Raw genomic sequence first — 278597 nt, 5'->3', positions numbered from 1 at the left:
CCCAGACCTAGGCTGGGAGAAGGGAAGGGGGATTCTTGGCTCCAAGAACGGGCCTCGGAGGAACTACACAGAGGAAGGACCGCTGGACACGGCACCTAAGAAACCCAGCCTCTAAACGCCGACAGGCTGTAAGTTTAGGTCATTGGTCACTACTGGCGGTTCTGTCGGGGCTTCGCCCTGCCGAGAGCCCGGTCCTGAAGTGGTGACTCCTTCCTACCCCAATCTGGCCCAGCCCGAGCTGGATCCCCCCACTGGCCTTGGGGCAGAAACCAACCATCCTCAAAGCTTTTCCCATCTCCCGGAGGTGGAGGCTGCATGGGCCGGGAAAGGGAAGCAAGAAGGGCCGCCTCCCAATTTCTTCTCCGAACCAGCAAATTATGATCAGAGCGAAGGTAAAAATTCCATCTGAAAATGATACAAAAATAAGAAAAACAGCTTGCTCTCTGTAAAAAATAGAATCTGTATCTTCAAAAAGCAATTCTCACAAACACCCGGGGAGGAAGGATGAGCCGGAAGGGCTGGGGTCTGGCTGGAGCGGTGCGGACGTAAAGCTCATGATGCTTCTTGCTCTGCCCTGGTGGTTCCCTACACTCCTGGTCTGTCTACCATGATGACTGTTTCCCAAGATCCCTGGGCTGAGGGCGACTTCCGAAGAACATCTCTTGCACGGTCCTCACTTGGAGCAGAAGACGGGGCCGTGCCCTTGGGTTCTGAAGCCTTCAGACCGTCTCTGAGTTCTGGTTAAGGAACAAATAAGCCGGGACCTCTCATTCTGAGCGCGGGCCCAGCCCTTGGCCCGGGTTCTCACTGCTCAAAGTGGGGGGGGGAGGGGGTTCTGGTCATCTGGGCTTTTTTCCATCCCCACTTTCTAATCCTCTACAGGACAAACATGTTTCCTCCAGAATGGATCGGAGAAGAGGGATCAAGATGGGGGGTCCGGACAAGTTTGCTCCAGCTCTCCTGGGTAGCAGTCAGGGGGTCTCGTCACACACTACTCCAACACTGCAAACATGACCTAGAAATACTGTGCGGATGAAAGGGCACTGCCTGGCTCCAAGCCACCTTTCTCACAGTATGTGGGTCCTCGGAGGCTTGACTGGCAAGGCGGGGGTAGTGCCAGGCTTGTGTGGAGAAGAGCTCCGGATTGTCTCGGAGCCGGCCAGCCGCCTCAGCTCGGAGAACAAGCTGTTGTCAGACACATTTTAACTACCTTACATTGCCAAGCCCTTTCAGTGTCGCCATAGGAACCAAGAAGCCCAGAAGGCCGGCCAGCCCTCCGTAGCACCTTCTGGATGGCTCGCTACAGAGCGGTGCGAGGGCACCGGCGACTCCCAGGGACCGCCGGTCCCCGCTCTGACTTGGGAAGATTCCATTTGCTCAGGTCTCATGCCAGGCTTCCTGGGGCACCAAAGAGAAAGCAAACATGGAGCTGGGGTAAAGGAGAGGAGGCCATTTTGGTAAAGGGCCGGAAAAGGGGGCACTTCTCAGGGCTCATAGGGCCTTCCACGGGATGCCCCTTTAAAGCATCCAGGGAAGTCAGGAGGAAATGTTCCCAGGGTCTCCTGGGCTGGAGGCCATGGAGTTGGAGGCACAGTTTCCCTCGTCCCCATTCTCCTCCAATCCCAACTCTTCCAGTTCTTCTCCGTCAACCTCAGCGAAGAACCCAAAACGGCTGCACCCGATCAGGGCCTGAAGGGATGGGTCGGCGTCCCCGAGGGCAGCGGCCAGGGCCCGCGGGCCTCCGGATGCTCTGCGACGGTGGGCCCTGACGGAGCCGGACACGACGATCAGGACGCTGGGACCTCCCCTCCGGCTCACACCCCGCGAGCTGACATGAACAGCGTTCCGTGTGCGAGGTCGGCCCACGGCCTCTCACCGCCTCTCTCGCAGATGCTGCAGACCAACGACGGGACCGAGGGTCGGGACGTGGGATGGGGCCCCGGGGCCGGGGGCGTTATTGCCAAGGAGATCATGAGATGACTGGTCACTTTCACTGCCAGAGTCATTTAAAAGAGGAGGGTCCCGGCGGCCCCGGGGTCACCACTAGCTGTCGCTACCGGACGCTGCCGCGGACGTGATCTTCACGTACTGCCCGAAGATGGTCTCAAACGCTTCATCCCTGTGGACCATGGCACCGAACACGAGGGGCTGCGAGGAAAGCAACAGGTCAGGGTCGGAGCCACCGAGGGCCGCCACTGTCCCGGGAAAGGAGCCGCTCCGGAAGCCAGGCCCCGCTCCCATCCCTGTTCCCAGACCGGGAGAACGGGGGCGCAGAATCTGCTTCCATTTGGGCCAACTGGGCAGAGGGCCGCGGCCCACCCTCATTCAAATGCTCCTTTGGAGCCAGAGCCTCCATCGTAAACCGCGGAAAGCGGAGACCTGGGGATCCCGCTGGGTCACAGAGGCTGGGCCAGAGGGGACATCGAGTCCTGGTGCCCGACATCTCAGCTGCCCAGGAGCGGCGCCGAGACCTCCACGGTATCTGGGAGTGGGCAAAGCACCTACCAAAGGGGATCTCCCACAACAACCCTGGGGGCATTACCCTCCCCATCCCTCAGATAGGTAAACTGAGGCAGACAGGTAAAGGGACTTGGCTCCTCTGAGCTCTGTCCCCAAGATCCTTATTCTAAGCCCTTCCCAGCCCAGATGTTGTTCTCAGGCCCCTCCCTCTCTGACACCCCCTGTTCTCAGGCCCCTCCTTCTCTGACACCCCCTGTTCTCAGGCCCCTCCCTCTCTGACACCCCCTGTTCTCAGGCCCCTCCCCCTCTGACACTCCCTGTTCTCAGGCCCCTCCCCCTCTGACACCCCCTGTTCTCAGGCCCCTCCCCCTCTGACACCCCCTGTTCTCAGGCCCCTCCCAGCTCTGACACCCCCTGTTCTCAGGCCCCTCCCTCTCTGACACCCCCTGTTCTCAGGCCCCTCCCTCTCTGACACCCCCTGTTCTCAGGCCCCTCTTTCTCTGACACCCCCTGTTCTCAGGCCCCTCCCCCTCTGACACCCCCTGTTCTCAGGCCCCTCCCCCTCTGACACCCCCTGTTCTCAGGCCCCTCCCAGCTTTGACACCCCCTGTTCTCAGGCCCCTCCCTCTCTGACACCCCCTGTTCTCAGGCCCCTCCCTCTCTGACACCCCCTGTTCTCAGGCCCCTCCCAGCTCTGACACCCCCTGTTCTCAGGCCCCTCCCCCTCTGACACCCCCTGTTCTCAGGCCCCTCCCTCTCTGACACCCCCTGTTCTCAGGCCCCTCCCCCTCTGACACCCCCTGTTCTCAGGCCCCTCCCAGCTCTGACACCCCCTGTTCTCAGGCCCCTCCCAGCTTTGACACCCCCTGTTCTCAGGCCCCTCCCCCTCTGACACCCCCTGTTCTCAGGCCCCTCCCTCTCTGACACCCCCTGTTCTCAGGCCCCTCCCTCTCTGACACCCCCTGTTCTCAGGCCCCTCTTTCTCTGACACCCCCTGTTCTCAGGCCCCTCCCCCTCTGACACCCCCTGTTCTCAGGCCCCTCCCCCTCTGACACCCCCTGTTCTCAGGCCCCTCCCAGCTCTGACACCCCCTGTTCTCAGGCCCCTCCCAGCTTTGACACCCCCTGTTCTCAGGCCCCTCCCCCTCTGACACCCCCTGTTCTCAGGCCCCTCCCTCTCTGACACCCCCTGTTCTCAGGCCCCTCCCTCTCTGACACCCCCTGTTCTCAGGCCCCTCTTTCTCTGACACCCCCTGTTCTCAGGCCCCTCCCCCTCTGACACCCCCTGTTCTCAGGCCCCTCCCCCTCTGACACCCCCTGTTCTCAGGCCCCTCCCAGCTTTGACACCCCCTGTTCTCAGGCCCCTCCCTCTCTGACACCCCCTGTTCTCAGGCCCCTCCCTCTCTGACACCCCCTGTTCTCAGGCCCCTCCCAGCTCTGACACCCCCTGTTCTCAGGCCCCTCCCCCTCTGACACCCCCTGTTCTCAGGCCCCTCCCAGCTCTGACACCCCCTGTTCTCAGGCCCCTCCCTCTCTGACACCCCCTGTTCTCAGGCCCCTCCCTCTCTGACACCCCCTGTTCTCAGGCCCCTCTTTCTCTGACACCCCCTGTTCTCAGGCCCCTCCCCCTCTGACACCCCCTGTTCTCAGGCCCCTCCCCCTCTGACACCCCCTGTTCTCAGGCCCCTCCCAGCTTTGACACCCCCTGTTCTCAGGCCCCTCCCTCTCTGACACCCCCTGTTCTCAGGCCCCTCCCTCTCTGACACCCCCTGTTCTCAGGCCCCTCCCAGCTCTGACACCCCCTGTTCTCAGGCCCCTCCCCCTCTGACACCCCCTGTTCTCAGGCCCCTCCCTCTCTGACACCCCCTGTTCTCAGGCCCCTCCCCCTCTGACACCCCCTGTTCTCAGGCCCCTCCCAGCTCTGACACCCCCTATTCTCAGGCCCCTCCCAGCTTTGACACCCCCTGTTCTCAGGCCCCTCCCCCTCTGACACCCCCTGTTCTCAGGCCCCTCCCTCTCTGACACCCCCTGTTCTCAGGCCCCTCCCTCTCTGACACCCCCTGTTCTCAGGCCCCTCTTTCTCTGACACCCCCTGTTCTCAGGCCCCTCCCCCTCTGACACCCCCTGTTCTCAGGCCCCTCCCCCTCTGACACCCCCTGTTCTCAGGCCCCTCCCAGCTCTGACACCCCCTGTTCTCAGGCCCCTCCCAGCTTTGACACCCCCTGTTCTCAGGCCCCTCCCCCTCTGACACCCCCTGTTCTCAGGCCCCTCCCTCTCTGACACCCCCTGTTCTCAGGCCCCTCCCTCTCTGACACCCCCTGTTCTCAGGCCCCTCTTTCTCTGACACCCCCTGTTCTCAGGCCCCTCCCCCTCTGACACCCCCTGTTCTCAGGCCCCTCCCCCTCTGACACCCCCTGTTCTCAGGCCCCTCCCAGCTTTGACACCCCCTGTTCTCAGGCCCCTCCCTCTCTGACACTCCCTGTTCTCAGGCCCCTCCCCCTCTGACACCCCCTGTTCTCAGGCCCCTCCCCCTCTGACACCCCCTGTTCTCAGGCCCCTCCCAGCTCTGACACCCCCTGTTCTCAGGCCCCTCCCAGCTCTGACACCCCCTGTTCTCAGGCCCCTCCCTCTCTGACACCCCCTGTTCTCAGGCCCCTCCCTCTCTGACACCCCCTGTTCTCAGGCCCCTCTTTCTCTGACACCCCCTGTTCTCAGGCCCCTCCCCCTCTGACACCCCCTGTTCTCAGGCCCCTCCCCCTCTGACACCCCCTGTTCTCAGGCCCCTCCCAGCTTTGACACCCCCTGTTCTCAGGCCCCTCCCTCTCTGACACCCCCTGTTCTCAGGCCCCTCCCTCTCTGACACCCCCTGTTCTCAGGCCCCTCCCAGCTCTGACACCCCCTGTTCTCAGGCCCCTCCCCCTCTGACACCCCCTGTTCTCAGGCCCCTCCCTCTCTGACACCCCCTGTTCTCAGGCCCCTCCCCCTCTGACACCCCCTGTTCTCAGGCCCCTCCCAGCTCTGACACCCCCTGTTCTCAGGCCCCTCCCAGCTTTGACACCCCCTGTTCTCAGGCCCCTCCCCCTCTGACACCCCCTGTTCTCAGGCCCCTCCCCCTCTGACACCCCCTGTTCTCAGGCCCCTCCCTCTCTGACACCCCCTGTTCTCAGGCCCCTCCCTCTCTGACACCCCCTGTTCTCAGGCCCCTCTTTCTCTGACACCCCCTGTTCTCAGGCCCCTCCCCCTCTGACACCCCCTGTTCTCAGGCCCCTCCCCCTCTGACACCCCCTGTTCTCAGGCCCCTCCCAGCTCTGACACCCCCTGTTCTCAGGCCCCTCCCAGCTTTGACACCCCCTGTTCTCAGGCCCCTCCCCCTCTGACACCCCCTGTTCTCAGGCCCCTCCCTCTCTGACACCCCCTGTTCTCAGGCCCCTCCCTCTCTGACACCCCCTGTTCTCAGGCCCCTCTTTCTCTGACACCCCCTGTTCTCAGGCCCCTCCCCCTCTGACACCCCCTGTTCTCAGGCCCCTCCCCCTCTGACACCCCCTGTTCTCAGGCCCCTCCCAGCTTTGACACCCCCTGTTCTCAGGCCCCTCCCCCTCTGACACCCCCTGTTCTCAGGCCCCTCCCTCTCTGACACCCCCTGTTCTCAGGCCCCTCCCTCTCTGACACCCCCTGTTCTCAGGCCCCTCCCAGCTCTGACACCCCCTGTTCTCAGGCCCCTCCCCCTCTGACACCCCCTGTTCTCAGGCCCCTCCCCCTCTGACACCCCCTGTTCTCAGGCCCCTCCCTCTCTGACATCCCCTGTTCTCAGGCCCCTCCCAGCTCTGACACCCCCTGTTCTCAGGCCCCTCCCCCTCTGACACCCCCTGTTCTCAGGCCCCTCCCAGCTTTGACACCCCCTGTTCTCAGGCCCCTCCCCCTCTGACACCCCCTGTTCTCAGGCCCCTCCCTCTCTGACACCCCCTGTTCTCAGGCCCCTCCCAGCTTTGACACCCCCTGTTCTCAGGCCCCTCCCAGCTCTGACACCCCCTGTTCTCAGGCCCCTCCTTCTCTGACACCCCCTGTTCTCAGGCCCCTCCCTCTCTGACACCCCCTGTTCTCAGGCCCCTCCCAGCTTTGACACCCCCTGTTCTCAGGCCCCTCCCTCTCTGACACCCCCTGTTCTCAGGCCCCTCCCCCTCTGACACCCCCTGTTCTCAGGCCCCTCCCTCTCTGACACCCCCTGTTCTCAGGCCCCTCCCCCTCTGACACCCCCTGTTCTCAGGCCCCTCCCCCTCTGACACTCCCTGTTCTCAGGCCCCTCCCAGCTTTGACACCCCCTGTTCTCAGGCCCCTCCCTCTCTGACACCCCCTGTTCTCAGGCCCCTCCCCCTCTGACACTCCCTGTTCTCAGGCCCCTCCCCCTCTGACACCCCCTGTTCTCAGGCCCCTCCCTCTCTGACACCCCCTGTTCTCAGGCCCCTCCCCCTCTGACACCCCCTGTTCTCAGGCCCCTCCCCCTCTGACACTCCCTGTTCTCAGGCCCCTCCCAGCTTTGACACCCCCTGTTCTCAGGCCCCTCCCTCTCTGACACCCCCTGTTCTCAGGCCCCTCCCCCTCTGACACCCCCTGTTCTCAGGCCCCTCCCCCTCTGACACCCCCTGTTCTCAGGCCCCTCCCTCTCTGACACCCCCTGTTCTCAGGCCCCTCCCCCTCTGACACCCCCTGTTCTCAGGCCCCTCCCCCTCTGACACTCCCTGTTCTCAGGCCCCTCCCAGCTTTGACACCCCCTGTTCTCAGGCCCCTCCCTCTCTGACACCCCCTGTTCTCAGGCCCCTCCCCCTCTGACACTCCCTGTTCTCAGGCCCCTCCCCCTCTGACACCCCCTGTTCTCAGGCCCCTCCCTCTCTGACACCCCCTGTTCTCAGGCCCCTCCCCCTCTGACACCCCCTGTTCTCAGGCCCCTCCCCCTCTGACACTCCCTGTTCTCAGGCCCCTCCCAGCTTTGACACCCCCTGTTCTCAGGCCCCCTCCCTCTCTGACACCCCCTGTTCTCAGGCCCCTCCCCCTCTGACACTCCCTGTTCTCAGGCCCCTCCCTCTCTGACACCTCTCTTCTAGGCTCCCCTGAAGCTCTACTCTTCTGGGAGTCTAGGGCTGGGGGCTGAGCATGTTGGGGCATGGTAGCGTAAGCTTTTGGACTGAGACAGCAATAGTGCTGGGGCCCCTTGTGGTCCAAGAAACGCAGACACGGGACGAAGGAGGGCTGGAGCCACCCCCTCCCCGCAGCAGGGGGGAGCGAGAGGGAGCAGCGGGCCTGGGAGGGGGAAGCCGGGCGCCCAGATGGGCTGTCCCTCAGCCCTCCCCCAGCCATGCCGGTCCCTGGGGCCGCGCTGACCCCCCCAGGGCTCCAGAAGGGGCCTCTCACCTTCTGGGTGGACGGTGTGGACACCGCGATTCCCATGCCGGATCCCGGGAGGACAGAGAGGACCTTGTACTGGAAGACAAAGCGCCCTGTGACTGGGCCCGGACCCCCCAGCCGGGAACCCAACCCACCCTCCAGGGCCCAGTGAGGGGCCGGGGCTTGGGGAGCTGCCCGCCCCCAGGGCCGGAGGAACCCCCAATCATCCGGGAATTATAACAACGGTGGCAGCCTTTTGGGGCCCACGGGGAGAGGGCCTTGGAGCCACATGGGCCGGGAAATAAAAGGATGATGACCCTGAATCCTGGGAGCAGCCCCTGCCCCCCGCCGTGCACACCGACCCCCCTGTTAAAGCACAAGCTTGAGGCAGGAACAGCAGGGCCAGGGGCCGCCCCAGCAGAGAGCCTGGGAGAAGGAGCCGGCGCCGTGGGACTGGGACGGCCCGGGGAGCCGAGGGTAGGACAGTGTGGGACGCAAAGGGGCCCAGGGGCCCGAGAGGGCCTGGGGGGAGGCCAGGAGAGGCAGGCGGGAGGAGGGAGACAGGGCCGCAGGGCTGGCCACAGGCAGACAGGCTGCTCGGGAGAGAAAGGCTGGGCACAGGAGGGGACACAGAGAAGGGGGCGGCAGGAGAAGTGGAGGCAAGGAGGCTGTTCGGCCCAGTGTGGCTGGGATGGAAAAGGGAGCAATGGAGGCGGGCCAGAGGTGCCTTTGGGGAAGGAGCCCTGGATGGACAGGGTTGGGGGTAAAGACTAGGGGACACGGCCAGGACCAGCCCCCTCCTTCCCTGCCCCGGCCTGGGGAACTTGGCAAAGAATCTTTTCAGGAGAGAGATGGAGGCCAGCAGGAAGGGGAGGACTGACAGGGATGCCCGAGCCAAGAAGGGCCCTGCCCCCACTAATGGCCCAGCCCCTAGGGCCCATGACACCCCGCCAGGGCCGCACCTTCTGAATATCTGTGATGTCCGTCAGCCTGATGACCTTGTTCCTCTTAGAGGAGCCAGACTTGGAGCTCTCAAAGCATAAATAACTGAAAGGGAAGAAAGAAGGTGGAGGAGACCCCCAGAGGAAGGGGGGGAGCTCCTCCGCTCCGAGTGGGCCAAAGCGGGCGACTCCCAGCCTCTGCCCGCTGAAGGCCTGGTTGTTCCCTCAGACACCAGCCCCCGCCCCCAGCGAGTGAGCACGGGCTGGAGGCCCCGACCCCCCAGCGCAGGCCCCCCCACCCCCCCACCCCCCACCGACGGGAGCCCAGGCTCACTTCTCGGTCACGTAGAGCACCCCGTTGCGGATGTAGTCTGTGGGCATCTTGCGGTCCCTGTTGATCAGGCAGCACCGCCAGCCATTTTCACACACTACAGGGGAAGCAGCGGGGCTCAATCCTTCAGGCCCCCCTCTCCCCTGTGTGCCCAGCACCCCCTCAGCTTCAGGGCTGGGCAGGCAGGCAGGAGCAGAACGCGAGACCCCGGCCTTTCTCTGGCCTTGGTGTGGTCATCTGCCTGGTGAGGGCGCCGGCCTGGGTAACTCGGGGCGTGGGGCCCGAGGTCAGGCTATGGCTGCCCGTTCCCCTAAGGGCCTCCCAGGCGTGAGGAAGGGCACAATAAGGGCATGGGCAGCATGGGGAGGACGTGTGACTGGTGCGAGAGAAGCAGCCAAGTCCCCAGACAGGCCTCCTCCCCGCACTCTCATCACTCCCTGCCCCTCAGGGTGACTTTAGGAAGTACCTGCCAGCGGCCGCTCGTTTTCTGTCAAGTTAAAGATCTCGTGGAAGTTGCCCTTTTTGGTCCCATGGAAGCGCCCGGTGTCTTCATCTCTGCTCAGGCCCGCTGGGGCACTGGCGCCCACGTAGCTCCTGGAGGACGTGGTCTGCAGCTGCAAAGGCAGGCAGTCCGTCCGTCAGAGGCGGGCGCCCCCCCACCCAGTGTCTCCCCCTGTGTGCTCCTCTGGGGGCCCTGGAGGCCTGAGAGCCCGCCGGGATGGCCAGGGACAGATCCTCGTATGGCCGGGGGCCTCTCCAAAGGGACTGGCCACAGGCCCCGGATCTCTGCTGTGGCTCAGAGTGGCCACGGCGTCCCTGGTGGGGTCCTCCCTCCCCCGGCCACCCCAGCAGGGGGCTACCCGCCGTCTGCCACGTGCTCGTGAGCCATGGCCCCGGGGAGGCCCGAGCTGGCCGACTCACGCACCCTCCTGGCCACGGTGGCGGCTGAGCGCTCCTTGAGCTGGGGGTCCGTGGGCAGGCTGGTCCAGATTATGTAGGGGGTGTCGTACTTGGCTCGGAGACGGGGGCAGCGTTTGAAGATGAAGTCGATCAGGAAAAACTTGATGCCCGCATAAAGGCCTGCAAAGGCACGGGAGGGGCGTCAGCCATGGCCCAGAGCAGGGTCGCTCCCCCCACCCCCACGGCCTCAGAAGAATGGAGGGCGCTGGCTCCAGTCCTGCCCGGCCAAGGCCGCCGGGCACACGCTTTACAAACCTCTAGGACTGATTTACCCCGAGGGAAAGGAGCAAACCCCCCCCAGGGACAGGCCGGGTCAGCCAGGGCCGATGAAGGGGCGGCCGTCCACCTGCTGCTGTCCCGCTGGGGACAGGGAACCCCAGAGCCCCCTCACGGCCCAGCCACGGGCGCCCACTCTGCAGCGAAGGAGGCCAGCGCCTCAGAGGGAGGCCCGGCCCGGCCCCAGGCACAGACAGTGAGAGCCAGCCTGGCTCTGCCGCCCCGGACCCGCCTCCGTCCAAGCCCCGGCTGGCAAGAGGGAGCCGCGGAGTTACCCATCATGAGCCCCACGATCCTGTAGGGGAAGAAGCAGGAGGCCAGGAACGCCGCCCACAGTGCGATGTAGAGCTTCTGGGTGATCTCTGGCTGGACCCACATGAACAAGCTGGAGGGACGAGGAGGGTGTGAAGTAGTGGGGCAGCCCTCCTCCCCCAGGCCTCCCTCTTCCCTTCCATCCATGATCCTCCTTCCTGCTCCCTCCTCCTTCATCCTTGGTCCTCCCTCCTCCATCTCTCCTCCCCCCAGGGCCTTCTTCTTCCCTCTTCCTTAATCCTTCCTCCACCCACAGGGCCCTCCCTCTCTCTCTGTCCTCCCTCCCTCTGTCCTCTCTCCTCAGTCCTCTCTTCCCCATCCTACTCACTTCTTAATCTTCTCCAAGATGTCAGCCATCTTCCCAAACAGATTCTAAAACCAAGAATAGAAGGAGTCCCATTGGGCGACCTCCAAAACACGAGAGTGCTGGGGGACGGAGCGCGAGCGCGCACCTCCCCGGGGACGGCTGTCTCCAAACTTCCCCCAGATTCTCCCCCAGGTTCAGGGTTAGCCAGGGTGACCAGCCAATGCCCCCGGCCTCCTGGCCGAGGGCGGTGCCCTGGGAGCCTTTAGGGACATAAGGGAGGCCCAGAGGCCTTTCCTGCGCGGGTCAGAAAGGGGGTTCCAGGAGCACAGAGGACCCTCACCAGGGAGCCTCGGGCAGGGCGCCTCCACTTGGGACTCTACACCCCCGCACCCAGAACGTGGGCCTGAGTAACGATGGCGGCATATCCACCGCTCCCATGCATTTCCCCACGCCGGCCCAGGGCTGACCGGGATCTCCGCACGGGTTAGATACGGCTCAGAAACTCGCTCAGGGTCACCTGGTGACCAGGCGGCCGAGCCCGGGGGGGGGTTCGGGGCTTCTTGATGGCAGGGGCCAAGCGCCAGTCCCCGTGCCGCCTGGCTGCCCTGAGCCACGCCGGCTGGCTGGTAATGGGATTCATTTGGCTTCTCCCTCCTGAAAAGCAGTGCCTGTGCGGACCCCCCCCACTGGGAATGACCAGCACTGGAGGGTAGGGCTGCCTGGCTAGCATGTGCAGGGGAGGCCGGCATGGGCCGGGGTGGGCAGCATGGGCTGAGGCCTCAGGGGCAGCCCCAGCCCCCACCTGCCCTCCGCAGCAGAGACAAAGCAAGAGGCCTACCTGGGCCTTCTGGGCCACGTCCAGCACCAGCTGGAACTTTTCTGACACTGTCAGGTCTTCCTTGGGAGGTTCCTGGAGGTGCAGGGGGAGGAGGAGAAAGGGAACGCGGGGGTGAGTCAGCACGGCCTGCCTAGCTCCCCGAAAGCAGCTCGAGTTACTCTGCCGCTCAGAGACCGTCAGGGGCTCCTTACTGGCCCCGGGAAGGGTTCGGCTTGACCTCCCGTGTTCTAGGCCGGCCCCCTCCCTGCCCACAGCCACAGAGGTGGGACTCTCAGGACATGGGGGAGACCCCGCACTGAAGGACACCAGAAGGAAGAAAGCCCCATTCCTACGAGGCCGGGCAGGGAACTCACCACGACCTCGGACACTTCAGGCACGATGCTCCACTGGATCCGCCAGCCCCTTTCAAGACACAAAGGGAGAAAGGCCCGTGAGGCCGGGGTCGGTGAGAGCCGCCGGCCTGAAAGGCCCAGTCCCCCTCTGGAAGCCCGGACACCCTAAGGGGGCCCTGCCGGCCGAGTTCCACCCAGCCTCAGTCCCCTGCTCTGTACAGTGGGCCTTCGAGGTCGCCCCTGCTCTAAATGGGGGATCGCGGGCAGTCTCTCGGCCCCCTCCCAGCACCGACACTCCAGGTTCCCAGCCTCTTCCAGCCCCGAGGGTCTCATCTCTCACACGCTCTATTCAAAGGCCCTGCCTGGCCCTGACATGCGAGGTTCCTCAGAATCCACGAACCCGAGCAAGGGCCAAGCTTCCCTTCTGGATTCTACACTCCCGCCGAGCTGGGGGCTCCCCCACGGGGCGGCAGGCGGGGTGAGGTGACCTGGGACGTCCCTCTCAGCCCCCATATGCTGACTTTCTGTTCTCAGATCCCTAGCCACAGGCCGCCCAGGTCGCTCCTGGTCTGCAGAGCCCCCCCCAGCCGCAGCTCCAAGGTCCCGGGAAGGGCCCGGCCTAAACCTCGTCCCCCAGCCCGGGAGGCCGCTCCGGGTGACCAGGAAAGGAGCCGACATCCAGGACCCTCGAGCAGGGCTCCCGCTGCCACCCGAAGGGACCCGCAGCCTCTGAGCCCGGGGAGGGCCAGCCCGGCGGCTCCCGCCGCGGGACCCGAAGGAGGAGCCCAGCTCCGGCCCTGGCAGCGAGCCCCGTCGCAGAAGGAGTGCACACTCAGTGCGGGGACGACCAGTGGGAGCCTTCTGGGAGAGCCACGGTCCCGCCAGGGGCGCCCCAGGAGGCCCGAGGCCCGGCACCGGTTTCTGGGCTGTGCAGTTCAGTTGCTTAGGCGAGCGCTAACACAAGTCCCTGGCTTAAAGTGACGGGGCCGGGGGTCCGAGGGGTTGTGGAAAACCCGGGCAACGAGCCCACGTGTACCTGGCAATGAGGTAATTGAGTGACAGGCGCAGGATGGCTAAAAATAAGAACATGGGGATGGCCCAGCCGTGCCAAACGGCATTCATGTAGACCTGCGGAGGAAGCACAGACATGGGGGCTTAGAACAGAGAAGGTCAGAGAACAGGGGGGTGAGAGGGGGAGGGGGCTTAGAACAGGGGGTGAGAGGGGGAGGGGGCTTAGAACAGGGGGTGAGAGGGGGAGGGGGCTTAGAACAGGGGGTGAGAGGGGGAGGGGGCTTAGAAGAGGGGGTGAGAGGGGGAGGGGGCTTAGAAGAGGGGGTGAGAGGGGGAGGGGGCTTAGAACAGGGGGTGAGAGGGGGAGGGGGCTTAGAAGAGGGGGGGAGAGGGGGAGGGGGCTTAGAACAGGGGGGTGAGGAGGGGGAGGGGGCTTAGAACAGGGGGGGGAGGGGGAGGGGAGGGGAGGGGCTTAGAACAGGGGGTGAGAGGGGGGGAGGGGGCTTAGAACAGGGGGTGAGAGGGGGAGGGGGCTTAGAACAGGGGGTGAGAGGGGGAGGGGGCTTAGAACAGGGGGTGAGAGGGGGAGGGGGCTTAGAACAGGGGTGTCGGGAGCCCTGGCCAGGAGGGGCCTCGTGGGCTGAGGGTCAGTGCTGGAGAAGAGCGAGCAGATTTTCTGGCTTGGCTGGTGCTCGGGCCAGGGCCCAGCTGGCGCATAAGAACACCAGGGAGGGCGCTGCTCAGTCCCTGGGATGTCTCCTGACCACAGTGGTGACGGTCCCCGTGCTCCAGGGGCAGCCCCTGATCCCCACTGTGTCCCTGGGCCTTCCCAGGTGGCGATAGAGGCCTATCAGATCATTAAAATTTAATCCGCCTCCTCCCATGTCTCATCGAGGGGCATCTTCAAATCTTCCCCAAACACAGACCAGGCGGCTCCCAGCCGGGGCAGAAGGGGCAGGGCCTCGGTGGGTGTGCACCCCAGCGCCCCGTCACCCAGGGCTATCACCCCCCTGCTGGGAACGGCTCTGGGGGCCTGGAGACGGAGCGACCCCATCGGTGAAAAACCCTGGGGACGACTTCTCTCCAGCGCTGCGGGCCTGCAGCTGGAGGCAGGAGAGGGGCTTCCTCTGGAAACGTCCCTCAAATGGGGGTCTCTCAAGGAGGCCCCCGGACTCTGCGCTGGCCTGTCGGACAGGAAGCTGGCTGGGGGCCACCTCGTCTTCCGACTTAGGCCCCAGGATCAGACTCTCAGCTGGCAAAAAGGAGGGACAGTAACCAGGGGGAGTCTCACTTTGGGTCAAAGAACGAAAGCCAGGATGGAGAGGCTGGGCCGGGCTCGGCTGCTCGCCTGCCTCGGAGGCCCCTGCAACTCCGGGCTTCTGCTTCCAAGCACGGTTTGGGCCCCCCGGAAGATAAGCCGGAGAGCTGATCAGTGGTGGGCACCCACTCACTAAGTGCTTTTTAAATGGCAGGAGGGAGGGATGGAGGGACGGAAGAAGGGGGGGATGGAGGAATGGAAGGATGAAGGGATGGATGGAGGGAGGAATGGAGAGATAGATATAGGAATGGACAGATAGGTGAACAGATGGACAGACAGAACAATACGTGGATGATTCGATGGACGAACAGGCAGGAATAAAACAATAGACAACAGAGCTCTTGCTCCCCACCAAAGGGCCCCAAGTGTGCCCGGATGGAGCCAGACCGGGCCTATTTCAGGGACGGAGAAGTCCCTTGAGCGCCCCGCCCCAAGAGCCCACTTACAATGAAGGCAATGGCAGAGGTGTAGACGGAATACCAGTCGGATAAGGCAGAGAGATTCTTCACGAAGCTCGTGACGGGCCTGGCACCGCGTTCTGGGAAGAGAGCACAAGTGCCCGCCCAGTCAGGCCCGGCGCCTCCGGCCGCCCCTTCCCGCTGAAGCTTTTCAAAGGACGCGGTCAGCTGATTGAGCAGCCGGGGCTGGGCCAAGTCCGGGACGGACAAGCGAGCCGGGTTGGGCCCCAACGGGGCCTTTGTCCGCTCCTCCCCCTTCCCCTATATGTGTGGAGCCAGGGGCTCCGCAAGGGAGAGCAAAGCTGGCCATGCCAGCTTCCCTGAATAATCAATAACCCGCACTGGCCAGAGCCCGGCACTGAGGATCAGAGTCCTAGGGTCTAGTCCAGGTGCTGGCTCTCCATGATTGGCACTGGGAAAGTCATAAACATGTTTCTGTGCCTCAGTTTCCCTCCCTGTAAGGGGTGGAGATGGCACTCCCAACCTCCCAGAGAAGCTGGCGGGAAAGTGCCCGCTTGCTTCACATGTGGGGGTCCTTCCTGGTGCCCCTCAGGCAGTGGGGCCACATCTCAGCAGGTGGGCAGGGCCCCCGGCCGAGCGCTCCCCATCCATGGGGCCGGGGCCCAGGGAGCCGCTCTTTCTCAGAAGCTACAAGGGGCGTCTCGGCTCCGTTCAGGGACTTACTCAGCCTCCTCATGTTCTCGGTGAGCCTAGGAGAGAGAGAAAACGCCATTCAGACCAGCTGCCCACGAACCCGGCCCTGAGCTCCCAAACCCGCCAGGGCCAAGGCCAGCGGCTCCGGGGGCTCCACAGGAGCACCCCTGGGGGAAGGCAGCCATCGCATGAAGGGAGCAGGAGGACCGACACTCGAGTCCCATGTCTGACCTGTCCTGGCTGGCTGAGGGGCCCGGCCAGACTAAGCTGCAGGGGAGGGGAGGGCACCGGCTGCCCCTGGGCAACCCCCGCCCCGCCCCCGGTACCCTGCAGAACGTCCTAGGAGGTGAAGCCGTTCCCATCGCTCCGGTGGGCCCCGGCTCTGGGACGAGAGCCCCGTGGATGCTGGGGCAGGCCGGCTGACCTCCTCGGGGGGAGCGCCTCTAGGCTCAAGCCCAGGCTTGTGCTCACCCTCGCTGGGCCTCTGTTTCCTCACCTGTAAAAGGTCTCTGCTAGCCCTTCCCTGTCATCCCTTAAGAGAAAAAAGACCCAGGATCCCTCCTCCGGCACGGGGGGCTCCGGCAACCCTCTGCTAAAGAGGCCGCCTGCCGCCGGCGCACGGGGCAGGACTCCGGGGGGGCCTACCTTCTGGCGCTCAGCGGCTCCTCGGTCTCCACCGTGCTCTCCTCAGGCTGAAACCGGAAATCTTCCACGTATTCCCCAAATCTGTCATAGAACCACTTCTGCAGTCGAGAGCACATCATCTGGCTGCGCTTGTCTGGGAGCAAGATGGGGGAGTGATGAGGGATACACTGCCTGGCAACGGGGGGGACAAGTATGTGCTGGGGAGAGGGAGTGTGTGTGAGAGAGAGAGAGACAGACACAGTCAGAGACAGAGACAAAGAGAGAGAGAAAGAGAGAGAGAGAGAGAGGGGAGAGAGACAGAGACAGAGACAGAGAGAGAAAGAGAAAGAGAGAGAGAGGGGAGAGAGACAGAGACAGAGAGAGAAAGAGAAAGAGAGAGAGAGGGGAGAGAGACAGAGACAGAGAGAGAAAGAGAAAGAGAGAGAGAGGGGAGAGAGACAGAGACAGAGAGAGAAAGAGAAAGAGAGAGAGAGGGGAGAGACAGAGACAGAGACAGAAAGAGAAAGAGAGAGAGAGGGGAGAGAGAGAGAGACACACAGTGACAGAGACAGAGAGAGAGAGAGACAGAGAAAGACCGAGAGAGAGAGGAGAGAGACAGAGAGACAGAGAGAGAGACAGAGAGAGAAAGAGAAAGAGAGAGAGAGGGGAGAGACAGAGACAGAGACAGAAAGAGAAAGAGAGAGAGAGGGGAGAGAGAGAGACACACAGTGACAGAGACAGAGAGAGAGAGAGACAGAGAAAGACCGAGAGAGAGAGGAGAGAGACAGAGAGAGACCAGAGAGAGAGACAGAGAGAGAGAGAGAGAGAGAGAGAGAGAGAGAGAGAGAGAGAGAGAGAGAGACAGAGAGAGAGACAGAGAGAGAGAGAGAGAGAGAGAGAGAGAGAGGAGAGACAGAGACAGAGAGAGACAGAGAGAGAAAGAGAAAGAGAGAGAGAGGGGAGAGAGAGAGAGAGAGACAGAGAAAGACCGAGAGAGAGAGGAGAGAGACAGAGAGGCACAGTCACAGAGACAGAGACAGAGAGAGAAAGAGAGAGAGACACAGTGATAGAGACAAACAGAGAGAGACAGAGAAACAAAGAAAGAGACAGAGAGAGAAAGAGAGACGCAATGACAGAGATAGAGACACAGAGAGAGAAAGGAGAGAGAGACACAGTCACAGAGAGAGAGAGAGAGACACAGTCACAGAGACAAAGAGACAGAGAGAGAAAGAGAGAGAGAGAGTCACAGAGAGAGACAGAGAGAGGACACAGTGACAGAGATAGAGACACAGAGAGAAGAGAGACACACAGTGACAGAGACAGAGATGAGAGAGAGACAAAGAGACAGAGAGAGAGAGACAGAGACAGACAGAGAGAGAGAGAGGAGAAAGGAGGGGGGAGAGCTTGCAGGACGGTATTTGGGGCACTGCCACCTCTGCTGGCTGAGCCTCCTGGGGCGGCCTTCCTGAGGCAGAGCCTCTCAGAATCCAGAAGGCGCTCTTAATGGCCTCCCCAGCGATGCTCAGACTCAGGGGAACAGATGCTTGCTAATTGGACTCACGAGATGAGATAAGTCAGAACAGAGAGACATTTATTTGGGGAGCAGCTCCCTCTGTACACACTAGATGTGTGGCTTCTGAGCTCTCCTATCTTTCTTGTCCAGCTCTGTTCTCAGGCCCCTCCCCCTGACACCCCTGTTCTCAGGCCCCTCCTGAAGCTGCTGCCCCCCACAGGCCGGCATGCTGAGCACTGGCACAAGCAGACCCATCTGCTGGGGGAAAGGCCACCCACCCATCCCCACTGACCCGCACCTGAGCCGTGGTTGGCCTGGGTCGCCGCAGCGGCCGGTCCCTTGGGGGGCTGCTGGGGGGCTGGCTCCTCGGCCCTGGAGGGAGAGAAGGTTCATTGGGAGGGTGGTCCGGTGGAGGCCGGTTGCAAGGCCGCTCCCTTCCCAAGGCACCCGGTGATTCTCCTGTTGGAATGTCTCCACCAGGAACGCCGGAACCCCAGCCCCAACATGGTGACCGGGCCCCACCCTGGAGGTGAACTCCCTTCCCTGTGCGGAGGATTTGTTGCGCAGGGATTTTTGCCACTTCCTCCGAGGATTCAGCATTCAGGGCCTGAACGGAGAGGGCCCCGGGTGCCGGGCACCGCGCTGGGCACAAGGCGAGCGCACGACTGGGATCGAGGGCCTGGGCCTCATCAGAGAGCCAGCTGGGCCCGAACCTCCCGGGGCCTGAGCTCTCCAAAGCACTTACAAACAAGGGGATCAATCCCCCTTGCCCTGCCTCCGAGATGGAAAGACCCTCCCCTACCCCCCATCTCCCCCCGCCCTCCAGCCCAGCTTTGTGTTTGGCCCCAGAGGCCCCGGGAGTGTGTTCAGAGCAGGGCTTTAAGAAGGCCCTTTTGGAGGCTCTTTGCCCTGTCCTTTCCCAGCTCATTTTACAGACGGGGAAATCGAGGCAAGCAGGGAGAAGTGACAGTGCAGCGCTCATCTGCACCACCTGGAGCTGATTCCCCGGAGGAGGGACCGCTAGGAGACCGAGGCAGAAGCAGGAGAAGCAGCCGGCCTGGCAGACACTGGGCCGGGGGCTCTGCTGTCCCGTCCCAGCCCCGTCCAGGCCCGGTGGGCCGGCCTCCCTTCCTCATCCCTTCCTCCGGAGCCGAGCGGGAGCCTGGCTCCCCCAGGAGGGGCCCCAGCAGCACACCCACTCCCGCCTGCTTCCTCCTCTCAGGGACACGGTGCCAGCCTTCCCGGCCTGGCCCACGAGGACTGGGAGACCGTCTGGACAGCACTCCCAGAGACCCCGAGGGCAGGAGCACAGCTCCCAGGGCCGCGGCTGCACGCCGGGTCAGGGCTCCCAGGGCCTCGGCAGCGATCCTGCCAATGTGGGGGACGAAGGGGCAGAGCTCACAGATGCAGCACATGTCCATCAGGGACTGTCAGCTAAAGAAGGCCTCGGTTGTGGAATCATGGGCGTTTAGCTAAGGCCTGGTCTCCGTTCTATTGGGGGGAAAGTCACACATCTACGGCACTCCACTGAGCAAAGGGGGGGACAAAGTCTATGTGACCAGTCACACCGTACAGAGGGGGGTTTGGGGTCCTTTGTCTGAAAAGTGTAAAAATTGTAAAGACTCTCTAGGGAACGACTGCCCCTGTGGGCACCTCTGCTGTCCCGTGGAGCCCATGGGCCAGGACGTTGCTTCTCGAGATTCTAATGAGTTCTTTCTGTGCGTCATTTGGAGCGACTCCTGAGTAGTCACTTTGGGTGGGGGCAAGTGTCCGGAACACCAAGGGGCAGGCCCGGCTGCCCGGCGCTTCCTTTGGTGCCCTCCTCCCCCTCCCCAACCCCCCCACAAGGCCACAGGGGAAGCCCGCGCATCAGCCCCGGCAGCGGCCCTCTGTCCTAAGTCCCTCGCCCAGCCTGAGGGGGCCCCACAGCCGATGCCGTTGGGGACAAAGAGGGGCCTGTTTCCGGGCCCTCGGGAGGGGGCGCTCGGCTTACATCAAGCAGGAGCGGGGCCTCCAGGGAGGCAGATTTTCTCCTTAAAGGATTCTGGGAAAACTGGGGCTGGGAGGCCACCAGCATGTTTAGGTCCCAGGCTGGGGGCTGCTTGGGGAGCTCTTGTGCGACTCCCCCTCCCCAAGTCACTCAGAACGTGCCCAGAGCAGGGGCAGGAGCCCACGGCCACCCGGTCTGGCCAGCCGGGGGCACTGCCCGCTAGTGGGGGCTCCCGCATCAGCAAGGCGGGACCTCCCTGCTCCATACCTGCTCTATACCCCGCCCCCTCATTGTACTCCATGCCCCGCCCCGCATTTACACCCCGCCCCCTGCAGAGCACACCCCCTCCTCCGCCGGAGGGGGAGGGGCGGGTGCGAGTTCGAATCCCTTGCCTGGTTTTCAGGATCTCCTGGAACTTCTGCTCCAGCTCCAGTCTCCGCTGCCGCTCCTTCTCCAGCTCCTGCTTCAGCATCTCGGCGTTGGTCTCCTCCCTCAGCTTCCGCAGCTCCTCTTCTGTGGGGGGAGAGCCAGGGTGAGCTCCCGCTGCCGGCGGGGCTGCCACGGGGCGGGGCCCCAGGAGCACTTGCGAGGCGCAGCCCCGGCTCCAGGGACCCCGGGGTCCGTACAGCACAGCCGAGGGGCGGGCCCCTCCTCCGCAGCCCGAGCACACTGACCGCGGGCCTCCCCCTGTGTCCAACGGGCGGGCCTTCCGGAGCCCCTCCGCCGGGGCGCGCTCACCCACAGCGAGCTGGCGGACAGGGCGGAGCCCCACCCGGGGGTGCCCGCTCCCCAGGAGGCCAGAGGGCCGGCCCGGGGGTAAGCGGAAGCTGGGGGCAGGCCTGGGTCCCAGGCTCACCCTTTCCTTCCTGAACCTCAGTTTCCTCCTCTGTTAAAAGAGGGGGAGGGACTCAGTGTCTGTGCATTCAGGCCGAGGGGAGCCAGCGAGATAGGAGGGGTGAGGGGGAGGCACCTCCGGAGCCCAGCGGGAAGCGGTGGGATCGGAACCGCCCCTCTGGCTTCTGGGTCCTAGGGCAGAGTCCCCGGAGCCCAAGCCGCCATCAGCCAAACGAGCAGCGGGGCAGGGCGGGAAGGGAGCGGCTTCCACAGCCCCCCCAGCCCCAGGGCCCACACGGCCCGAGGGGGTGGGGGCAGGGCCCCGGGCAGCAGCCTCCGGGTGACCTGAGGAGCCCTCTGCCAGAGGAGGCTCCGCTGGGGGCCGAGGTGAGGAAGATGGAGGAGATGATATGTGAGGCGTAAAACGGGAGCAGGGCGCCCAGGGCAGCTCCCACTACCTCCCGGGGAGTTCCGCTCTTCTGAAGTCCTCCTTCAGCACACCCTAGGGCCTGGGACCTCCTCCCCACCCCGTGCCTCAGTTTCCCCATCTGTAACGTTCCTGGTGAGGAAGTGGAGAGCTGGCGCAATGGTGGGGGATGGGCCGTCCCAGCTTTCCTCCTTCCTCATCATCACAAGATGAAACGGTCCCGGGCTCCTCGAGGGTCCCCACAGAGATGATTTCCAGAGCATCCAGCCCCCCTCCCGGGGCGCGGCCACTGGGGCCTGCCGGGACCCCCCTCCCCCCAAGCCATCCTGCTCGAGCCCCAGGCACCCCGCGGTGAGGCCGCGGCCAGATGAACTCATCAGCAGCGGACAAGCCCAGGCTGAGAAAATAAAGCGGGGAGGGCCGCAGAGGCCCAGGCCCACAGTCCTCCTCCCTGGGGAGCTACGGTCCCTCTTCTCTAACTCAGGGCCCTTGCCTGCATCCCCCACTGAAAGGCCCCAGCGGCCCCCTCCCTGCCCCCCTCCTCTGCCGGGTCTCCTCCCCGGGGCCGGCCCCCAGCCTCCCTCCACCTGTGACCTCTGGGGGCCCCGCCAGGCTCCAGGCCGCCCACGAGGGCTTGGGGCCTAAATTCCGCACCCCAGGACTTCCGGTCGGCTCCAGGCTCGGGGCCCCTTCCCTGCCACTCCCAGGGATGCCAGGGGGCCCAACTCCTGCCTCTGGTCCTGGCAGCGGCTTTAAACCTGGGCTCTCATCGGCTTCTCTGGGGTGGGCGCCCCCCAGTCACACCCAGCTCTGGCAGCTGCTCTCCTCCTGCAGCCCCCCAGGTGAGCTGGGGGGGGCAGAAGCCGGCCCAAGCCCACCCGCTCCCCAGCACCGGGGCTCTCTCCCGGCTCCGGAGCCCCCTCCCCCATGACAGATCTAGGCCAGTCCCAGCACTGAAGGCAGCCCTGCTCTGCACAGGACAGAGGCCGCCAGGGCCCGCCGGCTTCTCCCACCCGGGAGCCGGGCCGCCAATTCTCACACAATCCCAGAGCGCACAAGTGCCGTTTCCCGGGAAACCTGTTTCTCCCAGGCCGGAGCCGCCAGAACGGAGGACGCCCTCAGCATGCAGAGCACTCGGAAGGGGGAGCGTCCCGCACCCCTCCCCGCTCCTCGGCGCTGGGGGTCCTCCCGGCCCAGCGACCCCAGCGCCCCCTGCCGGCCCCTCAGCGCCCCCCTCCTGTGCACCCAGCGCCCCCTCCCGGCCGCCCAGCACCCCCTCCTGCGCACCCAGCGCCCCCTGCCGGCCGCCCAGCGCCCCCTCCTGCGCACCCAGCGCCCCCTGCCGGCCGCCCAGCGCCCCCTCCTGCGCACCCAGCGCCCCCTGCCGGCCGCCCAGCGCCCCCTCCTGCGCACCCAGCGCCCTCCCAATCTGCCCTGTTCCCCCGGGGGCCCCGGCAGCGCGGCGGCTGCTTTCACCTCGCGCCTGTGCCGTCAGCGGTCTCCCCCGCTCCGCAGCCAGCAGTGACGGCGCTGGGGGGAGGGAGCTCTGAGCGCCCTCCCAGGCGGTGCTCGGGGTCAATGATAACAGCGGCGAGACCGCCCGGTTGTGTCCGCGGCGCCCGCGGGCCCACAGGCGTCGCACCTTCTCCGCCCGCTCCGGTCCCGCCCCCGGGGAAGGCGCGGACTCTGGGACGCTAGCCGCCGGTGTCCGCCGAAGGTTGGCGCCGGCTCCCCCGTCATGCCCCGCGCCCAGCTGGCCGCAGGCCGTCCGCTCCGTCCAGCCTCGGAGCCTTCTCTGTGCAGCTTCTCGGGGACGGCTCCGGAGCCTCTGCGGGCCGGGCTCTTCAGCGAGCCCTCCCCGGTGTGCGGGCCAGCCGGCGAGCCGAGACACCGGGAGGCGGCTTCCTCCGGCTCGGGGAGCCTGGGGACCCCTGACAGCGCCTCCCTCCCAGACCCCTCCTCAGCCCCGTGGCGCGGCCTCCCACCGTCCGCAGGTCTCATGCACGGTGCTGGGGCAGTGTCCTGGTGCCGGACGGGAGGGTCACCCCCAAGGCCCGTGGAGGTCCCGGGCAGCGCCAGGATGCAGCTCCATCACCTGCTCCGTCCTGGAACTGCCCCCAGGCTGGCCCTGCAATGGTGCTCCCCCCCCAGGCTGGCCCTGCAATGGTGCTCCCCCCCCAGCCTGGCCCTGCAATAGTGCCCCCCCCAGGCTGGCCCTGCAATGGTGCTCCCCCCCCAGCCTGGCCCTGCAATGGTGCTCCCCCCCCAGGCTGGCCCTGCAATGGTGCTCCCCCCCAGGCTGGCCCTGCAATGGTGCTCCCCCCCAGGCTGGCCCTGCAATGGTGCCCCCCCCCAGGCTGGCCCTGCAATGGTGCTCCCCCCCCAGGCTGGCCCTGCAATGGTGCTCCCCCCAGTCTGGCCTTGCAATGGTGCTCCCTAAGCTCCAGGCCTGGGGCCCTGTTTCCCTCCTCCCCTCCCTCCAATACTGCCTTGAGAGGAGACAGAGCCGGCTTGCAGCTATTTTTAAAACGTTAACGGCAAGCTCTTCCGGAGGAACCCTCTGGCCGGGATTCGCCAGCCCAGCTCTGGCCCAAAATAAAACTCAAGTGAGAATTCTTCCAGAAAATGCCTTTCTTCCAGGCCAGCGGTGGGGGCTGGGGCCTCCATGGTCCAAGGGCACGTCCTGAGAGAGGGTGGCCTGGGTCACCCCCGCCATGAGCACCGCCAGGGTTCTCTGCTGACTCTAGCAGAAAGAAGGCGGGTTTTCTCCTCCCGCCCAATCCCCGCTGTCCCCCCTCTACGTTCTCATGAAGGCCCGTCCCACGTGCCCCCTCCCCGAGAGTCCCAAGCTGGCGAGGCGAGCTCTGCAGGGCCCAGAAAACAGAGACTCCGTCCTCACTGGACCCGAGCTCCCTGAATGGGAGGCCCCCTCACACGGCTGGCTGCTGCTCCCCGGCATCGACTCTCAGCCCTCAGTCGACCCTGCGCCTACACGTCCAGGCCGAACTCCAGCGCCCCTCGCCCACCGCCCGCTGGGCTCGCCTCTGTCGGAATCTCAGCGGGTCCCAAACAGAATTCGTTATCGTTCCTCCAAAACCCTCCCGCGTTCCCAACGTTCCTGGCGTCACTTTTTCACTGCCCCCCCCCCAGCAAATCTGTCCCCGAGGTAAATTCTCCCATCTGCAGACCCCGGCCCTGCCCAGGTGACCCTCACATCTGGATCAAAGAGCTGCCACCCAAGTCCACTCAGAGCTACTTCCCTGCTCCCTCCTCATCCGCAGGATCCACTCCAAAACCCCCACTCTGGCCTGGACGCTGCAGGCTCCAGGTCCACTCTGAACTGTGACTCTCTCTCCCAGAGATACCGTTTCAGCTCAGTGGGCTGGCCTGCCCTCTCTCCCACCAGCATCAGCTATAAATCCGGCTCCCCATCAACCTTTCTAAGCGGTGGGCAGGGGCAGGGGCATCAAGAACACCGGGTTTTCTGGGAAGACACATGATCAGACGCAAAGTGGAGTGGAACCGGGACACGGGACAGTCAGCAACACCGTACGAGGATCGGCTACGAAGGCCTCGGCTGGAGACGACCATCCGAGGCACTTCCCAAGGGCCCGCCCTGACAAAGGCTACCCCTCCAGAGAGAACCGACGGCCTCTGAGCGTGGATGGGAGCAGACTTTTTTCCTTTATTTTTCCAGGCTGGGGCTTCCTGCCTTTTCTCTTTCACTAGATAGCTAATAAAATGTCTTGTGTGATTGCTTGTATCAAGCTGTTTGCCTTTTCAAGAGGAGGCGGCCAGAAGGGGACGGACAGAATTTGGATCTTAAAATTTTAAAATAAAATTAAAATAAATTTAAAAATTTTTACATGTGATTAAGAGAAGCTAAATCAAAAAAAAAAATTTCAGAGAACACTAGGTTTTGAATCCTAGGAGTTAAGAGACTGATGTTTATTATCTACACAAGCACAGTTAAGCCCCTTTGGACCTCAGTTTCCTCATCTGCAAGGTCCCTTCTTGCCCAATGGCCGGCTGGGGACCTAAATCCCAAGGACGTGGCGTCCACCCTGACGCCCCTGAAAGTGGCCAAGAATTGTCCCTGCTTTAGAACCCTAAAGAGCCACACACTAAATACAGAGGCGATTCAAAGGGTGATCTCAGCATTCCTGCCCTCCAGCACACATTGTCCCCGACAGACAAGGGTGCGCAGATTACAGCCGCCACCGAGCCTGCCCCCAGCCTTCTTCAGAGCTGGGGCAGATAGCCTGCTCTTCCGCCAGATATGAAGAGGGGTGAGATACTGAATGACCTTCCCTGATCTCAGGCCCTTTAGCCCTGACATCCCCTGTTCTAGGATCCCTCCCGCCTCTGACATCCCCTGTTCTAGGCTCCCTCCCAGCTCTGACATCCTCTGTTCTAGGCTCCCTCCTGACTGACATCCCCTGTTCTAGGCTCCCTCCCAGCTCTGACACCCCCGTTCTAGGCTCCCTCCCAGCCCTGACCTCCCCTGTTCTAGGCTCCCTCCCAGCTCTGACATCCCCTGTTCTAGGCTCCCTCCCAGCCCTGACATCCCCTGTTCTAGGCTCCCTCCTGACTGACATCCCCTGTTCTAGGCTCCCTCCCAGCTCTGACACCCCCTGTTCTAAGCTCCCTCCCAGACTCATCTATCCTGTGGTGCGCCCCATTCTCTCTTCCCCCATCACTCACACAAATTTTCTACCTCCAGTCTGTCCAACCTTGTGGATAATATTATTGATTGGTTTCATGGTTTCAGTTCTGGTGAAGTTCTAGACTTTCTGCATCTCCCCTGCACCCTCTCCCCACTTCTCTCATCCTCGGGAGTCGTTATTTCTTCCTATTTTGTTCAACTGGGGCTGCTGGGTAGCAGCAATAAACAGACTGACTAATGCCCAAGTCCCCGAGCTCCCTGAGAGAACTAGGTCAGGAGCAGAGGGCAGATGGGGCGCAGTGAACACTGCCCGAGTTCAAATCTGTCCTCAGGCACTTGCTAGCTGTGTGACTCTGAGAAGTCAATTTGCTTCCATCTGTAAAGTGGGGACGATCACAGCACGCCCCTCCCAAGGTCTTTATAAGGCTCAAATGAGGTCCCACATGTAGCTAAGGCGCCCCAGGACTGTGAGCTCCCTAACCCCTACACCAAGGCTGCTTCTTGAGGATATTTATCAGCCCGCAGCAGCAGGACCCCTGCTGGGCTGGCCCAGGAAGAGGGACCGGACTCAGGGCTTGCCCAAGCAGCTCGGTGTGGGTCAGATGGAGCCGGCTCCTCCTCAGGACGGCCCTTGGGACCAGCAGCAGTACCCATAGGGGCCAGACCTTTGGGGAGGGGACGGGGCCTCCCGCTGGAGGTCAAGCCCACAGTGTCTGCTGGGAAGGTTGTTCATGCTCGGGTCGTGCTGGCCACTGAGCTGCCGCTCTCACAGGCCTGAGATGCCGAAGATGCTGCCCTTAGATCCTTGGGAAGCCCACGGTCCGGGGGCTGTGCAAGAAGGCCATGGACTGTTCGGGGCGGGGGGGGCACCTGCGGACTGTTCATGAGAGGTTCCATGTACTGTTCAGGGGGGCCTGTACGGTTCGGGGGGGCCCGCAGACTGTTCGGGGGGGGGGGTCTGTGGAGCTCACTGAGCATGGCTCAGACAGGGACAGCCCTGCACTGTAGTTGGGAGCCAACTGTTGTTGGGAGGATGGACCCAGAGGGAGGCCCCAGGACCAGATCACCCAGAAAGACACAGAGGTGAGGGGCACGGACCCACGCTTTCCTAGCTGTGTGCAGAGGGGTGGTCCCCTGGGAGAGGCAGGGGTCACTCATTCCCCACTGCTTTAGGATCACAGGGGCTCACATGGAAGGAGGTGCCGGGCCAAACCCAGGGTGAGAGCACGGCAGGATTCGGGGGAGAGGGTGATCAGCGGGTCTGGGACAGACTCTGCCTGCCAAGATTAGACCCCACGCTGGAAGCCCCACCCCGAGCCTACATGGTCCCATGGCCCGGCCCCCCAGGCCCGTGGCTGTGGCCCGACCGAGGGCAGGGAGGGCCTCCAGACAAACCAGGACAGGGACACGGCCTCCTGGCCCGGGGAGGGGGGAGCCTTCACTGGGATATTCTTGAGCCCACAGTCACCTGCTTGGGGAACCATTTGTACTCTTGAATATTTCATAAGTGAAGAAAAAGCCCGGCCTGCAGGCCATTATCTCTTCTCCCAAAAGGATAATGAGCTAATGGACTTCCTGAAGGAGGGGTGGGGGAGAGCATGGAAGAGAACATCAGAGCCAGGAGGGGCCTGAGGAACATGGAATATCAAGAATGGACAGAGAGAACCTTAGAACAGGGGATGTCAGAGCTGGGAGGGAGCTTAGAACAGGGGGTGTCAGAGGTGAGAGGGAGCCTAGAACAGGGGGATGTCAGAGCTGGGAGGGAGGTTAGAACAGGGGGTGTCAGAGCTGGGAGGGAGCTTAGAACAAGGGATGTCAGTGCTGGGAGGGAGCTTAGAACAGGGGGTGTCAGAGGTGAGAGGGAGCCTAGAACAGGGGGATGTCAGAGCTGGGAGGGAGGTTAGAACAGGGGGTGTCAGAGCTGGGAGGGAGCTTAGAACAGGGGGTGTCAGAGGTGAGAGGGAGCCTAGAACAGGGGGATGTCAGAGCTGGGAGGGAGGTTAGAACAGGGGGTGTCAGAGCTGGGAGGGAGCTTAGAACAAGGGATGTCAGTGCTGGGAGGGAGCTTAGAACAGGGGGTGTCAGAGCTGGGAGGGAGCCTAGAACAGGGGACGTCAGAGCTGGGAGGGAGCTTAGAACAGGGGGTGTCAGAGCTGGGAGGGAGCTTAGAACAAGGGACGTCAGTGCTGGGAGGGAGCTTAGAACAGGGGGTGTCAGAGCTGGGAGGGAGCCTAGAACAGGGGACGTCAGAGCTGGGAGGGAGCTTAGAACAGGGGGTGTCAGAGCTGGGAGGGAGCTTAGAACAGGGGGATGTCAGGGCGGGGAGGGAGCTTAGAACAAGGGATGTCAGGGCTGGTAAGAGCCTTAGAACAGGGGGTGTCAGAGGTGAGAGGAAGCTTAGAACAGGGGATGTCAGAGCTGGGAGGGAGCTTAGAACAGGGGGTATCAGGGCTGGTAAGAGCCTTAGAACAGGGGGTGTCAGAGGTGAGAGGAAGCTTAGAACAGGGGATGTCAGAGCTGGGAGGGAGCTTAGAACAGGAGATGTCAGGGCGGGGAGGGAGCTTAGAACAGGGGGTATCAGGGCTGGTAAGAGCCTTAGAACAGGGGGTGTCAGAGCTGAGAGAGAGCTTAGAACAGGGGTTGTCAGCTGGGAAGGGGCTCCCCACAGGCCCTGCCACTCTCGGCTACACCCACCTGAGAGAGATCTCTCTCCCACTCTAGAAGGATCAGTGGCTCCCTACTGCCTTGATGGGAAGCCCTCCTCCTGGTGCTCAACAGCCTCCTGGCCGGTTCCCCACCTCTGCAGACACGTCCCCCTCTCCCCACAGCTGCGGCCCCAGAGCCTGTCCTCCTCCCGCCGGCCGGCATCTCAGAGACCAGGTGGGGCAAAAGGAAGCTAGGACTTCTGGCCGGCGCCCTTCCTGTAGGCAGGGCCCAGCTTCCCCCACAAGGGCCAGGCGGCTCTCAGAAATCTACCTCCGTGGACAGGGGACAAAGAGAAGGCGTCGTCTGCACGGTCCAGAGCCGCTCTGCCAAAGACCAGGCAGAAAGAGGCCGAGGGGCCCCGGGGTAGAGGGGCCTTTGAGCCCGGCCTTTTCCTTAGAAAGCTGCCACCCTGATTCACTATGCCTGCTGGGGCCAAGCCAGGGAGGTGGGACCCGCCTTCCTCAGAAACGCCCTTGTAAGCCCCTCGCCTCGTGGTGTTCCTCCATCAGCATGGGGCAGACAAGGGTGGTCCCCGGAGGAGATTGGGCTGGGCTTTTGTTTTTCTAGCCAGAATGGCTGGAGGCGGCCTTCTCCAAGTGTCCTGAGGGCCGGCCTGCAAGGCCAATCAGAGCACGCCCTGTGGGCTCCCTAGGGGTCATCAGCAGAGGCCTGTGACCCCATATCGGTCTCATCAGTCAGACGGACTGACTGTGCTCGGTTCTGCCTCATAATTTCCATCACGAGCGCATCCTTTACTATCAGGTTCTCTGCCTGTGTTAATAAACTGCCTCAGCTTACCCTTTGGTGAGGTTTCAGTCACTCCCGTCTCCGCGGCCCATCCCCTCCAACCCTGCTGGGTGCCCTGTGAGTTGGCGAGCTCCCCCTTCCCAGAAGTAGGCCCGAGTGGGTAGGGCCCTTGTGGAGATGGTTCTCCCTTCTGGGAGCAGGTCATCCTGATGACTGGTGGGGGGTCCCCAACCTCTGGGTCTACAGTTGGACCACGATGTTGCCAGGGGGACCATCCCCCTCTTCCATGCCCAGACCTGGCATCTATAGGGCCCTTGGCAGGCCGAGCCCCGGGCTCAGCTCCCCAGTGAGGTCTGAGGCCACGGGGCCGCCCTGGCAGGCCTGGCCCTTTGGCCCAGCCTGGTCCTAGATGATGCCCGTCTTTGGCCAGAGAAGCTGGGGAAGGAGGCTTTGCTCACAGCCTTGGCCTCCCAGAGCTCCAGACCCTGATGTCAGCACCCCTAAATAGTGCAGCCCCAGCTTTGGGGCTGCTCCTACCCACCCGAAACCTCTCCCAGAGCCTGCTTCTCTAGGCTCCCTGCTTGCCAACTTCCTTGAGCTACCTCAACAGCACCAGAAGCTTTCTCCTTAGAGACCCAACAGCAAGGCTCGCCGCCCTCCCCCTCCCCACCGCTGGGCTGCAGCCCTAACCCGGGGCTCCCCCAGCTCCTTTCCAGCTGTGGGATCCTCGAGGCCACCTGGAGGGGCCCCCGGCCAGAGTCCCTGTTCACCCCCCCCCCCCGGGCCCTTTTCTGTGACTTACGCAAAAAGTGTTTTTCCAATAAGGCGATTTCCAGGTGCCCTTTAATTTCATTGAGTCGGTCGAATTCTGTCCGGTTATAATCCTGGACTCCGGCAGCCATGATGAGAGTGCCCGGACCAGCCTGAAGGAATGACAGAGTGCAGAGCTTGAGGGGGAACCTGGACCACAGTCCTCTAGAGTCCCCCTCCCAAGCTGGGCTGAGATCACTAGCCAGGCCGCCAGGCTCCTCCCGACACCTCTGCCGCCCTCACTCTCCCAGGATGCTCTGGGGCTCCAGCAGAGGGAGGAACCAGCTGAAGCCCCCCTGGCCAGCCCTTTCATCCGCCCTAGTGTGAAGCAGCAAGCTCCTCCCAGCACTCTTGGGTGCTGACAGGCAGGCCGAGGCCGGCCCCAGGACGGTACTTCCTGAGCATCTCATCACGTGTCCCCCCGGGGAAGGCCCGAGGAGAATCCCTAGTGTTGCCCCCTCCCAAAGCACAAGGCAGCCTGTAGGAAGGGCTGGAGCAGCTGAGGAAGGACAAGGCCCTGTGATCCCAGGAGACAGAGCCTTGCAGATGGCCCCTGCTGTCAGGGCCACCCAAGGGGCCTGCCGAGGTGGGGGCGCCCTACTTTCTGTGGGCTGGGCCAGGGGAAAAAGTGCCTAGTACCACATCCAGGCGTTTCTAAAGACCATGACAAGTCAGACCTCAACATGAGGGGCAGGCCTGTGGCCCGCAGACATCCAACCCTGCGTGGCCCTCTGTGAGGCTGGGGGGACAGGGGGCTTCCTGTGAAGGACAGAGGGAGCCCCCACCCTCATAGGTTTATACATGGGGGGGAGAAAAGGCCTTCCCAGGGAGGACAGAGGGAGACCCCACCTTCACGGGGATTATACTGGGGGGAGAAGGAGCCCTTCCTAGGGAGGACAGTGAGTGATCTCACTTGTACTGGGTGGGGAGGCAGGGCAGGGAACGTCCCAGGGAAGACAGAGGGTGGGGTTACACTCCGTAGGGGTGGGGCAAGGCCTTCCTCCCAGCAGGTTTCACTGACAGCTGGGAACTGGGCTACAATAAGGATCAAACTCCATGTGGCATCCCCTTCCTCCTGCTCACAAAGTTTTGGGGCCCGGACTTGGCATCAAAGGCCTTCCCAAGTCCCCTGTTACTCTCCTGCACCAGTCCTGAGGCCTGGCCTGCTAAAGCTTGTAAAGCCTAACTCCAAAAAGAAACCGCCTCCTTGCTAAAACTGTCCCTGACTTCCACCGCACTCCCTCCTTATAGGGCTTTCTCCAGGGTCTCTGCCTCACCTCTCCACACGGCAGCCAAACCAAATGCCCTCATCACTGCCATCCCAGTTCTAAAGCCATCAAGGGCTCATTGTTGCCTCCAGTCACAAACCTGTCTCTGCCCACAAATCTCTAAGGATGTCCCTGTACCCACTTTCCATTCCAGAGATCCTGGCCTACTCCCTATTTCTCACCCATGTTTGCCTCTCTGTCTCTGTCTTCTTCCCTTCTCCTGACATCGGACAGATGGTGCTCTATTTTACCAGCACTTATCAGGTACTTGACACAGGGACCAAAACAAAAAAAGGCCCTCCCTTGGGGTGGGGAGGGAGAGGGGGGAGAGACACAAAATAAACCATCCTAAGGACAAAGTCCTATCAGTGGGGAGAGGCCCTGTGTTGTGCTGCAAAGTCAGCCTCACATTATGTGGAAGGTCATGGAAAACAGAAGCACTATATTACTGAAGGCCATCTCTTAAAAAAGGAAACACAGCCTGCAAAGGGGAGGCCGTGAGTCTGCCTTCGATGTTCGAGGCCCGCCTTCACATGAATGTGCCCTCATTCCCCAGAGCCTGCCTGGTTACAGCAAGCACAGGCTAAGCCCGTATTTGCAGCCAGGATGACTGGGTGCCCTCATCCCCAGAGCCTGTCTGGTTGCAGCAAGCACAGGCTAGGCCTCTCTAACCTGGCCGTCTTCAGGCCCAGGATGACTGGGTGCCCTCATCCCCAGAGCCTGCCTGGTTGCAGCAAGCACAGGCTAGGCCTCTCTAACCTGGCCGTCTTCAGGCCCAGGATGACAGGGTTAACATGGGGGGAACTATGCAAACACAGTTTATCTACATCTCAGCCCAGCTTTTAATGAAGTGTCTCCTACAAGTCTTGTGGAAAAGGTGGCAACAGCTGGACTAGATGAGAATGTAGTCTAACAGAACTGCCTTGTGAATGATTTATCATCACAGTGGAAGGCTCCAAGGATCTGTGTCTAGCTTGGGGCTGTTAACCACTTTTATCCTTTAAATAACATGTTTTCCCTCAACAGGTAAACACCTATCTATGCTTCTTTTGAGTCCTGTGTTTATAGATTAAATTTTCTGTTTAGCTTTGGGGTTTGTTTTTTTTCCAATAGAAATGATGGAAAGTCAATTACTTCACTGAAGTTCCATCTTCTCCTCTGAAAGATGATCCTGAATCTTACTGGGTAGTTGATTCTTGGTTGTACCACACATCCTTGATCTTCTGGAATATGGTCTTCCAGGCCCTCTGATCCTTTATTTTAGAAGCTGCCAAAGTCCTGGGTAATCCCAACTATCACTCCGGGAAGCTTGCAATATTGTTTCCTTGAGATTGTAGTTCTAGAGTTTTGCAACAGTGTTCCTTGGGGTTTTTCTTGTGGAATCTCTTTCTGAAGATGATCAATGGACTCTTTCAATGTGTATTTTCCACTCTGTTTCTAGAATATCGGGGGAGTTTTCCTTAATGATCTCTTGAAGAATGCTATCCAGGCTTTTTTTTTTTTTTTTTGGTCATGGCCTTTCAATAGACCAGTAATTTTAAACTGTCTCTGCTGGATCTATTTTCCAGTTCAGCTGTTTTTCCAATGACGTATTTCACATTTTCTTCCATTTTTTTCCATTCTTTTAAGTTTGTTTGACTGATTCTTGCTGACTCATAGAGTCATTAGCTTCCATTTGCCCCATTCATTTTTAATTAATTTAACAGGTGATTTTCCTGTTAGCTTTTGTATCTCTTTTTCTATTTGGTTAATTCTACTTCTGAAGGTGTCATTTTTTTCAATAGATTTTTTTAATTTTTTTTTTTTTTTGCATTTGACCAATTGAATTTTTAAGGAGCTGTTTTCCTCATTTTTTTTTCCTTCCTTTTCCAAACTGTTGACTCTCTCTTACATACCTCTAATTTCTTTTCTCATTTTCTTCTTCTACCTCTCTTATTTGCCTTTTAAAGTCTTTTCTAAGCATTTCCAAGAAGCCTCCTTGAGTTTGAGACCAATTCATAACATTCTTTGAGATTTTCTCTGTGGATATTTTGTCTTCTGAGTTAGTGTTTTGGCCTACCCTCTCACCATAGTACCTTTCTATGGTCAAAGTTCTTTTCAGTTTCTTGCTCATTTTCTTTCCTTTTCTTTTAGTATTTCCTCTATTTTTTTTTTTTTTTTTTTACTTTTATAGTTGATCTCTGCTCCCAACATACAGGTGGTGCTGTCCCAAGCTTCCTGTGTACCTCTGAGCCTTGGTTTTGAGCACAAGGACCCCTTGTATTTGTAGGCAGTAGCTTTGCCTGCTCTTTTCAGAAAACAGCCTGGTTTCCCAGGTTTTGCCGTCTGAGCTGGGACTAAAGACTGCCCCAGTGGTCTTCTACTGAGCCAGTGTCTTAGTTGCTGATGTGTTATATTTAAGACCCTCTCATCAGCTTTTTGAGCTGTTGGAACTGCTCTGAACACCCTTTTCACCCCAGGGGGATTGAACTTTCTTGAAGTTTTTTCAGTCTAATCTTCAACTGAAGAGTGATTTCATTCTGTCAGACTTTGATGAGGCTTAGCTTCATGAGGTTTTTGAGGGAGACTGGGAGAGTTTCGGCAGCTACCTGGCTTCACTCTGCCATTTTGGCTCCACCCCTAGAAGTCTCTGTTTACCACTTTTATCAATGACTTGGGTAAGACTAAAATTCTACAGATAACAACGCAGGAAGGAAGAACTAAAAAATTAAAATTTAAAAGAATCTTCACCAAAAAAAATCTCAAGAAATATATTGGGGATTTATGGTAAGTCTGGGTTCATAAAAATCAACTTCCAGAAGGTGGGGGATAGAGAACTGGAGAGATGAAGATTGAAGAGCTTAGTGGTCCACAAGCAAAACGAGTAGCAAATGGGGCAGTCTGAAACATCATTCCATCTTGGACTTCATAAATAGGGGCAGAGCTTCTAAGAACTGAGAGCTGCCGCTCTTGCTGGATTTGCCCTTGGTAGATCTCAGTCGGAGCACCTCAAATCCATGGCTCAGGAGGATGGACTGTTCATTCTGGAGAAAACAGGGCTCCGAGGGGACACACGAATCTGAAGGGTTGTCTCAGAAAGAGGGGCCAGCCCTATTCTGTTTGGCTCCAGATGGCAGAACCAAGTGCACTGAGGGGAGGTACAAAGCAAACTAGGGTTGGAAGTCGGGAAAACTGGCAGTTCACCAAAGCAGAAAGGCAGATTTGCCCTTCCCTGGAGGGTACCTCGTAAACTTGGTTTGTTACAGTTGGAATTCCTTTTAAGTCGGTAAGTACTTAGTGCGCTGGGTATCAGACTGGGAGCTGGGGACACATGGCTGCACAGGATCCCTGAGATCCTGAGATTCCAGGATCCTGAGTTCGAGTTCCTCAAGTCAGACACATACGGCCGGGTAACCTCAGTGCCCTGGGCGTCTCTCATTGTCTCGTGTTGACTCCCGGGACACCCTGCAGCCAATGGAACCACAGGTCTGGTCCAAAGGACTCTTTTTTCACCCAGGCTGAGGGAGTGTTGCCGGGAAGAAAGATGGCTTCTACTCTGGTGGGGCTACTCAGCAGGTCAAACCTTGGCCTCCTCATCTTATATCCTACTGAAAAAGGGGAAAGGCAGGGAAGGTTCGGGTCAGAGGCCGCTGGGGCCTTTCCAATGGAATCTATGGCCCTCAAGGCCAGCTCACTGGGAGAGCTCATCCCTATACCAGGAGCCACTCAAGGGCCCTGAGGCTTCATCCCCCAAACATGAGCAGAGCCCCCTCAGAAGCACCGTTCTTGCTTCAGGCCGCATTTCGGGGGAGATGGTGTGTTCAAAGCACTGCTGCCTCGTGAGGGCCACCCTGCCAGCACCAGAAGGAGCGATGGGGGCCAACAGCCCCAACCAGCCTCCGACTGTCACCTGGAGACGCTGACAAATCATGCCAGAGAGGCACTGTGGGCACAGAAGCATGATCAAAGCAAATGGGCCGAGGAGTCCACTCCCGAGGAAAAGTCCTCGATCTCACGGGCCCAGAGTGCCCTCTGTCCTGTCCTTGAACCTCCCTCAAAGTCCGGTCCCTGAGAGGGACAATCCTCCCTCCCTCTTGCAGTGACTTTGTACATCCCCAAAAAGGTCTGGTACACTCTTTGTGCTTACAGGTGTGTGCACACTTTCCAAAGAAAGGCAGGGGAGCCCCGGAGGCATATGGGAAGCTGTCGGTTGGAGCAGACCTTCCCTGTGTCAGGTCAGGAAAGCCACGAGAGGGGAAAGGCATTTATTAATTGCCTATTGCATGCCAGGCACTCTCCTTGAAGCGGCTCTGGGCATGTATTATTCCATTTCCCAAATGAGGAGACTGATGCTCTGAGTCCCCACATGGGATGACTTTCCATCCAACCAATACTCGCTCTCCAGGTTCAATTCGGCCTTCTCCAATCCCGTCAAACTGGATTCCTGGGTTCCTCTGCTACCTCCGTGATTTGGCCCTGCTCATGCCCTCATGCCCAGAATACACTCCCTCCTCTCTCTACCTCACAGATTCTCCCTCTCCTTCAAGTCTCTGATAAGGCGCCATCTTTGCATAAAGCCTTTCCTGACCCCCCCCCTTACCCACCCTCATAACACACACACACACACACACACACACACACACACACACACACACACACTCACCCCTAGCCTCCCAGATTGGGCGTGGGGGCCTCCTCAGGGGCCGAAAGCAGTAGCATTCCTCCCCCCAGTCTCTCCCGCTCTCTTCCCCTGAGATTAATGGGTTGATGGACTAGAGCCAACAAGCTGAGGCGACGGCTAGCTTTTACTAAAAATCCCAAGTAAATTATTAATTACAGCCAGAAGCAAAAGTACAGACGCTGCCCTATTGTAAGATTAATATTACAAAAAAAATGCTCCTAGAAAATTTCCAGTGCCCCGTGGAGCCTGCTTGGGGCACCCCCTCGTGGGGCACACCCGCCTTGGGGGAATGAGAGCAGACGCTGGATGGGGCGTCCAGCGGCCACCCTGCTACCTCTAGGAGCGTGGTTAACGCCCGCCCTCCCGTGGGCTTCTGCCCGGCTAGCGCAGAAGCCTGGCCTCCAATGTGACACAGAGGCAGCCCATGGGCCTGCGGGGCATCCAAGCCCAACCTTGGGCCTCCTTAGACTGGGAGCTCAGGATCCTGTTTCCCAGGTCACTTAGGCCACCGCGCCCTGGGTGAGCCGAGGTTGGACACGTCAGCCATAGCTGTTATCTGGACTTGTTTTATTTCACAGTGATTGATTTCAGTTGGGTATCTTGGCAGAAGTCAGGCTAGAGGGCAGCCTGGGGCCTTGGTTTCCCTATCTATAAAATGGAACTGCCAGCTGTCCTGCTGCCTACTTACTAGGAAATGCTTTGGGATGCAGGATAGCGGGGTAACTCACACTCTGGAGCCCAGTCACTGTGCCTGGGAGTCTGTCTGCAGAGAAGGAGAGGGAGGAACAGCTCAAAAGAGAAGATGGCGGCTGCTGCTTGGGAAACCAGAGGTCTGACCTCTGCCTGTGGTGCTGTAGCAGGTAGAGCCCAGCCCAGAAGAGTGGGATTGTGGGAATGGAGCCCCTCGTTTGAGAAGGCAGAACCTGCTGGCCACCAGCCTGGGGGCTGCCCGTGGTCACAGGGCTCGGGAGCCCCAGGGCTGGGCCACCTTCCTGCCATGTGGACCCATTATGGCCAATGGTGAAAATCCCCACGCTCTCCCCACTCTGTGCCGGGGGGATGAAAACCCAGGGGGAGATCTAAGCGGGCTGGAACCCAGATCAACAACAGGAGAAATCCCAGGAGATCTGGCCCTCGAGCAGCAAGCTGCGGCCATCGGATGGGGAAAGGAGCCCGGCCCCCCATTCTCAGCCAGGCTGGCCCTTCCATGTGAAGCTGACCCGACCCCCCCCACGCACTCACGGGGTCTCGCAGCTCCTCGCCGTCTCGGGCGGACGTCCGAGGGATCTTCACGGGGATCTCATCGCCACACTCGGTGTCGGATGCGTTGGGGGACTCGGCTAAATCGAGGAACTCATCTCTCTTGTGACCTCTGAACCTGATTTTGTCGAACCTTTTGAGCATGTTCAGCACAGAACTTCGAGGCTTCACCTTAACATGACGGTCGGAGTCCCTGGGAGAGAAGGAACAGGGGGAAGGCAGAGGTTACTTCCACTGTCCCGGCCCAGCGGCGGCACCTCTCTCAGCTGGGAGCTGTCATCTCCCACGCAGCACGTGTGAAGGACCACGGGGTGGGAAAGCAGTGACCCGACAGACCCCGAGCCCCCGGCTGCGGGCCAGGAGACCCTGGCTGGGCCCCGCTCCCGGAGAGCCGAGCTGTGCGCGGTCCACGCTTGGAAGCCCCCGTTACCAGGCACCCGGCGAGGGATGGGCCGATTGAACCCAGCGGCCCTGAGCTGCAGGAGGCTCCCTGACGGGAGTCCATGCCCAGTTCTATACCGAGATGGCGGCTTTCCAGAGGTGGGGGCTCCAAAAGTTATCAAACTGTGCCTACCCTTTGATCCAGCAGTGCTACTACTGGGCTTATATCCCAAGGAAATACTAAAGAAGGGAAAGGGACCGGTATGTGCCAAAATGTTTGGGGCAGCCCTTTTCTTTTTTTTTTTTTTTTTTTTTTTTTTTTTTTTTTTTTTTTTTTTAATTTTTTATTTTATTTTATAATTATAACATTTTTTGATAGTACATATGCATGGGTAATTTTTTACAACATTATCCCTTGCACTTACTTCTATTCAGATTTTTTCCCTTCCTCCCCCAACCCCCTCCCCCAGATGGCAAGCAGTCTTATATATATTAAATATATTACAGTATAATTTAGATACAATATATGTGTGTAGAACCGAATTTTTTGTTGCACAGGAAGAATTGGATTCAGAAGGTAAAAATAACAGTTTACATTCATTTCCCAGTGTTCCTTTTCTGGATGTAGCTGGTTCTGTCCATCATTAATCAATTGGAATTGGATTAGCTCTTCTCTATGTTGAAGAAATCCACTTCCATCAGCATACATCCTCGTACAGTATCATTGTTGAAGTGTATAATGATCTTCTGGTTCTGCTCGTTTCACTCAGCATCAGTTGATGTAAGTCTCTCCAGGCCTCTCTGTATTCCTCCTGTTGGTCATTTCTTATAGAACAATAATATTCCATAACATTCATATACCATAGTTTACCCAACCATTCTCCAATTGATGGGCATCCATTCATCTTCCAGCTTCTAGCCACTATGAAAAGGGCTGCCACAAACATTTTGGCACATACAAGACCCTTTCCCTTCTCTAGTAGTTCCTTGGGGTATAAGCCCAGTAGTAGTATGGCTGCGTCAAAGGGTATGCACATTTTGATAACTTTTTGGGCATAATTCCAGATTGCTCTCCAGAATGGTTGGATTCTTTCACAACTCCACCAACAATGCATCAGTGTCCCAGTTTTCCCACAGCCCCTCCAACATTCATCGTTATTTGTTCCTGTCATCTTAGTCAATCTGACAGGTGTGTAATGATACCTCAGAGTTGTCTTAATTTGCATTTCTCTGATCAATAGTGATTTGGAGCACTCTTTCATATGAGTGGAAATAGTTTTAATTTCATCATCTGAAAATTGTCTGTTCATATCCTTTGACCATTTATCAATTGGAGAATGGCTTGATTTCTTATAAATTAAAGTCAATTCTCTGTATATTTTGGAGATGAGGCCTTTATCAGAACCTTTAACTGTAAAAATGTTTTCCCAATTTGTTACTTCCCTTCTAATCTTGTTTGCATTAGTTTTGTTTGTGCAGAAACTTTTTAATTTGGTGTAATCAAAATGTTCTATTTTGTGATCAATAATGGTCTCTAGTTCTCCCTTGGACACAAACTCCTTCCTCCTCCACAAGTCTGAGAGGTAAACCATCCCCTGTTCCTCCAACTTATTTATGATTTCGTTCTTTATGCCTAAATCTTGGACCCATTTTGATCTAATCTTAGTATGTGGTGTTAAATGTGGGTCCATGCCTAGTTTCTGCCATACTAATTTCCAGTTTTCCCAGCAGTTTTTGTCAAATAATGAATTCTTATCCCAAAATTTGGGATCTTTGGGTTTGTCAAAGATTAGATTGCTATTTTTATTCACTATCTTGTCCTGTGAACCTAACCTATGCCACTGATCAACTAGTCTATTTCTTAGCCAATACCAAATGGTTTTGGTGACTGTTGCTTTATAATATAGCTTTAAATCAGGTACACTTAGACCACCTTCCTCTGACTTTTTTTTCATTAGTTCCCTTGCAATTCTCGACCTTTTATTCTTCCATATGAATTTTGTTGTTATTTTTTCTAGGTCATTAAAATAGTTTCTTGGGAGTCTGATTGGTATAGCACTAAATAAATAGATTAGTTTGGGGAGTATTGTCATCTTTATTATATTCGCTCGGCCTATCCAAGAACATTGAATGTCTTTCCAATTATTTAAATCTGACTTTATTTTTGTGGCAAGTGTTTTGTAATTTTGCTCATATAATTCCTGACTCTCCTTTGGTAGATATATTCCCAAATATTTGATACTATCGACTGTTATTTTGAATGGAATTTCTCTTTGTATCTCTTGCTGTTGGATTGTGTTGTTAATGTATAAAAATCCTGAGGATTTATGTGGATTTATTTTGTATCCTGCGACTTTGCTAAAATTCTGAATTATTTCTAATAGCTTTTTAGCAGAGTCTTTGGGGTTCTCTAAGTATACCATCATGTCATCTGCGAAAAGTGACAATTTGATTTCTTCATTTCCTACTCTAATTCCTTGGATCTCTTTCTCGGCTCTTATTGCCAAGGCTAGAGTTTCTAGTACTATATTGAATAGTAATGGTGATAGTGGGCAACCTTGTTTCACTCCTGATCTTACAGGGAAAGGTTCTAGTTTATCACCATTACATATGATGTTTACTGAAGGTTTTAAATATATGCTCATTATTATTTTAAGGAATAGTCCATTTATTCCTATACTCTCAAGCGTTTTTAGTAGGAATGGATGTTGGATTTTATCAAATGGGGGGCAGCCCTTTTCAAAGTGGCTAGAAGCTGGAAGTTGAATGGATGTCCATCAGTTGGAGAATGGTTGGGTAAACTATGGTATATGAATGTTATGGAATATTATTGCTCTGTAAGAAATGACCAGCAGGAGGAATACAGAGAGGCTTGGAGAGACTTACATCAACTGATGCTGAGTGAAATGAGCAGAACCAGAAGATCATTATACACTTCAGCAATGATATTGTACGAGGATGTATGCTGATGGAAGTGGATATCTTCAACATAGAGAAGAGCTAATCCAATTCCAATGGATCAATGATGGACAGAATCAGCTACATCCAGAAAAGGAACACTGGGAAATGAATGTCAACTGTTTGTATTTTTTGTTTTTCTTCCCAGGTTATTTTTACCTTCTGAATCCAATTCTTCCTTTTCAACAACAACAACAAAAAATTCGGTTCTGCACATATATATTGTATCTATTATATATATAAGATATTTAATATGTATGGGAATGTCTGCCATCTAGGGGAGGGGAAAAATTCAGAACAGAAGGGAGTGCAAGGGATAATGTTGTAAAAAATTACCTATGCAGATGTACTGTCAAAAATGTTATAATTATAAAATTAATTAAAAAAATTAAAAAAAAAAAAAAAAGAGGTGGGGGCTCCAAGAGGCCCAAGGAAAGCGCGGGCCAAACTCCCCTGCCAGCCAGCAGAGGGATCGGGCCGTGAGTGACCACCACCCTTCTAATCAAGGTGCCAAAAAATCCGACTGACCGCCTTAGTACAGAGTGGGTGGCAAGGCCAGGCTGGAGCAGGTGTGGAAAACAATCTGGGGGTCACAGCGGGGATGAGACCCAGGGTAATACAGGAATCAAAATTCATGAACGAGATCTTTGGTAGCACCAAGAGACAATGTATCCATATTTGGCCGGGACCTCCGGGACCATCTGGGCCAACCCCCTCATTATAGCAGAAGCTGAGACCCAGGGAATCGGAGTGACGGGCAATGAGCCTCAGGGGCAGGATCGGGTTAATGCTCTTCCCCACCGGACGCCGCGTCTGCTCCGTCCCTCTGTCCTCTGCCCGACTCGGACCCTGAGAGTCCCGTGCTCAGTTCTGGAAGCCGTGTGCGGGGAAGGTACTCGGGGCCCAGAAGATGTGGCCCGAGAGTCGAGAAGGCGCAGACGGTCCCCCGAGAACGAGGGAAGCGTATTCTAAGGCCATCGAGGGGCCTCTGGTCTGCCTAGCCCTCAGGGTCAGAGCGAGCAGCAGCAGCAGGGAGGAGGTGATGGAAAAAACCGCACGGGCTGGCCCCTAACAACAGGGCCCCCACAGAGAGCCAAGGCCTGCTTCAGGAGGAGGGGAGAGCTCCTCCTCGGAGCCCCGCCCCCCGGGAGACCACCCCCCCCAGCCCCAGCCTCCTGCCAACTCCGAGATTGGGTGCCCCACTACCTGGAAGCGGGGCTTAGCTTCATGCCCACATCCCCACATCCTCCGCTTGGCCACACTGGCGGCACCCCAGAAAGCAGAACTAACGGCCCCTAGCCTGGGAGTGCAGGCGGAGGCTGGAGCTGAAGCCTCCAGCCCCGGGGGCTTCTCCTCACAAACACCTGCCCCCCCAGCACCCACCCAAGGGCCACCTCCTGGGCCAGGCCCTCCCACGCTGGCCAAGGGTCCGCACGAGAATCCTTCCCCCGGTGCCGCGGGCTGCCCCAGGAGAGGCGGCTCTGAGGCAGGAGGGAACGCCCGGAGCCCCACCTCTGACCCCCGCCGGCTAGGTGACCTTAGCCAAGTCCCCTCTCCGCATCTACAAAGCGGGGATGGCAGCACCTGCCCGTCTGACTTAAGCCACCATGGAAACGTTTCCAGCGCCGAGGCGCACAGGATCCCTGGGAGGAAGCCCTTCGTCACCCCCCTCCACCCCCACCCCCTGGCGGGGTGGCTCAGAAGTTGCCCCCAGGTGGGCAGGCCCTCCCAGCCAGCTGTTCCTCTGCGTTCTGGGGACTTCCTCCCCCCGTGCCCCGCTGCTCAGGGACCGGGCACCACAAGGGAAAGTTGGCGTCACACCCACAGCAGGCGCTGACAGACGCTGTTCGTGGGCAGGATGGCGTGATGGAGCTAGGGAGGAGGCAATGGAAAAGGGCCAGGGGCGGGGGGGGGGGGCCGGGGGCACTCCGCCTGGGGGCCGAGGGGAGCCAGCATAGGCCCGGGCACACAGTAGGGGCTGTGACCCCAGCAGCTGCAGAGCTGTCTCACGGGAGAGGGGTCAGCTAGACACGGATGGGCCGTCCTCAGAACACAGGAGCAGCGGGAGGGGGCCCCAAAACACAGGGCTGGGACGGCGCCAGGGCAGGCGGTGCCTAGGTCTATTCCAGCAGAGGCCGGTGACCAATTTGGGTGGGATGTCGGAATAAGGACTCTCGCTGATACGCAGGGAGGTCTGGCTGAGAAGAGAGGCAGGGGGCGGCTGGGTGGTGCAGCGGAGAGGCTCCTGGACGCAAGTTCAAGTTCAGCCTCAGATGTCTACTAGCTGAATGGTCCTGGGAAGTCACTGAACTGCTAGGAGGAAGGAAGGAGAGAGGGAGAGACAGAGACAGAGAGAGACAGGGAGACAGAGACAAAGACAGACACAGAGATAGAAACAGATGTAGAGAGAGACAGAGACAAGATAGAAACAGACAGGGAGACAGAGACAGGGAAAAACAGACAGAAGCAGACAGGCAGTGTGGACCAGTTTTTGGAAGGCGGGGCTGGAAGCAGACCCGGGTCCCCATCTGAGCCCCTTGCTCCTTGCCCGTTCTGCTTCCCGGGGCCTCCAGGGAAGGCTGCAGACCAGACCCCCACATTTCCCTCTGCCTCTGGTCTTTGGGCTCCACGTACCACAGGGACCACAAATGAGGAGCTGTAATGGCCATGGCCAGAATCACGAGGAGGCGATGGCCACGGGGTCCCAAGCCCTGGGCCCTTCCACCCCCTGTTTGGCCACAGGTCAGCTGCAGGGCCAGGGCCTTCGGCTGGGCCTCAGTGGTCCCCTTGGGCCCCTCAAACTCAAAACCTGAGGACGTGGATGGCCCAATTCCTCCCCAGCTCCCAACTGGCCTCTCCTTAGCCCCTCCCCAGATAAGAGATGGTGAGGAGGGTCTGTCTGCCCCCCAGCATCCAGCGGCTCTTGGCACCCAGCCCCATGAAAACCACTGGGGCTCAATCAGTGGTCACTGGGTTTAATGAATTGCTTTGTGGAAAGCTGGCGTCCTGTCCCCTGCCCCCGTTTCTGTGCTACTGTACAGGGGCTCTCCTTCCTCTGACCCTTAGGGGGGACATCGGAGTATTACACCCACTTTCCAGATGGGAAAACGGGAGGCCTCTGAGGGAGTATTGGGCCTGCCTGGGTGGCCACCACCCAGATGGAGTAAAGAAGCAGAGCCCCATCTTCCAGGATGGTTTCCCTGTGGCAGCTGGGAGGGAGTGTTTAAGCAGACCCAGGAGCTCGGTGGAGGGAGGCCCTGTTTAAGCAGACCCAGGAGCTCGGCGGCCGGGAGGCCGTGTTTAAGCAGACCCAGGAGCTCGGGCGGCCGGGAGGCCGTGTTTAAGCAGACCCAGGAGCTCAGCGGCAGGGAGGGAGTGTTTAAGCAGACCCAGGAGCTCGGCGGCTGGGAGGGAGTGTTTAAGCAGACCCAGGAGCTCGGCGGCTGGGAGGCAGTGTTTAAGCAGACCCAGGAGCTCGGTGGAGGGAGGCCCTGTTTAAGCAGACCCAGGAGCTCGGCGGCCGGGAGGCCGTGTTTAAGCAGACCCAGGAGCTCGGGCGGCAGGGAGGCCGTGTTTAAGCAGACCCAGGAGCTTGGGCGGCAGGGAGGCAGTGTTTAAGCAGACCCAGGAGCTCGGCGGCTGGGAGGGAGTGTTTAAGCAGACCCAGGAGCTCGGGCGGCCGGGAGGCCCTGTTTAAGCAGACCCAGGAGCTCGGCGGCCGGGAGGCCCTGTTTAAGCAGACCCAGGAGCTTGGCAGCTGGGAGGCCCTGTTTAAGCAGACCCAGGAGCTCGGCGGCCGGGAGGCCCTGTTTAAGCAGACCCAGGAGCTCGGGCGGCAGGGAGGCCGTGTTTAAGCAGACCCAGGAGCTCGGGCGGCAGGGAGGCAGTGTTTAAGCAGACCCAGGAGCTCGGCGGCTGGGAGGGAGTGTTTAAGCAGACCCAGGAGCTCGGGCGGCCGGGAGGCCCTGTTTAAGCAGACCCAGGAGCTCGGCGGCCGGGAGGCCCTGTTTAAGCAGACCCAGGAGCTTGGCAGCTGGGAGGCCCTGTTTAAGCAGACCCAGGAGCTCGGCGGCCGGGAGGCCCTGTTTAAGCAGACCCAGGAGCTCGGCGGCCGGGAGGCCCTGTTTAAGCAGACCCAGGAGCTTGGCAGCTGGGAGGCCCTGTTTAAGCAGACCCAGGAGCTCGGCGGCCGGGAGGCCCTGTTTAAGCAGACCCAGGAGCTCGGCGGCCGGGAGGCCCTGTTTAAGCAGACCCAGGAGCTTGGCAGCTGGGAGGCCCTGTTTAAGCAGACCCAGGAGCTCGGCGGCTGGGAGGCAGTGTTTAAGCAGACCCAGGAGCTCGGCGGCTGGGAGGGAGGCCCTGTTTAAGCAGACCCAGGTCTCAGCTCGGCCTCAGCCTCCCTTGGCAGCCCCTGGCTTGGGCCGCCACCTTGCTCTTGCTCATATCCCACCCCTGTGCCCTTGCACAGGCGGAGCTTCCCACTGGCACACAGTCCCTGCTCACCTTGCTCACCTCCTTTTCCGTGGGGGCCATTCACATGTCTGGAGGAGCCTGATGGGAGGTTCCCTCCTTGGAGCCCCGCCCCGATCAATCATTTACTGAGTCTGGAGTCCCTCTGTCTCCATCTGGGAGCAAACAGGGATCCACACCCAGAAAGTGAGAACATTCCCAAGAGGTTCTATTTATTTTGTGTCTGCGCCAGGCTGTGTGCTCCAGGAGAAGGTCAGTGGGGGGGGGGGGGGAGTTGCCAGGGGGAGAAAAGGCAAGTCCTTTTCTCTTCGCCTACAGGGACGGGCGCACAGTAGATGCTGGGCGGTGAGCGAAGCTTTAAGGCAGCACATGCCGACTTGAAGGACCGCTCCACAGTGCTTTTCCTTTCGATGAGGGCGTTTTTTACATGTTTCACTGAACTCTACTGCCCGCCCTCTTTCTTGTCACCGATTGCCACCCTCACCGTCCCACTCTCTCCTAGCCTCTGAATCACCCAGGGGGGAAGGGCCTGTCCCCTCAGGGAAGGAGGAGCCCAACCCTGCAGCCCGTCGAGTCAGGATGGGCATCCCGGGCTGCCCCACAAGGACGCCCCGTGCCCGCCTCGCCACCCGCTGGCACGGCCCCGAGCGCGCCCCCTTCCTCCACCCGACTCCGAGATGACGTGGGTGCTTGGGCTCAGGGGTTTGCAAACAGCTGGGGGTGTTTACAAATACTGGTGACGGGGCGCGGCTCCCGGGGTGGCCCGGAGTTCCGGCAGACCTCCGGGTGAGGCTCTCCCAGCCCGCGTGGGGCAGGCCTTCCTGCCCCCCAAACCACCTGGCGTTTCTGCCCCCAGCCTGGGCTGTCTCACCCCGGAATCTTTCTCACCTCCGTGGGTAGCCCAGGGCTGGGCTCTGCTACTGGTGACGTGCACGCCCTCCTTCTCCACCTCCTGACGTGCCCCCGAGACAGAGCCCAGGGCAGGGCATGGGCTGTCATGAGACCGGACAAGAAAGTGCACTCTGTGTGAGTGAGCGTGGAATAGTCAGAGAGAGTCAGAGAGAGATAAAAAGAGGGGGAGAGAGAGAGACAGAGAGAGTCAGAGACAGAGACAGAGAAAGAGAGAGAGAAAGAGAGAGAGACAGAGAGAGAGAGAGAGAGAGACAGAGACAGAGATAGAGAGACAGAGAGACAGACAGAGAGAGACAGAGAGAGAGAGACAGAGAGAGAGAGAGAGAGAGAGAGAGAGAGAGACACAGAGAGAGAGAGAGAGAGAGAGACAGAGACAGAGACAGAGATAGAGAGACAGAGAGACAGACAGAGAGAGAGAGACAGAGAGAGAAAGAGACAGAGAGACAGAGAGACAGAGAGAGACAGAGAGAGAGAGACAGTAGGGGCAGAGATAGAAAACAAGGTGAAGGAAAAAGGAGAGAAGAGTAGGAATGGAAGAGCAAGGGGAGGTGGGGGATAGCGCCGGTGCCGCCTGGGGCAGCTCGGCCCAGGAAATCGAGCCGTCCCTCTCGGAGGGTTCTGAGCGGGCTCGTGTCTGCTCTGGCAAGTTAGGCCGGGACACCAGCCCCCGCCTCATCCTGAAGCTCCTTCTTCCTCTTTCTCTTCCTCCTCGGTGCCAGGAAGGACCCCTGCCCACCCTCCCTTCCCTCCCATCACTTTCTCCTTGGATGTTTCTGAGCCAGAAAGCTGGCATCAGCGGGCCGGACACTGGCCATAGTGGGCTGGGCATGGGCTGCAGGGTCAGAAGGCCGGCGTCCATGCCCCACTCAGATATCTCCTACTTGTAAGAGCGGGGTAAGTCTCAGTTTCCCTCCCTGCAAACTAAGGACCAGCTCCCCCGGCCTGTTCAGTCCTCCCTGACTCTCCATCGAGGGCCTGGGCCTTCTTCTCATTCCCCGATTCAGGCCACAGCTGCTCTGCCGGCCTGGTCCAGACTCTGAAGGCCGGAGTCGACAGCGTGGCCTCCTCTGGGGCAGTGCCAGGGCGGAAGCCGGAAGCAGCAGAGCTGGCACCGCAGGCACCAGCACCCACCGCCTGCCCTGACCCTCTTCCCAGCCTCCTTGACCCCAGCATGACGAGCCCTGAGACCAGAGGGACTGCGGGCATCGGGCCGGCTGTGGGGCCCATCGGGATGCAGGCAGAGCTTGCTGGCTGCGAGCACAAGGCCGTGCCCATTTCCAGGCCGTCGGAACCTTGGGGTTTTGCAGCAAACCACCGCTGTGGCTACAAACTGCAGACGAGCGGGGAGCTCTAGGGGTCCGGGGTTCTTGATCTCGGGCTGAGATGGGATCCCATGGAAGCCCTGAGAGTCTTCCGGACCCCAGACTCAGCGGCTTCAAGAGGCTACAGCTTGGCTCTCAGGGCACCTTCTGACTCCCATTTACAGATGGGGAAACTGAGGCTCACAAGGGAAGGCCCCAAAAGGATCCGGGGCACCTTCTCTGCCACTGGTCTCGGTTGTAAAGGGGGCGGGCTCGATAATCTCGGGGTCCTTCCCAGCTCAGAATCCTTGACTCCTCCCAACTGGACATGGCAGGGTTCGGGGAGATAGCGGGCCGCAGACCCTGGCTCCCCTTACTCCTCACTTCCTGCTGCTTCGGCTGGGACGCGGCTCCCAGACCCTGGCTCTCCAGAGGGCTCCGGGGGACCACCAGCTCCCAGATGGTGGGGCGGGCGGCATGGAAGGGGACGGGAAGCCAAGCCTGAGGCCCTGGAGGAAACATCTCCTGGCTCTCATGGGGATGGCAGCCTTCCTACCTCCACTCCAGAAAGCTACCGAGTGCGGGGGCTGAGTGGGTGAGAACAGAGACCCCGGGGAAGTCGCCGGGCCCAGCTGGCAAGCCCGCTGGCTCCGGCATTCCATGTGGGGCCAGTTCCAGGAGGGGCCTGCCCTCGGTATCCCCCCCGGGGCTCCACGAGGCACCAGATGGGCCCCCCGGGAGGCAAGCCAGGCCGGGAGGCAGGGAAGGAGCTTCCGGACTGAGCCTGGGGGGTAAGCTCTGAAACCACAGCAACGCAAAGCCTAGTGGCTTCCTGCCAGCGGGCCCGCCCCCACCCCCAGCCTGGGCCTGCTGGCTCTCTAAACAAGGGAGAGAAATGTTCTACATGGGCCCCTGCCTCCCCTCATTCTCCAGTTACTGCCATGGTCACCGAGCACTTATTAAGCACCAGCTGTGTGCCAAGCACTATGATTCCCACTCTACTAGGAAATGTGCTCCAAGAACGGCAAGACTGGAGCCATCTTTCCCCTCGGGGGGTTTTGCTCCTTAGGAGAAAGTATGTACAGGGATGTGTCCCCGGACGTACACAGGAGTTGTGTCTCTGTGTGTACATCTGCAGCCTAATTACAGGGCAGCAGGAATGCCGTCTTGAGGAGGCGCCCGGAGGGCTCATCACTGAAGCCCCAATCGGCAGGCTCTGCCCTGCTCTGCTCACAGGTCCCCTCAGGGCTCCGGGGACAGAGCGAGCCACCTACAAGCAGGCCCTCCTGTGGCGGGCGGCCCCCAAACAGACCCTCCCATGGCAGATGGCCCATCACCTGGGAGAAGATCCTTCCGTGGCGGGCGGCCCATCACCCACGGCCAGACCCTTGCGTGGCGGGCGGCCCATCACCCACAGCCAGACCCTCCCATGACAGATAGCCCATCACCCACAGGCAGACCCTTCCGTGGCGGGCGGCCCATCACCCACAGGCAGACCCTTCCGTGGCGGGCGGCCCATCACCCACAGGCAGACCCTTCCGTGGCGGGCGGCCCATCACCCACAGGCAGACCCTTCCGTGGCGGGCGGCCCATCACCCACAGGCAGACCCTTCCGTGGCGGGCGGCCCATCACCCACAGGCAGACCCTTCCGTGGCCGGCGGCCCATCACCCACAGGCAGACCCTCCCATGACAGATAGCCCATCACCCACAGGCAGACCCTTCCATGGCCGGCGGCCCATCACCCACAGGCAGACCCTTCCGTGGCGGGCGGCCCATCACCCACAGGCAGACCCTTCCGTGGCGGGCGGCCCATCACCCACAGGCAGACCCTTCCGTGGCGGGCGGCCCATCACCCACAGGCAGACCCTTCCGTGGCGGGCGGCCCATCACCCACAGGCAGACCCTTCCGTGGCGGGCGGCCCATCACCCACAGGCAGACCCTTCCGTGGCGGGCGGCCCATCACCCACAGGCAGACCCTTCCGTGGCGGGCGGCCCATCACCCACAGGCAGACCCTTCCGTGGCGGGCGGCCCATCACCCACAGGCAGACCCTTCCATGGCGGGCGGCCCATCACCTGGGAGAAGACCCATCATCTGATCACAGCCCTTTCTTGTCTTGCCCAACGCCCTCACTCCACCAAACCAACAGCAGTGAGCTCATGAAACAGTCGTGTCTCATCAAAGCCATGGCATCCTCCACATGAGACAGGGCTCCCTGCTCCTACCCACTCATAAATGAAGGAGGACAACAGGGATCAGTGCAAAGAAGCACCTGGCGGGAGCCTGGGATCCCAAGAGCAGGCAGGGACTCAGCCTCCATCCGTCCCATAGAAACTGGGCTTGTGGCGTCACAAGCTTCTGCTGTCCCCCAAACCAAACCTCCTGTTTTAGGGACAGGACTACTTGGGGGACCTTGGGTCCAGAGAGAATGACTGGATCCCGCAGGGACCTTCCTTGAGTCTCCTCCCTCCTCTTCCCTATGGGGAAACAGAGGCCCAGAGGGAATCTAAGATTGAGAATACACCAGGACCGGGGGGGAGGGCATCTGGGAAACCTAAGGCCCAGGGAGGCTCACGGGATTTAGAGCAGTTAGGAGCCTTAGAGTCTACCCCCTTCATCTCATGTAATGGGGGCAGCTAGGTGGTACAGTGGAGGGAGGCCAGACATGAAGACAAATCTGGCCCCCAGCACTTATAGCTGTGTGATCCTGTGTGTGCCTCGGTCTCCCCTTCTGTCAAATGCAGATATGAGAATGTTGAATGCTGTGAGAATCAATGAAACAATGACTGTAAGATACGGGGCCCAGGGCTCAGTAGACACTTAGTAAAGTAAAGCATTATGTTCCATGAAGACCGCCTCCAGTGGTTCCGAGCTGACTCAGCCAGAAAAGGAATCCCATAACCACTGCTAGCACCCCAAAGCAGAACCCCTCTCCCACTCAGGAGCTCACACATGTGTCAAGAGAGAATCATCATGTCCAGGTCACCGACCTACTCAAGAAGCTCCCATGGCTCTCTCTTATCTCTGGAGCCAACAATTAATTCTTTTTTGGCATTCAAAGCCCCCCCCCCCCCATCTAGTTCTGCAAGCACACAAGCATTGCCCGGTCCATCCGAACTAGCCTGATCCATCTCTCCGCTCTTAATCTTTACCCCTTTCTCACCTCCCTAGCTTCCCCAAAAACTCAAGAGAAAGAAAACTATGGGCCAATTTCCCTAATGAAAATTGATGTAAAAATGTTAAATAAAACCCTAGCAAGGAAATTACAGTGATATAGCACAAAGGTCATATATCATGACCAGGTGGGATTTATATCAGGGAGGCAGGGCTGGTTCAATATTAGGAAAACCGTGAGTGACCATAATTGACTAAAACAACAAAAATCATACAATCTCAATCAATATAGAAAAAGCTTTTGACAAAATACAACACTCATTCCTATTAAAAAAAATAATAATAACTGACCAGAAAGCAAAGGAATAAATGAAGCTTTCCTTAAAATAAGCAATATCTATTTAAAACCATCAGCAAGCATTTTCTGTAATAGAGATGAGCTAGACATCTTGCCAGGATGATCAGGAGTGAAGCAAGGAAGCCTATTATTATCACTATCTTTCAATATTGTACTAAAAATGCTAGCTATAGCAATAAGAGAAGAAAAATTATTGAAAGAATTAGAAAAAGCATTGAATTAACAAAACTATCACTTAGCATACAACATGATGGAAAATCCTAGTGAATTCTCAACTTAAAAATCTAGCTGAAATAATTAACCACTTTGGCAAAATTGCAAGATATAAAATAAACCCACATGAATCATCTGTATTTCTACATATTACCAACAAAGTCCAGTAGGGAAAGACAGAAAGAAATTCTATTTGAAATAACTGTAGACAATATAAAATATCTGGGAGTCTGCCTGTCAAGGTAAACCTAGGAGCTATACAATGAGAAAACACTTTTCATAAAAAATACAGAGAAATGTTCATTGCTCATAGTTACACCAAGTCAATACAATAAAAAGGACAATTATACCTAAATTAATTTACTTATTCAATGCCATGCCAATAAAAATGTCCCCCCACCAAAGTTTTATAGAACTAGGAAAAATAGGGACAAAATTCTCCTAGAAGAACAAAAGGTCAAGAATATCAGAGGAATTAATGGGGGAAAAACGTAAAGGAAGGTGGCTTAACAATGCCAGTTTTCAAACTTTATTACAAAGTGGTACTCATTAAAACAAACTGGTACTGGCAAAAAGACAAAAAGACTCATCTGTTTAATGAATTAAGTACACAGTACATAGTAGTAAATGATGATAATAATCTAGTGTTTGATAAACCCAAAGATCTAAGATTTTTGGAACAAGACCTCAATATTTGACAAAAATTGTTGGGGAACCTAGAAATCTTTCTGGCAGAAACTAGGTATAGAACAACATCTCGTACCAAATAAGAAGATATGGTTAAAATTTGTATGAGATTTAGACAAAGGTTGATATTATAAGCAAATTATGTGGGAGCATGGAAATTTTTACTTGTCAGATCTATAGATAAGGAAGGATTTATGACCAAATAAAAGATAAGATCATGGGAATTAGAATGGATAATTTTGATTACATTAAAATAAAAATAAAAATCAATGCAGCCAAGAATAGAAGGAAAGCAGGCTTGGAAAGAGTTTTTACAGCTCTGACAAAGTTTGCTCAAATATAGAGAGAACTAAGTCAAATTTATAAAAATATGAATCATTTCCCAATTGATACATAGTCAAAGGACATGAAAGAGCAGTTTTCAGAAGAAGAAATCAGTTATCTATAATCATATGAAAAAATGCTCTAAATCACTACTGATTAGAGAAATTGAAATTAAAAGGGAAATACCATCTCACACTTATCAGATTGCCAAATGAGAGGAAAGGGAAATGATAAATGTTGGAGGAGACATGGGAAATTGGGACACTGCTCTCCTACCGTGGAGTTGTGAACTGATTTAACCATACTGGAGAACAATTTGGGATGATGTCTACAAGGCTATAAAACCATTCACATCCATTGAGCCAACAATATCATTAGTAGGTCTTTATCCCGAAGAAATCAAAGAAAAAGGAAAAAGACCTCTATGTATTTATAGCAGTTCTTTTTGCTATATTAAATTAGAAAAGTGGAACTGAAGGGATGCCCATCAAGTGGAGAATGGCTGGACAAGTTATGGTATATGATTGTGATGGAATACTATTGTGCTACAAGAAATGATGAGCAGGATATCTCCAGAAAAACCTAGAAAGAACTGATTTAAAGGGAAGTGAGCAGAAACAGGAGAACATGTACCCAGTAACAGCAATATCATATGATGATCAGCGATGGTAGACTTAGCTCTTCCACAACAATCCAAGACAATTCCAAAGCGTTGTGACAAAAAAATGTTATTGGCCTCCAGAGAGAGAGAGAATTACAGCATATTTTTCCTCTTTACTTTTCTTGCTTTTTTCTTACATGGCTATTGAGGAAAAAATGTATATTGTATGATTTCACATGTGTAATTGATATAATTGATAAATGATGAATAATATAATTGCCTTCCCAATGGGTGGGGGAAGGTTAGGAGAGAATTCAGATCTCAAAATTTTAAAGAAATGAATGTTAATTAAATTTAAAAGATTCTGCACAAAGAAAGCCAACAGAAACAAGATTAAAAGCAAAGTACAAAGCTGGAAAAAAAATTTTGCAGCCAGTGTTTCTGTTAAAGGTCTCAATTCTAAAATACATAAAGAACTATGTCAAATTTATAAGACTACAAGTCATTTCTCAACTGATAAATTGTCAAAGGATATGAACAGACAAATTTCAGATGATGAAATTAAAACCATTTCTAGTTATATGAAAAAATGCTCTAAATCACTATTGATTAGAAAAAAGCAAATTAAACAACTCTGAAGTATGACCTCATACTTCTCAGATTGGCTAAGTTGACAGAAAAAGATAATGATAAATGTTGGAAGGGATGTGGGAAAACTGGGGCACTACTACATTGTTGGTGGAGCTGTGAAATCATCCAAGCATTCTGGAGAGCAATTTGGAGCTATGACCAAAAGGCTATAAAATTTGCATATCCTTTGACCCAGCAGTGTCATTACTGGGTCTGTATCCCAAGGAAATCATAAAGGAGGGAAAAGGAAATGTTTGTAACAGATGTTTGTGATGGCAAAGAATCGGAAAATGAATAGACGTCCATCAATTGGGGAATGGCTGAACAAGTTGTGGTATATGAAAGTAATGAAATATTGTTATTCTATAAAAATGATAAACAAGCCGATTTTAGAAAGGCCTGGAAAGATTTCCATGAACTGATGCTGAGCAAACAAGAAGAACCAGGAATACATTGTGCACAGTAACAGCCACAATGTGCGATGATCAGCTATGAAAGACTTGCTTTTGATCAGTGGTTCAGTAATTCAAAGCAATCCCAATGAACTCTGGATAAAAAACTCCATCTGCATCCAAAGACAGCACTATGGAGATAGAATGTAAATCAACACATGCTATGTTTACTTTTTTTTTCCTCTCCCGTGGTTTTTTCCTTTTGTTCTGATTTTTCTCTCCCAACATGATTCATAAAGAAATGTGTAAAAAAAAAAAAAAAAAAAAAACAAAAAAAAACAAATTAGGATTAAAAATGAATTAAAATAACAGCAAATCTGAACTCCATTGTCCTTTTCCAGATTGGTTATATCCAACTGAAGTGCTATGGGATGTTCTCAGAAGACATGTGGCAGAGGCCAAGCCAGGGTCACTGCCCTTAGTTCCCTCTCACACTGGCCTAATTATCAGGTTTTGCTCCCCTTTATGCCTGTTAACAGCCTCTGGTTTTTAGAGGCCCAAAGCTGGACAAGATCTTTGAAGTACTCTAATAAGTCCTACCTTTTACAGCTGTGAAAAGCAAAGGAGGCTCAGAGTGGAGAAGCATCAGAGCCAGGACCCCCAAGTCCTTCTTTCCATAGGCACCCAGCCCAGCCATTGTGGGACGAGGAAAGAGGCTCAGATGAAACTCAGGTAGGCAACTTACCGAAGATCCCACAGGGAGGATTGTGGGGAGGAAGACTTCCAGCCCACCTCATCTAACCTCAGTTCCAAGGTCTTCTGTATCAGATTCCACACATCCTCCATCAAATTGATGGGGAAATAGAGGCTCCAAAGGAACAAGGCTGAAAGTCTGGGGCAAAAAGTGCAGAATCCCCGGGTTTTCCACAGCTGGCCCTTCTGGAACGTGTCCCACACAGACCTGTCCCAAGGGGAAATGATTCTCTGCCCCCTTGACCGTTGATCCTGACACAGGAACAGTTGTCCTTCCAAAGTCCAACCCTCATTTCCCTGAGATAAAACTAGCAGTCCTGTGGCTGCCTGGGAGCAAAACACTGCCATGGTTGGGATCTGCTGCCTACAAGGCTTCCAAAAAACAGACTGGGCATGCACTGGCGTGCCCCCTTCTGCACCCGCCCATTCATCTTGGCCTGACCGTGCCCTCTTCTGCACCCGCCCATTCATCTTGGCCTGACCGTGCCCCCTTCTGCACCCGCCCATTCATCTTGGCCTGACCGTGCCCTCTTCTGCACCTGCCCATTCATCTTGGCCTGACCGTGCCCTCTTCTGCACCCACCCATTCATCTTGGCCTGACCGTGTCCCCTTCTGCACCCACCCATTCATCTTGGCCTGACCGTGCCCCCTTCTGCACCCGCCCATTCATCTTGGCCTGACCGTGCCCTCTTCTGCACCTGCCCATTCATCTTGGCCTGACGTGCCCTCTTCTTCAGGGTCCTGCAGGGGCACGATGCTCCTGGCACCCCAATAGCTCCTGTTGGCTGGAGTCACTTAACTCAGCACCTCATCCCCTGGACGCTGCTCATTCTGACTTGGTGCTTCCTGGGCCCTTTGGGAATCAAAGAGAAAGGGACTGCTCAGTCCATTCCAGGCACACACACTGGGGCAGAGTACCAGCGGCAAGCTCGCCGGTGGGACCCAAGCAGGCGGCACGAGGTTAAATGTGGGCCCAGCCTTCGGTGTTTCCTTCCCCAGTTCCCTGGCAGGAAGTAGAGCAGGGATGGGGCTGGGGAGGGAGAAGGGAGCACAGAGCCAGCATGAACCAGCCCAACACAACTACAAACGCACACACCACAGCGATCCCACCATCCCAACATCATGGCTGCCTGCTCCTCTCAGCCTCCCCTCTCTCCACCAAAAGTTCAGGGGAACTCAGTTTCCTCTTCTATAAAATGGGGCTTCACTTATTCATTCCACAAACACTGGTTGCATGCTATGGTGCATGGAGTCCTGTATTAGGGACAAAGTGCAGCTGGATCCTCCCTGGGGATCACAGTGTCAGGGAGGATACAATCGGTTCACCCCAAGTGATAGCCTTCCCTGGCGCTCTGTGATGAATAACAATAATAGCTAACCATAACAAGGACAGGTAGCACTGATATCATGCTGTAAGCTTTGCAAAGAGCTTTAGAAATAGTTTCATTTGATCCTCACAACAACTGGGGGAGGCGGGGGCTCCTATTATCCCCATTTCACAAATGAGAAAATTAAGGCGCAGAGGTAACTCTTGTGCCGAGGTCACACCGCTCAGAGATGTCTGAAGGCTAATTTGGACACGGGCCTTGCTCTCTGTCTGACTGACGAGCCCCTAACTTTACTTAGAATATCCGATAAAATAAAAAAAAAAAAAAAAAAAAAAAAAAAAATCCGATTTGAGGGGCATCCTGCATGGGGAAACTTTGTCCAGGAGGTTTGGGGATCTGGCCCGGGCATAGAACAAGCAAGTGCCCAAGGTGGCATTCGTGCCCATCTCCAACCCTTGCTTCTCCTGGGAGGACTGCCCACTTTTCATTTACTCAAACACTTGTTAAATACCCACTATACACACACCTCTAATATTCTGTGAGGTGCCCCCTCAGGCCCCTCCTAGCCTTGACATCCATCCCTTATTCTAAGCTCCCTCCCAGCCCTGACATTCTGTGTTCTCTGTTCTAAGGCCTTTCTCCCCCCCCCCCCCTTTCCCCGCCCTGATATTGGGTCAGAGAGTTGACTCAATGACCTCCAAGTTGCCTTCCAGCTCCAGGAGCCCAGCAGCCCCAAGCCCGGGTTTCACTGTTACAGCTAACCCAGAGTGATGAAAAGAGCCCTGGTTAAAACAACAACAACAATAATAACAGCTAACACTCCCATAGGGCCTGCCTGTGTCCGGCACTGCTGAGCACGTTCGGATCCTGAATCTCATCTGACAGCAGCACAAGCAGTAGCAGGCCCTCCACAGAACTCTCCGCTGTGCTTTATTCCCTGGGCCTGGGGGGCAGGGACGGGGGAGTCCCTTGTCCTCCCTTAGGACAGGAGGGAATGGTCTGGGAGCTCTCCAAGGTCCTCAAGCTTGAAATGCTCTAGCCCTCCCCCACATCTGCTCAGGTGCCAAGTGACCTCCTACCTGGACATCTGCTTCACCCCTCTCTCCCCTTCAGAGCCCTGCTGCTGGGCAGATGGGGGCACCCCTGGGCCCCTGGGCCCTTTGTCACGGGCAGCAGCTTCTCCTTTGCCATTACCTGCACACCTCCACCTGGCAGGCCGACGGGGTTCTGTGCTAGGGTGAGCTCATCGCGAGCCAGGCAAGGTTTGCTTCTCGAGTGGGCCCCCCTTCCTCTCACGTCCCCCAGGTCCCCAGAGCCACCTCCATGGCTCATTCCAGGCCGAGATTTAGTGTGAAAATTAAATGGGACTGCTTCTCCGCTCCAGACTGCGCTCCCTCCTGGCTCTCCCCCTCATTGGTCTGTCCGATGGTACCTGAAGGCTTGCTTTTCAGCAGGGACTCTTGTTTCTAATAGCAGGTGTGCACACACACACACACACACACACACACACACACACACACACACACGTTCTCTCTCTCTCTCTCTGTCTCTCTCTCTGTCTCTCTCTCTCTCTCACACACACACACACACACACACACACACACACACACACACACACAAACACACACACTCACATACAGCTCCTATGGGCTGGGCAGGATGAGGGCCCTGGGGTCAGCTCCTTTCACTGGACTGAGGGGCAGAGTTCACCTTGATCTGTCAGGCTCTCTTTGTCTTTGTCTCTTGTCTATCTCTGCCTGTTCTCTCTCGGTCTCTCCCTGTCCTTCCTTCCCTCTCTCCCTTCACCTGCCCCCCTCCTTCTCTCATCCCTCCCTCTCTCTGGCCGGCCTTGATCTTCCACTCCCCTTACTTCTAGAAACAGCCAGCCTGGAAGCAGAGAGCGTCCCCTCACCACGCCGGCACCTGAAGGTCTCCAGCAGGGCAGCAGTTTGCTACAGTGAAGAAGACCTTGATTTAAAGTCAGTTTAAATCCCTGCTGCGCCCCTCAAAAGGGAGGGCCGTGAACAAGTCTTGGCTTTCTTTGTCTGCCAGACCAGGCTGTTGGCCTAGATGGTGTCCGAGGGCCCCCGGAATGGGTCCCGTGCTCTCTGGACCTTAGAGACAAGCCGTGTTCAAAGCTCTTTAGAAACATGGAGGGGATTCGAATACAAGTCCCTCGGCTACCAACTCAAAGCCCTTTCCACTGCACCATCCTGCCAGCAGAACCTTTGTCTACACCTTCTACTACAATTCTACACAATGAAACCTGAGACTTAGCCTGATGATTGGAGAAAAACAAAGGCCACACTCCCGGGCAGATTATGTTTTAAGGAAGGGAAAAGCTATTTTCTTAGACTGGCCCAAAGAGGGCCCCATCCCATCCCTACTTTGCAGATGAGGAAGGCGAGGTTCAGGCAGGGGAGAGGGCAGTGGCAGGGGCAGGGTCTGGGCCTGGCGCTCCTGGTCTCCAGAATCAGCAATGTCCACGAGATTGGACAGACTTACGACTGAAGCGAAGCAGGCTCTCTTTGCCAAGGGCTGAACTTCCCCTCAGCCAAGTGGGAGAGAAACAGCCCATCTACACCTCCCCTCGGTCCGTTCTCCCGGAACCCGCGGGGGCTTCCGAAGGCTGCTCCGAAGCCCCTCAGAGGCAGTGAAGGCCTCCAAGGCCGTACCTTGCACACAAACCCCAAGCCAAGCCAAGCAAGAAGGGTTCCATCTCACCAGACCCTGAATATCTAAACACTGTTTTTAAAAAAGCTCCAGAGAGGATCCCTTCAACATGGGTTCTTCCTGCGGAAGCAAATAAAGCTCCACTCACCACATCCTCTCTCCACGTCGGCCACGACGGTCTCAGCTCCCAGTGACAGCCGAGTCTTTTAAACATTAAACTAAGGCAAACTTGGGAGAAACGGCCACACCGGTCAGTGCGAGCTGATTGAGCAACGGCTGCTCAGAGGGACAAAGGCCGGACCCCGGGCAGCCCGTCAGGGCCCTGACCTCCCACATCAAAGGAACTCTCGGCGGGCCCTCCCGGAGCCAGGCACCAAAATAGAGCCAAAGAACAGGCTGGGGCCAACCTCCCGGCCTACCTGGCCCAACCAGACTAACAGGTCGGTGGCAGAGGGAAGGGAGGCTCCTGATCCTCCTTCCACATGGATGCTGGGCCTTGTCCTGGCAACCAGGATCTAGGGAAGGGAGAGGGCGTTCCCTGGCTGACCAGGAGGCCACGGAATTGTCTATGAGTGGCACATTCTCCAAATAACTAAAAGAAATGAAAATTTCTGCACCTGGGCCCCAAAATCAGGGCTCCCCCAGGGCCAAAGTGTCTGCATCAGGCGATTTCTACTCCATTCATGGGGTGAGGAGCATGATGATCTCAACCGCCTCTTCAAAGCATTCCTCCCACTCATGGGCTACCGCTCTGGCTCAGGCCTTCACCCCCCTTCTCCTGGACTTCTGTCTCTAGCACATCCTCCACTCCACTCCCCAAATAGCCTACACTGTGGCCCCCTCACTCTCCATACTCACAATAGTCTGTGGCTTTCTAGCCCACGCAGGATGAAAGACAAGCTTCTTCAGCCTCCCCTGAAGGCCTGCCACTGAGTGGGAGACACCCTCTGATCTAGGTCCGCCCTCCCCTCTTATCCCCAGGTACAGAAATCCTTCCACTGAGGGCAGCCCCGCCTAGGAGAGGGCCTTCCCTCATTCACCAAGTCCCTCCCCATGTTCTAGAGCCTTTGATCTGTCCAGGGCCTCTCCACAGCATGGCACCCACCATAGCCTCCCTTTCAGACCATAAGCCCCTTGGGGTAGGGGGATGTTTTTCATTTTTGTGCCCAGCCCCCACACCAGCAGTAGCCCAGTCTCTCAGGAGGCATATTTGGTGGATTATCCCTCTTACGGTGCCTTTAATTCAATGACACACACACAGAGAAGATAGGATGTGAGACATTGTGCTCTCAGGATATAGCCATGACCCATAGAGTGGAGCCCTCCCCACTCCCAAGGTACTGGTAGAAGCTCACAAAGCCCTGTCCCTTTCACAGCTCAGGGAGGCTGGCAGCGCCAGCCCAGGCACAGAGCTAGTAAACATGATGGCCTACAGCCTCCAAGGGGGGCCCTTTTCACTCAGGTAGAGAGATCTTGTTCACGTGAAATCACCAGGTGAGATTCTGGCGGATCCAGCAAGCACTTACTGAGTGCCCATTACTTACGTTCCAGCCCCTGTGCTGGATGCTGAGCACAAGACTAAAAGGACAAAGACAAAGAATAAATAAGAAATAAACAAGTCACCTCAAAGGGAGAGGGAGAAAAGAGTTTGCCAACGAGCATCCGAAAGTTATTCAAAATACATTTACAAAACATCTTGCGTCGGGCAGAGCAAGAGAGCATTAGGAGGAGACGAAGAACTGGGAAGAGCTACAATGACCCAAGTCAATGCCCATTTCTTGACGCGCACACTGGGATTCTTATTCCATTGCTGTCTAATTGCCATTTGGTGGCCAATTTCAGTGAGGTTACTTTGTTTTCTAATTTTTTTAATCTAAGTATCTGTTTTCTCTTCTGAGAAAAGGAAACTCCTTGGGGGCAGGGAAATTGTTTCAATTTTGCCTTTTTTTTCTCCAACCCAAGGCACATAGTAGGCCCCCTCAAATGCCTGTTGATTGACTGATGAATGAACATATGCATGAGAAAGCTCATTCTGGAAACAATGTGAGGAACAGATTGGAAGCCAGACCTGTGAGGAGTCAGTTGGACTAGCTAGGTGGGCGGCAGAGGGCTGGTGAGAAGGTGGTAGCTGCAGGAAGAAAGAGGAGGGGACTGGAAAAACATTTCAAAGGTACAATAATGGGCCTTGGTGACTCATCAGAGGTGGCGGATGAGACTTTATTAGATATGAGAGGTGAGAGTCAAAGGTTCTAAAGAGAGGGAGGCTGAAGGAACAGGGAGATGGTGACTGGGGAAAGAGGGTCAGGGCTGGGCTGGGGGGCAGGAGATGAGGAGGCTCGTTTGGGATGTGCCCCAGGTTACCGTGGCACTCCCAGCCCTAGTAGGTGGAACAAATTAACCATGTAAACAGTCTTTCAATAAGAGGGTTCCTAATTTCAGAATGCTTCAGGCTGTTTTCCTGGCACTTTAGATACAATGAAAAAAAAAAATCAATGGGGTTGTATTGTTGCTGTGTTTACATCATGTTTTGTTTTAAATAAGTTAAAAAAAAAATCCCTAAATCAAAACTGTCTGAATTTCTATGTTTATTACAATTACATCAGAGACTGGATCCTTTTTCTCAATTCTATCACCCAAGGGACTGTCTGCCTGTATAGAACTCTTTGAAGGGTGGTAATCAACATGTCCTAAACACTGCCAAGCCACAGTCTGATCCCTGAGATAGAATGGGATTTGGGGGCAGATCCCGAGTCCCAACCCCAGCTCTGCCTCTTACTCCCAGTCTGGCTTTCAATAAGTCTTTTGCCCTCTCCTGCTCTCAGAATCATGGGATAGAATCAGGAAAGCTTGCCTTTCTTCTGCAGCGAGTGGATAAACAGGAAGAACAATTGAGTGGGTAGCTAGCTGCCAGACTACCTTCTATGATGACCAGGTTATAAGAGCAGAGAGTTCAGAGACGCAGAGGCCTTCTTCAAAGACAATCTGGTCTAACCGCCTGATTTTATAGGAAATAAGGCTAGGGGCTAGGAGGGGCCGGGCAGGAAACAACACACAGCCAATAACAACTGTGATCTGAACCCAGGTGTCAGGACTCCACAGTGCACATTTATTTACAGAGTGCCTTGGAACTTGCAGTGTTTCACATAAATCATCTCATATGATGGGACCAGGAGCAGGGGAACAAACGTATTTGTGTATGAGAGAAAACTGCCAAGTTCAGGTGGTGTGATGCTTGAGGTAGAAGGGAGCAGGGACGGCACTACTGGCAGGGGGGAGCTTGGGCAAAGACAGGGAGATAGGAGATGAAGCATCATTACAAGAAACAACAAATAGGGCAGTTTGGCTCCATCACATGATGTGTGAAGGAGGTTAATTAGCACATTAAGACTGGAACAGTAAGCTATCCCCATACTGGGAAGGGTAGATATTTGTAGATGAGTGTAGAAGTACTAGGGAGCCAGAGGCTTCTGAAGCAGGGAGGATCAAGTTGTACTTTAGGAATAACTGTCAGATAACCATGTGGAAGATGGGCTAGAGCAAGGGGAAAGGAAAACGGGGACCCAGTGAGTCCAATTCTTTTAGCACCATCTTTCAATATTCTAACACAAATCGTCCTTCCTTCTGGATGAGAGTATATCCAAAAGCCGCCTCCGGAGGAGACATTGAAGGACCTGCAAACCCACAACCAGTGCTCCATCAGGGCAGTGACTGAAAAGTTTAAGAACGTCACTTCTTCAGCACCACCCTCTGAGGCAGACTTGTGGCAGATTAGGAATTTGGCCTTCTGCCAGTTAAGAATCACAGACATTTCCTTGCCCAGTCACTCCCTGAGTCAACATGGAGGGCTTGAAAGATGACGCTGGCTGTGCACGGCCCACGCTGTGTCTCTCACTCAATGCTCGTCACCCAGAGAGGGAGGCAAGATGGCTGGGCACAGTTTGTAGTTCCACTGTATAAAAGTAAAAACCCAGGTTCAGGGAGGGCGTGATTGGCCTAAGATCACTCAGCTGGAAAGAAACAGACAGGATTTTTGACTCCAAGACCAGAGTTTTTTCCACTACACCCTTTACTTGGGTGTGAAGGAGCTAACTATCTTTCATAGATCCCAAGACAATTCTCTGCCAGTAAAAAACTGGCAAACAACCGAGCTACAGCAGAGGATAACCTGGGGTCACACAGAAGTGTTCCCTCCCAGCTCTGACATTCCCTCTTCTAAAGGCCTTCTTAGCTCTGACATCCCTGTGCTAGGTTCCCTCCCAGCTTCCCTGTTCCTCAGGCATCACTGACAACCTGTTTTTAAGGTCTTCTTCTATGCTGTAAGATACTCCTCTCTGACATCCTCTGTTCAGTCTCAATAAACATTTATTTTTAAGTTTTATCTGTTTAGGCAATTGGGGTTAAGTGACTTGTTCAGGGTCACACAGTGTTGAATGCTGAGTGTCTGAAGCCAGATTTGAACTCAGATCCTCCTGACTTCAGGGCTGGTGCTCTATGCACTTAGCTGCTCCTTCAATAAACATTTATTAGGCACCCTGGATGTGCCAGGCACAATGTTAGGCATTAGGGATACAAAGAAGCAAAAGATAGTTCCTGCCCTCAAGAAGCTCACTATCTAATAGGAAAGATAACAAGCAAACAAAAATATAATAACAAACAGGATAAATGGGGAATAATTCGCAGGGGGATAGGCACTAGAATTAAGAGGGGTTGGGGAAGGCTTCCTGTGGAGGATGGGATTTGAGCTGGGACTTGAAGGAAGCCAAAGAAGCCAGGAGGTGGGAGAGCATTCCAGCCATGGGGGACTATCAGAGAAAATGCCCTGACAAATAAAGGGGCTTGGTGGAACAGCCAGGAGCTGCATCAGGGGATGTAACAGGATGTCAGGTGTAAGAACATGGGAAAGATGAGAGGGAGCAGGTTATAAATGAATGCCTAACATTGATCTGGGAGGCGATAGGGAGCCACTGCAGTTTATGGAGAAGTATGTGACATGAATGGACCTACAATTTAGGAGATTCACTTTGGTGACCGAATGGAGGATGAAGGGGAGTAGGGAGAGATCTGAAGCAGGCAAACTGCTTCTCCCCGTCCACAGGTGGTAGTAGTCCAGGGTTTGGTGAGGTGATGAGGGTCTGCACCAGAGTTAGCAAAGAAAAGGCATACTAGAGAGATACAGCAGAAGTGAAACAAGAGATGTTGTGGAAGTGAAACTGACAAGAGATACTGAGGAAGTGAAATGGACAAGAGATGATGAGGAAGTGAAATGAACAAGAGATGCTGTGAAAGTGAAATTGACAAGAGATGCTGTCAGAAATGTTGCAGAGGTGAAATCAACAAGAGATGTTGCAGAGGTGAAATTGACAAGCCATTCTGCAGAGGTGAAATCCACAAACCTTGGCCACAACTTGAATATTGGGAAGGGGGGGAATACCCTGAGAGATAGTGAGGACTCCAGGATGGCACTTAGTAAGTGAGTCTGAAGGACTGGGAATATGATGACGATGCCCTCAACAATTGTGAGGAAGGCAAGAGGGCTTACAGAGAAAAATAATGAATTCAGTTTGGGACATGTTGGGACATGTTGAGCTGGAGCTGTCTTCTGGACATCTCAACACCTAGGTGGCGATGTGGAGAGTCAGAAGGAGCTGAATTCAAATCCTGCCTCAGACACTTGTTGTATGACCTGGACAAGTCTAACCCTGTTTGCCTCAGTTTCCTCCTCTGTGAAATAAACTGGAGGAAATAGCAAACCACCCCAGAATCTTTACCAAGAAAACCCCAAGTGGGGGTCACAGAGAGTTAGACTCACTGACTGGACAACTGGACATCCAGTTGGAGATGCAGCAGACTGATCTTCAGCAGACTCGAGTCTGGAACTGGAAAGGAAGATTTGAGAATTGTCATCATTGAGATGATATTAAGTCCACAGGAGCTGATAAGATCACCCAATGAAGTAGACTACAGGAGAAGGGCAGAGAGCCCCGGACAGAGCCCTGGGGGCACCTCTGGATGGAGGGAATGACCTAGAGCATGCTGCAGCTAAGGAGAAAGAGCCATCAGAGAGCTAGGAGGAGAGGTTGTTTGTCCTTCCTTCCCAAAGAGGAACAGGACATCAGGGAAGTGACGCCATGACATGCAAGTGAATTGGATTTAAGTGAGATGCAGTTGTGCAAAGTCACCCGCCTCACTTTCCCCTCCAGAGCCTCTGGGTCTGGTGGCCAGATATAGATCAGGATGACTGGAGATGGCCCTGGATGCAGTGGAAGTCCCTGGCTTTTTTAATCCAAGGTCTTCAACAGATCTCAGTCTGACTAAGGCCACATCTATTTAGTGATAAAGGCTAGGTAGCCATTGAAGCAAAAATCTCCTCTTCCACTGAGTTCAAAAACTAAATGAATGAATACATGGATCTGAGAGGGGGAAACCCTCAGTGTTTGTGGCCAAAGCAGAAATGATTGCTATTTACATTCAATCTGACCTAATTCAATCATTCACCCCATTCAATCAGGACCCAAACAATAACCAAAGGCTGCGTATTCTGCAATCTAGACAATTAGAATCAGATTGGTTTTGGTTTAAGGCCGGGTCCTTAAGAAAGAAATCTAGCCAGGGAGGAGAACTAGAAGGATGGCCTGAAAACCCAGAGAGTAGAAATTATGCAGAAGAGAAGTAATATGGAAGATTGTAAGAGATATCAAGGAGAATGAACACTGAGAAAGGACCACTGGATCATTGATCATTTTGGAGAGAATGGTTCTGGTGGCATGATAAAGCCGGAAGCCAGATGCAAGGGATCAAAAAGGGAAGAAGAAGAGGCACCGATTGTAGTTCAGCTGTATTAGGCAGAAAAGATCGAGGGCAATACTTAGTGGGGATGGATGGATCAAGCGAGGGTTGTTTGAAAATGGCTGAGACACGGGCACATCTCAGGACAGTGTCTGGCACCTACTAGGCACTTAAATGTTTATTTATTATTGATGTTTATAGGCAGTAGACATTTCCTCCTGGGGGGGGGGGGAGAGAGAGAGAGAGAGAGAGAGAGAGAGAGAGAGAGAGAGAGAGAGAGAGAGAGAGAGAGAGAGAGAGAGAGAGAGAGAGAGATATTAAAAATAAAGACACAGAGTAGGGAAGTCGTGGAGTGGGCGATCTGGCGGAGATGAGATAGAATGGGATATTTCCAAGTCCCTTGTCAGCTCTGACATTCCGAGCGTTAAGGCCCCTCCAGATGAAATATTCTAAGCTTCTCAGTACAGCACAGCATTCTCACTTTTTCTGTTGTTTGCTTGCATTTTGTTTTCTTTCCCAGTTTTTTTTCCCTTCTTGATTCGATTTTTCTTGTGCAGCAAGGTAACTGTGTAAATATGTATACATATGTTGGATTTAACATATATTTTAACATATTTAACATGTATTGGAATACCTGCCATCTAGGGGAGGGGGTGGGGGGAAGGAGGGGATAATTTGGAACAGAAGCCTTTGCAGGGTCAATGTTGAAAAATTACCCATCCATGTGTCTTTTAAATAAAAAGCTTTAATAAAAAATAAATAAATAAAACATTGTAAGCTTCTCTAAACACACCCCTATAACGCACTAGGAAAAAACTCTCTCAAGCTCAAGGACAGGATGGGATCTCAGAGACCATTTTGTCCAAGCCCCTCCTTTTCCAGGGGAGGCAAATGAAGTCGGGAAATCAAGCTGTTTAAGGTTACCCAGATAGGAAATAGCAAAGCCAAGACTGAACCCACACCCTCTGGATCCAAACCCAAAGCTCTTTGATCATCTGCCTCATGCTGCTTCCCCTCTTCACTCTCCACCCTCCTCCCTATGTCTCCTTCTGTGGATGTGTCTCTCTCTGCCTCTTTCCCCTTCTCCCTCTCATCCATCTCTCTCTCTGCTCTCTCCCTACCCCATCCTCTCTCTCCCCCCACATATGTTTCCTTGGCAAGAGAAGTTCAACTTCTCAAGCCTGGTATCCCCAAATCTCACAGTTTCAAGGGATCTCAGAAATACTTAGTCCAATCCACATCTAAGCTGGGATTCTCTCTCACTCAAGTCTTCTTTTTTAAACCCTCCTTAAAGATCTGAGCTGATGGGGACTTCACTATCTCCTGTTGTAGTTCCCTCTTCTTTGGAACAGTAATAAATAAAATCCTAACCAGGACTGCTGAAAGAAGTTCCCCTGAGTCATTTTTGTCTAGAATTCTAACTCACTGGAAGAGCCTGAAGGAGGGGGCCATCACCCAAGCTTCCTGGATCTCAGTTTACTTCTCTGTAACATGAAGGGGTTGTAACAGTAGACCTTCAAAGTCCCCTCCCACTCTAAAAGGCCTGGGTCCCAAATAAGAGGAGCTGCGTCAGGTCACTGACAGCTCCATCACACATCCTGCCCCACCACCCATGCGGCAGAGCTTGGACATGCCAGCCAAGGGGGCACACTGAGGTCTTCACTGATGAGGAATGGGAGCGCAGAAGAACTCAGGGCCCGCACCTATGCTGGTTACATGCCATGATAGCACCAACCATCAAACTTGCAAAGTTGGAGAGCCAGAGTCCTAGACCCTCAGAGGTGGACATGACCTCAAAGCTGCCTTGGGAACCCCCCCAATCACACGTACCACTGACATTATTCTACTAGAGGTCAATCAGCTTCTTCTTGAAGGCCTTGAATGACTGAAAAATCACTACCTCTATCCTAGGCATTTCTAGTTTGGGACTGCTTCTATGTTCAGGAAGCTTTTCCTTCATGAAGCCAAAATCTGCCTCTCTTCCCGTTCTTCTTCCCCCTGCCATCTAAGAACAGTGGAAATTCAACCCCTGTTCCACAAGAGGCCTTGCAATATTTGGAGGTAATACTATCCATGCATTTGCTGAACTGGGAATGGTCCCTAGTCCCCTCCCTCGCCCTGTGGTGACACTTGGAATGACGGGAAGTTGCAATATCCACATTTATTTTATTTTTTCAAGAATCAAATCACCCATAAATACTACTCTATTATCACAACAGAAGTAAAATCTGTCCATTTCTGTAGTATTTTCTACCTGATATCTACATGACGCAAGCATTTTTATTTTCATTTCATAGGGGAGCAAGAGGAGGCCCAGGAGAGTGCAAGCCCTTTCAGGGCGGGGATTACTAGCTTCTGGTCTAGTGACCTCAGATTCTGTGGCTATTATCCCTCTGTGATTGCTGCCCGAGATCCCAGAGTTCTGTGATTTAGGAGCGACTGGAGGTTCCTACAGATTAGCCCAAGCTCACAAGCTAGCGAGTCTCACAGGCAAGCCTTGAACCCGGGTCTTTGGGACTCCAGGAAGAGTGAGAGGTCTGACTCCAAAAGCAGTGATTTCCCCAGGTACCAAAGTGGTTCAGGAGCCAGACTGTGGCTGAGCCTCGCTGAGGGAGAAAGTTTTGCAGATTCCTGGATAGAGGTCCCTTTCAGTCGGGTGTCCAGTCTGTCCATGAGCATTTATTAAGCACCTGTTGTGACCTTATCCTCTAACAAATAGATAGATCATGAACCTATGGCTATGTGCCAGAAGTGAGCTGACAAGGTGCTAGGGGATGGGAGTCTGCTGCAGGAGACACAGCAAGGCCGGGCCAGGGAAACACAACCAAGAGGGGCAGGCCTTTGTCTTTCAAGACAAGCCCCGCTCTCCTCCTCCCCCCTCCACCCTGTTTTCCTCTCCTGCTGCCGGGTCTCTGGAGCAGATAAGCGGGCAGATCCAGTGACCGGCCTCGGCCTTGGCTGCCCTTGGAATTGGATCTCCTAGCTTCTGTGTCCCAGCTCAGCAGGCCCAGGGCAGGCCAGGACATTGGCCTGGTCTCCAGCAAGGAGCCTGCTGAGTCACAGGAGACAGAGCTCACCTGGCAACACCTTCTGGTCTCGGATGCCTCCTGAGGCAGGAGATGCCTTTCCGAGGTCTGGGGGCCCAGCCCGGGAGGTGTGCCAAGTGTCTACTGCCAGTCTCTCTCCTAGGAAATAGAATACCTTCACACTCTCAGAGGGGGATGTGTGTGTGGGAGGCACCAAGCTGGGGGGAGGCAGCCCGCACAAACCAGGGTGTCAAAGCTCGAAGACTGGGCCTAGCAGAGGCAGCTGAAACCTCCCCAGGCCAGGCAGCGGGTCTCCCCTCTGCACCAGAGGCTCTCAGCAAGGACCAGCAAGTTCCACCCAAGGTATAGCAGCTCCCTGGTGTTTTATAGGAGCAAAGAAGAGAGGAGGAAGGGACCTTCTGGAAGGCTGAATCTCAGGCCCTCATGTAAAAGAGGAAAAACCCGAGGTTCAGAAAGATCAAGTCTCTTGGCCAGAGTCACGCAGGGATCCCGTTCTGTGTACTTCCCATTGCTGTGAGTGAGGATGATTTCCTAACCAAATAAGGGATAGAGGCAATTACAAAAGATTAAATAGATAATTTTGATTACATAAAATTGGAAAGCTTTTATACAAACAAAATGAATACATCTGGCATCAGAAGGGAAATAATAAACAAGGGGATCATCTTGGTGTCCAGAGTCTCTAATAAAAATCTGGGCCTTCAAGTTACATAAAGGTCAATGAGACCTGATGTGTTCCCCAAAAGAGATGGGCTCTATCAATATAAACAACCAAATGCCAACCTTGTGACGGAATGCTCCAAATCAACAACAGGAGAAATTCACAGCAAAACCAGCTTTAGGTTTCACTTCCCACCAGAAAACTGGTACCAGTGACAAAAGACAGGAGACTCAGTGTTGATGGGGTTGGAGGAAGCTAGACATACTACTATATTGATCAAGAAACCCTGGACTGATAAAACAAAAACAAAAATAAAACATTGTGGGGAAATGGCAGTCAAGTAGCTAAAATTTACATATCCTGTGACTCCAAAATCCCAGTCCTCACCACAAGGAAGTCACTGACCAAAAGAAAGGTTTCCTAGACATCAAAATATTGACAGCACCACTTTTTGGAACGGTAAAGAATTGGAAACAAAGTAGATGTTGCTCAGTTGGAGAATGGCTAACAAATCATGGTCCACAAATGTAATGGAATATCCCCGTGGTGTAAGAAATGATCAACATGATGAATATAGAAAAGCACAAAAAGTCATGAACTGATGCCAAGTGAAGTCAGCAGAGTTGGGAAAGCAATATATGAGTAACTATAATAATATAAATAGGGGAGGGACAAAGGGAAGTAATCATCACCACCATAAAGCAATCCAAATTTAATGTTGTGAAATATATTGGCCAAGCTTGGCCCCCCATAAAAGGGATACAAGAAGACCTCATTCCACTGTCCTTGAAGAAGACAGTCATACAGAAATATATTAACAATAAATATACACATATAACCTATATCAGATTGCTTGCTAGTAAGGAGAGGGAAGATAAGGGAAGAAAAAATTTGGAACTAAAACTGGTATAGAAATTTGTATTACCCTATAAGGTAATAGGAGAGGAAAGGAGAAAGGACAGGGGAAAGCTAATAGGGAGGGTAGAAGTAGGAGAAAGGGGGAACTGAAAAAAAAGAGCAAATTGAAGGAAGTGATCAGAAGCAAAACAAAAGTGAGGAGGGAAAGGACGAAAGGAGAGAGAAAAGTATAACTTGGGAAATGCAGAGTTAGTAATCTTAACTGTGAATGTGAATGGGATGAATTCTCCCAATAAAATAGAAGCAGATAGCAGAGTGAATTAAAAGCCAGAATCCTACAATATGTACAATGTACACATTGAAGCAGAGAACTACATAAAAAGTAAAGGTAAAAGGCAAAGCAGAATTTATTATGAAGTTAAAAAAAAAAAAAAAAAAAAAAAAAAAGGATCCCAGATCAAGCAAAAGCAAAAATAGACCTAATTAAAAGAGATAAAGAAGAAATCTACATCTGGCTAAAGGATTTTGAAGTGATATCAATACTAAACATATATGCCAAAACTCTGAATATTTTAATCTTTGTATTTATATCTCTAGAACCTAAAATGGAACATTGCTTAATAAATGCTCTTTAGTTGATTAAAAAAAGTTGGAGTCCAGGAAACTGGAACATATAAAGCCAGATGGTTTTCAGGGTGTTAATTGTTTTTTTTTCTTCTCTTCTTCCTCTTTTTATTTACCTCTTCTTCCTCTTAAAAAATGATTTGTCATAATGGAAGGGAAGGAGAATGGAATCAATGTTAAAAACAATACAAATCCACCAGGAAGCTTCAGAGCCAGCCGGGTCCTCGACAAATGGGATCATGGGGAATCTTCACATATGCTCATGGGGCGGCCCATGTCCAAGAGAAGCTGGATCTCAGCTTCCTCCTCCATAGAATGCCAGCCCCATGCTCGAGCTCTCTCCCTGGGAGCTGATGAGTTCTTCCTCTGACTCTTCACTGAGACTTCGGTCCAGACCCTTCTGCATCTGTAGCTGAGGATAGTGACACCGAACTCCAGATGTCGCCGGGCCGGGGGACTGAAGGGCACTGTAGACCTCGATACTGCGATGATGGCCATCAATAACAAGGGCTTGCAGAGCTCAGCTAGGCTGAGTATTAAAAGCTGATGAGAGCGGCCGTCCGGCCCTCCCCCATGTCTGAAATAGATGCTCTATCGATATCATTATGAACTCGCCCTTGGCCCTGGCCCTCCAGGGACCTGCTGTAAACCAGTGTTTCTCCATCGTGTAAATATAGTGCATGGATTAAAATTGATGAGGCCCTCGCTTTCATCTACTTCAAGTCCTGGGAGCAGGCTTCCCATATGCCGGGACTGCACTGCCTCAAGGCTCTTGGGTTTAATGTCTAATTAGGAGAGAGATTCCTTGACCATCTTTAACAACCAAACCGAAGCCCCGTGAGCATGAAAACAGCACAGGATGAGGATCTCACCTCCAAAATGACTGAAAGGGATGGCCCAGACTTCTCCACCCTCCCTCGGCCGCTTGCAGCCCCAGTTTCCCCCTCTGTAATATAGATGGGTCAAATTGGAGATTTCCAAGGCTGGCCCCGGGGTCTAAATCCTGAGATGGCCAAGTGCTCTAGGTCCCACAGGGAATGACTCATTAAGGAAGCCAATTCGACTGGGAAGCATGAAAGGTTTTTTTGGTTTCATTACATGTGGCAGCTCAGCATAACAGAAAGAGACTGAATTTACCACTCTGTTCCTCAATTTCCCTTACTATAACCCGAAGGAAAGGAGGTAGTCTCTCAGCTCCAAAGCTATGGACCCATAAACCACTTAATCACTCCATACCTCGGTTTCCTTATCTGGAAAGTGAAGGGGAGTAGACCAGCCAATCTCTGAGGTGCCTCCTCTCTGAGTCTACAGCCTAACTCATCGGAGGCCCTGGAAAATTTTGAAATTAGGGAAATTTTGAAACATTGGGTAAGAGCTCTGAATTCTCAAATGAGGATCATAAACACTGATGCAATCTCCCTTGCAAAAGCTGCTGCACCCTGCACCCTTGACTGTGCGAGGAGGACAAAGGTTGGCTTTGGGTGGGCATGTGGACCAGCCCTCTGCATTGACCAAGGGTTTTCCCAGCTCTCAAAGTAGCTCGGCCCCTTCCCTATCAGAATTAAATACCTGGAACACAGACCAGGTAGAGGTGCATCCAGAGTCCCGGGACCAGAATGAGCCGAGCAGAAGGGACCCTGGCCCTAGGTCTCCTGGACTCTGAGGCCAGCCTCCTCACTGCCTCTCTAACCATGAGCATTGCTGTCAAACTTGAAACCTCAGCTTTCCAAGAAATTCCTACAGCTCGCCTCTTCTTGTCCATATCAGTGGAGACAAGAATCAAAGTGTCTGGCACACAGAGGCACTTAATAAATGCCTGAAGCCTTCAGACCCTGGGGCTAAATGGAGCTAAAGGTTTCCAGATTTTCGAGTTCTCGTGTCTGCATTATTTATAGTTTTCTGTGTCCCATCATGACAAATGTTCACTTTACAATATGGTAGCTTGAGGCAACCCACCTTTTAATTTCTGACTGACTGGGAGCTAAGTTCCAGAGATTCTGCTTCTGCAAAAACCGGAGGAGGCCAGGAGGATCGACAAACAAGCCTGGTACAACTGTGTATGGAGCTAAAGATACGAGGCCCTGAGCAAGGCCGAAGAATTGCAGGCCCTGCCCAGAGACCTGTTCTGCCATACTCTGTTGGCAGAGGGAAAGACCCAGAACAGAAGGGAGCCTCTAGAACTATTCTTTGCCAAACTAAAATCCCTTGGCCAGATTCAAGATAACAATACAGATGTGGCACCGGGTCCAAATCCCCAAGTCCAAGAGTCACCAGCCCAGGAGCACAGGGAGCTCCTAATGTGGAACGAGTCCTTCTTCCATTTGGGGCGGCCCTTCGGTGGTCCTTCACTTCCTCCCAGCCAGGGCCACAGTGGTGGTCTCATCCTCCCCCTCAAACCTCCCCCAGAGGTATGTTCCTTCTGGGAAGGAACATTTTGGGCCCTTCTCCTGGCTCTGCTCCTGCCTCTCCTGCTCCCCACGCTGGGTCTCTGCTCATGTACCGCCTTAACGGCCCTTCCTTTTCGGTTCCCTTCCCTCATCGGAACAGAAGCGTCATGAGGGCAGAGATGGACTCTGTAATTAAATGCCCGGATCTTAGCACAATCTGGCACATAGGAAGTGCTTAATAAATGCTTCTTTCCTTGCCTATTCATGGAAGCTGGAAGAGGCCTGAGAGGTCATCTAGGAAGACATGACTTGTCCAGAGTCATGCAGCTAAGTGTCAGGGCTGAGATTCCAATCCGGAGCCATGGCTCTAGACCGGAGGCTCTTGCCCCTGCATCATGCTGCCTCCTACCTGGACCATCCCATGAAGGGGGAAGCTGTCCAACCTTTGCTTGAAGACTTCTAATGATGGGGAGCTTACTACTTCTCAAGACATGCCTGCTACAAAGCTTCTGCTGGCACCCAGCCTAGCTGGTCCCTGGGCACCTGCCCCCTGGCTTCAGCCTGTCTTGGGACCAAGTAGGAGGCCACCCTGCCCATCCTCAAAGGGGCCACCAGTGATCTCAGACTGGGATGGAAACTTGCTCCCTCTTAACATCCCCTCGGTTTGTAAGCTGCGATTTCTCTTTGGTCTACAAAGCACCCCAAACCCTTCAGCTCTAAATCTCTTGGCAAGGAAGCCTTCCCAGGCTCCTTGTTTGTCTGTCTGTCTGTCTGTCTGTCTGTCTCTCTCTGTCTCTTTGTCTCTGTCTCTCTCTGTCTCTCTGTCTCTCTCTCTCTTTCTGTCTCTTTGTCTCTGTCTTTCTCTCTGTCTCTTTGTCTCTGTCTCTGTGACACTCTTTCTTTCTCTCTCTCACTTTCTGTCTCTTTGTCTCTGTCTTTCTCTCTGTCTCTTTGTCTCTGTCTCTGTGACACTCTTTCTTTCTCTCTCCCCCTCCCTCCCTCTCTCTCTCTCCCTCTCTTTCCCTCTCTCTACCTCTCTCTCTCTCTCTACCTCTCTCTCTACCTCTCTCTCTACCTCCCTCTCTACCTCCCTCTCTACCTCCCTCTCTACCTCCCTCCCTCCCTCTCTCTCTCTCTCTCTCTCTCTCTCTCTCTCTCTCTCTCTCTCTCTCTCTCTCTCTCTCTCTCTCTCTCTCTCTCTCTCTCTTTCTTTCTCATCCCTGGAAGCATTTTCTCCCTTCTCCCTCCCTCTGGGACCATGGCTTATGGTGCAGGAAGGCTGGGGCCTCGGTGTCCCCTCCCCCCCGTACCGGCCCTGAGCCTGGACCACACTAGGCTCTGAGTGGACGCCCCTGAGCCATGTGGAAAGGAAGGAGGGCAAGGGTGGGATGGAATACTCCTTGGTCCCCTGTTTCTGCTCCTTGCCAGGCTGGGCCCTGGGCCTCCAAGGCCCATATCTGGATGAGATGAAGGCTGACGGGGCCAGGAGCCCCAATTCTGCCCCAATAGCCCCTGTGGAGTCATGTCCCTTCAGTGTTTTGCCTTCAAGGCCTGGGCCCTGCAAGAACCCGGGAGGGGCACGTGGAGGGATGGGCAGACACAGGTTCAGTGCCTGGCTCTACCGACTACCGTGTGACCCCGGGCCTGAAAAATGGGGCCTGTAGAGTGTATGTTCAGGGTCCAAAAACTCTGCACGCATGGTGTGAGAGTGTGTGTGTGTGGTGGGTGCCATACATGCGTGGTATGAAGCTTACTACTGTGTGGAATGGGGTAAGTCAGATCGTGACCCTGGGCCTCAGTTTCCCTCAATGCAAAATGAAGAGCTCAGGAACAATGGCACGGAGGCCCCCTCTGGCCTATTGTCCGTGAGGTTCCCCTCACGCAGCTTTCGTCCCTGAGCCCCAGGACAGGCAATCTCCTGGGCTGAGATGCCAGCATGCCTGCCATCAGGGGTAGCCTAACAATGGCACTGAGGTGCCAGCCCCTCCCTGATACAGAGAAGGCAGGTGGGAAGGGAGGGACTGTCTGTGTCCCAGGGGTGCACCGAGTGAACCCCCCCCCCAGCATTTCCTGAGGCTGCCCTGCCCCAAGGGCTCACCCCGACTGGCACTGATTCTCACAACGATTCCCAAGAAAGGCATTAAGGAATTGTCTGCCCTCCCTTTCAAAACAAAGAAACCAATTCAGAGTGGGTAAGCAGCTTTCCCAGGGCCACGCAGCCAGGAACTGGCAGAAGCAGGACTGCCCCCAAAGCTCCAGGGTCAGTGCCCTACCCACTGGACAACACTGCCTTTCGCAACAACCCTGAGAAATAGAGGGAAAAAATCTTCCCCCCATTTTCCAAACAAACAAACTGTCAGAAATATCCCTGGGACAGGCCCTGCCCCAGGCGCCCATGGCCCATAAAGGGACGGACCACTGTGTCCCTCCAGATAATGACAAGGAGGCTACGGCAACGTTGGGGCAGCAGCCTGGAGGGCGAGCCCACCCACACCTTCCCTTCTCCCAGTCTCAGAGTTACCCCAGCACTCGGAGTGGGCTCCGTTCCCCCATGCCACGCTGCCCTGGCCAAAAGGAGGCCGCTGTACCCCATCCTCACTGCGGCCGGAAATCCACGGTACGTTCTCCTCTCAAACGTCCTCTCCGGACCCCAGGCAAGCACAACGTGGGGAGAACGCGAGCTTCCAGCCAGCAGCACGGGAGGCTTCGATGCGCCAACCTAAGGCCACACGCCCCGAGATGGATGCGGCAGACGCCAAGCTCCCCTCCCCGGATCTCCGTCCGCCCCTTTCACACAACAGGGCATTCCTCAGAGAAACTCCCGGCGCTGGGAAAGAAAGGGGTCTCACCATCCACAGTGCACACACAAAGGGGATGAGAAACCCTCAGGGCCCAGACTAATAAGAACTGCTCCATGGAGAAGCCCCGGGGCAAGCCCTGCGTCACAGGGCGCAGATCCTGCGGACTAACACCAGACATTCTGGGCCCGAGGAAGGAGGCAACGGAGCTGAGGCTAAGGGAGAGAACTCTAGGAGGAGGGCTGGGGAGGGCCTTCGGAGCCGGCTCAACGGCCCATGACACAGGGAGGCCCCTTTCCTCACTGTATAAAAGGGGAGCTAAGGGAGGGAATGTGGCAGAAGCTGGGGAAGGCATTAAGGAATTGCGTTTTCTCCTGCAGGCAGCGGGAGCCACGGCGCGCCAGGTCCCGCGCCAAGTGCCCGGGATACAAATATTAAAGAGAGTCCCTGCCCTCCGCGAGCTTGTGATCTAATGTGCAAAAACACCAGAAAAGGGGGAAGGGGGAAGTCCCAGGGCAGTTAGTGCTTGTGATGGGAATGCAGCGAGGGGCCAGCTTTAGAGAAACAGAGGGAAGAGTCCGTGGGACTCCCGGGGAGTGGCGGGAACTATACCAGGGGAACCTTTTAGAACCCAACAAGGACTCTCACTGCGCCCCAATCCCGGCGGGCTCAACCCGGGCGGACTTCCGGACAAAGGGCTGATGGGTCTGACCTGGGCTTGCTTTGCCCGGGGGCATTTATGCCAAGGTCTGCCTTCTTTCCGGGGTGAGGAGTGGAACAGGGAAAGCCAATTTTTGCTCACTGAGACGCGTACCGAACGCCGACTTTATGGAGGCCGCTTGTGGCGGAGAGGCGGGCAGCTCTGCTGGACGATGGGCGGCGTCCCAGGCCCCAAGGAGAAGGCCCCCGCCGGGCAAGGGGCCGGAAAGCAGGGAGCGGAACTTCTCAGGGGGAGGGGGCTGCCCCAGCCCGCCCCAGGAGGAGGAAGGGGAACGAGGAGAGCTGTCCAACAGTCCGTGCTGCCTCCAGATGAGGGGGGAGCAGACGCTCTCAGGGACCGGAGTCCCGCCTCAGCCTCCTCCCCCTCTCCACCCACCCCCACCCGCCCTCCCCTTGCCCCCCAAAGTCCCGGGGAAAGTCCGGCGGATGTTGGAGCACTTCGGAAGGGAGGCCGGATCATGACTAAAAGTGGGTGAGCCCAAGCCGGGGCCCACATGCTCCCCGTTTGGCCCTCTCCCATGGCCCGTCGGGGCCTCAGTTTGCTCATCTGTAACTAGGAGCGTTGGACCATTTGACCTTGAGGGTGCTTTCTGATCTCCCAGCCCGTGGGCACGGGCCCCTGGAAGGCCCTCCGGGCCGGGGCTCCTCAGAGCCTCCTCGGCCGCCTCCCTCCCCCTCGGCCTGACCTCGTTTCCCCGGGGAGCCTCCCGGCCCCTGGACTCCGGACGGGGGACAGCTCGGGCCTGGCTCTGCCCCCAGCTCCCTGGGAGGCCGGCCTCCGCCTCTGGAACCGTCCCCCCCCCCAGCTCTGTGGTCAGGCTCCCCCCTAGAGAGGGCAGGGGAGGGGGAGGGAGGCAGAGGCTGGGAGCCGTCCTTGCCCCGCACCTCGGCCCCAGGCTGCGCTCCAAGCCCGGGGACTTTTCTGGGAATGACTCGGATGAGTGGGAGAACAGGCCGCCTCTTCCTCGTGGTGCCCCCCCCCCAAAAAAAAATCCCAGCTCCTCGGCTCTGGGCTCCTGCCCGCCCCGCCAAAGGCCGCCTCTTTCGGGAAGCCTGCCCGGACTCCTTTGTGTGACAGGACTTCCCCGCGCCTCTCACACAGGAGGGAACCAGGACACGAATGCAAAGGCAGCAGAGCCAGGGGCCGTGGGGCCTGGGCTCCTCCGCCTGCCCTCCCGCCTGCTGCCTCCGGCCTAACGAGTGCCCACCGACCATGGGGGCTGCCCCCCAAGCCCCCAGGCCTCCGCGCCAGGCCCTGCCTCGGGGCTGCCCCTCGAGCTCCGGAGAATCCTCCCCCACCGCCCCAAGCCCTACATTCCCCAAGGCAAAGCCCGCCACCAGGAGGAAGCCCGCCCCTCAGCCCCTGCCCCGAGGCAGTTCGGGAAACAGCAGGCGCCTACTCATTGCTGGCCACTGGTCACTGGTCCCTGGCCTGACCTGCGGACGGCAGACTGGACCAGACCTCTCTGGGGTGCCTCCGGGCCCCTCTCTGGTCCCGGCCCGGGCTGGGGAGCCCAAGGGTCCTGCCTCCCCACCGCCGCGCAGGTGCTCCCTCTCCCTCCCCCCGCAGGTGCTCTCCCACCCCCCGCAGGTGCTCCCCCCCGCAGGTGCTGCCCCACCCCTCCCCGCTGAGGAAGGGACGCGAGTGGGGGCGTCCCCAGACTCCGAGGCCCGCTCCGGGGCGCTGCCGGGCCGTGTGTGCGCCCGCGTGGGAGGGGCCGGGAGAGAGGGCCCGGCGTGGGGCGGCGCGCACTTACCCAGCGCAGAGATCGGAGCCAACTTTCATTCACGCGCGGCGGCGGCGGCGGCGGCGGCGGCGGCGGGCGGGGGGTGGGGGGGCAGAGGAGGCGGGGTGGGGGCCCCCGAGCCGAGCCTCCCGCCGCCCGCACGGCCCCGCGCCCCCCGCCGCCGCCCGCAGCCGCACAGCAGCAGCAGCAGCCGCCGAGGCAGCAGCCGCGCCCGCGCCGCCCTCCGCGCTCTTGCCCAGGCCGGCCCCGGCCCGGCGTGCCAGCGGGGTCTGAGCGGGCTGGTCGATGAGCCTGGCCCGTCCGCCCGCCCCGCGGCCTCCAGCTCCGGCCCCGGCCCGGCCCTCGCCGCGCAGCCGCCGCCCCGCCCTCGCTCCGCCCCCGTCGCCGCTCCTTAAAGGGGCCGCGAGCCTCGCAGGGGGTGAAGGGAGGAGCAGGAGGCGGGGGGGGGGGAGGGGGGGGCGCAGTGTGTGTGGGGGGAACCGCTCCAGCCCCGGACCGCCCCGCGCCCAACTCCACCTCCCGGATCCGGGCCTGGAGGGAGAGTGACAGCGCAGGCGCGTTGGGCGGAGAGCGCGCCCCCGCCCGCATCAATGTTCATTCTCAAAGAAGGTGGGCGCGCGCGTACCCACATACACACACACACACACACACACACACACACACACACACACACACACACACACACACACACACACACACACACACACGCGCGCGTGCACGCATGCCCGCCCCCCACCCCGTCACCCTCACCTTGCGCGGCCACCTGCTCCCGAGGTCCCCCCCCCAGCGCAGGCCGACCCCCGGGGAGAGGGGGGACTGCCCCCAGACCCAGGCCCTCACGCGCCCCTGGGCCACCTGAGAACACCCCCTCCCGGGACCCAGTTTCTCCTTTTGGCTCCTCAGAGGCCCCTTCCCTGGGGATCAGGACCCGGAGCTGAGGTCCCAGGGAGCCCTCCCAGCACTTAACGAGCGGCTGGCGTGGGGGCCCCCAGACACCCCAAAGCCGCCAGAAGCTGGGGGAGCAACAGAGACAGAAGAGACCTTGCCCGAGATCCCGACCTGCCCTTCGGCTGGACAGAGGCTTTCTGACCGCCCCCTGCCCACCGTCTCCAAGAGAAGCCCCTCCCTCTCCATCCCTCACCAAAGGGGGGCGCCCCAGGACCCTCCCCGGCCTCGGCGGCCATCCTGGGGCTGGGCCTTTCAGGGAGGGGCGGTCGTGCTCTCGGCTCCCCCCCCCCCCCAGCCTCCTCATCTTCAGTCCTCCTGGCCTTCCTGAGCTTTGGGCTGAGCCTGGCAGGCGGCAGCCTGACCCTCCCCCTACCCCCCCCCCCTCCCCGCCGCCGTCCTCCCATCCCCCCATCCTGCCCTCATAGAAGTAACTGAGCTCAAAGGCGGACTTGGCGGTTCATTCTCTGCGGCGACCTTTGAGAATGCGGGCTCCCCGCCCCAGCGGCAGCCAGACCTCCAGGCCCTGCCGGCCCCTCCCGGAGGGACGGAGCCCCGGCGCCCGGCACTGCGCCGTTACTCACTCCCCGGGGGGTTCTGCCCATCTCTGATCTCCCACAAGCGCAGCCCTAACGACACCCCTGCCCCGGCAGACCCGGCCCCCCGCAAGGGCCGACCTCTCCAGACTCCCCAGGACCCCACTCACGGAGTGGGTCCAGGGCCCTCTCTGGGGCTCCCCGCCGCCAGCTCACCCCAGTTTCCTCCTTTACAAGACCCTCCAAACTCCTCAGCACATCCGGGGGCTTCTCCCTCCGTCTCCACTCGCACCCCGGTCCAGGGTGGCCCTTGCACTGGCTTCCCCTTCCGTGCCAGCCCGGGCACAGCTTGAGGAAGCCATGAGCCGTGACTGGCTGGGGCATGTGCTTCCTGAGGATTTCCTCTTCTGTCAGGTGGGACCGCAAGTGTGTACCTGTCCTTCCGCCAAGGGGCTGGGGGGAACGTGCCCTCCGCACCTTGGGAGGCGCCCGAGCTCCCGCGGCTAAAATACCGCGCGGCCGTCAGCCCTCTGGGAACGCGCAGCCACGACGTACTTAGCGGAACCGGCTCCGCGACGCTCCCAGAGGAGCCCAGGTCTGGCCGAGCCGTTCTGGCTTGTGTGGGATCCCAAAGCGTTCACCATAATGGGCCCAGGAGGAGGGCGTCTCGTGGGCCGGATTTCGGGGTAGAGAAGAGCAGGCTTATATCTGTCTGTGGGAGAAGGGCCTGATGCTGCCCCCATGGCGTCTCCTGCAGCTCGGGCTGCTACCTCCCCGCTCTGACACCCCCCTCCTCCAGGCTTCCAGACAACTTCCAAGTCTTAAGTTCTAGGGCAGGGGCCACATGCGGCCCCTGAGGACGCCCGCCGGGTTATGGCAAATGGGCTGAGGGGCGGAGACGGAGCGTGAGCTTTTGTTTTTACTAGAGTCTCCAACAATCTGAGGGACAGGGAACTGGCCCCCTAGTTCAAAAGTGTGACGAAGAGTCTGTTCTAAGGTCCCTCAGTCCTGAACCACGGACTGGAGCATTCTCTCCTCTCCCTCCTAAGTCCCTCCCTGCTCTGACCATTGTCATTCGGTCGCTTCACTTACTTCCGGGGGTCTGCCGGCATTACATAAAGGGCAAAGGGCAAAATGAGCTCTAACTGCATCTCAACACAAGGGGTGGCTCCTGGGAGTCGGGGCGGAAGGGCCCGAGGATGGCAAGTCCAGCGGTTGCCAAGCTGGGCAAACAGTGTTTTCAGCGGCTCCTCCAATTACCTGCCTCTGTCACTGTCTTCCGCATGTCTCCTCTGCGGGCAAGAAGGCTCCAGGTCACAGCTAGCTAGGATAGGAACAGGCAAAAAGAGACAAGTTATTAAAAATGGAAACCACTAGGGAATCCGTAAATTATTCTAACTTGAAACTTGCCAGGGAACTGACAGCAAGCTTAGGCCATGTTATTTAAATCATATGCAAATGATCCATGGCTCACATGCAAGTGACTCTGAGGGCTGCTGATTTTTCTCTGCCTGGATGTGGCCTGGACTGGGGGGGGGGGGGGGGAAGAGCCAGGAGAAAGAGAGGGGAGAAGAGAAAAGGGGAGGAGGGAAGGGGAGAGAGGAAGGAAAGAGAGGGGAAGGGAGAGAAGAAAAGAAGGGAGAGGGAGGGAGGGAAGAAAAAGGAAAGAAAGGAAAGAGAATAAGGGAAGGAGAAGGGGGAAAGAGGAAGGGAAGAAGAGGGGGAAAAGAGAAAGAGGAAGGAATGGAAAGAGAAGGAGAAAGCAGGGAGGGAGGAGGGGGAAAGGGAGAGAGAGGAAGGGAGGAAAGATAGGAAAGGGAGAGAGAAAGAAGAATGGGGGAAGAAAAGAGAGGGAAAAAGGGAAGGAAAATGTGTGTGCACAAGAGAGATGTAATCAAAATCTTCTATTTTGTGATCAATAATGGTCTCTAGTTCTCCTTTGGACACAAATTCCTTCCTCTTCCACAAGTCTGAGAGGTAAAACATCCTATGTTCCTTGAATTTATTTATGATCTCGTTCTTTATGCCTAAATCTTGGACCCATTTTGATCTTATCTTAGGATGTGGTGCTAAATGTGGGTCCATGCCTAGTTTCTGCCATCGCACAAAAGAGACGCACCGACAGACACACAATGAGGGAGAAAGAGACTCCAGAGTCTCTCAGTGGTCAACAAGGTTTACTCCTACTTCTGGCTTCAGAAAATGGTACCGCCTATATATCCATTTGTGTGCTAACAAGTGTTTAACAACCAGCTCTCTGAAAATGCAAGACACGCTTTCAGCCTGACCTATATAATTTTTTCCATCACTTTCTTCAACCAAGCCAGATCTGGGGCTTTTGCCTATTTCTGAGGTCGACGTGCTCTCCCAGGTCTGTTCTAAATCCACTCTGGCTGTAGCAGAATACAGGTGTCTGCTAGGAATGCGGGCTCTTAGCCTGCCATCAGCAAGGTTGTTGGACCCCTGAACATACCCTGGGTTTGGCCCCCTCCCACCCCGAGGGGAGGCCCTGGCCCCTGAGCCAGCAAGTGTCAGAGCCCGGCTGAGGATGCAGAACTGCCAGCATCCAACTGGGGCTCTCTTGCCTTCTCTACCAGGCTGGCTCTTACGGCTGCACCCTCCTGCTCAAACCCAAATGAATGTATGTCAGACTCTGCTACTTGGGATCCAAAGCTTTCCAAAGTTGGGGCCACCTCTCCAGCTTCACTTCTTACTCCACTCTAAGCACTCCGTGCTCCTCCAAAAGGAAAGTTATCTGGGCCCAGCTCAGGCTCTGTATTCTCTTGCCTCCCAGCTTTTGTTCAAGCTGTGCCCAAGTCCTCATACCCTTCTCTAGCTAGGTGGTACAGTGGAGAGCGTTCCAGGTCTGCATCAGGATATTCCAATTCAAATGTTGCCTCGGACACTTACTAGCTGGGCAAGTCACTTAAATTCTGTTTGCTTCAGTTTCCCCACCTGTATAATGGGAATCTTAACAGCCCCTGTCTCCCAGGGTGATCATATTTGTAAGAGCACTTGTTTCAGCAGGACATAGTAAGTACTTAATAAATGCTCATTCCCTTCTTCTTCCCTATGCCTATTAAAAATGTGCACACTCTTAACCCTTTTCTTTTACAGATCCACAACAATAGCACTTATGGACACTACAGCATTGTTGGTGGAGTTGTGAACTGATTCAAACATTCTGGAGAACAATTTGGAACCATGCCCAAAGGGCTATCAAACTGTGCATCCCCTTTGATCCAGCAGGGTCTCAACTGGGTCTGTATCCCAAAGACGTCATAAAAAAGGAGAAAGGAGCCACATGTACCAAAAAATGTAGCAGCTCTGGAAAAGAAACTGGAAAATGAGTAGATGCTCATCAGTTGGGGAATGGCTGAAGTTATGGTTTATGAATGGAATGGAATAGAACATTATTGTTCTATAAAAAATGACTTCAGAAAGGCCTGGAAAGATTTACATGAACTGATGCTGAGCAAAATAAGTAGAACCAGGAGAATATTGTATTTAATAACAGCAAAATTGTGCCATGATCAACTATGGAAGGCTTGGCTCTTCTCAGTGGTTCAGTGATCCAAGGCAATGCCAATAAACTTTGGATGGAAAATGCCATCTGCAATCAGAGAGAGGATTATGGAGACTGAATGTAAATCAACACATGCAACGCTCACTTTTTTCTTTTTCTTCTGTTTTTCTTTTCTCTTGTGGTTTTTCCTTTTTGTTCTGATTTTTCTCTCCCAACATGATTCATAAGGAAAGATGTAAAAAAAAAAAAATGTTTTCATGTGTAAATGGAGAAGGCTCCTGTGGATTTAGTAACACTTGAATAGGGATTCCATCCATCAGTGTCCCCTACAGTGGCAGCTTGGTGCAGGAAATGTCATGTTCAGCCTGAAATCCTAAAGCCTTGGATTCCCATTTTTCCTGTGGTTCTTACTAGCTATGTGGTTTTAAGTGGGTCACTCAATCTCTCTGAGTCTCTGGTGATTTCCTAGGACTTACTTCTGAGTCACTTCCATTGGCCACTGGAGTTCCTGATGCTACCCAGTGACAGATCTTAAGGGCCGGCATCCATCTACTTGTGTAAAATGTCTGAGAGGCAGCCCAGCCCAGTCAGGAAGAGCCGGGTCTCCTCAGGTCTAACACCCCTCTTTGTTTGGGTGACTCTAGGCAAGTCACTCCTCCTCCCAGAACCTCTGACCAAGCTCTTCAGACCTTTACTAGCTGTGTGACTGGGTAAGTCACTTAGCTGCCTCAGTTTCCCCCTATGCAGAATGGGGTTGATGGGAAGCAAACCTTCAAGCACTATGCAAACACGCGCTGCTGTTCCCATAAAGTGAAATTCTAATATTGGCCAGGCTTGGTAGAAGAAATTTTCTTACCAGGGAGCTCCATACATCTGTGAAATCACATTCCCAAATCAAAAACTGAAGGACATCAATCAGTCGATCAATTAACACTGGGTAGCAGCCTACTGGCACCAAGATGGGGCAGACACGGTTGCTAATAAAGATCCAAATGGGTGTTTTGGGGGATAGTTCTTCAGGGGGTTGGGCCCACAGGTGGGGAGCCCAGTACCCATGAGAGATGGGAAGAAGAGAGACAGAGAACACTGGGACTCTCTCCCTTCATTTTCCACAGGAGCCGCCTGAGGCTGAGCTTAGACATCTATGTTGGTGTCCCGTCCCCTGTTTAGAGGGTGAATTTCATTCAGACAAAACCTGAGATCTTCCCTGAACTTTGGATCTTCCTGAGTACCCGCCATTGAGTTGCACTGGGAGCTGGGAGACAAAGAGTACATAGCAAGTGCTTAATAAATACTTATGGCATTTGACTGAATGACGTGGAACAGAACAACCTTTTTCCCTCCTGCCCTGCCTCAGCATCCACTGTCTGCACCAAACCTTCCTGGGAGCTGGAGAAAACTTCAGTTCCCTTTTGTTCCATCCCTTCCTTTCTTTTTCTCTGATAATTTAATGGATGAATCTCTTCTCTTCCCAGTGGAACCATGAGCTCCCCATTTCCCTTCCCTGGCTCTGAATGAGTACCTGGTGGAGCCCTTTAACTGGGCTCTTTGAATTAAGCTGGTCTTAACCAGACCAGGGAGTAAGGGATGCTGCAGCATGCTGAGCCCTCGCCTCAGGGCCCCAGAGGCTGGATCATTCCCCTCTGGCTTGGCATTCTTGGCTGTCTCTAGCTGGAACCTTGGAGCTCCCCTCTTCTCCCAGGTCTGACTGTGGCTCTGCCCAGCTGCTTCCTCTGCTACAGTCCTGGGCAGCCCCAGCTTCCCACTGGAGATGAAAGGACCCTGGCCGCTTGCTGGCCCGGCTCCCCTTCACAGAGAAAGTCTTACGGTTTTAGACCCAGACGGTATCATCTCAATGAACAACTGAGCCTTGGGGACGGCGACTTGGCCAGAGACCCCCAGCTCAGAGATTCATTTTCCACGGGATGATGAATACAAACACGTCACGGAGAGACAGCAGGATATTGTGGAAAGGGCCTTCCTGAGCCTGCAGTCAGAGGTCATGGCTCTGAAACTTGTACTGAAGTGGCCTGGAGTCACTCAGTCTCCTGTTCTGTAAAGAGAGAGGATGGGGTCCTTCTACGACACCCTGGACTAATGGTCATTTGTCTTGACTTGACGATCTCTGGCAATGCGAAGTCACAGTTTTCTACTTTGAACCAAAATCTGCCACTCTGCAACTTGTACCCAGAGTTTCTATTTCTATTCCAGGAGCCTGGCCGAATGATCTCATCCTCATAGAGACTTAAAGATAGCATAGAGATAGGTAGCATATAGATAGCTTGTAAAAATTATATATAGACAGCATATAGCTCTATAATATGCAGGTGGTATATATCTATATAATAAGTAGATAGCATATAGATCTATAACATTCAGGTGGTATACATATATAATATATAGATAGCATATAGATCTATAATATGCAGGTGGTATATATCTATATAATAAGTAGATAGCATATAGATCTATAATATGCAGGTGGTATACATATATAATATATACATAGCATATAGATCTATAATAGGCAGGTGGTATACATATATAATATATACATAGCATATAGATCTATAATAGGCAGGTGGTATATATCTATATAATAAGTAAATAGCATATAGATCTATAATAGGCAGGTGGTATATATCTATATAATAAGTAGATAGCATATAGATCTATAATAGGCAGGTGGTATATATCTATATAATAAGTAGATAGCATATAGATCTATAACATTCAGGTGGTATACATATATAATATATAGATAGCATATAGATCTATAATAGGCAGGTGGTATATATCAATATAATAAGTAGATAGCATATAGATCTATAATATGCAGGTGGTATACATATATAATATATAGATAGCATATAGATCTATATCATTCAGGTGGTATACATATATAATATATACATAGCATATAGATCTATAACATTCAGGTGGTATACATATATAATATATAGATAGCATATAGATCTATATCATTCAGGTGGTATACATATATAATATATACATAGCATATAGATCTATAATATGCAGGTGGTGTATATATATATATATATATATATATATATGTATATATATATATATAGTATAATAGCATATAGATCTAGCATACATGGGTGTGTATATATCTATCCTATACAAATGGCACACAGATAGTTGACATTTATACACAGCCATCACAGCTTCCCTGAGTCCTCTCCTCTTCAGGGTAAACATTTCCAGTTCCTTCAGGGTGTCAGTCATTATTCTTTTTTAAGTGCAATGAGTGAGAATATTTGATCGTTTGGCCAAATCCATTTCTGCCCATTCCCTACACTAAGAGAAAAGGGAGGAGAGAGAACAGTGACTGAGGACGAAGGTTTGCACAGAACCGCTCAAGAACCAGAGTCGGGTACCCCGCAGAGGACGGCTGGAGGGGACCCTGGTGGGTGTGAGTGGGCTGCCGCAAAGGAATCTTACCTTCCGCTGTGTCAGATAACAGTGCGAAGGAGCTGTGCTGCATGGTCTACAGTACTGGTGGAAACCTCTCCATCTCGGCCATCCTCTGAAACCAAGGCAGAAGGTTTTAGGACTTATTCAAACCTGTTGGAAGACACCAGGGCAAGGTCTCAATATCACCTCCAACACTGTCCTCTGGCTTCGTTCACCCTTTAAGCTCCTCGAGGATCTTGAAGCCTGGGAGCACAGCAGGAGCGAATTGAAGTTAAACTTGATGCAGTGATGGGGTTGGCAGCCTCCGTGCTTCTAGCCAGCAGGTGGATCAGGCTGACGGAGGCTGCTGGCCCCAAATGTATCTAACCCCTCTATTTTCTCATATAGTCCCACCATTGATTTGACAAGCCTGGCGGAGAGTTCCAAGAGCTTGCACTGAGCGTTGGGGGCATAACTGCAGCACAAACCGTCAGTTTTAAGGGCCGCCAATGAAACTATACAACAAATGGCTGGGGAGTTCCTTACTCTGTGATGTAGAGTGAACAAGATCAGGGAAGCGCCCAGTAGGGCATCGGCCACGCCACAAATCTGCCCATTAGAGCTCTCTTTTTTCTCTATAGTGCATGACCACAAATGCACAAAGCACCACAGCAAAAGTGAAAATGAGGTTACTAAGAAATCACACTAATGCTCGAAGCTGTGAAAATTAAACATGTCAGTGTGGAGAACTGGCTGTACAAAGTAGATGCAAAGCAACAAAAGGCAAGAGAGAGAAAAAGGAGAGGGGGGAGGGGAGAAGAGGAAGGGAGGAGAGACAGAGACAGAGATAGACAGAGAGACACACACAAAAAGACAGAGACAGAGAGAGAGAGGACAATTCTCTATTCTAAGGGTTATTCAGTTCTGACATTCCCTGTCCCAGGGTCCTCTCCCAGATCCAATAATCTAAGCTCTCCATTCTGGGCTCCTTTCCAATTCCATGTTCTATGACATCCTGTGAACCCTTGTTTTGTCCACAACGCGGGACTTAAGTATCCAAGAGCACCTTTGTTGACTATTCTATCGACTGATGCCAAGGGAGCCTGGTGGATAAGTTTATAATCGGGGAGGCCCCAACAGAGATTCGCCGATCCCAGAACCACCAAAGCATCCTGGAGAGTCAAAGTCCACCTCCAGCCTGAGGATGCCAGGACCACTTGCTGAGGAACAATGAACTTGGAGAGGCTGGAGATCGGAGAAGTAGCTCCGTGATTTAGGGCTGCCTCAGTCCCAGCCAGCTGCCTGATGAGGCTACTTAAGTCAGAATTATGTGGTGAGGAGGTTTGCTTATAACTTAATGGAAGGGAAAGCTAAATATTGATGCATTAGTTAGCTGGAGGAGCTCATTGCTCAGGAGGCAGATGCACTCTGGGATGGATGGTGAGCTCATCTGAGAAGCAGCTGGAAAGATCACGGCTCACTGTCCTCCCGAACGTGCCTGATGTGTTTGATTTCCTGTCACCATACCTTGGCAAGGTCCATCTTGAGGATGCCCTTTTGTGTCCCTCTGAAATCCCACATTCCCTAAAGATGGAGAGTGGGGAGTGGAGAGACGGAGACAGACAGAAAGAGACAGACACAGAGAGACAGAGACAAAGACAGAAATGGAGAGACAGACAGAGACAGGCAGAGACAGAGACAAAAAGAGAGACAAAGAGACAGACACACAGCCAGACAGACATACATGGAGGGGAAGAGAGACACAGAAACAGAGAGACACAGAGATACCCAAACAGAGACAAAGACAGAGACTTTTCCCATTCCCAACCCTACCATGAATCCTGTGAGCTGGAAACCTGGGCAGACAGAGGTCCTGATCTCCAGAACTACTCGCATACATACATAGGTAGCTCGAAGACACATTTTCCTTCCATACATTTTAAAAGTTCACTTGGGGTGGGGTCCAGGAGGAGAGCCACCAGCCACTCCTTCTTTCCAAAGGGACTTAAGCTGCAGAAGAAAGGATCTCTTGGCTGACTGGGATCAGGGAATGGGGTTTCTGTCCTCTTTATTTGGGTTTTGGGGACATTCACATTTTGCTGAGATATCAAGGTTTCTACTTTTCCAAAGCCAGGCAGAAGTCCAAGATTGTGTCTACCCATGCACAGGCACTCAAAGGAAATAGTTTTTGTAATGTACCAGGTTCAAAACCTTCAGCAGAGATGCAGCCGGGGAATGAGGGGACGCTCCCTCCTTCTGTCTGGATCCGAGTGAATGCCATCAAAAGTCCCTAGCCCAAGAAATCCCTCTCCCACGCCATTTGAGCCTCCTTCTGGCTCCAGATCAGCTGTGCCTGTGGGGATCTGGGGGAGAGGTCAGTTACTGCTAACTCAACAATTATGTTCCTGCGGGCACCTTGCGGGGAGGAAAGGTCAGTGTAGACAAGCTCTTAAAGGGTCCCTGGTACTAACATGATCCAAGCAGCTGGATAGTTCTTTGAATGCCCAGAGCACAGGGACGGAGCTGCCCCCATTTTGGGCCGGGTGGCCAAGCCGTCCCTTACTGGAGAGATTTCTTTTGAGCCAGACATCACAAGCCCATCATATGGAGCTTTCATGGCGTCCCCACCTCTGCCCCATGGAGGGGAGAGGGGCTTCACCTCAAGTAATTTGGGGCCCTCAGCATTTACTACGACCCACTGGAGAAATTCTTCATCTTTCTCCAATTTGTCCTCTCCTCATCCTCTCTCATTACCAGAGACCCTAATTTTCAGGAATCCACTAAATGAGAAAAAACAAACAAACCCAAACCCCAGCATTTTTTCCTTTCTTTTAAACTGTAATTAGAGAACCTGTTTTCTGGCATGTTTTCTTCTGACTCAGAGCCGTTTCTCGAAGCTCTGCTTTGCTGCTCTGAATGCTTAACACCGATAATGTTTTATTTTGGCCTGTGGTTGCTGCCAATTGTTCATCTGCCCAATTCATCGTAAATGGCTCATAACTGTTCATTTCCCTGCTTTGCCCTGTTTAAGCGGACCCAGAGTGCCTCAGTGGCTCCCAAGCTCAGCCCACCATCACATGAGATTTCTGCTGACCCAGAAATCCTTCCTAAGCAGCTCCCTGCTTAGTCCTCTTTTAGGGAGACTTGTATCTCGTTGGGGACTTTCTGAATTGGTTTTGAAGAGTTAGTCTGCTGGTGTCCCACTGAGGAATGGGATTCTGGGCATTAGTAGGGATTTGGGAGGGATTATTTGGGGAGAATTCAAGTGTCTTAGAGTGAAAAGATCCAGAGAATTTTGGCCTGGCCCTCCAGGGGGATTGCCTTATATGGGAATAAGCAGTTATATAGCACCTATTACATAGTGCAACTAGCTAGCTCTAGTACAAAGCAGACACCAAAAGATAAGAGGTAATAGAGCGAGACAGAGACAGTCCTTACAGCAGCCCTGAGAGGAAAGTGCTAGTGGCATTCCTATTTTACAGCTCAAGAAAGTGGGCAGATGTCATCTAGGGGAGGGAGTAGAGGGAGGGAGGGGAAAATTTGGAAAAATGAATACGAGGGATAATGTTATAAAAAAATTACTCATGCATATATACTGTCAAAAAAATTATAATTATAAAATTAATTTAAAAAGAAAAGAAACGTGGGCAGATTTGCCCCGGGTCCCACAGCTGGGAAGTGGGTGAGGCCGACTCTGAGCTCAGGCTCTGTCTGACTCCCCGGCCAGCAGGCTCCCCACCCGACCACCGGCTGCCTGAGTGTGACAGACGTGCGGTTGGACAGCCCTTTGTGCTGAAGGGAATCGGGGAGGGATTTCACTCGCAGCCCAACATGTCCCTAAGTCCCACAGAGAAAGGACCAGACTTTCCCTCCCTCCACGGGAAAGGCTTGCTTTTCTCTCCCCCGCTCTTTAGTGACTGCCCTTAGGTTGGGGGCACCGATTGCACTTGAGTGGGCTTCATGATTAATTCGCACCACTGACAATAATGGCCCCTCACATCACGGAGAACGTTCTGGTTTTTAGAGAATTCTCTTGTTGGTTCGAATCAACGTTTCCCTCTAGCTCAGAACCCTTCCATGGCTCCCACTGCCTCTGGATCAAATAGAAGCTTTCCTCTGTCCCTCCCTGCTCTGGCCCCGCTGACCTTTCCAAGTGTCCTGGATGTTATTCTCTCCCTAGCCAAGCTGACTTTTTTTTGCTGCTCCCCAACTTGCTCTCGGCTGCTGCCCTAGCAGCACGGGCGCCTTCCCCGCTGCTGCCTCTGGGTCCTTCCCCTCCCTCAGGCTCATCTCTCCTAGGAAGCCTTCCCTGGGCCTCCCGGTGTGACTGTCCCCTTCCTCCTCTAGGGACCTTGTATGAGCCTCAGTGGAATTTAAACTTCTCGAGGGCAGGACTGTCTGCCCAGCACAGTGCCTGCCCCTTGGGGCGCTCAGGGCTCACCGGCCCATCACCGGCCCTTCCCCTCCAGACACCTCCCATACCCATTATCTTAGTGTGCAGAAGGGAAGGCCGGCTCAGGAAGAGGAGACCTTGTTGGGGTCCCACCTGGAGTACTGGGGGGGACCCAGGGGTCCTGACTCCCAGCCTGCGAGGGGCCCTTCTCTCTCATTTTGCTGCCACTGAGGGCCCCGCCTCGGCCCTCCTCCCCCAGGCTGGTGCTTCCCCAAGCCCAGCTGGGGTGCTACCCAACCAGTCTGGCCCCGGCCCAGCCAGGACGGGAGCCCGCCTGCTGGCCCACAGAGGCCGCCTCTGTAGTTGAAGGAACAGCCCCACCTGGTGGCCGCCACCAGGAGACCCGACTCCCCCCACCAGCAAGCCAGGCTGGGGCAAGCGGGGAGATGGGCCGGATCTGGCTGGCAGGGGCGCCCAGGGGACGTCTGAGGGCATTGGGGGTCAGGGAGCAGAGGAAGCCAAGGCTCCTGGGAACCCGGAGGGCTGGCAGAGCCAAGGAGATCCCCGGACAAAGATGACATTGTGACCGGAAGCCAGATGGAACCTGAAAGCAGCTTGGGCTGGACTAGGGATGCTTGAGGAAGCGGTTTGCCCAGTGCCCTCTCTCTGCCCTGAGCAGCTCCCTCCTGGCCTTCTGGCAGGACTCCAAGTCTTCCCTGCAGAAGGGGCTCCAGCTGTCTATTCTGCCTCGGACCCCCGGCTAGAGGGGAGACAGCCTGGAAACCCTCGTTCCGGCCCAGCACAGGCTGGGATCGCCACCTTTCCACTCTTCCCTCTGATGTCCAAGGACCCTTGCTCCTCCCAAACGCGCCCTGCCCTCTCCACTTCCATGCCTCTCTTTACACTTCCCCCTGGGAGGTCGCTCCCTCCCTCTCCATCTGTCTGCACACTCTCCCTCCAGCAAGCCGCTCTGATGTTCCCTGGTCAGTGAGGACCGCCCCCTTCGGATCCCCCTCTGCCTACCCCTCCCTAAGTCAGGCCCTCTCTCTCTCTCAACCTTTCAGGGCTGTGGCTCCCCTGGGTCTGGTACTCTAAGGCCACAAAGCCCTGGGCCTACAGCACCTTCCCCTCCCCCGAGAGGGAGGGACTACCTTCAGCCCCATTTTACTGGAGGACCCTGAATGACGGGTGACATCCTCAGGATCAGCCGGCTGGAACTGGAACCAGAGTTTGGCACCCTAGTGCCCGTGCACCTGGTCTCCCAGTTTTCTGCGTTGGCAGTTCAGGGCACCACACGCAGAGCGCTGGGAGCCAGGAAGGCCCGAGGCCCAGGCCTGTGTCAGGTACTTGCTAGCTGGCTGACCCTAAACTAGTTACCTAAGCTCTTTGTGCCTCAGCTTCCTCATTTGTAAAGTGGGGCATTAATAGCATCTGTGTGGGCTGGGGAGGGGGGGGGGGGAGGCAGCTTCTCTGAGGAGCAAATGGATAATATTTGAAGTACTTGGCAAACTTTACAGACTAATAGAAATGCTAGCCATATCATCATCATCATCATCATCATCATCATCATTATTATTATTATTATTATTATTATTATTATTATTATTATTATTATTATTATTATTATTATTATTTTAGCCCTACTGGTTCAGACTGGAAGCTTGCTGAGGGCAGAGACCATCTTTAACTGGCTCATCTCTTCTCCCTTTAGAGTTGGGAGAAAGTTCTCCGTAAGCCCCTCCAGAATTCCCCCCAAAGAATTATGGTTCTCTCTGCTGCTCTCCAGCCAGCTAGGAGCCCTGCATGCAGGGGAGCTTAGCCTTTGCGGGCCTGGGCCCCTCCGCTGCCACCCAGCCACTTTCTCCTTGACTCTGAGAATGCTGACTTGTTGGCATTCCCCAGTGACCTTGGTCGCTAGCATTGACCTTGAGGCGCCAGAGCAGCTGTCCTTGGTCCCTTTGGATTGGGAGGTCAGGGCCCCTGGCAGGGCAGCTTACAAGGGAGTGGGAATCAGCACCTTTGATTCTCAGAGGAGTCACCAGTGTGGACACGGGGCCTGGAGAACACGGGCTCTTCTCAGGAACCTCCTCTGGGGAGGCTCTCCCTCCTCACCCAAGCCCGGGACCTCCCTCCAGAAGGCCGGAGACTGCTGCCCCAGGGAGACCAAAGCCTCTCTCAGAAAGGGAGGGGACCGGGGGCCCAGCTCCTGGTCTCAGTCAGCAACCACGAGTGGTTTCTTCACCCAAATAATGGCGTCTCCCTCTTCCTCCTGGGTTCTCTTGTCTGGTCTGCAGAGGGGTGGGCTGGGGGCTTGTAGTCAGGAGGTCCTGCCTGCCCTCCCTGCTGCTGGGTGATGCTGGCAGGCTCACTTCAAGCTCCCAAGCTCCGACTTCTCTGAGACTCCGGAGTGAGAGAGCAGGTAAGAGCCTGCACCGGGAGGGGGCCTCCCCAGAGAGTGAGCCACCGGGAGGGGGCCTCCCCACAGAGAGAGGGCTGCCCCACCGGGAGAGGGCCGTCCCACCGGGAGAGGGCCATCCTACCAGGAGAGGGCTGCCCCACAGGAGAGGGCCGCCCCACCGGGAGGGGGCCTCCCCACAGAGAGAGGGCCTCCCCACAGAGAGAGGGCTGCCCCACCGGGAGGGGGCCATCCTACCAGGAGAGGGCTGCCCCACAGGAGAGGGCCGCCCCACCGGGAGGGGGCCTCCCCACAGAGAGAGGGCCTCCCCACAGAGAGAGGGCTGCCCCACCGGGAGACGGCCGTCCCACTGGGAGAGGGCCGCCCCACCGGGAGGGGGCCATCCTACCAGGAGAGGGCTGCCCCACTGGGAGAGGGATGACCTACCAGGAGAAGGCCTCCCCACAGAGAGAAGGATGACCTACCGGGAGAGGGCCGCCTCACAGAGAGAGGGCCTTCCCACGGAGAGAGGGATGACCTACCGGGAGAGGGCCGCCCCACAGAGAGAGGGATGACCTACAGGGAGAAGGCCATCCCACCGGGAGGAGGCCTCCCCACAGAGAGAGGGCCGCCCCCCCGGGAGTACTCTAGAACAAAGGATTCATTGGTCTGGAAACCTCGAAGCCCCACCCAGGCTGGTCTGAGCAGGTTCCACCAGACCCCTCCTCAGGGCCCCGCAGGGAGAGCTGGCTGGGAGGAAGCATGGTGGTTTATGCTGGCAGAGCCTGCCCCCAGAGGCACTCTGCCAAGCCCAGGGCCGGGCCAGACCTTACCTGACCTACCTGGGAAGGTGCTCAGGGGCACTGGGTGGAGGTCCCCTTACCCAGAGGGCTATGTTCAAGGTTCAGCCACCCTAGCATCAACCCACGACCTCCTGACAGCTACAGGCCCTCTCCGGCCCAGAGAGCCGGGCACCCCACTGTGTTCCTCCAAAATGTACCCCAGCAGGGAAGGAGGCCCATGTCCCACAGCCTTCCCCAGCACTGAGACGGTGCAATCCAATTTAATTCCATCCAACATATGTTTACAAGTGTCCACCATGTCCAAGGCCCCGTCCCCTGAACTGGCTGAGTCCGCCCTTGCTCCCTGTCACTGAGCTCCCCACTCAGGGCCAGGATTCTCTAAATAGAAATCCTGAACTTGACCCCTTGAGGAGGAAACGGCATCTCTGCCAAGAAAACCCCTAATGGGGACACGACTGAGCAACAATAATCTCTAAAATATGCCCCCTTCCCTGCCCCATCACTAGCTCTGGGGGCATTCTGCCCAGTCCACCCTCACCCCACTCCACCTCCTTGTGGCCACCAAAGTGACTTAACTAAAATGCAGGCCTGACCATGTCTTCTCCCTCCCCCACTCAATAACCTTCTGTAGCTCCCTATCACCTCCAGGAACAAAAACAAAATCCTTAGTTTGGCATTCAGACCTGCAGCTAAACCCGCCCCCTCTCACTTTTCTGGTCTTCTTCCTCCTCACTCCCCAACACAAGCCCACGACTCCATCCTTCTGGCCGGTCCACGAACGAGACTCTCCATGGCCCATGTCTGGGCATTTTCTCTGGCCACCCCCAGGCTGGAATGGTCTCCCCCACTCTGCCTCTGACTTCCCACTAGGATCCCAGCTCCTCCAGGCAGCCTCGCTCATCCCCTCTTAATTCCAATGTCTTCCCTCTTGCTTAGTTCCTATTTATCTCCCTCTGGAGCTTTTCTGTACTATTTGTCTGATTGCTGAACCTCCTGGAGGTGTGGGAGCTTCCTGAGAGCAGGGACTAGCTCCTTTTCTTAGAGCCTGGCACATAGTAGGCGCTAAATCAATCTTTATCATTCGATATACTGAGACCCAAGGAGGTAAAGAGTCTGACTGTGGTCACCTAGAAAGTACGGGAAGCGCAGTCAGGGGCAAGTCTGAAGCCTGAGAGCTCTGGCCCCGCGGCCTCCCCGGGGGGGCTGGGCCGCCCAACGTGGCTGCCATCTTCCTGCCCCCTGCGTGCACTCGCTCCTCCGCGAGGGCTGTTTCGGGCCTGCTGTCGCCTCTCCTGCCTCCAGACTCGAGCATTCTGTCCTCAGCTCAGCTTCTCTCCCTGCAGGCAGAGGGTCGCCTCCTCCATCGCCTCCCTGCCTCTCCCTCCCCCTGGGAACGACTCTATGGGAATCATAGGCCCCTCAGAGGCCTCGAGACCAAATCCCCATCTTTTGATGGGTAAACTGAGGCTCAGAGTCTGTTAGGCTTGCTCCTGTCCGCACCGTGTCCTACCTGGTGTGCAGCAGCCACTTAGAAATGCCTGGGGATGGAAATACGGGACCGGGTGCTGGATGCTGGACGCCGGGCCGAAGCCTCATGGCCCGGGGCTTCGGTGGGCACCTTCCCCCAGCGCCTTCTGCTCTTCTTCCTGCCCGTGGGACGATGGCGGTTTAGCAGAATGGTCAGCAGCAGCTTGGGGCACCGTGGCTTCGTCCTGCATTTTCCCTGACTTTGGGTGGAGATGGGCCAGGGGCCTGGCAGCCACCTCCCCTCACAAGCACACCTCCTCTGGGAGAAACTGGGCCAGCCTTGGCCAAGCGCAGGGCTCCTTGGTAGTGAGTCCCACATTCACCCCCATTGTGCTGGGCCCCCGGAGCGAGAGCCTCCCCAGGCTTAACTCGGACACCCTGGGGGCACCTGCGGCACAGCCACATGGTGGAGGCGCGAGTGCCAAGGCCATGGGATCCAGATGGAATCCCTACCCCCCCCCCCAGCCCTGACCTTAATTTCTGGAGAAAACAGGAGCTTTCTCTTGCACAGAGCCAGAGGGACGGGCCTGATCGCTAAGCTGGGTCTGGGTCTGACCTTCGCCTCGGGTGCAAAGGGAAGTCAGAAGCTCTGTGCCAGGTCTTAGTCCCGGCTCTGCCAAGCCCCTTCCCCTTCCTGGCCCTGAGTCTTCTTAAAGGAAACCCAAGAGTGGAATGATTACTTGTTTTATGACTTTCCTTCTGCGGGCCTCAGTTTCCCCCTCTGGAAAACGAGAGGAGGGATTTCTAAAGTCCATACCCTTAGACATGGTCCCGCGTCCCATGTCCCGGCCTCTACCTTAGTGCCCCGAGGAAAGCGCTGTGCAATCCTGCAGGGTGACAGGAGCCCCGCCCCGGGAGCTTGCCTTGTCCTCCGCAATGTCTGCTCCGCTTGGAATCTTCCTGTACAGACTTTCCTCTGGCCCCTCCAAGTTCCCCTGGAGTAGGGCACCCCCCTTGGCTTCTCTTCCCAGGGAACCTGACCCCACAGCTCCATGCCCCGGGGCCTCCCTGTCTGTGGAGCCAGGCTAGGCATGTAGCTGCTTGATGGGAACCAGCGCCCAGCCACAGATGGGAAGCACTTTGGCTGGGACAAGATGGAAAGGGGGGGGGGACTTGGCTCCTCACCAGAATTCTCTGGCTGACTGCTGATCCCCAAAATGACAGCTCCTCCCCCTGTAGCTCCTGGGGCAGAACAGATAATAATCCCCATTGTACAGATCAGGAAACTGACAATAATCAGATCTGATCCCATACCCATTTCTAACTATTTAATAAAGCAGTAATCATCAGAACAATTGGGTACAGAGTAAGAACTAGAAAGGCTGATCATCAGAAGAGATTAGGGAGGCAGCAAGCAGAAACAAGGACCCGTGTTGGATGAACCCCCACACCCAGGCTACTGGGGGCAAAACCTCACAAAAACTGCTGGGAAAACTAGAAAGCTGCTAGCAGAAAACCAGGTGTGGACCAACTTCTCTTGTCATGTACCAAGATGAATTCAAAATAGGTACGTAAAAGGGAATCTCATAAGCAAATTAAGGGAACAAGGAAGAATCTGACCTCTGGATACGGGGAACAGTTCATGATCAAGCAAGAGACAGAGAAGTTCTCAGGAGAGAAAATGGATAATTGTGATGACATAAAATTACACCCTTGTAGCACAAACAAAACCAATGCAGCTAAAATGAGAAGAAAATCAGGAAACTACAGTAAAAGCTTAGCAACAAATTTCTCTGATAAAGGTCTCATTTCTAAAATATATAAGGAATTGAGTGGAATTTATTCCCTAATTATCAAAGGATAAGAAAGGCAATTTTGTGAGGAAGAAATCAGAGCTATCAATAGTCATGTGAAAAAAAATTCTAAATTACTAATAATTAGGGAAATTAAAATTAAAGTGATTCTGAGCTACCAAAATAGATCTCCTTTTCCTAATATGGCTCAACCCTCCTTTCATTCAGTTGTTTCCGTGCATGGCGAATTTTTGGGTGGCTCAGCTCGGCTCATTAAAGGAGGGACTGCTGAGGCCGTCTCCCCGCTTCTGCTGCCAGGTGACTTTTGTAGTCCCTACTCCTTTCTCTGTCTCTGGAAGACAAAGTCTCTTTAAGGACTCAAGTCCACATCCAGGCTCCCAGATCATTAGGGGCCCAAATCATCCTCAGGGCTGAGAGGGAATGGATGGCTCTGAATGACAAGCGTCGGAATAGATTTCGGTCCTCAAAGCCCTGTTCCACTCCTCCCTGAATTGGGAATGTCAGCCGTGGCACAATTGGTATCTGGAACTGCACAGTGTATCATCAGATGACCTCAGCGCTTGACACAAGAGGGATGATTACCTAGCATGCCAGGTAATCACCTTGGGGCACCATTTAGCAAAAATTTATATCAATAATGCATGAAGTAGACTTACTGCAACGTTTCTCGGCAGGCGGCTTCGGTGCCTACAGGTCTAGAATATATCACATGCATGTGTCTCGGCAGCACGCTCATATCTATATCTATAATCTGTTCATTTAAATGCAAATACAATTAAAACAATAACCTTAGGAGACGATCACAATAGACATTTATGTACACATAGCTAACAGCAAAACTAAGAATGTTAACAAAATATACAACACTTGTACGATGTGAATACAAAGCAAACGACTGTAAATGAGAAAGAATAATCCTAAGCATTTATTATGTGTCTGCTGTGTACCAGGCATTGTGATCCATTGACCTATAAGGGTGCTGTGGAGGCAAAAGATCATACCCCCTCTCAAGGAGCTTATGGCTCATTGGGGAGGCAAGGCACGGAGAACTCTGTAGACGTAAGACTTGGGGCAAATTGGAGGCAGCTCAGAAGGAAGGCTTGGCCTGGAGGGTGGGAGAAGCCAGGAAAGGCGCCTAGAAGAAGGGGAGCATGAGAGCTGGGTGCTGACCAGGGCAGGGATGCCTGCAAGGGGCGGGGGTCGAAGGGAGAGCCCTTGGGGCAAGGGCAGATGAAAAGGCCAGGAGGCACGAGATGGAGCAAGAAGCCTTTCAATCCCCCTCATCTGTAAAATGGGTTTAATCATGGCATCGACGTCTCAGACAGTAGTGAGGTCCTGTTGCACTCACTGTTATCTTTGATTATTGACTGCTATTGATGACAGTGAGCACATTAATAAAGATTTTCATTTCTAGAGTGGTTTAAGATATGCACAGTGCCTTCTTTGTCCCAGACTTCTGATGTCTATCACCTCTGTGACCGGGAGCACTCAGTTTTCCTGGGCCTCAGTTTCTCCAGCTGTAAAATGTGGAAGATGGACGCGATGGGCTCTGAGTTCCTTCCAATTTTTTATCTGTGATCCGATGACCTTCAGTCAAGTACAAGGATGATTGTCCCCATTTCATAGATGAGCAGGTAGAGGTTTACAGAGGGGAAAGGTTTTGTCTGAAGTCACAGTCTGTCTCCAAGCTCTGGGCTTTTTCTACTTCTCTTCTGTGTCTTTGTCATGGAGGGGCTTGTCTGTGGTCACACAGCCTGGCTCAGGCTGGGGATAATTTCATGGGCTGCCACTAAGGATGGACAGAACCACCCCAACTTTCCACTTTGACCCTGATGTACAGGAAAAGGTGTCAAGGGGCCGCTCAATTGATTCCCCAAAGGCTCCTGGAGCTGAGACCTCCTCTCCCAACGCAAGGGATGCTGCAGCATGAGTGACCTCTCGGCCTTCCATGGCCACCAACTCCACCGGCTCCGGCCTGCCTCCCTTCACTGCTCCTGAAGAACACTCTCAGGACCTGCCTGGGAGTGTCTCTGCCTCCCAAAGCCCAGTGCTTCCCACCCTGGGTCAGGGGGCCGAGTTTACTTGGAGAGACACTCATCCTGAATGTCTGGGAGTCACTGAAGGGAAGCGGAGTCCCACAGGATGCAGATGCTGCTGAGCACAGCAGTGGGAGATTCAGCGGCAGCCAGGGTTCTCCCTGGTCATCTTGCCTGGGGTTGCATGGCTCAGACCAAGGCCTTCAGAAGCCTCCTCTGCAAGATGAGGAGCCTGATGGAGATGGTCGAGGTCCCCCCAGAGCTGACATCCCCAGAGCATCTCTGAAGGAGAAATGAGGAGAGAGCTGGAGTCATCCTGGGGAGGCTTTGTCTCTGCTTTTGGGCTAAAGAATCATCACACTTCAGTATTCCTTTTAAAGAGGTAGAAGAGAAAGAGCTAAATGAGGTCAGTCCTCAAATGAACCATCCCAGTGTCTGAGAGAGGACGTCAGACCTCGACGTCTCCATCTGGGCTACAATCGTCTTGACCTCTTGGAGGTTGTTTCCTCATCTTAAATATGGAGGGTTCACAGAGACCTGAGGGGTCATGGGGCCTAATCCCCTCACTTGGAAGTTGCAGCACCTGAGAGAAAAAGTGGGGAGGTGATTTATGATTACTCGGAGCAGAGCCAGGAATAATTCCCACTAGATCAGGGCTTCCAGGCGTATACTGTCTCAGGAGGAAGGGAGCTCCTTTTCCTGGAGATCTTCAAACTGAGGCCGAATGACTATTCATTAGCGATGCAGGGCCGGTACTCCTGGTTTCGACTAGACCAGATGGCTGGTCACTGGACGCTGGGCTGGTGCTGGACCAACGAAGCCGTAAGTCTTATGGATGCCCGTAGAAATCGGCACCTGCCAAGGAGGTCATATTCCTGACCTTGCCTGGGACCTGTGGAAAATAATGGCAGCACTACGGGATCAATATCCCAAAGAGATCCTAAAGGAGGGAAAGGACCCACGTGTGCAGTTTGTAGCAGCTCTTCTTGTGGTGGCAAAGAATTGCAAAATGAATGCGGAATGGCTGAATGAGTGGCCGGCTAACTTGGCCCAGGCGTCCAGGACTCTGCTGCCCCTGGGTCACTTACCTGGGGGGTGCAGCTGGGCCTTGGGGATGCAGCATCCCTGGAGGAAGAGATGCTTGGAGCCGCCTCTGCTAACAGGCCCTAGCGCCCATCACTCCTCTTCCGTTACTGCCCCCCGGGAGCTGGGACGGAGCGGGGGGAATTGCGTGCGCTTCCACCCCCAGCCCTCGCATGTCACACATCCATGGAAGAACCCTTTGCTAATCATCTCCGGAGCTGGAGGCCCTGCCCTTGGTGCCGGCAAGCTGAGCGGAGTCCCTCTTGCCTGCTGGGAGCAGCCTTCGTTCGCCAGGAGCGATAGTATTGGGAGCCGTCCTGCTGGGCTTCGCTCATTTTCCACAAATAACACCTCCCTGTTGGAGGAGGACCTGTGGGGTTGGCGAGATCCTTTCATGCTAACAGCTCACTGAGGTAGGCCGGTGAGCATTAGTGTGCTCGTTTTACAAATAAGTAAACCGAGGCTCACAGGAGGGACTCGTGAACCCTCCTTCCTCCTGCGGGGCAGCCCCGAGAGGAGGACACTGGTCACCCAGCTAGCGAGGGGCAGCCTGGGCCTGGAGGCCGCTCCCCGGCCTTCGTCTGCTGCATCCCCACAAGCCCCCTGAGCTTCTGGTGTGGGCCTCCTTCGAGTCCTGGAGCGCATGTGATTCCTGCTTGGACCTTCCCCGAATCCCCCGAGGCCGGTATCACCCAGGGGCTTGCACGTGATGGGGGGACCCCCCCCAAGGCTCAGAGCTGCATTTCCTCATCTTCTCATGATTGTGGAATGGAGTCAGGAGGCTTTGGGGTCCCCCCCAAACTGAGGCTGGAGAAGGGGAAGCCAGAGTGCAGGGATAATGGGGGGAGGGCGGCCGGGGCCCTCTGCCGCCGGCCCAGGACGCTTTCCCCTCGGCCACCTGCCTCTCAGGTGCGTGGATGATTTGGCTTTAAATGTCTCGGGGACCGCAGAACCTCAGAGCCGGAAGGAAGGGCTGCCTCCTCACCGCACCCCAGAAGTGGCCATCCCCCCCCAGCAATCCGGTGATGACGGGGAGCTCACTACCTTGTGAGCTGCTCCAATTGTCCGGAAGTTCTTTACCTTCGGTTTAAGTCCTCCTTTTTGTCCTCCCCCCCCCCATTGCTCTTCCGTGGTCCAGAAGCAGCCCTCATTGGGGGGGTTCCCCTGCAGGGTCCCCCACAGGCGGCTTTTAGCCTTTTCCAAGCTGGGGCCACCAGGAGGAGCCAGAGAGCAGCTCCCGGCTCCGAGCCAAGGCCGAGGCTCCAGCCGCCGCTTCCGGTCCAGGGGAACATCTGGCTTTGGCTGAAGGCAGAGCCTGGGAACCCTGGCCACATCCCTGGCCCCGAGGCCCCGAGGCCTCCTCATTCATGCAGAGGGAGTGATGACAGCCCCCAGGCCACATTTGTGTTGAAGAAGAAAGTGCCTGCCAGCTAAAGCTTGGCCAGTTACTAGGAGGGACACAGCGCCCGGGAGTCACGAGGGGTGGGGGCGACCCCTAGAGGCGGGATCCGGGGCCTGTGGTGGTGCCCACGGCCATCATTCCGACTCTTCGTGAGCTCCGGGGAGGAACCCCTCACTCTCCTCCCTTTCCCCCTCTTTTTCCCGACTTTGTTCACTCCTGTCAGGCTCTGTGACCCATCGGGGGTTTTCTTGGCAAATATACCGGAATGTTTGCCAGGTCCTTCTCCAGCTCATTTTACAGAAGGGGAAACTGAGGCCCGCGAAGGGAAGTGACGTGCTTACTTAGGAAGGCTCTGAGTCCAGATTCGAATTCAGGACTAAGAGTCTTCAGGAGAAGCAGCCTGGATACTTGAAGGTCTGCAGGCTCCTGCCTCCCAGCGTTGTGGGACGTTCTGAGGGGCCACCCTTCCGGGGAGGGAGACGGGGCAGCCCTGGGACCCCGTGTGATCCTGTGAGCACTTAGGGTGAAAGTTCGGAGAAAGCTCCTGCTGGGGCGGGAAGCCAGCCAGGCAGGGGGTATCGGGCCAGTGCTGAAGGGCCAGTGATCGTCCCCCCCTTGGCCTGGGCCAGCCTCCTTCCCACTTTCCTTCTCCTTCAGGCAGGAGGCGGTCACCGGCTGCCCTCGGTGCCCTTGAGTATTGGGGGTGTTCCCCAGAGTGGGCAGCGGACCCAGGCCCGTGGGGGAGACTCCGCAGCCTCATCCTGCACAGGCCCCAAGCTGCCGAGCGGTGCTTTTCCCTGGGAGCTGAGCAGCAGCCAGGAGGGAGCCTGTGTCTACATGCTCTCCTCCCCCTCCCGGCCCAGCTCTCCTGGCCTGGGGCGGGGCTCAGCCCTTCCCACCACTGGCTTCTTTTCCCGGCAGGGCCACGTCGGGGATGACAAGGCCATTTCCAGAATCTCAAGGCTGGGACGGCCCCTGTCACCCCGCAGCCTCCCCGGCAGCACCCTGGGGGGGGCCCAGTCCGGTCCAAATGGCCTCTGGGGCCTTGCACGTCTGCCACTCCTCTGCCCAGCGCCCAGCCCAGGCTCCCAGAATCTGGTTCTCTCGAGCCTCTCTCCCAGTTGCTGACTCCCCGTCTCCCCCGGAATCAGGGGCATGTTTGCACATAGGAACACCCTGCACCTCAGTCAGAATCCCGTTGCGTTCGGCTAACAAGTGGCCCAGCGCACTCCGAAGACCCCCGCTGCGGGGGGCTCCCTCCCCGCGTTTCTCTAAGCCCTGGCCCAGGCTGCATCTTGGTGGGACAACTGTCCGAAGCTTGGCTTTAAGAATACATTTCGTGGCCTCAGACGTAACTTAGAGGGAAGTTTCTGAAATCAATCCATCAGCAGGTATTCGTTAAGCACCTACTAGGTGCCAGGCCCTGAGCTGGGACACAGAAATCTGTCTGCCATCCAGCACAAACATTTAGGAGAGGGTGTGGGAGAACGCAGGAGGGGAGTGATGGAGGGAGAGGGGGGGGGAGGGGAGGCAGCCCACGCCCAGCTCCCTCCGGGCCTTCCTCCCCGTCTGAGATAATGGATGGGGTGCTTGCTTACTCCATCAGGTGCTGTCTTAACAGATGCATTCTGCTGGGCCTCTGCAGAAAGCCAATGAGTCATTGGCAGCCTCCCCGGGCCTCCACCCACCTGCCCACCGCTGCAGCTCGAGGTGTCGGAACTTGTTGGGCTGCGGCCCGAGCCCCCAGGAAAGTGCCAAGGAAGGGCCGGTGGACGCCCGCATGCCTTTGGGACCTCTCCCCGATCCGCATTGCCGAACCGGCCCCACCGCCAGCCTCTCTGGGGTTCAAGCCTCTGGAGATGCCATCAATCCTGGAGACCACTCGGTCCAATCTGCGTGGAACCAGAATCCCCCTCACTGGCGGCATCCAGGCTCCCTGAGACCTGCAGGGACAGAGAGCCCCCCCTGGGCAAACATCCATCCCAGGGGCCGGCGCTCCCGGCTTCTCATCTGCCCCTCAGACAAGAGCACATTCCTCTTCCAGGTGATAAGACAAGATAAGACAGCTGGGGAGGCAGCTGAGCTTCTGTTCTGGAGGCGCCCCACCCCTGTCCCTGGCTCTGCACATTCTTCCACAAGTGAGTGCCCTGGCCTAGAGGGCCAGGGCAGGGTCCAGCACTCCCTCCCCTGGCCTGCACGCGGCATCTCTGAGCACGGCGGAACGTCGGCCTTGCCTTCCCGCTGCCCTCACACTGTGGGGCCTGCAGCCCACCCCCCCCACCCCCCGCTGGGCTCCCTGCTGGACTTTGCCCGTTGGCGCCTCTTTGATTCCGTCTCTGTCCTCCCGAGGCACGGCCCTGGGGCTGGGGGCTCTCCCACCAAGGCCTACACTCGCAGCCACACCCAGAAATGGGCACATGGCGCCAAGGGGGCTTGGCTTTATTGTTCCACGGATTGTCTGGACTTAAGAAAGTGATGGGGAAAATGCTAATAACTAAACTCAAAGCTGTCACGGGCCGTGGTTTTTGTTAGCACACCCATGTATGTACCTATGTAGCCCAAGGTCATGTGAGTGTGGTTAACGACCAAGTCACATGGTTAATACATAATGAGCTTGTAGTCCACTAAGACTCTCAACTCTTTTACAAACTGCCATCTAAACCTACCCCCCATCTTTGATGGAGGAGGATGGTTCTTCTTAACCAAATCTAAGGCTTTAAGCGTTTGTTCCCATTCTGTTTCCCCTCCTTTGATTCAGCCAAAGGCCGCTGACATTAAGGCCTGCTCTCGGAGCCTGGTGTTTAGCTACTTTTCCATTTATCTAACTGTAAGCTTCTCTAGCTCCCATGGGGCCAGGCTAAGGCAACTGGGATTATTAATCACCCACAATGTGCCAGGAACTGTGCTGACTGAGTCCTGGAGGGAAGGGAGGCCTGCGGGGGCTGCCCCCAGAGGGACAAGGAGCTCAGGAGTGAGCTGGCCCTAACAAGTCTAATGAAGACATCCAGCCCAAGTGAGCCGCTCCAATTTGGGAGGGTGGCCCCGAGCTCTAAAGCAGCTAAATGGAAATGCTTGGGGGAGGCCTTTATTTACATCCCCAGCACTTACCCAGGGCCTAGCCCGTAGTAGGCTCTTAACAAATACTTGTTGACTGACTGACCAATCAAAAGAGAGAAAAACGAGTGAGAGGAAGCGGCCTGGCCTAGGCTGGCTCCTTAACCTGGGAGCAGAGGCCCAGGAAGACAGAGAGGAGATGGGGCTGGAAAGCCGTGGAAGTAGGAAGGTACGGGGGGATTGGCCTGGAGTCAGGAAACCTTTCTTCAAATCTGGCCTCAGAGACTCATTAGCGGGTGATCCTGGGCAAGCCACTTCGCCTGCTTGCCTCAGTTTCCTCATCTGTAAAATGAGCTGAGAAGGAAATGTTCAATCACTCCAGGATCTTTGCCAAGAAAATCCCAAATGGGGTCACACACAGTCAGACACAACTGAAAAACGACTGAACAACATGGATAACAAGATAGGGACGCCCGATCAGGGAATGGTTCACGAGAAGGGGTGCCAAAAGGGGACCGTGAGATAAAAAGGGTCAAAGAACTTTCTCACAATTAGCATCGCAAAGGGGCCTGGGCTACCTTGGTAGGAGGGAAGTGCCCGTCCTTGGAGGTCTTCAAGTGGAGACCGCAAGCTGCTCGTTGGGGAGGTTGGGTCGGGCGCCCCGAGATTGCCTTCCAGCTTTCAGATTCTAAGATAGAGAAAACAAAGGCTGGATTTTCCAATTCACATGCCTCTGCGCTTAAGCGTTCCTCTCTTCCTGCCACCAAATTATAACTGGGACCGAGTTAATTCAGTAACAGTGGGATCTATTGAATGGGCTAATAACCAGGTTTAAAATTAGCGTAATTGTGGGTGCCTCATGCAGCAAAGTCACACACATGCACCCGAGACCCGAGCTTCCCAACAAAAGTCTCCTTTCAGATTCTCTGCCTGGTCCCGTCCTGGTGCCCAGTGAATGGCTCCTCTTGTCGGGGGGCATGCCCTCAGACAAGACCGCACGCAGGGTCCCCCGCTTCAGATGCTGCTCGCCAAGCAGGAAGTCAGAGCTTGAGGCATGTGGGCTAGAAATCTAGACAAAGGCCTCGACAGGTGGGGCACAACTCAGGAGCCGGAAACAACCAGCCTGCCCCACCAATGTCTACATCCCCCCCTACCCACCAAAGCATCATTTCCAGCCGGACTTCAAGTGGGTGAATTTTTTCTTGATCCCTTGAACAGAAGAAAAAAAACCCAATGGTTTCATTTTATTTGAAATATTCTTTAAAAACAACAACAACTAAAGATAGGTGGCAAAATCCCCTAAGTTTACAACCAGCATCTTGGGGTTCCCTCCACTACTCTCTAAGTTCATACCTAGCATCTCCCCTCCAAAATCACACAGCATCTTGATCCCCTTCCAAGTTTATACCCAGCACCTTGGTCCCCCCTTCCCCACTCTCCAAGTTTACTCCAGCACCGTGGGCCCCCTCCTCCCCACAGTTCCTTCCTCCTTCCTCCTTAAACTCCTGACTTCAGAGAGACCTCGTGGGGGGAGCACATTGCAAGGCTGCAAGTGCTCAAGAAATGGGACTTAGTCTTTGAGCAGACATGGCCAAGGTAGACAAGAGAACAGATTTCCTTCTTCGGCATGTCACAGCCAAGAGAATAATTACTCATTAGCATCAGTTTCCAAGATTCCGTTTCCCATGAGAATCTGTGCTTGTGGTGCCGGATGCTTGGATCACAAGAAGGAGCCTGAAAATGCTTCCGAGTGAGGAGGGGACCTTAGGGATGACGGGACACTGTGAGTCCCGACATGTTTCTCAGTCATTTCACTCCCGCTTGACTCTGTGTGATCCTGGCCATCACCGAAGGGGAAAATGGTGGGTGTCTGATGCAATCAGACCCTGGCGCAGAGCATAGCTAGGGTGGCAGGGACAGGAGGTCCTCCGCTGAAGGGACATAACCCTGGGAAGTTGTACACTGTACAATGTATAATATACCCCATAGTATTTTTGAGAAAACTGAGGGAAACAGAAGTTAAGGTACTTGTCTAAAGTCACACAGCTAGGAAGTGTACTGAGTCAGATCTGAATGTGAATTCCAGTCTTCCTGACCCCAGGCTCAGAACTCTATCCATGGGGCTACTTAGTCGATTCTTAATCACCTCAAGATCCTGAAGAGTTCCTTACTTATCTAAATGACCTAAAGGCTGGTCTCCAGGCTCAGTACCTCTGCTGTGAAAGAGATCTCAGAGGCAGTCACTGTAATCTCTTTATTTTAAAAGAGAGAAAGCAGATCCAGAGAGGGAGATGATTCATCATATGAGTCAGGGTGCAAACCCGGGGCCTCTGACCCCAATCCCAGAACCCTCAGAGAAGGGGCCTCAGGGAGTTCTAGTCCAAGGAAAGAGGAGCAAAAGTCCTCCCAACAACAGGCTATGTTAGGAGTCACTCAGTCTTTGCAGAAAAAAGCAGGAAATGGGAAATGGGAGCAGCATCAAACTTTGCCAGGCAGTGTTACAAAGGGAGAGCCCACCTGCCCTGGTGGAAGAGATTTTCTTACCTGGGAATTCTCTCCATCCTGGTCCTAATCTCAAAGGGGGAACTTAGCACCTTCTGAGACTCACCCACCCAGGCCTTTACTTGATGTCCCAATGATTCCAATCCCGATCTGGGCAGGAGTTTTGCAGCTGACCACTCTCCATCCCCAAATTGAGAAGGGTTCAATCAGCACCATGGACAGGGGGTGAGAAGGGTAGGCTAGGGATTGGAGGCCTCATTAAGTCTGACAGATGTGACCATATGTAATGAATAGATTTGGAGCTTCCTTCAGTGTAACCTGGCGCCCATTTGGCTAACTTTTCCTTGACCCTCTCCTTGGAACCTCCTCAATGCCAGCATTTTGGGTTTAGATTTCTGCACATCCATTTGCTTTCAGAAGGGTGCAGGGAATTTGGCCTGGCTCTGATTATTGCCCAGCTGAGTGGTCTTGACCAAGTTTATCATCTCTTTAGGTTTTAGTGAAGATCAAAGGGAGGCACCCAAGGAGAGAAAATGAAGCAATCAACTAGAAGAAAGGCCATCAGAGACAGAACGCCAGGGTGCTGCAGGAGAAGCAGCTGGCAGGCCCCAGGACCCCCTCTCCATGACTGTACCTCAAAGGATATCTTCTCTCTCCCTCTCTGCCCCAGGTTCTCCACACCCAGACTACAAATGGGAATGGGGACTGCACTGGCACTGTAGTCTGAGACCCTGCCACTTCCTACCTGTGCCATCCTGGCTGGGTCAGGTCACCTTTCTAAGCCTCAGTTTCCCCATCTAGAAAATGGCTTTTGCAGCTCCTTGTAGCTCTAGATCCAGGATCCTATCACCTTCTGCCCCTCTGCCCTAGAAATTCCATTTTCACTTATGAGAGAATCAACACACCTCTCCAAATAGCCCATTGCCTTTGAGGAAGCTTTTAGGGTGAAAACTCACATCAAAATTGAGCTAAAATTGGAATTGTAATGGGAGAAGGTTGAAAATCTTATTGGGCAAGAGATACAAAGAGAAATTCCATTCCAAACAAATGTTGAGAGTATAAAATATTTGGGAATCCATCTACCAAAGAAAAGTCAGGAATTATATGAGAAAAATTACAAAACACTTGCCACAAAAATAAAATCAGATTTAAATAATTGGAAAGACATTCAGTGCTCTTGGATAGGCCGAGCGAATATAATAAAGATGACAATACTCCCCAAACTAATCTATTTATTTAGTGCTATACCAATCAGACTCCCAAGAAACTATTTTAATGACCTAGAAAAAATAACAACAAAATTCATATGGAAGAATAAAAGGTCAAGAATTGCAAGGGAACTAATGAAAAAAAACTCAGAGGAAGGTGGTCTAAGTGTACCTGATCTAAAGCTATATTATATAGCAGCAGTCACCAAAACCATTTGGTATTGGCTACGAAATAGACCGGTAGATCAGTGGAACAGATTAGATACAAAGGACAAAAAAGGGTACATCTATAGCAATCTAATCTTTGACAAACCCAAAGATTCCAACATTAGGGATAAAAATTCATTATTCGGAAAAAACTGTTGGGAAAACTGGAAATTAGTATGGCAGAAATTAGATATGGATCCACACTTAACACCATATACCAAGATAAGATCAAAATGGGTCCATGATTTAGGCATAAAGAGGGAGATAATAAATAGATTAGAGGAACAGAGGATAATCTACCTCTCAGACTTGTGGAGGAGGAAGGAATTTGTGACCAGAGGAGAACTAGAGATCATTATTGATCACAAAATAGAAGATTTTGATTACATCAAACTAAAAAGTTTCTGTACAAATAATACTAATGCAAACAAGATTAGAAGGGAAGTAACAAATTGGGAAAATATTTTTAAAAACAAAGGTTCTGACAAAGGTCTCATTTCCAAAATATATAGAGAACTGACCATAATTTATAAGAAACCGAACCATTCTCCAATTGATAAATGGTCAAAGGATATGAACAGACAATTCTCAGAGGAAGAAATTGAAACTATATCCACTCACATGAAAGAGTGTTCCAAATCACTACTGATCAGAGAAATGCAAATTAAGACCACTCTGAGATACCACTACACACCTGTCAGATTGGCTAAGATGACAGGAACAAATAATGACAAATGTTGGAGGGGATGTGGGGAAATTGGGACACTGATACATTGCTGGTGGAGTTGTGAAAGAATCCAGCCATTCTGGAGAGCAATCTGGAATTATGCCCAAAAAGTTATCAAACTGTGCATACCCTTTGACCCAGCAGTGCTACTACTGGGATTATATCCCAAAGAAATACTAAAGAGCGGAAAGAGACATATATGTGCCAAAATGTTTGTAGCAGCTCTTTTTGTTGTAGCTAGAAACTGGAAGATGAATGGATGTCCATCAGTTGGAGAATGGTTGGGTAAATTGTGGTATATGAAGGTTATGGAATATTATTGCTCTGTAAGAAATGACCAGCAGGAGGAATATAGAGAGGCCTGGAGAGACTTAAATCAACTGATGCTGAGTGAAATGAGCAGAACCAGAAGATCACTGTACACTTCAACAACAATACTGTATGAGGATGTATTCTGATGGAAGTGGAAATCTTCAACATAAAGAAGAGCCAACTCATTTCCAGTTGATCAATGATGGACAGAGGTAGCTACACCCAGAGAAGAAACACTGGGAAGTGAATGTAAATTGTTAGCACTAATATCTGTCTGCCCAGGTTGCATGTACCTTCGGATTCTAATGTTTATTGTGCAACAAGAAAATGATATTCGCACACATGTATTGTACCTAGATTATATTGTAACACATGTAAAATGTATGGTATTGCCTGTCGTCGGGGGGAGGGAATAGAGGGAGGGGGGGTAATTTGGAAAAATGAATACAAGGGATAATATTATAAAATATATATATATATATATATATATATATATATAAAGAAAATCTTATTGGACTGGCTGGCTGGATCGTCTTTACCTTGATTTGTGGAGAGGAGAAGGCTGCCCTTACCAGGACATTGGCTTGGTGGGTATATCCTGTTAGGTCAGATTCTGGCCTAGGAAGTGACTTCTGAAATGAAGTCAGTGTTCTAAGGATGCGTCTCAAGTCATCTTACGGAAGAATCCTCTTCCTAGAGAGCCACAGGCTGTATCTGTGCTCTAGGACGACTGGCACCTTTAAGCCCAAGATCCTGATCAGGTTCACCATGTTAGCATCAGATGGCTTGAAACCCTGGTTCCCCGACTCCCAGTCTGAGCTCTCTCTACCACACCCAGAGCCAGATTGAGCTCCTCTGGTGCCCAGAGAAACCACCACAAAACGTGTCTAGGAGCAGCATCATGAAAGTAATCCACCAATCTTTAGCAATTGGCTAAAACCTTGCTTTTAAAGTAATTATTCTCACTAAGTCAGACCTAATCTCTGGGATTTCCATCTTCTGCCAGGGTAAAAGTGGAATCAATGCCCTTGAAATCTCCCAAGCCTTAAGCCAAGCCCTTGTTACCCAACCCTCATCACATGACAAGTGCACCAAAGAGAAATGGAAAGACCAGTCTTTAAGCATTTAAAATAACAAGAGCAAACCAAAGTAAAATGACTCAATTTATACTTTTCTAATAACATTGAAGTCACTTGACATGGGAAATAATCCTAATCCCAAATTCCATTTTTTAAATGGAAGTTTCAATTCAAGGGTTCTTAATTAGATCTGCAGTGATGGTAGATTCTGGATGTTCTATAAACTGGGAGGGGAAAACATACATCTTGGTTTTTCCTGACCTTTGGCTCAAATTGAGCATTTCTTCCAGTTATGAACCATGAAACGTAATTCTGGAAAAGGGTCTGGGACTTCACCAGGCTGGTAAAGGGGTCTCTTTCATGAGAAAGACCAAGAAACCCTGCTCCAAATAATCAAACAAAGGGAATGATGTCATTCTTATGATGAGGCAGATGCCTGGTGGGTAGCTCTATCTCAGATACTTAATAATCTGTATGACCAAGGACAAGCCATGCACTCTTTCTCTGCCTCAGTTTCCTCAACTGTAAAATATGGATAATAATCATGTTTGTCTCCAAGAGTTGTTGTGAAGATCAAATGAGTTAACATTGGTAAATCGATGCCCAAACCTTAAAGGACTATCTCAGTGCTGGCTATTATTACTGTTATTATTTATTAGCATCTCTGTTTCATTGGTGAGAAAGCTGAGGCTCAGAAAGAGAAAGATCAAGTTCAGAGCCTAATCTCAGACTAATTTCTCTTGAACTCCTCTGCCAGAAGGTTCTTTCCATTTTAATGACTCTGGGCCTCAGTTCCCCTCTCTGAGACCTAGTGAGGTTAAGGATGCCTCAAAAGATGGGGGTAGATAGATGGTATCCTGAATAGAGCTCATCTGAGTCTGAGTTCAAATCTGGCCTCCAACATTTACTAGCTGTGTGACCCTGCACAAGTCACTTCACCCTATATAATTTCCTCATCTGTGAAATGAGCCGGAGAAGGACATGGCAAACTACTATAATGTCTTTGCCAAGAAAACCCCAAATGGGGTCACGGAGAATAAACCATTGAAACGACTGAACAACAATGATCTCACAGGGTGTGCTGAGGACGACTGTTTCTACTGAATAGAGCACGAATTTGTGGAACATGCAAGTCCAATTAGGTATGGTATGGGACTCACCTTGGGAATCACATGTACAGGAGCCACTCTCCCAACTCTCCTCTCCTGCTGTACGCTGTGACTGCAAAGGCAATGCTGTGCTTCGGTCATCTGGAGATCTGCCAGTGAGCCAGAATATGCAGAAAGTCTCCTTCTGCTCTAATCTTCTGCTGGGCCGATGGTTTCCACCATGCTGCTCCTTCATCCATCCATCTGGCTGCAGAGGACACCTTGAGGGAAAGCTCAATTTCAGCCTAAATTCCAGTCAGAAGGTCATAGAGCTTAGGATTTGGGGTCTTCGAGGTCAAGAAGTTCAATAGTCCCATTTTACAGATGGAGAAATTGAGACCTAGGGGAAGGAAGGTGACCAGCTTACACCAGTAGTGAGTGGCAGAGCCCAGTCTTCCCATGCTTCAACCAGTGGGCTTTTGGTGCCATAGAGAAATCACAAACCTCCAACAACATCTGAAGCCCCACGTGGAATCCTCCCATCCATCATTTCTCTACTTTGGCTAAAGGGACCAGGCTCATCAGGATATCTGAGAATCTCTGCACACTTTCCAAATTGCTGCTCCTGGTGACTCAGGGGCTCCTGCCCCGGAGCGGAGATGGGGGAGCCACAAAGGCCTCCTTGTGCCAGGGCTCCTGGACAGCATCCAACCCTCACCCTTACTCCCAGCTGAGGCCCGGCAGGGATCAGTGCTGTGGGAAGTGGATGCTTTCAGGAGAGATTCCTGAGAGTGAGTCACTGAGCTTCGGAGGGATGGGGAGATAGACACTCTCCTCCCTCCTGTCCAAGATCTCTGGGCCTGCCAGAAAGCAGAACCGCTGGGCCCAGGACAGAGTGGCCGGTCCGGGGTTATCTCCTTCCCTGGCTCTCAGGAGCTCCCCTGAGCCTGCTCTCACTACATAGCAGGAACACCAGTTAGTCAGGAACAGGCCACTGACTTCCCACTCAAGAATAAGACTCTCAGGGCCTGGGCTCAAGGACCTGGCATTTCTCTTCCACAGATGCCTCAAAGAGGGAGCAGGAGAAGGGGACAAAGGGCTGGGGTATGGATGATCAGCTCTGCTACTACTGCTTCCTGACTGCGACCTTGGCCAAGTGACTTCCTTGGGTTCCTCATTGATAAAATCAGGGGGTTGGACTAAGTGATTCCTAAGTCCCTTCAAAGAAGTCCCAAGATTCCAGAATAGAGGTTTCCACAGCCCTTTTAGGGTTAGTTTTCTAGTTCTAAAATCTGCTTCCCCACTCTAAAACTTCAGTTGATCTGATACTCTAAGTTGTAATGGTTTTTTCAACCCTGACATCCCCTGTTCTCAGGCCCCTCCCAACCCTGACATCCCCTATTCTAAGGCCCTTCCTCTATTTTGAGGTCTTTCTCATCTGTCATGTGTGCTGGCAGATAATCTCCGTTCCAGTATTTCTTCCAGCAACAGAGCTTTGTTCTAGTTTTGGTACATAATCTTTAATCTAAGATGTTTCCCTGTTGTGACATATCATATTCCAGAGTCTCCTCCAATTTTATAGTTTACAGTCTAAGTAAATCAAATCCCTTCCAGCTCTGGCAGACTCAGTTCTCCCGGGGAGGGCAGGTAGCTTAGCTGGTGAACCCCCTCATCTCCTAAAAGCCCGAGAGCTGGTGGATGGGAGGACCTCTCTGCTTAGAGTCCACTGTCTGGCAGGTTTGGGCCAATCTTCCCAAAGAGACTGGGAGAAAATGAATTTTGTAATTCCACCTCTCTCCCACCAACATTACACACACACACACACACACACACACACACACACACACACACACCAGATGATGAAATGTACTTAGGTGGAGCCTCTGTGTGCAGAACGTTGCTTACATTATTATCTGTGGTCAACTGACTTGTTTTTACTGTTCATCTTGCTCACTAGGAAACGCTCCACTTGGTGGAGATTATAGCTAAAAGGGACTTGAAGAAATATCTTCTAAAATCTGATTTTAAATTGCAATTAAAACTTTGTTGTTGTTGTTGTTGTTTTTTAATCCTTTTAACAAGTGAACAAAGGGATCATAGATGCGATTGCAGTTTCCTATCCTGAAACAGATTTTGGTATGTTCATTAAACAATTTTAAAATAACTGCCCTTAATGAGTCATTCTATTGGGTCAGTGAATATCAAAGGAAATCTTACCAGGCCAGAGAACAGAAAACTAAGATCAGGTCATCCATCATCTTGGTACCCTGCATCAGGCTCCCAGCCCCAGATTGAAAGGATTGTGAAGTCCATGCAGAAGAACATGCTGGGAAAGTAAGACTGAGTTCCTGAATGTTAGATTCCTGCCAGTCTAAGCATAACTGAGGCAGATGGTACAAAGCTGGAAAAGATGGAAGACTGAGGTATGGGGCGAGGAGAATGTCGGCAGGCATATTTATTGAGAGAGTCTGGGAGGGGAATCTCACTTGATTTTCAATTATTCTAAACTATTTATTAACAACAAAACCTATCTGTTTCTTATATATTTTATTCCTCCCCCCCAATTACATGTTAAAATTTTCTAACACTTTAAAAAAATTTTGAGTTTTAAATTCTATTCCTCCCTCCTACCTGTTCCTCCTTGAAATAGTAAGCAATCTGATATAGTTTATATATGTGCAATTATGTAAAACATTTCCATATTAGTCATTTTGTACAAGAAGATAAAGTAAAAAAAGAATGAAAGAATCTGTATTCAGACCATATCAATTATTTTTTCTGGAGGCGAATAGTATGCTTCATTATGAGTCCCTTGGGATTGTCTGAGTCCCTTGGGATTGTCTCGGATCACTGAATTGCTGAGAAGAGCTAAGTTATTCACAATTGATCATTGTGCAGTCTTGCTCTTACTGTGTACAATGTTCTCCTGCGTCTGCTCACTTCACTCTCCATCAATTCATGTAAGTCGGGACAGTTAGGTGGCGCAGTAGACAGAGCACCATCCCTGAATTCAGGAGGACTGGAGTTCAAATCTGATCTCAAACACTTAACACTTCCTAGCTGTGTGATCCTGGGCAAGTCACTTAACCCCAGCCTCAAAAAAAAAAAAAAAAAAAAAATTCATGTAAGTCTTCTCAGGAACAAAGCCCATCCTTAACAGCAGACACTGTTTCCAAAGAACTTCCATTTGTAGGCTTGAGAACGATGGAGAGAAGAATGGCTTTAGGCTATACCCTTAAAAACTTCTACTCGGGATAGATATTGGGGAAGAAGACAGCGTCTTTGGGGAAGATGACTAAAAACAGGGGTAGCCTGGATTTTTCATGCAGAAGTGGGATGTCGGGTGGACAGCTCCAGGGCTGCATCTATGAAACTGGGGGGTTACTTTCTTGGAAGATGTCTGGAAAAATTTCCTCAATTGATCTGAATTCTCAAAGTAGGTAGTGCCCTTAAGGGAACACATTTTGCCCTGTCTGAGCCTTCTCATCCTGCATGATTCTCGTCCATATTCTTCTCCGAGTGCTCTTCTTACTAGTGATTAGCCCACCTCATTTTCTGTGCATACATTCCTGAATAATGCCCCCTGTGCTACTTCCAATCCCCCACTGGGGGGCCCTACCATACCAATCATGTCTCTATTGCCTATTCAGTCCCCTCCCACTGTGAGTCACTGGAGAACATGGAGTTCCATGGCTGGCATTCAAAAGATGGGCTTTTACTTGCATGAACTGATTCAAAGTGAAATGAACAGAACCAGGAAAACACTGCATACGGTATCAGCGACACTGTGTGACAATCAACTACGAGTGACTCAATGTTCCTCAGCAAAACAATATTCCAAGACGGGTACAAAGGACTCACAAAGGAACATGGTATCTGTAACCAGGTAGAGAACTGATGGACCCTGAATGTAGATTGAAACATATTTTTTCATTTTATTTTTTTGTGGGTTTTTTTTTCTTTTGGAAATCTGTTCCTTCTTTCCCAACTGTGACTAATACGGAAATATGTTTTACAAGACAGCACATGTATAAACTATATCAAACTGCCTAGCATCTTCAGAAGAGGGGAGGAGAGGGAGGCAGGGAGATAGAAAAAGGTGGAATTCAAAATCTTGTAAAAATGAATGCTATAAATTTCCTTGACATATAACTGGGGGGGAAATAGAATACGAAAAAGTTGTGCTTTTGCAATATATCCCAATCCTTTCTTCTCTGGCTTAGAGCTTTCCTCTCACCTTACCAATATGATCTTACATTACTGTCCATGCATTTCACCTCTTATACAAAGATGGTTTTGTGGGGAAAGAAAGAAATAGCTATTCTATACCTGAAATCTTTTGAATACGAAGTCTCTTTTGAAGAAACCGTGGCTATGAGCCAAACATGGACTTTAAGAGATTGCTCTGCCTGAAAGTACTACTCTGGGGTAGAAGGATAGTCAGCCAGAGACAACAAGAAAAAGCCCGTGCTCCTCCTTTTAGAAGTTTGGTTTTTCTGGAATTGAATCCATGAGCCCAGAGTCCCATGCCCCATATACCTAGAATTAGAGCCATTAATGGCAGACAGTGTACCTGCCTGAGGCAAATGGATCTTCACACAAGGATTGAGAGAAATGGAAAATATTCTGCAGAGGAATCTGACAACTCTCTTCAAGGCCATCAAGCCCAGTCCTACCAATTCCCATTCAAGGCATTTGATACCCATTGGTGAAATTAACATTTCAGTTGGGCCAATCAGTCAATGAAAATTTATTAAGCACCTACTATGTGCTAGGCACATATGTGCTAAGGATACAAGTGTGATAGAAGAAGACAATCCTTCCTCTTAAGGAACTTACGGTCTAAGGGGAGGGAAAGTAACCCACAAAAAAGCTGGAAGGGCAAGGTATAGGAGAGGGAAGGCACCCTGCAGGAGGGCAGGATAAAGCAATCCAAAGGAATTCAGCCCTTCTGGGGAAGTGCTGTCTTCTTCAGTGCTTCCCAGTCAGAGGGTGCCAGAGCAGAGGGCAGTGTTGAACTGTGAGCTCCTAGGCTGAAGTGATCCTGCAGGAAGGGGAGGTTTTTGGGGGAGTCAGGAGGAAGCCAGAGAAGGGCTCCCACATGGGAAATGAAATGGAATAAGAGTGACTTGGGTCAGACCATTCCCATGTGCAGACCTTGGTCTGGCTGCACTGCCACCTGCAATATCCAAATGCTACCCAGCCATCAGGGTGCAGCCCACCCAATGAGAAGCCTGGCTACCTCCATACAGATAAATTCCTTACTAAACTCTCTGTATGACAAGGAATTTTCCTCAGTCTGAGCCTCAGTTTCCCTGCCAATAATATAGACACTTGGCCTAGAGCTGGAAGCATAGAAGGATGCAAAGATTCCTTGTCTCTCAAAAAAAGGGGAATTTTTGCTCTAGTTTGAATTGTATTAGAAGCCTATGAACTCCCTTTTCTGAAACTTCAGCCCCAAACAGAGATGATGGGTGGCCACCAGAAGGCACTGGAATCCTGAGATGGAAGGTCCCTGCCAAGAAAGGTGGGTGTCTTTTGGTAGACAGAGGCCCGAGCACCTCCCATTTCCCATGTCGGGGTACAGGAAGAGCTTACCTCTTCTTGCTCCCCTCAGGCATTAATTCCCCTGTCTTTCTCTGGGAAGATAATTGGCCCTAAATCCTCATGGTCCTTAAAAATACTGGTGGAAAATCATGGCTTTTGTCTTCAACCTGGAGATTTCTCTTTCTCCTTCTCTTCCTCTTCCACCTCTCCATTCTCATGTCTCCTCTTCCTTCATCAGCAGCTCCAGCCCTGATGGAGGGCAACTAAAAGGTCTTGTTTTATTCCCAAGTACTGGGGGCGAGGAATCTAGCTCAAGAAGCCCCAGTTCATAAGAGATGATTTGATAAATCAGGAAGCATTATAAAGCACCTAGTGTATATTAGCCTCCTGTTCTGGCTTGGAACTGGGCACCCAGAAGCAAAAGAGAGCCTGGGGCTGCCCTGGAGGAGCCTGCATATCAGTCAGAGAACATTTGCCTGGAGAGAAAGCCCTGCTCTGAGGTCCAGCTGAGATGTCACTTCCTCCTTGGAGCCTTTCAGGATCCTTCCCTCTTTTTTATTCACCCAGCCCCTTGCCTTCCTGGCCTGAGGCATCTGCACCTCCTGGTGTCCAGCCTTCTTGTAGCTACCTTGAGAAGCTTGGAACAATCCAAGAAGCAGCCGAATAGTTCCCTGCAGGGGCTGGCTGTGCTGGAGCTACAGGAGACTTCGGGGAACCAGAGCTGACTCCTGAGTTGGATGATGGGCGGTCCGAACTCATCTCCCTGGGCCTCAGTCTCCTGCTTTGTACCAACAGGGGATTGGACCAGCTGGCCCCTGGGCTTCCTTCCTTCTGCTTCAAGCCTCTATCCCATGACCTGGGAGCTCAGGAATCCACCCTGAACCTGGGAAGAGGCAGCAGGTGGGGCCCGGCTCCTACCTAGCATCAGAGCAAGCATGGGGGCGAAGGAAAGGGAGGCTTGGGAAAGATTCTTTCTCAGGGTTCTCGTGAGTCACGAATGCACAAGGCAAGGGCAGCTAATATCTGGCCAGAGCCCAGCACCAAAGCCAACACAGAGAGAACCGCACAGCCCAACGCTGGATGTAGACAGACCCAAATCCCTTCCCATCCCCCCCCACATGCCCCTGCCACCATCTCTTTTCCCTCTGGGGATGTCTCGATTTCAGCTTTAAAAAGACAGACCCCGACATTCTAGCCATCCAAAGCTGTCTTTCCTTCCCAAGAAGGGGTCATTAATAATTCTGGCATGACCTGCCTGTCCAGATCACTGGGAGGACCGCAGGAGGTACTGAGGTAGTTGTACTGAGGGAGCAGAGAGGTGACTCAGTGCATAGAGTACCCAGCCTGGACCTAAATTCAAATCTAGCCTCAGATGCTCACTAGCTATGTGAACCTGAGCAAGTCCCTTTACCCCATTTACCTCAGTTTCCTCATCTGTAAGATGAGCTGGAGAATGAAGGGGCAAAATACTCCAGTATTTTTGCCAAGGAAACCCCAAGTGGGATCACAAAGTGTTGGACTGAACTGACTGAACAACAACAACAATTACATAAAGTTTATAACACATATGTATACATATCTACATGTAGCATTATATCTATTTATGCACACACACACAGAACAAAACCAAAATCTCTCAAAGGAAGCCTTTGGGCCAAATACGAATCTTTCTTCCTAGTAGTGACCTTTTGAAGAAGTGATTACTGATCTAAGGGAGGATTACTTGCGGACCACATGCCTCTGGTAGCTTCCCTAGGGGAGGATGCCAATAATGCCCTGGGCAGTGGGCTGGATCTGAAGCCCCAAGGGCAGCCTCTGGAGCCAGGAGCTTGAAGTACTCTCAGTCCCAGCCTGGGGCTTGGCTGCTTTCTGGAGCTGGGTCTGGGGATTGTTCTTGTTAAACTTGAGGTGAGGAATGAACCGAGTAGCCTTTTCTGATTAAAGAGGTGAGGGGACATCCCTCTGTCCTGCTGTGGGCAGGGTCGCCCTCCCTTTAGGTAGGGCCTCCTAAATGGTCTCTTCCTCTCCAGCCCCCTTCTTCATAGCTACAGGGATTTTTCTAAAACACGGATCTGACTACATCACTACCTTGCTCAATAAACTATGGTGGCTCCCTGTAGGGTTAGGATCTCATTTCTTTTCAATTAAAACTTTTTATTTTCAGAATATACGCATGGATAATTTTCAACATTCACCCTTGCAAAACCTTGTGTTTCAAATATTTCCACAATTATTGGGCTGCACACGAAAAATCAGATCAAAAAGGAAAAAATGAGAAACAATATGCAAGCGAACAACAAAAAGAGTGAAAATGCTGAAAATCCATACCCACAATTGGCAAATGGCTCTCTCCATCAGAAGACCATTGGGACTGGTCTGAATCATCTCATTGTTGAGAAGAGCCACATCCATCAGAATTGATCTTTGTATAATCTTGTTGTTGCCTTGTACAATGATCTCCTGGTCCTGCTCATCTCACTCAGCAGCAGTTCCTGTAAGTCTCTCCAGGCCTTTCTGAAATCCTCCTGCTGGTCATTTCTTACAGAACAATAATATCCCATAACTTTCATTCAGCCGTTCTCCGATTGATGGAAGTCCACTCAGTTTCCAGTCTCTTTCTTTCAGGGTCTCATTTCTAAGGTGTTTAAAATTTGGTCCAACTCTTTCTCAACTTCTACCAGTTGGATGTAAGCTTCCTGAGGACAGGAACTGTATTCTTTCTGTATATTTTATCTCCAGGGCCTGGCACAATGCTGGGATCCCGGTGGATGGTGGGATGGAATTGAAAGCACACCTGGGAGGAAACAGTCACAGGTGTACAGTGGCCAGTCTTACCAAAAGGCAGAGTGAACCTGGAGCCAGGATAACCTCACTAAAAGGGAAGCAGCAGGATAGCAAGACAACTGGTGAAACGATGTCTTGCGACTGCAGGAATACCCGGATGTGGAAACATGTTTCCTGACAGAGACAGAGAGATAGAGAGAGATAGAAGAGACAGAGACACAGAAATAGAAACAGAGAGAGAGGAGAGAAACAGAAAAATGGAGACAGACAGAGAGATGGACAGACAGAAATAGAAGAGAGAGACAGAGGCAGAAAGACAGAAAGAGAGCTAGAGACTGAGAGACAAAGAAATAAAGAGAGATAGACAGAGACAGAGAGAGATACAGACAGAGACAGAGAGAGATACGGACAGAGACAGAAAGAGATACACACAGAGAAAGCCAGAAAGAGAGAGAGACAGTCGGAAAGAGAGAGTGAAAAAAACCAGAAACAGACAGGAGACAGAAGACAGAGATGACACAGAGACAAAGAGAAGATATAGGAAACACAGAAAGCCAGAGGGGGGAGTACCCTTAGGGGTCATCTCTCTTGCAGAAGGGGTGACAATCCCGGCCAGGAACCCTGTGGCATCTGAGCTGGAATTCAGTTCCAGGGGCCGTAAGACAGGCCGGGCTCTCTTGACTTGCATCCATTCGATCTCTAGACGGTGTCTAGCTAACTCAAAGCTCGACGCCCGGCTGCCTGGCATGGGGAAGCCTGGGCAGTGTGGGCAGATGCTTCCTCGCATCCTGTTCTTTCTGGCTCCATACAGCTGCGTTGGAATCCTTGGGAAGAAACAGTCCAAGTAAGATTCAGCTAAAAGTTTCAATTATACAGACTTGAAACCGACACACATTCACGACACTTTATCCATTTGGAAAAAAAAAAAAAAAAAGATAGAAAAAGACTGAAAACCTCATTCCAAAGAGGGAAGGAGGGTTTTGTCCAGTGTGGTGGAGCGGAAGGGGCCAGGAGTCCCAGGACCCTCAGATTTCTCAGAAATGATCTTAGAGCTCATCTTCTCCAAATGCCCTCTGAAATGGTGGTGACGGGGGTGGTAAGGAAGGTGACCTTGCCATAGCTTTCTGAGACTGGCCAAGTTTTTTACCTACATAAGCTCCAGTGCTCTTAATAGCAGTGCTCTGAGGTAAACACCTGAGGTTCTACTGCCCTCCTTTCACAGATGAGGAAACTGAGCCCCGGATGGTGGGGATTAGTAAGAAGAGCTGGGCTTCGCCCCACACCCAGGGCTCTTTACAATCCTCCCGGCTTCCTCTCAGAGGCTCTGGCCTGACATCAAGCTCTGCTGTTTATTGTCCGAGAGATCTTTGTATGTCTTCCCTATCGCCCCTCTCTTCTCTGTGTGTGTGTGTGTGTGTGGGAGCACTTATCTCTCTGTTTTTTTTCCTAGCTCTGGGCTTCTGCCGGTCCCATGAAAAAAGAGCTACTTCCAGGCATCGAGTGACTGGTCAGTCCTGGTAATCTGTCCGGCCTCAGTTTCCCTAATGGAAAGGAAGGTGGCTGTCTAGAAGATCCTGTGTTGGGTATGGCCATGAGTGAGCTTCTGCTCCCTTCAGCTTTAGGCCCTATGGCAGCCGGCCCTTAGGAGGAATAATTGATGGAGGAAAAGGAAGAGCTGCCAGCTCAAGACCCAAAACAGGAGTTTTTCAAATGTCATTTCCTTGGAAAAGGAAGGGAAAGCATGTTTTACATCCCCGAGTTTGGCTGGGGTTCTTGCATAGCATGAAGTGAAACCTCCTCCCCAGGCTAGACAGCTCTCACCCCCACCCCTGGATGTTTATTCCCCCTCCCCCAGGCTAGGCAATTCTTATCCCCATCCCTGCAGCTTTACTCCCCCTCCCCCAAGCTAGGCAGCTTTCCCTCCCCCCAGGCTAGGCAGTTCTCATCCCACCTCCCCAGGCTAAGCTCTCAACCTCCCCCTCCAGGTATCTTTCACCACCAGCCCCAGCACACCCCAAACTTTCATCCCCAAGCAGGGAGGCTCCCAGCCTTTACAACCAATCATGGCTTTGGAGGGGAGTCTGAGATGCAATTCCAGGAGCCCTAAGGAGGGGCTGCCCTCTCCAGCCCCTCCCCCAGGCCTGGCCCTGCCCCCCTGCCCTCTCCAGCCCCTCCCCCAGGCCTGGCCCTGCCCCGCCCTCTCTTTCTGTCCCACGGCTAGCTCACCCGCCAGGATCAGCTTCCATCACCTCAGAGCCCTCCTACGTTGCTTGCCCGAGGCTCGCTGGCTGTGCCCTCTGTGAGGGCGGGGCCTCCTTGCTCAGCGTTCCCAGCGGGCACAAAGCCTGGCACTTGGAGGCCGCTCCGTGACTGTCCGGTGCCTGACTCCCCGAGTGTCAGGCAGGGTGGTTGTTTTCCTTCCAGTTAGTGGAAAACCATTCATCTTCCAGGCTGCTGGGGGAGATCAATGTTTAACCGGCTCCAAGCAGGGCCCCTTTGACCGGAGGCCACGGGGAGGACTCACTCTGGTCTTTAGATGGGAACACAGTGGGGGGGGGAGGAGGGAAAAGAACAGGAGGAGAGGAGGAAGAGGAGGGGGCAGGGCAGGTGAGGTGGAGGAGGAAAGCAGTGAAGAAAGTGGTGAGGGAGGAGAGAGTGGAGAAAGTGAAGAGACGGGCGAAAGGGAAAGGAGGAGAAAAGACTGAGAGAACAGAAAAGCGAGAGGGGCTCACTCCTCTCTCCCCGAGGGTGACAGAGACCCCGTCTCCGGGCTGCGCACCCCCAAGGACGGCCCAGGGCCTGACGCGGCAGCAAAGCGCTGGGGGGGACATCGCGGCTAGGGGCGCCCCGGAGCGCTGGGCTCTGTTCCAGAGAAGGGAACGGCAGGCCGCAGGGGACACCGGCTCTTCGGGCGCAGCCCCACTACTCCTGTCCCCAGGCCCGCCCCAGCATCCCGGGGCTTCCCAAGGCCGCCCCCCAGGGCTGCCCCCCCCAGAGCCGCCCCCCAGAGCCGCCCCCCAGGCCCGCCCCCCCAGGCCCGCCCCAGCATCCCGGGGCTCCCCAGGGCCGCCCCCCAGGGCCGCCCCCCAGGGCCGCCCCCCAGGGCCGCTCCCCAGGGCCGCCCCTGCTTCCCCAGACTGGGCTTGCTCCGGCCATGGCTCCGCTCTACCACACGGGGGCAGCATGGCGCAAACGGTGCGCTCCGGGCGCTCCCAGTTGTGAGGCGCCGCTCTAAAGTTCCTTCTAACTCTAACCCTCCCCGCTCGGAGGCCGCGTGTTCTCGGTGCTTTCCAGTGCAACTTTCAGTCCGGAGCTCCAGCCCCGTCCCCGGGGGCTTTCGGGACATTGGGGCTCGCTTACTCTAAGCTCTCTCCCCCAGGGCTTTCCCTGGATCTGGAGGGAGGCTCCCCCCGGGCTTTCCCGCCCCCCAAGTTCCAGGGCAGCTAACCGGGCCCGGAGACGGGAGTCCATCCGTCGGGAATGGCCCTTCCTCGGCCGGCTCCGGCCCCGCCGCTGCCCGGGACGCTCCCCAGCCGCCGGACGGGATCGGTGGCCTGCGTCCCCCTCGGCCCCTCTCCCCGACCCCGAGAGCCCCGCGGCAGCCGCCCCCTCCCCCGTCCCCCCGGCCCGCCGGGCCTGCCCTCTCAGGTTGCCGGGCGCTGCCGCAGGGGCGGGGGAGGCTCTCCGCCCCTTCCCTCCCGGGCTGGGGCCGCTTTTAGAGACCTCAGGTTTCCATAGCGATCTTAACAACCCGCACCTCTCAATCACTCTCCCCCGGGGCCGGCTCGGGGAACAATACTCCGGGGCCGAGGGCAGGGAGCTGGGAGGAGCCGAGGGCGGGGTGGGGGTGGGGAGGGGCCGTGCCGGAGCGGGGAGGCCGGCCGAGGGAGGGAGGCGCGGCAGAAAGGCCGCGGAAGCCGCCGGGCCCGGAGAGCGGTCACTCTGCCGCCGCCGCAGTCCCGGGAGACGGGAACCGGCCCCGGCTTCGCCCCCGGTGCCCCAGGCGGCCTGAGGGAGGCCGGGGGAGAGCGGTCCGCCAGCCCTGGCCCCGCCCCGCCCCGCCCCGTCCGCCCCGCCCCGCTCCACTCCGGCCCCGAGGGCTCGGTCTGCCGGGCTTCCCACGCTAGCTGGCTGGATCCCTTGGCTGCTCGCGGGCCGGCGCTGGGCCATGTGAAGCCGAGAACCGGAGCCCGAGCGGAGCGCTGGACCCGAGCCCCGGAGAAGCCGAGGCGAGCCCCCGGCGGCCGCTCCCGCTCTCCCGCGCCCCCGCCGGCGGCCGCCCCACAGCGCTGGCCGCTCCCTCCCGGCTGGCTAGCTCCGGCACCTTCTCTGGTCTCCCGCTTCCCGGGCGGGGAGCAGGATCGGGCGCCCGCTCCGGGCCCCCGGCCGCCGCTGTCTCGCCTTCCCGGGGGAGGCACCCAGAAGCCATCTTGGAAGCAACTTGGAGGCGAGTTTTGGTTCGCGCGGCGGGAGCGGCGGGGCGGAGGAGAGGCTGCCGCCCGCGCCCGGGCCCCGGCGGGCTGGGAGCCGAGCCCGGGGTCCCCGCCTGCCCGCGCCGCCGGGGCCGGCCGCATGAGGAGCCCGGCTGGCGGCCGCGGCGGGTGCATGGATTGGGGCTCGCGGCCATGGCGCCGCGGCCTCAGCCGCCGGGGCTCCGGATGCTGCTGCCTTCCCTCCTGCTGCTCCTGGCCCTGCTGCCCGAGGCCTGCGGGGGGCGGCCCGCGCCGCCCCCGGCGGCCGCGCCCCGTGGCCCCTGGCTGACTGACCTGGCTCTGGGGCCCGCCTGGAGATACGCGCTGCACTGGGAGCGCACGGCGCCGGGGCCGCGGCCGCGGCTCAAGCTCAGCCCCGACGGGCGCCTGCGGCTGGCCGGGCCCGGCCGAAGAGCGTGGCCGCGGGGCTGCGAGCTGCCCCTGCGCGTGGACATCGCCTCCCGGCGCTCCCCGACGCTGCTGAGCGTGGCCCTGGCGGCGGCCGTCCCCGGCAGGGGCTGCGGCGCCAGCGGCTCGGCCGCCGGGGCACCGGAGCACACCCCCGACCTGGCGGCCCGCGCGCTCCTGGGAGCCGGCCGGGGCCCCGCCTCCCCCTCGGCTCCCGAGTGCTTCCCGGCCCCGGAGCGGGGCGGGCGCGGCCCCGCCGAGGAGCTGCGGGCGGCCCTGGAGGCCCTGACCAGCTTCCCCGACTGCAGGTGCGCGGAAAGCTTCCGTCCGGGCGAGGGAGGGGAGGATGGCAGCGACCCGGGCTGTGAGGGCCCGCCCGCCTTCCCGCTCCGGCCCATCTGCCTGGAGCCGGGGGCCGTGGCCCGCCTGCGCCTGCTGTGCGCTCCGAGGCCGGGCCCGTGGCGGCGCCTGCTCCGGGGAAGGGGCCCCGAGCTCCTGCTGGAGCTGACTCTGGAGGCCGCAGGGCCACTCCCCACGGGGGCCCGGAGGGCCAGGAGAGGGGCGGCAGGGGCCACGAGCCCTCAGTTCCAGCTCCCCAGCTACCAGGTGTCCGTGCCCGAGAACGAGCCGGCCGGCACGCCGGTGATCGAGCTCCGCGCCCAAGACCCCGACGACGGCGAAGCTGGCCGGCTCACCTACCAGATGGAGGCGCTGTTTGACGAGCGCTCCAATGGTTACTTCCACATCGAGCCTGACACCGGGGCGGTGACCACCAGCCGGCCCCTGGACCGCGAGACCAAAGACACCCACGTGTTGAAAGTGACGGCCCTGGACCACGGGTCCCCGCAGCGCTCGGGGGCCACCTACCTCACGGTCACCGTGAGCGACACCAACGATCACAGCCCCGTCTTTGAGCAGGTCGAGTACCGGGAGACCGTCCGCGAGAACCTGGAGGTGGGCTACGAGGTGCTGACCATCCGAGCCACCGACGGGGACGCCCCGTCCAACGCCAACATGCGCTACAGACTCCTGGAAGGGGCCGACGGCCCCTTCGAGATCGATCCCCGCTCCGGGGTGGTCCGGACCCGCGCCCTGGTGGATCGGGAGGAAGTAGCCGAGTACCAGCTCCTGGTGGAGGCCAACGACCAGGGCCGCAACCCGGGCCCCCGCAGCGCCACGGCCACCGTTCGCATCGTGGTGGAGGACGAGAATGACAACTACCCGCAGTTCAGCGAGAAGCGATACGTGGTCCGGGTGCCCGAAGACGTGGCCGTTAACACCCCCATCCTCCGGGTCCAGGCCACCGACCGGGACCAGGGCCAGAACGCGGCCTTGCACTACAGCATCGTCAGCGGCAACCTGAAGGGCCAGTTCTACCTGCACTCCCTGAGCGGGGGGCTGGACGTCATCAACCCGCTGGACTACGAGGCCATCCGAGAGTACACCCTGCGCATCAAGGCCCAGGATGGGGGCCGGCCGCCCCTCATCAACTCCTCGGGCCTGGTGAACGTCCAGGTGCTGGACGTCAACGACAACGCGCCCATCTTTGTGAGCAGTCCCTTCCAGGCGGCCGTGCTGGAGAACGTGCCCCTGGGCCACTCCGTTTTGCACATCCAGGCCGTGGACGCAGACTCCGGGGAGAACGCCCGCCTGCACTATCGCCTGGTGGACGTCACCACCGGGGCGGGCTCCCCGGCCGACCCTTCCGCCCCGACCGACTTCCCCTTTCAGATCCACAACAGCTCCGGCTGGATCACGGTGTGCGCGGAACTGGACCGGGAGGAGGTGGAGCACTACCGCTTCGGGGTGGAGGCCGTAGACCACGGCTCCCCCGTCATGAGCTCCTCGGCCAGCGTGGCCATCACGGTCCTGGACGTGAACGACAACGACCCCGTCTTCACCCAGCCCGTCTACGAGCTTCGCCTGAACGAGGACGCGGCTGTGGGCAGCAGCGTGCTGACCCTGCAGGCCCGCGACCGGGACGCCAACAGCGTCATCACCTACCAGCTGACCAGCGGCAACACCCGGAACCGCTTCGCCCTGAGCAGCCAGAGCGGCGGGGGGCTCATCACCCTGGCCCTGCCGCTGGACTACAAACAGGAGAGGCAGTACGTCCTGGGGGTGACCGCCTCAGACGGCACCCGCTCCCACACCGCCCAGGTCTTCATCAACGTCACCGACGCCAACACCCATCGGCCCGTGTTCCAGAGCTCCCACTACACGGTGAGCGTCCGGGAGGACAAGCCGGTGGGCACCTCCATCGCCACCATCAGCGCCACGGACGAGGACACGGGCGAGAACGCCCGCATCACCTACGTGCTGGAGGACCCGGTGCCCCAGTTCCGCATTCATCCGGACACCGGCACCATCGTCACCCTGATGGAGCTGGACTATGAAGACCAGGCGGCTTACACGCTGGCCATCACGGCCAGGGACAACGGCATCCCCCAGAAATCGGACACCACCTCCCTGGAGATCCTCATCCTGGACGCCAACGACAACGCCCCTCACTTCCTGCGAGATTTCTACCAGGGCTCCGTCTTCGAGGACGCGCCCCCCTCCACCAGCGTCCTGCAGGTGTCCGCCACGGACCGAGACTCGGGCCCCAACGGCCGCCTCCTGTACACCTTCCAGGGCGGGGAGGACGGCGACGGCGACTTCTACATCGAGCCCACCTCCGGGGTGATCCGCACCCAGCGCCGGCTCGATCGGGAGAACGTGGCCGTGTACAACCTGCGGGCCCTGGCCGTGGACAGGGGCAGTCCGGCCCCGCTCAGCGCCTCGGTGGAGATCCAGGTGACCGTGCTGGACATTAATGACAACCCGCCAGTGTTTGACCAGGATGAGCTGGAACTGTTCGTGGAAGAGAACAGCCCGGTGGGCTCGGTGGTGGCGCGGATCCGGGCCGCCGACCCCGACGAGGGCCCCAACGCCCAGATCATGTACCAGATCGTGGAAGGCAACGTGCCCGAGGTTTTCCAGCTGGACCTGCTGAGTGGGGACCTGCGGGCCCTGGTGGAGCTGGACTTCGAGCGCAGGCGGGAGTACATGCTGGTGGTCCAGGCGACCTCGGCCCCGCTGGTCAGTCGCGCTACCGTGTACATCCGCCTCGTGGACCAGAACGACAATCCTCCTGTGCTCCCGGACTTCCAGGTGCTCTTCAACAACTATGTGACCAACAAGTCCAACAGCTTTCCCACGGGAGTCATCGGCCGCATTCCGGCCCACGACCCGGACCTCTCGGACAGCCTCAACTATACCTTCTTGCAGGGCAACGAGCTCAACCTGCTCCTGCTCAACCCCGACACCGGGGAGCTGCAGCTCAGCCGAGACTTGGACAACAACCGACCTCTGGAAGCCCTCATGGAGGTGTCTGTATCAGGTAAGAATTCAGGCTGGCTGGGGGGGAGGGGGGAGAGGGAGAGGCAGGCCTTCCGCAGGCCGGTGCGGGCCCTCGGAGACGGGCAGAGACCAAGCTTGAATAAGTCACTTGACCTCTAGGGTTCAGGGTCAGCAGGTGGAGGTGTGGAGCAGGGGGAAGCCTGGGAGAGCAGCTAGGACAGCCACCCTCCCCTGTAAGCTGGACATCTTCCTGTTGGGTTCATTCCCATCTTAGAAGCTGGGATAAGGTGAGCTGGGTTTAGAAGGGCTCTGCTCAGGAAAAACTCCGGAGGGGGTGTTCAGGGGCGCTCAGCTCGGGCTCTTGCTGCTCCCCACCTGCGTGTGTGAAGGGCTGAGACGTTGTCTCTTTCCTGGGCTTCCGGGAGACCCCGAGGCCTTTCAGCCCCAAGTCTGGCTCTGTAAGCCGGCTCTTGTGAATGACTAGTACTTCTAAGACAAAACTGATCGAGATTGTGACTATTTTTTCAAAAGGATGACTTACATTTCCTTAGTAATCGAGCCCATTGATGGCCCCTCGTCGAGTCCCCGCTTTGTGCCAGGCCCTGGGTGGAGGCGGCAGGATTATGGCCACTTTAAACTGAGGCTGGGCCAGGATTGGAGGCCAGGGCCTGCTGAGCCCGAGTCTTGTTTCCTTTCCCTGTCCCAGGGAGCACTCCCCAGCTGCCATGCAGGCCTGGGGCCTGTGCTTGGAGATCCTTGCTTGGAAGGCACGCGGGTCTGTCCTCAAAGGTCAGAGGTCTCCCCAGGTGCCAGTTAGCAAAAGGTACGGCATGGGGGGAAGGGAGGGCTGAGTCTGGGGCTCTCTGAGACTCAGCTGGACATCTCCCTCCAGGCCAAAGGTCAGTGAGCACCCCAGCCCCTATCTGAGCATTTATGGGTCACCTGCTGTACATCAGGCACTGTGCTAGCCTCTGGGATGGGAAAGGCAGAGTGCCACGGTTCTGGCCCCCGAAAGGACTCTCTACTTTCTAACTGGGTGACCTTCTCTAAGCCTCAGTGTTCCCATCTGCAAAGTGGGGACACTGGCTGATGGGAGGAAGAGCATCTGTAAAGAGTGAATCTGGGAGTAATTAAGATACTCTATGTGCTGGTGAGGGGCACTCATCAGGATGTTGCTTACCCATTCATTATCTCATCTGATGAGTCAGGGCCAGGACTGCAATTATGCCCATTCTGCAGAGGAGGAAATTGAGGTGTAAAGTAGTCAAATGACTTTCTATGGCTCCCCCTGCTAATTAATGATAGGGTAGGGCCAGGACCCGGCTCCTCAGGCTCCCAGGCCAGGTTCCACCTTACCTGACATCAGGGCATCCAAGGAGGAAAGCCAACCCGAACGCCTGAAGATGCTTGAGTGGGACAGCTGGGAGATGTCATGATGTCATGGAGTGGAAAGGCCTCTGGGGAGCAGAGATCAAAGGCTGTCTTTGCTACTTATGGTATAGTGACCCGGCTCCGTCTCCAAGACTTGCTTGCTTTCCATTTGGGTAAACTGAGGGCCTTGGACTAGTTGCTAGCTAATCTCTAACCCCTCAGTCCCCACAGACCTTCTGTTACCCCTGAAGGGGGAGCAGGGCCTGGTGAGCCACCGGCAGCAGACCCCAGACCCCAGGGAAGCTGGGACAGGGGCAGTGAAGGTGGGTCCGTGCTAGGTCTGGACTTGCCCATCCCAGATTGTGGTCTCCGCTGGTTTTCCCTGAGGCCCAGCTGAGATGGAGGGGCAAAGACCACTGAAAGGCAGAGCCAGGAGGGAATTAGAACAGAGAATATCAGCATGGAGGGAGCCTAGAACAGGGGATGTCAGGGCTGGGAGGGAGCTTAGAACAGGGGGTGTCAGAGCTGGGAGGGAGCTTAGAACAGGGGGTGTCAGAGCTGGGAGGGAGCTTAGAACAGGGGATGTCTGAGCTGGGAGGCAGCTTAGAACAGGGGGTGTCAGGGCTGGGAGGGAGCTTAGAACAGGGGATGTCAGGGCTGGGAGGGAGCTTAGAACAGAGGGTGTCAGGGCTGGGAGGGAGCTTAGAACAGGGGGTGTCAGGGCGGGGAGGGAGCTTAGAACAAGGGATGTCAGGGCTGGTAAGAGCCTTAGAACAGGGGATGTCAGAGCTGGGAGGGAGCTTAGAACAGGGGATGTCAGGGCTGGGAGGGAGCTTAGAACAGGGGATGTCAGGGCTGGGAGGGAGCTTAAAATAGGGGAGGTCAGAGTTTGGAAAGAACTTAGAATAGGGAATGAAAGAATTGGGAGGGGCCTTAGAACAGGGGGTGTCAGAGCTGGGAGGGGCCTGAGAATCAACTTATTTTTATTTTTAGTTCTAAATTCCCACCCTCCCTCAAGTGAGAAGGCCAGAAATCCCAGGCCGCAGATGTACAGTCTGTACTAGCCATAATAAGTCAATATCCGAGAGAAAAAAGCATAATAGGATATTAGAGCTTGCTAGGCCCTGATTTTACAGCCCAGGAAACTGAGTCCCAGAGGGCGACTTGCTTCCTAGGAGTGTCTTCTCTTCTGAAGTACTCACTGGGGGTGGGGTGGGGGTTGAGTTTCTGGATCTCCTGGGACAAAGCCCCATCCCCCAGGCAGCAGAGAATTAATTGTGCTAATTAGCTCCTTCCTCACTCTGTTTCTTTGTTTACACCTCTAGCTGAGCTCTTTATATAGTAGCTGGAAGTGGGGAGGATTCCGTGGGGAAGGGCCCTCCTTGCTGCTTTTATCCGTGAGCTTGATGAGTCACAGACTGGCGCGACGGAGGCAGGTTGGGGAGCAGTTGTGCCGGCGTCTCAGCCACTCGGGCAGCTGGCAGGCTTGTGGCCCAGAGGCCCTTGCTGGCTGGCTGTAGTTCCCGGGACGCCTTTACACTCTTGAAAGTTATTGAGGACTCTCCAGAGTTTATGTGGAAAATATCTATTGACACATATCTATTATTTTTATTTATTATATGTTACATATAAGTATATATAATATATAATAGAAATCATAGAGTTATAAATTATAATAGCATCATCCTTAAAGTAGTTGGGACTTGGAGGACCCTCTGAGAGGGTCTCAGAGGCTCTCCTGGGGTCCCTGGACCCCTATCGCTCTAGTCCAACAGCACTCCCAGACGGTTACTCAGACCCAGAATCCCACAGCTAGTCCCCGTCCAGACCCCGGAGTCCTCCTGGGAGGGTTCCCCCTGGCAGAACTCTCTGAGTGGGGACGCCGCGGCTTCCTGTGGGGAACGGGGGAGCCGGCTTTTGGGTGGGCCTCCGCCTAGGTGACCCGGGGCCCCTTCACCTCTCTCTGAAGATCAGGGCTCCCATGGCCCGTCCCGTTGTACCTAATGTTCGATGCCTCGGAAGTTTTGAAGGCCTCAGGGGCTGTTATTTGGGCTGGAGACCTTAAAGCTTCTGTGGTTGGGCTATTTGTCCTCCAGTAAAAACCAACTGTGTGGGGAAGTCTCCTAATGACGGTATCTAAGTATGGGGTGTCTAGTTACAAAGGCCTTTCTGCACATTCTCTCAGGTGCCTCCCCGCAGGCCCCGAGGGAGGGAGGGCAAAGCTTATTACCCATATTTTATAGTCGAGGAAACCCGAGCCCAAAGCAGAAGTGATTTGTTCTGGTGCCCCGGTTAAGAATTGTCGGAACTTGGACTCTAAGGGGATCTCCCGATGGCCAGGCCCAGCCTCTGTGTGGAGGCCTCCGACTGAAATCCTGCCTCCTGGATGCTTGGACGGGTCCATAGCTTTGCAGACGGGGAAAGTGAAGCCATGGGCCTTGCTGGTCCCAGTTAGGAGGCCAGGGCTTCTCCCCTGTGGTGGCCGGAATCCACCCCTTTTGTGCGACATCCGTAGCCCCCTCCTCTTCATCCAGGTGGTCACGGCACTTGCCTACAGGAGGGGTCCCCGCTGCCTGGAGCCCAAGGAGGGCGGCCGGCTTTCTGAAAGGGCCTTCTCCATTGTTCTTCTCCAAGTGTGCAGCTTGGAAAGCCGAGCCTTGGAAGCAGCCGAGGAAGGCTTGTCAGTGACAGACTGGGCTTGTTCCCAGGCGGGCCTGGGCCCGGGGCCTGGCGGGCAGGGAGCTTGGCAGCAGAGGTGCCCTCGGTGCTTTGCTTCACGGAGGCCGGGCTCCGAGGAGCGGCAGGGGAAGCTCGCCCTCGTGCCAGGCGTGCAGATTCGGACAGAGGCAGATGGTATCAGGAGTGCAGAGCACATGGAAAAAACCCATCCATCGCTCCTTGTTGCTCATGGCCGCAGGGGAATCGTTGTAAACTTCTTGTTCATCCTTGGCTCACGACTGGAGTCCAAAGGTTCATAGGAAAAGAAAAACACGATGCAACCAAGCGGTACATAGTGAGTGCAGGACCGCCAGACCGGGTGCGAATCCTGCCGCTGACGCTTGGATGAACACCCCTCATACAGGGAACAAAGCCCTTATTAGCTTCAGTCGGTACCGGCAAAGAGCTGGATTTGGGGCGACAGGACAGTAAGACGGCCCCTGCCGGAAGGAGCTCCCTTCTTAATGGGGAAGCCACCCCAGGAAGTCAGAAAGGAGGCGGCAGCCTCAGAGGGCCGCCAGGGCATGTCCACTGATGCGGAACCACTGTCCGGTACCCAGGACTCTGGTGATAGGGATGTGTGTGGCCTCCGGGAAGCCATGTCTCTTCCCCAGACTCAGTTTTCCCATCTGTAAAATGAAGAGATTGGACTTCATGGCCACTAAGGCCCAGCTCGCCATCTGGGCTTTACAGTGTGGATATTTTATGAGAGCTAACAAAAGGGGCTGGGGGGGGGATTTAGCCTTAGGGAACAGCGCAGGTGAAAAGCTTGGCTGGAGAAAGCAAGGTGGGCCTAGGGAAAGCCCTGCATTTGGTTTGGGAGAGAATACTGCGGTGAGGGAGGCTGGCTGGGGGGGGGGGGTTATTCAGCTGTAGGAGGAACAAGCAAGGCCGCTTGTGGGTAAGAAGGGCTTGGGGGGGGGCTGAGAGCTTCGGAAGGCTGTGTGCATGCAGAGGAAGAGGAAGGACACCTGTCACTCCGTCAGCTCTCCTTCTGTGTCCCAGCACCCCGCAGAGAACCCTGCAGGGAACGGGGGTCTCCTCAACCTTGGGAGACTTGACTTGGTGGGAGCAGAAGTAAAACCTGAGAGGGGAGAAGGGATTGATTGGTATGGAAAATAAAGGGTGGCAGGGAGCAGATGTGGGGGGCAGGAGGGCTTGCGGGTCATACAGTCAGTGTTTAACAACCGGCTTTCTGCAGGAGGGAAGAGGAAATGCACTTTAGGTTTAACCTGTCTTATTTATATTTTCTCCTCATTTTCCCAAGTCTAAGCAATCAACAAAACATTAAGTCAAGGCCTGATTTTGTAATCCATTTCCGAGGTGTAAATACTCACTGAAAATTTAACAGCCGGCTCCTGAGCCCACAGTCTTGCTTATAGGGAAGTGCGGGTGGGGCTTCCCTTAACCAGGGTGCTAACACTTCTGCAAGGTTTCCCCTTGGCTTCTGGTCTGGATTTCTTTAAATAGATTCAGTGGGGGTGGGGTGGGGGAAGAGTGAAGGGGAGAGAGAAGAAGCACCAGGGGTAGCTCAGGGGCTGTGGGGGGAGAGGGTGGTCCCGCTGGCAGAGCCCTGGACCGGGGCAGGCCGCCAGGAGGATCGGGTCGGTCGGTGGGGATGCATGGACAGACCGAGAGTGAAGTCTCACGCGGGGGCCAGGGAGGGTGTGGACCAGGGTCAGGGCGGGAGAGAGGGAATAAAAGGGACCCAGTGCTGGGGCCCAGAGGGAAGGGAGCCGCAAGTTCGAGGCGGCGCACATTTTACAAAGGAGGAGAGCTGGGAGCCTCCCCCTGAAGCTGGCAAAGGAGGGTGACACTACCTGATTTCTCTGGATTATTTTAAGATGTGCAGCATATAGATAATATAAAAATCGACGCAGCTATCTAAATATCTCGGGTTGAGAACTTAGGAGGGTTCTACTTTTGGAAATATGTGTGTGCGTCCACAGATAACTATATGTGTGTGTCCACTGAGCTCTATAATATCCACATCCATGTGTGTGTATATGGAACACGTGTGAGTTTCACAACTCGGCGAGGAAGAACATTAATGGTATCATCATCTCCATTTCACAGATAGGGAAACAGAGGCTGGGCGATTTGCCCAGGTCGCCCAATCAGCACCGGGCCACAAACGTCACTGATTATAGCTCCCACACCATCTCGACATTGTGCTCTTAAACAACGATCCCCAAGGGCTACGGGATCAGTCAGAGGGGAGGGGCCCGTCTCACCCCCCCCTCCCCCGACGGCCGGTCGGAGTCTCCACCTGGACCATACCTCTGTCATGACAGCCTCACGTTCCCCCTCTCCCTCCCGGTGCTGCTTCCCCCTTCTCTGCCCCTCTGGGAAGTGACAGCCTTACCCTCACCCGGTGATCTTTGTAGCTGCAAAATTCCCGCTGCTCTGGAACATAGATAGCCACCAGGGGAAGGAAAGGCTGACCAGTGCTCCTGATCAAAAACCGTTTGGAGAACACTACTCTAGAAAAGGAAACTTGGTTCCTTTGTTTTCCAGCCTGGTTCGTTCAACCCTTTTAAATTGCTTTCTGTGTGCCAGACCCTATGCTTGCTTCTGAGGACACACAGCTGAAACCTTTACTTCCCTTCCCAGTCTCCCAGCTTCAGGAGGAGGTGGGAGGCTTGGAAGGGCTGGCCTGAATTAAATTCGATGCCATCCACATAGTAGGTTCTCAGGAAGTACCATGTTGTTTCCTCCAAACAGTGGAAACTTAATTAAGTTCTAATTATTCAGCTACAAATATGTTATTGTAAATGAAAGAAATACAAGGCTGAGTGGAAAACAATCCAACCAATGGGCTGAAAGAGCCAATTTTATCATTCCTGATTTTGCCAGAACAGATTAAATAGGTGTTGACATGTTCCCGGAGGCTGGTGGGGCTGCCGGGGACAGTGGCCAGGGCTGGGGGAGGAAATTGGATGCTGACTTTTCTCTCTTTGCTGGCTTAGCCCCCTGGGCTCTGTTTCCTAAGAGTTGCTATGGGCCGAGCTACTTCTGCAGCTATCTTTGGCTATCTGATCTAAATAATGTGTGGTTTGGTTCTATAGGGCATGGCTCACTTCAATCAAGCTATTTACTATGTTAGCACTGGGAGATAAGGCCCTGGGGAAGGGCCCGCTTTCTTCTGCTAAGGGTGCTTTGCTCAAGCAGCAATTTCTTTTCTTCTTTTTAAATAGCTTTTTATTGCTTTCATCATGTGTAAAGACAAATTTTAACATCCATTTGAAAATTGTGAGTTCCAAATTTTCTCCTCACCCCTTGCTCGCTTCCCTCCTCCCTAAGGCAAAAAGCAATTTGAATAAGTTATATTTGTGCAATCATGTAAAACATATTTTCATCTTAGTTATGCCATGAAAGAAGAAAACAGTCAAAGAAAAAAAAACCATGAAAACAATAGAGAAAGTGAAAAAGTATGCTTCGATTTGCATTCAGAGTCCATCAGTTCTTCCTCTGGATGTGAATTGTGAAGACCCAGTTAGCCCCCGGATACCTTAGAATCAGCCGGAGTCAGCATAAGCAAAAGTCTTTAGGGGTACAAGTGAAAGGAATGGACACAGGATCTCTGGGACCTTCCCTTTCCTTCGCTACCACTGGCTTGTCTTACTCCATCCCCTAATCCCTCCCACAATTCTCTGTGTACACCAAAAGATTGAACCAGCCCAGAATAGTGAGAAGGGCCATTTTCCAAGCATATGCTAATAGAATATTGTCCAATCTGTTGTCCGACCTCAGGGCATCCATTCAGAATTTCAGCCCTTTAAAGTGAATGGCAGTTTTCCTGAGACCTTTGAAGGTCTCTTGTTGGTTTAAAGTTTATCATTGTACAAAGTTACCGTTACTGTGTCCACTGTTCTGGTTCTGCTCATTTCACTCAGCATCAGTTCATGAAAGTCTTCCCAGGTTTTTTTGTTTTGTTTTTTTAATTATAGCTTTTTATTGACAGTACATATGCCTGGCTAATTTTCAACATTGACCCTTGTACTCACTTCTGTTCTAACTTTTCCCTTCGCTCCCTTCACCCCCCCCAGATGGCAGGTAGTCTCATACATGTTAAACAGGTTAAAGTATATCTTAAATACAATATATATGTGTAGATCCATGCAGTTCTCTTGTTGCGCAAGAAAAATCAGATTCAAAATAACCTTTCCCAGGTTGTTTTCCCCAGGATGAGCCTCCTGCTCATCATTTCTTCTAGCACGATAATATCTCATCACAATCACACGCCGCATCTTGTTTGGCCATTCCCTCAATTTCCAATTCTTTGTCACCACAAAAAGAGCTACTTAAGATTTTTGTACCTGTAGATCCTTACCTATTATTTTTGCTCTTTTGGGGATATAGACCTGGTAGTTGTTGCTGTATCCAAGGGCATAAAGCATCATTTTCAGCATTTTCCCAGTAAACTGCTTTTACCTGCCAGCTCCAAGCCAGTGCTCGATGGAGGCCTTTCTCAGGAAGCCTTGCTATGTTTATGAGCTATGTAATCCTGGGCTAGTTACCTACTCTCGCGTTTTCTAGTCCCCTCCCTTATAAGATGAGGGGCTGGAAGAGGTGGTCGTGACTTCCTTCCACGTCTCCGTTCCACTATCCAGTTAGAAGAGTAAATAACCTTCTTTCCCATGGGGTGCTTCTGGGATACACTAGCCAATGGATGAAGGCCAGGACCAGATGCTGGAGAATTGAGGTGGTAGGCCCCGTAAATGAAGAGAAGGGAAAATGTAGATGTTATAGAAGTAGAATGGGTAACAATTGTCACCTTGGGGATAGAAGAAGGGGGAGAGTTGAGTATGTTTCTGAGGCTCTGAATAGGAAGGGGGATAGTGCCCTCAACAGAAATCGAGATGTTCAGAAGAGGGGCTTTTGGGGGAGAGATGACGTCTGTTTGGGGTGTGGTGTTTGAGACCCAGGTTTCAAGGATTGTCAAACCCCCGTAGACAGCTGGACCTGTGAGAGAGACCTCGGAAGAGGCTGGTCTGGAGCTCTGGCAGTCATTTGCACAGAGACGGACTTGGTGAAGTCACCAAGAGGGAGTCGGTAGAGCTAATTAGTGGAGACCCTGTAGAAGATAAGCCAGTAAAAGAGGAGGAGCAGCAGCAGCCAGAAGGCTGGGGAGCCGGCGCAGGAAAGGCCGTTGCCAGCTTTTTCCAAGACTGTAGCTGAGAATGGGAGGAGAAGAGGATGAGAGCTGGGAGGGACCGAGCGATGAGCTGAGGGATGGGAGAGTCTGGGGTGTGTTCAGCCACGGCAAAGACAAGTCTACAGAGAGACAAGCAGAACTACAGGGAAGAGCCCAGCGGGGACCAGGGGCTGGAGGAGATGAGATCGGATGAAGAACAATAGCAGGGGAGGTGCTTGGATTTTCAAGTTTTTAATTATATTTCTTATTGTATTGGGGGCCAGAAATATCATTCCCTTTTTTTGTGGGCTTTTGGAAAGGCCCATCTTACTGCCTTTGGTTCCTGGGCTTCAGCTGTGCTTGTTTAAGAAAATCTCTTAAAAGAGGGAGGTTTGGCGCATGAACAGCAATGACTGGATCCAGGAATCTCCAAGTGTCAGGGCCAGATGAGAAACAACTGTAGAGCGGCCAGCCTTGCTTGCCTCGGGCTCCAAGAAGTGATCAGAGGTGGGGGGGGGGGTCTCACCCTGAAAAAATCCTTAGTTCTCACAGCAGGAATGAAATGGGTTGATGAAGAATCATAGGTTCAAACTTTTGCTCCACCAGATTGATCAGTTTCTCTGGGCCTCAGTTCCCTCGCCTGTCAAAGGGGCTGCCCCACGTAAGGTCGTATGCGCCTCGAAAGCTATAACAACATGAAACTTGGCCCTGAGCAATTTGGGGGGATAAGCTAAAGTACCTGTGCATGCTCCGGTGCCAGATTCCCAAGGGGCTGGAATGGGCTCATGGTGCTACAGCACACGGCAGATGCTTAATCAGCGTTTGAATTGAATCCTGACCCCGACTTCCATTTCTCTGCACTGCCAAGGTCACAGAGCACCCCCTTCCACACCATCTTTGAGGGAGCGAGTTCAAATGCTGCTGCCCCACTTTGTAGATGAGGCAGCTCAGTGGCAGAGAGGAGAAGGGGCTTGCCTGGAGCCTCAGCTCATAGCTAGTGAGTAGAAGCAAGGTTTCAGGCTCGTAGAACAGGACGGACTTTAGTTTCTTCTTAGCGACCCAGAACAAAGTTGACCAGAGCCGCACGAGTACCAGCAACATGGCTTGGCCTTGCTCCGATCTGTTCATTACAGCTAATAACAATTCATTCCCGGAAGGCTGTGTGGTACTGATTTGAAGGACTTGTGTTCACATCCTGGGGGTCTCTGTGGACTTTTTTCCTGGGGAACATGGCTTGGGACTTAGGTCTCTCAGAGTCTTCCAGGATCCACAGCCCTGGAACAGAAGCTCAGAATTCCCGAGCCAGGAGGGCCCTCGGAGCTGTTAGATCCAGCCATTCTTGGTTAAGATTTCCTTCCACAACGAGGCTGACTCTAACAAGGCAAGCGCAGGAGTTCTACAAACACAACTACAAAGTACTCACTCAGAGAAATAAGCAGAGATAAGGAGATTCCCTGCTCCAGATCGGCCGTCCCAGCAAAATAAACACCACAGAAGCTCCCAAATTAAGGAGCATGAAGACAAACACTGTCTCTGTGGCCTACGGGAAGGGAAAACGTTTCCTCCCTCCATCCTCTCATCTAGTGACTTAGACACAGAGCTATAGGGTCATTGTGAGGCAAAAGGGGTCCCGAAGCTCTTTAGTCCAGAGTAGGAGGAAATCCTACAAAGGTAGTTAAGTGACTTGCCCAACATCACAAGGGTGAAGGGTCTCTTTAGGTCACTCAAAAAATAAATAAACAAAAGCTCAAGTCAGTCCTGGAGGGAAAAAACAGAAAAGACAGGGTGCCGGGGCCAGCAGACTGTAAGGAAGCCACATTAAGCACAGCACTCACTGCTGTTGGTATTGTGTCAGCATGGGGGTCTGGGGCCGCTGAGGCAGGAGGAAGCTTTGGAGGCTGCGGAGCGAACAGGTGGCTTTGTCTGCCACCCCTCCCCCACACTATTCTGCCCCTCTGAGTGGGAGGCCGCTCTGGGGACCAGTTTGCCTTTTAGTCAGAATGGCTTTAGGGGGTCGGCTTTTGCCCGGCTCCCTCCTGCTTCCTGGTGATAGTGGGGGCGGAGGCAAACTCCCTAGTGTTTGTCATCAGTCAGAGGCAGGGCAGGCAGCTGTTGGGGGTGAGAACGGTCTGGCACCCACCTGGGGGGAGGGAAATGGCGTATTATGGCCCAGGGGGCCTCCCGGAGCCTTTCCAGCTCGGCCCTTCCATGCAGCTGTGGAAAATCCAAGCCCTAATTGCACGTGTCCCCGTTATCACTGGAGAGGGGATGGAAAATCCTGGATTTCCTTTCTATTCAGTGTGCCCAGGGGGGTGGTGGGGGGTGGCTGTGTGTGTGTGTGTGTGTGTGTGTGTGTGTGTGTGTGTGTGTGTGTGTGTGTGTGTGTGTGTGTGTCCAACTGTGGTCTTTGGGAAAGGAAAACAGTTTCCTCCATCAGCTCCCTGAAAGCCAGTCTACCGTCCAGCCAGACACTGTGCTAAGTGGGAGGGGAAGGGGGAGGCTCGCAGACAACACCTGTGACCTGGAGCTGTGCCCAGGTAAAAGGAAAGAAGGCTGGCAGGGAGGGCGAGCTGGGGCGCTGGCGAGCAGCCCCCCCGGAAGCCGCCCTCCTGCTCCCACACTTACCTGGGACTCCGCTGTCTCTGTGCCTGCAGGAACACACGGGAGCCGCTGCCAGTGGCTGCCGGAGACCCCCCCCCAGAGCTGCAGAACGGCTCTCCTCCTGGGAGGGGACGACACAAGGAGACTGGGAGCAGCTGCTGCTCTCTGACCTCTCACCTCTTCCCTCTGCCCCCAGTGCGGCTCATTCCCAGCCCAAAACACCTGTGTCAGCAAAGGCCGCCTTGCAGCTCCACAAGTGATGACCCACAGCTGTGGAGGCTCCTGGGGAGCTGACCTGCCCCTTAGCCTGTGCCGAGCTCTGATGAGAAATGGGGCGCCCAGTGGGTGCCGCTCAGGGGAGTGGGCAAGCCCCCGGCCCAGGGCCCAGACTGGCTGGGGAGGGGCCGGCCAGGCCCTCTGCTCCAAACTGTGGGCCGGGAAACTGAGGCCCAGGAGGCCCTGAGAGGGCGAGGGTCACCAGGGGGGTTCTCAAACAGGTCCTCGGACTTCACGTCCAGGATGATTCCCTTGTTCCAGTGGGGAAACTGAGGCCCTCAGAGGTGAGGATCGAAGGGGGAGGAAATTCAGATAAATGGGACCAATGATGCTGAAATACCCAGAAGTGGGTTCTCACAGTAAAGGCAGACTCCAGATTGCAGGATTCAGAGCGGGCAGGAACCTCTGCAAGGTACAGATGGGCAGATGCAGCATGCATGTGGGTTTAGGTATGCACGTGCACGCTAGTGGAGGCGTTTCTGACTGGCTGCATCCGTCCTTCCGCATCCGTGGCCGTCTGTCCAGCAGCGATCTTGTCTGTGTCTGTCATTAATCTAGTATTATTATCTCTCATTTGTAGCTAACTGCATCTCTCCTCTCCCTCTCCTCTCTCTTTCTGCCTCCCTTGTCCTCCTCTTCCTTTTACTCTCACCCTCTCTTCTTTCCCCATCTCTGTCTCTGCCCCCATTAGAATGGGAGCACCCTGAGGTCGCTCCGTACTTTTCTGCATCGTCCCCGGGCTTTGGAGGCAGGGAGGCCGACTGTCAGTCGACTGACTGAGCGCTGCCTGCCATCTGGAAGGCTCCCTTTGCTGGCACCGCCGGCTGCCTCTGGCTGCCTTCAGAAAGGCCTTCGGGAATCTCTCCATCTAAATGAAGTTCTCGGCTCTCCTCTGACAGGCTCGTCTTGCTGAGCCGGCCCCCCTCCCCCTCCCAGCAGCGCCTCCCAGGACTCTCTGGGAGACTGCCCACAGGTGTGCGCCGGCCCCGGCGGGACAGGCAGAGGGGCTGCACAGGAGACAGTGAAATCCTTAGACTGCTTCTCCTTCCTTTTCTGGAAATCCCCAGCCCGGCCGTCCTGGACACGTGCTTCCCGCGTGTCGCTGCCTGTTCTTGGGGATGCGTCATTTCCTCGCGTTGTTCTTATAGCACCCGAATGGGAGAAGCCACTGGTGGCTTTGCTGGGACCCCGGGCAGCCTCTGGAGAGAGAAAAGAATTACTAGCATTGGGAAGGAGCCTGTTACTGAGGCTCTCAGAGCGGGAAAGGAGCATTACACATAAAGGTGCTGGTGCACCTGGAGGGGCCTGAGAACAGGGCGACATGGGCTGGGAGGGAGCCTAGAACAGGGGGTGTCAGGGCCGGGAGGGAGCCTAGAACAGGGGGTGTCAGAGCTGGGAGGGAGCTTAGAACAGGGGATGTCAGAGCCGGGAGAGAGAGCGTAGAACAGGGCATGTCTGGGCCGGGAGGGAGCCTAGAACAGGGGGTGTCAGGGCTGGGAGGGAGCCTAGAACAGGGCATGTCAGGGCCGGGAGGGAGCTTAGAACAGGGGATATCAGAGCCGGGAGGGAGCCTAGAACAGGGGATGTCAGGGCCGGGAGGGAGCCTAGAACAGGGGGTGTCAGGGCCGGGAGGGAGCCTAGAACAGGGGGTGTCAGAGCTGGGAGGGAGCTTAGAACAGGGGATGTCAGAGCCGGGAGAGAGAGCGTAGAACAGGGCATGTCTGGGCCGGGAGGGAGCCTAGAACAGGGGGTGTCAGGGCTGGGAGGGAGCCTAGAACAGGGCATGTCAGGGCCGGGAGGGAGCTTAGAACAGGGGATATCAGAGCCGGGAGGGAGCCTAGAACAGGGGATGTCAGGGCCGGGAGGGAGCCTAGAACAGGGGGTGTCAGGGCCGGGAGGGAGTCTAGAACAGGGCATGTCAGGCTGGGAGGGAGCTTAGAACAGGGGATATCAGAGCCGGGAGGGAGCCTAGAACAGTGGTAGGCCCCAGTGGCTGTGCTCAGTGTGAGGATTCTGAGATGTCACTTCATTTTTGTTGACATAGGCTCTGCCCTCACAGGGAGAGAGAGAGAGATTTCCAGGACTGACCCGGACAGAGACCCGGGAGAACTAAAGGCTGGTGTCAGACTTTCTGGACAATCTCAGGCTAATCATCCGTGCCTGTTAGCACTTCAGCCTGGGCAGAGCGCTTTCCTTCCCACAGTCCCATGCGGGCGGGGCAGGGCAAGGTCCTCCCCTCGGGCTCCCGGCTGTGAGTGGATCACCCCCCTGTGCCACTTGAAGCATCCTGGGAAAGATTTAAGCCCAAGGCTCCCATCCTGTCCCCAGACACCCCAACACCCCGACTGCCTTTTTAAATGTAGACCTATTTTTCCCCAACCAAAAGATCCCACGTTCAGCATTTTAGTGGCAAGAGACGAGTTTCCCTCCAGGCTGAAGGCGATTGAAGGCAGAGAGCTGCCCTAGCTTTGGCAGATTAATGCAGCGTTTGGCTTCTGGAGGCTTTTAAGTGGAGGGGGAGGAGGGAAGAGAATAGGAATCTGGATTAGCTGTTAATCTCCAAACCAGCTTTGATTTGGGAGCTTGTTGTTTCAGGAAGAGGGAATCCACTCCTCAGTCCTGTGGAGGCTGGAGAGGATCTTTTTATCCTGTGCACCGGCGCGCGGCGGATGCTGACGAAATGCTTACGGATCGTTAAGCGCGGACTGTGCACAGGGTGCTAGGTCCCTGACAGATACAAGACGGTGAAAGCGCGGGCTCCCAGCGAGGACCCTGGGATTCAGGGGAGACAGGCCCGGACGAAGGGGCTGGGGAGGCCCGAGCAGCTGTGTGTGACCGGGAGTCGCCCGGAGAAGCCTCCGTTTCCGACTTTATGACAAACACTGGGCAGCTGGGAGCTCCTTGACCCTCTCGCTCTTAGGTCATAGGATCATGGGTTTGGGGCTGGAAGAGTGTTAAAGATCATTCCCTCCTCCGCCCTCCTTTTGCCCCGTTTATTTATTTTCCTTGCCGCATTGTCTTTGGCCACTCACCAAGCAACAGGCCCCACAAAGCGCCGCCGCCGCGGCCAGAGAAAGCTATAAGCAAAGTGTCCCGAGAGCAGAGCCTGCTGGCTGAGACGGGAAGGCTGTGTCTCTGAGGTTGGCCCCCGGGCCGAGGGGGGTGATCTGGCTCGGCCGGCTGCTGTGGGCGCAGGCGCGGGGGCAGCCGGGGATCCCAGGGCGTCCCCAGGCCCATCGTCCCGCCGTTTCCTCCATGGTCCTCCCGCCATGCACGGTTTCTCCAGATTCCTCGCGCCGCCTCGCTTGGTAACGGAGCCCGGCGTGTTCAGCCATTCCCGATCACCGGGGGCTCGTCCCTCCCCTTGGTGCTCACAATTAGGATGCTCTTGTCCACGTGGATCCTTCCTGGCTATTGGCTCCTCCTCGGGTGCGGTCCCAGCAATGCCCCATCACCGCCTTTCCTTGTGATCCTTATTAATGGCATCACCAGCTTATCCTCTTATCCTCCTCCTCCAATGAACCAGCTTATCCCAAGCCCTTCTAAGCCCGCCAGGCTTCGGCGTGGCTGCCCAGGCATTACTCCGTCCCTGACCCCTGTCCCCCCCTTCCCACGGGGACTGAAGCAGCTCCGGCCCGTGGCACGCCCGCTGACCGAACGTGGACACGGCCGTCCTCCGGGGTCCGTCGGGGCTGCCCAGGGGCTCCGGCCTGCAGGACCGGAAGCAGCCTCGAGCGGGGCCTTGCCGGTTCTGAAGCGTCCCAGCCCTCGCTGCTGGGGGGGGTCTGATAGTGCAGACATGCGGACGCTGGAATTCCTGTTAGAAGCCCCTGGAAGCGGGAGGACTGTTCATGCAGGAACTTGCCTGTGGCCAGATTGAGGGGGGCGACTCAAAATGGAGGGTCTGGCATTTGTCTTCAGAGACAGAGCTTTCTCCTGGAATTCTCATCCCGAGAAGGCTCGGGGGCGTCCGGGGGGTTTCAGGTGACCGTGCACAGGCCCTCTGCCTCCGGAGCGCATTTCTGGGCTCCGGGCGCTGCCGCCGCCTGCTCAGAGCCCGGCGCGCCATTGCTTACAGTCACAGGGGACATGGAAGGCGGGGCCTGCGCCGGCCCAGAGGACCTTATTATCTGGGGCTCGGTGTCAGGGATCCATTGTCTGAGTCTGTTGGGAGGCTTTGTTCATCCTCGGAGCCGGTAGCTCACTCTTCAGCTGAGCTCTTAGCTCTGGCATTTCCCATGGGCCTCCCCTCTTCTTCTCTCTCTTTCCCTCCCTCCCTCCCTCTCCCTCCTCCCCCTCCTTTGTCTTTCTCCCTCCCTCTCCCTCCTCCCCCTCTTGTCTTTCTCCCTTCCTCTCCCTCCTCCCCCTCTTGTCTTTCTCCTCCCTCTCCCTCCTCCCCCTCCTCTCTGTCTCTCTCCTTCTCCTCTCTGATTCTGTCTCTGTTTCTCTCTCCTTTCTCTCTTCCTCCCTCTTCCTCCTCCCCTTCTCTCCTCCTTCTCCTCCTTCTCCTCTTTTCTCTCTCTCTCTCTCTCTCTCTCTCTCTCTCTCTCTCTCTCTCTCTCTCTCTCTCTCTCCTCTCTCTCTCTCTCTCTCTCTTTCTCTCTCTCTTTCTCTCTCTCTGTCTCTCTTTCTCTCTCTCTTCTCTCTCTCTCTCTCTCTCTCTCTCTCTCTCTCTCTCTCTCTCTCTCCTCTCTCTCTCTCTCTCTCTCTCTCTCTTTTCTCTTTCTTTTCTCTTTCTTTCTCTCTCTCTTTTTCTCTTTCCCTCTCCCTCTCCCTCTCCCTCTCCCTCTCCCTCTCCTTCTTCCTGATACTAAGAGATACTTCCAGGTGCAGACCAAAAAGAAAACCAGTCTTCCCATAAACGAGGACTTTCATTTTCAGTGGCAAACCGGTGAGACTGGAGCGTGAGCTCCTGTTCCAAACCGTCCCTCGGCTGCCCGGAGCCGTTCTCTGCCCTGCGCGGGGGTCCCCAGCACAGGGGAGGGCCTTGCCCAGGCTTCTGTCTGCCCGCAGTCTCTGGAGCTGGGAGAAGAATAGTAATTAGTGATGGTAACGGCACCGCGGCGGCGAGGGCTCTGGGCTTTGCCTTCCCAGCGGGCAGGAGGGCAGCGCACCTGTGGCGGGGCAGTGCTGGGCAGACCCCTCCCGCCCAGAACCTCCGTTTTCTTATTTACCAAATGGGGCCTGAGCAGTTCCTCTCCGCCCCCAGCCCCCGCCTCTGCATGCTGCAGGACCATTCCCAGAGCTCCGGGCCACGGGGCTCCCCCCGGGTCCCTCTGCCCTTCAGGTCCCTCTAAATAAGGGCCCGGCCCTCTAGAGGGGTGGGGCTGGGCCACAGGTCTGCTCACAGTTCCCTGTCTTGAAGACAGAATGGAGGTTAATCATTCAATGAGCATTTATTAAGCGTCCCCAGTGTTCAGACCCCCCAGGTCCGGCTGGAAGAGCAGGGCAAGTTTCAGGAAAAGCAAAGTGATTGAGAACAGGAGGAACAGCCAAACCGGCGTGGGAGCAGGAGGGCGGCTTCAGAGCGTGGGCACCAAAGTCCCACCGACTTGTGGCACGGTCCCTTCCTGAGCCTTAATGACAGTGTCTGGGAAGCCTGAAGCGGGGAGGCGAGGCCGGGAGCCGGGTGGCCATCCCTCGCCGGCCGGCCTTGCAGCGGGTGCCGCCGGTCTTCTTTGCTGGAGACGAGGAAGTGCTGGAATATCGAGGGGGAAGTAAATCAGGTGCAGAGTGACAAGGTGGCTCCATTGTGCGGCTGGGGAGCGGGGGGAGCCACGGTGGCCTTTTGTGCTGGCTGGCAAGCCCGCAGAGCTGCTCAGGTAAATAATACGTTCCTTCTCGACAGCTGAAAAGCCAGACCTGTTCTTCAGGCTTCGGGGGATCAGAGAAAAGGGCCAGACCTGGAAGTCTGAGCAGCTCTGCTTGAGGGACGGGCGTCGGTTCTGTTGGGCTCAGCCCGGCCATGTGCTAGCCAGATTCAAACACTGAAGAAGACTGCTCCCTTCCCAGCCCTGACACCCCATGTTCTAGGCTCCCTCCCAGCTCTGACACTCCCTGTTCTAGGCTCCCTCCCAGCTCTGACACTCCCTGTTCTAGGCTCCCTCCCAGCCCTGACACCCCCTGTTCTAGGCTCCCTCCCAGCTCTGACACTCCCTGTTCTAAGCTCCCTACCAGCTCTGACATCCCCTGTTCTAGGCTCCCTCCCAGCCCTGACACCCCCTGTTCTAGGCTCCCTTCCCAGCTCTGACATCCCCCGTTCTAGGCTCCCTCCCGGCTCTGACATCCCCCGTTCTAGGCTCCCTCCCAGCTCTGACACTCCCTGTTCTAAGCTCCCTACCAGCTCTGACATCCCCTGTTCTAGGCTCCCTCCCAGCTCTGACACTCCCTGTTCTAGGCTCCCTCCCAGCCCTGACACCCCCTGTTCTAGGCTCCCTCCCAGCCCTGACATCCCCCGTTCTAGGCTCCCTTCCCAGCCCTGACACCCCCTGTTCTAGGCTCCCTCCAGCGCTGACATCCCCTGTTCTAGGCTCCCTCCCAGCTCTGACACCCTCTGTTCTGGGCTCCCTCCCGGCTCTGACACCCCCTGTTCTAGGCTCCCTCCCGGCTCTGACATCCCCTGTTCTAAGCTCCCTCCCAGCTCTGACACCCTCTGTTCTAGGCTCCCTCCCAGCTCTGACACCCCCTGTTCTAGGCTCCCTCCCGGCTCTGACACCCCCTGTTCTAGGCTCCCTCCAGCTCTGACATCCCCTGTTCTAGGCTCCCTCCCGGCTCTGACACCCCCTGTTCTAGGCTCCCTTCCCGGCTCTGACACCCCCTGTTCTAAGCTCCCTCCCGGCTCTGACACCCCCTGTTCTAGGCTCCCTCCCGGCTCTGACATCCCCCGTTCTAGGCTCCCTCCCAGCTCTGACACTCCCTGTTCTAAGCTCCCTACCAGCTCTGACATCCCCTGTTCTAGGCTCCCTCCAGCTCTGACATCCCCTGTTCTAAGCTCCCTCCCGGCTCTGACACCCCCTGTTCTAGGCTCCCTCCATCTCTGACACCCCCTGTTCTAGGCTCCCTCCCGGCTCTGACACCCCCTGTTCTAAGCTCCCTCCAGCTCTGACACCCCCTGTTCTAGGCTCCCTCCCGGCTCTGACACCCTCTGTTCTAGGCTCCCTCCAGCGCTGACATCCCCTGTTCTAAGCTCCCTCCCGACTCTGACACCCCCTGTTCTAAGCTCCCTCCAGCTCTGACATTCCCTGTTCTAAGCTCCCTCCCGACTCTGACACCCCCTGTTCTAGGCTCCCTCCAGCTCTGACATTCCCTGTTCTAAGCTCCCTCCCGGCTCTGACATCCCCTGTTCTAAGCTCCCTCCCGGCTCTGACACCCCCTGTTCTAGGCTCCCTCCAGCTCTGACATTCCCTGTTCTAAGCTCCCTCCCGACTCTGACACCCCCTGTTCTAAGCTCCCTCCAGCTCTGACACCCCCTGTTCTAGGCTCCCTCCCGGCTCTGACATTCCCTGTTCTAAGCTCCCTCCCGACTCTGACACCCCCTGTTCTAAGCTCCCTCCAGCTCTGACATCCCCTGTTCTAGGCTCCCTCCCGGCTCTGACACCCCCTGTTCTAAGCTCCCTCCAGCTCTGACACCCCCTGTTCTAGGCTCCCTCCCGGCTCTGACACCCCCTGTTCTAGGCTCCCTCCCTCTGACCCCCCTGCTCTCAGGCCCCTTCTGTTCTGACGTTCTAGGCTCTGCTCTCCTAGGTATCTTCCAGCTGTAGCTTTGTGACTTCAATGAGAGGCAGAGGAATGACTGGCTTGAGTAAATGAGCGCCATCTGAGCATTGGATGGGATGGTGGCCCTAGACCGCAGAGTGCCTCCCACGGACCTCCCCTCCTCCCTCACACCCCCCCCAGCCGCCGCTCACTCTGACCCACCCCCACCGACCCTTTGGCTCACTGTTCCTCCATCCCCCTTCCCAGCCTCCCCCCACCCCCGTGCCTTTGTCCCCATTAAGCAGAGTTTGTGGGGAGGGGCGAGGATGAGCCACTGCCTTCCCTCCCCCCGCCGCCTCCTTCCCTCTCCTCAGTCCCGGCCCTTGTGCCCAGATGCCATCCTGTTGCCCCCGGAGCCAGCCTGGCAGCGTCCCTGCCCCTCCCTCGCCGGCCGGGCTTGCGGCCCCTCACCACACGCCCTTTCTCAAGCCCGAGGTGTCGAGGCTGGAAAAGGGTTGGCAGGAGAAAGGGGTTGTCATAGTGATGGAAACGGAGCCGGAGACATTCCCGCGGTGAAGTGGGCGGAGAAGGACGCACCTCTGTGGGGCCTTTTCAGAGGCCGGGCCCCTCCAGCGGAAGCGCCAACTGGTCTGTGGGGACGCGACTCCCGAGTCCAGGGGTCCGCAGGGCCGCTGGTGCTCCTTCTCCCGCCCCGCCGCTCCCACCACAGGCGCTGCTTTCCCGCTTCCCCGGGGTCGACCTGGGGGCTGCTGTCTCCAGGCCAGAGCCTTCACGGTAGCCAGAATGTCCGTCTCCCAGACGATGCCCCGGGAAGGCAGCCGCTTATTTGTGTCTGTGGCACGCTAGGCCCCTCCCTCGCTCCCTGGCTTCCCAACGTCCTCCCGCTCCCCGGCTGCCTCCCCCTCCCCCAAGCCTCCACTGAGTAGTGTTCCCCTTGGGAAAGGGGCGCACGCGGCACACGGAGCATCCCGCCCGGGCTGGGAGGGCACCTCTGGACTACAAGGGTCCGTGACGGCATCACTCCCTTCCCAGGCCTCTTCTGGCCTTCTCTCCTTCCCGACGTCCCCAGGGGCGTTCCAGTGTCCCGGTGAGTCTGTGGCATCCCGGGCGCCCCCGCAGGGCTTGCCAGCCAGGGCAGGCGCGTGGCACTTGCCCGCAGTGGGTCTGTGACTGGTTCCTGCCTGCGTTTCCCCGTCCTGCTGGGCCCCCACGATTTCCTTAAGCGCCGTCTCTCCTGATCTCTCCCCCCCGCCCTCCATGAAGCCTTTGCTGACTTGGGAACTGCTTTCGGAAGGCACGAGATATACTGGAAAGTGTGGAGACTCGGGGGGCCGGGGCGCCGGCCGACTCCAGCCCCGCCAGTCTCTGGAGCCTCCTGCCTCCTTCTGGGAGGCCTGAAGCATTCTGCTTTTAATTTATGGCCCTGGAGTTCTTTCCCAAGTGCAGGAGACGCTCCTCTGCTCGCTGAGGGCCTGGACGAGGCCTTCGTTTTTTCTCGGCTCACAGGCGAGCAGTCCGCCCGAGCACTCAGCAGGGGCAGGATCCCAGGGCGAGCCGGGGGATGGAGGCCCCGGCCGGCTTCTCCCCTAGCCTACGCCGGGGCGTGCCCTGGTCCTGCATAATTTAGAAGCAGGCCGTTATGTCAAGCTGTCGCCCTGCGTCTGAGGCTGCTCCCTAACCTCGAGAAGGGACGCCCTGTGTGAGGAGTCTCACGGTCCGCTCATCCTCCCCAGAAGATGACCTGTGGACGTGTGCCGCCTTCCTCCCCTGGCAGGCACACAGACTCACAAGGGGAAGGGAGTGGCCGGGACAGGGTCTGAGCGAGAAAACAGTGGTACCCGCCAAAGTGGGGAGAGAAGGGGCAAAGGGCGCTGTGCTAAGTGCCTAGAGATGTCATCCCATTCGAGGGTCTTGATGACTCGCAGTACTGCCTTGGAGGGGCCCCAGAGCGGCCGAGCTGCGGGCTGGTGGTGAGAACGGCCCGGGGATGGAAGCCGTGAGAGACTGGGCGGCAGCTAGAGACCCGCCACGATCCCCGAGAGCCTCCATTGTCCCGTCTCTCAAACGGGCGTCATTCTGGGCTGGCAGCGAGGGTCGGGGGAGAGGCGGGCTGGAAAGTCCTCTGTGAGCCCCGACATCACGGGCAAAGTCACCCATTATCTTACTACGCTTCTTCCGCCGCCGACAAGAAGATGGACTACAAATTAAGAAGGGAAATCGCTGCCACGAGGGAGTCCTTCCCGGTGGCCCAGCGTGGGCTCTGGATCGTGGGCTGATGGGGTCCAAGCCCCTCATGATACGGAGGGGCAGCCTGAGGAACAGCGCAGTTTTTAGCTTGGGTTAGTGACACTGGCTGCGGACTTCTCCCGAGGGCACGGAAAGCCCGCGCCTTGCAGAGGCTGTGGCTGAACCGCTACCCACCGGGGGGTGACCGGACAAGTCCATCCTCGGTCTTCTAGGCTGTAAAAGGGGCCCTGGAATGCAGACCTCATGGGACTGTCATGGAGACCAAGTGAGATGGAGTACTTTTCAAACCTTGCACCGCCAGCAGAAGGAAACGCTTCCCAAGTGGTAGAGACCCAGACGGAACCAGAGGCAATGGGCCGTGGTTCCTCGAGGTGCGCCGTCTTGCAGTGGGGATTCACTGCGGCCTGGATAGCCACCGCCAAGGATTCTGGGATGGCGTCGCCGCATCTGGCTGTCCCAGGAGGACGCTATGGGATGGGGCGAGGCCAGGTTTTACAGAAGGGAAGGGACGCACGCCGTGGCTCCCCGGCCCTGCCACGGGAGGCCGAGCGCTGAGCTGGTCTCCTGCCTCTGACGCTCGCACCATTCCCTTCTCTACCTAAGCTGGCTCCAGCTCCTCCCGGGTCTTTTTCCTGTTCTCCATGTCCTTGCGTAGAGGGAGGTAGAGAGGACCACAATCTCCTGGTGGGAGCCGAGTGGGAAAAGCCTGAAGGGGACGGAGAGATGCACGAACGCTCCGTGGGTCAGAGGCCCTGCAGGGGCTTCGCAGCCACCCTCAGGTTTCTTGGAGCTCATAGGGGAAGGGCCTTTGGGCTCCCAGAGGAAGGCACTTTCCCAGGTCAAACGGTGTAAGTGTTCCAGCAAGGATTTGGACTTTTTGACTTCCAATCCGGAGTTCCTAGTGGCTCTCTGAGAAACATGATGTGATGGTGAAAATATGGCGTGCGGGAGCGACTGCTCCTCCCCTCATTGTCCCACAGACCCCAAGTGCTTCCTGGGGGACGCCCCGGGTTTGGGGCTGGGATGCAGCCCACAGGGTCTGTCGGAGCAAGGCCCGGGGCCTTATCTCCCAGAGGCTTTCAGCGGCCCCCCGGGGAGGACAGACAGTTCTTGCTGGGTCAGGAATGTTCCGTGAGCGCCTGCCTGTCAGACGCCTGCATTTGAGGGCCCTCCCGGCCCCTTGCTAATCTCCCATCTCCAGGGAGGGCTGGGCCTGCTTTTACTGAGAACCAGGAAACCGGCTCCTTAATGCCACTGGCAGGAGAAGGCTGGCTTTCCAGGGGCCAAGGCTATAATTTAAATTGGGGCTCAGGCGATCTGACACCTTTGTTGACTCAAGGCTGACTCACCTGAGCGGAGCTTCGGCTAAAGTAGTCTGGCACCGAGAACAGAAATCGGGGATCGGCCGCCGTCCTGACACAGAACAAAATAACTTGCGCACAATAAAAACAAAGGCAAGGAGAGAGGCCGGGGAGGCGGAGGAGGAGGGGCTCGGACAGACTGGAGAGCAGGAACTTGGCCCAGAAGGAGGCGAGGGGCAGGAGCGTCCACCCGGGTCCGGGAGGGCCGGGCCGGCCGAGCTGAGCTGCCGAGGGAGCCACGGTCCAAACCCGAAGGCGGTCTTCCCCCCAGAGTGTAGAGCAAGGATGAGAAAGGGAGCTCCTGCCATGGCTTGGGGGCAGATGGTGCCATGTTAAGGGATGAAAGGGGCAGAGGAGGGTGACTCAGCCCCTGTGTTGTTCTTGTGTGGGAACTGGGGAGGAAGCGGGGCAGAGGAGAAGCATCCCCCACGCTGCGGACAAGGGGACCGTGAGGCTGAAAGCCAGAGGCCCCTCCGCGCCAGCTACTTCTTCTCTAGAAGCAGATGGGGATGCGGAGGGGAAACGGCTCCTCCAAGGCCACACGGCAGCCCCGTGTGCAGAGCCAGCTGAGCCAGGTGCCAGAGCCCCCCCATGAGGCTCAGGCTCCACGCCAGGGTCCCCGACGGACCGCGCAGCTGGCAGCGGGGAAGCCCCGCACGAGGCACACCGAGCACCGGGGACGGGCAGACAGGGGCCGCCTGGTGTCCCAAAGGGAAGGTCAGTCGCTGGTAACCAAAGGGCTCGGCCGGCAGGAGTCGCTGGCCAAAGGCTGGGACGGAGCAGCCAGCAGAGACTCACCGCTGTCCGTGGGGCCAGAATCACAGCGCCCCTCTCTCCCGGGACGCACTCTCGCCACGGCTGGGTCGTGGAAGGAGCCTCTTGTCTAAGAGGTGCCCGGAGAGAGTGCCGGCCAGCTCAGAAAGTCTCCGGAGCCGGCTTCAAACCGTCCCTCCAGTCAGGAGCCCCCTCACAGAGCCCCGTTTGGTTTTTAGAGTGCCCTAGTCCAGCACTCCTGAAGGTCTGATTAGAGGCAGCTGTCTGTACTTCTCTCCCGATTCTCCACCTCTGCGGAAACATTTTAAAGATCGTAGAATTTGGAACCTGGAGGGATCTTAGCCCCCAGAATGTCGGCGGGAAACAGAGCAGGGAACCGAGTCAGAGCTGGATAGAACTGGAACGTCTGCGCAGGGACGGTCCGCGCTTACTGACGAGGAGCGCGCCCACTGTACTCCTTAAGGAAGAGGGGATCCCAGCGTCTGGGCTGCTCAGAGGGCCCAGTCGGGAGCCAGCGGTAGGGAGCTCCCGGGTGGGGCAGGTCCCAGTTCCTGACAAACTCCTTGGGGCCCGCGCCCGAGCTCGTCCGCAGAAGCCCCAAACCTGTCTGAGAAGGAGCAGGGCCCTGGCGGAGGCTGGCTCCTTCCGGGGGGGAGGGGAAGCCGGGCTGTGCCACCGCATAATGGGGGGCAGCCCCAGTGGCATTTTTCTTTGGGGAACCACTGCCTGAGGCTCAGCACCCCGACTACCCGCGGTCTGGGAGAACAAAGAATCGTGGTCTCGTCCCGCTCCAGCCAGCGGGCGGTCAGCAGCACTGATGTTTTATAGCTCCGTCCCCGGCTTTGAAATGAGGATGGAGGTCTGCAGGGAGGCAGGAGGCGGGGGGAGGAAGGTGGGCTCTTTGCCCCCTGCCTACGGTGAGAGTAGCCGTCTCCCCAGAGTCGGGCCGCAGCCTGGATCACACTCATCTGCTACCCGCTTAGCTTTCAGGGAATTCCACCCGGTGGGTTGCCGTAGGTCTGGAGATTTCCCGGCTTTTGACCTTTGACAGAAAAGGAAAATAGAATTGTTCCTGCCCGTTGGGTGCAGTGGGTGCGTGCTGTACATTTCAAGGAAGGCATAGACACAGAAAGAGGAGTTGTCCTAAGTGGCAAGCGCACCGGGTGTGAATCCCACCTCTGTGGGCCTCGATTTCCCCTGCCGGAAATTGAGGTGGCTACACTGAAGTGCCTCTGAGCTGCCTTTCGCACCCGTCTGTGATCCTGCGGCAAGCGCGCCCCGAGGCGCGGTGCGGTAACTGAGAGGGTGACGCGCAAAGCAGGAGGTCCGAGGTCCAGGGGCACCGTGGGAGCTGGGGGAGCGGGGCTGAGGGAGACTTCAGGGCAGAGGGAACTGGCGCCCAGGGGGTGGTGACCAAGTGTTGCCCGGAGGTTACAGGCTTCACTTGAAGCTGTGGACAGCCAGAGGAGGAAACCGAGGCTCAGGGAGCTGAAGAAACGCTCCAATGCCAGGCTGAGGTGGGGGGACTTACTCTGCCTTATTAGCCGTGGGGAGCCAGGGGAGGCTTGAGGAGCGCTGTGATGTTGGAAGGGGACTTGGGGGATAGGTGGGGGATGGATGAGACTGGAGGCAGGGGGACCCCGAGGAGGCTGCTGTGGCGTCCACACGAAGGGCGATGAGTGTCCGGAGTTACATGGAGTGGGCAGGATGTAGCTTTCATCTGGAAGGCCATCGGGTCACCTGAATGGCCAGCCCATCTGGGCTCTGTCTGTAGCCTCTGGGCTCTTCCTCGTCCAGCATTGTCTGCACGGGAGTCAGAAGTGAGAACTGCTAGGGGGAGGGGTCCATGGACAAACACTGGATGTGGGGGTGATGAAATAAGAGCACCCAGACCCGGAGGTTCTGATTTTGTTCCGGGGCCACAGAGACGGGACGTAGGACGTAGGTGATTCCAGCTTGGGCTCTGCCATGCTCAGCCCTTGGCAGTGCCCGGTACAAGGTGGGCTTGGAAATGCCCACTGAACTGAGACAGGAAGAGGCTGAAATCCAGCTTCTGAATCTCTAAGACAAGTGTTAGGCTTCCTTCCTGGTCCATGAGCAATACAGTGAGCTGGGAGTTAGCGTGGGCAGCGAAAGACTCTTAGACATGGGACAGGTCTGGGCCGTGACCGCTCCGGACCTCGGCTCCCTTCTCTCCAAAGGGAAAGCTGAGAGGAGATCTCACTCCGTGGCCTCGATGCCCCTTTGAGGGTACGGGGTGGGGGGTCTCCCAACGCACCTCGTTTGCCCTCATCCCATCACCACTAGTGACGCCGCCGCCTCCGGCTTTCCTTGGCTGGCCCGGGTTCTGGAGGCGGCTCTGAAGCCGCTTTGCTCCTGGGCTGAGCCTTGTAATTCAGAGCCAGGCTGCAGCCTTCCAGGAACAGAACTTGTGATTTATGGCACTGGGTGGAAAGCTCATGTTGACTCAGTCCAGCAGATCCCTTATCAGGAGGCTGCCACCTCCTGGGAAAAGTTAATTGGCAAGAGCGGCTGGGCAGGGCCGGGCCGGGCCAGAATTTGGCCAGTTCTGCCCGGGAAGGCCTTGGAAACCCCTTCCAGGGAATTTTTCTGCCTTTCCTTTGAAAATAGACCAAAGAACGGATGGGATGTTCCACCCAGGCCCTCTGCAGCTGGGCCTGCTGTCCAGGCTGCTGAAGTCAGAGTCTGGAGGGATCTCATGCTTTACCCTGAGCCTTGGAAGCAAAACACAAAGAATCATGTCTCAAGCAATGGCTCCAGCCTCCAGCCTCAGGGAATAGCCGGGAGCCTCCAGATCTCGGATCTCCCGTTCTCTGGGATCTCAGGCCGCTCATCTCCTGGAACCCCAGGCCCTCCATTATAGCCCACCTGCTGGGCACCCTGGCAGAACAGGGCACCTCTTCTCTGGGGCCTTGTCCTTAAGGGACCAGGGAGAAAATAGGCCACACCTGTTGATGAATGCCCAGCTGGGCTAGAAGCAGGGTCCCCTCGGGTAAGCTAAGCTGGCTCACAGAATCATCCCTGTAGAGCTGGCCCAGACTCGACAGGTCATGAAGTCCATCCCTCTGGATGTCCTGGCAAAGCCTGGAATATACAGCCTGCCTCTGCCTCTGTCCTCAGCTCACTTCTACTTCCTTCCTTCCTTCCCTCTTTCCTTCTCTCTTGTTCTCCTCTCCTTTCATTCCTTTCCTCCCTCCCTCCTTCCTTCTTTCCTTCTTTCCTTTTCTCCCTTCCTCCTTCCTTTCTCCTTTCTCTCTTTCCTTCTCTCCTTTCCTCTCTCCTCCCTTTTTCCTCCAGCTAAAAGGGCAGATGAGCAGTTACTTCACCACCTCTTTTTAGACAGAGGATAGACCGGGAGGGGAAGGAGCTAGCAGACCCTAGCAGCGGTCTCCCTGGGGGCCTCAGAGCGGGGCTCTGGTCAGCAGCTGCCAGGGAGCCTCTGAGGAAGGAGGCTCAGGGGTGGCCGGCTAGCCCAGGGCTTTCTCTTTGGAGTCAGTTCTTCATTTCTGGAGTTTACTCGGCCAGAGAGCTGGGTTGCGCCTCCTTGGTCCATTGGCGAGTGGGGGCGAGTGGTGTACTTCTTGTCCAGAATCAAGCATGCTCTGCGGTCTGAATGAGGGCTGCTCCCCGGGGCTGGGGGCCGATTGTGCTTTGCCCAGAGGCAGGAAATCACCCAGCCTGCACCAGTGTTCCTGCTCAGTGCAGTTTTGTGAAGACCAAATGAGACCGGCCCTGCCCTGCCCTCAGGAAGCTTCCTCTCTGTCCAGCTCTGGTTCATCAGCTGGATTCATCTGCTTATTACTTTTAAAAGGTTCCATGTTTTCAGTAGAAAATTCAGGGGGGCTGTCCCCCGGGCCAACTGAGTCACCTCCCTCTGTGGCGATGACAGCCGGAGGATCTGTTCTCCAGTCTGAGAACCTTAAGGAAGGATGGAGCAGGTCCTGGGGGGAGGGGGTCCTTGTGTGCCCCTCATCCCAGCATGCCCCTCATAATACAGCCTGCCCACGGAGAGTTATGAGTCAGCGTGACCCCTAGGAGATGGAGACATGAGAGGGTCCTGTTTTAAGGGGCAAGCTTCCTTCCCAGGAGAATGCTGCTGTGTCCCTCTCTCCCAGCCACCCCCACACATATTTACTGACCCCTGACCCCACCACACACCCCACCGTCATGCCTGACAGGACCTTTGAGTTTCCTTATTTATAAAAAGGGCTTCCAGTCTTGAAGCCCTGTTCTAAGCTCCCTCCCGGTTCTGACACCCCCTGTTCTAAGCTCCCTCCCGGTTCTGACACCCCCTGTTCTAAGCTCCCTCCTCACTCTGACATTCCCTGTTCTAATCTCCCTTCTCACTCTGACATTCCCTGTTCTAAGCTCCCTCCCAACTCTGACATCCCCTGTTCTAGACTCCCTCCCAGCTCTGACATCCCCTGTTCTAAGCTCCCTCCCAGCTCTGACACCCCCTGTTCTAGGCTCCCCCTCACTCTGACATTCCCTGTTCTAAGCTCCCTCCCAACTCTGACATCCCCTGTTCTAGACTCCCTCCCAGCTCTGACATCCCCTGTTCTAAGCTCCCTCCCAACGCTGACATCCCCTGTTCTAAGCTCCCTCCCAACTCCGACACCCCCTGTTCTAGGCTCCCTCCCCACTCTGACATTCCCTGTTCTAGGCTCCCTCCCAGCTCTGACATCCCCTGTTCTAGGCTCCCTCCCAGCTGTGACACTCCCTGTTCTAGGCTCCCTCCTAGATCTGCCCTGCCTTGGTGGCCTGAGCCCCTTGGCAGTCCCTCCCCCTGAGGAATGGGCCACTCCTCTTTATATCAACAATGAAATTGGAAGCTGGCCCAGGGACACTGGCTGTGCACCCCTGGAGGTGGGTGCTCTCGGCCACGTCAGGCCAAACTTGGCCGGGCGTCCTTGACCTTGACAGGGTTGAGGCTCCCCTTTGGTCCCATTGGGACAAGTGGAAGGTGAACGGCCCGAGCTCGTGCGATTATCGGGTAGGTGCCGGGCAGCCCTCGGCTCGGCTCCTGTTGGCTCAGGGAGACCCCGAGTTCTTTCTGTGGGCGCCAGCTGTGGCCGTGCTCCCTTCGGCACAGGCTCCTAGCCAGCTCCCAGCATCCGCCTGGGAGGGCTAGCCCCACTGACTGCTTCCCTGTCCCCAGCCCAGGTGGAAGACAAGGAACTCTAGATCTCAGCCTTACTGCAAAACTCACCTGTCCCACAGCCTGGCTCTCCCAGCGCCTCTGTACCTCAAGCCTGCCCTTCCATCACGGGCGGCCCCCTCCACCGAAAGGGATCTTTCCTTTGTGGTGTCGAGTCTTTTTAGGCACGTCCAACCACATTTGGGGCCTTCTTGGAAGAGATACTGGAGTAGTTGGCCATTGCCATCTCCGGCTCATTTTACAGATGGGGAAACTGAGGCAAGTCACTTTGCCTGAAATCCCACAGCTAGGAAGTATCTGAGACCAGAAGACGAGTCCTCTTGATTCTAGACCCCGCGCTCTGTCCACTGCCCATAGCCAGCTTTTTCCTTCTCCCACTTTTACAGTTGGAGAAACTGAGGCCCAGAGAGGGAAGAAAACGGAGGTTGAACCTGGAGCTCAGTGTTTTATTCCAAATTCCACCCTCCGTGCCGCCTCCCTTTCCCACCTGGTGGTAGTCGGGAGCCACTGAAGACTTTTGAGCAGGGCAGTGATGCATCATCGTCATCTTACCAGCAAGTCTGAAAATGTTTGGCTGTTATAGTGGTTCCCATAAGGCAGCTGAAGAGAAGCACGTTTAGGGGACGGATCGGGTACAAAGTCTCAAATATTTATAGCGGAAACACCACTGGGGTTGCTTTGTTGGCTGCGCCCACGTGGAGGCTGGCCAAGTGGCCGGGAGGCTCTGACTGGAAGGTTGGGGGAAGGTGAGGGAGGACCCCGGCCTTAATTGAGATATTCCCCCCCAGGCTACTTCTGGGTAATCCCTTAAGCCCCACACCTGAATGAAAAGTGAAACACCTTTGTAGGTTCCTAATTTGATGTAGCTTTTACTGATTGGCAATTCGCTTAATGAGGGCCCGGGGTATACAGAAAATGGAGATTGGAGGAGGGGGCGTCTGCAAGCCGCTAGGAGCCTGCCCTTGCTGCCAGACAGCAGTGTGGTCTTGGCCAAGTCCCCTCCCTTCTCGGGACTGGCAGTCTGCAGCCAGCCTGGAAAGGGTTTTCCAGGTCATGCAAAGAACAATGGGGAGCCCTGGCAGGTCCCTCCTCTGGGAATGTGCCCTTGCAGCAGCCTTCCACCGAGAGACCAGGGGCGCCGAGGAGGGAGGCCGGAGCGAGGGCAGGAGGCAGAGGAGTGGAGGCCGGGGCGAGGGCGGGAGGCAGAGGAGTGGAGGCCGGGGCGAGGGCGGGAGGCAGAGGAGTGGAGGCCGGGGCGAGGGCCGGAGGCAGAGGAGTGGAGGCCGGGGCGAGGGCCGGAGGCAGAGGAGTGGAGGCCGGGGCGAGGGCGGGAGGCAGAGGAGTGGAGGCCGGGGCGAGGGCGGGAGGCAGAGGAGTGGAGGCCGGGGCGAGGGCGGGAGGCAGAGGAGTGGAGGCCGGGGCGAGGGCGGGAGGCAGAGGAGTGGAGGCCGGGGCGAGGGCGGGAGGCAGAGGAGTGGAGGCCGGGGCGAGGGCGGGAGGCAGAGGAGTGGAGGCTGGGGCGAGGGCGGGAGGCAGAGGAGTGGAGGCCGGGGCGAGGGCGGGAGGCAGAGGAGTGGAGGCCGGAGTGAGGGCGGGAGGCAGAGGAGTGGAGGCCGGGGTGGCCCCCAGCCTCTTGTTGTCATTGGGGGTGGGGAGGCCTGTTCTGCAGGGCCAGAATGCTCAGATGAGACAGGACCAAGTTCAGCCTTGCCCTCCAGTGGGAAAAGAAACTTGGCGGTGCTTTCAGCTGCCCAGATGAACTCCTTCCTGAGCTAGTGAGTTTCTCGTCCCCGGAGATCTTCTAACAGCGACCAGGGGACCTCTTATCAAGGGATCTGGGTTGGACCTTGGAGGTGGCTTCCAGCTCCAGCGCCCCGAGGCTACGGGCTCATTCCAGTTTTCCGTCCCTGGAGGAGAGAGCCCTGGCAACGTGAGGAGCCGCCTTCCCGCACAGGGAACTCGGGCCAACGCTGGGCCTGCTCTCATCTCAGGCTTCTCCTTGAAAAGGCAGAAGGAGGGGCAGCCAGGGGGCGCAGTGGGGAGAGCACCAGCCCTGAATTCAGGAGGACCCGAGTTCGAATTTGGTCTCAGATACTTCTAGCTTCTAGCTGTGTGACCCTGGGCAAGTCACTTAACCCCAGCCTCAGGGGAAAAAGAAAGGGCAGAAGGGACCTCCCTTGAGCCCCACCCTCTTCCCTCCTCTTTCCAGTGACGGACGTTCCTGGGGCTGGGTGGGTGTCCAGGAGCCAAGGGTGGGGGAGCAATTCTGGCAGAGGACTGAGCCGCCTGCCAGAAGCTCTCCTAAGGAGGAACAGGTTGCCTAGGGAAGGCTCGGTTCCTTTTCTGGCAGAATTAGAACCCGGGCCTTGTAGTTGGATTACTAACCCGTGAGCCCTACTTCAATCAAGAATTCTCTAACCATAATACGGTTGGGAACGTTGGGGCTTGGGGTCGGAGACTTAAGTCCAAGTCCCATCACCAGCAAGTCCCGGTGTGTGAGTCTGAGCTGGTGGTCTCTGTAAAACGGGGGAATAAAACATCTACCTATTGAGCCCTCCCCAAGGGGCTCTTGTGAGGAAGCATTTGTCTCTTTTATTGGCTCCAGAAATGAGACAGGAGAGCTGGGAAGGAGCCTCGGGACCCCGAGCCCTGAGCCTTCCCAGCAGAGCCCATGTGTCGTCCAGCGTGAGACCTACTGATCTCCCAGTTGTCTCTGTCCCTCTCGCTCACTACTTGTCATTCTACCACCAGAAGGTCTGCCCCGACGGGCAGCGCCTGGCCCCTTTTCCTGGGAGTCCCGCATTCTAATCCTAGTCACAGAGCAGGAGGCCTGTTGGGTTGGATGTGGCTAAAGCCTTGGTTCTCCAAGTATTTCTCCATGGGGATGGGAGGCTGAACCCGCTGCCCTCCTGCAGACTCTGCAGTTAACTCGGCTATTATTGTGGGTCTGAATGGGGGCCGAGGGTGGGCAGGGCCCGACCCCGGCTGGGTAAATGTTTGATGAGCCCCGGGGAGCCGGCCGGATGGGACAGACGTTCACTTGGTTAATAGTTACAAACATGGCTCCGTCATGGGAAAGTAGCCCCCCCCAACCCAGTGGTCATTAAACCGCGAAGCCTCCCCCGTTCCCAAAGGACATGGCTTCTGTTTCTGATTAACAGGAGAATTGGGAGTGGGACTCATTTGGCCATTCGTTCTCCAGGTAGAAAGAAGGGCCCTTCCTTCGCGGGGCTGCGTGTAAACAGGGTAATCGCTTACTTTGGAAGAATTCAATTACTGGTAGGAAATTTTAATTGGCCTATAAAACCCTGCACCCCTTCTGGGCTGCTGGCCCTGACTGTGGTGGGAACATTTTCCTCATTGTCCATCCCGGGCCTGGACTTCTCCTTCTTCCTCCCCGAGCCCCTAAAAGGGCCCTTGGGGAGGAGCAACAGTGGTGATAAATACCTGTCTTCCAGGGCAGCTTTGGGGGTTTCATGGGATCTCGGTCTGGAGTGAGAAGGGGAGCGTGGGAGACAGCCCCCTTAGAGAGTTCCCCCTCTGTGGGGCGTGAGGGCCTGGACGTCCCTGCCTGGGTCTCTTCCGGACGCTAGTTACCGCAGGATGAGTCACGGTCCGCTCTCACTTACCTGCACGCGGCTTTCTGTCTCTCCTCTCCTTAATGGTGAGGGTGGAAGGAGCTTCTCAGTCGTCTTAAAGGCGCAGCGCGCTCGTGTCCGACCTGGGCCGGTGCCTCGGGAAGCCGTCCTTTGGCCTTCCTCGGGCCCGCACCTGCCGGGTAGGCCGGGCAGCCCGATGGCTATGGATTTGGACTTCACGGCGTTACCCGGAGGATGGGCCAGGGTACTGTCCGGGGTCTTTCTCAAGATGGACAAGCTCCCACTTAGGAGCGAGCGGAGCTTAAGCCAGCTGTGATCTCCGCTAAGCCAAGGCTGGCTTGCAGCTTTCTGGGCTCCCCCTTTCCTCGAAGACGCCCATCCAGTACTCCTAACATCCCTGCCATCCCCTAATCACTTAATAACAGGATAGTCCTTATTAGACAAAGCTGCTGTCTGAGCCCTTCATTACCTCCCAAAGACCCTCGGAACAGGGGGGAGGGAGCCCGGGGAGGAGGAGGGCGAAGGCTCTCCACCCGGGCCCAGGGCGGGATTCTCCAGGGATCTGGCTTCCTGCCCGGCCCATGGGAGCCGAGCAGCTCCGGCCCTGCCCTGGGGGCTCCAGAGCGATTCCAGAACTGGGCCCTGCCTCTCTAAAAAACTTGGTTCTCATCACAAAGTCCTAAGTTCGAATCCCATCCCGGTCACTTAGAAAGACCCTGGCCAAGGGACCCGACATCCCCGAGCCCCCAGCAGCCTGTTCTGAGCTCATCAAGTGGCAGAGGCGGCGGCCCAGTGGGTAGAGGGCTAGACTTGGAGTCAGGGAAATCTGTTCAAATGTTACAGCAGATACCCAACGGCCCCGGTCACTCAGACTCAGTTTCCCCATCTGTAAAACGGCGATAAAAGTCACCAGCCTCCCAGATTCTTATAAAGATACAAGGAAATCGAGCTTTCTTGTGCAGCAAGATAACTGTATAAATAGGCACACATACATTATATTTAACATGGATGGGACTACCTGCCACCTGGGGGGGGGGAGGAAGGAGGGGAATATTCGGAACAGAAGTTTTGCAAGGTCAATGCTGAAAAATCGCCCCTGCCTATGCTTCATATATGAAAAAGTATAATACAAAAAGATACAAGGAAATGACACGTGAGGTACTTTGTAACCCTTAAAATGAAACAGTCATGTGAATGTGTACGGATACATGTACATTTAGGGTTATATAGACACATACAAAAAGGCACATCTTCGGAGGGAGTGTCCGCGCTGGGAGCTCCCGGTTTGAGAAAATGGTCGACTCGGACCTAGTTATAAGTGCCGGCCCACCGCGCTCTCCCAACAGCCTCCCTGGCCACGGGCTCCTCCTCTCACGGCAGCGGTTCCTCTGTGGGCCACCTCGAGGGACCCGGGACAAGCCCCCTCGTGGGAGGAGACGGCCTGCCCCGGGACAAGCCCCCTCGTGGGAGGAGACGGCCTACCCCGGGACAAGCCCCCTCGTGAGAGGAGACGGCCTACCCCGGGACAAGCCCCCTCGTGGGAGGAGACGGCCTGCCCCGGGACAGTCGTGGAAGTAAAAGTCCCTGGGTTTTGGTCTGTGCTGAGTGGCCAACCTGGCAGACAGGAAGGAGGCCTTTGTAAGGAAGGAAAAGGTGTCAGAGGCCAGCGGGACCCTCCCTGCTCCGCCAGGGCTCGCTTACCTTCCTTCCCCCATCCTGTGGGCCCAGCCCTCCAGCCCCGTGAGCGGGCAGAGGACCCCACAGAGGGTCCGAGAGCCGGAAATCCAGGATTTCACGGGGGCTCAGCTGAGGGAGGGGCTCTTCATCACTGAAAGTGTGCGAGTATGAGCTTCAGCTGGAGTCAGGCTGGGCATTCCTCCCCCAATTAGTGGGGAGCCGACAAAGCTGCTTGAGCACGTGAGAGGCTCTGGCTGGAGGAGCTGGGGGGACCATTTTACACAGGAGGATTTGCCCAAGGAGACACGAATGATGGGCAGGATTTCAACCCGGTTCCTTGATTCTTTTCTATTGAACTGTGTCCCTCTGCCTCGGTACTGTGTAGGAGGGGGAAACTGAGACCCTGAAAGGGGAGAGGCCTCTCTGAGGCCAGGAGGAGGAGGGAGCCCAGAGCCCCTTCTTCCCTCCTCTCCCCAGGTCACCAAGGCTCAGGACCTTCGACTCCTCGCTTCCCGGCTCTCATTTGGTCAAAGTGAGGTGCCCAGCTGGCCTTCCTGCCTGGACACCCCTTGCGTTTGGCGGGAGGGGGGCAGGGTTTGGGGTGAAATCTTTAATCCAGAGAAGGGCATCTCTCATGGTGAAAAGTTTGGAGCCTGGGCACCCGGCGGGGAGAAGTACAGCCCTACTTCCCAGGCTGCCTTGGGATGGAATCCTGCTTTCTGCTGAGATCCTGGACAAGCCCCTCTCCAGCCTCAGTTTCCCTTTTGGTTGCATCTGGGATTCTATGATGTTCCGAGTCATTTTTCCTCCCTGGGCTTGGCGTGTTTGGTCTGAGTTGGGCTTCCAAGGTCCTCCCGGCCACAAATCCACGCCCCAGGGGGCTCTCGCTGCCTCGGCCTTGCCCTGCTCTGGCGGGAGGTTGGACGTCCAGGGCCCTTGATTCCCTCCCCCAGCATTCCCATTGGCTTGCCACAATTCCCGAGCCGGCCTGAGCTCTTACAGAACTCAGACCCGGGGAGTGATTTAGGACTTGCGAGCTTGAAGCCCTTTCTCTGAGCTCGTCCCGGTCCTCAGGCTGGAAACCAGGTTCCCATCATGCCTCCGTTTGGGCCTCTCTCCAAAGGGAGCCCCAGTGCCTAATTCTCGGCGGAGGAGGCAGCTGACTTCCCTTCCCTTTGGGCTCTGGAACATTCCCTCAGTCTGCTTAATATAGGCTTTGTTGGGACAAATTCCTACTCAAATCAGCCCAGACTCCTGGCTGGAGAAGCGGCTCCCGGCTCCTGCCAAGCCTAATAGCTATTTTTGTCCGTGGGGTGGTCCCGTAACAGGACTGGGGGGAAGACTTGAGCCGAGGTGCAGGAGGCCCAGCCAGGTGCCCCTGGGTGGCTGCGAGTTCAGAGAGTTTGGGCCAATCGCAAGTTTAGTATTTGTATTTGTCAGTGGTTGGCAACGAATCTCCCTCCCATCCAAAGGCCCCCCAGCTGGCCCAGGCCTTCCCCAGCTCCAGCGCGTCCTGCACTGTGCTATTGACCTTTCCAAAGCACCACTCCTGCTCAAGAACCTTCAGTGGCTCCCCACTGCCTCGAAAGACCTGCGGTACCAGTTGATTTAAGCCTTCTTTCCAGGCTCATTAGCAGTCCTCTCATCTCCCGTGCTCCAGGTGCATGAGTGCTCCCCTGGTGCCATGGCTTGGGCTCTCTCTCCTCCCTCCTGCATCCTTCGAGGCTTATCTCAATGGCGCCAAATTCCGCTGGTTTTAGTCCCTTTCCTCCCACCACAATGCATTCATTGGCAGATTTCTCTGGGGTTGTTATCGGCGCTCCAGGCCCATCCCTCCCAGACTCTCCTGGAGGACAGGTGCAAGCTTCAGTAACAGTAACAGTGCTTATTTATTGGGGAAAAGAGCTTCTGGTCCCGGAGCCTTGCCCAGGGCCTGGCCCCTCCAGGAGCTGCTGTGTGGCCCCCCCCTCTGAGCGGGGTGCTAAACGGCCTGGGCGGGGCCCGCGTTCCCACTCTCCCTTCCCCGAAGCCCTTTTGGGATTCTTGCAGGGCGCTGCGCCCCGGCCTCCCCACCCCTGCCTCGGCCTGCGGGGCCCCCTCTGTCCAACCTGTCGGGGCACGATTTTGGCTCTGGGCCAGCCCCTCCCTGAACTGCGCTTGAACCAGAGCGTGGCTCCCACCGCCCGCCTCTTCCTGGGAGTTCACAGGGAAAGGGCACGGGGAGCGGGCTCCTTCCCTGGGGCCGGCACGGCCAGCCTCCGGGAGGCCGAGGAAGCCTCCCCTCCCCTGCCCATCACAGCGCCAGGGCCCTCAGCACCATCCCTCATCCCCTACAAGCCAAAAGGTCAGGCAGGTGCTGGGGGGGGGGGGCAGCTCTGTATACACTTGGCGTCTAATTATGGCGGGTACTGGAGCCTGCTCTGGGGGAGCTCCTGATGATTCAGTTCAACGAGAGGGATACTTACTAGGCCCGAGACAAAAAGAAAGCGCTTCTGGCCCCGGGGGAGGCTCCCGCTCCAGCTGGAGATATAAAGTGAATAAAGGGCATGAAATACCAGGTGAACGGGAATGGGTGATAAGAACCACCGAAAACACTGTTTGGACACGTGGCGCACGGGGTGTTTACATATTGAACCTGGACTGGTCCATGTCTGGGGGGGAGGGGAAAGGTTGCAACAGAAGGTTTGCCAGGGTCAGTGCTGGAAAATCCCCCGCATGCGGCTGCTAAGTAAAAGCTACAATAATAATAAGCAGCAAGGAGGGCCCGGGGCCGTCCGGCTCGCACTGGGACCAGGCTTTGGCTGCCGGGGCTCTGGAGGCCGGGCCACGGGGAGGGGGTGCGGGTCAGCGGCCGGGGGTGGCGGCACGGTGGCAGCCGGCTGGGGGCAGTGGGAGCCGCGTGCCCAGGGAGAACTGGCACCGAATAAACGCTGGCCGAACAAACGGAGGCTCCGAGTGCAGGACGAGGCCTCTCAGGGAGGAGGCCTCCGCCAGGGCCAGCCAGAGGGGAGGGGCCTGACGCCGGGAGGGGAGACCCGAGGCTACTTGGCCGGGCCACAGACAATGGAGGCCGCTGGAGGCTGAGCCGGGAGGAAGCTGGGACCGGGCTGCGGAGGGGGGGGGGAGGGGAGGTCACTCACCTGAGTGCCTGGAAGGACGGAGGGGTTCCCGCCGGAAAGGGGCGCTGGGAGGAGGGATGGATTTGGGGACAAAGGAGGATTTCCCTTGGGACGTGAGGAATGGGCCTGAGGTGCTGCTGGGGGCTGTGGGGGCTTACCCCCTGAGGCTGGGGGGGCCTTTCCCGCCCGCCTAAGGAGCCCCTGCCAGCCTCGGGCTCCAGCTAGACCTGGCTGGGGGACAGCGGGGAGGGGACAGCTTTAGAGGAGCCCATTCTGCCCTGCCCCCCCCATCCCGCCTCCCCCCTTCTGAGCCTTTCCATTTTCCAGGGCTCCCGCTCCGAGGAGTCAGAGCTCATCAGCATTTCAAAGGGCGCTAATAACCACTGAAAACTTACTCCGGAGCCAATAGCCCAAAGGCACCCCGGGGTGTGCCGGCAGCTGCTCCCTCAGATTAACGCTTTCCTCCCCACAGAGAGCCGCCAGCCTGGCCCGGTCTGTCCTGGAGGCCCCAGGGGAGAACCCCCCCCCCCTTAGGAGCCTCATGTCCCCTTAGAGAAAATAAAGGGACCGAACCCCAACGCGCGCCTCCCCCCGCAGCCTGAGGCTTGTGCCGGCAGCCCCAGCCTCTCCAGCCCCAGTTTGTCCCCAACTTACTGGAAGCTTAGGCGTGTAAGGAGGTGCTCCTCCTCTGGACTGGGAGCACCTGAACTATGGGGGCTGTTTTCTGCCTTTCTCTGGGTCCTTCGCATGTAGCACAGTACTGGCATTTAGTAAGTGCTTGTTGGCGATTTAATATTCCTTGTTTAATGTTCATCTCACCTCTGATACCCCCTGTTCTAGGCTCCCTCCCAGCTCTGACATCCCCTGTTCTAAGCTCCCTCCCGGCCCTGACATCCCCTGTTCTAGGCTCCCTCCCGGCCCTGACACCCCCTGTTCTAGGCTCCCTCCCGGCTCTGACACCCCCTGTTCTAGGCTCCCTCCCGGCTCTGACATCCCCTGTTCTAGGCTCCCTCCCGGCTCTGACATCCCCTGTTCTAAGCTCCCTCCCAGCTCTGACATCCCCTGTTCTAAGCTCCCTCCCAGCTCTGACATCCCCTGTTCTAGGCTCCCTCCTGGCCCTGTCATCCCCTGTTCTAAGCCCCCTCCCAGCTCTGTTATGGTCTGCAACATCTCTTTCCTTCCCTGTGGGTCTCACCTGCTGCTCCTCCTCCTTCCCTGCCTTTCCCCTGGGTTGGGTTTGAAGGCTTTCTTGTTCCATTTCAAAGGTTTCCCCCTCTCTCTGTTCTTAATTTGAGCGCCGAAGATTGGAATGTTTCTGTTTTGCTTTTCATCTGTGGGTGGCCCTCCCCTGATGTTGTTCTCTGTGGGCATCTGGGGGTCCCCAGCCCAGCCCAGTCCCATAGGCGATTCTGGGGAAAAAACCCCAAACTAACCCAACTCTGGAATGTTCGGCCTGATCCTGGGACGCCCTCCAGCTCCTCCGGAAGCCAGCATGGAGGGAGGAAAATGGGCTGGAGAACGACGGCATCCCCCATCTAGAAGGCTTCCTCTCAGCCTCAGTCTTCTCGTCCATGAAATGGGATCTCACTGGCACAAGCCTCCCAGGGGCATTTGGCAATAAAATAATATAAATGACAAAACCACTAGGAAAAGCTGAAAAGGCCATCCAATGTGATGCACTTTTTTTTTCCTTAAAGAATGGTGGCAGTGTGGCTTAGTGGGTGGAGGGCTGATGGCAGCGGGAAAGCCGGGTCCTGCCTCTGCCTCCTGGCTGGAGGGTCCGGGAGCAGGGCCGTCCGGCTCCTTGAGGCCCCCAGGTCTGTGGGCACTCTACCCTGGCACAGCAGCTTTCCTAGTCCCGTGGTTCCTAGAGTACAGGGCCCCATTATCATTACTGGTAATTGCTGTTGTTTTTACACAGCAGGGAGGATGGGAGAGATGGAAGGACCCCTGGGAGCCGGGGTCCCAAGCCCGGGAGCCGGGTCCCCAGCCCGGGAGTGGGGTCTTCAGCCGGAAGCGGGGTCCTCAGCCCGGGAGCCGGGTCCCCAGTCCGGGAGCCGGGTCCTGAGCCCGGGAGCGGGTCCTCAGCCCGGGAGCGGGGGCCTCAGCCCGGGAGCGGGGTCCTCAGCCCGGGAGCGGGGGCCTCAGCCCGGGAGCGGGGTCCTCAGCCCGGGAGCGGGGTCCTCAGCCCGGGAGCGGGGTCCTCAGCCCGGGAGCGGGGTCCTCAGCCCGGGAGCGGGGTCCTCAGCCCGGGAGCCGGGGTCCTGAGCTGGGTTGTTCATCCGGGTCCCACTCTTGTCCTTTTGTCTGCTTGGCTCAGAGGAGTGAGTCTGGGTCCGCCGGGGCTCAGGCTCTGAGGGTCGGGGACGTGTCTAACGGAAGGCGGGGGGAGAGGGGCCCCCTGCTTCAGAGAGCAGGAGCAGGAGCAGGGTCAATGGGAAGCGGCCGAGGCAGACGAGCCCGGGCGTAAGGGAAAGGCCTCTGGCTCCGAGCACTTGGGTTCAGATTCTGGCTCATCCCCGCGTGAGTCAGTAAAGCTGTTAATGAGGGGCTGCCTTAAAGGAGCCCTTGCTGCGGAGCTGTCCCAAAGCGGGCTGTCCCTTGGCAGGTAGTGAGGTTCCCATCCCTGAAAGGCTTCTGGCAGAAGCTGGTCTGGAGCCGTAGAGGAGATGCTCGCCCCAGGGTGGCTTCGGATCCCCGCCCCCCTCAGCTCTGGGAGGCTGTGGCCACAGGAGGAAGCCGGGACACTGGCTCGTCTGAACTTAATTGGGAGCCTGGACCGGCTCCATCTCCAGCGAATGGCTCTCTGGGGGACGTGGCTCAGAGACAGCAGCTCCGGTGGTCCCGGCTGGGGGCGGGGAGAAGGGAAGAATGAGTCCCCGGAGGTCCTGGCAGCGAGGGCCTGGGCCGCCTCAGGCTGGGCCTCAGCCTTCCCGGGTGTCCCTGAGCCCCTGCACCCCGCCCCCAGCCAGGGCAGATCTCCGCGGGGGGCGCTTTTCTGCTGTGGCCTGTGGCTACTAAGATGAAAAGGAAACGGCCCACAGTGGGAATGCCACAGAGCTCCCACGTGTGACTTTAAAATGCCCACGTATACATATGCACACGTGTGCCTCTGTACATGTGGGGGGGGGGCTCTAGAGAGGCGCCAGGATGGCCCCCACTGCCCAGCAGGGGGCGGCTGGACGCTGAGGGTCATCTTGGAGGGCAGAAATGGAAACTGAGGCCAGGTAACTGATCCAATATATCACACCGGCGTAAGCCTTAGGGCTGGCTGCAAGACCCAGAATTCCTGGGGACACTTAGCCGTGTAGAAGGACATCCACTGCATTTCTAGGACCCAAGTTCACACTTCCTCTTGAGGATTTGCTGTCTTTGTGCCTGGGTGAAGCCCTGCTCCCATTCTGAGCCTCAGTTTACCCCTCTGTAAGAGGAGCCTCTTGATCGGAGGCCCTTGAGGCTCCAAACTCCCCATTCTGAGCCTCAGTTTACCCCTCTGTGAGAGGAGCCTCTTGATCGGAGGCCCTTCTGGCTCCGAGGCTCCAGACTCCCCATTCTGAGCCTCAGTTTACCCCTCTGTGAGAGGAGCCTCTTGATCGGAGGCCCTTCTGGCTCCGAGGCTCCAGACTCCCCATTCTGAGCCTCTGGGAGAGGAGCCTGTTGGACGAAGCTCCTTTTAGCGCCAGTGCTCCAAACCTCTGCTGGGCTGGGCCCCCCCTCTTCCGAGGGACCCTGACATCCTGGAGCGGGCCCAAGGACTGTGACCGTGGGAATGAGGGGACTGGAGGGGATGTCGTGGGAAGGAAAAGAAAGAGCCTCCGGGTGGGGCCGGGCCGCATTCATGTGGCAGTGGGATTAGACTTTTTCTGCTTGGGGGGGCAGAGCTGGGCACAATGTGTGAGCATGTGTGTGGGCTGCTGGAGGAGGTAGTGAGCTCCCCATCCTCCAAACCTTCAGCTCTTTCATTCCGCTTTTCCTTTGGGATCCCTTCTCCCCGCCTCCGTGGTGGCTGAGGACAGAGGGGCAGGGAGGCCAGCCCGGCGCTGGGCTTCCAGCCCGGGACGCCTCGCACTTCTCCAGCTTGCGATGGAGCCGGGTCCGAGGCCCCGCTGCCTTCGGTCTCCTCCTCTGTCACCTGAGATGCCGGGGGAGGCTCTGAGGCTCCCCTGGCTCTGGATCCTTCCTCCTCTTTGGGGGTCTAATTTTACGATCATCTCATTATTTTTAATTAATGTCATGCTCTATTGTGTCCTTCATTTCAAAGAGCTTTGTATCTTCAGGGCTGAGGTTTTGTTTTGGTTCTTGGGAGAGGGGCCCGATCTCATCCTCTATGGGCTGCAGGGTGGGGTGAGTGCCAGCCGCTGGGGCGGCCTTGGCAGGGCCCAAAGGGAGAAGGTGGGGTGCTGAATACCAATGACACCCTGCAGGCTCCCTCTGCGCCCCAAGGAGGAGGAGGACCCCCGGGAGCAGCCCCGGGGACGGAGGAACCCTAACCCTGGGAGACGGGCCCCCAAGCTGGGCAGAGGCCGGGCCGGCAGCCCCGGGGCAGGCTGGGGAATGGCAAGGCCACGGGGGCAAAGCGCTCTGGCCCTTGCTGGCATTGTGCCCATTGTGCCCATTGGGATAGGCGGGGAGATCCGGGCGCTGGCCCTGCCTTTCTCCTGGAAGCTCCTGGGAGCCATGCTCCCCCTGGGATGGAGGGCCGAGGTCGGATTCTAGAGCTAGGACTGCCCTCGGGAAGCTTCCATTCCTCCCAGAGGGAAGGGTGGATACAACACAGTCACGAAGCAATTCCAGGGGCCTGAGACCCCATGGAGGAGGGGGCCCTGGGCGGAGGGTGCTGGGCAAGCCACCAGCAAGCCTGGAGGGAAGGTTTCCCCTAAAACCTGGCCATTTTCTGTACAGCACAGTAATCCCCAGCATCCCGGCCCAAAGCTGACGGCCCCCATTTCTCAGGTCCAGGAACAGGAAGCACCTGCCTGAGTCACAGTTAAGGAATTCTGACCCAGGACGTGAATCCAGGACTGTTCTTGTTACTTGGCACCCTCTACGCCACGCTACCGTCCCCCATCTCTAGTACTGCTCCTGAGGCTTTCTAGCAACCAGAATCCGTGTGTGGATATTTCAGTCACTGGTCCTCCCATCATGCACGCGTGCTATTAGGAAAGGAGGAAGGGGCTGACTTCTGTGTTTAACAGGAAATTTGTCCCGTGGCCCCAAGCGCAAGGTTTTCATGACACCACTTGGCACTAATTACCTGTGTCTCCTGCACGCTCTTCTGAGCCAGGGCTCCTGAGGCGGCCTCTGCTTTCTGCGGGACTTTCCACATTCTCTGCGGCCCTGAAGGGCTCTCCCAGCTCGGGCCGGCTGCTTGCAGTCCCGCTGGGCTCCTGGAAGGGAGAAGCTCGCACTCAGCCCGCACATTATTGCTGTCTGAAGCGGAGCCCACCGGAGCTGGGGGCGGGAGGGGAGGGCCCCACGATCAGCCGGGACGGAGGTGGGAAAGGCCCCGGCCTGGCCAGAGTCCCAGACGAGCCCCGCCGGTCTGGGCCGCTCCCTGAGTCGCGCCTCTGTCTTAGCCCCCACCCGAGGCCCGTCCCCGGGGTTTCCACTCAAGGCTGCACGATTTTTATTAACCCGATGGGAAAACCTTTCCAGCTGAGTAGTGGGTGCATGGGTGGATTCACACACTCCCCAGTCCATGTGCTCCTTTGCACGACCGAGGATACTGACTGGGGGAACAACTGGGGAAGTTCTTTTTAAAATGTGATTGGGTCTTGTTTTTATATCACATCCATCCCCCAATGTGCCCCCCTTATAATTAGGCATGAGGAAGAAGGGAAGTCCGGTATTGGGGGCGGCGCCCCGTGTCCGGAGCCCCCCACCTGACACAGAAGGGAGGGAGCATGCTCCTCCCCCCTGGGGAGCGGTCTCGGCGGGCGGCCCGCTCACGGCTCTCTGTTTTGCAGACGGCATCCACAGCGTGACCGCCCTGTGCACCCTGCGGGTGACCATCATCACGGACGACATGCTGACCAACAGCATCACGGTGCGCCTGGAGAACATGTCGCAGGAGAAGTTCCTGTCCCCGCTGCTCTCCCTCTTCGTGGAGGGCGTGGCGGCCGTGCTGTCCACCACCACGGACGGCGTTTTCGTCTTCAACGTCCAGAACGACACGGACGTCAGCGCCAACATCCTGAACGTGACCTTCTCGGCGCTCCTGCCCGGGGGGGTCCGGAACCGCTTCTTCGCGTCCGAGGACCTGCAGGAGCACATCTACCTGAACCGGACCCTCCTCAGGATGATCTCCACCCAGCGCGTGCTGCCCTTCGACGACAACATCTGCCTGCGGGAGCCCTGCGAGAACTACATGAAATGCGTGTCCGTGCTCAAATTCGACAGCTCGGCGCCCTTCGTCAGCTCCACCACGGTGCTGTTCCGGCCCATCCACCCCGTCGGCGGGCTGAGGTGCCGCTGCCCCCCGGGCTTCACCGGGGACTACTGCGAGACCGAGATCGACCTGTGCTACTCCAACCCCTGCGGCGGCAACGGGCTGTGCCGGAGCCGGGAGGGAGGCTACACCTGCCACTGCCACCCCGACTACACAGGTAGCGGCCGGCGGGCGGCGGGGGGCGGGGGGCCGCCTCCCCAGGAAGTGTGCAGGGGCGGGGGGCGGGGCTGCGAACCCTCCTGGGGACAGAGCGGAAGGAGACCAGAGTCCAAATCCCGCCTCGCTTACTTTGGGCAGAGCAGATTACCGGGTCTCGGCTTCGGGGGCTCCCGCGGCTCCTAACGGGTGCTCCCCTCGGTCTGAGGCCCTTGTGTGTGGCCCAAGGGGGCTCCCATGGGCGGGGGCCTGGAGAAGCCGGGCTCAGGAACGCTGCTCTTAAAGGCACCAAATAAGATGGGCGGGACCCAGAGCGGGGTTCCCTCAAGGGGGGCCACTGCTCCCCGGGAGAGTCCCTCCGGGGGCCGGCCCTCCATCTCCCCCTCTCTAAAAGGGACAAGGAGTGTTGGGGAAGCAGGGACGGGACTCGCCCTTCAGCTGCCTTTGGAGTTTCAGAGAGGTTCTAGCACCGAGGCGAGCGTTCTTACAGGAATGTAAACTCAATCTTTCCCGCACTCAAAAAACAGAATAATATAATATAAAACGGGGACAGGTACAGACCCGCCCATCGGTTGGAGGAGGGGGGGAGACCAATGAGAAAGAACTCGACAAGCAGCTCAGCACCGGGCTGAGTGCCGGAGATCCCAGGCCTCTCCTGAAAGGAGGAGCCGTGTAGAAATATATGCTGAGGATTTTCCCTGGGGAAGGGAGAAAGTCAGGAAGGGCTTCCTGGAGGAGGTGGTACCTGTGCTTTGGAGGAAGCTTGGGGGCTTCCTTGGAGTCTTCCCATTCTGAGATGGGGGGCTGCCCTGCTCATTGCTGTTCCCACCTCCGGTGATTGGAAGTTTTCCTTATAGGAGCCCTAAATTTAAAAATTAAAAAAGAACAAACTCCTCTAATTGTGTCCCTCACTGGGGTGGGAGTGAGGGGTGGCAGTCTGCCCTTGTTGCACAGAGAATCCCATTCGCTTTAAATTGGGAGGGACCCTAGAGAACACTTTGCAGGTGAGGTAACTAAGAACCACCGAAGTGGTTCAGGCTCCTCATGGCCTAAATCCAGGGCATCTCTCAAAGTCCGGGCTGGTCTTCCTGTCTCCCATGCCGCCCCGGTGAGCGGCTCCCTTTTCTGGGCATTTCAGGCCGGCAGGAAGTCCGATTCCTGAAGCCTATTTATGACCATCATCCTCCCTGAGAGGAGAGTGAGTGAGTCAGGGCCGCGCAAGCAGGGAGGGACAGTCAGGATCTGAATCCAGCGCCCTCCACGCCAGAGCTCAGGTCAGGTGCTTCCCGTGGAAGGGGAGGAGAGGCCGCTCTGGCTGTCTGGGGAGCAGCTCCTGACCGCTGGGGAGCTGCCCTTTCCGGGAGCAGTCAAGGTGGATTAGCTGGTGCATTCCGGAGGTAACTCTGGGCTCTCTCCGCGTCCTTGTTTAATGTGTTTAGCACAAACATGTTAGGAGGAGTTAGCCTGTTGTTACCTGGGACTGGGATGTTTTACCTGCTACATGACAGGAATCTGCCTGGTATAGGATGTGGATTTAAAGTCTTAGCTGGCATTTAGTAGCAGGAAGAGAGAGGGCAACCAGGATTGGGAGAGCCCAGAAGGGGATCAGCGGTTAGGGAAATAGAGCTCAGGGACACCCGGGCCGATGGGTGTCTCAACAAGTGATCGGAAACAGCTGGGCTGCAGTGGGGAACAATGGAGTAGGAAGCGCTGCCCCCGGACCATCACTCCTCGCCCCAGCCCCGTGCCAACCCAAATCCTGAGCACCCTTCCCACTCCATGTCAAGAGAAGGAAGAAAGGAAAGAGCAGCAATCTCGGCAAGCAGAATTCAAGGAGTACAAACATGTGTCTCCACTGACTGCCTCTCCTCCTCCATCCTGAGGGCCTCCTGAGATCCCAGCCTAGCCAAACGTGCTCTTTCTTTTCTAGTCTCCCTCCTCTCCCTGCTTTCCTTTCTCCCTCCTCTCCCTGCTTTCCTTTCTCCCTCCTCTCCCTGCTTTCCTTTCTCCTTCCTCTCCCTGCTTTCTTTTCTCCCTCCTCTCCCTGCTTTCTTTTCTCCCTCCTCTCCCTCCTCTCCCTGCTTTCTTTTCTCCCTCCTCTCCCTGCTTTCTTTTCTCTCTCCTCTCCCTGCTTTCTTTTCTCCCTGCTCTCCCTGCTTTCTTTTCTCCCTCCTCTCCCTGCTTTCTTTTCTCCCTCCTCTTTCTTCTTTCTTTTCTCCCTCCTCTCCCTGCTTTTTCTCCCTCCTCTCCCTGCTTTCTTTTCTCCCTCCTCTCTCTGCTTTCTTTTCTCCCTCCTCTCCCTGCTTTCTTTTCTCCCTCCTCTCTCTGCTTTCTTTTCTCCCTCCTCTCCCTGCTTTCTTTTCTCCCTCCTCTCTCTGCTTTCCTTTCTCCCTCCTCTCCCTGCTTTCCTTTCTCCTTCCTCTCCCTGCTTTCTTTTCTCCCTCCTCTCCCTGCTTTCTTTTCTCCCTCCTCTCCCTGCTTTCTTTTCTCCCTCCTCTCCCTCCTCTCCCTGCTTTCTTTTCTCCCTCCTCTCCCTGCTTTCTTTTCTCCCTCCTCTCCCTGCTTTCTTTTCTCCCTCCTCTTTCTTCTTTCTTTTCTCCCTCCTCTCCCTGCTTTTTCTCCCTCCTCTCCCTGCTTTCTTTTCTCCCTCCTCTCTCTGCTTTCTTTTCTCCCTCCTCTCCCTGCTTTCTTTTCTCCCTCCTCTCTCTGCTTTCTTTTCTCCCTCCTCTCCCTGCTTTCTTTTCTCCCTCCTCTCTCTTCTTTCTTTTCTCCCTCCTCTCCCTGCTTTCTTTTCTCCCTCCTCTCTCTGCTTTCTTTTCTCCCTCCTCTCCCTTCCTTTTGATTTTTAGGTCTAAATTCTTTCCCTTCTACTTTTCTCTTCCTCTCCCCTACTGAGAAAACAAGAAAAACAAAACCTTCATGATTAGTCAACAAAACATCCTTATATTGGCCATATCCAAAAAAGAAAATCTGCCTCGCTCTGTGGAATTGGGCAGAGTGCTTTTTCATGAGTCCTCTTGACTTGTGGTTGTTACTGGTGCCTTGTTCTCCCGGTCCTGCTCACTCCCCTCTGCATCAGTTCATATAGGTCTTCCCAGATTTTTCTGAAACCCCGTCCATCATTCCTTACAGTACTATAGCATGCCTTCGCATGCCTATGTCATAACTTGTCAGCCGTTCCCCAAGTCATGGGCACCATCCTTGCCAAATTTTGCCAATTCAGGTAGCGGGGCAGTAGCCCAGCACATTTGGATGGGTTCTGTGGATTTGCCGGTGGAAGGGAGTGAGCTCTCATTATTGGACGTCTTCACGCTGGAGCTGGATGATCCCTGGTTGAGGATCTGAAGAGAGAGGTCATGGGTTGGACTAGATGCCAGCTGGGGACCTTCCAAGATGAAGAGACTATGATTCTATGGATCAATGCAATCAGTGGTAGCAGACTCAAATAGAAACTGGGGGCTCCCAGGATCCCTATGGGCTGTGGATTAATTCAGAAAGCCACATATTAACAACATCCACGCTCCATTGCATTTTTATTTATTTTGTTAACTATGTTTCAATTGCATTTTAACCTAGTTTGGCAGGAATGTTGTAGATTCCTCTGATTTTAATGATCTTCTCATGGTTAGTCTGAGCATCCCCAAAGTTATCGAATTAGTGTTTAGGACCAAGGAGGAGAAAGTCCTCTCTCCCCATGGCCTGGGTTTCTGGGTCGACAAAGCTCAGGCCTGGATGTCGGGATATCATGGGCCTCCGGGTATCATAACCCTCTGTGCAGATGTGGCGTGTGCGGCTCAAGGTTATTGCCCTGACTTTATAGAAGAGGAAAGGGTGCTCCGAGGTGCATCTTCAGTCTTTTTTTGTTCCCTCCATCACCAGGGGCCTCCCAGCTCTCTAGAAATTACCCGGCGCTTACCTTGTTAGTATTTTTCACTTGCTTGTTGGCACACCTGCCATTGTCTTCCCCATGCCCGAGAAAGAGCAGACGCTCCTTCCTCTACTACAAAAACAGGGCAGTTTTTGTGTTGGAATCTCCAGGGGCTCCAAGCTTAATGGTCAGTTAGTGTGCGCTGAATTCCCAGAATGGTGCCCCCGAGGAGCTAGCAGGAATGGGCATGGTGGCAAGGACGCCCCTTTTAGAGAGCGGTGCGCTTGCTCCACCACACAGGCCCCGGGAGGTAGGAGTGTGAGTGTTGTCATTCCTTTTTTTAAAGCTTGGCAGCTGGCTTGTCCAGGACCATACAGCCCTGGCAGAGCCGGGGCTCACACCCAGGTCCCTTTACTCCCCTGGGGGCCGGCCCTCTTTCCATTAGATCTGTCTTCTCTTCTGAAGGAAACCGAGGCTCAAAGAGACGGGGATACTTGCCCAAAGCCGAGCCGGCCTCCAGTGCCCAGTCAGAGCTCCACGCGTGGCACCAGGAGCACACACTGGTAGCCCTGGCTAGTGGAAGCCGGGTCCCCAGGCTGAGCCGCCATGGCTCTTTCCTTACTGTTCCTGCTCAGAGTACTGACAGGAAAAGTGAGTGTCCATCATCGCAAAGAAGGGGTCGGCCAGAGGAGACTCTTCAAGAATAGCCCTGTCAGCTCCCAAACATGATCCGGCTCTCCTCCGGGAGAACTCCGCCAGAGAACAATGTCCCCATCCTCCCTCAGCCCATGGCTTTGAAGCGCTCGGTCTGCTGCTGTAATGCTAATCGGCCATGCCCGATGAAAGTGCCTCTGTCTGCGAGAGTTTTGTGTTACTGCTCGGCGGGGAAGCCGAGCTCGGGGGGCTCTCGCTGGTCTGGAGTCTGGAGCACGCCCAAGGAGACCTTGCCATGAATGCCCCCTTCCCTTCCCTTCCGGTGCAGCAGGAGACATGATAGTGAGTAATTGGATGGAGGAAGGATGTAATTTAACTTGCGGAAAAAGCAAATAGAATTTAATGCTAGAAAAAATTACTTTTGACAACTCTCATCTTGTGTTTCTGAAATGATTCCAGAGGAAGTGGAGTCCCCCTGGCCAACCGCAGGGCTTGGATTCCCTTTTTTTCAGGGCAGTGGGGAGGTTTGGATCATGAAATTGCCGTCCCTCGCGCTCCGAACATCCCCTGGCTCTGATGGGGCTTTCCCACCACCCCAGGGATCAGTGGCCACCATTCCCACCGCCGTTAAGAAATATCGTCATAGGTTCTTATAGCTGAAAAAGGGCAATCCTGGTGGCCAGCCCTTGGTACTCCTGCCCCGAGCCGAACTGGGCTTCAGACAGCAAAGACCTAGCCAATTATTGGCCCGTTGCTGTTTGGTCCTATCTGGTTCTGTGACCCGATCTAGGGCTTTCTTGGCAAAGATACTTTTTTATTATTATTATTTATGGTTTATTTCCCTTCAACCCATTTGACAGATGGGGAAACTGAAATAAATAAGATGAAGTGACTTGCACACAGATAGTAAGTATTTAAGACCAGACTTGAGGGAGGCAAGTCCTTACTCCTATACACCATCTATTGAACACCTCACCGCCCATGAATTGTTTCTAATTTGGGAGGATCTGCTGCTGGTGGCTTTCACTCCTATAACATCCCCTCTGTCGCCTCATCTAAAGAATGAGGGGATTAGATAAGATCTGGGAGACTCCTCCCAGCCCCGACATCCCCTGTTCTCAGCCCCCTTCCAGCTCTGACATCCCCTGTTCTAAGCTCCCTCCCAGCCCCGACATCCCCTGTTCTCAGCCCCCCTCCAGCTCTGACATCCCCTGTTCTAAGCTCCCTCCCAGCCCCGACATCCCCTGTTCTCAGCCCCCTTCCAGCTCTGACATCCCCTGTTCTAAGCTCCCTCCCAGCCCCGACATCCCCTGTTCTAGGCTCCCTCCCAGCCCCGACATCCCCTGTTCTAGGCTCCCTCCCAGCCCTGACATCCCCTGTTCTCAGCCCCCTTCCAGCTCTGACATCCCCTGTTCTAAGCTCCCTCCCAGCCCCGACATCCCCTGTTCTAGGCTCTCTCCCAGCTCTGACATCCCCTGTTCTCAGCCCCCCTCCAGCTCTGACATTGCAGTTCTATTTGAGCTCTTTCAGCATCTCCATTTCTCTGCATCCTCTTCCCCTCCCCCTCCCTCAGGCCTCCTCTGGTCTTGACTCGGGCATTGCATGTGACTGCCCATCTCTCCATTGCCCTTCTGCATTTTGTCCTTTGCAAATCACTTAACTTTAAGTCACATTTATTAAACACCTGTAACGGACAGGGACGGTGTATGAAAGGGATAACGTAAAAGCAAGTAGGTGGGCTTGTGGCACTTGCCCCACGGAACCCCCAAAACGCCACATTTGGCCTTTGCCCTTTGTGTGAGAGGAATCTCTCAGTCTGGCTGGCTGGCTCGCCCTCTCTCCGTCTCTTCTTTCTGCTTTTCTTTCTCCCTCTTCCCTTCCTCTCTCTGTCTTTGCACATGACTGTGCATATATCGTGAGATACATTGTGCAGGTGGGGAGGACGGGGCCTGGGAGCCGACTGGGTGAGGGGGACGTGGCGTGAAGAATCAGGCAGAGATGCTTGCAGAGCTTTGCCCTCGGGCAGCGGAACAGATCTGGCCATTCTCTGTGCTGCACCCAGGATCTCAGCTCAAAGGGGTTTGTTGGGGTGGTCTGTGGCCAAGGGGGCGCAGGACCCCAAAGCACAAGGCTTTGGACCCCCAGATTCCCTCCAGCGCTCCATGGGTACCAAGTTTAGAACGGGGTGTACACATAGTGCATACAGACAGCACCGAAGCAGAGGAGCTTCTGTCCACAGAGACGTCCCTGGTTCGGGAAAAGCCGCAGAATCCGCTCCCCTCACGTGCCAGCTGTGCGACTCTGGGCACATCCCTTTCTTCTCTGAATATCATTTTCTGGATCTAGGATGGGAACATCCCAGGGCTAAGGGGATGGTTGAGATTGGGCCAGAAACCTTGGCTCAGGAGTCTCTCCACCCTGTGGGCCTTCCAGCCCTAGCCCCAGGGACCCGTGAGGCTTCCAGGGGGGAAGCCCTGTCAGGGCTCTGCCCAAAGGTCCTGCTTCTGAGCCGTGCAAGGAGCTCATCCCACTGAAGCCATCCCTGCCCCCCCCACTCTGCCCCGGCCTCCACCTCCATCATCAGATTTGGCTCTGAACGACTTTGGGCCGCTTCCAAAGATCAGATTCATTCCTGGAGGATGGAGGTTTCTGCAGAGAACAAGCCCCGGGCTCTGAACAGAACAGGTCCCACCTGGACCGCGTTGACAGCCCCTCAGAAGGGTGACCCAGCCCTTCCACCTCCTGCACCCCGCAGGCTATAGACTGCAGGGGTGCACTTGTGAGACAAGCCACCCTGGCCGAGCCAACGTTGCCTCCAAATTCGAGGCCAGGGGCTGAGGGGAAAAAGGCCTCTTCGAGGCTTGATTCTGCAAGCTCATCCGTTACGCTCCTATTCATGAAACGGCCTGTGACAGGCGGCCAAAATGGAGACACAGGAAAGGTGGCCAGGGTCCAGGAGGAACATCAGAGCAGGTCCTGGAGAGATGCGGTTAGAGATGGGCCGACTTTGGGTTGTCTGCCGTGGGACGGGATGGAGGCTCCCCTCGGTAAGAAGGGCCAGGCTCAGGCTCTGTGACGGAGGAGGAGGTGAGGGCCGAGCAGTGAGGAGGACAGAGGAGCAGGGGGCTCTGGTCCAGCAGCCTTGTTTTATTCAGGGGGGTCTTTAGGGTTCAGGGAGTGAGGGCCAGGAGAGCTTGAGGAGAGACGAGGTTTGGAGCAGCTCTTCGGGAGAACGAGGTTGGGAATTGATGAGGGAACTCGATGGTCTTTGGCTAATTGGGCTCCAAGAGCCACCCCCAGGACAGATTCAGTCCTTCCTTAAGACAGTGGACTTTTCACAGGCCAGGGATTGTGGGAAGATTTTTGTCTCGTGTTCAAAGAGCTCAGGCCTCTCTCCCAGTTCACTTTTTCCACAATCTCCAGAAAAGTTCCTGATCTTCAGGGCTTGGAGAATAGATTAGCAGAATGGCTGGAAAATCTCAGACACATCTTCAGCTGATGTGTCTCTCTGTGGCATTTGGGGATGGGGACTCATGGACAAGGGGAAAGAAACGGGGAAAAGAATCTCAGAATGGAATTGGAAGGAACCTTAGAACACAGGCATTTTCCATTTTAAGGGTAAATTCTGACATCCCCTGTTCTAAGCTCCCTCCCAGCTCTGACACCCCCTGTTCTCAGTTCCCAGAGTCCCTCCTAATTACAAAACACAAAGCTCTCTGTTCTAAGTCTTTCCTCTAGACTTTTGTTCTACGTACCAAGATCTTTTCTGGCTCTGCTCCCTATTCGAAGGTCCCTCCCAACTCTGATGTTCTCTGTTCTGTGCTTGAATCCCCTCTGGAATACAAGCTGTAGAGGACCCAAAGTGGGAAAGTGAGAGCGTGGAATGTCAGAGCTCGGAGGGGCCTTAGAACGTGGAACGTCAAGAAGGAAAGTATAATACGGCCTGTCAGAGCTAGAACAAGAAGGATGTTGAACAAGACTTTGTAAAGGTGAAGGTGAATGTTGAAAATTATCTATGTATTTTTAGGATTAAAAAGCTTTAATTAAAATGTTTAAATTAAATTTTAAAAAGATGTTGAGTTGTAAGGAACCTTAGCACTGTCAGAACTGGGAGGGAAGATCCCAGGAAGCCCAGGTCCAGAGACATTGTGTGAGCAAGCCAAGGTCTTCCAGGCCTTCAGAGGAGGGCCAGGCCTGAGCCTCCATCCCCATGGCTCACTCTTCCTTCAGCAGTACTCAGGATGACCGGCAGCCCCGGCTCCCATGCCTGGCATGGACATGGGCTAGCTGGGGACGGCTTCATTGTGCTGGGCCTCCTCCTGGAGGCCGTCCTCCCCGCCTCCTCCCTTAGCCAGCAGTCTTTTTTCCCAGAAGCACAAAGGTCCCTTGATCCTCTCTGCCTTGTCAAGGCTGGAAAGTCATCCCCCTGCTCTGGCCCGGCTGGAACCAGAGAAGCATTAATGAGCATCATCAGGTACAAGCTAAGCTCCCAGGGAGGAGGGATTCTGGGACATTCAGCTTCACACCATGAATAAGGAAAGAGACTCAGGGTCTCAAAGTTGGCTGGTTCACTACAGGTGTGCCAGGAGGAGGCCGGGGCCAGACCCAGGGGCCTCCTGAACCCGCGCTCTTGGCTCCTCAGTCCCTCCGAGCTCCGTCTCCTCGTTTGTAAGTTCGGGACTGTAAGGATGGGGCAGGTTTTCCTTTGGGGCTTGTATCTCCAGCCTCGTGCTAAGTAGGGCCTGGCAGAAGCCGGCTGCGCTGGCACCTGGAGGGTTCACCCCCAAAGGAGGGGCTGGGCTCCCAGGTTCCCCGCTGCCTCTCGTTCTCCATCGTCATCATTTTCCACATAAGCCAGCCCCTTCCTCGTTTGGACATGTTCCCGTTCCATATTCAATCAAAGAAACGTCCCTGAACCCTGATGGAATGCCGAGATAGCCCCACCTCCCGATGAGCACCTGCTCTCACCTGCCCCATTCATCTCCTGCTTTCATCAGGTTCCACCCCTTCTCAAAAACCCACCATGGTTCCCCGTTGCCTACGGGCCGGGGCCAGACTTTGCACCCTGGCTGATGGCATTACTCATCTGGAGCACGGGGACATCTCCCCTATGGAGAGGGGCCCACAGGCCTTAAATCCCTACGAGAGGAAGGGTGTTCTTCCTGCCGAGCCAGTGGGATCCCAGGAGACAGGCAATGGCCCCCACACGCTGTTCTGGCTCCAATCCAGGCCAGCGATGAACGGTCCCCCCTTCCTTGAAGGCCTACCTCGGCTGCCTCTCCTCCGGAGCCCTTCGGGGCTCCCGGCCACTGTGGGCTCCCCTCCCAGCCCACCTTCTTCCTGGCACTTTTGGATGGTCTTCTATGTGTGGGACCCGTAGGGACATATCACCTCCCTTGGCAAGTACCTGGAGGAAAGGGATTCTTTCATTTTTGGCGCCGTATCCCTGGCACCTGGTGCATCATGGGAGCGTAAGCCCAATCAATGCCTGGAGCATCACAAGTGCTGACTAAATGCTTAGTGAGTCAGGGCCCCGTGCAAGCTGACCCACTCCCTTCTCCCCTCCTCAAGGGAAGAAAGTTTTTATTTTCATTATTTTCAAAGGGGTCGTTATCCGAGGACTTCCTGCCTGGCTCTGGGAAGGTCTCTGGGACTTTGACTTTGGGAGTCAAAGCAGAGATTCTGAGCCCTCGGCACACAGGACCAGGAAAGAGAGGGCTGGTAGGCCACAGAATAGACAGCGAGGTTCTGGTTGGTGGGTGTAAGGGACCTCTTGCGGAGTCGCATTATTTGATTTTAAAACTGCTCATTTCCATTGGGCTGGAGCCGGTGATTATATTTGACATGTAATTATAACTTTGAAGAGGACAAATGTGAATACACGCACCCCCTTCAGGGGGTTCTCTCTTTGGACTAATCGGGACTGGAGTGCTGGAGCACTGAGGATCATGGGGAATCACTGGGACAAACCCCCTTCTTTCCTACTTGGGAGCTTGGGGAAAGGGAAGGGAATTTCCCAGGTGCCATTCAGAGTTCCTGGCAGAGCCAAGCTAGAACCCCCGCGCCTGCCCCCCCCCCCCCCCGCACTACTGCAGGGATTTCAGGTCCCCTTTCCCCATCTGGAAGCAGGACTATGGCACTTTCTGTCCCCAGAGGATGGGGATAGCAGGCTAGTTACTGTGTGGTCTTTCAAGGACTTTCATTGCCCTAGTCTCTCCAAAATGCAGCCCCCACCCCACCCTGGGGCAGGTCGTCTAACTGTGTGCCCCCCCCATGACTAATTCTGTGCAAACAACAAACAGTGCTGGGCCCCTTGCTCCCCCTGCGCTCCCCACCGGCTACCTTGGAAACCTTGGAGCCCGACCAAGAAAGCAAACACAGCCCGAGATGCTGCATACCTTCCCGATTGCATGCGCCTGGCCTCCCGCCAAGCCCAGGGCTTCTCTGACCCCATTGCCACCTGGAGGATCCTTGTCCCCTCCTCCGCCCCGCCCTGCGGCTCCTTCCTCCCTCCCTCCAGGTTCGCTTTCCCAGGAACGGCGAATCCTCCGCGCTTTTGTCCACCTGGCCACCTTGGGCCTTTATTCTAGACCCGATGGCCGGGCAAGGGCCCCTTTACTTTGCCACATGGATGCTCTGGGCCTGGGTGGCCACCCAGTTGTGCCCACAGTCCTCACAGGGCACCAAACGGAGGCTGCTCAGATCTGTGATCAAGGGCTCCTTCTGGCAAGCCAAGTCAAGGTCAGCTTCCTTTCCTGGCACTGAAGCTCCCCACGATCTAGCACTACCTTTGCCCGTCAGTTCAGTTCAATGTGCACTTATTAAGCACCTGCTGTGTGCCGAGTTTTATACTAAGCACCCAGAAGGAGATTGTTTCCTTGGGAAAAGCAGCATCCACAAGGATGAATAAAGACAAGGGGATTTGAGGGGGGAAGAGACATTAACAGCGGAGGTCATTGGGACAGATTTCATGGAGAGGAGCATCCTGACTCTGAACCTTGAAAGCATCTAAGAGGTGGCAGTGAGAAGGGAAGGCATGCCAGGGGAAGGAGACAAGCTGGGCAAAGGCCCTGAGCTGGTCAGTGGGGTGAGGACCTTCCAGTATTCCATCTTGAATCAGCCTGGAAGGACAAGTGCAACTAGGATTATGGAGAGCCTTGAATGCCAAGCAGAGGAGTTGGCATTTTATTTGAGAATCAGTAGGGAACAACTGGAGCTTCTTGAGGTGCAGTGGCCTTTTGTTAGCTCTAAGGGCAGAGGCTGCAGAGAGTTGAGGCAAGAAGCAATCAGGAGTCCACTGCCACCATTGGTGGGGAGGACGGGGTCCAAAGCATGGGTAGAAGGGCAGACTGGCACTCAGGCCACCAGCATTCCATGGAATTGAGGCCTGGAGGATGCTTGCTCGGAGCTGGTAGGCCCCTACGGGTCTCCAGTGTAACCTCATTGAAAACATTTTTTATTTGTAAATTTTGTTTTTGCCTCATCTGCCCTCCCCAATGGAGCATTCCCTTCTCTCCTCTCAAAAGATCAGCACTTAAAGAATAAAGCAGAGGCAAATCAGCAACACTAAGTAGTGTGTCCAAAAAGTCAGACCTCACACACAGAGTTCTATAATTTCCCAGAGCCAGTGGCTCCTGCCCCCAGCCTCATGTCAGGGGGTGGGGGGTGCGAGAAAGCCTAGGCCAGGAAAGCCCCATCCACGGTTCACATCACTCCTCTCCAGCTACTTCCTCTATTGCCTCCTTACTCACCACAAGCCCTCTCTTCCCCCTACCGTCCAGTTCTGGAACCAAGAACCACGATCCCAGTGACTGGGCCATTGTTCCTGGATTGGGTGTGTCAACCTTCTCCCCTAAGCCCTCGGCACCATTTCTGTAACTTTCCGAGCAAAGTGCTTCTCCCTGGCCCAGCTCTCCAAGGTGTGCGGGTCTCCCTCTGAGAATATAAACTCTCTGTGGGCAACTTCATCTGTATCCCCAGTTTTGGGCACAGTAAGCCACATGATAAATACATCTGAATGAATGGACCGATTCTCATTTGGGGCCCACCTTGGATCCAGCCTGGTCATTAGAATTTCCCAGCATTCAGCTTTGATACAGTCATCACTGGTGGTCTTTTCACTGACCTGGGTTTTCCTGGTCCTTCTTGCTTCAGTGCCATCAGCCGTCCCATCCTCAATGTTCATTGTCTCCATCCTCTGGATGAGAGGAAAGCACCCTGCAGGGGAAGCAGAGTGGCATTAGATGAAGGGTCTCGGGCACAAATGGTTCTGGATTCAATAACAAGACAGTTCAGAATCAAGGCTTTCTGGGATGGGCTAGCCCAGTGGTGGAAGTGGTCCAGTGAATCCTTGAAAGGAAATCTCTGAGGTAGGTAGGGATGGAGTGAGCATTTTCCAGCCTTGACCACAAGTTCACCCCGTAAGCCTTCCGATGGTGGGAAGGTTTGGGACTTTCCAGAGCACCTTAGCAGTGTGGCTGATGGCCGGATCCACATTGGGAATCAAGGACAAGCTAGATGGCCCGGGGCAGGGCAACTTCAGGACTCTAAAGAGAGCCAAGCAAAGACCACACAATATGGCAGAGAGGGCCCTGGGAAGGGAAAGGAGACTTCCATACCAGAGAGCACTTGGCTGCATGAGCTCCCAGCTTGGGCCCAGCGTCCTGTAGGTACAGTGAGAGAGACTGGGACCCAGACTTTATTTTGGGGGGCAACATAAGGGAAATTATACCCACTGCTCTTACTATATATACCACCTTGGTCAATTTCCATGTCCAAAAGCAAACTAAGGCTGGCTAATTGATAGGTAACCAATGGGGAAAGCCGGGCATTTGTGCAATAACACTTCCAAGGATTGCCCCTTGAACCTTGAGGGGAGAGGTCATTGCCCCTTGGGCCTAGAACAGAGAGCTTGCAGCCAGTCCTACGCATGGAATGCAGCTTGTGCAGCTGTTCTCCAGGAGATGAGCATTCATTTTGTTTCTTTAAAAGGCGTCATTATCTATATTCCGGTGTATCTAGGGCCTTTCTATTGATCACTGAATTCCTTGAGGTATGTGTCTGGTACTTGGATCTCTCAGTTCGTGAATATTGATATTTTGGGCATTTTCTTAATATAATTTTTCATAATGGCATATATGTGTATATGTGTATATTATATATGTGTGGTTATTTGAGGCATTTTTAGTATAATTCATAATACTATATATATATGTACATTTGTATGTGTATATATACATATATAGGTGTGGATATTTTGGGCTTTTTTTTTCCCCTGAGGCTGGGGTTAAGTGACTTGCCCAGGGTCACACAGCCAGGAAATGTGCAGTGTCTGAGACCAGATTTGAACTCGGCTCCTCCTGAATTCAAGGCTGGTGCTCTCTCCACTGCGCCACCTAGCTGCCCCGCCATTTTCTTAATATAATTCATAATAGTACATATATTTGTATATATACCCATATACCCCAAATAATATATATATATATATATGTGTGTGTGTGTGTGTGTGTGTGTGTGTGTGTATAGGTATGGTCAGTTATTTGGGGCCTTTTCTTAGTATAATTCAAAATAGCATAGGTGGATATTTTGGGCATTTTGGTATAATTCATAATACCATATATGTATGTTTGTATATACACATATGGATATTGGGGAATTTTCTTAGTATAATTCATAATAGCGTATATTATACACACACACACACATATAGATGCACGTATGTATACACAGAGCCAGACACACCAAGAAGGCACATTTGCTATGTGCCGAGCATTGTGCTAAGTACTTTCAGAGATTAGGATTCCAAGGCATTAACCCCTCCATTCTCCAGAGGATGCTCCCGAGACCGTAGTTCTGACCCCAGTTAGGGTCAGAGCACTTACACAAAGTTACAGAGCTGCGAAGGAGCAGAACCAAGGATTCTGCCTCTTAGGCTGGAGTTCTTCCCATCTCTTCTCTAAAATGAAAGCCCGGGAGAGTGAGAGGAGGGAGGACAGGAGGAGTTTGGGCTGAGGAGGCCAGGAAATGCAGGGGCTCAGAGGAGCGGGTTGGGCTGGGACGCAGTCAGCGCTGAGGAGGTCACTGGGTGCCAGGGATTCCAGACAGTCATGGGCCTCAACACATCAGACCCTTGAAAAGGCCAGACTGGGTTGAAGGCAAATACAGACAGAATATACATCCTGATTATTCTGGTTTACTGAGATCTCAGATCTCATGTCTGCACGGGTAATCCCAGGCAACAGAACGAGAAACCAACCGCAAATGGTTTCCCTGGCACTGGAGAGCCTTTTACTATTTACATTTGAAAACCGGGTGTGCCACAGTCCTGGGAAATCACTCTCAAGCCCATTTGGAGGGAGAGGGCTCCAGGGAGAGCAGATGGGCATCTTTAAAAGGGCCCTTGTTAGAGTCTCAGAGGCAGGGCCCAAGGGAGAGAGCAAAGCCAGACTATACCTGGACAGAATCAGTCAATCCTCAAGCACTTATTAAGTGCCTACTGTGTACTGGGTACTGGGAAAGGTATTAGGTATAGAACCAGAGGGAAACTGTATCTACCTTAAAAGAACATACATTCTATCAAGGGAGATGAGGTATACAGAAATAAGCACACACACAAAATTATATATACATATATATATACACAGAATATATGTGCTTATGAATATCTGTGTGCATATACATGTATACATACACACACACACACATATATATATACACACAAACACATATGGAGAAAGCTAGAACACTCAAAAGACTTTATGTAGAAAATGACTGGAACAGAGTTTTGAGGGTAGAAAGGGGCAGGCCAACAAACAGCTCTTCCAACCTTTGGGGAGCCACTACAAGAAGGGCCCGCTAGTTCCAGAGGTGGCCCCTTATGCTCTGATCGTCAGGAAGCCTCCTACGTCACATAGCTAATAAGCAGAAAGGCTGCGATTCCAAGTGACAGAATCTCAGAGTGAGGAGGTTCTCTCCCAAAGCTCATCGGGTTCTTCTCTACAACCTTGCCAGGTGGTCACCTCCCTCCCCCAAAGAAGGGCAGGAAGGCAAACCTAGGCCTCCACACTCCTTCCTCCCTGTTTCCTCCCCAGGCAGCCCTTTCATTGTTGGACAGCTCAGTTGGATAGAAATTTATTGTTTTCCACCCACATCCAGAGAAAACCTCCCTCCTTTAATTCAGTGACTAGACTAACTCCAGAATTGGAATAATGTCAAAGCCCGCTGTGCCTAAATCTCTCCTTGAACAGCTGAAGAGCCTCACATCAGGAAGGGGAGGGAACTTGCCCATGATCACCTAGGGACAAATGGCGAGGGCAGGATTTGAACCTTGGTCCCTGACTCTACTCTTTTTCCTGCCCCAGGCAAGTTTCCTAGTTTAATTCCATTGCACCAGCTCTTGTTGAGCACCTGCTTTGTGCCAAACATCCTGCTGGGGGGGGGGGGGGGAAACAGACCCAAAGAAAATAACTCCTGCCCCCTCCCTCCAGCCCCGCGCCCAGCCTAGGCAGCAAGGTCTACACTGCATGTAAATCAAATATAGACAAAGTAGGTGTGGAAGTTGGAATGAGGAGAGAGGCTGGCAGTGGGCATATAACTGCCCAGGGAAACCACGTGGGCTGCAGGTGATAAGAGCCAGATCTGGGGACAAGAGAGATGCTGAAAAAAACCAGAATTGGCTGACCTTGGACAGGGGGAGGAGGATGTTTGGCAGAGTGAGGGATGGCTCTGAAGCTCAGAGCCTGGCCAAATAGAAGGGAGATGCTCTTTTTTTTTGGGGGGGGGAATAATAACAAGGATATCAATAGAGTCTTCAGTAGAAGACGTGCCTGAACCAAGCAATTCCAAGAGGGAGATATGAGGAGGGAGAGCGTTGTAGTTGTGGGGGACAGAGGCCGAATGGTGGGAAGTGGAATATTTTGTAGGGGAAACGGCACCTTGTTCTGACCTCTGGGACCAGCTGGTTGCATCTGCGCAGTGCTCGGGGCATGCAGAATAAGACCTGGGTTAGTAGAACACCTGAAAGCCCGGGCCCCGGGCCCCACGGCAGGCTGTCTCCCCGACCCCTCTAAATGAACGCAGCGGCTTTCCTGGGGCGGAAGCTTGGCAGGTCTCCGGGTGCTTTTTCTTCAGGATCTTTCCTGGTAGCCAAGCCAGCCCTGGGAGAGTAGAGGCTGGGGCCAGAGGGCATTAGAGGCTATGGGGCGGGGAGGGGCGAGAGCCAAACCAAGCATGAGCCTTGGCCAGGGTGGCCGCTGGGGAAGGAGTGTGACATTGTTTGTGACGGAGGGAACAGCTCTGGGGCCTGCTGAGGAGGGGAGAGAGCTGAGCCACTCTGTGCTCCAGATTTCCGTGGGTTATTTCTTGTTTTGCTCTCTGTGTAGCCTTAGGCAAATCCCTTCATCTTCCTGCCTCAGTTTCTCCAGCTGCAGAATGAAGGGTTTGGAGCGGATGGTTCCTGGGGTCCTTTCTGGCTCCAGCCTAAGAGCATGGATCCTAAGAAGTCAGTGGAACCCCTGTTGAGCCCCCCTCAGACCCTCTCTGCCGGCACCATTAGCTGCCCCTCCCCCGGACCATGGAGCCTTTCTTGCCCTCATTCTCCCAGGCCTGCCCATGGGCCTCACGCACAGCCTCTGCCGATCAGCGGCTGGCTCAGATGCCGAGGGAGTTCTGATTGTCCCTGAGCTCGCTTCTGTGTGGTGTCAGAGGAACAGAGAGGCCGAGCCGGAAAGATAGCCCAGCCCCCGTCCCTTTCCCGAGCTGGGCTGCCCCAAGTCACACTTATTAGCCGCCAGACTGTGGGGGGCGGGGGGGGGGGAAGGCCGGAGAGGCCAGCCCCTGCCCTCCCCCGGATCCTGGAGGATTGCTCCCTGTATACATACTTTGTAACCCTCCTCTGTGCCGTGGTTCCCCCAGAGTGGAAGCTCCTTCTGGAGAGTGGAAGCTCCTTCCGGGCAGCTCTGATGTCCGGCCTCCAGCACTGGTCCAGAGGCGCTTTTGGGGTATTTAATGACCCAACAGAGAATGGAGTCCATAGCCGGAACAGAACGGTTCAATATTCCACCAGAAAGTCAGATGTGCGGCCAGTCATGGGGGCCTTTGGGAAAACAGCTATTCTTCCCCAGGATGATCGGGCCTGGACCCCTGGCCTGGGTGTTCCCGGGGCTCCCCGTAGGCGCAGATGACTCCTGCTGGCCATTTAGCGCTTCCGGAGACTCTGGGCAGGGGCGGGGAAAACAAAGGAAGGCTCGCCCAGCAGTCAGTGCGTGTCACACCTGATCCCAAGCCCCGCTGATTTAGCAGGCTCTCCCTCCACTAGCCCTCCTTGGCCCATCTGCCCCGCAGGTGGTGAATCTGACCCATGAAACCAGGTCAAGTTCGTTCTGGGACAGAGACACCTGGTGGAGGGGGCAGAGAGAAGCCTTTGTCCCTAAGTGCTGAGGAACACTTTGATTGGGTGGGGGAGGCGAGGTTTGTCCTCAGGCCTAAAAGGGAAACAGGGCTGATTCTGTGACTGATGGAGCTGGTGTGGTCCCCCACGAGGATGTCAGATATGGGGGGCGGAGAATTCTAGAGCAAAGGCTCAAAGTGAGAAGGACCTTAGAACAGGGGATGTCAGAGGAGGAGGGGCCTGAGGACAGGGGATGTCAGGGCCGGGAGGGAGCTTAGAACAGGGGATGTCAGAGCTGGGAGTGAGCTTAGAACAGGGGGTGTCAGAGCCGGGAGGGAGCTTAGAACAGGGGATGTCAGAGCCGGGAAGGAGCTTAGAACAGGGGATATCAAGGGGGAGGAACTTGAGAATAGAAGATGTCAGAGTGTGAGGAGCCTTAGAATAGGGAAAATCAGAGCTAGGAGCATTCTCAGAAGTCATGTAGCCCAATCCCCTCTTTTTTCAGCTGTGGAAACTGAGGCCACAGGAGAAAGATCTTGCCCAGGGTTCCTGGGAACCCCCAATTTCTAGCTGCACCGCTGAAGAAGAGCACATTTCTTTCGTTTTTCAGAGCTCCCCTCCTGTCCCTGGGCCCCTCCCCATCATCCCGCAGCTTTCTTCAGGAGCTGTGCATTATTAAACGTGGCTATCAGATTGCAGCTCATCTCCGGGCCCTTAGCGGGAGTGCTGACAGTCGCACTTGCCTGCTTTGTGGCTTGGTGGGAGCAGCTTCTCAAATGCACTTTGGAACTTGCCACAAAATTATATGAGGGGAGGCTGAAAGCTGACTCCCAGGGGTGAGGCTGCTGGTTTATTTTCTGTTTGTTGTTGCTGTCATCTCCGTAGTTAGGGAGACAGTGCGGTGTGGCACATGGAGCCTCCGGCCTGGACATGGCTTAGCATCCGGGGAGAGTCCATTGAGGCCCTCTCTGAGCCTCAGTTTCCCTCTTTGCAAAATGAGGCATTGTCCAAAAGGTCCCTTTCGGTTTCCGGGTGCCTGCCTCCTATGCAAGGAAACTTGTCACTGCCAGCCAGGGAACAATTGTCCTGGCTCCCATGCTTCTCTTCCAAAGCTCCACGTGCCCATTTCCTCCTTGGTCCTCCCTCGGTGGACAGGACTCTTCTCCATCCATGTCACCCTTCCCGGACGTGCTCCAGCTTAGCGACGTCCAAACGACTGCACCCGGGATGGAACGAGTGTCCCCGCCCCACATCCCAGCAGCCCCCACTCTCTCATGGCGGCCCCGAGGTCTCCCTGCCTGTTTTCCAGTCACCCTGCCCCCTCGGGATCCGGATGTCCTTGGGAAGTTGACTGTTGGAGCTCCCGTGTGGAATCCCCCTCCTTTCTCCAGTCACATCGGGATGAGGTTGGAGCCTCTGGCTCCAAGACCAGCTCCCGGCTTCCCTCCCCCACAGCAGGCTGATGGGGAAGAGAGGCTTTGTGGGGGAGGGGGGTCGGATTCCTTTGGAGTCGTTAGCCCACACTTATTATAGACCAAGCGACTGATCTCCCCCCAGAGAGAGAGGAAACGGCTAATGAAAAACCACAGTAGAAACTGAAGTGAGCAGTCACCTGGTAATGAGAGAAAAGCCTGGCAGGGTGGGGAGAAGGTCAGGAACCTCAGGCCTGGGCTATGCAGGGCACAAAGTGCTAAATCAGGACCATCTGAGTTGAAATCCAAGCCTCAAGGGGGCAGCTAGGTGGCGCAGTGGAGAGAGCACCAGCCCTGAATTCAGGAGGACCAGAGTTCAAATGTGGTCTCAGACACTTAACACTTCCTAGCTGTGTGACCCTGGGCAAGTCACTTAACCCCAGCCTCAAAAAAAAAAAAAAAAAAAAAAGAAAGAAAGAAAGAAAGAAATCCAAGCCTCAGACCTCTGCTGGCTGTGTCACTTCAGCTGTTTGTCTCAGTTTTCTCAACTGTAAAAAGGGAGTGAAAATACCTATCCACCAGAGTCATTGTGAGGATCTATTGAGAGACAATTATTAAAGCCCTTAGTCAGTGCCTGGCGCATAGTAGGTGCTCTAAATGCTTTGTATTCTCTCTCTCAACTTCAAGTCCTCTTGCCTGCAAAATGAGCAGGTTGGGTGGTGCAGTCTAGCAGAGTGCTAACATTCCGGCATAACTCTCCCAGACTCCTCACTTTCTCTTTTCAGACCCCCGCCCCCACCTCCGAGACTCTGTAATCTGTCAGGGACCTCCCATGTAGGAACTACACCCACCAATTCTGAGCATACTTCATCTAGGACCCAGGGACCTAGTCTGCACCTTTCCCTCGGGTTTTTTCCAGGCTGGAACTCCATTCAGGGACTTTTTTTACAAGGAAACACAGGCCATTTTCTCTGCGATTCCTTATTATTTTGGCCATTAGCTTCTAAACTTGTAGCTTTCATTATTTACTTACTTATTTTTAAAATATTAATTAATTTTAATATTTAATCATTAAATAATCATTCTTTAATAAAGCACAAATATTTACTTATTTGGGATAAATAGTATTTTTCCACCTACATGCTATTTCAATATTTTTGAAATTAGATTTTGAGTTTCCATTTTTTTTTCCTTCCCTCTCCTCCCCCCAAATGACTAGCAATCTGATGTAGGTCATACGTGTGCGATCATGTAAACATATTTCCACGTTCTTCTTGCTGCACAAGGAGAATCAGAACAAAAAGGAAAAGCCCCGAAAAAAAGCAGAAAACAAAAAAGCGAGACTCGCCAGCTTTGATCTGCGTTCGGAATTCTTAGTCCTTTCTCGGGACTCTCCCGGGGCGCTGGGATCATTGTATTGCAGAGCAGGCAGCTTCAGATTTGTCAAAGAGCCTCCATTGTGTGGATATTTGCATCAGCAACAAAAATCCGAGTAGGGGGTGGGGGGCGGGCTGCTGGGAGAGCGCTGGGCTTCTCTACAGGTCAAGACAGGTCCCTGGGGAGTGCGCAGCGGGGAGAGGGTTAATCAAGCCTGTGATGCTGACCTCAGAGGGCCCTGCGGAGGAACGGCACTCCATCAGTGAGAATGATGAGCCCCTGACGTCTCTCTACCAGACGTTAGGCTCTACGAGGCACTTTGTTCTCTCTGGTAGTCGGCCGTTTAGGTATGAATAGCCCCATTTGATGGATGGGGAAGCTGAGGCTCAGAGAGAAATAATAAGAATCACAGACTCTATTAGCATTATTCCCATTTAACCCTGATAAAAGTAACAGCCCGGCAGATACAGGAATGTCAATATTTTGGATATTTTACAAGTGGGGAAACTGAGGGGCGAGAGAGGACATGAACAGTGGGGAGAGCTGGTTTAGAGTTGGAAGATCTGAGCGGAAATCCTGCGTCTGCCACTTATTCCCACTTTGTTTCTCTAGCTGTTTCCTCATTTGTAAAAAAAAAAAAAAAAAGGTGGGGAGGGGGAGAGGGGGGCCCTAAAGCCACGACCCTATGGGGCCAGTCGAGAAGCTTTGTTGCTTAGAAAGGAGGGAGCCAGGATTTGTCCTCTGGCATACAGAAAGAGCTAAATAAATGCTTATTGAATGGTTGATTAGCAGACATTATGCTCAGTGGACACAGGAGAGGCAAGTCTAAACATTCAAGGTTACATTGTAACCAGGAAGACAACTTATACATATCAGATATGGGGAGAGAGATACAAGGTAACTTCCGGGGGAGTCAGTGCCCGGGAGGGAGCAGGAGAAGCCCTCTGGAGAGGTGGATGAGAAGCCAGAGAAACAAGATGAAGGGGAAGAGCACCGTAGGGATGAGGGACAGCCGGTGCAAAGGTGTGGAGATGGGAGCTGGGGAGGGGGTCGCTGAGACTGTCCAAAGGGAGGAAAGCACGGTGAGTTGCTCGAAACTGGGCTGGAGTCCCTTTTAGAAATGGAGGTGTCCCAAAACAACCCAGGCTTCCAAGGAGGTGCTGGAGCAGAGGATGCTGGGAGCTGCGGGGCTGGGGCTGGCCACTTTCTTTGTTTGTTTGGTCACGGTTCAGTGGCAGCCTCTCAGTCTCTCCCCCCTCACTCGGGCTCCTTTGTTCTGCAGGAATGTACTGTACCTCGAAGCCAACTTTAACAGGGACACCCTGAGTGCCAGCTCCTCCCAGCTGGCCGCCTGGGCAAGTCCCTCAGCCTCAGTTTCCTTCCCTGCAGATAGCCCCGAGAGTACGGCAACATACACACTGGCAGCTGTTATTATCATTATCCATGGTGCAGAGGGCTGAGATTTTTCTATAGACCCTGCCAGTCCTAAAATCAACTCAGTGTGCTTTTACTAAGCACCTATTGCATACCATGTCCAGTGCCGAGTGCTGGGTACACAAAAGTGGAAGCCAATCCCCGTCCTCCCTGGGGGAGACAACAAGCCGACAGCTGCTGCTACAAAAGCCATAGTCCAGCTTTTCATACCACAAAACATCTTTTAAATATTGCAGAGTGTGGCTGAAGTCCTCCAGTGGCTGGGCCGCCCTGTCCCGAAGCTGGTGTGTCACTGTGTCTCAAGAGACCCATTTCCTTCATGATCCCGGGCTGTTTATTTTCTCCATTTCAGCTGTGACTGAGAAGGCCCGGGCCTGGGCTTCAGCAGCCTGAGGGGCCGGGGGGCCGGAGACAAGAGCAGGAGGCTCTGGCTCTGCCAGGGTCCCTCTCAGCTCCAGATCAGGGAACCGGCCAAGGTTCCCCTTCAAAGGAGGTGCTGGAGAACCTGGCAGTTGGGGATCTTGAACTTTCTCCGAGGGAAGCTTTGGAAAGTCACATAGTGACTTGTAATCGGAGGGTTATTAGCTTTAGGAAATGTTTTAAACTTCTATAGAAAAGACTGGGGCCGCCCGCCTGCCCACACTGGGCAGTGACTGACGTGTACCGAGCAAGAAAACCAAGGGTGCCCCAAGAGGCTGCAGGAAGAAACTAAGGGCAGCTGTAAGAGCCAGGCAGAGGCCTGGAGCAAAGCAGGGCCCGGAGGGAGAGGGAAGGCCACAGGCAGGAAGGCCAGGAAGGCCACAGGCAGGAAGGCCAGGAAGGCCATAGCTTTGGCCAGCCATGGCTTCTGACTGGAAGCTCTCAGAGAGTGATTGGTGAACTGTGGTCTCTCATCACAGATGCCTCTCTCTGTCTCCCTGTGTCTGTCTCGGTATCTCTGTCTCTCCATCTCCCTCTTTCTGTCTCTCTGTCTCCATCTCTCGTTTTCTGTGTCCCTCTGTGCCTTTCCCTCTGTCTGTATCTGTCTCTGTCTCTCCATCTTCCTCTTTCTGTCTCTCTGTCTCTATCTCTCGTTTTCTGTGTCTCTCCCTCTGTGCCTTTTCCTCTGTCTGTCTCTGTCTCTTTCTCCCTCTCTATCCCCTTTGAATCGCTGACTCAGTGGCAAGAAATGGAGCTTGCTGGGGGATGGTCGGGTGGGGGTCTGGGTGGCTTCTGTAGTGGGAAGCAGGCCACCCAACTTATCCCAGATTTGAGCCTCAGTTTACTTCTCTCTGAAATGAGAATAATAATATTCCCCTGCGTGAGGCACTAACATCACTGGCCTGACCCCCCTCCCCTGACAGCAGCATTAGGCTGCGGGCTGGGCCGTCCCTCCCCCTCTGACCTCCCCAGGGCAGATATTGCCCAGCTCTGCCCCGGGATGGGGCAGGGCAGGGAGGAGCCTGCTCTCTCCTGGCTGGAGTGGGAGGGTGGGGGGGAGCTTTTCCTCCATCATCCCCCTCCCCCCCCAACCCGGCCAGACATACCCACTCCTGAATCTGGGGAGGCCCATGGTCCTACTGTGTGTCAGGTGAGGCAGTGAATAGAGCGTTAGACTGAGTCAGGAAGACCTGAGTTCAAAGGCAGTCTCAGACACTTATTAGCTGTGTCACCCTGGTTACCTTGGAACTTGAAATCAAAAAAGACCTGGATCCAAATCCCGACTCTGGCACTTAGCTCTGTGGGACCTTAGCCAAGCCACCCAGCTGCTCTAGCCCAGTTTCCTCACCTGTAAAATGGGAGAATAATGTCCCTGCCAACCTCCCGCTGGGCTCTGTGAGGTCATGCTGTTCTTCCTCTCACCTCCCTTTCTGTCTCCCCTCTGCCCGTGTCCACCAGGAGAATTCTGTGAGGTGAACGCCCGCTCCGGCCGCTGCGCGCCCGGCGTCTGCAAGAACGGCGGCAGGTGCGTCAACCTGCTGGTGGGCGGCTTCAAGTGCGAGTGTCCCCCCGGAGAGTACGAGAAGCCCTACTGTGGGGTGACCACGCGCAGCTTCCCGGCCCAGTCCTTCGTCACCTTCAAGGGGCTCCGCCAGCGCTTCCACTTCACGCTCTCGCTCACGTGAGTTCCCCTCGTCCTCGTCACCCCAGAGCACTCTGTGGGGCGGGCACGTGCCAAAGACCTCCCCTTGGGGGCTTCCAGGGCCCCTCAGCACCCCGCTGGGCCCTGGAGGAAAGCAGAGTGAGTCGGGGACCTGGGAGCGGGTGCAGCGAAGACCCACGGCCAGCAAGGACTCAGACCCCCGCTGCTGGCTCTGGGAAATTAGTCTGTGGGGCAAATGTTCCCAGATTCTCCTTAGGGCCTAGGATTACTTCAAGGCTTGTGAGGACTGCCCTATGGGGTCCTTGCACCAAGCCAGTGACTGGTGAATAGTGCCAGCTCAGCCTCTGCCCGCCCCCCCTCTGAGCCCCAGTGCCCACTCAGCCTCGGCCAGCCACCCTCGGTGTCCTGGTCCCAGTCACCCCTCTGAGTCCTGATCCTAGCTCAGCCCCGGCCCGCCACCCCTCTGAGAACCCCCCCCCCCCCGCTCACATTTACCTGCCAGATTCCCCAGGAAGGTGTGATGGGGTGAGAAGAGGCCCGCCGGGGGCTGGTGAGCGTTCCTTCTCGATAGTTACTCACACTGAGAGGTGGACTCTGGAAATCGTAGGTCAGTGAGAGGCCTGGCCTGGCCCAGGGTAATTCTGACCATTATCTGCATGCAAGTTCTGGGCTTTCAGAAACCGGCGAGGACCGGATGATGCTCGGACTCGACTGGGAAGAAGCTGGGGTGAGACCGAAGGCCAAAGCAGGGAGCCTGGGCCACCAGACCTTTGCCACCTTCCAGCTGCTGAAGCCTCAGACGCCTGGAGAGTGTCAGGGCCAGCCCAGGACCCAGTCTCAGTTTATCTCTCTGTAACTCCCACCTGTTGCTCCTAGTTCTATTCCCTGGAGCCCAGCCATCATATGTGTCTCCCTCTTTCCTCCAAGAGAGCCCAGAGCCTTTTCAGCACTCGAAGACAGCATCTTGACACCCAAATTTTCTCTGAGTTAAACATGTGAAAATACAATGTTGCGATCCACACTCAGTCCCCATAGTCCTCTCCCTGGTCGCAGAAGACTCTCTCCATCACAAGTCTATTGCAATTGACCTGAATCACCTCGTTGTTGAAAAGCCGGAGGTCCATCACAGTTAATCATCATATAATCTTGTTACTGTGTCCAATCTTCTCCTGGTCCTGCTCACTTCACTCAGCATCAGTTCATGGAGGTCTTTCCAGGCTTTTCTGACGTCAGCCTGCTCACCACTAATATCCCATTACATTCACATCGTTTCTTAGTCAGCCATTCTCCAGCTGATGAGCATCCATCAATTTTCAGTTCCTTGGAACTTTTAAAAAGTTGAACTTTACTTTTACCTCTGTTTACTTTTATTTTATTTTATCTTTTAATTAGGATAGTACCTATACATATAATACCACATATTTACAATTATGATCACCTTCAGCCCACCATTCCAGCTTGGACAGAACCGGAGGAGGGAGCTCATCCCGGTAAACCTTTGCATTGCCCCAGACTGGAGTTCCAGCGAATCCTCCGGAGGCACCCCGTCTCTGGTCGCCGGTCGGGCAGATCTCTCCCTCTGGGGACTCCCCACTGCTCCCAGAAGGCCTGAGCGCTCAGGGTCTATTTTCTCCCTGGCCGCAGTCTCGGATCTCGGCCCTGAGCGTTTTGCCAGGAAACGAGCTCTTTTCCGAGCTGGAGCCCGACACGGATGTGTCACGGATGTGATGGCTGCCGAGCCCCTGGTCTTCCTGCATTCCAGCCAACGTGCAGATTCCTGGCTCGGAGGGCTGCCGTGGAATTCCGACTTGTCAAGACTTGGGCAGGACCTGTGGCCCTTCAAAGACTCAAGCCACTTTTTTGAAAAGCACGAGAGCTCTGCTGCTCCCAGGGGCTTTGGAGAGGAGAGCTGAGATAAGGGAAACCAGAAGCCGTTGCTGCTCAGCCACCCTGTCCTGCAGCTTGCAGGAGGAGGCTCCAGAAATCAGTGATCCGAGGGAAGGGCCTTGGCTCTGGGCCAGGGACGGGCCCCCTGCATTCTTTCCCATGAAGGCCGCCCCCTCCCCCCTCACACACAGGGAAGCGCCTTTAGGTGCCGCTGGAAACCGAGTCCTCATCTCGCCCTCTGGGTAGCCGAGGCACCTTTGGCTATGTCCAGTAGGCCAGACTTGGTTTTGACAAACTAGGGGTCAGTGAAACCTTGGACGGGTCGGCACCGCTCACATCCCGCTCCTACAGAGAGAGCTCACTGGGGGCTGGGCCCATGGCCGCTCGAGGCTGCTCTGACTTGGTAAAGGGGAGACCACTAGGTGATAGTCAGCCAGCATCCAGGTACCGTGTCTGGCACTGGGGCTGTCAGGACATAGAGGGCAGGTCCCTACCTTCCTGCTGCTTCTGGCCCCCCGTGGGCTGCCCTGTCTCTCGTGGGTGGGGTCCTGTCCGGCGGATGGGGTCCCAGCTGCTGAATGGGGTCCTGTCCGGCGGATGGGGTCCCAGCTGCTGAATGGGGTCCTGTCCGGCGGATGGGGTCCCGTTCAGTGGTGGGGTCTCGTCACCCGGGGCGCTCCCTCCCTCTCAGCCCCTGCTTCCCCTCGGGGCCCCTCCCCAGCTGCTTCTGTGTCTCCTAGGTTTGCCACCAGAGAGAGGAACGCCCTTCTCCTCTACAATGGCCGCTTCAATGAGAAGCATGACTTCCTGGCCCTGGAGATCATCGAGGAACAGATCCAGCTGACCTTCTCAGCAGGTGCGCCCCGCCCCTCCCTGCGCCCTTCAGGCCCATCAGCTCCTTGAGCCCTCGGAGCCCTGGTTCAGGGACATGGGACCCATGGCTCCCTCCCCTCCCCCCCCAGAGTCCGGGGTCAGGGACACGGGACCCATGGCTCCCTCCCCCCCCCCCAGAGTCCGGGGTCAGGGACATGGGACCCATGGCTCCCTCCCCCCCCCCCGAGTCCGGGGTCAGGGACACGGGACCCATGGCTCCCTCCCCGCCCCCCCCCCCAGAGTCCAGGGTCAGGGACACGGGACCCATGGCTCCCTCCCCCCCCCCCCAGAGTCCGGGGTCAGGGACACGGGACCCATGGCTCCCTCCCCCCCCCCCCAGAGTCCGGGGTCAGGGACATGGGACCCATGGCTCCCTCCCCCCCCCCCGAGTCCGGGGTCAGGGACACGGGACCCATGGCTCCCTCCCCGCCCCCCCCCCCCCAGAGTCCAGGGTCAGGGACACGGGACCCATGGCTCCCTCCCCCCCCCCCCAGAGTCCGGGGTCAGGGACACGGGACCCATGGCTCCCTCCCCCCCCCCCCCAGAGTCCGGGGTCAGGGACATGGGACCCATGGCTCCCTCCCCCCCCCCAGAGTCCGGGGTCAGGGACACGGGACCCATGGCTCCCTCCCCCCCCCCCCAGAGTCCGGGGTCAGGGACACGGGACCCATGGCTCCCTCCCCCCCCCCCCCAGAGTCCGGGGTCAGGGACATGGGACCCATGGCTCCCTCCCCGCCCCCCCCCCCAGAGTCCGGGGTCAGGGACATGGCTCCCATGGCTCCCTCCCCCCCCCTAGAGTCCGGGGTCAGGGACATGGCTCCCATGGCTCCCTCCCCGGCCCCCCCAGAGTCCGGGGTCAGGGACATGGCTCCCATGGCTCCCTCCCCGGCCCCCCCAGAGTCCGGGGTCAGGGACATGGGACCCATGGCTCCCTCCCCGGCCCCCCCAGAGTCCGGGGTCAGGGACATGGGACCCATGGCTCCCTCCCCGGCCCCCCCAGAGTCCGGGGTCAGGGACATGGCTCCCATGGCTCCCTCCCCGGCCCCCCCAGAGTCCGGGGTCAGGGACATGGCTCCCATGGCTCCCTCCCCCCCCCAGAGTCCGGGGTCAGGGACATGGCTCCCATGGCTCCCCGCCCCCAGCTCCATTTCTCCCCAGCCCCCGGAGCAGGGACTGGAGTCTCTCTAGGGAGTGAATGAGCCCCCTTGGGGACCGGGATAATGACCAGTTAATCTGTAGCCAGGCCTTTGTGCAGACCGAGCCTCCTGCTAATGGGTTTATTGTCTAGGGCAGGGTCGGGGGAAGGAAGAGGGTCTTTTCAGGGCAAGCTCCTGGGGTCCCTAATACAAAATAATCTCATTAAAGGCCGGAGGGTTCCTTCCTCCCTCCCTCCCCCACCCTCCCACTCCCCGTCCCTTAATTAGGGTCCGGGAATGCCCAGAGGCCCCAGGGCACTTCCCCTGTCCGGGGCCTTAAGCCACAATAACAATAATCAGAATAAGAGCAACAGTAAGTAAAAGTTGTTTGAAGTCCAGCCAAGTTTTAAAAATCTTATCAGGCTACTGCCGGGAAGGAAGGTGCCATCTCCATTTAGTTACAGATGGGGAAACTGAGGCAGACAGGGCGCAGGGACACCGCCGAGGCCCAGAGCGGCTCACCTCCAGCCCCGAACAGCGTCCGGCACAGAGAAGCCCCGCCACACCGTCCTGGCAGGGGAGGCGCGGGGCTGGGCCTCCGTCCCTCGGGGAAGCCCCCTCCCGGTAGCAGTTGCGGTTTTAAGTTGGCGGAGGACTTCCCCCAAATCTCAGCTCCCTGAGCCACCTGGGGAGGGGCAGTCTGGGGGGCGGGGAGGAGAGGGGCCTTGCCACAGTTTCCTCGGCTGGTGAGTAGGAGAGTCCTCTGGCTCCTCCGGGGGGGGGGGTGAAGAGTGACCAAGCCCCCTTTCGCCCCCCTGCAGGAGAGACCAGGACGACTGTGGCCCCCCTGGTGCGGGGGGGCGTGAGTGATGGCCAGTGGCATTCGGTGCGGGTGCAGTACTATAACAAGGTAAGCGAGGGGCTCGTTGGGTCATCTACTGGGGCATTTTGTATAAGCACTTATGCAGCACCTGCTGTGTACAGAGCCCAGCGTTGGGAGGGGGGTGCACCTGTGTGGCACATGGACACAGAACAGCCTGCTTTGTATTATCTGGAATCCTACAGAAATACAATTCAGAGACGCTCTATTAAGAGCATCCACAGGCATCGGTGTGGGAGGGGCGAGCAGAGTCCGGAGGCGTGGGCAGGGGGTCTGTGGGGGAGAAGGGCCAGATGTTCTGGCAAGAAGGAGGGGAGGCTGGGAGGCCAGGAGGTGTGCTCCCTGAGGGCAGGAGCCTCGAATTCAGGAACAGCCTTGTGGAGAGCCTTGAACGCCAGGCTAACGGGGAATCCCTGAAGTTGTCCGTGCTTTGGAAGGGCGCGGCCAAACCTGGCACCCAGAGGCCAGAGGGAAGGGTGCCCGGGCGCGGCTCGGGGGCTGCAGCCAGAGGGAAGGGTGCCCGGGCGCGGCTCGGGGGCTGCAGCCAGAGGGAAGGGTGCCCGGGCGCGGCTCGGGGGCTGCAGCCAGAAACCTGGGGTGCTGGGGGCCGCTCTGCTGCCTGTCTCCAGTAGGAGTGGGGTTAAAAGGAAGAAGCCCTTACCTGGAAGCCCCCAGGGTTACAGCCAGGAGGGGGGGTTCTGCCTGGCCCTCAGCGTCACTGTGTGTAAAAAGGAGCTGGAGGCGCTCCCCACGTGGATAAGCCCAGCGCGGCCTCTTCCCGGGGCCTGGCAGGTCCAAGCCGATCAGTGATGCTGGGATGGGGAGCAGGAGCAGGGCATCACGTCCTGGGAGGATCCTCAGGGATCGTGGCGTCCAACGCAGTCAGGGGGCAGCGGTCTGTGTGAGAGGGCCCTAGGAGCGAGATCTGAATCCAGGTCCTCGGCCTCCTCAGCGGCTGCTGAAGGAGAGCAGAGGTGGGTGCGGGATTGCTCCAGTCAGCCCCCCCCCACGGGCGGGGTCTTTTCATCGCCATTTCCAGCGGCCCTGAAGGAGGATTAGGTCTCCGGGGAGGGCCAGGTAGCCCACCTGGGTCACCGCAGGGAGGAAGCACACGCCCTCCGCCAATAATGGGGTTTGATCCCCCTCCACAAAAGAAGTCAGTGCAGGAGGCTTAGGGCCGCGGGTGGTCCCGGGCTGGAGTTTACTCAGGGACAATGAGAATGTCAGCTCTGCACCTGCCCTGCCAGGGGTGGGGGAGCGTGCTGGGGAAAGGTCCCACCTCCTCAGGAGGAGCTGGGGGGGGCAGCCCGAACGCCGGACAACAATGGGGCTGCGCAAAGCTCTGGGCTCCCGATGGATCTGCGTGTGGGGTCCCAGATCCAGACCCAGACGGAGCTCTGGCTACAGCCGGACTGCACCGCTCCAAGTGCCAAGGCCGGGTGCCTCATTCTTGGACCAGTGGGGAGCCACGGACAGTTCTTGAGCACGTGAGCGACGTGGTCAGATCTGCATTGTCTTGGCAGCCACATGGAAGATGGATGGAGAGAGGAGCGATAGAAAGGGGGCTCCTGGAGAGGTAGTGAAGTCAGGTCCGGTTAAAAACAAGTCATTCCCTTGTGTGCCTTACAAGGCCATTTACCAATGAATCAGGGGTTCATACATATATATATACTTACATTTCCTAGAATTAGTTCCCTTTGTAATCCTACGTATTGTATTTATGCCTTTGTGAATATTATTTTAAGAACTACACAAAAAAGGGGTTTAAAACTTCTAGATCGGAGCGGCAAAGATCTAACCTCCTCTCTGCATTTCACAGATGGGGTAACTGAAGCCCACTCCCCAGCACTCCCCCAACAGCCTCAGTTTCCATCTCTGTAAAATGGGAATGATACTACCTTATTGCCCCACCTCGGCTTCCCAAGAGGGTGGTGAGGAAGGCAGTCTGGGAACCTCCAAGGCTGGCTAAGAATAGAATTTCTGCTCTTCCTGGGCTCTCTGGGCCTCAGTGACCGCCCTGCATCAGGCTTGGTGATTTCCGCCAGGCCATCTGAGAGGGGAGCTCTTTGGCCTCTTCTCGCTGTTTGGTTAGCATAAGCCTGTGAAAATCACTTTCCACGGAAGCTGTGGGGCCTCGCCCAGGAATCTGGGGGGATGGGCAGGCTTCCATGGGGTTTGGTATTGCAGAGCTTTTCTTTCTTGATTTTTTTTTTTTTTTTTTTGGAAGGGGGAGGGAGGGGCTGAACCTTTCTAAAACGTCCCCACCCTGCACTTCAAAGAGGGAAAAGAGGGGGCCCAAGAGCACTCGAGGAATAGAGTGTTATGGAATAATGGATGCAAAGGGCTTGGCCAGGCTTAGGGGGGCCTCAGAAACGTAAGATATTCTCACCGGGAGTGCTGAGGGATTGGGGCGATATTCGAGGGCCAGGGGTCCTTGCTCAATGGCAGAGAGAGAGCCCCCATTTTTAAGTGTTGGAATCTAGACCCGCGACCTCCTAGGCAGAGGGGTCTCTTGGTGGAGAAACCCCCTCCTTGAGAGCAAACCGGCAATCCTCTGCCCTTCTTTCTTGGGGGGTCAGAGCCACAGTGTTAGAGTCCAGTTCCGGCTTTCTGGCCGCTGTGACTGAGTTGAGTTAAATCGGCCAGTCACGAAGTTGAGAGAACCTTGGGAGAAAGGGGCGGGCGAGGCAATGTGAAAACTCAGGGTGAGCCCATCCTCCCTCTCTCCCAGCCTTAAACGTTGCCTTGGTAATATTCGGCCGGACCCAGTGGTAACTAAATCTCGCTCCCAAAGAACAGAAGCTTTCTCTGAGATCCGTCCCTCTGCCAGCCTTGAGACTTAGAAATGCCCAGCCAGACGTTCCTTTAAAGAGAATCAGCCCGTCGGGCACATCTGGGAATTCCCAAGGCTTAGCCCCAGCCCGAATCCTCGGGTTCACCCCATGGCGCCCTTTGGGGCTGTCTGGGGAAACCATTAACAGCCCGACCAGCCAGCATCCTGGGAGAATGAACCCTAAGAGCAAGGCACGCCCTCAAAAGCCTCAGTTTCCACTTCTGTGAAATGGGAACAATAACAATACTCTATTGCCCCACCTCAGCTTCCCAAGGTTGTGAGGAAAGCACTCTCAAAGCTGGCTCAAATGACTCAGTTTTCTGAGCCTCAGTTGACTCTTCTGAAGAACGAGACTAGTATTTCCATTCCTTCCCCCGCTGGAGAGTTACAAGGAAAAGCCTCCAACCACAAAAGAACTAGAAGCCGTTGCTGTAATTATTGACTTTTCTGCACCTCTTGAGTAAAATGAGACCCATGACAGTTGTGGCCCCTCCCTGGAAAGGTGGGTGCGGAGAAAGTGCATTGTCAGCCTTAACACAGAGACCATTGTTTAATCATCCGGGCCCTCTTTTTACCTCAGTTTCTTCTCCTGTAAAATGGGCCAAGAACACTTGCAAAGAAAGGGTTCTGTAACCCTTGAAGCACCATATAAATGTAGGTTATAATTAACGCCGGCGCGTAAAACTTCCCATGAATGCTGCTTTTGAAACTAGTCTGTTCAGGAGACAGAGGGTTAATTAGGCAGGGATGTCACAGCCTCAAAGAAAGGGAGGATGAAAGTGTGCTTGGAGCCACACAGAGGGTCAGCCCCGAAGGTAATCCTGCGTCTATCCCTTCCACCCCCATTTTACAGAGGGGGAAACAGAGGCACCCGGAGATGGCACAGGGCTTTCCAGCTCCTTGAACTCAAATGTCTGTTCCCATTCCAGCGCTTTTACCCCTAGAACACAGGACTTCCCTCGGTGTGAAGTTGTTTGAGGAAGGATTTGTGGCCCCTCGGGGCTGGCAGGATCCTGAGACTACTGAACCCATTTTACAGATGAGGAGACTCAAGTCTGGGAGGGGTAGGATGGGCTGCCAAAACCGTTCTTGTTCTCTTGCACCAGCTGCCTAAGCAGACAGGGGGCAGAGGCCTCAGGGTCCAGCTTTTTGGGGAGGAAAAGGCTTTTTCAAATCCTGAAACCATAGACAGGCTGAGGGAAACCTGAAGATGTAAGGGCTGATTTCCAGTGGGTCCGCGATGTGATCCTTTGTCCCTCTCTGAGCACTTGGTCCCTCCCTCTGAGCCGCCGAGTGAGGATCACCTTCCAGGTGGGAGCCCAGCTGGGATGCAGGCTGCGTCCCAGGCCTCTGGAGAGCCAGGCCCCCGGGCTTCCTCTGCCCCACGCTTCCCTCCACGTCCTGCCCCTCCGTGAAGTCACTGACGGCCGCCCGACCCCTCCTGAGCTCTAACTGCCGCCTCCAGCCCGGAGTGCCCCTCCACAAAGGGACAGCTTGCTGGAAAGAGTCTGGGAACGTGTGTTCGAATCCCAGTCCCGCTGTGGGGTGCTAAGGCTCATTCTCCAAGGGTGCTGGACCTTTCTCTCACTGGGGGGAGCGGGCTAGATGGGCTCCAGGGTCCCCGCCATTGTGATCCCCGGCCCTGGTGGCCAAACTGCCATAGGACGAACAGAGTGCCATCTGTAGCTCCGATCCGCTCTCTCCTCCTGGCTCCGGATCCAAGGCGTTATGGGGCTCTTTGATGGGTCAGAGGCACCTGCCCAGGCCAGGAGCTGGCTTGGGTTTCATTGCCACCCACAGATGGTGCCTGGCTCTCCCTCCATCTGTCTGTCCCTCTGTCTGCAGCAATAGGAAAACAGTCATGTTTGCCCTCCTCCCCCAATCAGTGGAGTGGAAAGATACCTTAATCTCATTTCCTTTCTCCATCCCAGGCCGGGCTGCTGACAGTCACCTGGCATGGGAATGTGATGGCGCCATGGCAACCCTGAGCCATGTGAAAACCCCGCGGGTGGGGGTGGAGGGGCTAGCCAGGCAAGGTAGAATCGTCATTTTTTATTCTATAGGCTCAACCTAACCATGAGCAATTAACACTTTGCTAGTTTAGATCCCACTTTATTTGTGCAAAAACTTTTATAGCTGCGGTTCCTGTGTTTGTTTTGGCAGGCAGACTCCCAAATATTATGTATTACTTAGTTATTTTAAATGGAATTTCTCTTTCTATCTCTTGCTGTGGGACCCTTGTCAGTAATATTTAGAAATGCTGATGATTTATGTGAGTTTTTACTTTGTAGCCTGTAATTTTGCTAAAATTGTTAATTTCAACTAATTTTTAGTCGATTCTCTAGGATTTGCTAAGAATACCATATCTGCAAAGGGTAATCATTTTGTTTCCTCTTTGTCTATCCTAATTCATTAAATTTTTTATCTTTTATTTCGATAGCTAATTTTTCTAGTGTGATATTAAATAATAGAGGCCATGATGGGTATCCTTGCTTCATCTCTGACGGTACTGGGAAGACTTCTAGCTTATCCCCATTACAGATGAGGTTTGCTGATGGTTTTAAAGAAATATAACTTATCATTTTACAGTAAACTTCATTTCCTATGTTTTCTAGTGTTTTGTTTTGTTTTGTTTTTAACTGGAAAGGGTGCTGTATTTTGTCAATGTTTTTTCTGCCTTCATTGAGATCATTATATACAATTTCTATGGTCAATTATGCTGATAGTTTTCCTAATATGGAACCAGGTCTGCATTCCTGCTATGAATCACACCTGGTCAAGTATGTAATCCTTGTGATATATTGCTGTAATCTCTTTGCTAATATTTTATTTAAAATTTTTGCATCCATATTCATTAGGGAAATTGAGCTATAATTTGCTTTTACCTGGATTTTTTTTTGGTGACATGTATCTAGTTATGAGAAGAGAAAGTTAAAGTCTTCCACTAGTATAGTTTAATTATCTATTTGCTTCTTTAACTAATTCACCTTCTCCTTCAAAATTTTAGATGCTGTATCCTTTGGTGCATATATGTTTAGTATTAACATGATTTTATTGACTGTGGCTTTTAAGCAAGATATAGTTTCCTTCCTTATCTTTTTAAATTAGATCTAATTTTGCTTTTCCTTTGTCTGAGATCATGATCACTACCCCTGCTTTCTTTGCTTCAGGTTAAGCGTACATAATACATTGTTCCAGCCCCTTACCTTCACCCTGTTTCTTGTAAGCAACATATTGTGGGATTCTATTTTTTAAATCCATTCTGCTTATCCATTTCTATATCTAAGCTCATCTCATTCACATTTATAGTTATGATAAGTAACTGTGAATTTCCCACATGCTATTTTCCCCTTGTTTATCCCCACCCTTTCCCTTTCATAGGTATTTTACTTTGCATCAGTGCCTTACCTAATCTACCCACCCCTTCTTTTATTTCCACCCCTTTTTACTTCTTTATAGAGTAAGACAGATTTCTGTATTTGGAGTGTGTATGTTATTCCCTCTTTGAGCCATTTTGATGAGAGTAAGACTTCCCATTCCCTCCCATCTTCCCTTCTAGTATTAAATTTCTTTCATGTCTCTTTTATGTGGGATATTTCTCCCATTCAGTATCCCCTTCCTTCCAGTATAGTTTTTTCCCTCACATTTTTATTTTATTTTTGGGGGGTGTCATGCCATCAAAGTCATATCTACACCCTCTGTCTATATATCCTCCCTCTAATTGCTCTCATAGTAATAAAGTTCTTAAGAACTTTAAGTTATTAAAGTTCTTAAGAACTTTGTTACAAATATTATCTTGCTATACAGAATTATTAACAGTTTAACCTAATTGAATTTCTTGTATTTTCTCTTTCATTGTTTTTTTTTTTTAACCTTTTTATGCTTCCTTTCAGTCTTGTATTTGGAGGTCAAAAGCTCTCATCTTAATTAGGAATGCTTGAAAGTCCTCCATTTTGTTAAATGTCCAGTTTTTCTCCTGAAGGATTTTATTTAATTTTTCTAGGTAGGTGATTTTTGGTTGTAATCCTAAGAATTCTGCCATTTGTATATCATATTCCGTGGAAACTGCCAAATTCTGTGTAATCCTGACTCCAGGATATTTGAATATTTTTTTTTTCTTTTGCTGAGGCAATCGGGATTAAATGACCTGCCCAGGGTCAGTCACACAGCTAGGAAGTGTTGTGTCGGAGGCCACATTTGAACTCTAGTCCCTCCTGACTTCAGGTCTGGTGCTGTATCCACTGCGCCACCTAGCTGCCCTGAATTGTTTCTTATTGGCTGCTTGTAGTGATTTCTCCTTGATCTGTGAGCGCTGGAATTTGGCTATGATGTTCCTGGGAGGTTTCATTTTGGGATTTCTGTCAGGTGGTTGTTGGTGGATTCTTTCAATTTTTGTTTTGCCCTCTGATTCTAATATATCAGAGTAGTGTTTTGTTGTGGGGGTTTTTTAATTTTTGATAATTTATTGAAACATGTTGTCCAGGTTTTTTAACTTTTTAAAAAAAATTTGATCGGGGTTTTCAGGTAGCCCAATAATTCTTATATTATTTCTTCTGAATCTATTTTCTAGGGCAGTTGTTTTTCCAATGAGAAATTTCACTTTTTGTTCTATTCTTTTTTTTGATCTTGTTCTAGGTTATCTTGATATCTCATAAAATCATTAGCACTTGTTCATTTCTAATTTTTAAGGAATTATTTCCTTCAGTGAGTTTTTTTACTTTTCTGTTTGAACAATTCTATTTTTAAAATAATTTTTAAATTTGGTCAAATTTTCTATATTTTTTCCCATGTTTTTGATTTTCTTTCATGATTCTCTTGCATTACTCACATTTCTTTTCCCACTTTTTCTTCTGCTTTTTAAAATCGTTTTTAAGGTCTTCCAAGAATTCCTTTTGATCCTGAAACCAAATTACATTTTTCTTTGAAGCTTCACACGTGGCCTTTTTAATACTGTTGTTCTCTCCTAAGTTTATACCTTGATCCTGTCACCATAGTAACTTTCTATAGTCAAGTTCTTTTTTGTTTGCTCGTTTTGCTCATTTTTCTGTCCTTTTCTGACTTGGTGTTTTTATGTGAGAGATGCCCTCTGGTCCTGCCCTGTCCCAAGCTTTATGGGCTGGAGTTCAGGGTCTCCTTGCTGCCTTTCCCTGCTCGCTTCCTCTGGAGAGTAGGCTTCCCTTCTGGTTTTTACTGGGGGCACAGTCCAACGTTGACCACCCCTTAGCTGCCAGCTTGGTTCAGGGGTGGGGCCTTGCTGCCATGGTAGCAGAGTCTGGGGGCTGGCCGTGAAAAACAGATCTTGTTGCTGTTCTGTCTCAGAGGTGGGGCCCTGCTGTTGGGTTGCTATGGAAACGGGGCTCAGATCTGGCTTATTTGTGTGAAAAGTGTTTTGTCATGGTGTTCATATATAGTTCCCGAGTTTGTCTTGGCAGATGGACACCCAAATATTTTATTTTGTCTACAGTTATTTTAAGTGGAATTTCCCTATCTCTTGCTGCTGGGCTTCCTTAGTAACGTACAGAAATGGTGATGATTCATGTGGATTTATTTTATATCCTGTAACTTTGTTCAAGCTGCTAATTGTTTCAGATAGATTTTTGGACGATTCTCTGTTGCAGCATCAGGTCATCTGCAAAGAGTGACAGTTTTATCTCCTAGTTGTCCACGCTTATTAAAGAAATTATTGCCAAAGCTAGCATCCCCAGCACACTATTGATTAAGGGAGGTGATGACGGCCCTCTTAGAGTCGCCCTGAAACAGGGCCTCAGGGCGAGGTCTCCAGTTGTCCGCAGTGGGATCCAGGCCTCTCAGGTGGCCTGTGCTGGCCCGCTGTTGCTGAGCTGCACCGACTGCCCACTTGCTTGGAGAGTGGCCCTTGCTGGGAGCAGGCCCTGTGCTGCTGCTGCTGCTGCTGCTGCTGCTGCTGCTCTTGGACCGCACTCTCCCAGTAAGACAGACTTCTCCCCCTCCCCAAACAACTAGAGAACTGCCTCAGAGTTGGTCTAGAGGAGGGAAGCAGCTGACCACTGCACCAGGACACTTCTGGCTTTCCGGAGAGTGAGCTCCAAGAACTGCAGCTCCAGCTGCGGCCTGCAGTTATTTGGAGAGAAACTTGGGAGGGCTCCACTGTCTCGGTACCAGAAGTCCTGTTGAGATCCCAGTGCCGGGCACACTGTAGGTATTTGCTGGAGTTGACCGGTCTAACTCCTTCATTCACAAGTGAGGACTCAAAGGTCCAGAAGGCAATGATGGGCAGAGGCAGGATTCGAATCAGGGGCTGCTCTAAATCAGCAGGATTCCAACCCAGATCCCATCTACCACTCCAGAACTCTTCCCACCGGCCCCAGTTTGGGATTTTCCCGAGGCTCCCGCCATCTTGGCAGCCTCCAGGTGCATTGGGGAAGAAGGGGGAAGGCGGAGGGTGCCTTCCAGAGGGTGGCAGATTTTCTGCCTCGGTAGTGCTGGCCCCCTCGTCTCATTGCCTGAAACACACAGCGAGGGCCACCTCTCCTTCCCGTTGTGCAACCTTATCCCGGCAGCCTTTCCTGGGGCCATTGTCCCCGAGGAGGCGGAGAAGCTGTTGGAAACCCAAGCCTGCATTGAGCAGAAAATGCCTTTCTGCTCCGGTGCACTCTCGTTCAGGAAAGCCCGTCCCAGCCTCCCCGGGTAGGTCCCTCAGGCAGGAAGCGGGCCCATGGGCGGGGAGGGGGGGAGGGGTCCCGCTCCCCCTCTGGCCAGCAGCGGACAGGAGGGGACTGTTTTTAAAAACATGTTTTCCACCATGTATTGATGTCTACACATCCAAGCTGTTTCCAGACACACCCAGCTCTCCCCGTCCCTCCCTGAGCTTCCCTGTAACAAAGAGCAGAGCAGCAGGGCCGGGCCTGAAGCCCCCCGGTGACTCCCAACAAGGGGCGGGGGGGGGGGGCCTCCAGCCTGGCCGGCTGCCTGGTGAGACCGAGACTCCAACCCCGTCCTGCCCGCCTCCGTGCCCCCCACCCCCGTCCCCATCTGGCCTGGCTGGGCCTGCTCCGGCCCTGGCTTAGGACCATTCAGAGAATCTCACTGTGCTTTGGGGTCCCCTTTCAAGCGCATGGGGGGATATAAACGTGGGGAAAGCTTAAGAAAAGCTCTCTAAGGCAGGAGGCTGGGCTGGGGATGGGCGGCCCCTCAGGTGCAGAAAAGAGCTGTATATAAATCACAGCCGCTGGCAGAGCCACACAGAGCGGCTGGCAGGCAGGTGGCAAGGCCCCAAAGAGAAGTGGGCCCTTCTCTGGTCTCCTCCCTAAGGGGCCCCTGGGAAGGCCTGACCACGTGGGGAGAGTCCCGAGCCCCTCCTTTTCTCCTACTGGCCACGAAGTAGGGACAGGGTTCCAGTCCTCCCTGCAGAGGCGAGGGAAGGGCAGCCGCGGGAGACCAGGCCCGGGACAGTGGGAACGACCATCGTCCCCCGGCACCTGGCGGCAGCTTTGCACCTTCCATTCGGTGCGCCACTGTGTGACGAGGCTTTGCTCGCGGGGTGCAGATCTCTGCAGGCCCGACGCCGCCTTTTGCGGGTGCTCTCCCCGTGTGTCTTGCCGTGACACTAGGCAGAACTAGGTCCGGGGTGAGGGGAAAAATTATAGGAAGTTCTGTCTGAGCTCAAAAAAAGCAAGAACTTTACAGGATCAGAAGCTTACGGATGAAAGTAGTTTGCTCCAACTCACTAATAGAAGGGCAAATTAAAGTTCGGCCTCTTACCTGCACACCGGCAAAAGTCACGTGATGCGGTCAGTGCTGGAAAGGCAGGCACGCTGGCGCGTTGTCGGTGGAGCCGCAAGTTGGTCCGACATCCTGGAAAGAATTATGTGAAGAAGGTGACCAAAATATCTGTACCCTTCCACCAAAAAAGATCCCACCACCGGACGTGAGATTCCCACGGGTCAATGAAAACAAAGACCCCCTCACAGAGAATGCCCTGGGATCGATTCCGTTCTCTGGCTGTGGGACCTTGACCCTCTCCGGTTCTCACTTTACTCTTCTGTGAAATGGGCGGGCAGTGGAGGATGTCGAGAGGCCTTCCCCGCTAGAGCTGCAGCATGTATTCCGCACCTACCAGACCTGGGGCCCCCAGGACAAAGTACTTGCCCTCAAGGGGCTTCTGTTCTAGCCGGGGAGACGATGGGTGGGTCCAAGGCACAGACACGAGCCGGCGGGCCCCGGCGCTGGGCCACGGCATCCTCGAGCTCCCCTGGGCCCAGGCTCACCCCCGGCTCGGGCCGCTCCCCCGTCCTCCGCGCCCCGGCTCCGGCGCCCCACCCGGCTGCGTCTGAGCAGCGGTCCGCCACCACTGTAATTTGGTAAACAGGAGCTTAGCTTCATGAAAGCTTTGCTGAACTTAAATGCTCCCGAGGCCCTTCCTCTCGCGTCTAGTATCCATCCCCAAAAATGTAAATTACAAGGTGTCTGCTGGCTAATGGTGGGCTTGGGGAGCCCGGAGCCTCTGCTCACGACGGGCACACCTAGCGCTCGGGGGGCACCGTCTCCACTCCTGCTGGGCACACCTAGCGCTCGGGGGGCACCGTCTCCACTCCTGCTGGGCACACCTAGCGCTCGGGGGGCACCGTCTCCACTCCTGCTGGGCACACGTAGCACTCGGGGGGCACCGCCTCCACTCCTGCTGGGCACACGTAGCACTTGGGGGGCACTGCCTCCTGCCCTAGCGCTCGGGGGGCACTGCCTCTGCTCCTGCTGGGCACATGTAGCACTTGGGGGGCACCATCTCCACTCCTGCTGGGCACACGTAGCACTCGGGGGGCACCGTCTCCACTCCTGCTGGGCACACCTAGCACTCGGGGGGCACCGCCTCCTGCCCTAGCGCTCGGGAGGCACTGCCTCCGCTCCTGCTGGGCACACCTAGCGCTCGGGGGGCACCGTCTCCACTCCTGCTGGGCACACCTAGCGCTCGGGGGGCACCGTCTCCACTCCTGCTGGGCACACCTAGCGCTCGGGGGGCATCGCCTCCTGCCCTAGCGCTCGGGGGGCACTGCCTCCGCTCCTGCCACGGGGGGTGGCAGCGCAGGGAAATTGGGAGGCAGCGAGATCTTGAGGTCAAACTGCCCCTGACACTTATTCACTGGGCGACTTCAGACAAGTAGAGTCCTCTCCCTGGGCCTCAGTTTCCCCTTTCTTAAATGGGGATATTCACATCGGCCTCAGAAGGGAAAAATCCCGGCGGTGCTTTAGAAATGGGGGCCACTCTCCCCACCAGGAGACGATTCAGGCCGGTTCTGATGGTCTCGTGATGAAGACAGCCAGAGAGCGGACCTGGGAACCGAGTGGGCTTCACAACACGGCATTTCCACTCATTTGGTGACTGCTTCCATTTTATGTTCTTTCTCTTTTTTTCCGGTTTCATTTGATTTTTCCCATGCAGCGAGATAATAGTATAAACAGGAAGGCACATATTGGATTGATCGTCTATTTCTACCATGTTTAACATGTACTGGACTACTTGCCATCTAAGGGAGAGGGTGAGGGAAGGGCGAAGGTAAAATCGGAACACAAGATGTTGCCAGGCTTAATGTGGAAGAATTATCCCTGCAGATGTTGTGAAAATAAAAAGCTTTAATAAAAAAAATAAATAAATAAAATAAAGAGGATGATAAAAAAAAAAAAAAAAAAAGAGAGAGAGAGAGAGATCGGGGCCACTGCCACCCACTGCCCTCAGCTGGACTTGTCATCTTTTTGATGCATCCTCAGAACTACCGTTGAATGATCTCATGGGGCCCTCACAGGGCTAGGCAATCCTACACCTCCCTACACCACTGGCTCGCTTTCTCTCTACAACAGCTCTTCCAGACCCTTTTCTCTCTCCTCAGACCTGCCATGGATCTCTAGTCTAAGCTCCCTCCCAGCTCTGACACCCCCTGTTCTAGGCTCCCTCCCAGCTCTGACATCCCCTGTTCTAAGCTCCTCTCCCAGCTCTGACATCCCCTGTTCTAAGCTCCTTTTTAGCCCTGACATCCCCTGTTCTAAGCTCCTTTTTAGCCCTGACATCCCCTGTTCTAAGCTCCCTCCCAGCTCTGACATCCCCTGTTCTAAGCTCCCTCCCAGCCTTGACATCCCCTGTTCTAGGCTCCCTCCCAGCTCTGACATCCCCTGTTCTAAGCTCCCTCCCAGCCTTGACATCCCCTGTTCTAGGCCCCCTCCCAGCTCTGACACGCCCTGTTTTCAGGCCCCTCTTGACACTTTCTTTTTTGTTTTAATAATACCTTTTAATTTTCAAAATCTATACAGTTTTCAGCATTCGCTCATGCAAAGTCTTGTGTTCCAAAATTTTCTCCCTCCTTCCATCCCCTGAACAGTAAGTAGTTCAGTATAGGTTAAATGTGTGAAATTCTTCTTTGCATATTCCCACAATTAACATGTTACACCGGAAAAATCAGATCAAAAGGGAAAGGAAAAAGAAACATGAGAAAGGAAAAACAAGCAAACACCACCAAAAAAAGGTGACCGTACCGTGCTGTGATCCACCCTCGGCGTCCCTCTGGGGGGCCAACGGCCCTCTCCATCCCGTCTCTGGGAACTGTCCCGAGTCACCTCACTGCTGGGAAGCACCACGTCCCTGACCAGCATCTCTCCGGAGTCATCGTCTCCTCTAGAGCAATAAAACCCCTCGCGTCACTTCTCGGCCGCTCCCCAACAGTGTCCCCCCACTTTCCGGTCCTCGCCCCAACCTTTCTGCGCGTGTGCCGACGCTAACTGCCCGCTCCTTATTTACGTCTCTGGGGCGTCCGGCCCCGCTTTCCCCGCAGCCCCACATCGGCCGGCTGGGAATCCCCCACGGACCCTCGGGAGAGAAGGTGGCCGTGGTGGCCGTGGATGAGTGTGACACAGCCGTGGCTGTGCGCTTTGGCGGCCTCTTGGCCAACTACAGCTGTGCCGCCCAGGGCACCCAGACCGGGTCCAAGAAGTAAGTCTCCCCTTGGGCCCCTGTGCTGGAGGGGGCCGGACGTGGATGTTTGCAAGGGGCGCTGGGGGGGGGGGTGGCTGGCTCCTGAGCCCGCCAGGGTTTCTTCTCCTGTTCTGAAATAGCCCATTATTCTCTGCTGTTAGGGGCATCAATACTCATACAGTAACCATTGGAGTTAGAATATCCCAGCCCAGCATCCTTAGCCTTCCCGATTACTTACATTTCCAAGGGAAGGGGGTGCACGGAGGTCCTGGGAGACCTTGGCAAGCCCTGGACACTCTGGGCCTCAGTTTCCCCCTCTGGAAGACGAGGGGACTGGACCCCGTGTCCCCTCCTGCCCTCTGATCCTGAAGTCCAGAGCAGCCAGGACTTGCCAAGGGGCTTCCTCCCCACCAGGCAGCGAGCTCAGGCCAGGGCAATCCCGACCTCCCTTCATGGGTGCCTCGGGCCAGCTTCCCTGCCCTGCAGCCTCCCGGCGGGCACCTCCGTGGGGCAGGCTCGTTTGCCAGGGCAAATCCTGCATCAGGCTGCTGCCCCTCCAGTGCCCAAGCCCCTGGTGGTACCTGGGACTGAGACTCGAATTGGACAGGTCGGGGGCCCTAGAGCACGGCACCGAAGGCAGGACCTGGCAGCAGCAGGCCGGTTTTCAGTACCCCCGGGGTCTTGGGCACACGGCCACCTGCTGGACTCTAAAATATAGGGCCCCGGGGTTCCTCCCGCCTCTGCCTCTAAAACCCATGGCCCTGAGAGCCGAGGGAGGGCCAGAAATCAGGATGTGACTAAACACTCACTCAGCCTTATGCAAGACACGGTGTGTGCTGAACAACCCTAGGGACCCAAAGGTAGAAACCGCAGCAGCGCCTGCCTCGAGGGGCCGCCGTCACCCACCGCCGTGGCGTGCTCCGAGGACGCCCAGAGAGAGTGCCGCCCAAGGGCTGGCTGACACTGTCGCGTTGGGGGGGGGCTGAGAGAGAGAGACGGAGGGAGAAGGAGAGGGGAGAACAAGGCTTCAGCCTGGAGGTGCTAGATGAGCTGTGCAGTTCTGGGAAGAACAGTTTGGAACGCACGTTGCATGACAAAGGGAACAGCCTGGAAAGAAAGTGAGAGCCAGATTAGGGGGTGTCTTACGGGCCCATCTTCTCCTACAGAAAATAGGGAGCCATGGAAGGTGTCGGAGGGAGGGGGGGGGGGTCTGTGTTGTGCAAAGGCTCGTTTTTGTTTAGATCCTTGGACCTGACGGGCCCCCTCCTCCTCGGGGGCGTCCCCAACCTGCCCGAGGACTTCCCGGTGCACAACAGGCAGTTCATCGGCTGTATGAGGAACCTCTCCATCGACAACCAGGCCATCGACATGGAGAGCTTCATTGCCAACAATGGCACCAGAGCAGGTACATGCGGTCTCCATGTTGGCAGAGGGGGCGCTGGGGCACAGGTGGCCCAGACTAAAAATGGGATGCAGCTGCAGCCAGGTTACACTGGGGAAGCCACCGTCCAGCACGGCAGCCTTCACCGAGCCAGCGGGGCTGAGCACGCCCTGCTCCGCTCTGTCTCCCTGCCCGTCCTGGAGCTTCTAGAGATGGGGCTGCTGGGTGCAGAAGGCAGAGCACTCCCAGAGAGCTCCCCCCATCCCCAGGAAGGGCATCTTCCTAGGGTGCTGGGATGGAGCAGGGGTCTGATGGAGGAGGAGGGGTGAAGGAGGAGGACGGTGAAGGAGGAGGAGGGGTGAAGGAGCAAGGAGTAGTGAGAGAGCAGGGGATGGTGATGGCGTTATCATGCTCCTAGACGGAGGAAAGGGGAGAATTGTCACTAAGTATAGTGGGTGAGCGGACCCAGGTTCAAATCCTGCCCTTCTGGGCAAGTCACTTCTCACCATGCCTCAGTTTCCCCCTCTGTAAGATGAAGGCAGGACTCATGGCCCCTGAGGGCTGGAGCTGGAGTAGAAAGAGCTGGGGTAATTGCCAGCCCTGGGGCTTCCTAGTCATGTGACTCTGTAGCTCACTTACCATGGCTGAGCCTCCATCTACTCATCTGTAAGATGGGCTCCTTAAAACTTGCCTGCACGTGGCAAGAGAAGCATTTCTTAAATCACTAAGTGCCAAGGAAGGGGCCGTTACTAATCGCCCCGAGAGGATTTTTCACTGGATGTCACCCGTGGGAGGGTGGAAGCTCCTCCGCCCACGCAGGGCAGCTGGTCAGTGTCCCCCCGGAAGGGGAGTGATGTGCCGGTCACCCAGGCCGGATGTGCAGGGGCAGGGCTTGCGCCCAGGACCGCCTGGCTCCGAGGCGCTGCCCCCTCCTCACTGCTCCTGGTGAACCTGAAGGCCCGGGCCGCCTTGGCCAGGACTGCCGCCCCCCGGGGCCAGGCAGGGAAGCAGCCGCCCATGCTCTCGGAGCAACCGCTGGGCCCGGCCCTCTAGCCACAGCTCCAAGATGTGCCAGGCCCTGGGTGGGAAGATAAGGGGAAGGTGCACCTGGAGACAGAGCTCCGAGTCGCAGCCGCCCCCACGGCCTCCTGCTGTTCCCGGGGTCCCCTGTGCCTGAGCGTGAGAACATGCCCCGGAAGGCTGGGCGGGGCGTCCTCCATGGCCGCAGGGCACTGAGGTGAGGCTGTGCCCGTCCTTGGCAGGCTGCGCTGCGCAGGAGAACCACTGTCAGAAGATCTGGTGTCAAAACGGGGGCACGTGTGTGAACAAGTGGAACACGTACATCTGCGACTGCCCGCTGCGGTACGGGGGCAAAAACTGTGAGCAGGGTAAGGACCGGGCCTGGGCCGGGGTGGGGGTCTGAGGATGTCGGAGCTGGAGGGGCCTAGAACAGGGGGTGTCAGGGCTGGGAGGGGGCTTAGAACAGGGGGTGTCAGAGCTGGGAGGGGGCTTAGAACAGGGGATGTCAGAACTGGGAGGGAGCTTAGAATAGGGGATGTCAGGGCTGGGAGGGAGCCTAGAACAGGGGGTGTCAGGGCTGGGAGGGAGCTTAGAACAGGGGATGTCAGGGCTGGGAGGGAGCCTAGAACAAGGGATATCAAAGCTGGGAGGGAGCTTAGAACAGGGGATGTCAGGGCTGGGAAGGGGCCTAGAACAGAACAGAGAATGTCCCAGGTGCCCTGGACCTTGATCTTCATTCAGCCCAATCTGTGCATCTGAGAGATGAGGTGAATGAGACCCAGCCCGCTGGGGCACATCCTGCGCTGGGGCCAGATGAGTGGGCCCCCGCCCTCCAGAGCCTGTTCCCTGCTCCTGTGGGAGCTGCTCTGGCTCGGAGGCCTTGGTCATCACAGGCAGTTTCTAAAAGGACAATAGAGTGAATTTCAGTCCCGATGAGATGCCCATCCCTCGTCTGCACCCCAGGGAGCCTGTCTGGGCAGCATCTGGCTGGCGGTCCCTGGGGGGGTGTCAGTGTGTCCCCCAGCAGCCTCCTCCTGGTGCCCCCGGGCACTGGCTGTCTCTGCTGGTGGCACTCCTGGCAGACAGTGGCAGCGCGGGGCAGGGGAAGCCTGCTGGGGAGCCAGGCTCTGTGTCCCCGAGGAAGCCCCCGCCTCCCACGCCCTTTGAGCCCCACACAGCCCTGTGAGATGGGATGCTATTTGCCCCCATTTCCCAAATGGCCAAGAAGTGCCCAAGGCTGCCTTCCTCCCCCCAGGCTCTGCCCGCGCTCTCTCCTTTTCCCTTCCACTCTCACACTGCACTGAGGGCTTGGGCTGGGACTCTTGATTTCCCCCATCGTGCCAGTCATGTAACAGGCTCTGGGAGGGACCGCCCACCGCCTCCCTGACCCCTGACCCTCTACCCTAGGGGTTTCTAAAAGCTTTGGGGGCATTTCCTTCCTGTGGCTGGGGATCCCTTTCCAAAGAGTGAAGAGGAGGAGGAGGAGGAAGAGAAGAATGCAGGACACGCTGAGCCCCTCCCAGTTTGTCTTAGAGCATTTGATAAAGGGGGCATCCCTACTGTGCGCCCCCTCCCCCTCCATGGGCTGTAGGCACCTTGAGGGCAGGCTGCCATCTCTCTTTTCACCTCCAGATCTGGGTCCCATTCCTGATTCTTTAGCTGTGTGACTTTGGGCCGGGCTCCGGCCCTCTCTGGGCCCAAGGGGGTTGGCATCTTCTGGGTGCGGCATCCCCGCTGACCTCTGCCCGCTGGGTGACCACCCTTGTCTCTGCACCGTTCACAGCCATGCCCCACCCCCAGCGCTTCGGTGGTGAGAGCCTCGTGTTCTGGGGGGACCTGGACATCACCATCTCGGTGCCCTGGTACTTGGGCCTCATGTTCCGGACCCGGCAAGGGAGTGGGACGCTTTTGGAGGCCAGCGCGGGGGCGTCATCGAAAATCAGCCTCCAGGTAAGAGGGGGGCACTTCTGAAGCCCCCATGGCGGCCGGGAGCGAGCCTCCAGGCCATTGGTCCCCCACCTCTGGCCCTTTGCCCCCTGCCCCATGGTGAAAGGCTCACCAGGGGGCTACTGAAAGCCACGGGACCCCTGGGCTGTAGGGGAACCATCCCCCTCTCCCAGGGGAAGAGTGAGCTGGAGCAGGGAGCAGCAGCAGACGCCTGACGCTAAAAAGAGAGGAGGGCCGTCCCGGGCTCAGGGAGGGGGCCATCCAGGACTTTTGGAAAAGCAGATCCATCTCTGCCCGTTGGAGAATCGCTCCCACTTCCTGAACAGCCTGAGCACAGGAGGAAGTCGCCTCCACCCTCGGCTGGGGAGGAAAACAGACACGGTCAAAAAGATAGCCACCGACAATTAAACGAGGGCCTGGCCTCCTCTCGCCCAAAGGTGAAATGCACAAAACAGTGGGGGTTAGGATGTCCTAGCTCTGGAACCTCGAAGCCAGGAGAGCCCAGCCCCCAATCTGGCCCCCAGGCCTGGCCCCCAGGCCTGGCCCCCAGCCTGGCTCCCAGGCCTGGCCCCCAGGCCCGGGCCGGCCCCCAGGCCCGACTCCCAGGCCGGACTCTCAGGTTAGACTCCCAGGTTAGACTCCCAGGCCCGACTCCCAGGCCGGACTTCAGGCCGGACTCCCAGGCCGGACTCCCAGGCCAGACTCCCAGGCCCGACTCCCAGGCCGGACTCCCAGGTTAGACTCCCAGGTTAGACTCCCAGGCCCGACTCCCAGGCCGGACTCCCAGGCCAGACTCCCAGGCCAGACTCCCAGGCCAGACTCCCAGGCCCGACTCCCAGGCCGGACTCCCAGGTTAGACTCCCAGGTTAGACTCCCAGGCCCGACTCCCAGGCCGGACTCCCAGGCCAGACTCCCAGGCCAGACTCCCAGGCCAGACTCCCAGGCCTGGCTCCCAGGCCAGATTCCCAGGTTAGACTCACAAGCCAGACTCCCAGGCCAGACTCCCAGGCCAGACTCCCAGGCCCGGCCCCCAGGCCTGGCTCCCAGGCCAGACTACCAGGCCAGACTCCCAGGCCAGACTCCCAGGCCGGACTCCCAGGCCAGACTCCCAGGCCAGACTCCCAGGCCCGGCCCCCAGGCCTGGCTCCCAGGCCAGACTACCAGGCCAGACTCCCAGGCCAGACTCCCAGGCCCAGCTCCCTGCTCCCACCCTGCTACCAGGCCCAGTTCTAGGCTCAGCCCGCTGCCTGGCTCCCAGCCTAGTTCTGACTTAGGCACAATGACCAGGAGTAAGAGAGCGAGAGACTCTCACTGAGTGGCCTCCCTGTGTCAGGCGACTTGTCATACGCATTCTCCCTCTGAGGCCAGGGTCCTGCTTTTGGGGGAGGACAGGCTGCGGGCATGGCGGGCTCGGCCTCGGGTGAAGTCCTGGCCAGCCTCCCAGTAGGGGAGGCCCCCTCCATGCGGGCCTGCTGTGGCCCCCAGTCACCTTTTCCCAGGGCCTGGGGACAAAGCCCTTTGTAAGCCTGAGTGTTCCGGCTCTGATGAGCCAGAACACTCCCCGTTGTGCTTCCAGCAGCCCTGCCAAGGGCGGCACCTGCACCCTAGAAGGACCACCTTCCCACCTTGGTCCCAGCTGTTCTGTGAGGTCAGAAGCACAGATAACCTTATCCCCACTTTGCAGTCAGGGAAACTGAGGCTGGGAGGAGGGGCCCACGGTCCCCTGGGCAGGACAGGAGAGCTGGCGCCTCTGAGCCACGATTGTGGGGCCGGGCCTGGCCCAGAGCGTTCCTTCCACGGCCAGGAGTGAGCCTCCCACTTCCTCCCCAACAGATCCTGAACAGCCACGTCCACTTCGCCGTGTTCCACGGACCCTCGGAGGTGGCCTCCATGAGGCTGGGCAGGTCCCGTGTGAGCGACGGCAGATGGCACCACCTGCTCATCGAGCTGAGGAGCGCCAAGGACGGCAAGGACATCAAGTACCTGGCTGTGATGACCCTGGACTACGGGCTGGATCAGGTGCCTTCTGGAGGGCCGGGGCTGGGTCCCAGAGTCTCCGGGCCCCTGTGGCCAGGCTTCTGGGGCCCGCCGGGGCCGAGAGCTCTTGGGACCTCAGTGTAGTAGAGGGCGGCTCCCCTCGAGGTGCCTCCGACTCTGACCCCATTGGGGGTTCCTTCCCAACAGAACACGGTGCAAATTGGCAACCAACTGCCAGGCTTAAAGATGAGGAGCCTGCTGGTGGGCGGCCTCTCCGAAGACCAGGTCACGGTCCGGCAAGGCTTCTCCGGCTGCATGCAGGTACGCCCGCCAGGTGCCAGCCAGCTCCATGCCCACCCACGCAGGCTCTAGCTCCCTGTCCCTTCCAGATCCTGCAAGACCCCATGTCACATGCTTTGCCAGCCTTAGGTAGATGCCAGCTAGCATTTACCTGTTACATTACATATTATTATTATTAAAATTTCATTCCTCTCAGAAACAAAGTAAAAAACAAAGCAGAAAAGAGATAAATGACCTAACAAGTAAAGGATTTGCCCAATCTGGCATTCCCCCACCTCATTTCCCTACCTCTGCTGAGAAGGAGGGAGGTTCAGCCTCCCCCACCCCGATCCTGGCCTCCCCCCGGCCCAATCCCAGCCTCACGTTATTCTGGGGCGCTCGCTGCTTTCACTCTGCATCAGTTCACAGAAGTCTTCCCACACTCTCTCAGTCCTTCAAAGTCGTCATTTCTTACTGAGGCAGAATAACTGGTAAATGGTGGAAGACCTCGGGTTTAGGGAGCCCTGCCTCTGTCCCACGCTGGCTGTGAGGTCCGGGCCCAGGAGCTGATATCTCCACAGGGGAGGGCTTCCTGACCTGTGCTAAAATAAGGGGGTGTCTGCCTGGCGCCCTCGATAACTCGGCCAAATCCCGGCTCCCCTGAGCAGCCGTGGGGACCCCTGGCACTTTGGTCCCCTTCGTGGTGGTCTCTGATCTGAGCCCTTCCTTCACCCCAAATCCAAATCCCCTCCTGAGGCCATAGACCTCTCCGAGCCTCAGCTCAGGGCCTCCCGGACATCTGGCAGCTTGTCCTGTCCCATCCCCGGGGCCTACAATCCCAGGCTTCCCAAGGAAAGGGCAGCCCACAGCTGAGTCAGGTGTTCTCGCCACAGGGGGTGAGGATGGGGGAGACGTCGACCAACATCGTGACCCTGAACATGAAGGAGGCTATTAAGGTCAGGGTGAAAGACGGCTGCGTCTTGGACAACCCATGTGCCTCCAGCCCGTGCCCTGAGCACAGCTACTGCACCGACGACTGGGACAGCTACTCGTGCACCTGCGACCCAGGTGAGAGCGGCGGGCCCAGGAGGAAACCAGGACCGCACCGGGGCCCTCCCTCGGCAGCCCGCATCCTGCTCCCCTCCCCAGGGGCTCAGTCCTGGGGCAGGGGGCAGGTGGGAGAGTGTGGAGGTCTGTGTGAGTGTGAGAGCAGTGTGCAGGTGTGTGTCACGTGGGTCTGTGAGCAGATGAGGGCGTGAGAGTGCAGGGGACTTGTCTGAATATGGGCAGGTGAGTGTGAGAGTGAATATGGACAGGCATATGTTGTGTGAGTGTGTGTGAGAGCATTTTTATGGATGGATGTGAGCGTGTTACATAAGAGTGTGTGAGTCCATGTGTATGGATGGATGTAAGTGTGTTTAAGTGTACTTATGTGTGGGTATAAAGGCACAGGTGTAAGTGTGTCCCCTCCCATTCCAGAGTCCCCCCCACAAGCACTTGGGGACCACAGGGGGTCCCTAAGGTTTCCTTCTCAGGTGCTGGGCCCTCCACTTGTCAGTGGCTGATGAATCCTCTCCCCACTCTCCTAGGGTACTTTGGGAGAGACTGCGTGGACGTGTGCAACCTGAACCCCTGCGAGCACATCTCCACTTGTGTCCGAAAACCCAGCTCCGCACAGGGCTACGCGTGCGAATGTGGGCAGAGCTACTACGGACAGTATTGTGAAAACAAGTGAGGGCGTTTTTCTGCTGCCGGGGATGGGGCTGCAGCAGATGAGCTTTCCTGCTTGACCCAGCAGGAAACTGGTCACAGAACAGGGAGGTCAGAGCTGGGAGGGGACCTAGAACAAGGAGGTGAGCCTTGGGGGGGGAGCCTGAGAAAAGGAAGGTCTCCTGGTAGTCCCTCCTTTTCATCCAGGAGCATGACTGGCCTTGGGTAATGACCTGGGCTGCCCAGTAATGTCCCATAGCCACCGTGCCATCCTCCATTGAGAAGCTGCCCCAGCTCCTGCCAGCTGGGCAGAGGGTTTCTGGGGGCCTCTGCCGGCCAGAGCCTCAGTCCACGCCCTTTGCCTCCAAACAGAATCCACCTCCCATGTCCCAAGGGCTGGTGGGGAAACCCCGTGTGCGGCCCCTGCCACTGTGAGGTCAGTAAAGGCTTTGATCCAGACTGCAACAAGACCAATGGAGAGTGCCAGTGCAAGGTAAGTGGAGCCTGCTGGTGGCTCCCATAGCCAGCTGCACCCCAGAGGTCACACCGCTCCTCTCCCCCCCCAACCCCCCCGAATACCAGGAAGAGAAGCTGTGCACGAGCCAAGGCCAGGCTGGTTAGTTGCAGCTAGAGAGTGGAGACCCTCAGACGTCAGGGATGGGAGCTTTGGCTTGGTTCAGGAAGCACTGAGGAGCCACTGACAGCTTTTGAGCACAAGAGGGACATCATCAGCCCAGTTTCTTGAAGAGAAGACAGGGAGGCCATCAGGAGGCCATTATAAGCCCAGGGGAGGATGGAGGGCTGAATTATGGGGGTGGTGTTGTGGGAGGGGGAAAGTTTTGTCACTGGATATGCCATAGAACCTTATCACAGTGGGAGTGCGCAGGAAAGTATGGATGAGCACTGAGGGAGGAATGGCGCAGGAGGGCCTGGCCGGACAGGAAAGCTGCAGAGCAGGAGACTGAGTCAGGGAAGATACAAAGTCTCAATGTTAATCTAACGTATTTCCCAAGAAGACTGGGAGCTCCAGCGGGGCTGAACCTGGCTGTGGACTTGTCCTGAGAAGAGCATTTCTGCACACAGTAGGGACTTAATAAATGTTGGCTGAGTGGAACTATACATTCTTGGTCTCTCTCCTCTCCTTTCCTTTTCTCTCCCGCCCCCCTTTCTTCTGATCTACCCTTCCCTCTCACTTTGCCCCTTTCCCCCTCTCCCTCCTTCTCTGTCTCTTTCTCTCCCTGTCTCCCCGCCCTGCCCCCGCCACTCTTCCAGGAGAACTACTACAAGCCCCAGAACCAGGAGGCATGCTACCCGTGTGACTGCTTCCCCTACGGCTCCCACACGCGCACCTGTGACATGGAGACCGGTCAATGCGCCTGCAAATCGGGGGTGATTGGGCGCCAGTGTAACCGCTGCGACAACCCCTTTGCCGAAGTGACCACCCAGGGCTGTGAAGGTGAGCGCCGCCCCTCTGGGGCCCCTGAGCAGGGCAGCTGGCTGCAGATGGAGGGGGCCCTGAGAACGGTCAGCCAAGCTGCGCCCCCAACTAACCCAGCTTAGGGGTTGCTTCATCAGGATCATAAGCTTACCGAGCAGTCCAGTGGTCCAGTGTGGCGCCCCAGGCCGGCAGGGACCCGGCCTCGGGCACAGTTGGGGTCCGAGGGACGAGCTGGAGGCCTTTAGGGGCCGTCCGCCCGCCTCCCTCTCTGGCTATGGGGACACCAAGGCCCACTCTGAGGCGGCCGGGGTTCTTGGAGCCCTTGCCCGGCCCTTGGGGCACCGCTTCTCCTAACGTCAGGCGTCTCTTGTTTTTTCCGGCGGGCCCCAGTGATCTACAGCGGCTGTCCCCGTGCATTTGAGGCCGGCATCTGGTGGCCGCAGACCAAGTTTGGGCAGCCAGCGGCCGTGCCCTGCCCCAAAGGATCCGTGGGTAAGCATGAGTGTGGACCGGTCCCAGCCTGCCTGGTTGGCGTGGCGATGGAGCAAGGCAGCAGGCGGGCCGGGGCTGCGCCCCTGCTCCCGAGGGGGCCGACGAGGAGGGCCAGAGGCGGTCCCTGGGGAATCCTGGGAGTGAGTCCCTCAGGGAGACGCCGAGGGCTTAGTGAGGGCCCTTCGGGCCTGCATCTCCCAGGGCTGTTCTGTGAGCGAGGGGCGCCCGAGTCCCAGAGAGTGCTGGGGATGGACCGGTGGCGGACTGGGCCCCGAGCTCCATGGGCCCTGCTGACCCCACCCAAACATCTCCAACCGGCCTGGCGACGTCTCAGGGCACACAGCGCTTGCTATTCCACTTCCCACCTCCATGCTTTTGCCTGGGCCGGCCCCCTCGCCCAGGATGCTCTCCCCCAGCTCTCTCCAAGACTGCCTTGGCGGGCCGTGCCCTGGTCCCCCAGGGGTTAGTGCTTCCTCCCCCTCGCCTTTATTCTGCCTCATATCCAGCGTGTTTCTGGCGTGCCTTCCGTCCCAGCTGGGCCTCGTGCCAGGAGTGTGCTGGGTGGGTCGCGGGGCTCTCACCCGCTGCTCTGCCTCGGTTCCCCAGGCAACGCCATCCGCCACTGCAGCAGCGAGAAGGGCTGGCTCCCCCCGGAGCTCTTCAACTGCACCACGTCCTCCTTCCTGGGCCTGAAGACCATGGTACGAGAGCAGCTTCCCTCCCTCTTATTGTGGACCCCACCGGCGGGCGATGACGCCTTTGGGGAGCCCTCTGGGTCAGGCTGGTGGAGGCTCTCCGTGCATGGGCAGATGCCAGCCCTCCCTCCAGCTGTGGGCGCTGAGACTTCTCCCCACTGGCCCCTCCTGCCAGCCGCCAGGCTCCCGGGGTCCCCATGGCTGGGCGAGTTTGGGGGAGATTGTGCTCTGACAAGGCCACACAGAGGCATCCAAGGGGAGTGCCAGTGCGGGATGGGCACCAGAGCCAGTGCCCAAAGCGGGCGCTCCGTACACGACTTGGGATGCAGGAACTGATTGGTACTTAGCGGGAGAGTCTCCGGGATCCGGGAGGTTCGGGGGGCAGCCAGGGATCAGATGGTGGCCCTTTTAAGTGCTCACGTGCCCAGCCAGGACTGTAAACGGGCAGTGCTGACTCTGGGAAGCTGAGCTTTCCTCTCGCATTTCAGAATGAGAAGCTTCGTCGCAACGAGACCAGGATGGACGGGGACAAGTCCATCCGCCTGACGCGCGCGCTGGAGAACGTGACCGGGTCCGCCGGCATCCTGTACGGGAACGACGTGCGCACCGCGTACCAGATGCTGCTCCACGTGCTGCAGTACGAGAGCCGGCAGCAGGGCTTCGACCTGGCGGCCACCAGAGACGCGGAGTTCCATGAGGTGGGGGGCTGGGGTGGCCTCCTCCCCCTCGGGGACGCCCTCGTTTGTCCCCGAGTTCTGTGCACCAATGGCGGCCTCGAGCCTGGGGCCGGACGCAGCCCCCAGTCTGGCTTCCAGCTGCTCCGCTTCTGCCGTGGGACCTCCCGGGACAGCCGAGGGGGCCGGAGAAGTGGGGGCACGGCGTCTCCCCGGGAGCGGGGCAAGCAGGGGGCATCGCTCGCTCACAGGACCTCAGTTTCCTCTCCGCACAATGGGGGTGATAACCCCGGCAGAGCGGACAAGGGCACGGGGCCGGGCACCCGCTCACTGGCCCCGCCTCCCCTCCTCCCTCCAGAACCTCGTCCGAGCCGGCAGCGCCCTCCTGGACCCCCGCCACAGGGACTCCTGGGAGCAGATCCAGCGGGCCGAGGCGGGCACGGCGCGCCTGCTCCAGCACTTCGAGGACTACTTCTCCAACCTGGGGAAGAACATGAGGAGGACCTACATGAAGCCCTTCGTCATCATCACAGCCAACATGAGTAAGCCCCGAATGCCCCGAGGGGCCCAGGGGTGGGGCCCAAGATCCTGCTGCCACTGCCAGCTCCCACTCCCTGGGATTGAGGGGTACATGTGGGGGCCCCCAATCCTGCTGCCACTGCCAGCTCCCGCTCCCTGGGATTGAGGGGTACACGTGGGGGCCCCCAATCCTGCTGCCACTGCCAGCTCCCGCTCCCTGGGATTGAGGGGTACACGTGGGGGCCCCCAATCCTGCTGCCACTGCCAGCTCCCACTCCCTGGGGCCAAGGGGTACACACAGAGTCTTGTGTTTAGTCCTAAATTCCCCAGGCCAGCCCAGCCCTGGCACGCCAGGGAAGCCTTGGGGGGAAGTCTTGGGGAGGTCCCCCTCGGGCTGTGGAGTGGGGGGCTCCCTGACCTTCACCTCCTCCAGGGTCAGACGGGCCCCGGGCAGACCTGCCGCCTGCGGGGCTCTGCGGACACAGGGGCGCCCTTCCCGCCAGAGCCCCGCCAGGACCAAGGCCGTTCTCTTACAGTCCTGGCCGCCGACATCTTCGCCAAGTCCAACTTCTCGGGCGCCAGGGTGCCGCGCTTCGAGGAGGTTTACGAGGATCACCCCAAGGACCTGGAGTCCTCCGTCCTGTTCCCCGCCCACTTGTTCGAGCCCGCGGACAGGAGAGGTAGGCCCGGCCTCCCCAGAGGCAGCTCTGAACCTCCGCTGTCTGGGGCACCGGGCTGGGCGCTGGCCGGGGTCGCTGAGCTCTTCCCATCGCCGAGCCCCTCGGGCTCCTTGGTGCCCCCGGCGCGCCTCTGACGGGGCTCTGGCACGTGGGAAGAGGGAGAAAGCCCCTCAGCCGGGGACCTCGCGACTGGGCCGGGAAACCAGACTTCAGCAGACACATTTGGGGGCGCACTCTAGGTCTGGGGGGCACCGTGGGGGTCAGCAGTCACACCCCAGGCAGGTTTCTCTGTAGCTGGGTACCCTGGCCCAGCCAACACTCAGCTTCTCTTTGCTGCCCCCACTCAGTCCAGTCCCCCCCCGCCTCTCCTCACTGCCTCCCGCCTCTCCTCGCTGCCCCCCCTCCTCACTGCCCCCCCTCACTGCCTCCCGCCTCTCCTCTGCCCCCCTCACTGCCCCCCCCTCCTCACTGCCTCCCGCCTCTCCTCACTGCCCCCCCTCCTCACTGCCCCTGCTCCGGTCCCCCCCCCGCCTCTCCTCGCTGCCCCCCCCCCTCACTGCCCCCCCTCACTGCCTCCCGCCTCTCCTCTGCCCCCCTCACTGCCCCCCCTCCTCACTGCCCCCCCTCACTGCCCCCCCTCACTGCCTCCCGCCTCTCTTCTGCCCCCCCTCACTGGCCCCCCCTCACTGTCTCCCGCCTCTCCTCTGCCCCCCTCACTACCCCCCCTCACTGCCCCCCCCTCCTCACTGCCCCCCCTCACTGCCCCCCCTCCTCACTGCCCCCCCACTGCCCCCCCTCACTGCCTCCCTCCTTTCCTCGCTGCCCCCGCCTCTCCTCACTCCCCCCCTCCTCACTGCCCCCCCTCCTCACTGCCCCCCCTCCTCACTGCCCCCCTCCTCACTGCCCCCGCTCCGGTCCCCAGCCCCCTTCCCGGTCCGGGCCCACCCTTCTGACGCTCAGGCACCCACCTTGCAGACGCGGCCACAGTGAGACCCTTCAAGCACAGGGTGACCCCCAGAGCGGAGCCGGCCGAGCCGGCCCCCGGCGATCCCCTGGCCAAGAGGAGGAGGCGGCAGCCGGACGAGTGGAGCCAGCACGCGGTGGCCCTGGTCCTCATCTACCGCTCGCTGGGCCAGCTGCTGCCCGAGCAGTACGACCCTGACCGGAGGAGCCTGCGGTGAGGGCCTCCCCCCAGAGGCCTGCAGCAGGGCGGCCATGCCGGCCGGGGCTGACCACGGGCCGGGCGGGGGGCTGAGGGAGGGCTAAACGCCAGGCCAAATGGGACCACACGGACTGCCCGGGGAGCGGCCCCCGGCGCCAGAGGGACGATGGGACGGGGCGGCGGGACCACCGGCAGGCCCGCCCTCGCAGCTCCGTGACTGCCGCTCTCCCCCTCTCTTCCAGGCTGCCCCATCGGCCCGTCATCAACACCCCCATCGTCAGCGCCCTGCTCCACAGCGAGGGGGGCCCGCCCCCCGGCCCGCCGGGGCGCCCCCTGCTCGTGCAGTACACCCTGCTGGAGACGGAGGAGAGGAGCAAGCCGGTCTGCGTGTTCTGGAACCACTCCCTCGGGTCCGTCCTGGGCTTCTGACCCCGCGGGCCCGGAGCTGGGAGAGTGGCCGGGGACCGGGGGGCTCTGGGGGCTCATCCCGGCCCGGCGCACAGTGGGTGCTGGGTGAATGCGAGCTATTGCTACTATTACGAAAGCTCGGAGCCCGGCACACAGTAGGGCTAACTGCACGGTTGCTGGGACGTGGAGGGCAAGGCCGGCCCAGAGGGGAGGGCACTGCCCGGGCACACAGGGGCCTGCCCCTCGTTACAGAGGCGGCCGGGGCTGCTTCCTCCCCAAACAAGGGCGGCTGTAAAACGGTCTAACCGCTCCCGGCAGGACGGCTCTTCAGCCTTCCCCGGCAGCGGCTCTTGGTTTCCCCGCAGAAGCAGCGATTAGTCACCGCTTTTAACCGCCCACCTCTCCTCCAAGCACCTTCAGAAGGGGGCCCAGATCCCATTAACTTTCACAGCCCATTTAATAGATGAGTAAACCGAGGGTGGCGGTGGGGAGAGCCACTTTCCTAGAGCTGAGCAGACGGCGGGCTCTCTCTGGCTTTCGTGGCTTTGAGGTCCGACTCCCCGAGAGCACTCGCCTCCCAGGGGGCCCATAAAGGCCCGGGGATCCTCAGATGAAAGGCGCCCCCCAACAGACGGCCCCCCACAGCGGAGCCTTATTGTCCCTCCTCAGCCCCCGCCCCCGACTCCCGGTTCTCCTCCCCAAGGGCTGTAAGTAGTCTCAGCCCCCTAGGCCCCAGCGCCCATGGGGAGCCCGGTGGTCGGTGCTGACGGCCACGCCCTCCTTCCCAGAGTCCTGGTTTTCGGCCCCCCCAGGACAGGGGTGGGCAGCAGGCTCAGGAAGCCTCGTGGGAGAGTCGCCAGCCCCAGAGGGGCCTCTGGAGCCCGTGCCCCGAGCCCGTCTGCCCCAGACCGGGGGCCGTGAGAGCCAGCGTCCTGGCCCAGGGCCCAAAGAGAACGCCAGGGTGGAGGGCTCCCCGGGTGCCCCTCCCTGGGACGGAACCCCCCGGGCCCCAGTGGGGGCCGTAAAACCTGGGGAGAGGTGCCCCCGGGGCGCAAGGGGAGGGGCCCACCGCCCATCTCAACGAGTCCCTCTGCAGGAGCCGGAGCGCCGGAGGCTGGTCGGCCAAAGGGTGCGAGCTGGTCTCCAGAAACAGCAGCCACATCACCTGCCAGTGCGCCCACGCCAGCAGCCTGGCCGTGCTCATGGACATCTCCAAGCGAGAGGTGAGACGGCCCGAGCAGGCCCAGGACTCCGGAAACGCTCGCTCCCCTCAGCCGGCTGTGCCTAAGGCAGGAGAGAAATATTCCTGAAAAGGGCCCCAAGCTTCAGCGATGAGCGTGGGGGCTCCGGGACACAGGGGTGGGAAAACCCGGCTTAACACGGGGGACGTCAGGGCTGGGAGGGGGCTTAGAGCAGGGGATGTCAGAGCTGGGAGGGAGCTTAGAACAGGGGGTGTCAGAGCTGGGAGGGAGCTTAGAATCAGGGATGTCAGAGCTGGGAGGGAGCTTAGAACAGGGGATGTCAGGGCTGGGAGGGAGCCCAGAACAGGGGGTGTCAGAGCTGGGAGGGAGCCTAGAACAGGGGATATCAGAGCTGGGAGGGAGCCTAGAACAGGGGATGTCAGAGCTGGGAGGGAGCCTAGAACAGGGGGTGTCAGGGCTGGGAGGGAGCCTAGAACAGGGGGTATCAGAGCTGGGAGGGAGCCTAGAACAGGGGATGTCAGGGCTGGGAGGGAGCCTAGAACAGGGGGTATCAGAGCTGAGAGGGAGCCTAGAACAGGGGATGTCAGGGCTGGGAGGGAGCCTAGAACAGGGGGTGTCAGGGACGGAGGAGGCATCCACTATTAAGAACCAGTTAATTCCTCACCTCTCAGGCTCACACACAGGTACCTGTTGTCTCCTAATGGTTTTGCACAAGCGGAGTCCCCGCAGCCCGGAGATCTCCTGAACTGTGGGTCCATCAGGTCCCAGAGCTGAGATCTCTGGGGAGCGGCCCCAGGGCAATTCTAGAACAAAGCTGGGGGGGGGGAATAAGCCCCCAGCCCGTAGCCTGGGCTCCCGAGCCTCCCCAGAGCGCCAGAACAATGGCTGGTTAACGGTTCCTGGGCTCCCTCGTGCTGGGCCGGGGCTGGCAGGAGTGTGGACCGCAGGGAGCGGCCCAGAAGCCAGCTAGGAGAGCACGAGCTCCTCGACCCTCGCGTGGGAGCAGAATCTGTCCCAGCCCCCATCCCCCCCCCCCCCCCCCCCCGGCCTAGGCCTGCTTAGCTGTAAATGGCGTAATGAGAGAAAGGTGCCTCTGACATGGGCTAGCTGTGCGTCTGTTTCCTCTTCTTAAAAATGGGGATATAATAATAATAACATGTTAAAATATATTATGTTAGATAGTATAATTAATTACATTCATTTATAATATTATTGATTATGTTGAATTAAATATTAGATTATTAATATAGCTACATATTATATCTACATATATAACATAATTAATGTTATAAATAAAATGTAATTAAATACATTTAATTACATTTTATTCATAATATTAATTATGATATTGAATTATCTTATATTATTAAAATATTTACAAGTATTTAATTAAATATTATATTTAATCTGTGCTTAAATATAGATATTAATAGAATTATAACATTAGGTATCACCATAATTACAGTAATACATCCTATATTAGCATAATCATAATAATATATACTAATTTACGATAAGATAGCCTCGGTAGCAGCTGCTCCCTCTGCATCGCGGGCCGGTCCCGCTGGGCCTCCGCCCGCTCCTGTAACGCCCCCTCCCGGTCCCGCAGCACGGCGAGGTGCTCCCCCTGAGGATCGTCACCTACACCGGCGTGTCCGTCTCCCTGGTGGCGCTGCTCCTGGCCTTGGTCCTGCTGCTGCTGCTCCGGACGCTCCGCGCCAACCTGCACGGCATCCACCGGAATCTGATTGCCGCCCTCTTCTCCTCCCAGCTGGTCTTCGTGATCGGGATCGACCAGACGGAGAACCCGGTAACTACACCCACGGCTCGCCCGGCCCGGGCCGCAGCCAGGCCGGAGGGGGCGGGCGGGGGTCACTTCTCTCTTACACAGCCGGAGCGGCTTGAAACGTCCGCTCGGCATGTATCGAGCGCCTGCTGCATACACAACCGTGGGCACCAGGATCTGCCCAACTCGAGCCCAGAATCTCTAACCTGGGGGGGTCTCGGGATCATCCGCCCGGGGCTGCTGGACTTGGGCTGTGACAGTGCAGTCTCAGGCTCTTCTGTTAAGCTCCTCTGTGTACCGGGCGCTGCGCCAAACTACGGAAAGACAGTGAATTCTGGCTCACGGGGAGCTTGAGGTCCCTCCAATGTATTCAGTTCGAGAAGTTTAAAGGCGGTGGGGTCTGTGAGGCTAGGGCTCCAGAGAGAGGTAAGGGCTGGACCTCAGGAGGGAGGGAGAAGAGGAGGAGGAAAGGAAGGAGAGCCACGGGGTGCTTAGGAGAACGCCCTGATGTTGGCTTCAAGGTAGGGCTGTTTTCTGCCCATTGCACTGATGAGAAAAGTGAGGCCAGGGGAGGATGATTCAGACCCTCCCATCTGTGCGACTCCGGACCATCCATGGCTCTTCTCAGATGCCGCAATTCATTTCTTATCCGTTGTTCTTAGCGGTGAGCTCCGCCGAGGCTACCAGGCCAGGGCCGGGCGTACCAGACATGGAGCCAAGATGGCAAAGTGCCAAACAGCCTCTCTGTAGTGTGATCTCAGCAGGGTTGGCAGGAAGCGGGAGCAGGGAGTGTACGTCTCTCTGCGCCCCTGCCTCTCTGTGTGCCCCCGCCCCTCTCTGCGCCCCCTCCCCTCTCTGTGCCCCTACCTCTCTCTCTGCACCCCTACCTCTCTGCGCCCCTGCCTCTCTGCACCCCTACCTCTCTGCTCCCCCACCTCTCTCTGTACCCCTGCCCCGCCCCTCTCTGCACCCCTACTTCTCTCTCTGCTCCCCCCGCCCCTCTCTGCGCCCCTACCTCTCTCTGCTCCCCCCGCCCCTCTCTCTGTGCCCCTGCCCCGCCCCTCTCTGCACCCCTATCTCTCTTTGCGCCCCTACCTCTCTCTCTGCTCCCCCCGCCCCTCTCTGCTCCCCCACCTCTCTCTGCGCCCCTGCCCCTCTCTCTCAGCTCCCCCGCCCCTCTCTGCGCCCTCACCTCTCTCTGCTCCCCCTGCTCCTCTCTGCGCCTCCGCCCCTCTCTGCGTCCCTGCCTCTCTCTGCGCCCCCGCCCCTCTCTGCTCCCCCACCTCTCTCTGCTCCCCCCGCCCCTCTCTGTGCCCCAGCCCCTCTCTCTGCACCCCTGCCCCACCCCTCTCTGCGCCCCTACCTCTCTCTCAGCTCCCCCGCCCCTCTCTCTGTGCCCCTGCCCCGCCCCTCTCTGCGCCCCCACCTCTCTCTGCTTCTCTCTGCATCCTTCTCCTCCTGTGGCAAAGCCGGCCATTTCTATCTCCTGTGCTCTGGGATGGCCAGGGCCCCGCCCACTGAGCCCTGCGTAGGTGGAGCCGCACATAGGAGACACCTGGGCCGTCCTGAGGAAAGGGTGGCACCTGTAAGCGCAGCCTCCGGCCTGAGCCCCCTTCTGCCTCCTGGGCCCCCCCCCCCAGCTGACTTGCATCCGTGGCAGCTCTCAGAAGGAAAGTCTCCAACAAACATAACCTTTTCCCCTTCTTCGGCTGATGCAGTTGGGGGTAAGGGACTTGCCCAGGGTCCCACAGCCAGGAAGTGTTAAGTGTCCGAGCTGGATTTGAACGCGGGTCCTCCTGACCCCAGAGCTGGTGCTCTCTCCACTGCTCCATCTTAATAGACCCAACTTTTTAAACCATCAATGAAAAGAATAAAAACCGGAGCCGGACGCCCCAGATCTGTGCCCTTCTGAGAGACGAGAACTGCCCCCGCCAGCTCAGAAGCCCCTCCCTCTGTGCCCGCTCCATGTCCCTGAGGCATCAGGGCCTTGGCGGCGGCTCCTGCAGGGATCTGTACCAGAGCAGTGAACAGCTAGGAAGCACCTGCTGTATGCACATCGCACCCAGGAAGTTCCAGGTCCCTGGGGCTTCCTCAAGGCTCTCAGTGAGGGCTGGGATCCCGTGTGGACCCTTTTCTCTTTTACGTGGCACCCCCTAGTGGTCTCATTGCCATCGTCGCACCTGACTCTCCTCACTGCCCAGGGAGCAATGCATTCTGGGCCCAGTTTCCGGGTGCAAGGCTGCTCCCCAGGCCCATTGCTCTCTGCTGACCTCACGCCCTGGCGCAGACCGGACTCATGCCCGAGGAGGAGTTCTCTCTGAGCCCTGGGTGCCGGCCGTGCCCTCCGCGGCTCCTCCTGCCGCCTCCGTGCCCCGCTGCCAGCTTCTCACTGGGAGCCCCCGCGGGGGGGGGGGGGGCCGGGAGGCCGCCCATCACCCATGGGCCCCCCCTGCCAGGGCAGCTTCTCACTGGGAGCCCCCGCGGGGGGGGGGGGGGGGGCCGGGAGGCCGCCCATCACCCATGGGCCCCCCCCTGCCAGGGCAGCTTCTCACTGGGAGCCCCCGTGGGGGGTGACCGAGGGATACTCTTCCCCACATCTGGGCCGAGGAAGGAGGGGCAGACCCAAGCCCCCGCTCTGCATTTCTGCGAACACCTGGGGGGGGGGGGGGGGGCCTCCGAGCCAAAGCCGTTCCCTCCGTGTGCGCCGCTGCAGCCGCGGTGCCCCTTGGTGAAGTGGGCAGGAAACTCGCCCCCGCTCCCAGTGGTAGCTGGGAAAAAAGGGGACACCCGCCTGGGGCCAGATGGCAGCGACAGGCAGGGGAGAACCCCCCCTGGCGGTGAGGAGGGGGCGGAGCGGGGGGCAGAGTGTCCCCCGAGGATCGGGGAGGGCTTCAAAGGCCCAGGGGAGGCGCGGGGGCGCCCCCTCACCGGGCTGCCGCTGTCCCCCCAGTTCACGTGCACAGTGATCGCCATCCTCCTCCACTACTTCTACCTGAGCACGTTCGCCTGGCTCTTCGTGGAAGGGCTGCACGTGTACCGCATGCTGACCGAGGTCAGGAACATCGACTCCGGACACATGAGGTTCTACTACGTCCTGGGCTGGGGCATCCCGGCCGTCGTCACAGGTCAGCGCCACAGAGCCCCTCCCGGGCTCCCCCAGGGGGCTGGCGCGGGTCTGCTCTGGGCCCTCGGGGCCTCAGTTCCCCCTCTCTGAAACGGAGCCAGCCCCCCTCTGCCCTTGAGAGTGCAGTCAGCATGTCCTGAGTGTGGCCCAGCTGTCTCCACCTCCCCGGTTCTTGCAAGGTTTCCAGGGCTCCAACAAGCCCCGGGGCTGGGACTGGAGCAAGGGGTCCTCGGACACCGAGCTTCTCTCCTGTTGGGAGGTCCTCCCCCCATTCTCTGAATCCCCCATTCTCTGACACCCCCATTCTCTGACATCCCCCATTCTCTGACACCCCCATTCTCTGAATCCCCCATTCTCTGAATCCCCCATTCTCTGACACCCCCATTCTCTGACATCCCCAGTCTCTGAATCCCCCATTCTCTGACACCCCCATTCTCTGAATCCCCCATTCTCTGAATCCCCCATTCTCTGACACCCCCATTCTCTGACATCCCCAGTCTCTGAATCCCCCATTCTCTGACACCCCCATTCTCTGAATCCCCCATTCTCTGAATCCCCCATTCTCTGACACCCCCATTCTCTGAATCCCCCATTCTCTGAATCCCCCATTCTCTGACACCCCCATTCTCTGACATCCCCAGTCTCTGAATCCCCCATTCTCTGACACCCCCATTCTCTGAATCCCCCATTCTCTGATACCCCCATTCTCTGACACCCCCATTCTCTGACACCCCCATTCTCTGACACCCCCATTCTCTGACATCCCCCATTCTCTGACACCCCCATTCTCTGACACCCCCCATTCTCTGAATCCCCCATTCTCTGAATCCCCCATTCTCTGACACCCCCATTCTCTGACACCCCCCATTCTCTGACATCCCCCATTCTCTGACACCCCCATTCTCTGACACCCCCCATTCTCTGAATCCCCCATTCTCTGAATCCCCCATTCTCTGACACCCCCATTCTCTGACACCCCCATTCTCTGACACCCCCATTCTCTGAATCCCCCATTCTCTGACACCCACATTCTCTGAATCCCCCATTCTCTGACATCCCCCATTCTCTGACACCCCCATTCTCTGACACCCCCATTCTCTGACATCCCCCATTCTCTGACACCCCCATTCTCTGAATCCCCCATTCTCTGAATCCCCCATTCTCTGACACCCCCCATTCTCTGACACGCCCCTATTCTCTGACATCCCCCATTCTCTGATACCCCTATTCTCTGAATCCCCCATTCTCTGACATCCCCCATTCTCTGACATCCCCATTCTCTGACATCCCCAGTCTCTGAATCCCCCATTCTCTGACACCCCCATTCTCTGACACCCCCATTCTCTGAATCCCCCATTCTCTGACACCCACATTCTCTGAATCCCCCATTCTCTGACATCCCCCATTCTCTGACACCCCCATTCTCTGACACCCCCATTCTCTGACACCCCCATTCTCTGAATCCCCCATTCTCTGAATCCCCCATTCTCTGACACCCCCATTCTCTGACACCCCCATTCTCTGAATCCCCCATTCTCTGACACCCACATTCTCTGAATCCCCCATTCTCTGACATCCCCCATTCTCTGACACCCCCATTCTCTGACACCCCCATTCTCTGACACCCCCATTCTCTGACACCCCCATTCTCTGAATCCCCCATTCTCTGACATCCCCCATTCTCTGACACCCCCCATTCTCTGACACGCCCCTATTCTCTGACATCCCCCATTCTCTGAATCCCCCATTCTCTGACATCCCCCATTCTCTGACATCCCCATTCTCTGAATCCCCCATTCTCTGACACGCCCCTATTCTCTGACATCCCCCATTCTCTGACACCCCCATTCTCTGACACCCCCCATTCTCTGACATCCCCCATTCTCTGACACCCCCATTCTCTGAATCCCCCATTCTCTGAATCCCCCATTCTCTGACACCCCCCATTCTCTGACACGCCCCTATTCTCTGACATCCCCCATTCTCTGACACCCCCATTCTCTGAATCCCCCATTCTCTGACATCCCCCATTCTCTGACATCCCCATTCTCTGACATCCCCAGTCTCTGAATCCCCCATTCTCTGACACCCCCATTCTCTGAATCCCCTATTCTCTGACATCCCCCATTCTCTGATACCCCTATTCTCTGAATCCCCCATTCTCTGACATCCCCCATTCTCTGACATCCCCATTCTCTGACATCCCCAGTCTCTGAATCCCCCATTCTCTGACACCCCCATTCTCTGAATCCCCCATTCTCTGACATCCCCCATTCTCTGACACCCCCATTCTCTGAATCCCCCATTCTCTGACACCCACATTCTCTGAATCCCCCATTCTCTGACATCCCCCATTCTCTGACACCCCCATTCTCTGACACCCCCATTCTCTGACATCCCCCATTCTCTGACACCCCCATTCTCTGAATCCCCCATTCTCTGAATCCCCCATTCTCTGACACCCCCCATTCTCTGACACGCCCCTATTCTCTGACATCCCCCATTCTCTGATACCCCTATTCTCTGAATCCCCCATTCTCTGACATCCCCCATTCTCTGACATCCCCATTCTCTGACATCCCCAGTCTCTGAATCCCCCATTCTCTGACACCCCCATTCTCTGAATCCCCTATTCTCTGACACCCCCCATTCTCTGATGCCCCTATTCTCTGACATCCCCCATTCTCTGACACCCCCATTCTCTGACATCCCCCATTCTCTGACACCCCCATTCTCTGACATCCCCAGTCTCTGAATCCCCCATTCTCTGACACCCCCATTCTCTGAATCCCCCATTCTCTGAATCCCCCATTCTCTGACACCCCCCATTCTCTGACACGCCCCTATTCTCTGACATCCCCCATTCTCTGATACCCCTATTCTCTGAATCCCCCATTCTCTGACATCCCCCATTCTCTGACATCCCCATTCTCTGACATCCCCAGTCTCTGAATCCCCCATTCTCTGACACCCCCATTCTCTGACACCCCCATTCTCTGAATCCCCCATTCTCTGACACCCACATTCTCTGAATCCCCCATTCTCTGACATCCCCCATTCTCTGACACCCCCATTCTCTGACACCCCCATTCTCTGACATCCCCCATTCTCTGACACCCCCATTCTCTGAATCCCCCATTCTCTGAATCCCCCATTCTCTGACACCCCCCATTCTCTGACACGCCCCTATTCTCTGACATCCCCCATTCTCTGATACCCCTATTCTCTGAATCCCCCATTCTCTGACACCCCCCATTCTCTGACACGCCCCTATTCTCTGACATCCCCCATTCTCTGACATCCCCCATTCTCTGAATCCCCCATTCTCTGACATCCCCCATTCTCTGAATCCCCCATTCTCTGAATCCCCCATTCTCTGACACCCCCATTCTCTGAATCCCCCATTCTCTGACACGCCCCTATTCTCTGACATCCCCCATTCTCTGATACCCCTATTCTCTGAATCCCCCATTCTCTGACATCCCCCATTCTCTGACATCCCCATTCTCTGACACCCACATTCTCTGAATCCCCCATTCTCTGACATCCCCATTCTCTGACATCCCCAGTCTCTGAATCCCCCATTCTCTGACACCCCCATTCTCTGAATCCCCCATTCTCTGAATCCCCCATTCTCTGACACCCACATTCTCTGAATCCCCCATTCTCTGAATCCCCCATTCTCTGACACCCACATTCTCTGACATCCCCCATTCTCTGACATCCCCATTCTCTGACATCCCCAGTCTCTGAATCCCCCATTCTCTGACACCCCCATTCTCTGAATCCCCTATTCTCTGACACCCCCCATTCTCTGATGCCCCTATTCTCTGACATCCCCCATTCTCTGACACCCCCATTCTCTGACATCCCCCATTCTCTGACACCCCCATTCTCTGACATCCCCAGTCTCTGAATCCCCCATTCTCTGACACCCCCATTCTCTGAATCCCCCATTCTCTGAATCCCCCATTCTCTGACACCCCCCATTCTCTGACACGCCCCTATTCTCTGACATCCCCCATTCTCTGATACCCCTATTCTCTGACATCCCCCATTCTCTGACATCCCCCATTCTCTGACACCCCCATTCTCTGAATCCCCCATTCTCTGACATCCCCCATTCTCTGATGCCCCTATTCTCTGACATCCCCCATTCTCTGATACCCCTATTCTCTGACATCCCCAGTCTCTGAATCCCCCATTCTCTGACACCCCCATTCTCTGAATCCCCCATTCTCTGACACCCCCATTCTCTGACATCCCCAGTCTCTGAATCCCCCATTCTCTGACACCCCCATTCTCTGAATCCCCCATTCTCTGACACCCCCATTCTCTGACATCCCCCATTCTCTGACACCCCCATTCTCTGACACCCCCATTCTCTGACACCCCCATTCTCTGAATCCCCCATTCTCTGAATCCCCCATTCTCTGAATCCCCCATTCTCTGACACCCCCCATTCTCTGACACGCCCCTATTCTCTGACATCCCCCATTCTCTGATACCCCTATTCTCTGACATCCCCCATTCTCTGACATCCCCCATTCTCTGACACCCCCATTCTCTGAATCCCCCATTCTCTGACATCCCCCATTCTCTGATGCCCCTATTCTCTGACATCCCCAGTCTCTGAATCCCCCATTCTCTGAATCCCCCATTCTCTGAATCCCCCATTCTCTGACACCCCCCATTCTCTGACACGCCCCTATTCTCTGACATCCCCCATTCTCTGATACCCCTATTCTCTGACATCCCCCATTCTCTGACACCCCCCATTCTCTGACATCCCCAGTCTCTGAATCCCCCATTCTCTGACACCCCCATTCTCTGAATCCCCCATTCTCTGAATCCCCCATTCTCTGACATCCCCATTCTCTGACACCCCCCATTCTCTGATGCCCCTATTCTCTGACATCCCCCATTCTCTGACACCCCCATTCTCTGACATCCCCCATTCTCTGACACCCCCATTCTCTGACATCCCCAGTCTCTGAATCCCCTATTCTCTGACACCCCCATTCTCTGAATCCCCCATTCTCTGATACCCCTATTCTCTGACATCCCCAGTCTCTGAATCCCCCATTCTCTGAATCCCCCATTCTCTGAATCCCCCATTCTCTGACACCCCCATTCTCTGAATCCCCCATTCTCTGACACCCCCCATTCTCTGATGCCCCTATTCTCTGAATCCCCCATTCTCTGACATCCCCCATTCTCTGAATCCCCCATTCTCTGACACCCCCATTCTCTGACACCCCCATTCTCTGACACCCCCATTCTCTGACACCCCCATTCTCTGAATCCCCCATTCTCTGACACCCCCATTCTCTGACACCCCCATTCTCTGACACCCCCATTCTCAGGCCCCCCCAGCTCAGACACCCCCACACGCCGATGTTTCCCCAGTTGCGCTGTTCCGTGACTTCTCCTTTCCCGTGTTGTCTCTGAGCGCCCCTTCACTCTCCCCATGTTTTGGTTTTTTGGCGCAGGGCTCGCTGTGGGTCTGGACCCCCAAGGCTATGGGAACCCTGACTTCTGCTGGCTGTCGGTCCACGACACCCTCATCTGGAGCTTCGCCGGCCCCATCGGCATCGTGGTCACTGTGAGTACCTGGCAGTCCGGCTGCCTTTGCCCTTCCTCCGTCCACCATCAGCCAGTCGCCATTTCCCGAGCACCTACTGTGCGCCGGGCGCCCGCTGGAGGCCCAGGGAGGCCAGGCCCCGCCCTCCAGAAGCTCACAGTGAGCAGACAGAGCAGACCCAGCGAGCCCCTACGAGAGAACTGGGGCGGCCTTGGCACCCTGGGGAGGGGGAGGGGGACTGCTGGGAGGTGCAGCCAGGCTGGAGGTGCAGTCTGGGCCAGAGGTGCAGCCGGGCCGGGAGGTGCAGACTGGGCCGGGAGGTGCAGCCTGGGCTGGGAGGTGCAGCCTGGGCTGGGAGGTGCAGCCTGGGCCGGGAGGTGCAGCCAGGCGGGAGGTGCAGCCTGGGCCGCGGCCTCTGGGGCACAACGCCCTCAGCCTTGGCAAGTCGGACCTAGGAGGGGAGCAGCGGCCCGGCTCTCCCCGAGGACAGTGGGACAACGCAGAGAACACATTTCCATCGATGGCCACGAGTCTTTAACTTCCCTTACCTGTAAAATGGGGCTAAGGGTCCCCCTGCCGCACAGGGGCTGGGTGAGGGGCTCCATGGAAACGAGGCCCTCGCCACGGGGGACTCACTTTGCTCCTCTGTAAAATGGGAATACTGGCCTTGTAACCTCCATGGTGGGAGCGGCTGCTGCTGGTGCCCTGGCCTCCCTTAGCCTGACCCTGCAGGGAAGCTTGGCCCCACAGTCTGGGGTTATTGTATCAGCTCCACTTCACAGATAGGGAAACGGGCCCGGAGATAGAGCGCCGGACCTCTGGTCCCTCGGCCAGCCCAGTGGGGCCGGGGAGGTCAGGCCCCCAGCTCCGATGCCCCGGCCCCCATCTGGCCTGGCTCTGTCCTTCCAAAGGAGCCGCTCCTTCCCCCCAATTTTCGAGTCCGGAGGATTCTCCTGGAACGATCCCCGCTGTTCCTTCTCACTAGCTCAACACCATCATCTTCGTCCTGTCGGCGAGAGCGTCCTGCGGGCGGAAGCACCGTGCTTATGACCGGAGCGGGATCACGTACGTCGAGGGCCCGGGTCGCAGAAGCCAGAGGTGGGGGGGACGTGGGCTCCTGGGGGTCGCAGCGCCTCATCCAGGAGGGACTCCCCGGCCGCTCGCAGCCTCTGGGACTCCCTGCCTGGGAGGGGGGGTGCACAAACAGGCCCGCGGTCAGCCACGAAAGCGGCCCGGGCCCGGGGCTCTGGCACCGGACCGACCTGGGAGCTCCTGGTAACCTTGGGCCTGCAACGGGACTCCCGGGGAGACGCTGCGGCCAGAAAGCTCGGGCGTGGGCCAGTGGCTCAGCCTGGTGGTCCTCAGGGCCGTGGCAGGGCGGACGGCAAGGTCCCCAGTCCCTAGGTGGGCGAGCGGGCAGAGGATGAGCCAAAGTCCCCGGAGCCCCGTGACAGGCGAGGGAGCTCTCGGGACCCTCCATTGCAAGGAATCAGCCTTGTTTAGCGCCGACGCTATGCCGGCCGCCGCATCCCATGGCCCTGGGCGGGAGCCCACGATTGCTAACGCCCGTGGGGCCTCCCCTCACAGCTCCGGCCTCCGAACGGCCTTCCTCCTGCTCCTGCTGATCAGCGCCACGTGGCTCCTGGGGCTGATGGCCGTCAACAGCGACGTGATGGCCTTCCACTATCTCTTTGCGGTGTTCAGCTGCTTACAGGTAAGAGCCCCCACTGGGCGGCCGCCCGCAGGAGGGGCTTTGGCGCTTCCGGCCCCTCTGGTCAGTAGCCAGAGGCTCCAGGAAGGTCCTTGGGGGCCCAGCTCCTTTCAAAGTCCCCGAGGGTCAGCAAGAGCTGGCGCTGCCCAGGAGGCAGGCACTCAGGGGTCCAGCAGTGCAGAGAGGGGCCCCCTCCTGGAGGGCCCTCCCCTCATTCCCCTGCTGTGGGACGCTGGGGGCTCAGAAAGGTCACCTTTCCTGCCTCCGCTACCCCCCAGCTAATGAGCTTCCGGGCCCCCCAAGGAGCTGCAGACCTTGACCGCCGGGAGAAGGACCGGGGGTCTCTCGGGAGCCCCTCCCCCACGGCCCCTAGTCCGGGTCTCTCTGGTCCAGGCCATTAGGGCGTCCCGTTTCCCACCACCTGTGGGGTCCTCTGGGCCCAACGGCTCTCAGGCCCGACACGAATTCCTCCGCCCTCCCCTGGGAGGGAGGTTGAGGGAAGTCTCCCCAGGACTTCCCAGGAAGCCAACAGAAGCAGCATTATGATGTCCTGGGCAGGACAATGAGCGGGTCCGGAGCGGCGGGCTCGCTGCCCCGAAGGGCCGGCTTTAGTGCCATTGCCCAGACTGCCGGCGTCCTCTGAGCCCTCTCGTGTTCCAGCCCCCTGACCCTGGAATACTCAAGCCGCTTTTCTTGGAGACCGCCGCCCCGACGGGCCAGTCCTGGCCCGGTGTCTCTCAGGCCTCTGTCAGAGGCCTCCGGGGCCCCTTTTTGCTCTGCCCCCGTTCTCCAGCACTGCCCGGCAGCCTCTCCCCCAGAGGCTCAGTTTGCAGAAACCCCAGCAGGCTGTGGGACCACCACGGGGCCAGTGCCCCCCATGGACAGAGTCTGGACAGGGCCGGGCTCCAGGACAGGCTTGTCCAAGTTTGTGTGGCCGGCCAGCCCGTCGGGGAGAACGGAGCCCGGCCTGACATCTCCTCCCTCATCCCAGGGGCTCGCCATCTTTTTCTTCCACTGTGTGCTCAACAAAGAAGTCCAGAAGCACCTGAAGGTCGCACTGATGGGGAAGAAGCCGCACCCGGACGATTCCACGGCCACCAGAGCCACGCTGCTCACGGTAAGGCGGGCCCGGTGGCTCTGAGCTCCCTCCTCAAAGGCCCAAAGCCCAGCTTCTTCCCGCCAGTCACCCCAATTCCTGCCGGCCCCCGCTCCCCCAGAGAGGTTGGCCCCAGAACCGGGGCTCTTTCCAGCCCTGGCGTCCCATGAGGAAAGGGCGGGGGGCCACGGGGCGGGACTGAATCCTGGGCTGGCTTTGGGGGCAGAGAACAGTCCGGTTTGCTTAGAGTTCCCGGGGCACCATACCGTGGGAGCCGCTCTGCTTGGGGAAGGCCCAGCCCCCGTGCCGGCCCAGGGGGCCGTCCCTGCTCCGCCAGCCCCAGCCTCCCATCCACCCTGGCCCCCTTGTCCTTCCCAGCGGTCCCTGAACTGCAACAACACCTACATCGAAGAGCCCAACATGTACCGCACCGAGCTGGGCGAGTCCACAGCCTCGCTGGACAGCGCCGTCAGGTCAGCCCCGCCCCGCGGCCCCCCTTCTGAGAGCCCGGCTGCTGCCAGCTTGTGGGAGCCGCCCAGTCGGGCTCTGAGGAAACTGGGAAAATCTTGTCTGCTCCGCCTACTCAAGCACAGTCCAGCCAGCATTTATTAAGCACCTACTGTGTGCCAGGCTCTGGTGTTTCAAAATCAAGATTAGAGTAGCCTCCAGTTTGAGGGCCTGTAAGGGTGGGGTGGACTGTCCAGAGCCCGGACCCTGGGGGTCCTTGATGGTTGGAGCAGGAGGGAAGGGAGTGACGACCCACAGCCTGGGAAGGGTGTCCCCCAGGAGCGGACACCTGAGCTAAGACTGGCAGACTGTGGCGCACCCTGGGAGGGGTCCAGTGATGTCAGGCCCCCCTGGTTTGGGAGGAGGCGGCCTCGGAGACAGAGCAGCCCCCCGGAGAGCCGCCCAGCCTGGAGGGGCAGAGCCGGGGTTCCCGGTCCCAGCCCTTCCTGCCGGGGCCCATCGGCTCTCCCCAGAGCCGTGGTGAGGTCCTGGAGGATGCTGGGCGCCCCCTCCCTGGGCTTCCCAGCTGGGCCGGCCTCTGGGGGAGGGAGCCCCCGCCCCACAGCACAGCCCCCGGGCGGCTCCTGAGCAGAAACCCTCCCCACTGTCGCAGGGAGGAGGGGACCAAGAAGCTCAGCGTGTCCTCTGGCCAAGCAAGAGGTCGCCCGGACCCCGATGCCCACCTCTTCCGCAGGAGGAACGGCAAAAGCCCTCGGGGTGAGCTCTTGTTGCCCCTGCCATGGCCCCAGAGCCCCGGAGCTGAGGGGGGTGGGGCTTGGGGGGGAGTCTGTCTGTCTGTCTGTGTTCCTCCTCTGCTCCCCTCTGCCCACTCTCCCTGCTTCTCTCCACCCATCCCTGTCCCCTCCTTCTCTCCTTTCCTTTTCTCCCCGTCTCCTCTCCCTTCTCCCCTTTTCATTCTCTCTCCTACCACAGTTACAGACCCTCCATCTCTGTCCTGCTCAGGGCCTGGCCCTTCCTGCCCTTTCTAGCCTTGCTCCACCCAGTTCCCCTTTGGCCAAACCAACCACTGCCCCCGGCCTGGGCCTCCAAGAATTCCCCTGAGCTCTATTTGCTGAATTTGCCCAGGAAAATGCAGACTTGCTATCCCGGCGTGAGAGGCCCCCTCCTCAGTCTGCCTCCCCTCTCCCTCTCCAGCCTAGTTCAGATTCCCTTCATGGAGCCTCTCTGAGACCCTCACTCTCCCCTTTCCCTACAGACCCATGGAATACTTCCTCTCCCACCTTCCCCAGCTGCTGATAGCGGCCCGTCTTTTAGGGTCCAGCTCCAGGCGCCCTCCCCACCTCTGCCCTCCCAGACCTCCCGGTGGAGCGGGAGTGCCCTCCCTAGCTGCCCTCCTCCCGGCTCTTATTCTGGTTCCCCTGGCCTTGGTCCCGAAGCAGCCTCTAAGCCTCCTGAGGGCAAGGCTGGCGCCCCGTTCCTTCGCCAGTCTGACTGCTCCCAGCTTCTAGCCCGCCCTCAGCCCGCTCCCCCATTGAGGGAATGAACAAATGAGTGAGAGGGACCCGGATAATGGATGACATGAGTTAGAGTTTGAGGGACCGGAGCGGGTGAATGAGTAACAAAGTGGGGGAGCGGTTTTTAACGTTCTGACTCCCAGTGCCCCCAAAAGAGCGTTTCCCCAACCTGGCGGAGCACGGAAGGAGCAAGGCGATTGCCAAGGGACTGTGTGGGTGAAGGGCCAAGTTACCGGTGAGCGCAAGAACAGTGAGTCAGGGAGAAGGACGGAGAGCAGGGAAAGAGCGGGTCTCTGGTCTCCCTCCAGAGCCAGCCCAAGGCCCCCGCTGTGCAGGAACCCTTTCCCCTTCCCCTTAGTTCTAGCGCCATTTCCCATCTCCCATGTATCCTCTCTGTACAGAGATGGTGACTTGCTGTTTAGGACCGGAGCTCCTCGAGGACAGCGACTGGTGTTTGCCTTTTTGTATATCCCCAGTGCTCAGCAGTGCTTTGCACACAGTAGGCACTCAATCAGCAAATAAATTTTAAGCATCTACCCTGAGTGCCTTATGCTGATTACACAGATGAATGGTTAAGTGACTGAATGAGTGAATAAATAAGACAGCGAAGGACCAAGTGGAGTGAATTTTTGAGCAGATGACAAAGAATGAGAAAACTGATTAATTGAGTGAAAAAGCAAGTGAATGAATAAATAAATGAGTCAAGGAAGGGAGGGTTGGAGGAAAGAAGAAAGGAAGGAAGGAAGGAAAGAAGGAAGGAAGGAAGGAAGGAAGGAAGGAAGGAAGGAAGGAAGGAAGGAAGGAAGGAAGGAAGGAAGGAAGGAAGGAAGGAAGGAAGGAAGGAAGGAAGGAAGGAAGGAAGGAAGGAAGGAGAGAAGGAAGGAAGGAAGGAAGGAAGGAGAGAAGGAAGGAAGGAAGGAAGGAAGGAGAGAAGGAAGGAAGGAAGGAAGGAAGGAAGAGAAGGAAGGAAGGAAGGAGAGAAGGAAGGAAGGAAGGAGAGAAGGAAGGAAGGAAGGAAGGAAGGAAGGAAGGAAGGAAGGAAGGAAGGAAGGAAGGAAGGAAGGAGAGAAGGAAGGAAGGAAGGAGAGAAGGAAGGAAGAAAGGAAGGAAGGAAGGAAGGAAGAAAGGAAGGAAGGAAGGAAGGAGGGAGGGAGGAAGGAAGGAGGGAGGGAGGAAGGAAGGAGGGAGGGAGGAAGGAAGGAAAGGAGGGAGGGAGGAAGGAAGGAAGGAAGGAAGGAAGGAGGGAAGGGAGGAAGAAAATGAATTTTTGAGTGGATTTAACAGAATGAAGAAATTATGAATTAAATGAAAAAGTGAGTGAATGAATAAACAAATGAGTCAAGGAGGGGAGGGAGGCAAGGGAGGAAGAGAAGGGGGTGGTCTTCACCTTGTTCTTGCCCTAGGGCTCTGACAGGAGGTAGTGGGCAGTCCATTTTCTGAACTTCTGGTCTTTCGGATTCTCAGGCAATGACTCAGACTCGGACAGTGAGCTCTCTCTGGAGGAACACAGCAGCTCCTATGCCTCCTCATCAGACAGTGAGGAAGATGGGGTAGATGAGGAGAACAAGTGGACGCCAGGCTCTTGTAAAACTAATGACCGGGGCCCCATCCACAGCACCCCCAAAGGTACAGGGGAGAATGGGAGGGCTCAGGGAGGTTCTGGGGGTATGACCATCTCTCAACTGCCACCTGGGTAAATAAGAGACTGAACACAAGTGTCCCTGTCCTTGATGGAGACTTTTGCCAGCTCTAAATATATTTTTTTGCATCTGAGATTTGCAGTGTTGTACACCAGGACCTCATTGGCTGCCCAACACAATCCTGCAGCCCATTACTCTTATCATCTTCCCATTTTATAGAGGAAGACCCTGAAATTCGGAAAGTAGAGCATAAGCTGCTTGGGACCCCCAGCTCGTGATACCCCCAGGGTCACCAGCCCAAGCCTGGCTCTCGCCACTGCTCACCACGCAGGAGAGCTAATGATAGTAAGACCACTCATTCACAGAGAGCTTTTCCAAGGAACTTCCTTCTCCACCGGGGAAAGATTCTTGGAACAAAGGTCACCAGGGAATGGACAGCTTTTCTGGGGAGTTCTTTTGTGGGAGATCTCTCCTTCGCTAACCCCGCCACCCCATGCTGTGGTGAATTCTGGAGCAGGGCTGGCAGGAAGAAGGTGCAATAAAAATCAGGGGGACTGAGGAGGAAATGGGCAGCCCTCATGCTGCCTTGTCCATAAAAAAAGTCTTGAATCAGGGAATTCTTTGGAGAGGAAAAAAAGACCCCGCTGGGTCAGAGACTGTGCAGACAAAGGCCTGGGGGCTGCTTTGGGAGAAGCCTCAGGATCCGAGGGCAGCCCCGGGAGCAGCCTGGCCCGAGCAGAGCAGGGCCCCAGCTTGTGCCTCCCGTATTCCTACATCGGGAGGGCCCTCTCAGCACTATACTCCCGAGGGAGGACTGAGAATCCCGCACAGAGGAAGCGAACAGGCCAAACTTCAGCCTTCCTGACTGGAAAAACTCTGAGCTGTCCCAGTGTGAAATTACCTGCCTCCAGCTCTGATGAGCTCCCTGGCACTGAAAGTCTCCAAGCAAAGGCTGGAGATCATTTGTTAAATATGCTGTGAGGGGAGTCTTTTTTTTTTAATTTTAATAATAGCTTTTTACTTCCAATATACGTGCACAGATCATTTTCAACATTCACCCTTGCCAAACCTTGGGCTCCACATTTTTCTTCCTCCCCACTTCCTCACACCCCTAGACGGCAAGTCCCACATAGGTTAAACGTGTGCAATTCATGGCGGGGATTCTTGTTCCGGTAAGGGTTGGACTTACGATCCATGAGATCTCTCCTAGCTCCGGGATTCTGGGCCATGGGCTCCCATCACAGTTCAGCACCTACTGGGCGAGCCTGGGACAACAGAGTAAGGCTTGTAAGCTGTCTGGGATGATGCCCCACCCCTTCTTTATACAGAGGGAAACTGAGGCTCAGAGACCCCAGATGATTTGCCCAAGATCACATGGGTAGTAAGCGGCCAAGGCAAGGGCTGAACTTTGGTCTCCCGACTCCGACAACCCTGTGCTCTGCGCCAGGAGCTCTTGTGGCTCACTCCTTTGGACCTCCGCATCCCCAGGACACTGATTTCTGCCCCACCTCTCTCAGGAGGGCCAGAAGGACGGCACGTTGTCAGCCTGAATGTGCCACCTTGCTGTGATTCTTCCCTAAGGGACGGTTTTGCCTGGTGGCTAGAGGGCCAGCCTTGGATCCACAAGGATCCGACACTTTTAGGCAGTAGCCGGACCTCTTGGGACAAGTAGCCCTCTGAGACTTAAAGTGGGATAGCTTTGAGCACTAGAAATGGAAGAAAGCGGGATTTACTGAGCTGGACTCTGTCTCCGTGTGGCAGCATGGAGGACGGGAGGAGGGTCAGGGAAGGCCTTCCCGCAGTGGAGCCCACCATGTCATTTTGGCCCCCAGCGGACTCTCTGTCCAATCACATCAAGGCCACGTGGCCCCCCGACAGTGTGACGGGCAGTGACGGTGAGGACCCTACACGTAAGCCAAAGCTGAAGGTGGAGACCAAAGTGAACGTGGAGCTTCACCAGGAGGCCCAGGGGGATGACAACAAGGACGTGCCCTCCGACAAGGAGAACCCGGGGCTTCCCAGAGACAGTCAGTCAGCAGCCCAGACCAACCACCAGCACACAGAGCAGCGGAAAGGTAACATGAGTGTCCCCTACCTCCACCCTGGCACTTCCAGGCAGGTGTCAGCAAGGCCCACCTTTCCTAGGGTGCCTTCTTACCTGCGAGCCGGGGCCGCCCTCGGAGACGTCCTGGGATTCTGTGGCTAAAATACCCAGCACTCGCTTCCTTGCTGTGTGGGCGAGCTGACCCGACATCCTTCCCATGAACAAATGCATGAATGAGCGTTTACTGAGCTCTTACTATGTCCCAAGTTCTACGACGCGCTGAGAATAACAATACAAATGTGGGTCGGTCCCTGCCCTCCCGAGCAACATGTGCCCAGATAAACAAAAGCACCGTGGTCAGTGTGAATACAGTCCGAGCAACTCGGACGATGTAGGAGAGGTCGTAGCTGGACTTGAAGGGTTAGTAATTCCAAGGGTGAAGGGGGCGGGGAGACCTCTGCTCCCGTCCTTCGATGGCCTCCCTCCTCCCAGCTTTGCCCAGAGGACCCCGGGTAAGGGCCGAAAGCCATTGGGCCAACTTTCCCATTTCATCAATGAGAACCTCAGGCCCGGGAGGCTCAAATAACCTTCAAGTTTACAGGAGTAATAAACACCGGAGGATCGGAACCAGGTCTTCCGATTCTACCTATCGTGCCGCCAAAGTGCTTTGTAGTTGGCAGAATGCTAAAAAAAATACCAACCAACTGATCACTCAAAAGCGTTTGTTAGGTGCCTCCTGTATGGCATGCCAGGCTAGGCATACAAAGAAAAAAGAGATCATTCCTCCCTTGAAGAAGCTACCGCCCCGTCAGCGACACAGTGGCAGGCAGATCATCAATGTTATAATATCATTATCTTTGTTAAACCCCTTAAAACCTTCACCAAAGGAAGACTTCCCCAGCAGAGAACTCCCTTCACTAGTGCAGACCACAGCCTCAGTGCGTCTTGTAGAGTCTGACAAGCTTCACATCACTCTCACCATAGGCATCCTGAAAAATAGAGTGACCTACCCCCCACCGCTGAGCGAGAGGAACCTAAAGAACCGGCTCCGGGAGAAGCTGGCAGATTACAACCAGACTCTGAGCTCGTCCAGAACCTCTTCTCTCGGTTCCAACGATGGCATCTGCCCCACGCTGGACCCAGGAGTGGCCGTCAAAAACTCTCCGCGGGAACGCTCTCGTGACCAGCTGAACGGGGTGATCATGAGTGTGCGCACCGGGACCGTCCACGCAGACGCGTCAGATTCGGAGTAAGTGGGGCTGGGGGGCAGCTCTGGGCCTGGGGGCCTCCCTTGGGCTCAGCCCCCTGGGCTCTTTGGGCTGCCACAGGGAGATGGTGGATTTGAGACAGGAACTCCAGGTTTAGATCCCGGGCGGGAGCCCTCTGTGGGTAGGGGTAAGGAAGGTCCCTCGAAGGCCCGGTGTGTGGGGAGCCCCCCTCTTCCGGCCTGTCCCTGTGTCTGTGGTCATTCGTTCAGTGCATCATCTGTGGCCCCCTTTGCTCTTCTTGTGAACAGAGGCAGTAATGAGACTTCCATTTGAATCATCAGGAAAGCGTGACACTCTCGGGCCCCAGGCTCTTCCACAGCCCCACGTGGGAGCCCTGACCTCAACGGCTGGTCCCGGGCCACGGGGACGGCGGCCTCATCTCCCCTGGGCAGTTTACATTTCACGGCAGACCTGGGACAGCTTTGAACATGAAGTGCCTGTTGGAACATCCAGCCTGTGCCAAAGCTTTTGGGAAGCTCAGAGCCAGGGTTCCCCCGGGCCATGCTGCCACGGCGTGGCTCCGGCTACAGGAGGCGGCGGGGGATGGAGCCCGAGCTCCCGACCTGGGCTCGAGACTCCCAGATACATAGTGCCTTCCGGGATCCCCTGCCCCACCAGCAGCTTCGCCCACCTCTTCAGGACCATTTGCCCTTCCAACCAACTTTTATATATAAAGAAGTGTAGATACTTCTTTTATATATTTTGTACGGTGATTCTCTAGGGAAGAAAAAAAGCCCTGTGTATATTTTGCATCTGTATTGATCTTGTGGATACCTGGAGATTGCTACGGGGAAAGAACTGTTTTTATATTAGGGAGAAAACACAGGGTTGTACTTGAATGTGGCGCTGGCACAAAGGCTCGGGAGATGGCTTCTCGGCAGCCAAGCAGGAGGCTGGACTCCTCTCGCTGTCCCCCAGGCCCTCTCACTCCTAGAGTCCTTGATGGTCCCCAGAGAAGCATCAGCTCGGAGCCATCAGCCCGTGGAGGACTCCTGTGTGCCGGACAGCCACGGACTTGGGTGGTCAGCCGGGCGCAGGCCGGTCAGGGTCGGGCCAGGACAGAGGTTTCCTTTCTGTGGGGGTCTCTGGTTCTTCAAGGTTGTACATACGTTCACAATGGAAGCAGGAAGCGCCAGGCCTCTTGGCCACATTTTCCAGCTCCTCAGGAGCATTAGACGTGGGGAATTTAGAAATGGATCCCTTTCCCCAAGCACTTGGCCAGTTACTCAGATTACTTAGGGAGCCATCTGTAAGACTGACGAGACCTCGATCACTCACGTTTATACGGCTTTTCCCTGAGTGCCAGCCCTGGACTCCCCGGGCCACAAGTCTGGTGGCTCTCCTGTGTCCTGAATGATGTCACCGCCGGTGTCCTGGGCAAGCTGGCTGTGGCTTCTGGCAGGAAACCATCAGGTCGGGTGGAAGCTCTGGGGACGGCTTGTGGCAGATGGGGCCGGGCACCTGCTCTTAGGGCCTGGGTGTACAACCGGCGGACCCCCATTTCACCTGCATAGCGGGACAGGGCCTTGCCATCTTATAGACCAACGGAATCATACTGCACCCCAAAGTTTTTCTCATGAGGGGGGACAGTCTTGTAACTGTTGCACGGCCAATTGTGCTATTGTGCTACGAAAGCTGACTCAGGCCACACCCATGTCCCTGAACGCCCACTCCCACCTTGGCAAGAGCCTGGGGACTCCTTCAGGGTCAAGGTCTCAAGGTCGAATACATTGTTGGTTCTATTGGGAGAATGTCGATTTTATAAATGGCAGAAAAATGAAAACCTATTTTTTATGACAAAATTTTATGAGAGGGACACGACACTGGAGATTTTTGCTTTTTTAACAAATAAATATTTATTAATGCTCAGAACACTGGAATTACAGCTTGGCTGAGGCTACAATAAAGAGGTTTCTGAACATGGGTTTGAGCTCAGCCCGTTATTCTCCCTCATTGCCGAGTGCCAAGGGGCACAATGAGTCCCCAGACACACACACCCGATGACGGGTTAATGCCAGACTGGCATCCAACATGGGTATCACAAGCTGTGTCCCTAAAGCCCAGGGGCTGGGGGGAGTAACATGGGTGCCAGGAGAAGCTCCCCTGATCCCACCCTGGGGAAAAAGGGGGAAGTTCTCTTTGGGTTCTGGAGCTTCCGAGGGCAGAGCCTTGGCAGCATGATGGGAATCAAAAAGACCAACCCCAGACCCGCAATGTGTGACCCTGGGTGGGTCCCTTAACCTGTCTGCCTCAGTTTCCTCACCTGTCCCATGGGGATAGTAACAGTGACTACCATGCAGGGCTGTGGTGAGAGCCAGATACAATCATAGCTTTAAGGGCCTTAGTAGAACACCTAACCCCTGGCAGTTACTGCGTGCCCAGTCGTTTTCAATCATGTCCAACTGTGACCACAAACAGGGACTTCTTGGCAGAGATACAGGAGTGGTCTGCCATTGCCTTCTCTGGCTCATTTTACAGAGGGGGAAACTGAGGCACACAGATTAAGTGACTTGGTCAGGGTCACCCAGCTTGGAAGTGTTTGATATTAGATGGGAACTCGGGGAGTCCTGGCTCAGCGCTCAATGGCACTCCTTAGCTGCCAAAGTGTTACTTATAATTATTAGTGACTGTTTTGAGGGCAAATCTTTGGCCCTTGGATTAGCTCTGATTGGTGGGAAAAAGCTCAGCTGGTGGGAGGGTGGGAGGGAGATGGGAGGGAGGGGGAGAGAGTAGTACCTGGAGAAAAAGTGGAGTGTGAGGGAAAAAAGAGCCAAGTGCAGGATGGAACTTGGAGCCTCAGCAGCCTGACCCCTAGTGGCCAAAGCTGGCACAGCAAGGGACGGCAGCCCCAGCCCCGGCGAGCCCCTTCAGCCAGAACTTATGTGCAGGCATAAATCCCCATACGGGGATCCCAAGCCCACTGCAGAGGCTGCCTCTGCTTCCCCCCATCCCCTGGTTCTCAGGCTCTCTCTCCCTTTCCTCCTCTCTCCTTTCTGTGTATGTCTTTGTCTCTACCTGTCTCTGTCCATCTCTGTCTGGCTGGCTCTCGGAGGCTTTTTCTGTCTCTCTGTCCCTCCCAGGGATTCGGTTCTGAGCTCTGGCGCCCCTCTACTCTGCTCCTCCCCGTTTGGTAGGAAGGGTCCCAGGCTCAGAGACAGTAGGTGACTGGCCCGCGGCAGAGGAAGGACTCGCACCCAGACCATCGGACTCTGTGCCCCCCGCCTTGTGCTCTCGATGCTCCCCAAGATGGCTGTGCTTTCTGCACCGTGCTCCCCTGCAGGCTCCACCTGCCCAGGTGCATGCTGCAGCATCCCCATCCCAGGCCAAATCTGTCCGAGCCTGTCCCTCTGCCTTCCTCTACACCCCCCAGGCCTGGCCCCTCCTGCTGACTGCTCCCCATGCCGAACCCGTGGTCACTAAAGCCCCCCACTCCACTAAGTGAGCTGGAGGCTCCCTGGCAACGGATCCCCCCCATCGCAGCTGTCACAGAAGATGTCTTGTTTCCACGTCAGCTCATGCTTGGAGCTGGCTGTGGGAGGGGGTTCTTGGGGGAGAAACGCCTGGGCGGGGGATCTTCCCTCAGCAGTCCCCCGCTCTTTCTCAGAAACCCCGCCTACCTCCTTTCCTGCCGGGACTCTCTGCAGGGCCACTTCTTCGCCTGTTGTCTTCCATCTTAAACTAAGCGACAAAGCCTTGGCTTTTATTCACCCTCCACTCTTCGGAGTTTAACACCACATTTTTTATTGTAATCACCAAGAAGGAGCCACCGTCGTTTCCCCCTCCTCCGACTCAGTCTTGATGACGTCTCATCCGCTGCTGGCTAACACCAATTCTGCAGCTGACCGGCGGGGCCCCCGGGACAGAGATGTCTGGTTGTCGGGGCGCCGGCTGCGCCAACCCGGCGGGCTCCTGCCAACGCTTGGGTTAGAGGCGCTCCAGCAGCGCGAGGGGCTCGCAGGCCCACTTTTCTATTTCCTGATCCTGACTCCGTTTTCCATTCTGATACTATTCCGGTCCTTAACCACAATGGAGCGGCTGGCATAGGCTGCCAGTTTGGGGTTCATTCTGGTCAGGTCTCTTCCATTCACAGATGAGGAAATGGGTTCGGTGTGGGCCCGCTGCCGAGTCCTGGAAATGGGGCAGAGCTGGCCGAAAGGTAAGAAAGGGCGGCGCCGTGGCAGAGATCCTCCCCGGATCCGGCCGGGAGCTCTGGTCTTCACTCCGCACAACACCACGGGGTGAAGAGACTTGCAACACCAGTCCCTGAGGAGTCCCAGCTGCAGGTAATGGAGTCGAAGGGGAGAGAGAGAGAGAGACACAGAGAGCCAGAGACCGAGTGTGGTGTGTGAGAAGGGAGGAGGATGGAGTAACAGGACTATGCTGATGGGAGATCAGGGGAGGTTTCCTGGGGGAGACGGCTCTTAAGGAGAGGGAAGCCCCCAATCCCACACGGGGCAGAAAGAACCTTCCCGGATTGGTCTTTGCTTGGATGCTTCTGGTACCAAGGAGCTCATTATCTCCTGCAGCAGCCCATTCCACCCCCTTCGAGGGTCCCAAAGGGGACGTGAGGAGTCTGAGGGAGGCACGGGGGAGCCTCCTCACTGAGGTCGGCCTCTGAGGTTGGGCCTCCACAGCGAGGACGCCCCCATGCATCCTGTCCCTGGCTGCTGGCGTGGGGGGTAAAGGCCAGGAACAGGCCAGGCAGTCGGAACCCCGCAGAGCTTGTCCCCAGGGGTTGTCCCAGTGGGGCCTGGACCAGACAGAGCCGGGGGCAGGCCCAGAGCCCACCCCGCTCCGGTCCTGTCCCCAAGGTTCAGTGCGGGGGAGACGTGGGGGGGCCGGGGTCCCCACCGCCATTGGAGGCCTCTCTGCTCGCATCGGCCTGGCTCCTGCCCAGCTGCAGCGTGTAGGCCGAGGGCCCCAGTCTCATGATCTTCCCGCTTCCGAGGCACTCGTCCCCCTTGTAGAACACGGCAAACTGGAAAAGCAATGACAGTACGGGGGGGGAGTGAGGACGGGACTCAGGGGACATGGCCTCCCTGCCCTATGGTCTGGCCCTCCAGGGGCTTCCCACAATGAGGAAAAACCCAGGAGTGTGATAGGACACGCTCCCCCCCACCCTACAGTCTAGCCTACTCGGAGGCTCCTATTGGGGAGGGGAAAGTGCCCCTCTGAGATCTCCCACTGAGGGGGGGGCAGAACCAGGGGTGCAATGGGACGCGGCTCCCCTGCCCTACGTCCTGGCCCACCCAGGGGCTGCAGAACCAGGAGCCAGGCTGGGTGGAGATGACCCTCAGGCCTTTCCTCCGGGCACTCTTCCCCACCCCGTTACCCCACTGGGAGGACCTCCTGCAGCAGACTGTGGGCCCCCCCCCCCCCCCCCGTGAGGAGCTAAATCCTGCATCCCCAGGGCCCCCCTCTATGTCCAGGGTGGGGAGAGAGGCCTTCGAGGCCAGGGCAGGGACGCCGCCCTTGGCTGTGTGCCCAGCTGAGGGCTGAGGCCGAGCCGGGAGCCGGGTGCTGACCTGGCCCGTGGCGAGGGCTTTCATGGGCTTCACCGCAGTCACCCACACGCTGCCGTCCTGATTGAGCGTCAACACGCAGGGAGCTGCGGGGCAGAAGCGGGGGTCAGGGCCCGCCCGCGGGGGGCTCCGGAGGAGCAGCCCCTGCCCCGCTGCGCTCACCTAGCGCCATCTGGTGCCGCCAGCGGACGTGACACTCCATCATCTTGTCATGCACCAGGCGGGCAGGGGGCTCCTCTGCGATCCAGTGCACGCGGCCCGTGCGCAGCACTTCTCGGTAGAGGGCGGGGTGGTCAGGGCCGGGGGCCTGGGGAGGGTGCGGACCACGATGGGCAGTCCCTCCGGGGGTGGGCAGAGCCTGCGTGGTGCCCTCCCCGGGCCTCCCTCCAGCCCCCTCCCCACTTGAACGTGGTTCCCGCTGGTGTCCCCCGCCCTCCCCTGCTCGGTCCAGCCTCAGTTCCTGCCTTCGGGCCGTGGGCTTCCTGGATCATAATGCGGATGTTTCGCTTTCTGACCCGAGCCGGGGCCGCTCCCGGGGGCCAGCGGGGACGCCCGCTCCACCACGGGCACTCACCACCAACACGTCTCCGCTGCCCAAGTCCTTCTCCACCACGTACCAGGGATCCCTGAGGCCCCCGATCTTAGCTCCTTGGCCGAGGGTGAACAGGAAGCAGCCTGGGGAGGGCTCGGCCGTGAGTCTCCGGGAAGGCTGGGCCCCCGGCTCGCCAGGCCGGCCCCCGCCCCGGGGACTGTGATCCTTGGCGGCTCGGGCCCCCGGGGGCTCAGGTCCTTGGGGCGGGGGGGGGGGGGGGGGGGGGGAGGGGGGGGGCTGGCCCAGAGGGGCCCGCGCAGCAACCCTCACCTTGGTGCGTTCCCAAAACCTTGTGGTCTTCGATGGAAACGAAGTTCCCCGGACGGGGACGCAAATACTGCAAGACAGACGGAGCCCTTTCACGCAGGAAGCCCCTCGCGGCCCCCGACGGCCCGACGGGCCCTGCCCCCGGCGCCTCACCTGCAGCAGGAAGCTTTCCAAGTGCCGCTTCCCGATGAAGCAGATGCCCATGCTCTGGAAGGGAAGCCACAACGGGCCGGGTCAGGGGGGCCCCCCTCCCCCCCTCCAGTCCCCCCCCACCCGGAGCCGCCCCCCTCCCCCCCCAGCCCCCCAGGGTCCCAGCATCCACTTCTTTCTCTCCTCTGATCCGGCGCCCCAGCCCTGTTAGTGTTTGTGGGGGGGGCAGGCTATTGTCAGGGCTGTGCCTCGGAGGGGGGGCGAGGACAGAAGGGAGGGCCCGTCCAGTGACCCCTCAGAGCCGGGGCGGGGCGAACCTCTTTCCTCTGCAACACGTGCCGGAGGCCGTTCTCCGCAGCGATTTTTTTCACAAAGTCCTTCGTGAGCCCCCCCAGGGGGAAGATGGTTCTGCTCAAGGCCTCCTGGGAGACCTGGCTGAGGAAGAAGGTCTGGTCCTTGGCGGTGTCCGCCCCCTGCAGAAGCTTCACAGCTGCGGAACACACGGAAGGTGCTGGTCCGTCATGGAATCAGGGCAGGGCCCCGGGGACCACCCGCCGAGGGGCAGCGGAAAGGAAGCCGCCCCGAGAGCGCTTCAGAGGGGGCGCCCGAGCCTCGGCGACCCCACCGCTCGTGCCCCCAGCCTTTGCCCCTTCCCTTCCCCCGCCCCCGCCTCACTCACGGTTCCTCACTTCGAAGCGGTTTCTGAAGAGCCCCCGGGGCCTCGGGACGTACTTCTGCGCGAAGACATCGTCGTCCTCCAGCGACGTCCTGGCGTAGTGGCCGGTGGCCATGGCCTCGGCTCCTGGCCGGGAGAAGCGCAGGCCTCAGAGCCCTGACCGGACTGCGCCGCCTCCCACTCCTCGGCTGCCCCCGCCCCTCCCCCACTGACCCAGCTGCTCCACAGCGTAGCGGAAGAAAGCCCGGAACTTGATGTGCTTGTTGCACAGGACGTCGGGGTTCGGCGTGCGCCCCTTCTCATACTCGCTCAGGAAGTCCCTGTGGTGGACAGGGCGCAGGGTCACACGGGGTCACTCGGAGCCTTGGCCCAGCCGGTGCCAGGCTGCCCCTCCCCCACGGGGCCCGCCTTACGTGAACACGTCGTGCCAGTACTCCTTGACGAAGGACACCTGGCGGAAGGGGATGCCCAGCACGCCGCACGTGCGCGCCGCGTCCTCGCAGTCCCGGTCGGCGGAGCAGGCGCCCCGCTCGTCCAGAGAGTCCCAGTTCCTCATGAACACCCCCGTGACCTCGTAGCCTGTGAGCGGAGGAGGGAGGGTGCGGTGGGCAGCCCCGCCCCGGACCCCTGCGGGTGGCCGCCATCGGGACGGGCTCACCCTCGGAGCCCGCAGCCCCAAATAACACAGCCGGGCCACCCGGCAGAAGAAGAGACTGGTGTCCACAGTGGCAGGGGAAGCGCCTCAGCTCCGGGGCTCCCTGTCACCCACACACAGAAGAAACTGAGGCTCAGGGCGGCTGGGGGGGGGCACCAACTTGGGGGATCCCGTTACTGACAGAAGATACTGGCATCCGCAGTGGCAACAGCAGGGGTACGGGAGGTGCCAGCACGGGCGACACACAGTAGATGTTTAATGGATACTTAGGGGCTCTCACCCCGGCGTGCGGGACGCCCGGGGGCTGGGGAGCCCACCTCCGCGCCTCGGCCCCGGGCTTACCTCGGCGGCGCAGAAGGAGCGCCGCCACGGCGCTGTCCACGCCCCCAGACACGGCGCACGCCACGCGCCGCCGCACGACCCCGGCGCCGGCAGCAGCCGCCATGCCACCAGCCGGAAGTGCAGCCGGCGCGCGCAGGAAGTACCGCCCAGAACTCCCTAGGCCGCGGAGGCGGGGCCTCGGGGAGGAAAAGGCGGGACAGGCCTGCGCTGGGGTCGGAGTCTCTCTGGCCTTCCGTTGTCCCCGCCCACCTTGGGACGCAGCCAGGCAGAGCGAGGGGAGAGGAGGGGAGGCGGGGCCGGTGACTGCTCCCGGCAGCAGAGGGAGCTGCCTCGACTCCCCGCCCCTTCCCAGGGTCCCCGGTTCTTCTGCCTCCAAGGTGTGACCCACGGGGTCCCCAGAAGGCGGCGGGCACTTCCGGAGGCTGAGCCCCGAGACCTTTGGGGTTCTTGGGGGGGAGGCCTGCCTGTTTCCTCCGGCGCCAGCTGGTGGACCGCTGGACCCCGTCTCCGAAAGCCCCGGGAGGCCGAAGCAGGGAATGGCGGGCGCTGGCGGAGAGCAGCCCCCAGGGTGGGGGGCGGGAGCCCAGCCACGGCCAGTGCGGGCCTCGGGGAGCCCCCTCTGGTGGGCGCGGCCTGAGCTGCCGGACGCTGGGGTGCAGCCGGGGCTTTCCTGTCTGCTGGCCGCCCTCCCCTGCCGCCCCATCTGGGACTCCCCAGGACTCCTGCTCCGGGGCTTCCCGCCTACGGGACAGCGAGGGCGCGGACGGTGGGGGCTGGGCCGGTCCGGTGCCAGCCGCGGCCGCCGCCTTCCTCCACACCCCAGTGCCGGCGCTGCTCGGGTTAGGGGGCACAGTGACCTTGGCTACGCATGCGGCGAGGAGGAAAAACCAGTTTTTCGGACTTTTATTTCACCTCTTTTAGCCTTTGTAAGCAAAACGATAAAAATAAAAAACAAAACTTGTCCCCCAAAATTACGCGCTTTGTCAGTGGCGAGTGTCCTGAGGGAGAGCCGCCTGCGGGCGGCCTCGGTGCTCCCCCGTGTGGCAGGCCGGTGCTCCTGCCCTCCCGGGCCACCTAAAACTTGAGGAGCGGCGAGTCGTGGTTTTCTTTGTCCTCCGCCAGGGGGCTGAGGCTGATGAGTGGAGAGCTCAGGTCTATCAGCTGCAAGAGAAGGGAGGAGGAGGGGCTGAGCCCCCTCTGGGGGAGACAAGGCAGGAGGCACCGGGCCCTGGGGACGCTGTCTGACGCAGGGCTGGGCCCGGGGGCCCCCACGGGGAAGGGGCGGCCCTGGGGGCCAGCTGAGGAGCCCTCCCTGAGCCCCCGGCCCCCACTCACCTGGCCCGTGACGGGCAGAGGCTTGCACGGGCCGCCCTTGGCCACTTCTGGAGAGTGAAAGAGGTCGATGAGAAGCTGGCCTTTGCCGGGCGTGAGCGGGGTCAGGGGGAGCCGCCGCGGGCCCGCCTCAGGGCTGTTGAAGTCGATGAGCGGCGGGCAGTGGGGAGGCGGCGCTGGGACGGTGCGGGCTGGGGCTCCGATGTGGATGAGCACGGCCTGGGAGAGGGGGCACCGGTCACTGGGGCCCCAGTGCCCACCAAGCCCGCCTTGGCAGAGGATGTGGGGGGAAGGGCCTTCATGCCCACTCCCGCCAGGCCTCAGGGCCACGGGCAGCCACCACGCATGGGGCCCCAGCTCACACCAAGCCCCCCATGGCCTCTTAGCAGCCCAGAGCCTACTTTTAACCGGGGGGGTGGATTCCTAACACGTGGGAGGCCAAAGGCTGGGGTCACCGGAGTAGCCATCGGGGTTACCTGCCCTTCCCACTCCCCGTACCTCAGAGGGGGCTGGCTTGGCCTCCGGCTGCTCCCTGGCCTCCGGCTGCTCCCTGGCCTCCCGCTGCTCCCTGGCCTCCCGCTGCTCCCTGGCCTCCGGCTGCAACCTGGCCTCCGGCTGCTCCCTGGCCTCCGGCTGCTCCCTGGCCTCCGGCTGCTCCCTGGCCTCCGGCTGCTCCCTGGCCTGTGGCTCGGGGGCCTCTGGCTGCTTCGTGGTCTCCGGCTCAGGGGTCTCCAGTGCCGTCTGCTCCGGAGAAGCAAAGCTGAGGGCCAAAGGTGCCAGCCCCGGGGATTCCAAGGTGGGACAAGCTCCCGGCCTGCTTGTTTCCTGGGCTTGCTCAGGCCTAGGAGGGGAAAGAGGAACCGGGGCGTTCTGGCACAGGTGCCCACATAATTACCAGCTCCCGGGGATGCCCTCCAGTCCTCTGTGGACCACAGGGCCGCTGAGATGGCACCTTCCTGGGCCAGGACCCGCGGGCACAGGAGCAGCCTGGCTGGATGGGAGGGGGCTGCGGGCAGGGGCTCCATGGCACCATTTCTCTCGTCCCGGGGAGACAGAGGCGCCCAGGGGCTGCCACCCTTTGGGAGACGCCCTGGCTGTGGCCTCATGAGGGGGGCCTCATCTCACCTGCCTTTGGCCTGCTTGGGGGACAGTTGTGAGGGGGGCCGGGTGGCTCCCGGCCGGGGCAGGGAGGTGGCCCTCGGGCCAGTTCTGGGCGTTGGCCACACGGGAAGTGCTGAGACTCGGCGCCCGGACGGCGAGGGCAGGGCGGACAGGCGCCGGACGCTCAGGGGGGTTCGGGTGCTGAGCCCGGGGGGCTGCAGGGCCCCCCCCGAGGAGCGGCGGGCAGGGGTGACTCTTGGGGCAGCGCTGGAACACAAGAAAGACCACATTGGCTCAGCGAGGGCCTGCGGGCGGGGGGTCGCCTTGGAGCCGGGGAAGGGTTTGGGGTTCTGGGCCCAGCCTTGGCAGCGCCCTTAGGTGTTATTCCTGTGGTGAGACCAGAGCCTACAGTGAGAGAAACCAAGGTCTCCAGAAGGCAACCGGAGGCCGAGAAAGCCCACCCCGCCAGGGAGCCCCCAGCGCCTCTCGGCCAGCTTTCATGGAGCACCTGCTGTATACGCGAGGCTGGGCCCCGAGGTGAGGAAGACGTGGCCTTCACTCTTAGGGGGATTACGGTCCAGTGGGGAGAGAGGCCCCCGAGCCGATAAGCCGAATGCAAAGGCCCGCCCGGCACGTGGCCAACAACAGGTCCTGGGTTCGGGTGCCCACAACCAGCATCCCACAGGCCAAGGAGAGCTCAGGGACCCCCCTCCCCCAGACTCTGGGGCACCAGGGGCCGAGGGATGCTCTTTACCTTCCAAAGGAGGGTCCTGACGGCCGCTGGCTCGGGCCCTGGCCACAAGGAGTCACAGTGTCTGGCGAGACGCCTGGAACCCAAGGGGGCGTTAGCTGCGGGGGCCTCTCGCCCACCGTGGTCCCGCCCCTGGTCTATGGGGCCCAACGTGCTAACGCTGCTCTAGCCCGACTCCCACTGACCACCCGTGTTTGTGGGGCCCCACGCCAACAAAGGCCCGAAGGGGAGGTGCCGGCCCCACGTCCCTTGCCTCCCTCTGGGCAAACGCTGCCCCTTCAGCCTGGGCTCCCAGGCCCCAACCTTCTCCCTTTCTACAAGGGGGACCTGGCACCCCAACACCGGGCCCGCGGGGACTTAATCCCCCTCCTTTGGTTAGCCAGGCTGGCCAGAGCTCAGCCCCCCTCCCTCAAAGAGAATGCCAGGGCCTCCTGGGCCAGCCTCACCTGCAGAGAGAGCAGCCGTTCGGGGTGGGTTGGCGGCCGGGGGCCCCGCCTTGGGCGCCCTGGGCTTGGTCAGCTGGGAGAGGCTGGGACGGGAGCTCGGCCTCCGGATCCCCGTCTGGGGCGTCTGTGGCTCCTTGGCGCGGGCGGCACAGGGGGCAGCAGAGGGCACGGCCGGGATGGCAGAGGGCGCAGCCTGGCTTTGCTTTGGGCAGGAGGCGCCCCCGCAGCTCAGCCGGCCGCTCGGCTTGGGCCGGGGAGTGTCCGCCAGGCGGCCGAAAGCCTCGCTTGGTTTGGCTGCAAGCCGAAGAGCCGGGGGCAGAGTGAGGACCCCCCAAACGCACACACGCAGGTCTGGGCACACCTCCAGCCCCCTGGCTCCCTGGTCCCACCAGCGGGAACCAGGAGCCAGTGTGGAGCCTTGCTGGGCCCCCTTGCAGACTTGGCCTGCAGTTACCTCCCCTCGCCACCAGATGGAGGCTGCCAGCCACGAGCAGGCCGAGAGTCCGGGCCCAGGGGAGGACAATGGGCTTTGGACTCTGCCCACGGACTGTGAGCTGCCAGACGTCCCAGACTGGGCCAGCAGCGGCCAGGGGCAGCCCTGGCGAGGGGACAGGCGGGGGCAGCGCCATGCTCCCCGACCTGGCACCCCGGGTCACGTGTTCAGGCTCGGCAGCACCGCACTGAGGCTGGGCTTGAACCCAGAGCTCCCCGACTCTGAGGCTGTTCTGGCAAAGCTCCTGAGAGGGCAGGCCCGGCTTACAGAAGGGAGGCTGGGCATCTGTCCCTCCGTGTCCACTGAAGGCCCATCTGTCTGTCTGCCTGCCCCTGTGTCCGCCCCCGCCTGCCCGCACAGTGGTACCTCCAGCCCCTGCTCCCCCTGCCTGAGGGGGGCCAGTCCCGTCTCCATGACGCCCAGGGGGCACACGCACAGCCCGCTGCAGCCATGACCAGGAAGCCTGGCCCCGGAGGTGTGCCCGTGGTCCCTGCCCGCCCACAGCTGCCTGAGGGAGCCCTGGGACTCGGAGCCCAGAAGGCCACACCTCGCCCGGGCTGGCTTCCGCCTCTGCCCCCTCCCTCCCTGGCTCCCGCTGCCCCAGCCCCAATGGCCACAGGCTCGCTGGCAGTGGCAGGACCTCACCTTTGACCCTTGCCGGGGTCCCTAATGAGCTCGAAGTGGAGGTGCTCATTCTCCCAGGGAGGGCCCTGGTGGGTCCAGGAGGCTTCAGTGGGATCCTCTTCGCCCCAAACTAAAAGAAGGCGCCAAATCCAGAATGAGCAGAAGTGACCCCACGAACCCTCCCCAGGTTCCACTGCCCCAAGAGGCTCCCGTGGGCATGAGGCCGGCACGGGGCCACCCGTACCTCCCTCAGATATCCCGCCGGCCCTGGCCAAGGGCCCCCTCCCCCACCCCACGAGACTTGGGCACCTTGCTGGGAGCGGGGGCGCCGCCCACCTCCGGAGTGCTGCCCGACTGGTCCGAGGGCCCGGCCCCCAAAGACACTCGGGAGCCTGTGGTGCGAGGCCTGGGAGGAGCGGTCTTTCTTCCTGCTTGCGGCTGGAACACCAGAGGTGAGGTCCGTGAGAATCATCGCATGCCCACAGAGCAGGGCACGAGGGAGCGGGGCGCCCCACGGCGAGGGGAGCAGGAGGTCCTGAGGTACCAGGCCCATGAATGGCAGAGCTGGGTGGGAGCCCACTAGGGCTGCATGCCTTCCCACCCGCCCTCACGTCACTCTGCCCAGGCCCAGACAACCCTCCCTCCTGGGATGGGCCATGCGGCACCCTGGGGTGGGCTACCTTGGCAGGGGCCCCCTTTCCAAGCGCAGACGAGGGCCGGGGGGGCTGCAGTTGACTTGTGGCTCTCTTCTCAGGTGCCCCTTGGCTCTGAAGGCGGGCATTGGGAGCGGGCTCCGGGGCCCCCGGGGAGTCGGCAAAGGAGAGTGTCGTGCGCACTGGGCCCGCCTCCGGGGTCGGCACGCAGTAGGTCTCCCTTTTGAGCGCCAGGGGGCTGCGGCGGGCCCGCAGGCCCTGCTCAAAGATGTCCAGCTTCAGCCGGGCCTCCCGCACGAAGTCCTCCCCTGGGTCCGGCTCGGGCGCTCTGGGCGCTGCCTTCTTGCTACTGCTCTTGATCTGCAGCGCCAGCAGGCGTGCCTCCCGGAAGATCTCCTGGAACTGCTCCCCCGCCAGGGGGCTCCACGGCGGCGACTCCGCGGGCACCAAGCCCTGCAGCTCCAGGCTGGCGGCCACACACCGCTCCCGGTGTCCGACCGGCCCGAAGAAAACCTCGTCGTCCTCGTTGGCACTGGGGCGCGAGAAAGATGGGGGCACTGCTTACGGGGAGATGGGGATGGGGGTGCGGGGAGCAAGCAGTGGGGGGCAGAGAGCGGGGGGGGGGGCAGGAGGGGGACAATGGGCAATGCATCTCCACTCACCTGGATGAAGACAGGGAGAGGTCAAAGTCAAATTTCTCATCAGCCAAAAGAGGAAGGTCTGGAATAGAGGAGCCGGTGTGGGGGAGATGGGGCAAGGAGGATGCCCCCTTTGCTCCCGATCAGCCAAGGAGCGAGCCTTTGGGAAGCGCTCACTGTGCGCCCGGCACGGTTGAGGCAGATGTGAAGGGGAGGGCCCGGGCCAGAGGAGAGAGGCCGGGAAGGGAGGCTCTAGAGCAGGAGCAGGGCTGGGGAGGTGGCCCCAGGGCAGCCTCAAGTGAGAGGGGAGGCTCAGCTGGCATGGGGAGGGCCGAGGGCGGCCGAGGCACCCCTCACTCTCGGGGGCTGACGTTCTCCCGAGGGTGGCAGGGCCCAATGGGGCATCCCCGGCTCCCTTCAAAGCTGGGAGTCCCTCAGCTCTCCGCCTCCTCCAGGTCACCACGTGACCTCAGAGCACACGGGATGAAAGCAATCCTGGCCCAGGGACCACGAGAACGCAGGCCGCCTGCGCCAGCACATCCTTACCATTCTGAGTGCCCACGGCGGCTTCTCCCTTGGGGACTCCCCTCACCGAGCCTCCCTCGCCTTCCTCCATGGTGAACGCCAAAAGAGAAGCACCTGCCAGCAAACCCAACGGGAGAGCACACTGACCTCAACCTGAAGAGTCCTTGCCCTCCACCATCCACATTAGTGGGGCGCTAACTCCCCAATCATCAGTCCCCGTGTTCTTCAGGGATCTCGCCCCTGCGTCGGGCTTCCAGGTGCAGGCTTCTCCTCCTCAGGGTCCCACGGCCACCAGCCCCTCTGTTTTTAGCAGAGGCCCCATGAAGTGTCCGAGGGGGGAGGATGGGCAGCCCAGGGTCCTAGACCTCAACCACAGCTCTGGAGAACAGCAGCAGTATCTAGGTCCCAGAAAATCTTAGCCCAAGTAGCTTCACGTGACTAAGCCTTGGACTCATCTATAAAATGGGTACTTCCTACTTCACAGTGATAAGCACTTATTAAACACCTCCTGTGTACAAGTCAGGGAGGAGGGGTATTACAAAAGGAGCTGATATTCATCTAGAAAGTGTTTTGCAGACGTTCTTGACAGTTCCTGTCATTACATGGGAGGAAAATGGGGGCTCAAGGATGAAATGACCTGCCCTAGGACACACATTGGTGCAGTCATAATTCAATACAATAAACATTAAATGCTTGCCCTATGCTGGGCACAATGCTAAACGCTACAGATACAGAGAAAGGTAAAGAACGCGAGTTCCTGGCCTCCAAAAGCTCAGAGTCAAAAGGAAAGACAAATACATACAAAAAAGCCCGACGCGGGATAAGCAAGGAAAAAACTGAGAGAGGGAAGAAGCTGGCATGAAGAGGGGCTGGGGAAGCTTCCTGCAGGAGGAGGGATTCTAGTTGTCAGGGACGTCAGTAGTTGGAGCAGAGGAGAAAGAATGGTCACAAAATAGGGGGCAGAGAGAAGGCCCAGAACCCAAAGGTGGAGGCTCTTATTTGTGAACAGCCAGGAGGCTGCAGTCATGGGACCGCAGAGAACTTGTCAGGAAGTTAGGGGGGGGTGGACTGGAAAGGAAGGAAAAGTAAGTAATAAAAGGCTTTCAAGGACTAATAGAGCATTTCCTATGTCTTTTTTTTTTTTTTTTTTTTTTTTTGCTGAATCAATAGGGGGTTAAGTGACTTGAGCAGGGTCACACAACAAGGAAGTATTAAGTGTCTGAGGCCAGACTCAGGACCTCCTGAATTCAGGGCTGGTGCTCTACCCACTATGCCACCCAGCTGCCCCCGCATCTGTCTTAAAAATGAGACTTACTTTAGGAAAATCACTTGGTGACCAAATGGAGAATGGACTGAAGTGGAAAGAGACTAGAGGCAGGTAGATGCCCCAGCAGCTATGGCAACCATCCAGGAGTAGCATGGGGGCGGGGTCAGAGGAGAGATGGGAGGAGATGCTGCAGAAGTGAAATAGACAAGAAGAGCTGCAGAGATGAAATGGGCCCATTTAGGATTCTTACAAGGTTTTAAGTCAGTGGATTGGATAGAGACAATAGCTATCTGAATGAGCTCGGTTCAGGATGATTGATCTGATCTACAAGGAGATGTGATGGGCCAGACCTTGAAACAAGGCACTTAGTGGCATTGAGGAGACAATGGTTAAATCTAATTATCATTGATTTAATCCTACAACAAATAATGGTTTCCTAGTGATGAAATGATTGGTGTGTACTCAGTGGACAGCATATAAGCAAGAAGCTCCCGGGGGCCAAGGAGGATTTCCAGAGATTCAGAGTCAGGATTCCATTAGAGAGATTTACAAATCGGGTAGAAGGAAGGAAAGCAGAGAAGCGATGGCAGGTGGTCCTGTGCAGAACATGAAAACCAAGATCGGGAAGGCCTCCAGAAAACTAGCCGAGCCCCAAGTGAAGGAGATAAGATTTGGAAAGAGACAGTAAAGAATTTGGACTCTTGGCTGCATTTGGGATTACTGAACTGAACTGAAACGAAGGCTGCCTCCAGAAGCTCCCCAAGAAACCTGCTCCAGAGAACAATTATATTTTAGAGAAGAGAATATTACAGGCAAGAGTTGCTGCAGCAATGAAATGGGCAAGAGGTGCTGCAGAGGTGAAATGGACCAGGTGATGCAAGGGTGAAATGGGCAAGAGGTGCTGCAGAGGTGAAATGGACCAGGTGATGCAAGGGTGAAATGGGCAAGAGGTGCTGCAGAGGTGAAAAGGCTAAGAGCTGCATTGGTAAATTGGACCACAGTTGCTTTAAAAGAGAAAAGGACAAGAGATGCTACAGAAATGAAATCCTCAAATCACAATTTGGGGTGTTTGGGGAGGGGGAGATGTGAGCTAAGGATACCCTTGAAGTAACGGGACGATAAGCCAGGGAGGGTTTAGGAGGAAAGACAATGACTTCTGCGGCGAGACCAGCTCCACCAGTGGGGAAGGGTCTCTAACATCTCTCCCTTACAGACCTCAGAAGCTCTTCATTCTCCGAGGCAGATCTAAGGTCCAGCAAAGGAACGGGACAATAAGTCACATACTCAGCCAGGGGGATGAGGCATTCAGAAACTTTAATCCAAAGTCTCCCACTGGACAGATGGGAAAGCTGAGACCAGGACGGAAGACTCCCCTCCCCCTTTCTAGGGGGCTAGCGGGGCAGACTGGGGGTCTCTGGGCTTCCCCCCCCAGCTGTATATCTTCCACTCTCCTGGCCTGTTTGCCATTTGAATAACAGGCGGGGGGTCTTCTAACCCTTTTTTTCCCCTTTCCAGCCAGGATCCCTGGTGGGAGGGAAGGGGAACGCCTGATCCTGGGCCTCAGTTTCTCCATCTTGTCAAAAGGGTGCCTTCGGTCCATCCTCTGGGCTCCTCCTTCCCATCAAAGTCGCTTGACATGAGGTGGGCGGGAGGGGAGGGCCGGGAGCACTTTGCTCCAAGGGGGCGCCGGAAGAAGGAGGGAACAAGTACCACGTGACTCCCCCCCACTCCCCCGGGGACATTCCTCGGTGGGGCAGGCAGGGGAGGGGGTCCCATCCTCACAACAGCGCCGTTTGCTTACCTCCCTCCACCGAGAGCCGAGGGCCCTTCCTTCGCAGCCAAGCCCGAGGGAGTCCAACTCGATGCGTCCCTTCCTCACCGGAGTCTCCGTCACAGGTTCACCTGTCACCGCCACCGCTGCCGCCAACTGATTTAAAACCGAGTCGTTTCCTCTCCCTGCCCCACCCCCTGGCTCGGCAAGAAACACGTGTCCGGAGAGCCTCGCTGGCGATTGGTCTGTTTGAATCAAGCTGGGCCGGCCCCTTCCGGCCCCCTCAGTCCCTTGGCTTCCTGGGAAATGTAGTCCAGCTGACAGTCGGGCGCATGCGCATTGGTCACAAGTCTATGGGCTGAAATGTGATTGGTGGAGGAGCACTCTTGTGAACTCTCTCTTCCATTCTAAAGATAAATAGTTAATTTTAGGGGCGGCTAGGTGGCTCAGTGGATAGAGCTTAACACTTCCTAGCTGTGTGACCCTGGGCAAGTCATTTAACCCCAGCCTCAGGGAAAAATGTTAGGAAATGAGAACTGAATGTCAAAGGATCAGTGGAAAATTTGCGCTGGGGAGTCTGGGTTCAGATCCTGCCTTGGGCAAACCAGGCTCTCTGGGGCTCAGTTCCCCGGCTGTTAAATGGCTTCCCCAAGTCTGTTTCCTTCTGGATCCCCCTCCCCGGTCTCCCACATACAGCAGAAGCTCTTTGAGGGCAGACACCGCTCCCCTGGGGCTTTGTACCCTCGGGGCCAGGCAGATCACCTGCCATACAGTTGGTGATTAATAAGTGCACAGAAACACAGGCTTTGGCGTGGGAAAAAATTGTAGGGGAGCGGGTGGTCCAGCCGGGGAGGGCACCAGGCGCGCTTCAGCTTGTGGGCAGCGGTCAGCGTGCACGCTGTGGCCCGAGGGCGGAGGAGGGAAGGACGCCCTGCAGACTTCTCCCGCGTGTCACTGCCGGGGATCTCCAGAACCCCGTCCTCCCGGCTTTGGGGCTCTGCAGGGCCCGTCGCGGAGCCGCCGAGCCCCCCAGGGTGCCCCCTCCGTGATCGGCGGCGGACACCGAGGCAGCCGCCCGGAATTAGCTGAAAAAGGGGCTCCTCCCCGCCGCTGTGAGCCAGGCCGGGAAGCCCCTCTCCCTTAGTGACGGGCGCAGAAGCCCCCCGCCCCCCAGCTTTTCCCGCCGGCTTCTGGGAGCATCCCGCAGCCCCTTCTCTGCTGCCCTCACTGGTCCTGGGCGCGGCGCCACCGCTGCCCAGGGCTCGCTGGGAGAAAGCGGGGAGGCGTCCCCGGCTCCTTCTTTAGTTGGGGGGCGCGATCTGCCCCTGCGGCTCCGGCGTCTCCCCGCCCAGCTCCCACTCAGCGCCGGACCGCCAGCGGCTGCCCTTCCCCGCCACCCGGGCCCCGCTCGGTGCAGTTGGGCCTGTTAAGCGGAGGCTCAAACGGAGGCGCCCGCCGTCTCACAGAGACCCCCGGACGTCCCAGTCCGCTGTGTCTGGCCCGGGGCCCCTCTTCCGGACGCGGGGAGTCGGTCCTCCCGCAGCGCTGGGCCGCCGCTGAGCTCCGGGACTGCCCCTCCTGGGGCCGGCGCCAGCCCTGAGCTGGAGCCTTTCCCGGCCGCCCGTGGGGTGGACGCGGGCCAGCCCGCTGCAGCCGTTAGGACAGAGGCAGTCAGGATTTGTCCTCGGGGCTTCTCCGTCCCCGGCCCGCCCGGTGCCCAGGGGACAGAGGGCTGTTGGAGAGCTTATTTGTGGGCCGGGAGCTGGGGCAAGATCCCAGGCACCTTGGGAGCGCCGGCCCAGACCCCCACCGAGGGCCCAGACCCCCACCGAGGGCCCAGACCCCCCCCCACCGAGGGCCCAGACCCCCACCGAGGGCCCAGACCCCCACCGAGGGCCCAGACCCCCACCGAGGGCCCAGAGGTTCCCAGCCCACGCTCACCGGCGGCAGGAATGTCTCCAGAAGGTAAGAGCCACGGCTCCCCTGGGCGCAGCAGCATTGCCCTGTGGAATGAAGGTGGCGAGCTCCCCATCCCGGGAGGGCTGTGGCGGGGCTTCCTGCTGGGCACAGCTGGCACAACTCCGTGGGAGCCCGCCTTCTGCTTGACTCTACTCGGCCCCCCTGGGCCGCCCCGCTCCAGGTGCCCTACGGGCTGTTACGGAGCCAGCAGAGGCTTTGTTCTGCGGCCTCTGGGAGAAGCAGCTGTGGTGGAGGGGCCGCCCGCTGGCCTGGAGGTGGGGGGAGGGGAGGGGGAAGCCCTGCCTGACCCATGCCGTCGCTTGGTCACTTAAGTAACCCCCCACCCTTAGGTCCCAGAGCTGGTAGAGGTCTGCGGCAGGGGGGGGAGGGGGGGAATGTCCACCCCGGGAGTTCCCTAAAAGCAGGATAAAGGTCCAAATAAAACCTCGGGTCCTGAAGCCCTTGGCCGGGCGCCTGGCCCACAGAGAGCTGTTTATATTATTATCCAGTCCCTGAGGCCGCAGGGGAAGTTCAGCGCATGGGCATCCCCGTTTCCCAGAAGGGAAGCCCTGGGCTGAGCCAGGGGTCCTGGGCCCTGCAGGTAGAGCACGTCGTGGCCCTCGTCGTGGCCCCTCCGGGGCAGCCTGGGGACCCTCACACTTTCCAATGCTTCTCATTTGACAGAGGAGGAAGCTGGGTCCCGGGCAGGGGAGGGTGGGGGGAGCCCCGCGGGGCTGGGCGTGGAGGAGAAGCGGACTCCTAGCACAAGGGGCACCGAGAGGGACCTGCTCGGGCCAGCCTCCCGCCACTCTCTCTGCCTGGGAGCCTGCGGAGATGGGGAGCTCACTCCCTACCTGCAGGCCCTCTGACTCCTGGACAATCCCGTGTCACAGTGGCTCTCGTCCTCCGCACCTCGGGGCTCCTGGCTCCCTCCCGGGCCGGCCACTTCCCTCTTATCCTCCCGCTGACCTTTCCTCATGAAAGCCCCCGGGGCTGGTGCCCCTTCCCCATGTGATGGTGTGCTCCTCGTGCTTTCATCCCCGCCAGCCCGCGCTTCTCTGGGTCCCTTTCTAAAGCCTGGCATTTCCCCCAGGATCCATTCTCTCCGGGCACACCGGCAGAAAGCTCCCTCCGCAGCAGGCCCCGGCCGGTCACGCGCCTGCAGCGGCAAGCCTGGATGGGCCCGGGAGGAGCAGCTGCCCGCCGTCCATGCCATCTACACCGTGGTCATCCTGGCCCTCCTCATGCTCGTCCTGGGGGTCTGGGCCCGCAGAGACCCGTGAGAATCCACGCCGCCGACGGCCGTAGCTTGGACCTGTGGGGGAGAGGAGGCCCAGGCACAAGGAGGAAGCGGGCCTTGGGGGAGGCCCCAGGTGGTGCAATGCTGGGCCAGCTTTCGTCTACTCCATGCTCTCGCCTTCGGGGAAGGACGCGTGAGCCTCCGTTCCAAAGGCCTCCTTGGCAAAGGGCAGCCCGAAGGTCCAGCTAGAACTGGGCTGCACAGGTGGCTGTGTGCTCAGGACGGACTACCACTGAAATGTGGGAGGCCCCGGAAGGACTTGCATGAACGGATGCGCAGGGAAGCGAGCAGAACCCGGCGACAGCAACGTCATGGGGCGATCCGCTGCGAAGGACTTAGCCCGGCCGGCCCCGAGCGAGCCCAGCACTCCCAAAGGACTCAGGAGGACCAAGGCCGCCTTCCTCCGGAGGGGGAACTCGGGCCTGCAGATGAAGCCAGCCTTTCTCCCGGCCTTCCCACTCGTATATAAAATATATTTTTAAAAAATGATGTAGGGTATATTGGCTTACCTCCAGTGGATAGAGAGAAGGGGGGAATTTGGAACACCAGGTTTTGCAAGGGTCACTGTTGAAAAATGATCCAAGCATATGTTTTGAAAACAAAAAGCTTTAATAGAAATAAATGAATAAAATGATGTAAGATCAGCCCTTGCTCCCAGTTACCAGGTACCCCACCACGCACACACAATTTCTGTCTGTCTCTGTTTCTTTCTCTGCCTGTCTCTGTCTCTCTGTCTCTATTCTGTCTCTGTCTCTGGGGTGGAGGGAACACACGTTATGACTAAGGTCCACTTTCTCTACGGCTCCTCTCCCTTGCTGCTGTGTATGTTCTCCCCCACCAGACACCAGTGGTAAAGTGAAGGCTTCTTCCATCTCGTAAGTCTGGAGGGGGGTGCTCGGCAGAGCGGGGGCAGGTGCCCTTGTTTCAGTGCCTCCTCTGTGGTCGGATAGGTGGGTCATTCCCAGAGTATTCTCACCTCCGTGACTGACCCTCCCAAGAGGCTTACAAGGTGAAACTCAGTCAGCATTTAAGTACCTACCGTGTGCCAGGTTGAGAGCTGGGGCGGGCCCTCATCACCGGGTGATACCATTCTGCTGAGGAGGTTCCCTGAGGAATGAGGGCAATGCCCAGAGCCAGGACTTGTAGACCCCGGACACAAAGAAGCTTCTCCCCCTGCCCCTCTTTGTACCCCAATCCCGTTCACTGACCGCTCAGGGACAAGCCCGTGCTTCCATCATTGCAAATTAAATAAAACATCTGAGACCCCTACCGTGAGCCAAACCCTGCTCTTGGTGCTGCGGGAAGGTAGAGTTTGAGAGAGGAACCCTCCCGACTTCAGAGCACTTCCACCGCCTTGTCAGTCTCGTGGGTGATTAGGCCTCTATTAGCCTCACATGTTTTCCCTTTCCCAGCTGAGAGCATCTGAGGGCACCCAACTCTGGCCTGGCAGATCCACGGGGACCCCAGCTTTTGACCCTGAAAGTGACCCCAAATGGCACGCTGCTTCACGCCATGCAGCCAAATTGGGCCTTAAAAGCTTCGTCGGTAAAGTCAAGATAAGGATAAGGCAAATTAAAGATAAAGGCAGCGGTGGAGGCTGGGGGGTGAGATGGGAATAGCACAGGCATTTACAGAACGCTTTACAAAGATCCCATTTGGCCCGGGACAAATGGGAGCCTGGGCTTGTTATTATACATTAATTTAATTTTATTTTATTATTAAAGCTCTTTCTTCAAAACATATGCATAGATCATTTTCAACATTCAACTCTTGCGAAACTTGGGTTCCAAATGTTTTCCCTCCCTTCCCCCAGACAAGTAAGCCAAGGTAGGTTAAACACGTGCGATTCTTCTATGCAGATTTCCACCAATATCAAAAATCAGCTCAAAAAGGAAAAAAATATAAGGAGAAAGAACGTAAAATGGAAGCAAACAGTCACCAAATGAGTGGAAATGCTGTGTTGTGAAGCACAGTCAGTTCCCAGGGTCCTCTCTTTGGCTTCATCACAAGATCATCAGAACTGGTCTGAAGCCTCCCTGACTGAAGAGAGCCAAGCCCATCAGAATCCATGGTCACCCAACCCTGTGGTTGCCCTGCACCAGGATCTCCCCAGTTCTGTTCATTTATTTGTCTTAGTGTCAGTTCATAGAAGTCTGTCCAGACCTCTCTGCGGTCATCCTGCTGATGGTTTCTTACAGAACAATAACATTCCATAAGATTCATATACTGTCACTTATCCCCTCATTCTCCAAGTGATTCTCGCGTCTTGCCACTACCAAAAGGGTTGCGGCAGACTTTTTTTGCTCACGGGGGTCCCTTTCCCACCTTTCAGATCTCTTTGGGACATAAGCCCCTAGAAACACTGCCGGATCCAAGGGGACGCGCAGTTTCATTGGGCTTGTAATTATAAGGAGCAGGAAGGCATTGTGTGGGAGGCATTTGGACCCGCGTCCCTGACTCAGCGTCTCCATCCTCCGGCCACACTTTGTGGCCTCTAAGCCGAGGAGGATGCTGGCTCCCAATGGGACCCTGGCCCCCGTGGCAGGACGAGCCTGGTCCGTGGCTGGGGTTCTGGGAGCAGTGCTGCCCCCTGCAGACTGCCCCCTGAGATCACGGAGGTCTCCTCCGAGACGCGGCTGAGCCGGGGCTGGGGAATGTCTGTGGAGATGTGGGGATGCTCTGTGGTAGAAATGACCATGATCATTGAGGAGTCAAACACAGACCGATGGACCAAGAGAGTGCTGGCTCAGGACTGGGAGATGCAGGGCCTCCCCCCCGCCCCGGCCCTGAGTGTGCAGCAGGAGGCCAAATATAGGCAAGGGGAAGGATGGGTCCCGCGGGCGCTCAGACTGCGGCTCAGCCTCCACTTCTTGGAAGAAGGCTGTGCTGCCTCGGGATGTAAATATTTGTCCCGGGAGGACACAAGCCGCTGACGTCACGCTTGGCTCCCGGGGACTCGGTGCCGTGACTCCCTCTCCTCCCCCACAGGACCCTCGGCCCCCCGCCCCGCCCCGGGTCTGGGCAGCTCTTCTCACACACATCCCCTTCCCTCGGGGTGACCCACTGTGGCTGGCCCCTAGTTCACCTTCTCTGAACCAGGGCAATAGCCTCCCGAGGGGTCTCCCTGCCCCCAGCTCCCCCATCTCCCGCCTCCACCCTCCGCCAAGGGCTTCCAAAAGCCACTCATTCACCTGCCATGGCTCCCTCTGGCCTTCACAATCTGCCTCCCGCCCACCTTTCCCGACTCCTGAGCCCACTCAGGACAGTACTGTAGCCCACGCCTTGTCACAGCACGGCCCTTGGCCGGCCAGCCCTCCTGGGCCTCGAGTTTCCTCTTCCTGCCGGGTCTGGGTCCAAATCCCCCATTGCCTTCCACGGTTCACGGTTCTGAAGAATCAGACCAGGGATGTCAGGGCTGCCTAAGAATAGGGGAAGGAGTTCATAACAAAATAGGGTGTCAAAACTGGGGGCCTTTCTAATCCCTGGAATCCAGGGGCCAGCTGCTACATCAGAGGGGGAGGCCCTTGCTGAGGGTCTATGATGAGCAGCCACTCTAGACCATCTCAGGTCCCACGTCTGGGGTGCTGGGCTCAGGTTAGGGGGCGCCCCAGGCCCCCGGGACGTCCAGCCCCAAGTCCCTCGCTCCAGGCCGATGAGAGCTCAGAAAGTCCCCGTGGGCCAGGGTCACAGAGCCCCAGCCTGGGCCCCCAGGGGCAAGTCACAGCCAAAGGGGACGGAGATGAGGCTGCTGGGGAGAGCCGGATAATGGGAGGTTCTCTGCCCACTAGTTTTTAGTAGAAAATGACTAAGCCATCAGACGCCAGCTTGGCTGCCGTCATGGGTTCTTGAGGAAAGTCAGTGGTACCTAGTCCCCCTCCAGGAGCTGCTGTCCCTCCTCGGGGGCTCCTGGCCGGTCCCAGGCTCCCTTTTCCCCATCCTTCCCTCGGGGGCTCCTGCCGGGTCCCAGGCTCCCGTCCCCATCCCCCTCTCGGGGCTCCTGGCTGGTGTGGCCTTATGCTTTGGTTTTAAGGGGCTGGATGGGATGCAGTGGGAGATAGCAGGAACCTGGTGCCGGGCTCTCCCATTCCAAGGGGTTCTGACCAGCTGCTGGAGCCCTTCATCAACGCACTGGGCAGCTTTCATGTGGCTCACTGCTGCCCTCCAAAGGCCAACTGATTTTTAAAAAAATAAATGATTTTCAATGAATAAAAATCTCTCTCCTCTGCTTCCCACATCTCCCCAGCATGGGGAATCAAAATCTGTATAATGACTATCCAAAGTCAAACTAAATGGACTTCCACACTGACCCCCTCCAGGATGCATCTCCTTTTCCCTCCTGGGTCCATCTTCTTTCCATGGGGGGGGAGGGTTGGTACACCGTACCTCTGTCCTGGAAATGGCGGTTATTGGCAATCACATTGAGGGGAGGGTGTCAAGTCTTTCCAAGCTGCTTTTCTTTCCAGTCTGTTTGCTTTTAGTAAACATGGCTCTCCAGGTCCTGCTCAGCTTCCTCTAGGATAGTTCCTACACATCTCCCCAGATTTCTCTGTACCTCCCCCCTTTCTCATTTCTACATTTCTTCCTTTCATCGAAGTGGTCATGTGAACTCCCATCATTGCTTAACCCATCCCACCTCTATCATGACCCAACCCATGCCATCATGACCCATCGCATGCCATCAAGAACCATCCCACTGCCATCTGGACTCATCCCATGTCATCTCACTGCCATCAGGACTCATCCACTGCCATCAGGACCCATCCCACTGCCATCAGGACTCATCCCATGCCATCAGGACCCATCCCATGCCATCAGGACCCATCCCATGCCATCAGGACCCATCCCATGCCATCAGGACTCATCCCATGCCATCAGGACTCATCCCATGCCATCAGGACCCATCCCACTGCCATCAGGACTCATCCCATGCCATCAGGACTTATCCCATGCCATCAGGACCCATCCCATGCCATCATGACCCATCGCATGCCATCAAGAACCATCCCACTGCCATCAGGACTCATCCCATGCCATCAGGACCCATCCCACTGCCATCAGGACTCATCCCATGCCATCAGGACTCATCCCATGCCATCAGGACCCACCCCAGGTGGCTCCCACAGGGTCAGGGAAAAGTGGTTGCCCAGAGAGCAGCCATGTAATCTTTGTCTGGAGTTACCCTGTGCCTTCCCCCTCTTAAAATTCCAAAGCTCTTCACAGAACCAGGTTTCCAGCCCCAGATCTCCACTTATACCTTCCTTTGGGACCCCAACTCTGCCCCCTGCAAAATTCCCTTTTGTAAAATAAGAGAGTTGGGTGTCCTTTCTAGGCCTCATTTGTAAGATCCTTCCTGGCTTTGATATTCTCAGTCTATCATAACAGTAATTCTCCTAATGCCTTAGGAAGTACACTTTGTTTTTTTGTTTTTTTTATGGTCTACATGTATATTAACTTTTAAAAAATACACATATCTTTATGAATCATGTTGAGAGAGAAAAATCAGAAAGGGAAAAATGACCAAAAAAAATTGAACATAGCATGTATTGATTTACATTCAATATGTAAATGATTTACATTCAATATGTAAATTCAAATGCCATATGTAGATGGCATTTTTTATCCAGAATTCATTGAGGTTGCCTTGGATCACTGAACTGCTGAGAAGAACCAAGACTTTCAAAGTGGATTGTTATGGAAATACATTTTGACAAAAAAGTATGTTTGCTTTAAAATAGATTCTTTGGTGAATTGTATAAAGTGAAAGTAGAATACTGAAGCAACTCATTCTTGCCCCCAATATTATCGAATTGGTTACTGAATATTTCTATAGATTGCTTTAATGTTCTGGCTCATATTTTTATTGAACATTTTCACATCAGTTTTCTTTATTGGGATTGAGCTCCACAATTTCTTTCTAGACTCTATCATTTCACATATTGAATATTAGGATCAAATTGTCTCCATTTAGGAATATATCTTTTATTCACATTCCCTTCCCTGGTGACTATTTTTATTGTGTGTCTATTAAGAAAGCACTTAATATTTGTCCATTTTACACATAATTATGAGTTATTTATGCCCAAGCATGCACCATTTTTATAGGTATGGCATAAGTATGCTCTTTAATATAATCATTCAATAATTACCAGAAGCATATCAAAACTATCTTTTTTTTCACTGTTTTATATTTTAATGTTATATGATTTCTACTTATTTTCCT

The 278597-nt window shown here is 56.5% G+C and overlaps 5 protein-coding genes and 1 long non-coding RNA gene across 20 annotated transcripts in view; 1 reads left to right on the top strand and 5 right to left on the bottom strand.

The window, feature by feature from the left end:
* The window catches only part of GRAMD4 (GRAM domain containing 4), an 87080-nt gene extending 688 nt beyond the window's left edge, over nt 1-86392 (bottom strand). The window contains exons 1-20 of one of the 3 annotated variants that reach the window (XM_074272105.1): nt 86281-86392; nt 80550-80613; nt 37064-37274; nt 29886-30006; nt 20096-20216; nt 18012-18085; nt 16222-16354; nt 15607-15632; nt 14911-15002; nt 13172-13263; nt 12157-12205; nt 11804-11875; nt 10987-11030; nt 10622-10731; nt 10036-10190; nt 9577-9724; nt 9114-9207; nt 8801-8885; nt 7866-7934; nt 1-2148 (exon numbers count right to left, since the gene is read on the bottom strand). The exon at nt 1-2148 is cut by the window's left edge and continues 688 nt beyond it. In XM_074272105.1, coding sequence (XP_074128206.1) covers nt 2044-2148; nt 7866-7934; nt 8801-8885; nt 9114-9207; nt 9577-9724; nt 10036-10190; nt 10622-10731; nt 10987-11030; nt 11804-11875; nt 12157-12205; nt 13172-13263; nt 14911-15002; nt 15607-15632; nt 16222-16354; nt 18012-18085; nt 20096-20216; nt 29886-30006; nt 37064-37274; nt 80550-80613; nt 86281-86323 — 1908 coding nt within the window. In that variant the 5' untranslated portion in view covers nt 86324-86392 and the 3' untranslated portion in view covers nt 1-2043. Of the gene's footprint in view, nt 2149-7865; nt 7935-8800; nt 8886-9113; nt 9208-9576; nt 9725-10035; nt 10191-10621; nt 10732-10986; nt 11031-11803; nt 11876-12156; nt 12206-13171; nt 13264-14910; nt 15003-15606; nt 15633-16221; nt 16355-18011; nt 18086-20095; nt 20217-29885; nt 30007-37063; nt 37275-45778; nt 45894-77817; nt 77924-80549; nt 80614-86280 lie in introns of those variants that run through there. The other 2 variants (XM_074272106.1, XM_074272107.1) reach the window with 2 other exon arrangements.
* Nucleotides 86393-104692: 18300 nt separating this feature from the next.
* Nucleotides 104693-123983, bottom strand: LOC141545122 (uncharacterized). 8 transcript variants are annotated; one of them, XR_012482904.1, is made up of 6 exons: nt 123891-123983; nt 122360-122584; nt 119678-120957; nt 111875-112202; nt 105258-105367; nt 104693-105033 (listed from the first exon to the last, which is right to left on the bottom strand). It is a non-coding gene; the product is annotated as an uncharacterized LOC141545122 (long non-coding RNA). The 8 variants fall into 8 exon arrangements; XR_012482903.1 differs by lacking the exon at nt 123891-123983 and adding an exon at nt 123582-123861 and having other exon boundaries at nt 122360-122587; XR_012482900.1 differs by lacking the exon at nt 123891-123983 and adding an exon at nt 123582-123861.
* A 52-nt stretch (nt 123984-124035) lies between these two features.
* Nucleotides 124036-253235, top strand: CELSR1 (cadherin EGF LAG seven-pass G-type receptor 1). 2 transcript variants are annotated; one of them, XM_074272097.1, is made up of 35 exons: nt 124036-128395; nt 172097-172735; nt 196745-196967; nt 199577-199692; nt 201667-201755; nt 215355-215512; nt 216736-216899; nt 218138-218263; nt 219679-219845; nt 221676-221861; nt 222027-222140; nt 222992-223166; nt 223688-223829; nt 224181-224301; nt 225081-225264; nt 225637-225738; nt 226345-226439; nt 226922-227131; nt 227466-227649; nt 228163-228306; nt 229282-229483; nt 229711-229878; nt 230973-231099; nt 232688-232888; nt 235815-235989; nt 241481-241593; nt 242558-242637; nt 243160-243286; nt 244275-244400; nt 244758-244852; nt 245500-245603; nt 247826-247987; nt 249834-250076; nt 251030-251294; nt 251595-253235. In XM_074272097.1, the coding sequence occupies exons 1-35, from the start codon at nt 124759-124761 to the stop codon at nt 251602-251604; spliced, it is 9174 nt and encodes a 3057-aa protein (XP_074128198.1). In that variant the 5' UTR covers nt 124036-124758; the 3' UTR covers nt 251605-253235. The 2 variants fall into 2 exon arrangements, with proteins under 2 accessions (XP_074128198.1, XP_074128197.1); XM_074272096.1 differs by having other exon boundaries at nt 251562-253235.
* Nucleotides 253236-255028: 1793 nt separating this feature from the next.
* On the bottom strand, nt 255029-260044 carry TRMU (tRNA mitochondrial 2-thiouridylase). 2 transcript variants are annotated; one of them, XM_074272102.1, is made up of 11 exons: nt 259518-259993; nt 258934-259099; nt 258734-258840; nt 258524-258646; nt 258162-258334; nt 257848-257901; nt 257698-257764; nt 257410-257510; nt 256998-257142; nt 256839-256921; nt 255029-256291 (listed from the first exon to the last, which is right to left on the bottom strand). In XM_074272102.1, exons 1-11 carry the CDS (start codon nt 259618-259620, stop codon nt 256127-256129), a joined length of 1287 nt encoding a protein of 428 aa, XP_074128203.1. In that variant the 5' UTR covers nt 259621-259993; the 3' UTR covers nt 255029-256126. The 2 variants fall into 2 exon arrangements, with proteins under 2 accessions (XP_074128203.1, XP_074128204.1); XM_074272103.1 differs by lacking the exon at nt 256839-256921 and having other exon boundaries at nt 259518-260044.
* Nucleotides 260045-260386: 342 nt separating this feature from the next.
* GTSE1 (G2 and S-phase expressed 1) lies at nt 260387-269305 on the bottom strand. Of its 3 annotated transcripts, XM_074272100.1 has the most exons (13): nt 269149-269305; nt 266102-266194; nt 265580-265637; nt 264945-265449; nt 264574-264702; nt 264286-264394; nt 263148-263441; nt 262705-262777; nt 261975-262217; nt 261441-261690; nt 261348-261386; nt 260853-261068; nt 260387-260678 (listed from the first exon to the last, which is right to left on the bottom strand). In XM_074272100.1, the coding sequence occupies exons 2-13, from the start codon at nt 266169-266171 to the stop codon at nt 260592-260594; spliced, it is 2073 nt and encodes a 690-aa protein (XP_074128201.1). In that variant the 5' UTR covers nt 266172-266194; nt 269149-269305; the 3' UTR covers nt 260387-260591. The 3 variants fall into 3 exon arrangements, with proteins under 3 accessions (XP_074128201.1, XP_074128199.1, XP_074128200.1); XM_074272098.1 differs by having other exon boundaries at nt 261348-261690; nt 269149-269304; XM_074272099.1 differs by having other exon boundaries at nt 261348-261690; nt 264601-264702; nt 269149-269304.
* An 8914-nt stretch (nt 269306-278219) lies between these two features.
* TTC38 (tetratricopeptide repeat domain 38) overlaps nt 278220-278597 on the bottom strand; it is a 26209-nt gene continuing 25831 nt past the window's right edge. Inside the window, exon 14 of one of the 2 annotated variants that reach the window (XM_074272095.1) lies at nt 278220-278597. This exon is cut by the window's right edge and continues 2459 nt beyond it. The gene's annotated coding sequence lies outside the window, so the exon portion shown is untranslated. The other variant, XM_074272094.1, reaches the window with a different exon arrangement.

This window comes from Sminthopsis crassicaudata, chromosome 5 (genome assembly GCF_048593235.1).
Source record: "Sminthopsis crassicaudata isolate SCR6 chromosome 5, ASM4859323v1, whole genome shotgun sequence".
NCBI lineage: Eukaryota > Metazoa > Chordata > Mammalia > Dasyuromorphia > Dasyuridae > Sminthopsis > Sminthopsis crassicaudata.
This window is presented reverse-complemented; position numbering and strand designations above follow the sequence as displayed.

Excerpts from the sequence above, each read along its gene's own strand:
- CELSR1 (XM_074272096.1), top strand. The coding sequence starts at position 124,759 with ATGGCGCCGCGGCCTCAGCCGCCGGGGCTCCGGATGCTGCTGCCTTCC. Across the intron at positions 223,167-223,687 it reads CTCGTGCACCTGCGACCCAG|GGTACTTTGGGAGAGACTGC; the intron begins GTGAGAGCGGCG and ends CCACTCTCCTAG. Across the intron at positions 251,295-251,561 it reads GCAGACGCGTCAGATTCGGA|AGGCAGTAATGAGACTTCCA; the intron begins GTAAGTGGGGCT and ends TCTTGTGAACAG.
- TRMU (XM_074272103.1), bottom strand. The coding sequence starts at position 259,620 with ATGGCGGCTGCTGCCGGCGCCGGGGTCGTGCGGCGGCGCGTGGCGTGC. Across the intron at positions 258,335-258,523 it reads CCGCTTCGAAGTGAGGAACC|CTGTGAAGCTTCTGCAGGGG; the intron begins GTGAGTGAGGCG and ends TGTGTTCCGCAG. Across the intron at positions 257,902-258,161 it reads ACGTGTTGCAGAGGAAAGAG|AGCATGGGCATCTGCTTCAT; the intron begins GTTCGCCCCGCC and ends CTTCCCTTCCAG.
- GTSE1 (XM_074272098.1), bottom strand. The coding sequence starts at position 266,171 with ATGGAGGAAGGCGAGGGAGGCTCGGTGAGGGGAGTCCCCAAGGGAGAA. Across the intron at positions 264,395-264,573 it reads GCGCCCCCGCTCCCAGCAAG|TTTGGGGCGAAGAGGATCCC; the intron begins GTGCCCAAGTCT and ends GCCTTCTTTTAG. Across the intron at positions 262,218-262,704 it reads TCAGGACCCTCCTTTGGAAG|CGCTGCCCCAAGAGTCACCC; the intron begins GTAAAGAGCATC and ends CTTGTGTTCCAG.